This window comes from Dipodomys merriami, unplaced genomic scaffold, assembly GCF_024711535.1.
Source record: "Dipodomys merriami isolate MVZ:Mamm:240054 unplaced genomic scaffold, mDipMer1.0.p SCAF_5, whole genome shotgun sequence".
NCBI lineage: Eukaryota > Metazoa > Chordata > Mammalia > Rodentia > Heteromyidae > Dipodomys > Dipodomys merriami.
Window position 1 is genome coordinate 4996095 of NW_027206068.1, and position 288358 is coordinate 5284452.

Sequence of the window (288358 nt, forward strand, 5' to 3'; positions counted from 1 at the left end):
CTGGAAAGCATTCTGGAGGTTCCTCAGAAAGCTAAACATAGACCTCCCCTAAGACTCAGCCATAATACTTGTAGTCATCTACCATAAGCAATAGGAACCAGGATACAAAGACTCAGCGCCATCATGTTCATTGCTGCACTGTTTCACAATAGCTAAGATATGGCAACAACCCAGGTGTCCCACTACAGATGAATGGATCTAAAAATTGTCCCTATATACAATGGAATACTACACAGCCATCAGAAAGGACAAAATAATGGCATTAGCATGGAAATGGATGGAACTGGAACAAATCAGTGTGGTAAGCCAAGACCAGAGAGACAAATGGCATATGATCTCCCTGGTATGTGGATGGTAAACTCTAAACGCAAATAGATATGACAAAGCAAACAGGATTCAGGAAACAAAGCACCTCTTCTTAATTTGTCATATCATTTCTAGATGACCCCATGTCACTGACTTCATATATGGTATATACATGTGCACATCTGAGGCAACATAAGAAAGGGCACAGAATAAGATGGAAACAGAGGAAATATTACAGCAGAATGACCCATCAGGTGCACTGGACATTGATGAAAGTGAACTAAGCAACTCAAGGGCAGCAATGGGAGGAAGGGAATGAAGAGAAAGGGGAGACAGCTTACACTAAGCAAAAGGAAAGCAATGTACGTATCACTCAATTTGGAAAAAAATAGTTGTAATGTCAAAGTTTATAGAGACCATAAGCCTTATAGACCATGATAATGACAATGTACCTTGTGAGGGTTAAAAAGTATTTGTGACTTTAAATATCACTATCCCACAATACTGTGAATTTTGTGAAATGTATATAATCAATCAAAGTCAGAAGCTACAAGTAAGAAAGCAGATGGAGAGTGCTTGGACCTGAGTTCAAGCCCTGCTACTGGCATAACAAAACAGCTTATAGAATTTTGTATCCTTTATTTCGCTCAGAATACTGTAATGATGTGAGGATTACTCAGTACCTTAACACACCTACCAGCTTGCAAATAAAGTTTAGATTTGTTCGGTTTATGTAGTAGCAGAATGAGTACAGAACATTTTGATCTCAGCTCCAAGTTAGCATTCAACATTGTTAGATTGTGAGACTTGTGTTTGAAGTCATTTTTTGCCTTTTAGATCCATTCCTTAAAGCAGAAATTAGAAATCTCTTATTTATGTTAAATTGTACTTATTTAATATGAATATAAATCAAATTGGTGAAATCATTGAAGTTTTTAAGCAAAGATCCACTCAGAAAGTATTAAATTTTCTCTTCTCTTAGTGTAGAGAACCAACATTGGGAAAAGACATACTTGTTATAAATTCCCTTAAGAGAGACAATCATTATTTCCTTCAGAAGGAAAATCATCACAAAAGGGTATTTAATTCTTTATTCCTTGGCACTTTAAAAATTAATTACTAGCCAGGTGCTGGTGGCCTGTAATCCTAGCTATTCTCGGTTCAAAGCCAGCCTGGGCAGGAAAGTCCATGAGACTCTTATCTCCAATAAACCACTCAGAAAACTGGAAGTGGTCCTGTGGCTCAAGTTGTAGAGAGATAGCCTTGAGCTGAAGAGCTGAGGGACAGCGTTCAAGCCCCATGACCACTCCTCCCTCCCCCAGATACTAAAGTCTGAAATCATGGTATAAAAATTTTTAATATTTTTTATGATATTTCTAATTTTGGCTACTTTTATTTGTATAGTTTTTATACTGACCATGTTTTGAGTGGTAATATACAAATATGACCTCATAGTTTACTAATATCAATATTTTATCACTATATAAAATGTAAAATCTTTGCTCCCATTTATTTTTATCTACCCTCCACACTTGAAAAAATGCAATTGTTTAGTTATGTATACTCAGTACCATACCAGATGATACTATTTTTGCTTCAGATATGATAAGGAGAGAGTTTATTGTCTGTGATACTTAATTTGGAGGACATTATTGGGATTTTAACTGACACTTGGTAGACTAGCAATCTGCCACTGGTGTCACACTGATACCCTGGTTTTCACTATTTTTGAGATAGGGTCTAGCTTCTTACTTGTTTGTGAATTTGAACTACAGTCCCAATATTGCTGCAATCACAGGCACATTACTCTGTGTCCAGCTTCCCTTTGTGGAGATAGATATGAAGTCTCATGAATCTCTTTGTCCAGGCTGTCATAGAACCACACTGTCATAGAACCATGATCCTCCAATCTCAGCTTCCCACATAGCTAAGGGTAATAGGTACACACCGCTGCTTTGAGCTATGAGTTGATAAGGGGTCCTGCAAAGTTTTCTCCCTGTGCTGGCCTCAAACTTGCACACTTAGGATCTCAGCCTCTCAAGTAGATAGGACTATAGATATGAGTCACCAGGATCTGTGGTTTATGATGATTTATTTTATGATGGCAGGTCAAACTTAATGTATAGCTTTATCTGTGAGAGGCTATCAAGTGATTGCCATTTGAATTGGTAAACTAAATAAAAAATGATTGCCCACAATATCAGGAGTAGGCATTCTCCTTCTCTAATGCTTCAGCTAGATTATCCAACAGCTTCTGCCTTTAGACCTTGGTGCACCTGATTCTTAGTTGTTAGCACTTGGAAGAGGACCTTTACCATCAATCTTCCAACCCATACTTACCCCTGCTCTCAGTTTTCAGGCTTTCTGTCTCATACCACTGACTTCCCTAACTGTACAGCAACTTGTGGGAATCAATTCCTAGAATAAATCAGGGTGAGGCATGGTGGGTCACATCTATAATTGCAGCTGGGCAGGAGGCAGAGGTAGGAAGATTGAAGTCCAAAGCCAGCCTGGAAGACTATAAAAACAAACTAAAGCACACTAGACTGTGGTGTTTTGCTTAAGTGATGAATCCCTGAATTCAGTCCCCAATAGAGTAAAAAATTATAGTATGTATATGTATATTACATATATGTGTATATAAATGTGTGTACACATACAACATCATTTTATATGAGGGACTATAGATTTTTTAGATACCTGTGTGTTAAAGGTTCTGGAAGTAATTACAGATACTGAGGAACAGCTATATTTATATATAATTTCTGTACATCCTTCAGAGTACTTTAGATTATAATACCTAATACAAGATAAAAAGTTGTTATTGACTGCATTGTTTAGTGAGTAGTGATGAGATTTAAATATCTGTACATGTTCAGTGCAGTCACAATTTTTAAATATATTTTCAATCTGTAGTTGATTTAATTCATGGACATGGAACTTCTGGTTACAGATATCCAACTAAATATACATTCACAAATGCACACACATATATTTCCTATTTATTTGATTTCTCTGAAAAGCACTGACTGAAACACCTTTGATACTGAGTGGTTCTAGGAAAGCAGAATTTTATGGATGAGTTTTCTAATTTGGTTTTATGGTTTCTGGAGTTAACTCTGTAATCTGACTTGATTTAATGAATGCTAATGGCTTGATTTTTCAGTGTTAAAGAGAAAGCACTAATAGTGAACTGAAATATTCATAGAAATGTGAAAAATACCTGTTCTGGATACACTAATCAATCATTTATCACTTACAAAAGCTAAGTAACTATATGATCCTTTTGAATGGCTTTAGAATAATGAAGACTACATATACACCTATTTGTATATATATATTTATATGTATGTATATTATTATTCATATATATGTATATATGTAATATTACTTGATTGCTTCTGATGTTACTGGATAAAGGGGTAAAAGAAAAAGATGAGTTTATAAATGGTCTTCAGTTTTCTAGATATTCTGTGAAGGAGAGCTTATCTGTAGTTGTGGGGCTGAAACGAATGCAAAAGAAATTCAGAATCTCATTGAATTACAAAGCAAGCAGATCTCCTGCCACACAGGATGTATAATATTAAAATGAAGACATTGATTGAGAAAGAATGGGCATCCTGTAAGTTAGGATAAGGACATGTGAGGAAATCCTGACAAAGTAGAAAATATGAGCACTTGCATTCTGATAAGACTTTGTTTGTGGCCACTTCACTTCAGTAAAAGTAATCTCTTTACCCCTGTGGTAGGGGACTTTCTACCCAAAGGAATATTTGCCTTTGTATCTTTGCTTTAGGAGATTTAACCAACATTGTTTGAGTAAAATGTCTCTCCGAATGTGGTTGCCATTTAAGCCAAGCTGATTGTCTTTAAGACTCAATCCTAAAATTCCCCTTTACTTCCATATGCCTAACTAGGCTGCTATTTCAATACACACATTAAGGTGAAGTATGAAGCTTGGGAAGAATAGAACTAAATAGAACTGCTTGACTTTTCTAACTTATGTAAGCAAAAGTCCAAAGAAATATATATGTAAGAGTGGATTAAGGTTGTGGGATAACAGTGGAAGAGCGTCAGGTTGAGTCAGGCCGAAGTTGTTGGGTTGATCATACCAAGAAGACATTCTACACTTATTATTATAGCTCAGGGAGTTGGCAGTCTTTAAAAGTCACTTTGGTTCACTGAAAAATATGTCAGAAATAGCATTCGAGAAGTGAATTCGAAATTCAGACCTGCCTTGCTTTTATAGAGAGAAGCTATCCAGCCATTTATAGAGATTAGAATACTAGAGTAGATGTCACTTAAGATATATTTACAGTAAGAAATAAATTTGAAAATGAGACCCTAGCACTGTGGGTGTAATAACTGTGAGTCCTCAATTGGACAACCAAAATGTAGTTTGGGTGGCAGAAGCCAACTGGCAGTCCCAGTTGCTAAAAGCGGGATGAATATATAATAACAACAGTTAAAGGAGCATCACAGTAGCCTGACAGCATTTGTGAGTTAATCATGGTGTATTTAGGTGAAATAAGTGTTCAGATTCTTACTTCATATGTGTAAGTAGAAAAATTCTGGATCAAATGAATAAAACTCAAATTCAAATCCCAAGAATATAGTTGTGTCCCCTCAGTCATTTCTTGCATGTAAACCATTTTTAGAATCACATAACACTCAAATGAAGGGGAGACCATAGTATACTTGTGAAAGTTAACACTGTTAATCTTTCTGTCATCCTTAAAGGGACCTTTGTCCATCTCTTTATCAGGTAACTGTTCATTGAGGGGGAAGGAATCACCTTTCAGGAACTGTTACTACTGCTCATAGCTGACATTGCTTCCAGAGGGCTCAAAATGTTTCTGTAGCCTTCTAGTCAGGGGAGGGGTTATAGAGATCAGGGAAGTTTTGGTTTAGGTCTGTCTCAGAATAGATCTAGCATGGGGGAGGGAAAAACTGGGAGAAAACGAGGGAAGAGATAACACTGTTCAAAATAGGCCTAGCAGATCTCTGAACCCATCCTGTGGTTATTTGTCTGTTGCTAGACTTCAAAATTGAAGTAGACATACTAGAAGAAAGCCCACATTGGTTCCTTAACCTGTGGAGTGTGGTTGAAAAGGTCATTTGATGCCATTGAAACTGTCTTGGCCTTAGAATAGTAAATCAAAAGAAAGATTTTTATTGGGGTTGGTTCTTTTTTCCTCTCATGTACTGATTCCTTTTCTTTTTCCTCTTATTAACTTTCATTTCTTTTCCCTCTTGATCTTTCTGGAAAGCTGTTCCTCCTTACCCTTCCTTTACCCTAGAACCCTAATGTTTTCTATTAACAGCTAAGCCCTCATGTCACCCTCCCCATCTCAACTTATCTCTACACCAGCATTGAGTATATTCTATTCTCTTATCTCATTACCTACCTCACAGATACCTTGCCTCATACCCTCCACCCCAAAGCACTTGGCTATCGCCCTAACATTTACCATTAAAAAAAAAAAGAGCCCGGCCCTAGTGTCTCACACCTGTAATTTTTGCTACCTAGGAGGCCCAGATATGAGGACCTCAGTTCAAAACCAGCCCGGGCGGGAATGTCCATGAGACCCTTATCTCCAGTTAACCACCAGACAACTGGAAGTGGCACTTTGGCTCCAAGTGGTAGAGCACTACCCTTTAGCTGAAGAGCTAGGGACAGTGCCCAGGCTCAGAGTTTGAGCTCCATGACTGACCAAAAAAAAAAAAAAAAAAGAAAGAAAAAGAACATATAGTGAGACTGGAGAAGTAGATAAAGCAAACAATGTACTCTTTTGTATGTAGGATTATAAGCTCTCTAGAGCAGAATAAGGTACTAGAGATGACATACACCTCACACCAGTGCAGGAGCACATCTTACCAAACCATCAACTGTCTAGTCAACAGAAGAAATCAGGCACCAAAAGTAAATACTAAAAGGGTCTTCAAATGAGAAATACAGAAATACGAGAAATCAAGGAAGTAAAACACCCACCAGAAAGAAATCATACAACAAAGAAACAATTATTGTGAACCATACAACAAAGGAACAGAATGACACAGGAAATATTACACATTGGGCTCAAAGAATTTCTGATAGAAATGTTTGATGAAAAGATAAGTTCCACATGGAATTTTGTAAATACAGTGAGGTTAATCAGAGTAATGGAAGAATTCATGGAGAAGACAAAAAAGTTAAATGAATTTCAAGGGAATGCAAAGAAATTCAATGAAAATATACCCACATAGTTTGTATGCTCTTCCCCCATGGTATAATCCCTCTTGTCACTGTATTTGATTTGGCTACCCTGCATCTTATATATACATTTTTTTCTAATTTTTGGACTGGAAGGGAAATAACAAAATGCTGAAACAAGGATACAGGTCGACCCATTGTAACAATGAGACATTACAAGACACTCTGTTGAAAACAGTTTACAACTTGGGGCGGGGTGAGGAGGTAGGAGATGGGGGGGAGGAAGGATAGTAGGGGAAATACAAAGGAGTGGGTAACAATGCTTGATAGGAAATGCACTGATTATATTACTAATGTAACTGTAACCCCTCTGTACAGTATGTTTACAATGAAAATATTTTTATCTTTTTTTTTTTTTTTTTTGGTCTGGTTGTAGGGCCTGAATTCTGGGCCTGGGCGCTGTCCCTCAGCTCTTCAGCTCAAGGCTAGTGCTCTACCACTTGAGCCACAGCGCCACTTCCGGCTCTTTTCTTTTTGCTTATATGCTGAGGAATCGAACCTAGGGCCTCATGCATGCAAGGCAAGTGCTCTACCAATGAGCCACGTTCCCAGCCCAATGAAAATATTTTTAAAAAGATAGAAGAAATTCAAATAGTATAATTCCTTAGGCAAAATTAAAGTTCAGCAAAATAAAACACCAGTAAACAGATACTTGGAAAGGGTTGGATGGGGTCAAGGAGAAATGGGTGGACAAATGCAGAGGAAAAGAGGGGGAGAATGCAGTCAAGTCCAATGTATATCCTAAAAAATTAAGAAGAGTGAGGGAAGGAGATGGAAGATAGAGATGATAAAGTTGAAAGGGGTGACATATTGATCAAGGTATATTGTATTCAGAAAGAAACTACTTAGTTGCATGGCAAATTCTTTTGCGCAACTTCTTAAAAATAATTTAAAAATGTTCATGAAGGGTCGGTCTGGGAAGGTGCTAAGTGGTAGAGTGCGTGCCTCGCATGCCTGAGGCCTTGGGTTCGATTCCTCAGCACCACATAAGCAGAAAAGGCCGGAAGAGGCACTGTGGCTCAAGTGGTAGAACACTTGAGCCGAAGAGCTGAGGGACAGTGTCCAGGCCCAGAGTTCAGGCCCTATACCTAACAAACAAAAACAAAAACAAAGCTCAGGAAAACAAAAAAGAAGGCACAGATAAACAAATCAATAAAATAGCAATCCAGGACTTGGAAAAAAAAATCTTGACTAAAGAGATAGAAATTCTGAAAAAAGATCAAATACAAGGCAGAGTAATGAAAATAAGGTATAAAGCTTCTGCTGCATAATAGATGACATAGAGGACAGAACACAGATACAAAATTTAATGCATATCCTAAAAAATTAGAAAATTGAGGAGATTGGTGTTCATAAACTATTTGTTGGATTTTACCTCTTTTGTACAAATAATGAGAATAAAAATATGTGTTGTACTCAGTATTTTCAATTTAAAACCACTTTGTACAAATATTTAAAAATTTTTAATAAATTTAAGTGATTAAAAAAAGAAAGATGAAAGGATTGTGATTCCTAAGGGCATCTCTCTCTCCTGTTTGGCCTGTGGAGAATACAGATAGATCTAGCAGAATGCCAGGTAGTATCATAAACTTAACCCACTGATGATAGTGACTCCAGTTGCAACTGCTGTACCAAATATGATTTTATTGCTTGAGCAAATTAATGTATCTCCCACAAACCTGCTGTAGTTAGTTATTGATTTGGCAGTTGCCTTTTTTTTTTTCTTTCCTGTGCTTATAACTGGAGCTTGAACTCAAGGCCTCATGCTTTCATTTAGTCAGTTTTCTTGCTCAGGGCTATCATTGTACCACTTGAGCCACTCTTCTACCCTGGCTTTTTTTTTTTCTGATTAATTGGAATGGGAGCATTGCAGACTTTTATGCCAGGACTGCCTTCACCACCATTAGATTCTAGGTGCTAGACTTCTGAGTAGGTGGGTTTATAGATGTGTGCCACTAGTACCCAGAAAAATTGCTTTTTTTCATTATTGTTCTTCTGAAGAACTTTGCTTGCAGTTGACCCAAAACAGCAATACACTTTCATTGTCTTATCTCAGAAATAAATACATTTCTCTCCAGGCCTGTGTCATAATTCATGGGGATTTTGATTGCCTTTCCCCTCCACAAGATGTCACACTAGTCCTTTATGCTGATATTCTCATGTTAATTGGATCTAGTAAGAAATAGCAAATATACTCTAGACTTTGGCAAAACATTTTGCATTTCAAAATTCAGGATATAAGCTAAAACTTGAGGTCCTTCTAAGTGAAATATCCAGGGTCCTAATGGTATGTATTATAACAAATATATATGGCTTCTTCTACAACCAAAAAAGAATTAACATGCTTAGTGGGAAGATTTAGAATTGGGCAGCAGCATAGTCCTCATTGGGGTGTATTACTCTTGCTTATTATTCGGCACTTTGCTTGGAAGTAGAATGGTTCTTGTCCAAGTATATGCTGATTCATGGGATCCTGATCTGGTCAATCATGAGAAATATGATTGTAAAATTAATGAAAGAAATTTGGAGAAGAGGCAGGTAGAAAAACCTCTCTTGAGTAGGCAAAAATAAAGTGAAGCTATTTATGTCCTGTGGGAATGTTCACAAAAGCGTGACTAAAGCAAAGGATCACTTTTTTAGTGAGCCTCTTTGCTCAGCTACTGCCATTGCGCTCATGAACAAGTTGATCATGGAAGTTATGCCTGGGAACACAACAGGGGCTTCCACTCATCAAACCTATTCTATGGCCACAACTGAGTGCCCCGTCTCCCATTTACTAACACCAACACTGAGCCCCTCAGCTAAGGTAATTATCCACCAGCTTAGTGAACCATGCTGAGTCAGCTTTTTCTTCTTACTGAAATAGCACTTATTGTCTACATGCAAGTAGGTTTTACTGAACCTGCTCTACATGGTGTTTCATATTGCCCTCCTGATGAGAGAACTTACATTGACTGAAAATGAAGCATGACAGAGTGACCTATTCATGGTTGTCCTGTAACTTACAAAAGAGTACTATGGTCTTTTAGAGATTCAGCTATAGCACCTGCAGAGTTTATTAACAACTGAGTAGGAAGAGCAAGAGGCATCTCATGACTACCAGTTAGAAGTATTCTGGAATCCTCTGTATTCTCCAATGATTGTACAACTGTTAGACTTTATTACCACCTGAGTCAGATTGGAGAACCAAATACCCATGTATGCATCATTTACATTGTATAATGGATTGACTCATTGCTGCCTAAAAGAAGAGTGGAAGAATAAAAATCCCTATACTATTTGCTTTCTACTTGGCCTTATAACACCTCAGTGTGAAAAGTGGTAAGAGAGAAAACATCTGTAGGCCATCTCAGCCCTTTGGAAGGCAATTATGGCTAATCTCAAAGTTTTTTTCCCCCTGTGGTATTTGCTTTTGTAGAACAGTTATCAAGTAACTGTTGTTTTACTAAGCTGCTCTTTTTCTGATTCTTTGACTACAGAGTAGGCTTTTATTGGCTGGAGGTTGCCAGCCAATAAAAGAAGTCATTATAATGTCTTTCATTGGTTATAAGGTCTCTAGCTAGATTGCCTCTTACTTGTCACCTATATGAGTCTTTTTAATGTTGGGTTTGAATATAATATCCACCATTATTAAAATTATATTAAGGAGAACATATAAGGAATATTATACCAACTGTCTTCACAATAGTGGTAAGAACCCTGTCATTTATTGTTTTGTGTGGGTGTATCATGTCTGCTTAAAAAATCATTCTCTACCTCTACTTTAGTTCTGGTTCTGAGTTACAGCTTTTGTGTTTACTGTTTGAATTACAAATGAATCTTGTTGTATATATTGTTCATGCTATTGTAAGAGTCTGCATTGTTACAGTATTTCTTTTTACTTTATAAAGAATAATGAAGGTTGATTTCCCACCCACGCCCCCCCCCCCCAAGAACATACAGTTGTTCTAGTGCTGCTGGTTGAAAAGCCTTTTCTTTTCCTTACTGAATTTTGTTGACAAACTGAATTTGTATGTCTATTTCTAGATTCTCTCTGATCCTTTAGTTGTGACTTACTCTAGACTATTCTGAGGTGGGGTTTTTTGTTGTTGCTCTTTTTTTCTCTCTTTCTCTCCTTGAACTTGTTTTGTATATATGATACCACTTGAGCCACATCCCAGTCCCTTTTTATTTTGTTCATTTTCAGATAAGTTCTTATTTTTGCAAGGAGCCTCTTAACCATTAACCTTCTAACTCTGCTCTTGCACAGCTAGAATTACAGGTTTGGGCCAGCAGGCCCAGCTTGGTTGTTTTTGAGATGGGATCTTGCTAACTTTTTGCCCTGTCTGGCCAGAAACAAGGATATTCTTTCCTTTTTTTTTTTTTTTTTTTTTTTTGTCGGTTGTGGGGCTTGAACTCTGGGCCTGGGCGCTGTCCCTCAGCTCTTTAGCTCAAGGCTAGTGCTCTACCACTTGAGCAACAGCGCCACTTCTGGTTTTCTGGTGGTTTATTGGAGATAAGAGTCTCATGGACTTTCAGGCCTGGGCTGGCTTTGAACTGTGATCCTCAGATCTCAGCCTCCTGAGTTGCTAGTATTACAGACATGAGCCACCAGTGCCAGGCTGAAGATAGTCTTATCTCTGCCTTCACATAACTGAGAATCAGGCATTCTCAGCCCAGATTATACTGCTGTGATTACAACACCTCTGTTTTAGTATACACTGGATACTATTCCATGATCACTTAAATTTCTGTTTTGATTACTTTCAACTTCTAAGTAAATGCCCTGTAAGAATCTATAAAACATACTGGGATTTATATTGGGAGTATGTAAGAAAGTGTTGTTGTGATGAGAAGTGGTGTTTTAACATATTTATCCTTCCAGTTAATGAATTTATTACATTTCTTCAGTCATTTATGTCATGTTTTCCTAAACTGTGTTTCAACTTTTTCCTCATATGCACATTTTTCTAAACTTTGTCAATTTTGTATTTAGTGTAATGTAAATATTTTTAAATGGTTACATTTGATAGTGAACAAAATAATATTTGTTGTTTTATAGAATATAGTTTAGCTCTGCTTTTAAATTCAATTGACAGTATTTGATTTGATTTAACTCTTAGCATCCTGATATTCCTTTACATCCATCTTTTAAATTTTATTCCTTTACTCTGTCTTCTTTTGATTGTGCCTTTTCAAATTGATTATATTTTATAACCGTACTTCCACAATTTCTTCGTTGTTTTTGCTCTGAGGAAGAATTTCTTTCTTCCTCATCTTTAAAAAAATCTTTAAACTGTATAAGTCTAGGACAAGCAGAAAAGGTCAAAAGCTGTATACATATGACCAATGTTAAGTGAAAAAAAAGGAGGAAGAACATACAAGAGAAACAAAAAAAATCACAGCACATTTTGAATATGTTAAAACCAATGCCAAGAAAATGAATACGTTAAAACCAATACCAAGAAAATGAATACGTTAAAACCAATACCAAGAAAATTACTTTCTTGGTATTCAAAATGTACTATGTGATTTTTTTTGTTTCTCTTGTATGTTCTTCCCCTACAGTATAACACCTATTTTCATTGTATTTGATGTAGGTGCCTGAATCTTGTATATACATTTTTCTAATTTAGGGAGGGGAAGGGAAATAACCAAATGCTGAAATAAGGATGCAGGTTGACCCATTGTAGCAATGAGATATATAAGACACTACGTTGAAAACAAACTTTACACCTGGGGCGGGAGGAGTTGGGGACATGGGGAGGGAAAGGGTGGTAGGGGAAAAAGGAAGGAGGAGATAACAATGCTTGATAGGAAATATACTCATTATCTTACTCATGTAACTAACCCCTCTGTAAAGTATTTTTACAGTTAAAAAGAACATATTAAAAAATTTAAACTTACCAGGATTTTGTTGTTGTTGTCACTGTTAGTCGTCCTTGTTCTGGGGCCTAAACTTCAGGTCTGGGAGCTGTCCCTGAGCTTTTTTGCTCAAGGCTAACACTCTATCAACTGAGCCACAGCTTCACTTAAGCTTTTTAGTGATTTATTGGGGGTATGAAGACTTTCCTGCCTGGGCTGTCTTTGAACCTTGATCCTCAGATCTTAGCTTCCTGTGTAGCTAGAATTACAGATGTGAGCCACCTGTACCTGACTTTGATCAGTTTTTTTTAATTCATTTTTTTCTTTGTGGCTTGTTTTAAAGTGGTTTTGCTTTTAAGTTTTAACATATATGTATATTTGAAATTATTTCTGAGCCTTCATGACATTTAGCTCTCATGAATTGCTTTTATGTTTGTTTTTATATTTTGTTGTTTATATTTTTCTAGTTAAAATTATTTCAGAAGGCCAGTGACATTGTATCTACTTCTCACTTTTCTTTCCTTGTAACATATAAAGATTCTTTTTTCTGCTATTTTTATTCATTCAGAATTTATTTTGTCACCTATTTCTGGAGTTAATAGCTTTCATCAGTTCAAAAATATTTTTAGCCAGAATCCTTTTGAAAGTATTGTTTCCCTTTTGCCTTTCTGGGATTTCAGTTCACTGTATTTTTCATTTTCTTATTGATTTTTCTGTGTTTATTGTTCAATCTTACAGTTTTTTTTCCTTCTTATGTTTTACATTGTGAATGATTTTTTCATATATTCATTACATTTTATTTTTCTAGCTCAGTTCTCTATTGAACTTTTAATTTTATTCCATTTACTCTTTGTAGTTCACATAGGCTAACTTTCAGATATGCTGTCTGTGCTTCATATTCTTATTTCATTTTCATATCTATATATTTTAAACATATCATTTTTATAGTTGATATTCCATTATCTGGTAGTTGAACCTGGCTGTTTGTTGAACTGTATACTTTATAATTCAGATTGGTGTAACTATAAGGCTTTTATTTAAAAATAGCCAGTTGATCAGAGGCCAGAGTTGTACTTTTGAGTCCAGACATGGGAGTGGTCCACCTATGTTGCTGACAGTGTGTTGGTCAAGACATCTGAGCCTGTAGAAGGGTCTAGCAACTTTAAGGGAGTTATCTCTCTCCTCTCCCAATATCTGCACATTTAAAGGAAAAATAATTCTTTGAAAGATTTACCAGTACTTAACAGTACTCTGTTGCATTTAAATTCAAGGAGCTATCTTAATTTTTCTCAGTTGTCTATCTGTATATTATCAAAATTTTAAAGGATCAAAACAATTTGTTATATATTCAGAATATGTCTTTCTCTTCTATATAGAGGTACATTTGGAAATACTTTATGTATAGAAATGACATCTTTTTTATTTTTACATAGTATTTATATTCTATGAAATAGACCAAGAAACTTAGAAACTTTGTTTTATAATGATTCTACCTTATTATTCTAAATTTATATTTATTTGTAGTTAATAAACTTTTTTTATTTTAGGCTAAAACTCTCATAGAAAGATTTTTTAATCAGCAAGTAGAAGCTATTGGCAGACGTTCAGAACCATTGCCTGAAATATACTATATTGAAGGTACTCTCCAAATGGTTTGGATCAATCGCTGCTTTCCGGGATATGGAATGAATGTCCTGAAGCATCCAAAATGTCCTGAGTGCTGTGGTATGTAATGAATTGTGCTCTCATGTTTTGTATGGATGAAAATTCGCACATTTCCACTGTGCCGAAGTGAATACATACATTATTTAGTTTACTTGAAGTTGTGTGTTTAAAAAGCCTGTAGGTTAAATATGTACAAAAATAAAACTGGCCAGGGGCTAGTGGCTCAGGCATGTAATCCTAGTTACTCAGGAGGCAGAGATCTGAGGATTGTGGTTTGAAGCCGCCCAGGCAGGAAAGTTCACAAAACTCTTACCTAAATTAACCAGCAGAAAGCTGTAAGTAGAGTTCTGACTTAGTTGGTAGAGCAAGCACTAGCGTTGAGTAGAAAATGCTAAGGGCCAGCATTCAGGCCCGTGAGTTCAAACACAACCATACAAAAGAGAATTATAAAAAAAAATAAAAGCTGACTTCATTTTGTTCTTAGTATTAACATTATGGCAAAGGTGGTTGTTAGGCAGTTGTTAGGGAATAAACACAGCTATAGATAGAAGGCACTTGATTTATTTACCCTAAGTCAAGGCAAATAATACACCTTTTAGAAACTGTTATTGGTAAGTTTGGCTCTCTTTGTGATTTTTTTTTTTTTTTTTTTGGTTGGTTGGTTTTTTGGAGCTTGAACTCTGGGCCTGGGCACTGTCCTTCAGCTCTTCAGCTCAAGGCAAGCACTCTACCACTAGTCACAGTGCCACTTCAGGTTTTCTGGTGGTTTATTGGAGATAAGAGTCTCACAGACTTTCCTGCCTGAGCTGGCTTTGAACTGCAATCCTCAGATCTCAGCCTCCTGAGTAGCTAGGATGATAGGCATGAGCCACCAGCACCCGGCCTTTTGTTTTGTTTTGAAGTAAGTACTTGAATTATTTTGTTGCAGGTTTTTTTTTTTGTTTTGTTTTGGGTTCCCCGCCCTTCCCCCCCCCCCCCCCCCCCGACTTGGCCATAGCACTGAAGGATCTGAACCACTCTGTCATACATTTATCTTCCAGCTTTGTTAGAGAGGCATTACTTCCATAGAGGTTGTTAAAGAAAATGAAGGGGAAAGGAAAATGCTAGACTCAATCTTCAACAGGCTAGGACTGCTTCTTGAGGCACAGCGAGGGGTATAACCTTCCTATAAGAATGAAGGTTTTACAAGGAGGTGGATTCAGATCCATCTTATATGTGTCTTAACAAGGAAACAAAAGAATAACAATCAGGCTGTAGTCACTCAAGGGTTAGGAGCAAGTACTTTAGGTTAGGTCCAGAGTGGAATGTCCCATCTTACAGTGATGACCAGACCTAGGTTGGAATGGGCTGCTTGGGTAAGGCATGGGTCAAGCATGTTCATGTACACCTGGGGTTTTGGTTGACCTGGTGAAATAAGGTGAGGGTCAATCTTTCAGATATAGTTGGTTTAAAATGCATACAATGGACTTACTTAGTTTCTGTTATTAGGAATTGTGAAATTTTAATTCTGAAAATATTTCCAGCATAGCCAGGTGCCGGTGGCTCATGCCTGTAATCCTAGCTACTCAGGAGGCTGAGATCTGAGGATTGCAGTTCAAAGCCAGCCTGGGCAGAAAAGTCTGTGAGACTCTTATTTTCAATAAACCTCTAGAAAACCGGAAGTGGCGCTGTGGCTCAAATGGTGAAGAGCTGAGGGATAGCTCTCAAGCCCAGACTTCAAGCCCCACGACTGACAAAAAAAAAAATTTTTTTTCAGCATAATTGACACTAAATACCATTTTCACTCAGCCTTCTCTGATTAATTTTCCTTTTTTCTATTAAGCTAGATTAAAAGCCTTTAAATTAATTGAATACTAAGTATTCTTTATACTCTAATTTGGTTGTTTTGCTTTGTAAATTTTCTTGTTTTTGTTATATGAAATTTGGGAAAATACACTGAAAAGGTTTCCTTAGGAAATAGAGTATAAATTTAACAAATAAAACACTTATAGACACCAATTTTGTAATGCTTTTGATGATGGAAGACTACACATATCACTCTAGAATATTGATAAAGATGAAGAAATCTTAGAAATAGAAATAAAATACAGTCTATATGCATTTATATTTGTATTCAATAAAGACAAACTAAAAATTTTTAAGCATAACTTTTTCAAGTGAAATAGTAGTTTTGGACCGGTGAGGATTACAAATAGTAGTTTTGGACCGGTGAGGATTACCTTTAATTAACATACGTATTTATCCTGAGATGGTATTAGTAATATATCCTGTACTTTTGTTGTACATAATTGTCAATTGTCAATTGTTAAGTAGATAAATTTGTTTTAAAATATTTTTAGACTCTAAAAATTTATCCTGTTCATATGCTCAACCTTGAGGAGCCCTTGATGTAATTTCAAGTCAAAAGATCAGAAACAACAACAAAAAAGTTTTCATGGTATTCTTTTACTTCATGTACTTAAGCTTACAGAGTTCTTTTTTTTTTTTTTTTTGTCGGTCATGGGGCTTGAACTCTGGGCTTGGGCGATGTTCCTGAACTCTTCAGCTCAAGGCGAGTGCTCTACTGCTTGAGCTACAGCGCCACTTCCTACAGAGTTCTTTTATCACTGAGAAAGAAAACTTACTTCTTCAGATCCACAAAGCTCTGTATTCTTAATTTTAAGAATTATGTTTCTTAGAAATATAGATTAAGTAAAAAATTATGGTCAAAGAATAGGTTTTCTCTGAATTGGTAATAGAATATATTCAAAAAATATTCTTTCAAAAGATATAAATTAACTCACATTCCACCAAAACGAATACCAGGAAACTGGACTAGAGTGGTATGGGGAAGGTCAAAAGATTGGTGGGAGAATATAGTCATAATATTCAGTGGATAACCTATGAAACTAAGAAAATTAAGGGAAAGGATTAGGTTGAGAGCGATGGGGGAGAATGAAGAAAGGAATGATATTTAGATCAATAGATCAAGATACATTGCATTTATAAAATGATTTGTTGAATGGTAACTTCTTTGTATAACTACTTAAAGATAATAAAAATAGAATTAAAAATATACTTGGTTTACACAAAGCAGACCTTCTAATGGGAACAACACACCTTACTGAAATTTAATGAAATACCATAAATATTTAAAAAAAATTAGCAATAAAATATAGACTTCCTGGTCAAAATCTTACATTAAAAAAAAAAAAAAAAGGTTTTAGCTGTGATAGAGTAGCTTAAAGCAAGCATAAACCAAAGGAGTCAGTGAACGTATGAAAACTTTTGTATGGGAACTTGATTGGTGAGAAACAGAGAAGCCACATTTTGAGAGGTCAAATTGGGAGTCTTTATTAGAAAGCTGGTGACTGTAGGTGGACTCTAGTCTCAAAGGCCTGCAGCCCCACATACAACTTATACAAGGCTTTTTTATTTTTTTTGGTTGGTTGTGGGGCCTGAACTCTGGGCCTGGGCGCTAACCCTCAGCTCCTCAGTTCAAGGCTAGAGCTCTATCACTTGAGCTATGGTACCACACTTCCAGCTTTTTCTGCTTATGTGGTGCTGAGGAATCAAACTCAAGGCCTCATGCATGCAAGGCAAGCACTCTACCACTGAGCTACCTTCCCAGCCTCTGTGCAAAGCTTTTAAAGACAAAAAACAGAACTCATACAAAGCTTTTAAAGACAAAAACCACCTGTTTGGGCTAGAGACCCAATTCCAACAGAAGCAGACCATATGGGGGAAATTCAGGTACAAGTAAAACTTTCTTGAGGCTAAACAGCATAATATCTGTATATTCTCTGAAGCAGAGCTCTCCTAACTCTCCTAGAATAAACATCTGAAATTCAAAGCATAGCTTGTCTCATCTTTAAGCTTTTTAGAGCTGGATAGAATGCCCCTCTATACAGCAAGGCACCAGGAAGGCCAGGTGTGTTACTGAGACCCAGTCTCCTTAATTCAAAACTACTTGTTCTTTGGAAGACAGGTATCAGGTCTTAAGGATTCCAAGAACATTGCTCCTGGATAGAAGGAACCTGTGGAAGTAAATAAATGATAGTAGCCATTGTATGCAGGCCATGGGACATCATATTGATGTGCTAAAATCAACAGTTGTCAACTTAGAATACTATACCTAGTGGTAATAGCTAACAAGAGTGATGGCAAAATATAAACACCTCTAAACATAACGTAAGTTGTCATAGGCATACACTAAAAGGAATAGTACAGGGAATTCTTTGGGTAGTCAGAAATGACAGAAGTATTTTGAAGCAAGAGTGAAAGAGATGAAAGGCAATTATGCCCCACCACACAGATTGACTAAGAAAGCGAGAAAATCTTAGCCAGGCAAATTCTGACAGGCAAATTATATCCAAATATATAAAGAACACAAAAATTCAATAGCAGAATAATAATTTAAAATTAATACAGTTGCCACATTTTGAACACTTTAATTTTAGAGGACCATGTGATCCTGTTAGATCTGTTTCATAGTAATTCTGGCCACATCTGCCATATCTCCAAGGAACAATGCTTTTTTAATATTATGTACATGTTATTATTATTAAACATATCACTAAACATAGTATTAAACATGTCATTTTAACTAATTGAATTTTAATATATAAATTGAATGGTTTTAAATGCAACCATTGCTGTTACCTATTTAAAACCTTTTTCTTATTCTTTACAAATTCTTTGTCAGTTAAACAGTAACTCTCCATTTTCCATGTCCTTGGCTCCTAATAATTATTCAGATTCCTTTCTATCAATTTTTCTATTCTCGGTTACTCATATAAATGAAACCATACAGTATTCATCCTGTGTGTTTAGCTCATGTATATTCAACATGTTCTGTTGGTTCTACTGAGGCACATTTAGTTGTTTCCATGTTTTGGCTATTGTGAATGGTGTTGCTATGAGACCTGGTGTTGATATATCTTTCTGAGCCCTTTTCACATCCTTGCACTTACACTTAAGAGTGGAGTTGCGGGATCATGTGATAATTCTGTATGTAACCAAGCTGTTTACTATAGAAACTGTGTTTTATCTTAGTGCCACTAAGGCACAGCAGTTCTGATTTCTCTGTATACTCATCAACATGGTTAGTATTTGTTCTTAATATCTATGAATTTAAAATAAGTGGTACCTCATTGTGGCTTAGCTTTTATTTTCATAATGACTAATGTATAGCATCTTTGTTATATATGTTTATTAGTCATTTGTGTATCTTCTTTAGAGACATTTCTATTCAAGTCTTTTGCCTAGTTTTAATATGATAATTTTTGAGTTTTAGAAGTTCTGTATATGTTCTAAATTTGAAAACCCAATCAAATATCATTTTCTCCCCTTAGGTGGGGTTTTCATTAGTTCTTTTGGCAGTCCTAAAGCAGAGTTTCATGATTGCTAAGAAGGCTTTCTACCTCTTAAGCTATACCTCTAACCCCTTTTTTTGCTTTTAGTAATTTTCCACGTAAGGTCTCAGATGTTTTTACAAAGGCCAGCCATGACCACAGTCTTCCTACTTAGGATTTCTGCATAGATAAGATGGCACATCATCCCCCAGCTTTTTAAAGTTTAGATTTGGTTTCTCTTAACTTCTTGTGTGGGTTGTCTTCAAAACATAGTCATCCTGATCTGTGAGCCTCTGACACAGTCCGGCCTGTGGATTTGGGGGATATGAGTTTTTTTATTTTCTTGGGTTTTACTCTTTTTTTTTTTTAATTGGTGCTGGTCCTTGGGTGCTATGCCCGAACTTTTGTGCTCAAGGTTAATGGTCTGTCACTTGAGACAGGGCTCCCTTCCTGATTTTTGTTCATTAAGTGGTGATAAGAGTCTCCACGTCTGGGTTGGCTTTGAACCGTGATCCTCAGATCTTAGCCTCCTGAGTATTACAGGCATGACCCACCAGTACCCAGCATGGTTTTATTCTTTTCATACTATTCTAAGATTCACAAAATTGTAAATTTGATTGAATTCCAAGTTATTCTTTTCTTGTATTGCCTATGTTGTTGGTGTCTTATCCAAAAGTCTTTGCAAAATCCAGTGTCACAAAACTCTATCTAAATGTTTTCTAATTTGTAAAAGCATTAGCTGTTATCTTAGATCTATTAATTATTTTGAGATAATTTCTGTATATGATGCAATCTAAGGCTCTACCTCAGTTTATTTGCATGTAAACATCCAGTTTTCTGAGCACAATTTGTTAAAAATGTTAGCATTTACCCATGTTGAAAATCAGTAACAGTATTTGTAAGGGTTTGTTTCTGGGCCTTCTGTTCTGTTCTAGTGGTCTCTGTGTCTGTATGCTACTACCATACTATGTTAGTTCCTGTAGTATTTGTTATAAGATCATATTAAAGCTGTAGATTGCCTTGGGTAGCATCGTTATTTTTTAAATATCTCTTCTGGTTGGGCACCAGACGCTCATGCTTACAATCCAAGCTATTCAGGAGGCTGAGTTCTGAGGATTGCAGTTTAAAATCAGTCTGGGCAGGAAAATCCATCAATTATCTCTGAATAACCATCAAAAAGCTAGATGTAGTGCTATGACCCAAGTGCTATAGCACTAGCCTTGGGCAGCAAGCCCTTATGTCAAACCCCAGTACTGCCCCCCACAAAACAAACAAATTATTTTAGCCCATGGATATGACTCAGCTTTACCCTTATTTATGTATTTTATTTTCTGTCAGCAGGATGGTAAGTGTATTCAGTTTTTTTTTTTAATTTTTCCTTTTTTTGATGGTATTATGAATGGATTTTTTTCTTAATTTTACATTTGATATTTACTACTAATATATACAAATGCAAGTATTTTACACATTAATTTTATATGCCACAACATTGCTGAACTTACTAGATCTAAGAAGTTAAAAAATATATGTGTATTTTGGAGCTGGATGACAAGGGTTCATTAGCTACTTAGGAGGATTGAGGTTTGAGGACAGCTTGGGAAGTAAACTTGGTTAGACTCTAGCTCCAAAATAACAACCAAAAGTCAGTGCTGAAAGTGTGGCTTAAGTGGTACACTATCAGACAAACAAGGAAGAGGCCTGAATTCAATCACCAGTACTACCAAAAAGCAAGCGGAAAGAACTTTGAAGATTTTTTTACATGAAACTCATGCCATCTGTTCACAGATAGTTGTACTTTTTTGTTATTGTTGGATAATACTTTTTTTAGCCAGGTTGCTCTGGCAAGAATTTCTAATATCACATTGCATATTAGTGGCAAAGTATTTCCTATGTCTTGTTCCTGATCTAAGGAGAAAAGGTTTCATTCTTTTCATGGTTCAGTATGGTGTTACCTCTGAGCTTTTCATTTAAGGCCTTAACTGTGGGAGTAGTTATTTTTCTATTCAGTTCTTAGACATTTTTATCAAAAAGGGTTTTACCATTGGAAAGATAGTTTGTCTGCATCTTTTTTTCTAACTATTTTGGCTTTTCTTATATTCTGTTAATGTGATAAATACATTTTTTGGTATGTCAAGCCATACTGGCAATGAAACTATCTTGACTGTTGTATGCAATTTAATATGTTGGTGAATTTGATTTGCTAATATTTCATTGAAGAATTTTATATCAGTACAAATAATGGTTATTGGTTTATAGTTGTCTTATAAAGGTATCTTTTCCTGAATTCATTGTCACGAATTTGGCCTCATTTTGAATTTGAAAATGTTCTCCTTTCTTCAGACTGAATGAGTTTTTTAAGATGTTTATTACTTCTATGGAAGTGTGGTGGAATTCACTAGTGAAACCATTTGGCTGGTATTTGATACCAGGTCAGTTCAAATTTTTATTTCCTTTCCCCCTTTCCCCTTCCCCCTTCCCCCTTCCCCCTTCCCCCTTCCCTTCCCTTTCCCTATCCCCTCCTTCCTTTCTTCCTTCCTTCCTTCCTTCCTTCCGCCCTGTCTCATGGCCTGGGTGCTGTCCCTGAATTTTTTTATTTTTATTTTTGCTTAAGCCTACAGCTCTACCACTTCAGCCACAACTCTACTTCTAGTTTTTTAAGTAGTTTATTGGAGGTAAGAGTCTCTTGGACTTTCTTGCCCAGATTGGTTGAACTACAATCTTCAGATCTCAGCCTCCTGAGTTGCTAGTATTACTGGTCGTGAGCCACCAGCACCCAGCTTGGGTTATAAAACTTTTTAAATATTCTTATTACTCCTTCATCTTTTTGTGCAAAATCAATAGTATAATATATTCTTTTTACTCCTCCATCTTTTTGTACAAAATCAAATAGTAATGTCACCACTTACAGGTAAATTGTGAATTCAGTCATTAGAATCTTCCCTCATTTTTTAAGTCATTTTTTCTTAGGCTAGCTAATATCTGGTCAGTTTGGGGGAATTTGGGCTTTATTTTGTTTTGTTACTCGAGGACCTTTTGTTATTCTTTGTCCATGTTTAGTTTTATTGGTTTTTCTTTATGGTCTTATAGACTTGTCAGTGCTATAAGGAAATAAATAAAAGACATGCACAACAGAAGTGAATTAAATGTTTGCAAATTATTAATTTTATAAAAATGAGTTGCTTACAAAATAACTATGAATTAATGATAAGCATAAGGATCCAGGTTAATATTTTTTAATGAGTTAAAGATAAATGGAAAATTAGTTCATTAAAGCAGTTCTGTTGTAGAGAAAAATACAGTATAATTTTGATAAGCCTTAGAAAGGAAGGTGAGAACTGTATAAGGTCCTAGTAGTAAATTTAAAGGAATTGGCACAACTAAGGATTACCACCTTCAGTGCTTGGAAGGACTAAATATATTTGAGATGACAATTATCATTAATTTGTCTCTAAATTCAATGAAATCGAGTTATATTAGACTTGTTCATATATATTTGCATGCTAATTCACAAAGTAATTCAAAGGAGAGAGAGTAGTCAAATCAATTTTAAAAATAATATGGTAAGGGATAGTAGGAGAAAAACAAAGGAGGGGGGTAACAATGTTCAACAAAAAATGTACTCATCTTACTCATGTAACTGTAACCCCTCTGTACAGCATCTTTACAATAAAGTAAAATTTAAAAATAAATAAAAATTAAAATACGATACAAAAGTTCTAGTTATCAAAAAAATAATGTTGGAAGAATACCTCTATGTGATTAGTTATTATAAAGTTATAATGGTCAAGGCAGTTACATTTTAGTGAAATGATAGACATACAAGGTGAATGTAGCAGAATTACACACACGTAGTCACTTGAATTGCTTGAAAAGTATTATGGTGTTTAATGCACAAAGAGGAATTTGTCCATTAAATAGCACTCAATCATCAGTATAGTATTATCACTATGGTAAAAATGATCATCAACTTTTATTTAACATCATGTAGAAAAATGAACTCAAAATTGGTTATAGATTTAATTGTACAATCCAAAAATAAAGGTGAAAATTTTACTGATCTTAAGAGTAGAAAAGGTTTACCTAGAACACAAATTTGTGAATTACCAAACAAATACCTAATAAAATAGATGAACTTCTCCAACATTTTCTTTGAAAACAAAAAAAGCAAATAACAATGGAAGAAAATAATTGATGTACATGTACCACAAAGATACTCTGTGGATAGTATATTGAGAACTTACCAGACAATAATTATATGATAAATAGTTCATTTAAAAATAGGAAAGATATTCAAACTGACAGTCTAATAGAAAAGGATAGACATGAGGCACTTAGGAAAATGCTCAGATATTATTTAATTAGTATAAAAAATGAAGATGACAATGAGATCAAAATTAAAAAGCTTAAACCTAGCATGTTTTTGGAAAGATTTGAAGCAATTAGAATTTTTAAATTACTGACATGAGATAACATAGTCACGTTAGTAAATAATTTGGCTTTCATTTATATATAAAGTTAAATATAAACTTACCATATTACATCAAATCATAAGTCATCATTATTTAGATATTCTTTTTCTGTTTAACAGTTTCTCACTATTTTTTGTTTTTTGAAGGCTTTATCAGGAGTAGTTAATTTTGCCCAGTGCTTTAAAATAATTACATAATTAAATTTTTAAAAATTTAAATCTGGGGCTGGAAAGGTGGCTTAGTGGTAGAGTGCTTGCCATGCATACATGAGGCACTGGGTTTGATTCTTCAACACCACATAAGCAGAAAAAAAAACAGATGTGGCTAAAGTGGTGAAGCCCTAGCCTTCTGCTGAAGAGCTGAGGGAAAGTGCCCAGGCACAGAGTTCAGGCCCCATGACAGACAAAAAACAAAAATCTAATTGGATTTTCCTAATCCTATGCCAGCCTTGTATTATTACTGGGATAAATCCTGTCTGGTATTGATTCTTCCAGTTTATTATTTGATTTAGTTTGTTAATATTTACATCTTTTTATAAGGAATATTGTGTTTTTATAGTGTTTTTAGACTAAGATTAAGTTGGCTTAATGAATTTGCATAATGTTTTTGGAATTCTGACAGCAAGTATGTTAAACTTACAGATCAATGTGGTATTTGTGGAATTGTGATCATTTTACTATATTAAAATGATATGAGCATTAGTGTATATCAACACACATAGAGGGTATATAGTGTATATAGTGGTATTTCATTTTTTCAGTGGTTTATACTTCTCACTTCTGAGGGGAGGGTAGTACAGTACTAGGATTACTAAGCAGGTATCTTACCACTTGAACCACTTTCGGAGTCCTTTTGTGTTGGTTAATTTGGTTACTTTTACTTTCAAGATAGGAACTTGCATTATGCCCAGGTCATCCTAGACTGTGTGATCTTCCTATTTGACTTTTCTTGTGCTGCTGGAATGACAGGTACATGCCACTGTGCCCAGCCACTGTGCCTTTCCACGTATGTACCTTGGGATGACAGGTACATACATGCCAAGTGCTCATACATTAATTGAGTTCAAGTTTTGTAGTCTTATATGCCAGAGCTGAGCTCGAATCTCCTTGATCTCCATCTCCTAAATACCTAAGATTGCAGGCTGGTACACAGCTTTGCTGTTTTTGTTTTTGTTTTTGTTTTGATAGGAGAGGTAAATTTGTAATCTTTTATTTAAACACTTAAAATTTAAAAAAAAATCACGGGCTACTGATTTCCAGGCCCCATTTCTTTTCTATTACTTTTATTACTATTATTACTATTATTATTATTATTATTATTATTATCTAGAGCTCTTCTATGTGGTTATTAGACTCATCTAATTATTTTACTTTGTAGATAGCTATTATATTTGCCAATATTTAGAAATATGTTTGGGTTTGTTTATTAGCCTTGTCTCTTGCTACTGCTCTAATAAATTCATGTAATTTAGGAAAACGGATTATTTTATTTTATTTTTTGGTAGAGTTTTTCTATAAAGGCATTGACTTTTAGATATTTCTTTTGTTTAAGTAAAAGCTATGTGCATATTAAAACTTCATTTAATTGCTGTTTTAGATTCATTTAATTAGATTTATTTTAATAAATAATTATTTCTCTTGTACTTAAATTCAAAATAGTTTATATATTGTATGTTTTTCTAAATACAAGTGGAATACCTGAAAACCTTGGGAGCAGAAATGTTTTGGATTTGGGATTTATTTCTGTACTCTGGAATATTTATATAATTACTATGAGGTATCTGGGAGTAGGACTGAAGTCTACATACAAAAATGTTTATAGTGTATCATATGCATCTTATATACATGTTCGGAAGATGATTTTATACATTGTTTTAGATCTCTGAATTTTGTTTTTGACCTGCCATATGAGGTTAGAGAGGGAATTCTTCACTATGGCATCGTGTCAGTACTAAAAAATAAATTAACTTCAAATTAGAGATTCCCTACCTAAATCTTACTGTTCTTGGCTTTTATATAATCCTGTGTCACTTTAGTTAATCCAAGTGGTTTAAATGTCTCACCATGTAGCTTTTGCTAGTGAAAGTGCCCTTGCTGACTTAAAAATGAGTATTTTGTTAACTTTTTAACAAATAAATGTACATGAAATGGAATAGTTGATTCAACTTTTTTTTTATTTCTTGTTTATAGAACTTTCACATTGACCCATTCAGTTCTGTCTTTTTTTGCTTCTATTAATTTGGTTGTTTACTCTATGCTGTTTGCTCTTTATTTCCTAATACATTGCTTATTTTGTCATTATAAAATGCCCCTTCATACTTCCAAATTACTCTTTTGCTTCAATATTGCATTCTTCAATTAGTGTAGCTAGTCTTATCCTTACTATTTTAGAAGCTTTTTTTCTACTCCGTTTACTTCAACCTTTATATGTATCAATTTTAGGCAGTATATTCCTGATTCTTTTGTAAAATTAATTTTTAAAGTATGTGTATCTTTTTTTTATTTTATTCTATTTAATTTGTTTTCCAGTCTTTTGATGTTGTTTTGTTCTTTTCTTTTTACTGTTGTTGAGGACCTGAAACTTGTCAGGCAAGTCAGTGTTCTACCACTTTGGACACTTCCCAGTCCCTTTGGCTATTTTTAGCTTTTTTTAAAACTTTTTTTGTTATATTTTAATATTTTAAGATAAATCAGTTTATGAATATAATGCAAAATGATTGCTGTCACCTTTTTCAATGCTCTCCCCCATCCCTTCCAACCCCACCCTTCCTCTCCATTTTATTTATGATTATGATTATTATTAATACTGTACAGATGGGTTAGAATTACATGAGCAAGGTAATTAGTACATTTCTTTCTTTTTCTTTGGGGGGGGGAGGTCCAGTCATGGGGCCTGAACTCTGGGCCTGGGTGCTGATCTTCAGCTCTTCAGCTCAAGGATAGCACTCTACCACTTGAGCCACAGCACCACTTCCGGCTTTTTTTTCTGCTTATGTGGTGCTGAGGAATCAAATCCAGGGCCTCATGCATGCAAGGCAAGCGCTCTACCACTGAGCCACCTTCCCAGCCCTAGTGAGTACATTTCTTATCAAGCATTGTTGCCTCCTCCTTTATTTCCCCTTACCATCCCTGCCCTCCTTGCTCCCCACACCAAAATTGAAAACTTTGTTTTTTGGCATAGCTCTATGTGGAGTCTTTTGAGGAACCTCCATACTGCTTTCTAAAATGGTTGAACAAGTTTACATTCCCACCAACAATGCAGTAAGATTCCCTTCTGTCCACATCCCCTTCAGCATCTGTGTGGCTGAAATCAGGAAAGCAACTCCATTTGTTAATAGCCCCACAAAAAATAAAATACCTAGGAATTAACTTAACCAAAGAAGTGAAGGACCTCTATGATGAAAACTTTAAAAACCTGAAAAAGGAAATCAAAACAGAACTTAGAAAGTGGAAAAAACTCCCATGCTCTTGGATTGGAAAGATCAACATCATGAAAATGGCGATACTTCCCAAGACTATCTACAAATTCAATGCTATTCCTATCAATATTCCAACCTCATTCTTCAAGGAAATAGAAGAGGCAATCCAAAAATTCATATGTAATAATAAAAAACCCTGAATAGCAAAAACGATCCTTATCAGAAAGAACACTGCTGGAGGAATATCAATAACAAATTTCAAACTCTACTACAAAGCCATAGTAATCAAAACAGCTTGGTACTGGCACAGTAACAGACCTCAGGACCAATGGAATAGAATTGAAAACTCAGAAACGAACCCACAGACCTATAGCCATCTAATCTTCGATAAGGGAGCTAAAAAAAAATAGAATGGAAGAAAGACAGCCTCTTCAGTAAATGGTGCTGGCAAAATTGGTTAACTACTAAAGCTAGATCCTTATATATCACCCTGAGCCAGAATCAACTCCAAATGGATCAAAGACCTCGGAGTCAAAGCAGACACTCTGAAAACATTACAGGATGGAATAGGAGAAACCCTAGGTCTCCTTGGCACAGGCCGAAATTTTCTTAATAGAGACCCAGAAACACAACAAATCAAAGAAAGGTTGGACAAATGGGATTGCATGAAGTTGCAGAGCTTCTGCATGGCAAAGGACATAGCTAGAAAGCCCACAGATTGGGAGAAGATCTTCACTAGCCATACAACGGACAAGGGTCTCATAGCTAAAATATACCTGGAACTTAAAAAATTAAATCCCCCAACAACAAATATTCAAAGAAACAACTGCCCAATAAATAAGTAGGCTAAAGACTTTTTTCATTTTTGATGGCCTTCTTTCATTTGTTTTTAGAAATGAAAGTTTCCCAAGTCTTTCCATTTCCTAACAAATGGGGCAATGTCATTCTTTCTGATGGAGGCATAGAATTCCATTGTGTATATATACCACATTTTCTTGATTCATTCATCTACTGAGGGGCATCTGGGTTGGTTCCATATCTTAGCTATAGTAAATAGTGCTGCAATAAACATACTCGTGCAGGTAGCTTTAGTGTGGTCTTGTTTGTAAACATTTGGGTAAATGCCCAAAACTGGGATTGCTGGGCCATAGGGGAGTAAGCCAGGCCCAAAGAAACATAGGTCCCATGGTTTCCCTTATTTGCAATACCTGGTATATGTCTGAGTCAACCAGTAAAGGTCAGATAAAGTGATTTTCGGGAAATGAACCCTAAGATATGTATTCAGATGGTTTTTTGTTCTTTCATGCGATTGTTTCTAACACATTTATAAGATTATGTCTTTGTTGCTTTGTATGTCCCTTCCCCACAGTATAACCCCTGCTCTCGCTGTATTTAATGTCGGTCTAATTTGTGGAGGGGAAGGGGAAAAACAAATCGTTTAAATAGGGATACAGGTGGACCCATTGCAACAATGAGATGTACAAGTCGTTATGTCGAAAACGAACTTTACAACTTTGGTGTGGGGGGGCGGATTGGGGAGGGCGGGGGAGGCTGGGAAGGGATGGGAAGGGGAAACAAAGGAGGAGGCTACAATGCTTGATAAGAAATGTACTCATTATCTTGCCCATGTAATTGTAACTCCTCTGTACAGTATTTTCACATTAAAAATTAAAAAAAAAGAAATGAAAGTTTTCCTCATTTATTTCAAGTCAATGAATTTCTGTAGCAACTCTTATAAAGAAGATGGTGGGGGGGTTCCGGGAAGATGGCGGAGGAGAAGCTGGAATCTGAACAAGCTCTCGCATAGAAAGTAGGTTTAGAGTTCCAGTGAACAGTCCTAAGCCAGAGAATCACACCAAGTGTACCATCACAGGACAGAGAGTTAGACAAGAGAGGGGAAGCCAAGGAAACGCACCAGCTGCCGCTCCGGCGGCGGGGTCGCGGCGGCGACCACCGCCGCGGGAGTCATACCTGAGACACAGAGAGTCGGGGACGAAGGAGCCAGACGCAGCGGACGAGCGGATTCTACTCAACACCAACAAGAACCGACAAGGAGCGAACATCTTCATCCTGCTGTTTGCAGACCAGAGACGACCCAGGATCCAAGACTCGGCGTGAGTACAAGCCCGACATCCTCACTCCTCAGGGAGCAGAGGAGGGAAGGCCACCCCTCCCCCCCCAGCACCGGTGATCTCCATCTTGGATACCGACAAAGCTCGGAGTTGCTGCTAGCTCCAGCTCAGGCCTTGGAATAAAACGAGTCATTTAGCAGGTCACAAGAACTTAACGCCGAAGTGACCTGCCAGACTCAGCTCCATCCAGGGAAAAGTCACCCAGCTCAGGCGCCAGCCATCGGAGTGCCTAGCGTCACTGGGTAACCAGAGCCAGAGGCTGCCCCTCCCTCTAGCAGCCACCACAATCAATTGAAAAACAGAAACCCTGAGAATGGCTCCAGGCTGGGCGCTGTGAGCTCTATCACAAAATAGCCCCAGGGAAAAGCTACTGTTTGTTGAAAGGCCTCAACCCTACCCAGAACCTAGCCTCATAACCACATCCCCCTCTTTTGTGACTCTCAAAGCAGACCACCCTCCCAGAAAACTAACCTGGGAGGGGATCTCAAAATCTTGGGTAAAGCAGAGCATTTTTCTGCCTCTTCCAACCAACCGACTTAAGAAACCAATCAAGCCACAGGACCTCAAGCTGACCAGAGACTACAACAAGAGACTGGTCGCAGACAAAAGGGAGATACAGGATTCCTCCCACTCCTCCCCCCCCCAAAAAAAAAAAAAATCAAAAGACTTTTTTTTCTTTTTTTTTTTTTTTTTCTTCTTCTTCTTTTCTTTTTTTTGCTTGTTTTTTGTTTTTTGTTACCTTATATATATATATATATATATATATATATATATATATATATATATATATAAATTTTTTCCCTTCTAAAACTTTTATTAATCTTTAATTTTTGCCTCTTCTGAAAAAATAATTGTTTTCCAGTAATTTTTTTTTCTCATCTTATAATTTTTATTTTAGGAATACGTGAATGAGAGTTTTCCTTTCTTTTCTTGTCTTCTTTCTCTTTTTCTTTCATTCTTAATTATCTTTTTGTTTTTTATCTAGCTCTACTGAACTTCTGATCTTTTCTTCTCCCTTTCCCATCCTTAAAGCTTTCCACATCTCCTCTATGTCCCTCCCCTTCTCTGAACATATTCACATTCCTCTCTAAATAGACGGTCTTTTAACCTCTATAATAACATTAATTTTTACGTTTCTATTCTTTTTCTGGTCTCTCTTTATTCCCCTTTCCGTCTCTTCTTTTTCTCTCTCTCTCTACTTGCATCCTACCCAACCCATTTCCTGCACTGTGATTAGGACATAGTTAACTCTCCCTGTGCCTCCCCACACCAATCTATTCCTATTTTTTACCCACATCTCTCCCTAATCCTAATAATTTCTGGTTTTCCAAATTCTTTTCTGCGGTTCGAAGTCCTTTAACATATAGTCATTTGATGTTGAATAGATGTATCTGTTGAACTAGATTGTATCTGTAGACTATTGACTGTACAAATGCAAACTTTGGTTGATGGTTGCCTTAAGATAGTGTTCTAGCACAAAACTGGTGCAATCTGTATCTCAAATGGGCCGAGTAAGCCGGAAAAACACAAGAAAAATGGCAAATTCGGGTATCTCAATTCCCAACCTTGATAATCAGGGATTAGAACAGATAAAGAATAATCCAGAGGAGAGTTCCCAAATAGCTCTACAAACACTAATAGCAAACATGATAAATGAGAAGTTTGACAATGTACAAAGGACTCTGTATGAGCGTGATAGGGAGAGAGAGGAGGCATCCCAGAAGTTTATACAGGAACATCATAAGCGTGAGGAAGCTTCTCAAAAACTGATACAGGATTTGCGTGAACAACTTGAGAATACTCAAAGAGAAAGGGAGGAATGGCGTGAGCAGGCAGAGAACACTCAAAGAGAACTGCAGGAATCCCACAGAAGGGAGGAAACTAATCAAAGAGTAATTCACGAATTAAGAGACCAGGTAGAGAATACACAAAGATCACTAAAGACATTCATGGAATCCATTAACAAAGAGCTGAAGGAAGTCAGGGAGACCACAAAGGGAAGGCTGAATGGAACCCAACAGAAGGAATGGGAGTCCAAAGAAACCATAACCAATCAACTAAGTGATTTGAGAACAAACACTGAACACCAAATTAAGGAAGTAAAGAAATTCATACAAGACCTAAAACAGAGCTTCAACAAAGAACTTGAAGCCATCAAAGCTGACCAATTAGAAGGAAAAGAGATAAAAAACAAAGTAGAGAGTCTTGACAGCAGGTTAGACCATGCAGAAGATCGAATCTCAGGGATTGAAGACAGCCTAGATATTATAGAGAAAGAACATACAACCATCCAAGACAAGTCCAAGAAATATGATAGGTCTATCCAACACCTGGAAGACACGATCAGAAGGCCCAATCTAAGGATAATGGGTGTAGAGGAGCACCTAGAAACAGAAGTTAATGGTCTAGGAAATTTGTTTAACAGGATCCTAGCAGAGAACTTCCCAAACATACAAAAAGATAGGCCTATTCAGATACAAGAAGCTTTTAGAACCCCAAATAGACCAGACCAGAATAGGACATCCCACCGTCACATTATAATCCACACAGGATCAACCCAGACCAAGGAAAAGATCCTTAAAGCTGTCAAGGAGAAAAGGTTAATCACCTATAAAGGGAAACCAATTAGAATTACCTCAGATTTCTCACCAGAGACAATCAAAGCAAGAAGAGCCTGGAATGATGTATGCAATGCCCTAAAAACAAACAACTATCAACCAAGAATACTGTACCCAGCTAAACTCTCCTTCATAACTGAAGGCCAAATAAAAACCTTCCATAGCAAAGAAAAATTGAAACAATACATCTCCACCAAACCAGCCCTGCAAAAGATTCTTAAAGATGTCCTACACATAGAAAACCAACAAGAACGCAACAAAGGCCAAGAAACTGCACCCAAACTGAGAATCCAAGAACCTTAGGAAGAACCCAGTTTTCACAGCCCCCAAGAAGGTGGATAACATGGCAGGAACTCCCAAATACCTCTCAGTCCTATCTCTTAATGTTAACGGACTGAACTCTCCAATTAAGCGACATAGACTGTCTAGTTGGATTAAAAAACAAGACCCTTCTATCTGCTGCCTGCAGGAGTCACATCTTGCCCGTAAAAACAAACATATTTTCAAGGTTAAAGGCTGGAACAAAATCTACCAAGCAAACGGCCCTCATAAACAGGCGGGAGTTGCAATCCTAATATCAGATAAAATAGACTTCAAATTAAAATTCGTGAGAAGAGATAAAGAAGGTCGCTACATACTAATTAAAGGATCTCTCCTTCAGGAGGATATTACAATTCTAAATATCTATTCGCCAAACAATGGAGCACCCAAATTTATCAAAGAAACACTACTTTCCCTCAAATCCCAGATAGATCCAAAGACATTAATCGTTGGGGATTTTAACACACCACTCTCCCCACTAGATAGATCAACTCGGCAAAAACTCAACAGAGAAACCGCAGATCTAAACAGCTGCATAGATCAACTAGACTTAACAGACATTTACCGAACATTTCACCCAGCAGCATCAGAATACACGTTCTTCTCAGCAGCACATGAGACGTTTTCTAAAATAGACCACATTTTAGGCCACAAAGCAAACTTGTCTAAATTCAGAAACATTGAAGTTATACCTTGCATTCTCTCTGACCACAAGGGAATAAAATTAGAACTCAACACCAAAAGCCACCAAAGAAAGTCCGGTATCACATGGAGGCTGAACAACACACTGCTGAATCATGAGTGGGTCATGGAAGAGATTAGAAAGGAAATTCAAATGTTCATGCTATTCAACAAAAATGAACACACAAATTACCAGCTCCTCTGGGACACAGCAAAGGCAGTACTCAGAGGCAAGTTTATAGCTCTGAGCTCCTACATCAACAAATTGGAGAGATCGGAAACTAATAATTTAATGACACATCTAAACCTCCTTGAAAAAGAGCAGCAAGATAAACCCCAATCCAGTAGACGGAAAGAAATAATCAAAATTAAATCAGAATTAAATGAATTAGAATCCAAAAAAACTATAGAAAGAATCAACAAAACAAAGAGTTGGTTCTTCGAAAAACTTAACAAAATTGACAGACCCTTAGCAAACCTTATCAGAAAAAGGAGAGAACACACCCAAATTAATAAACTCAGAGATGAGAATGGAAACATCACCACGGAAACAACCAAGATTCAGAACATTATAAGGGAATACTTCTCAAAACTTTATGCTAATAAGTTTGAGAACTTGACAGAAATGGACCTTTTCCTAGCAAATATTGACATGCCAAAACTAAACCAAGATGAGTTAAACCAGCTTAACAGGCCCATATCAAGCATCGAAATAGAAACAGCAATAAGAGACCTCCCAGCTAAGAAAAGTCCAGGACCAGATGGTTTTACAGCGGAATTTTACAAGGCCTTCAAAGCAGAGCTCACACCAATACTCCTCCAACTTTTCAATGAAATTGAAAGAGAAAGCTCACTACCGAACACATTCTATGAAGCCATCATAACCCTCATCCCAAAACCAGGCAGGGACTCATCAAAGAAAGAGAACTATAGACCCATTTCTTTGATGAACATTGATGCAAAACTTCTCAACAAAATTTTGGCCAATCGACTTCAACAATTCATCCAAAAAATCATACACCATGATCAAACAGGATTCATTTCAGGGATGCAAAGCTGGTTCAATATACGCAAATCAATTAATATTATTCATCACATCAACAGGAGCAAGAATAAGAACCACATGGTTATCTCAATAGATGCAGAAAAAGCATTTGACAAGATCCAACACCCCTTTATGATGAAGGTTCTGGAAAAATTAGGAATCCATGGAACATTCCTCAATATAATAAAGGCTGTATATGACAAACCTACAGCCAGCATTATACTCAATGGTGAAAAACTAAAGCCATTTCCTCTTAACTCAGGAACAAGACAAGGATGCCCACTCTCTCCACTTCTCTTCAATCTAGTATTAGAATGCCTAGCTACAGCAATAAGACAAGATGCAGACATAAAGGGGATCCAAATAGGGAAAGAAGAAATAAAACTCTCCCTCTTTGCAGATGACATGATCTTGTATTTAAAGAATCCCATAGACTCCACTCCCAAATTACTCAAGCTGATTCAAAACTTTGGCAAAGTAGCAGGTTATAAAATTAACCCCCAAAAATCAATGGCTTTTCTATATGCCAACAATGAGAAAAGTGTGGCTGAAATTAGGAAAGCAACTCCATTTGTAATAGCCCCACAAAAAATAAAATACCTAGGAATTAACTTAACCAAAGAAGTGAAGGACCTCTATGATGAAAACTTTAAAATCTTGAAAAAGGAAATCAACACAGAACTTAAAAAATGGCAAAACCTCCCATGCTCCTGGATTGGCAAGATTAACATCGTGAAAATGGCAATACTTCCCAAGGCTATCTACAAATTCAACGCGATTCCTATCAAAATTCCACCCTCATTCTTCAAGGAAATAGAGGAGGCAATCCAAAAATTCATATGGAACAATAAAAGACCCCGAATAGCAAAAACGCTCCTCAACGGAAAGAACACTGCTGGAGGAATATCAATACCAAATTTCAAACTCTACTATAAAGCCATAGTAATCAAAACAGCTTGGTATTGGCATAAGAACAGACCTCAGGACCAATGGAATAGAATTGAAAACCCAGAAATGAACCTACAGACCTATAGCCACCTAATCTTCGATAAGGAAGCTAAAACAATAGAATGGAAGAAAGACAGCCTCTTCAGTAAATGGTGCTGGCAAAATTGGTTAACTACATGTAGAAAACTAAAGCTAGATCCTTATATATCACCCTGCACCAGAATCAACTCCAAATGGATCAAAGACCTTGAACTCAAAGCAGACACTCTGAAAACATTACAGGATGGAATAGGAGAAACCCTAGGTCTCCTTGGCTCAGGTCGAAATTTTCTGAATAGAGACCCGGAAACACAACAAATCAAAGAAAGGTTGGACAAATGGGATTGCATAAGATTGCAGAGCTTCTGCAGGGCAAATGACATAGCTGGCAAGATCAATAGAAAACCCACCGATTGGGAGAAGATCTTTACTAGCCATACAACGGACAAGGGTCTCATATCTAAAATATACTTGGAACTCAAAAAATTAAACCACCCAACAACAAATCCTCAAAGAAACAACTGCCCAATAAATAAGTGGGCGAAAGACTTAAAGAGAAGCTTCTCTGAAGAAGAAAGAAGGATGGCCAATAGACACATGAAGAAATGTTCAACATCCCTAGCCATAAAAGAAATGCAAATCAAAACAACATTGAGATATCAATTCACTCCAGTTAGAACAGCAAAAATCAAGAACTCCAATAACAACAGATGCTGGAGGGGATGTGGACAGAAAGGAACCCTACTTCATTGTTGGTGGGAATGTAAACTTGTTCAACCACTTTGGAAAGCAGTATGGAGGTTCCTCAAAAGACTTCACATAGATCTCCCCTATGATCCAGCAATCCCACTTTTGGGCATTTACCCAAATGTTTACAAACAAGACCACACTAAAGCTACCAGCACAACTATGTTTATTGCAGCATTATTTACCATAGCTAAGATATGGAACCAACCCAGATGCCCCTCAGTAGATGAATGGATCAAGAAAATGTGGTATATATACACAATGGAATTCTATGCCTCCATCAGAAAGAATGATATTTCCCCATTTGTTAGGAAATGGAAAGGTTTGGAAAAAATTATATTAAGTGAAGTAAGCCAGGCCCAAAGAAGCATAGGTCCCATGGTTTCCCTTATTTGCAATATCTAGTATAGGTATGAGTCAAGTGGAAAAGGTCAGATAATGTGATGCTAGGAAAATGAACCCTTAAATATGTATTTTAATGTTTTCGTTTCTTTCATGCATGTATTTCTAATGCATTTATAAGATTATTTCTTTGTTGCTTTGTATGTCCCTCCCCCACAGTGTAACCCCCGTTTTCACTATATTTGATGTCAGTATAACATGTGGAGTAGATGGGGACAAACAAGTCGTTTAAGGATTCAGGTGGACCTGTTGCAACAATGAGAAGTACAAAATGTCATGTCAAAACCAGCTTTACAATGCCGGTGTGGGGGGGGGGAGGGGGGTATAATTGGGTGGGGGGAGGGGGGTAAAATTGGGTGGGGGGAGGGGGGAGGCGGGGAAGGGAAGTGAAGGGTAAACAAAGGAGGAGGCTGCAATGCTTGGTAAGAAATGTATCCATTATCCTGCCCATGTAATTGTAGCCCCTTTGTACAGTATGTTCTCAAATAAAATAAAATACAATTTAAAAAAAAAAAAAAAAGAAGATGGTAACATGTTCTCTTTTTCAGGTCTCTCAAGATGACTTCTGTGTATTGATAAGTGATATTCTTCATTTCTTGAAGTATACTTTTGCTGAGTTTATAATATTGAAAGGTGGCAGCATATGTATTTTTTTTCATCCCTTAAAAATACTGATTCACTATCTTCTGACTACTATGGATTCTAATTAGAAAACCCCAATTATTTGCATCATTCTTCTTGTACATAATTTTTCATTTTCTATACCCTGCTTCCATTCAGATTATATCTTTTTTTTAAACTTGGTCTCATGGTCTCACTATAACATGGAAGTCATGATCACAGCCCCCCATGTGATGGCATTTATTGCTGAGTTCTCTGTATCGCTTTCCCTTCTTTTCAGACAATTATACCTTGGCTTAGCCATGTTTATATGGTGATGTATGTAGCTGAATCTTCCAATTAGAGAAATATATGACAATAATTTTACCCAGTAATCTTTTCCTTTAAAGAATTAGCATTAATACACCTTTAATGTCCTTTTTCTACTTCTTATTTGCAGTCCAGTAGCTTTTGTTTTGTTCAGATTTTATCATTATCCACAAATGAATTATTTCAATATATGTTTGACTTTGAATTCCTGTGATATTGTAAGTTGTGGGTTTTTTTTTTTTTTTTTTTTTTTTTCCGGTCGTGGGGCCTGAACTCTGGGCCTGGGCACTGTCCCTCAGCTCTTCAGCTCAAGGCTAGCGCTCTACCACTTGAGCCACAGTGCCACTTCCGGCTTTTTACTTTTTGCTTATGTGGTGCTGAGGAATCGAACCCAGGGCCTTGAGCATGCAAGGCAAGCGCTCTACCACTGAGCCACCTTCCCAGCCCAGTTGTGGGGGTTTTATCGTTATTGTTATTGTTTTTGTTTTTTGGTTTGGTTTTTGGATGATGATGGTGTGTGTGTGTGTGTGTGTGTGTGTGTGTGTGTGTGTGTGTGCGCGCGTGCGCACGCGCACATGCACATGTACGCTTGTGTGTGTGTTCCAGAACTGGGGCTTCAACTCACAGCCAAGGCACTTTTCGTTTTGCACAAAGCTGGCATTTAAACTACACTTCCAGTTATTATTTTTTGCCTCTTAATTGGAGATAAGAGTCTCACAGCTTTTTCTGTCCTGACTGGCATCAAACTGTGAACCTCAGAACTCAGTTTCCTGAGTATCTAGGATTATAGATATGAACTACTGATACCCAACACATATTTAAGTTTCTCCATTTCTCTCCCTTCCTTCCTTCCTTCCTTCCTTCCTTCCTTCCTTCCTTCCTTCCTTCCTTCCTTCCTTCCTTCCTGCCTTCCTTCCTTCCTTCCTTCCTGCCTTCCTTCCTTCCTTCCTTCCTGCCTTCCTTCCTTCCTTCCTTCCTGCCTTCCATCTTGCTTTCTTTCTCGATTTCTTTTTTAGGAAGATTTTGCTTGCATTACAAGTATGAGAAACATTTAATATTTAATTGCAAAATTTTATTTTTACACTATCAAATAGTTTAATTTAGTTAATTTGATTAATGGAATAATTGAATTAATAAAGTCATATATGTACTGAAATGCACAGCAATTAAAGGGTTCTCTTGTTTTGCTCAACTTTGGCTATTAGTAAATCATTATTAAATATCTTCATTTGTGAAACAGGTAAGTGACCTTTATTTTTTATTAAAGCCCTATTAATTTTAAATTTGTTGATCTAGTTAAATAAAATCACTGTTGATCTTTTTCTGTAATTTTTTTGACAGTACTGGGACTTGAGCTTAGTTCTCATACTTGGTAGGTTCTAAAACTGAGCAATGCCTCCAGCTCTTTTTTACAGTGGTTATTTTGAGGGACTTAGATTGTCCATTTTGTCTATGCAGTCATACCCAGTTTCTTCAGTATATGTAGTCTTCTGAACTCTTTTGCCTGGGCTGGTCTTCAAGTGCAATCCTCCTGATTTCAGCATTTTAAGTAGTTAGGATTACAGATGTGGTCTATGACTTTATGTATAGATTAGTTTCGTTAAAATTTACTTTTACAGTAATAGCATGCATCTCAATTTTTAAATAGCGGATAGTAGGAGAAAAACAAAGGAGGGGAATAACAATGCTCAACAAGAAGTGTACTCATTACCTTACTCATTTAACTATAAAGCCTTCTGTACAGCATCTTTACAATAAAATAAAATTTTAAAAAATCCAGTCTGAGACTGTATCTAATAATAGGTTAATTTAACTGATTTACATTACTATGGACCATATTTATAGGATTAATTCATATATTTCTTATTAAAATAAAAAGTTAATTTCTGTATATATTTCTATTCCATAAATATTTTAAGGCATTTTCTTATTGGTAGTAGTTATTTCTTACTCCTTAAGTTTTTCCCTAGAGAGACAATGGTCTTTTTTGCCTATGTTGTTTTTGGATACCGTAGTTGTCCTTCAAGGTCTTTAATACTGAGTCATCAGATAAAGGTCAGACTTTTCCACAGTTTTGTTAGTACTTTTATAACAATGTACATGAAAAATCCTGTTTTTCCACATGTATGTCAATCCTTAGTATCATGAAACTAAATATTTTCTAAATATGAGTATGTTATGCATCTAATTTTCCTGTGGCAAACATACATAATATAAAATCTCAACATCATATGCATTTTAAATGAATAATTCAGTTATGTTAACCACATTGACACTGTTGTGAAACTATTACTACCATCCCTCTCCAAATCTGTTTTAGATTCCCAGAGTGAAATTCAATATTCTAAATTCCTCATACCCTTCATGCTCTGTAGATCATCATGTTGTATTCTGCCTCTAAATTTGACATTGCCAACACCATGCATAGATGGAATCCTCCAATATTTTTATTTTTATTACCTATTTTTCTTAATATTCTTTTTATAGCACATGTGAGAGTTCCCTTCCTTTTGAAGGATAAATATTATATTGTCTGTGTGTGTGTTTGTGTGTGTGTATATTATCTTTTTATACATACTGGGTTGCTACCATCTCTTGGCTCTTCTGAGTAATATTAAATACAAGTGTGCAAATACCCCTGGAAATCCTGCTTTTACAGATCTTTTGAATATACACTATATTAGACTGGACTACTATAATAAAATTCTGTGTGTTGAAAGCACAGAAATCTATTTTCTCGTCGTTTTTATGGCTAGAAGTACAAGAGCAAGCAAAGTTTCATTTAATTCATTTTCTGGTGAGGGTTATCCTAAACATTGCAGATAACCATCTCTGATTATGTCCTCACATGGCTTTTCCTTGGTGCTTGGTGGAGAGACACAGAAAAGTGTGTTTAAACAATCTTTTGGGGCCTCTTCTATGATGATCATCCATCATATCAGGTCCCTTCCCTTTTCAGCTCATTTAAGTTCACTGTCTTTCAGGCACTATCTAAATACAGCCTCACTGGGGGCCTGGGCTTCAACATAGCAATTTGGTGGGAGATACAAACATTAACATCACAAGGTATGTAGCTATCTCTTTGAAATTCTACTTTCAGTTCTTTTCACTAAAAAGCCAAAGTAGAATTGATGTATCATACATTAATTCTATTTTAAACTTTTTGAGGAGTCATTAATATTGTTTTACACAGTGCTACACCATTTTATATTACCATTAGCCAAGCACAAGACTCCTAGATTTCTCAACATCCACACCAACATTTGCTATTTTGCATTACTTTGATTGCCATTCTAATGTGTTTGAAATGGTCTCTAGTTATAGTTTAGATTTGCATTTCCCTAATGGTAAGCACCAATTATGTATGAATTATGTATGAATTTGCTTATCTTGAGAAATATCTGTTCATATTTTTTATCTATTTTTTGGTGTCATATTCTAGATATTAATCCTTTATCAGACATCCTATTTACAAGAACTTTCTGTTTTTGTGGTTTGCCTTTCCATTACATTCAGTGTCCTTAGATGCAAAAAAAATTAGTTGAGATTGAATCAATTGTACTTATTGTTGCTGCTGTGTTTTTTGTGTCACATTAAAGAAATTACTTCAAATTCCAGTCTTATAAAGAGGTATTTTTTCAGTCTTTTCTTCTCAATATTAATTTGTAGGCTTATTTCTTAGGTTTAGGTCTTTGATTCATTGTAAATTGATTATTATAAATAATGTAAGAATCATAACTGCATTCAGTTGCATGTAAATATTTAGTTTTTGCAACACAATATATTGAAAAACGTACTTTCCTTGGTACCCTTACTAAAATCATTTGACTCAATAATTCTGGTCCATTTTTCTGTCTTCCTGTCTTTATACTAACACTATACTGTTTGGGTCATTGTAACTTTGTATTATGTTTTATAATTAGGAAGTATGAAATTTTTTTCTTTCTGGTATCAGAGGTGATACAGCTTGAAGCTCATTAATTTTATTGAGTGTATGCAGCCCTATCTTTATTCTTTTTGTCTTGTTAAGAATTCAAGCAAGACACAAAACAATTAAAATGATAGACAAATTTATTAAAGAGAAAATGAGATATACTGTAAGAAAGTGTCAGGCTTGAGCAAGGCTCTCCTGAGTATTGAAGGCTTTGTTGCTGGGATGTAAAAGTCATGGATAGGTATGAGCCAGCCTTCATTTGTCAGAAACTGATGGACAGGTTGATTGACAAGTGTAACAAATGTGTCTCTGCCCATGTCCAGAACATTGTGTAGAAGCCCTTTAGATACTGAATATTCTCATGCCAAACACCACAGGGCCAAAGATTTCTCTATGGTCGTTGTTCTAGCCTTCTGTGTGTATACACCAGGAAAGAGAGCTTTGCCTGCCAGATGCTTTGTTTCTGGTTCTGGACTTAGTCCCAGCTGGTCTGATCCAAGGAACTTTATCTGCATCTTCTTCAGCAATTTAAGGCACTCTAGGTGGATCATCTTGGGATTTTTGTCTCTTATGTGGGGATGAGTCTTGTGGGCAATGTGCTGAGTAGTGGTCCTAGTTTTATTACCTAGACAAAGACCCTAAATTGTCTGCCTGCTTCACTTCCTTTTCAACATATGTTAAAAATATGCTTTGGCAGCACATATGCTAACATTAGAATGATACAGAAAAGATTAGCATGACCCCTGTGCAAGAATGATAGAAAAATTCATGTAGCATTCCATATATTTTCAAGTTGGCTAAAATTTACTACATGAGAGACAGGTTTCACTCTTGTCCCCTGACTTGCACTGACTTACCAGTTCACTTGCTCTCACCTCAAGCAGCCACCTCAAGTCTTAACTAATTTCACTCATGGTGTGTGAAGCGACCATTTTAAGTAAATGAGGAAGGGCTGGGGTGATGCTCAGAGACAGAGCACTTGTCTTGTGTGCACAAGGTCCTGGGTTTGATCCCCAGGACTGTGATAAAAACACAAAACCAAATGAGTACATGTTCTATCCTACGCTGTATCATTCAAAGATGGTCCCCTCAGTTCTCAAATCCTGTAACTGGGATCACTGTGGTCTTTTTTTTTTTTTTTTTTCGACAAGGTACCTTTCTTAACAACTGACCAGATTCTGCCTTGTTTGGCCCCTAAGTCATTAAAAAATGTTAGAATAAATAAATAACATTAAGGAGTCAGGTACCCTTGCCCCACACCTGTTGTCCTAGCTACTCAGGAGGCAGATCTGATAATGGTGTTTGAAGCCAGCCAGAGCAGTGAAACTCTTATATACAATTAACTACCAGAAAAGCTGGAAGTAGAGTTGTGTGGCTCAAGTGGTAGGAGTGCTAACTTTTAGTATAAAAGCTCAAGGATAGTACTCAGATCTTGAGTTCCAGCCCTAGGACTGGTACCAAACAACAAGAACAACAACAAAAAAAGAAGGAAGGAAGGAAAGAAGAAGGAAGGAAGGAAGGAAGGAAGAAAGGAAGGAAGGAAGGAAGGAAGGGAAAGGAAAGGAAGAAAATTCAGGTTCTAAACACACTTTAGGATTCATTTTTCTATTTATAAAAAAAGTTACTGAAATGTTGATATTGATTTTCTTGAATAGATAGATAGCTTGAATATGAAATCTAACCCATCCCCAAGGGATATATTTTCTTTTACTTGTATTTTCTCTCAGTGATTTTTTTTTTGGGGGGGGGAGAGGGTAATAAATATTTGCCAACTTGGTTACCTTTATTCAAAAATGCAGTATTTTTATGTGTTATATGTGAATACTTTTAGGTTTCTTTAGAACTGTTTATATATACATATTTATATATATACAAATATACTGTTTATATGTATGCATATATATATATATACACACACACATATATATATATATATATATATATATATATATATATATATATATACACGCAAACAGAACTTGGAAGTGAAAATTTGTATCTGTTTACTAGCAATTTCTCATTTCCCACTTCCCAGCACCTAAAAAAATGACAATTTTTCCCAGGCACAGAGTTCAGGCCCCATAACCGACAAAAAAAAAAAAAAAAAAAAAAAAAGACAATTTTTCTTTCTATGAGTTTGACTACTTTAGATATCTCTTCTAAGTAGAATATTTATCTTTTTGTGATTTATTTCACTTAACACATTCATTTATGCTGTAGCATATGACAAATTTTCCCTTTTTAGGACTGATAACTATTGCATTTTACAGGTGGTCAGTCCCTCATGTATAAGTGGATACCTCTTGGCTACTGTAATAATGGTATAGGGATCATGGGAATACAAGTATGTAGGTATCTTTCAGATACCTTGTATTCAGTTCTTTTGGATATAACATCAGGGGTGAGCTTGCTGTATTATTTTATCTGTTTTACAAATGAGGAAAGTAGAACTTAAGATTTGAATGCCTTGTCTGGAATTCCTAAATTAATCCTTAACAAATAGTATTTGAACTTGGTTTTATTTATGCTTTTCTTTTATCATGCAGAGATAGCTAGGCCATGTAGTCAGGATATACATTGCCCTTATATTAGGGATAGTCAGACTGAGCTGTGTTAATGTTCAAAATTTACACATTTAACAAGTAGTTGAAAGAGGACTAGGAATTGGAATATTATTAGAAATAAGATATAGTCTCTTTGCAAATTTGAGGCTGTCTCAACTCATGGTTGTTATGAGCTGATCCCAACATATTTGACTGTACCTGTGGTATTGACCTCTTATGACTTCTGCTATTGCAGCCATTAAACTTAGCACTATGTGATCATAGAGTTGTTTTAAAACTTAGCCTTGATCAGAATCAGACTAAAGAATGAAGAGTTAAAACTTTTTATATATGATTTTACCTGCATGAACAATGTTAACTAATCAGATCCATAGAAACAAAAAGAATGATGATGTCTTCTTGGTCAGAAGTTGCTTAATGGGTTCAGCATTGCAGTTTTGCAGGATAAAATGGTTCTGGAGATTGATTGTATAGCTGAGTATTCTCCTGGAGGAAACACTTAAAAAGTGGTAAGGAGCTGAGTGCCAGTGGCTCATGCTTATAATCCTACCTACTCAGGAGGCTGAGATCTGAGGATTGTGGTTCAAAGCCAGCCTGGGCAGGAAAGTCCATGAGACTTTTATCTCCAGTTAACCACCAGAAAACCAGAAGTGATGCTGTTGCAGAGCGCTAGCCTTGAGCTGAAGAGCTCAGGGACAGCACCCAGGCCCAGAGTTCAAGTCCCATAACCAACCAAAAAAAAATGATATATTTTAAAAAGTGGTAAATTTTACCTCAGTAAAAAATTAAAAACATTTAAAACAAGAATCTTCTGTGACAGCTTACTATCCTTGTAAAGTTAACAGGTAAAAGACAGAAATATTACTTTGTTGTTCTTTTACTTTTTACTAACTTTTTTTTACTTATTTTATTGTTTTGTTCCCAGTGATCTGCAGCCCTGGATCTTTCAATCCCCGTGATGGAACTCACTGCCTTCAGTGCAACAGCAGCCTGGTGTATGGAGCAAAAGCCTGTGTATAGCTTTAATCTTTTGTTACTAAGTGGTTTATTAAACACGAAAGTATATTTTGATATTAAAATATAATGTCAGTATTATGCCAAAATTAAATAATCAGATTTTACCAAAAAATGGTGTCATCATTTTAATCAGACACTGTATGAACATCTTGTCATCTTTATCCTTTCTTCCCAGACCCACATTAGTCAAAAATATCTCCTTATCATTGCATAATAATGATAGTTTCAAATATGTTGAATTAAATTAGCCCAAAAGCTTTGTCAGGAGTTTTAAAAAATAGCCAGTTTAATTTCATATATTTAACAGATTTAGGGCACTCTATTCTTTTATAACAATTTCCTTTTTACCTTTGATTCAATTTTATAAAACTTAGCTTTGTGTTATTCTATCTTGACCTTTCAAAACTAGTTTTAATGTTTTAAATATAAATTAGTTTAAACTTTTTTTTTGGTACTGTGGTTTGAACTCAAGGCTTCAAGTCCTCTCAGCTAGTGCTGCTCAGCCTTGTCACTTGAGCTACATACCAATCCAGCATTTTACTGGTTAACTGGACATGAATCTTTGGACTTTTCTGCCAAGGATGGCTTTGAGTTGAAATCTTTCAGGTCTCAGCCACCTAAGTAGCTAGAGTTATAGGTGTGAGCCATTGGTACCTAGCTTTATGTGGTTATTTCATACTTTCAGTTAATGTCTTAAATTACATTTTAGCATTTTAGACTAATCATTCCATTTTCATAAATTAACAAATGATTTATATTAAGTAGATGGGTAATTAACAAGATAAATAATTTCTCAGATTTTTCTTTTTAGTTTTGACTGATTTATATTGACCTTTACTTTTTGTAGCATTCCTTGTTTTGCTCTTAATATTTGCTTTCTTAGAAGAACATAAACCTTTGTAAAGGTAAATATAACACAAGTTAGATCTAGGCACAGCTGAACAACATCTTGAAATTAAATATGATTTACATTTGGAATTATGCTTTATATAAATAGACTAGTTAATAGCTGAGTCTCATGTTTGTTTATCATGTGGACAATCAACCCCAGAATTCTCATACAGACTACACAGTCAACATAAGTGACCCAGAGCTGTATTTTGTTGTAAGCCCTGATGGGTTTTCTTTTTTTTTTTTTAATCTCCATGAGCTTTAATTGTGATGATGTAATTTTTTCATATCTTTCATAAAAGTTTTACATGTGCCTGCTTTCTTCTGGTAAGTAACCTACTGTACATTGTTTGGATGAGCCATTGTTTCCATTGTGATTAGCATGTGTATTTTTTAGTGAGACCTGAACCTCCATCTTAAGATTTGGGTGCAGTTTCCAAAGCTAACCAAATTTCTTAAGTATATAATATGATGAATATATTCTTTCTTTTTTAAAATTTTGGCTTATTTTTTGTCTTTTATTTTAAATATGTCTTTTTATTGTAAAAAATACTGTACAGTTACATGAACAAGGTAATAACTTACTTAGGATATGTTTTTCTGAGGTATGAACAACTCCAGATCAAGAGTTATTCAGCCAGAAAAAGCAGAAGCAGAGGTATTATAGCCATGCTAAGTCCAGGAAATCAGAATTTGTCCTAAAGTCACAGATGATCTGGGCTTAGAGCAGACAAATGATGGAAGGGTAATTAGAGCTAGTTCAGCATTCTTAGCTTGTAGATGCAGACTTTTAAATGAAACCACAAAATACCAAAGACAGAATAAGAAAAAACTAAGAGTCCAGCCAAGAACAACAATTAGCAAAAATATACCAAAAGGAGATAATAATTTTTTTATTGTTTACCATAGTTAAATGTTCTTTGTTTTAGCCATACAGTAATGGCTCACACCTGTAATCCTAGGCACATAAGAGGCTGAGATATGACAAATCTTGGTTCAAAGTCAGCCCAGGCAGAAAAGTCCAGGAGACTCCCCACCTCCAATTAACTGGCAACAAACATGGTTAGAGTCATGGCACCAGCCATGAGCAAGGAAGCCAGACAAGAGCCAGAGTTCAAGCCCAAGTATTTGGGGAAAACAAAGTTCCACTGTATTACCACATTTATTTTGGCTCTTATATATTTGCCTCCCATAGTTGCACACAGTATTCCCAGTTTCATGGCTTCATCTTATAGAGCATAGTTTGGTGCTTAATTTTTTTGTAATGAATTAAATCTTCAGAGTAAAAATACAATTAAGACAAAAGTTGCTTCTGTTACAATAACAGATAGGTATACAATGTTGAATGTCACTGAAGGTGAAGAAAATGTGATAAAAATTATAAATCACTGAGTATTTTTAATTGGTTTTCATTGTTTGCGTCAGAATAATATTTTTTATTTATCTGATGCCTAATTTGCACAAAATGCTTTTTTAAAATTATAAGAACTAGCCAGGTGCCAGTGGTTTACACCTATAATCCTAGCTACTGAGAAGGCTGAGATCTGAAGATCATGGTTCAAAGCCAGCCCGGGCAAGAAAGTCCACGAGACTCTGATCTCCAATAAATTAACAAAAAAGCCAGAATTGGAGCTCTGTGGCTCAAGTGATAGAGCACTAGGCTTGAGGAAAAGAAGCTCAGGGACAGCACCCAGGCTCTGAGTTCAAGCCATAGCACCATCAAAAAATAAAACAGCAACAACAACAACAAAAAAGTTATAAGAACTGATGTTTTGTTTTGATTGACTTCTAATGTTACAAGGCAAATATGATTCTAATTTTGTTTTATTGGATTTTATCTCAATTATGTAATATGCATTTATTTAGCAAGATATAAAAGTTTGCTACAGTAATTTAAGTTATTGGAAATTATCCCAAGGAACTAGATGAGAGATTTAATAAAATATTCTATTCAGTGATATTCATTATAGAAATGATGAAAATGGAATTAAGACAGTTGAATAAAATGATGCTTTTTTCATATGTGAAATGTTAGTGAGCCAGGAAAATACATTTTGAAATGAATTGGGAATAGGTAGGTAGATATACAGATTTATTTTTATTTATGTTTGTATCTGCTGTATTATAATGTTGCCTGTATTGTTTAGATTTTTTTTCAAAATGTGCCAAAATGTTTATAAATGCTTGTCCTGTGTAAAAAGACCACATGTTAGTTTCTGATGCCTTCTGTTCTCCAAATTTTCTTAACTGAAATAAATGGCTTTTAAAAAATCTTGGTAGCAATAGCATACTTTGAAAAATTAAGGTAGTAGCAACTTAGCAAAGACACTATTGCTTATCTCTCCACTACTAACTTGCTGCTTCCTAACAAGGCAACAGGTTTGCTTGCTATTGGGCATAATTCTTTTTTTTGTTTGTTTGTTTTTGGCTACTACTTTGTTGCATTCTTGAAGTGAACCAGTCTTTAGAAGAATGCTATTCAGGATGGGTGGAGATAGCACAAGTGGGTGTGGAGATGTCATGGAAACTGCCCTGAAACACTGCCCTGACTAAATCGGAGCATCTGCATTGCACTGCACTTACCAGGGCTATTAGGCGCCGTGAGATAGGAAAGGTCATTTCATTTAAGTGTGTTAGGTTTTCTAAAAGAAGCTAAAAGAATCCTAATTCACTCATTACTATTACAGGGAATCAGTAAAACAGGAAATAGAAAGGGAAATCATCAAATAGTATCATAACCCAAATACAAGCAATGTCTTTTCTTAATTTTTTTTCTATTGTGTGAATTTTTTATTTATGCTGTGGAGCTGGTATTTTCCTTAATGTTATATATGTGTATTTCCATGCTGTTTAGTCAATTTTAATGACTATAATATTTCATTTATCCCAGCCAAACATTTCTAGTTGTTGGACCGTTTTTTTGCTTCCAGATTTTCAGTTATATGTAGCATTACAGTTGACAACTTCCTGAAAATTCTGCGGTATTTTTAAATCTTAATGCTAAATACTCAGAGTAGAATTGCTAGGCCTCGCTGTTTCTAAGCATTTTCCTCTGGAGCATTTCCTAAATCATTTCTTCACTATCTGAACCAATTTATAGTAACACCAATGATATATATGAGTACATATTGCACTGCATTCTCTCCTGTGTGTGTGTGTGGGGGGGTCAGTTTTGGGGCTTGAACTCATGGCCTGGGAACTGTCTCTGAGCTTCTTTGTTCAAAGCTAGCACTCTGCTTTGAGCCACAGCTCCATTTCCAGCTTTTCTGGTAGTTAATTGAAGATAAGTGTCTCACAGGTTTTCCTGCCCAATCTGACTTTGAACTTTAACTCTCAGATCTCAGCCTTCTTGGTAGATAGGATTATAGGTGTGAGCAACTAGTGTCATTCTTTAAGTTGTGGATTCAGCCAGGCACAGGTGCTTATGTCTATAATCCTAGCTACTCAGAAGGATACAATCAGAGATTCACTGTTCAAAGACAGCCCAAGCGGAAAAGTCTGTGAGATTCCCTCTCCAAAATAACCAGAAAAGTCTAAGTTGGGGATGTGGCTCAAGTAGTAGAGTGCCAACTGAGCAAGCAAGAGGATGTTTTAGTATAAACTACAGTATTGGCCAAAAACAAAAGATTGCTAATTTGATAAATGAAGTTTCCCATGTTCCTTTATTTAGGTTGAACTTTCTTCATATAATAATGCTATGGGATTGCTGACATTAATACTTAGTATTTATTATATGAAAAGGTTCCAATGAAATCTTTTCATATAGCCAAGCACTGGTGGCTCATGCCTGTAATCCAAGCTACTCAGCAACCTGAGATCTGAGGATCAAAGTTCAAAGCTAACACAGGCAGGAAAGTCTATGAGGCTCTTATCCCCAACTAAATCACAGAAAAAGCTGGAAGTGGCACTGTGACTCAAGTGGTAGTGCTAGCCATGAGCAAGAACAGCTCAGGGACAGCACCTAGGCTCTGAGTTCAAGCCTCATGACCTACAAAAACAAAAAAACCTTCATGTATATTTTTTATTTCATTTTCTAACTTGAGTTTATTATTGTGATTCTCAATCATGAAGACACTTGAGTCAAAATGACTGAAGAACTTCCCCAAGTTAATTGATTCACCAGGTAAGTAGTTGAAGATGAGTGTCAGCAGTAGAGCCCTGACTCCAGTACTGTCTGCTGTGGTAGCTTAACAGTGTCCAGATGTATCCCTTTAGGCTCCACTGCTCCTCCATCCATAGGGCCCCTTCTGTTCTCACAGTGACAATGCTATTAGCCCCAGAGTACTTCATTTACCTTTTATTCACATGAGGAAAAAGTTAAAAACCTCTATGAGACTTACAGATTAATGTTTCAAGCCTATGGGGTCACCTGACATTATGAACAATAGTAAATACAATCATGATATTTAATGTACATAGATGTTTTCATCTATGTACTTCCATAGTACCTAGTAAGAAGCCTGAGACAAATAGGATAGATGGAAAAAGAGGAAGCATCAGGAAAGGGGTGACTGAATTGCATTGCATTGCACAAAATGGACATGTTAAATAGAAAATAAAATACAATAAAGGAGGTTAGAAATGGATGTATTCATTTTGATTCTCATTAATAGAGAAGAATGGGAGCTTAGAGTTGGAGTGGGTATGGAGAGGGCCTCCTACCTAATGTCACATGAATGAGAAGGAAGGGAATAACTGTTGAAAACTCTTAGGAAGTAAAAGGAAAGAGAAACATCTCAGCCACCATTCAGGTCAACAACAGCGACATCCATCTCAAATTTGGAGTAAGTTCTTAGGTAGATTGTTGGTTCTAATCTGTATGATTGTCTTTTTTTGTTGTTGTTGGTCATGGGGCTTGAACTCTGGGCATGGACGCTGTCCCTGAGCTCTTCAAGCTCAAGGCTAGCACTCTACCACTTGAGCCACAGTGCCACTTCCGGTTTTCTGGTGGTTTATTGGAGATAAGTCTCACGGTCTTTCCTGCCTGGCCTGGCTTTGAACCATGATCCTCAGATCTCAGCCTCCTGAGTAGCTAGGATTGCAGGCATGAGCCACTGACACTTGGCTTATGATTGTCTTCTTTAGCCATTATATTACACTTTTTGAAAACTGCTCTAGAGTTACATTTCACTGCTAGAAGTTAGACACCAAAGAAGACCATCATTGGTGAGTTAAATTTATTTTTTTTTGGGGGGGGGGTCTGGTTGTGGGCCTGAACTCTGGGCCTGGGCTGGGTGCTGTCCCTCAGCTCTTCGGCTCAAGGCTAGCACTCTACCACTTGGGCCACAGCGCCACTTCCGGCTTTTTTTTTCTGCTTATGTGGTGCTGAGGACTTGAACCCAGGGCCTCATGCATGCAAGGCAAGTGCTCTACCACTGAGCCACCTTCCCAGCCCAGTGAATTAAATTTCTAAGGGACACTAGAATTACTTCTCAGGTATTGGGAGGTTATGTCCCAAAAAACTCATCATTCATTAAAAGTTGAAAATATATTTATTTGATACCTTGGCTATCTACTAAAACTAATATTAGTTGCTGGATGATGGGATTATCACATGAATCATTAATGTCTCTCCTAATGTAGTTCACGAATAACTGAGTGCTAGAGTATTGATACTTGTTGATGGTTTAACAGAAAGGTATCAACTTTTGCCTACAGAGTTTGTTGTTTCTGTACAAGCTTCCTGTACCAGTCATGGACTCTTGTCATCTCTCATAATTCATATCTGTTTCTTCTACCATCCATGTTTCATTGATGATAGTAATAAAATCTGTTAGTTCCTTTGATATAAACTTTCTTGGTGGCTTGAGCATAAACTCTTCCTTTTACTTCATTTTTCCTCTAGTTAGTTTGCTTTGTCAATGGAAAAACTCTTTAGTCCCTTCCAATAAGCTTATGAATATCCTACTAATCAATGTCCAATTCTAGCTCTCTTCCAAGTACTGTTTTCAGCAGTTTCTTTGTAAAGAGCCTCTGAATATTTTTACATATCCTTTCAAAGCTTCATTCCAAATGCTGTTCTTGCTTTGCTCAATGACTGTTTTCCATGATGAAGCTATATTTTTAGATAATTTTTAGTATGGTGAAACCTTCTGAAAAGTCTTGAAGGGTTTGCCTGGACTCAGTCTGTGCAAGTGTATGTGGATTTCTAAGTTGGCAGTATTTTCCCTTCATCATAACAAATGTTTAATCGCCACCAGAATTCTATGGATTCCTTTGATATTAACTGTTAGAATCAATGTTTTTGTTTTTATTTGAATCTACTTTCTCTGTCTACCTTTAGTGTTTTTATTTTCCCAAGTGCTGCCACTTGGGATTTTTTTCATCAACATTTGAAGATGATCAACTATTTTTACTGGTTGCTTTTCTCCTCCATTCCCTCCTTTTCTGCTTTCTAAAACTTCAACAAAACATGGACTTTTGTTTATTTATGCATTTTCTTTTTTTTATTGTGAGAATACTGTACAGAGGGGTTACAATTTCATGAGCAAGGTAATGAGTACATTTCTTATCAAGCATTGTTGCCTCCTCCTTTGTTTCCCCTTCCCATCCCTTCCCATCTCCCTCTCCCCCTCCTCCCCCCCCCACCAAAGTTGTAAAGTTTGTTTTTTGACATAACAATTTGTACATCTCATTGTTGCAATGGGTCCACTTTTATGCTTCTTTTAAGATATCTTCAAATTTACTGTCCTGTTTCAAGCTATTAAGTCTATTCACCTGAACTTCAATTTCAGATATTTCTCACTTCCAAAATTCTTGTTAGATTCTTCTGTTTTGCCAGGTCAGTTCCAGGTTTCTAATCTGCTGAAATTTCCACTTTTGTCCTGTTGTCCATGAATACAGCATACTTAAATTCTGCATCTGATAGTTCCATCTTTAGGAGACCTTATGGTTCCATTCTTATTGTTCTTTATGTCTGCTCTTCATTTTACTTCAAACCTGATGTTCCTCTTTAGTTTTGATAATACATAAGATAACATGCTTGAAAAGTATTTACATTCAATTTTGGACCAATTACTGTTATCTTGTAGAAAAATATCCACAATACCAACATCCTATGATCACATTGACCCCTAGAGTTTAGCAGTTGAGATTTTCCATGATAATCCAGTGATTCAGAGAGAAGCTGTCATTTAGCGGAGGCCACTCTTTTGCCCTCAGATCACCTGTACACATCACATGACACCCAGAGGTGCCACAAACTGATATGGGAATTACCAAGGAATTATCCATGGTGTACTCCAACTTTAAATTTCACCACATTTTTGTCATGAAATATCAAAAATTATCCAAGCAAGATAACACTCAGGGCAAAAATGCTCTGATGCCAGGGGAAACTTTTCATTTGGGCTTTTCCAAGCTCTTAGTCTGCCACTTGAGCCATAGCACCACTTCTGGCTTTTCTGCTTATGTGGTGCTGAGGAATCAAACCCAGGGCCTTATGCATGCAAGGCAAGCACTCTACCACTGAGCCACCTTCCCAGTCTCCTCCCCCCCCCCATGGTTTTTAATTTAAATAACAAACAGAAATTATGATCTATATGAGTAAACCTCAAGGATTATATTTAAAAGGTAATTTATTCAGATACATTCAGAAAATTTGAGACATTTTGAGTATTTTATTATGACAGGTTTTATTGGTTTCATTTAAAACATTTTAAAAGGCTAAGAAAAATTTCAAAAGATTCTCCTAAATGTGCCTTTACCTGGAACTGCAAAACCCACTCAAATAACCGTTCTATTTTATAAATCAGGTCAAAACACATACCCATCCAACAACACATTCAACTTGAGCCTGATTATTATATAAATTCAGCCCCACATAAAATTGAGGTAATTCAAAAACTTTTTCTAGCAGATTAAATAGATAAGGGTTAAAAACTAAGACCCAGGTAAAACATATTATCTTAAATTTAAAATAGAATAAAAAATAAGCCCTAAATTATTCACTTTTACTTAGTTATCAACATGTTTTAATCTCTATATTCTTATAAGATAATAAACACTTTGACATAGATCTTGTACTTTACAAATATCTCTCCCACTGTATTATCAAATATTCACTCATTAATCATCTTAGGACCTGGTACTCCTATCTGCCTGCCTTTTACTGACTTGCAGTCTGAGTTACTAAGTAGAAAATCTCCTTGTAGTAAACTGAAAGGGACTATGTTATATAAAGGTAATTGCAAAGATTAATTGAAGATATTTGTGATATTATTAAAATGCTGCCCTGGCCCTTGTCTGGAGATCATGATTGTATAGACTAAGGACAAGGCCTTTTACCCTGACATTTCTACTGAGGCCCATCCTTCCAAACAGCAGGTTCTTTCCCTGGTTTTCTGAAAGTGTCATAAGCATTTCCTTTTGATAAATTTCTTCTCTTTTTCCTATATCTGAATTTGCTTCTGATATCTTCAACAAAGAGCCTCATGTTCACTATCTAGCAGATATGCAGAAAAAATGATGCTTGACAATCTGTTGTTGTCTTGATAGGTAACAATACATCTGATGAACTTATACAGAAGAAGAAAGCTTACTGAAAACTCACCTTCACCAGTGAACTTATGAAAAAATATCATTATTCTCAGTTTATGTAAAATCATCTGTAATCAGTGCTTATAATTCCAATATGGAAGGTGAAAGCAAAAGGATTGATGATGGTCTGAGCTTTTCAGCAAGACACTGTCTCAACACAAAGAACTATATGTGATTCATAATATAATCTTTCGGTATGGGTAATGAATGTTTCCCTGGGGTTACAAATAAGTGGGAAAGTCCAGAGTGTGACTTCCTTCACTTCATCTTGCTCATCTTCATTGCTGATCTTCATCTTGATGTCTGCCTGAAAGGAATTTCTAGCTGACCATTGCTGCTTTTATCTTTTGTTTTTATCAGCTCCTGCTTATGCTTCTATCCAACTTTCAGATCTAAGTGCATTCAAAGAGTAAGTGCTTGGCTATTTGCATGTGTAAAAAGAAAATGTAGGCCAGATGCTGGTTGCTTACACCTACTCAGGAGGCTGAGATCTGAGGATCACATTTCAAAGCCATCCTGGATACAAAAGTCTCTGAGCCTCTTATCTCCAATTAACCACCAGAAAACTAGAAATGGCACTGTGGCTCTTTGAGGAAAAAAGCTCAGGGACAGCCCCATGACTGATCATTTTTTTTAAAGTAACCTATTCTTTGGAGATGGAACATCTAGATAAGTATGAGGAATAAATTGTCTCAACCACTATCTTTGTTTTTGTTTTTTTTAACCTGTTCCTTAAGACGTATGTATTAAATTTTTTTAGTTTTTCTCATCCTTACCAAAAATTTAAAGATTTCAAACACACTCGTAGAATATGAATTACTCTAAATTTCAACATACGCATACACAAAATAATCATCCCCCTTTCCTCTCATTATATATGATTTTTTCTAGTTATACCTTTCATTGTACAAAGAATGTCTATAATGTATCTTTTAATAACATTTCATTTCTGATTTGGCCCATTCTGAGTTCCACTTAAGGACTGATGTTTATAACACACACATATGTGTATATATATGTGTGTGTGTGTGTGTGTGTGTGTGTGTGTATATTTATATATACACACATATATACACTTAAGAGCCAATAACCCATAATTGTCCATAATCCATCTACAACCTAGAAAAAGATATATTAGCAAATAATAATTTGTACCAAGCATCTTTATTGCAATGATGCCTGATTTTAAAGGGCAATGTTTTCTTTGGGAGGAAATAATAAGGGTGAGTGGGCTGGATGAGCCAGCCACAGGTACTTAGAGGAACCTCCCCAGTCTTCCATCCACCTGTACCAACACTGTCATTATTGTGATTGGAGACAGTCTGGTTTTGCTTTGAAAAATAACATATACTTAAATCATAAGCTTATCATTACATGACATGGCAGATTCCTTTTTAGAAAAATAGTTTATGTTAGTTATACAGAGGGAGATTTTACTGTTATATTTCCACAGTTGTTTATAGTATGTTCCAGGCAGATTGCTTTTATAATTATATTAATTGAGCTGAAATTTCTGAGAGTAAATGTCAGCAATGTACCCTGGTTGTATTAAGTAGGAACTTAATTTTCTTAGCACCACTGGTTCCACTAAAGATCAACAGCCAAATTTTATCACTAGCTGTTGTATTTCAGAAGACAGCAACATTTTAAAAATTGTAATTGATAGCATTGATGTAAATTTATGACTAATGCAAAAGTTCAAAATGACATGTGATGCCATTGCTTCTGTCATTGTTCTACGTACCAGTGAGTATACTAGAGTTAGAATTGTATGGACTCAAAGCTATATGTCTATTACTTAATCATACAGGCCTTAACTAGATTAACCAAATGGAAGGCATTCAACACATTATCTTCAGAATGAAATAAATGACTGACTATGGTTAGGGGTTGCTCCCCTGGAAGAATACTTGAATGAAGGCAGCTTTGTGCATTAATACCTGGACTGTGCCCCAAGAGGATGAGGCATGTTTTGGGCTCAGGAACCAGACAGATTTGGCTTCAATTACAATCACTGAAGTGTGGGAAAGAAACCTACTATGTGTGGATGTTTGCAAACAAGCGAGAGAATTCAAAATTTAACATAATGTTTGTCATTGTCATCTAATAAATGAGTTTGCCTCTTCAAGGAATCTAATAAGGGTCTCTTATGATTTGAAAATGAAACATTTCTCACAGGTTCAGGTGTTGAACATTTGAGTTAATGTGCTGGGGAGTTGGTGGAATTTTTGAAGTGGGGGGAGGGAATCTTGGAAGGAGGAAATAAGGCAATGAGGATGTACTTTGGAAGGTTGTAACTGGTCCCAAGCCCCTTTTTCTCCCTCTGCTTCCTTGTTACCTAGTAAAAGATGCTTTATTGTTCAACTCTGGCACTTGAGTGAACAATGCAGCCCAGGTGAAAATGCTCTTGTCTGCATTTTCAGAGTTAAGTGCATTTTCAGTCCAACCATAAATTCAAACCTCTGAAAATCTGCAAATCCTCCCTCCTCTAGATAGTTTATGTCATTATACACATAAACTGATATGTTGAACCGAAACCTTTTTGTACAAGAACTTAAAGGTTATTTACAAAATAAAATACAGTTATGAATGAGACAAAATCATTTGTCATATAATTTGTCACAAAAACAAAAACACCGACAAGGTGTGTTTGGTAGTTTTACATAAGTTTCTGTACAAGAACCAAAAAGGCTGTACTCATTATTGGTGCTTGCCAACTATTTTAACAACAGATCTAGATATGCTTCAGTTAGAAATCAAAATATATGACAACTGTTTAGAGTAGGGAGGTCAGCAATTTTTTTGTGAGGAACTGCCTTTTTGGTTAGAGGAGCATCAAGGATTGCCTTGACGGGATTAGGAGAATGTGTTGCTGTTCATTATTGTGTTTCTGGGAATTAGGATGGAGAAGCATCTGGAAATTCCTGTTCTTAGTTTCAGAGGTCCCTGATCTAAAAGCAAATGATGAAACTTCAACCTACAGGTTCTGCTAGAGTACAAGATTGAGTTCCTATCCTGTGATTCTCTAGACTGACTCACGAGGCAATTTCTGAACTTCCCTAAGCCCACATTTATCTTCTGGGATAAAAGGGGACCATGTTACCCACTGTTTGAAGGAGCTGTGAATATCAATGTGGTAAGTACGTGAACCTCATTTAACCATAGGTGATATACATTTATTTATTGCCTAATTGAATTTTTGTTTTGTTTTGTTTTGTTGGTCATGGGGCTCAATTGAACTCTGGCCCTGTGCTGTCTGAGCTCTACAGCTCAAGGCAAGCATTGTACCACTTGGGCCACAGTGCCACTTTCTGTTTTCTGATAGTTAATTGGAGAAAGAATCCCATTGACTTTGCTGCCTGGGCTGGCTTTGAACCATGATCCTCAGATCTCAGCCTTCTGAAAAGCTGGGATTACAGGCATGAGACACTGGTGCCTGGCTTAAGTGGATTTTTTAAATGAATTAAACTCAGTTTTTTTATATAGACTATCAGTAGTTTCAAAGACATTACTTATTAGATATATTTCACTTTTTCCCATTTTAGCTGTGAAAATTATATGCTTAGGTAGCAAATACTAACTGAAATCAAATAAACAAAAGAACAATTATACTTCTTTTCATAATGTAAATACAACAAAAGGAATGGGAAGTAAATACAACAAAAGGAATACAAACAGTTTTGCCTAATATTTAAATACCAGGAGTTAAAAGTAGGTGATTTAATATGAGTACTTAATTATTAAATAAAATGTTAATACCTACTTAAAAAGGCAAGGTGTGTTTCTACTGCCTGGAAAGTAAACTTAAAACTCAAATAGTTATACTTAAAATTGGATTTAGTCATCATGTTCTGTCAATAGAGTATTGAAGTTGCTTTGGGTGTATTCATTGATAGCTGTTGACAGTTCTGTGCCTGTGCAATGGGTTGGGAATGGATTTCCTGGACTTCTCAGGACCCAGGAGGAAGGAGTAAAGCAATGTCCAATTCTTCCATCACAGACTGCCCATGGGCCAAGCATTTTCAACACACTTTCATTAAAGTTTTCTCATTACTGAAACTTTGGGTGCACTAACTCAGCCTGATGGTTAGTGTTGCTTAGTATTCAATGGGATCTATGCCATTAAAAATTGGATAGTGAGAGCTGGGTTCTGGTGGCTTATGCCTGTAAGCCTAGCTACTCTGGAGGCTGAGATCTAAGGATCATAGTTCAGTCACCCCACACAGGAAAGTTCATGAGACTCTTCTTGCCAATTCACTACCCAAAAGTTACAAATAGAGCTGGGTTCAAATGACAGAACACTAGCCTTGAACAAAAAACTAAGGGAGAGCTCGAAGGCCCTGCATTAAATGGAGCTCCAGTACTGATACATCGACACAAAACATTCAACATTTGGACTTATATTTTTTCTTCATATTTTGTGTTAGAGCTAAAAATCAGATACTTTATACAATTTAGTTATACTTGACACTAATGAAATCTAGACCACCATCAACTTTGGATTTTCCAACAGGATGTGCAAAACGCTGTATATCTCAGGCAACTGGGTTCTGATTTATGTTATCAATTTTCCTGGGTGCATAAGGTGTTATTTACTTGTGTTAGACAAGAAGACAAAAATATGTAGAAATACTCAAAACCATAAAATAAAGTATGAAATAAGAAATTTGTATGTGAAAACTGGAATAATCAAAGAAATAGCAATACTATGAACTCAACTTATTTTATCCTAAATACCATGACTTTTCATTATAAGAAATTTTCTACAGCATCAGAACTTCAGCACTAAAGGATTTTTTCCTGATTTGCATCAGAAATGTCAATAGCTACCCAAGTTTATCCTAAACTATTCTAACCCAGAGGTATTTGGTCTATTCCAGATTGCTGTGACATGGGTATCTGAAATTTGCTACTAAACTGAGAAAACAAAAGACAACAGGACCTGCAAATGATAAAAGAGTTGGAGCTTTTAGTTTTATGCCTACATTAACCAAGGATAGTAAGTACCTTTGTGTGAGTATATTGAATACAATTCAAGAAACCTTTACCATAAAGAAACTGGCTGATGTCCTATGGATTGAATGTCTCATAATACAAATTTAAAAAAATTATGAATAAGAGAAAGAACACATAAAATTAATTGTAAAGCAAAGTGTGATTATTATTTTTTATTTTTATTTTCGGCAGTGTTGAGGATCAAACCCAGAGCTTTGTGCATGCTAATAAAGTGCTCTCCCACAGAGCTACATATATCCCAGCCTTTATTATTTTCATGGTAAATAACACCAACTTAGTACCATGTTGTGGACATGTAATAAGAATCCCATTAATGACTACAGAAGCTTCTCACAAGCCATGACACTTGAGTTGGACATTGAAACATATGTGGCATCCGAGCATGCTATAACAGGACTCTCAGGACAAGAGTTGAGGAATGTGAAGGCCATGTCCTGAGCAGTGGCTGGATGCTGAGGGCCTGCACCTTGTAGAGGTTGACAGAGAAAAGCAGATGCAATCACCAATAGTGCATATTTGTATTTCTGATTCTGCCCAGTGTATAGGTAGAATGGCATGTAGACAACATTTTCTTATGACATCATGTTGAAGAAAAAGTATTGACTTAAAAATGAAAAGTATATAAGCTCTTACCAATTTATTGAAACAAATTTAGTCAATTGTTAGTATTTGTCCAGCCATGCTTAGTGTCTATAATTATTTTCTTTTTGTTTAAATAGGCCATTATTTAAAATAATGTCACTTTCAACAATGCTGTCTAGAAATGGTGTATCTTTTGTACGTTTCAAACATTTTGTGTTTAAAATCAAAACAAAATGGAAAATACCAAATTTTCTGAACACTTGAAGACTTGAACACTATATACAGCAATATTTAAGTTGGAAAAGTGGAGTCACTTAAGCATACCGTACTAGTGATACTATAATCTCAGAATATGTGAGAACTCATCACTTAACCTGCTTTATTACTAACACAAATGATGATACTGTAAGGATGAAAGGCTTAAAAGTAACATAATCAAACGTAACGTCATTTCAAGATATATAAACTCCAAGACAGTCAAGGAATGTCTGCTCTGTACCATTGGAGACCAGTCAGGTCCTGACACAGGACTATGGTGCATCTAATGTTGCTGAACAAGTTCTGACTTTACTTTGTGAATTCTGTGAGTTGTAAATGCCAAGTACAAAAGAATCTATCCAACAAGGAAGTAACTTATAAATGAACGTATGAGTCTACCTTGAAAATGTCTAAGACATCAGATTAGATAATCTCCAAAATACTTTTATGGCTTACACAAATAGCTTCATATTTTCAAATCTAAATACAGATTGAAATTTTTGAATATATTTAAGTAATACATTTGTAATTACCTTTCTTGAATAAAAGTTTATTCAAGTTCTAGAACAAGCATACTGGAATTTTAAAGACTTAAAACTTTTCAGCAACTTCTATAGCTTTAATTTTGAGGCTTTTACAATAATATGTCCAAACTATAATGTTCTGGAATCAGAGAACTTGGATTCTTACTGCTGTGCTTTTATTGTGCAGTTATTGAGGTTATTGTGCTACTTGAGTAAAACAGTCTCATTTGTAAATCTCAGCAAAAACTTCTGGAGGAAGAAAATGTCTACCTGAGTCAGCTATTCAGATGTGAAACTCCAATTGATCTGTGAGAAGAGAAGCCAGTGTTTAACGATAATGGAAATCATCCCATTATTACTGAATATGTACAGGGTTATTCAGGTTATTCAGCCATGTTGGGTTTATTGTTTTCTGTGTGGAAGTCAGAATGATGTAGGAGTTGAAATGAGAGGCTAAACAAGTTACTTTAATACAGTAGCAGCCACCAAGTTCCAGATCCTAAGGAGTGTGCCTGTCAAAGTGTGGGTCACAGTAGTTTAAATCAAGCAAAACTTCCTCTGCCAGTGAAATACCAGGCTTCCTGAAGTTGTCACAGCATTGAAGAGTCATACCATTGCTATGATTTCAGAGCCCATTGTCCATTCAGGTAGAAAAAGATAACCTCATAGACTAGACCAAAGCACTACTTACTTCACATCTGATGGGGAGGCTACCTATGATTTTAGAAAAACCTGAATGATCCACTTACCTAAGGGGGACAGGGACATGGCAAAATGACAGATCACCTTATATAACCTGTGACAACAAACCTACCCTTGAATAACGGAATGATAGCTAATGCCTAACAGTCTCCAATAACTAAAAGTTATGTTTTGGACAGCTGATTACACCTGAGAGCAACTAGCTAATAAATCCCCTGAGTATTTCATGTTAGTCCTCTTAGCCCAAGATAATCTTTATAAAATTATGTAAAAAAAACTTATACAATTAAGTATGAGTATACGGGACTGCTCTGATGACACAAGTTTAATGGTGGTTTTATATTTACTAAGGGCTATAATGTTCCATCTTTTCAGTCATGTCAAATATTACCAGTTTTCTTGAATATTACTCAATTTTTATTGGTTTGTTTTCTGTGATTTTTAAGGGGGCCTTTCCTGGCATCTCAGTTGGCTCCTCATATAATACATTGTAATTTGTTCTTCCCCTAAAGCCCTAAAACACATGATAGTCAAGACACCGTCCCTTCTTGTTCCTTTTTTGAGATCACAATAGTTTGCAGGTATTTATTTTCAAAATATGAAATAAATAAACGTATGGAAGTACTTCATGTACTTCAAATAATGATTATAATTTTGTTTTTTTCACCCTGTACTGCTTAAGACCCTGATGATCTCTTCCATCATGTGCCAGTTTTTGCTGTAATCCCTATAGGTGCAACTATTCCACAGGCATAAGTCAGATTGGCAGGAGTTGACTTAGCAGTGGTCTATTACTTTCAGCTTTGCTTGTTTCAACACAGGTGAATTAGTAGAAAGGCTTTCTCCTACTGGTGGAAGATGGATTGTATTATGTCTGTTAATTGAGGACAGACTACTCAGCTTAATTAGTGAATATGGCCACCGAGAACTGAGAGCTGAGATGTCTGCACTGTGTTTGGAACAGATAAAAGCTTATTTGGGAATTTGTTTCCTTAATTCTCCTCCAGAGAAGCAGATTCCCCCTCTCCGTTATGGCATATTCCAGCTTTTGTGGAACAATCATACATATTTTCCAGCTTATTTGTTCCTCACTGTAGGGACTGAATTCAAGTCATTTTTCAAAGAGAGGATAATGTAATTAAAATAGACATATGCTTTTATTTATAGTCTGCAACATCAGAAAGCTATAAGAATGGAGAAAGTGTGCCTCAGTGATCTTTCTGCGTGCATTTCCCAAATGACTGAGAATAAGTCATGAAGCAGTCTGTTTTCATAAGAAAGAAACATTACATCAGATACGTGTCTGTAATTAAAGAGAATTTGGATGAGGTTTCAGTAGAAATCAGTCCTGTCATCTTACGGTGCATTAATGGTCGCATTATTCCATGGCTAGATGTGAGGGGAAGAGGGTGGCAGCCAATAGCGTCCCTGCAATGCAATCAGAAGTAACAAAGATATGCAGATACACAGTGAAGACGGTGGACAACACAGCATTTTAATCTGTATCTATAGAAAACATTTATATAAGCTCTCTAATAGAGGGATTATAGAAATACATTTAATATATAACAGTGTACTTTAGCGTACTTACTGTGAAAATAGCACATTTATTTAGAGAGGGTCTTTACACCCAGAGTTCTTGACGATGCTCTGAAATAAATCCACTTCCTTCTCTTGCAGTAATTGTAACCAAAGAAAACAAAAGGATCAACCATTTTCCACGACTTTGCATCAAAAGTCTTCTTTTGATATGTTTCCCAGCGTCATCTACAGTATCACATCAGGAAGATGTTCTAGAAAAAAACCACGTGAGTTTTTGCACAGTCAAGGGTCTACATCTGCCTGCATTCGTGTCTCGTGCACATGGCTTGCCGTTCGATTCTCCATGTGCCTTCCTCGTAAGTGCAGTGGCAGATGGTGCATTCATCAGTCTTTACTTCTCGACCAGCTGGGATGACAGCAGTTTCTGCGAAGCAGTTGGGACCTGAAATACAGACAAGAGAGTTTTCCATTATGTGTGTGCATAAATATATATAATGTGCATAATTAGGCAATGAGCATTGGATTCTGCTTTATTTATTTCCTCTTATGCAGGACAGTAGAAAAGTGGTAACTTCAGTAAATGAAGTACACCCACATTTTTTTCTGAAACAAAACTGGTGGTGTTTAAAATTTTTATGAGTGAAAACATTAAGATTTATGCAGAGGGCAAATTGGTAAGCCAGCCTGGAGTAGCACCATCATCCAGGGGAACTTTCAAATGTTATCAGATATATTCATGGGGAGTGCTGTTGAAATGCTGCTTGCATGTCCCACACCCAGCGATTCCAACTCCTGAGGTCTCAGGGCCTAGGGAGTTGCAAAGTTTCCAGGTAACACATATTGCTGGGTTAGGCTCCACACTTTAAGAAGCACCAAGTCAGCAGACATCAACGGTTGATCTTTGACAATGTCCCTTAATAACTAAGTGTCTATAATTCTCATTCAACAAACTCAACTATGACACTTACCAGTAAACTAGGGTGTCACATCTATATTTCATTCATATGTAAAGTGAAGGACATAAAAATATCAGAAAAAATTTCATTATCTCATTATGTCTTTATTTTTCATACAACTGTCAGGTTTTTGGATTTTTATTTTCTAATGTTTTGAAATTCATTGAAGTCTTTCTTTTTTATCTTTAAATTATCCCAATTTTGGCTGCTAGAATGACTGAGCATTCAACTTTTTATAGCTTCTGCTTAACTGTCCTTTTCTCCAGGGGCCCTGAGTCGAGTTGATAGGGAATGTATTTAGACCTAAGAGCTGGGTATTGTGTGTGCTCATTGTACTGGCTTCCTCCTGTTGGGCAAATCACAATACACAGAGAAGTTTATAAAATCCTAAGTTCATACACCCATGCACTGGTGGCTCACGCTTGTAATCCTAGCTACTCAGGAGGCTGAGATCTGATGATTGTGGTTTGAAGTTGGCCTGAGTAGGAAAACACATAAAACTCTTATCTCCAATTAATCACAAGAAAACCAGGAATGGGTGCTGTGACTCAAAGTGGTAGAGCACTAGTCTTGAGGGCAAAAGCTCAGGGACAACAGCCAGGCCCTCACCATCTCTTTCCATTGGAATGCAATTTTTGCAACCACTCAAGAAAATGGCTTTAGTTGAGAATTTCTCATAAAAGTAAACCACCTTCCTACGTCTAACAATTACACTCTGAAGATTTTACCCTGGCGATAAGAAGATATGTTGACTGAAATCATGCAGGAGAATGCTTACAACATTTTCATTCATTATAGCTCCAAAATAGCAGAAAAAAGGAAACATTCTTCAGTAGATGAATGGTGTGGGTATTACATCTGTACCATGTCATTTGACTTGCTACTAAGAAATGATCTGGGGATAAAACAACAGATAAGTCAAGCTCCAATTTATTGTGCTAATCCATGTATATAATGGTTAGCATATTAATTGTTCTGAGGGGTTAAAGGGTGGGGAGGAAAGTAAATGTGTCTATAAAGAAATGCGTGGGGAAGACCTTTTTGGTGATGGGAAAGTTCTGATTTTGATAGTGGTAAATTACACCGAACTATATTATGTGAGTAAGTGAGACAGATGTGTCATATCTTGTCAGTTTGGCCTTTTATATCACTCTGTAATTGTGCAAGATGGAGCTACTAGCATAGGTCTCCTTTCTCCTGCCTTTGCAATTTCTTGGTTTGACTTAAACTCACAATTTCAAAATCAAAAGTTTTTTGTTTTTGAAGGAAACGCTTTCCACAACTTTATTAAGTGTGTTCTTTTTTTTTTCCTTTTTTTTAAATTTTGATAATACCGGACAGAGGAGTTACAATTACATGGGCAAGATAAAGAGTACATTTCTTATCAAGCATTGTTGCCTCCTCGTTGTTTCCCCTTCCCATCCCTTCCCATATTCCTCCCTTCCCCTCACCCAATCCTCCCCCCACCCCCTTTTGATTTCAGAATTTTTTGAAATCAATTATTTTGTATGTGGAAGTTTGTTTAGCTTGCAAACTCATAAGTAAATACATTGAGCTATTGAGGACTTCCTCCTAAGTTATCTTATGAGAATATTATAGTTTATGGTTTAATCTATCCACCATTTTAAGAAAATTGTAACATAAAAGGTTAGGTTTATATTGAGAGTCACCTATAAATATCCACTTGTTCCAGCATCATTTTTTGAAAGACTAGCATTTTTCTTGTATTTTCTTCTGCTTACTTTGGATTTAATTTGTTCTTTTTATAGTTTCCTGAGATAGAAGCTTAGATTATTTCAAATCTCTTCTTTTCTAATTTAATCCTAGGAGTTCCCCACAAAGCTCTGCTTTTAATATAGCCAAGTTTTGATAAGAGTATTCATTTTCAGTTATTTAAGTTTATTAAATATCTCTTGAGATCTCATGTGGTATTTTTATCTTATTTAGAAGTGTGGTATTTAGTATCGCTATATTTTGGGATTTTCCTGCTCTGTTTCTTTTATTTTATATTGGTTAGAGAGCAAATATTGTGTAATATTCATTGCTTTAAGATTGCAAAAGTGTGTTATATGGCCTAGAATCTAGTCTTTTCTTGTGAATACTCAATATGACTCTTGAGAATGAAAATATATCACTGTTTCACATAGCTGCTAGATAAAGTCATCAGCACAGGTCGGCGGTACCCAGGGGACTGCTGATGCTCTTCTAGTCAACCCAAGCTTGCTGCTTTTGTATACATGAATTGTTGGAGTATCCAAGAAGAGTAGTTGACTCATTTTTTTCTTACAAAAAGAAAAACAAACCATGCAGAATTGCAATAGTACTGGGGCTTGAACTTAGATGTAGCATAGGCACTGTCTGTTAACTTTTTCCCTCAATGTGGGCTATATACCTCTTGAAGTCACAACTCCATTTCAGCTTTTGGATGGTTAATTGAAAACAGAAGACTCTCAGATTCCTGCCTGGGCTGACTTCAAACCATGATCTTCAGATCTCAACCTTCTGAGCAGCTAGGATTACAAGCACAAGACACCGGCAACAAACTGTTCTGCATGATTTTGAAACCTGTATTTTGATGTCATGCTTATAGGCAGAATATATCTGTGAAGACTGCTGGTCTTTTCAGAGAATTGATTATGGTGTAGGTCATCCTTAGACTCTGAACTTGCCAGAGACAACATTTTGGATTTCCTATCCTATTCAAACTACAAAAAAAAAATTCTCATATTAATACCTTTTACCCTCACTGTAAATATGTATTGCAAATTTTAGAGCAACCACTAAGAAAAGTTAAAAAAGGAAGAGTAGCAAATATTCTAACAAAACATAAAAACAGAACTATAAAAAGTCTGATTCAAATGACCAAATGTAGGGAAAGAATGGTAAGATCAAACTATGAGCAAAGAACGTAGGCAGAAGGAAGGAAGGGATAACATTGTCAAGAGCATTGTATTCATAACTTGACTTATGGAATTATAAATCCTTTTTACAACTTTAACTTAACAATTAAAAATAAATAAAAATAAAAAGATCAAAAGTAGTAATAGAAAATAGTGACAATATGGTAGATATTAATCAAAAGACATCAACAGTCACTTTAAATGTCAATGATCTAAATATATCAAGATAAAGATTTTCAGAGAAGCTAACAAAAAACACAGAATTATTTGTTGCAAATAATAATCCACATTAGAGATAAAGATACAGATTTAAAGTAAATGGATAGAGAACAAGATTGTGTACCACACAATATATAATATTCGCTATATTTATTTCCAGTAAAACAGAATACTAGAATCCTAGGGAAAATATCACTCACATTTACTTAAAAGAATCCTAATATATAAAAAATGGACATTTGCAATCCCAGCACTTACAAAGCTGAAGGCAGGAAGGTGGGAATTTCAAGGCAGCATGGGCTACATAACAAGACTGTCTCAAAATCCAGCAACCACAACAAACAACAAACAAAGGGATTTTAGGTTGAAAGTAGGTAGCAGCTCATACCTGTAATCCCAGCTATTTGGGAAAAGAATAGCAAGAGGATTGCATTACATGGGCAAAATGTTAGTGAAACTCTCATCTCAACAAATAGACTGGGCATGTAGCTACAGCAATAAGACAAGATGCAGACATAAAGGAGATCCAAATAGGGAAAGAAGAAATAAAACTCTCCCTCTTTGCAGATGACATGATCTTGTATTTAAAGAATCCCATAGACTCCACTCCCAAATTTCTCAAGCTGATTCAAAACTTTGGCAAAGTAGCAGGTTATAAAATTAACCCCCAAAAATCAATGGCTTTTCTGTATGCCAACAATGAGAAAAGTGTGGCTGAAATTAGGAAAGCAACTCCATTTGTAATAGCCCCACAAAAAATAAAATACCTAGGAATTAACTAAAGAAGTGAAGGACCTCTATGATGAAAACTTTAAAATCTTGAAAAAGGAAATCAACACAGAACTTAAAAAATGGAAAAACCTCCCATGCTCCTGGATTGGCAAGATTAACATCGTGAAAATGGCAATACTTCCCAAGGCTATCTACAAATTCAACGCAATACCTATCAAAATTCCACCCTCATTCTTCAAGGAAATAGAAGAGGCAATCCAAAAATTCATATGGAACAATAAAAGACCCCGAATAGCAAAAACACTTCTCAATGGAAAGAACACTGCTGGAGGAATATCAATACCAAATTTCAAACTCTACTATAAAGCCATAGTAATCAAAACAGCTTGGTATTGGCATAAGAACAGACCTCAGGACCAATGGAATAGAATTGAAAACCCAGAAATGAACCTACAGACCTATAGCCATCTAATCTTCAATAAGGAAGCTAAAACAATAGAATGGAAGAAAGACAGCCTCTTCAGTAAATGGTGCTGGCAAAATTGGTTAATCACTTGTAGAAAACTAAAGCTAGATCCTTATATATATCACCCTGCACCAGAATCAACTCCAAATGGATCAAAGACCTTGAACTCAAAGCAGACACTCTGAAAACATTACAGGATGGAATAGGAGAAACCCTAGGTCTCCTTGGCTCAGGCCGAAATTTTCTGAATAGAGACCCGGAAACACAACAAATCAAAGAAAGGTTGGACAAATGGGATTGCATAAGGTTGCAGAGCTTCTGCAGGGCAAATGACATAGCTAGCAAGATCAATAGAAAGCCCACCGATTGGGAGAAGATCTTTACTAGCCATACAACGGACAAGGGTCTCATATCTAAAATATACTTGGAACTCAAAAAATTAAACCACCCAACAACAAATCCTCAAAGAAACAACAGCCCAATAAATAAGTGGGCGAAAGACTTAAAGAGAAGCTTCTCTGAAGAAGAAAGAAGGATGGCCAATAGACACATGAAGAAATGTTCAACATCCCTAGCCATAAAAGAAATGCAAATCAAAACAACATTGAGATATCACCTCACTCCAGTTAGAACAGCAAAAATCAAGAACTCTAACAACAACAGATGCTAGAGGGGATGTGGACAGAAAGGAACCTTACTTCATTGTTGGTGGGAATGTAAACTTGTTCAACCACTTTGGAAAGCAGTATGGAGGTTCCTCAAAAGACTTCACATAGATCTCCCCTATGATCCAGCAATCGCACTTTTGGGCATTTACCCAAATGTATACAAACAAGACCACACTAAAGCTACCAGCACAACTATGTTTATTGCAGCATTATTTACCATAGCTAAGATATGGAACCAACCCAGAAGCCCCTCAGTAGATGAATGGATCAAGAAAATGTGGTATATATGCACAATGGAATTCTATGCCTCCATCAGAAAGAATGACATTTCCCCATTTGTGAGGAAATGGAAAGGCTTGGAAAAAATTATATTAAGTGAAGTAAGCCAGGCCCAAAGAAACATAGGTCCCATGGTTTCCCTTATTTGCAATATCTAGTATAGGTATGAGTCAAGCGGAAAAGGTCAGATAATGTGATGTTAGGAAAACGAACCCTTAAATATGTATTTTAATGTTTTCGTTTCTTTCATGCAGGTGTTTCTAACGCATTTATAAGATTATTTCTTTGTTGCTTTGTATGTCCCTCCCCCACAGTGTAACCCCGGCTTTCACTTTATTTGATGTCAGTATAACATGTGGAGGAGATGGGGACAAACAAGTCGTTTAAGGATTCAGTTGGACCTGTTGCAACAAGGAGAATTACAAAATGTCATGTCAAAGCAAGCTTTACAATGTCGGTGTGTGTGGGGGGGAGGGGGGTACAATTGGGTGGGGGGGAGGGGGGAGGCTGGGAAGGGAGGTGAAGGGTAAACAAAAGAGGAGGCTGCAATGCTTGGTAAGAAATGTATGCATTATCCTGCCAATGTAATTGTAACCCCTCTGTACAGTATGTTCTCAAATAAAATAAAATAAAATTTAAATTTAAAAAAAACAACAACAAAAAAAACCAAATAGACTGGGCATGGAGGTACATGCCTTTGATCCCAGGTATGTAGGAGGAATCCATAGGAGGATCACAGTTCAAGGCTGGCCCTTGTCATAACAAAAGACCCTATCTGAAAAACTAAAGAAATTAATAGCACTGACCATGAGTTAAATGAACACAAGAACACTTGCCTGGAAAATGCATGATCCAAACAATTCTGATTCAAACCCCAGAACTGACAAAAAAAAATTTAAAAAGGGCTCTGCTATGGTTGTCAATGAATGACAAATGAAACTCCATAGATAAGCTGTATCAGTAATTAGGGGAGTAGAAGGAAACAATTTTTAAGCCTAATTAATTAATTATAGCTACAATATCCAAGCTTCTAACTCATATGCTCTCTAACAGGCAGAACAATTTTATCAACATGGAAAATGAGATTCAGAGAGAATAATATTAGTCCAAGACACATGGCTAATCATTATTGATGTTGCATTATGTTGATTTGGCCTCAGTTCAGTTAAAAATGGCTAATTTCAAAATGATTACAGCCTATAATGGTAATGCTTTCCTTTCTGCAGGGACACGATAAACATTGAACTACTGCACTTTTCCGGGCTAATATGCCTTTAGGACAGGAAGGTTCACCACTGTGAAGCTTGTCATGCACATTCTAGATGCCATGAGTGTGTCCACTCCAGCTGACCCACAGTGCTGTGGCTTGGAAGCTGGTATCCACTCAAATCCATACAGTGAAATTTCATGAGCAGTGGATAGGGCTAAGTGGTGGGCCTGTTGTATGTGATTAAATCAGGAGAGATAGAATCAGGGGAAGCCCTGGGCATGAGTATAGTAATCCTACAAAAGAGGTTCTAGGGAGCCATTGTCCCACACAGTCCCTTCTGCATTGAAGATGACACCGTGCGAAGATGCCATTCTGATGCAGGTCATCTCTAGACTCTGAACTTGCCAGAGACAACATTTTGGACTTCCCATCTTATTCTAACCATGAAAAAAGTAAGTTTCTCATATTTCTACATCTACATCTACAAACCTAGAGTATGCCACTATGCCAGCCAGAATGGACTAACACACATGGGGTCACATGGGCATTAATGCCCAGCTCAGTGAGCAGAAGCTCATTTTGGATGGTGTGTGCAGATGGGAGCCATTTTTTAACCTTTGAAGATCCTCCACAGTGTCTCCTTGAATAAATAGGGTCTGTGCCACTCTGCACCCACTCCCACACTGCCCTGCTTCCCAGTGCAATGGGGCCATGATAGGTGCTTTGACTTCATGTGTACTGCAGGACATAAATTATTGTCATTGTTGCTTTATTTTGTGCCAGTACTAGGGCTTGAACTGAAGGCATGGGTCTCTTTCTTAGCTTTTACATTCAAGGCTGCTGCTCTACCACTTGAGCCAAACCACCACTTCTAGCCATTTTCTGGTTAATGGTCGATAAGAGTCTTGGACCTTTTCTTCCCAGGATGACTTTAAACTGCTATCCTCAGATCTCAGCCTCCTCTGTAGCTAAGATTACATTACAGGTGAAAGCAACCTGGAGGAAATAAATTGAGTAAAGGCTCACAAATTTCAAGTCAGCCGGCATCTTCCTGTGGAGTTAGGCAATCCTGCTTTCTCGCCACTGCCCATCTCCAACAAAGTGACAGCTCTTAGTGTCACTGAACTTGCCAGAGATATCATTTTAGACTTCCCATCCTTTTCACACTATGAACAGTCTCATAAATGGTGTCCACTTATGCTGTGCCCTGGTTGGGAACTCTTTGGGACAGAACCTACAAAGACACTGCAACTCCCCCGAGGGTTAAGTAACTACAAAGCACAGAGCTAGGCCTGAGGGTATAAACACTTTTTAATGAAATAATGAATTGACTTACTGATATAAACTAACCACTAACTACAGCTTTGATGGGTAAGTCACTAGTATGTTTTAAATTTTTTTTTTTACCACAGGGAGTGATCAGCCATAGAAAACAGAGCACTGATTCACAAAGACCATAATAAGTATGGGGTCCTAGCTGGCCACTCAGGAGGCTGAGATCTGAGGATCACGGTTCAAAGCCAGCCCGGGCAGGAAAGTCCGTGAGACTCTTATCTCCAATAAACCACCCGAAAACCGGAGGTGATGCTGTGGCTCAAGTGGTAGAGCACTCACCTTGAGCTGAAGAGTGCAAGGACAGTGCCCAAGCCCAGAGTTCAAGCCCCATAACCGACAAAAAAAAAAAAAAATGGGGTCCTATCTCCCTCCTTCCACCCAGTACTAAACATTGAGAATTTCTCCAGCACTCCAGAAAGGCAGAACAGTGGAGGCCATCCAGGAGCCCCGGGGGGGGGGGGGGGGGAGGGGAAGAGGGTGGGCAGCACTCATTTATGAGATCAATTTTCTATTTTAGGGTTAGGATTGTTGGTGAGCGTTCCCTTGGAGTAATGAAATTAGAACAAAATAATTGGCACAGGTACAGAACTACACATCCCAGCTCTGTTTTGAAGTAGCTGTTATTTCTCTGTTCTTCCTCTGACTGTGCCTCAGCACTACCCTGATCCCCACTGATATTTGCACAAAGCACTGCCTCTTGTATTTCAGTTTCTCATTTATATGATTATATATTTAGACACTTTATAAACTTAGATTCATAGAGCACTAGTAGCTGCAGGTAGGGAAAACTGGTATCCTAAGATGGATTTTCTTTCACCTTGAAGACAAATGGAGAAATTAAAAGTACGTTCCTATGTCTGTGCACCAACATGCTTTGCGGTTACCTGACCATATAGTACAAAATCATTGTGTGTGTGTGTGTGTGTGTGTGTGTGAGAGAGAGAGAGAGAGAGAGAGAGAGAGAGAGAGAGAGAGAGAGAGAGAGAGAGAGAGAGAGAATGTGTACTGGGACTTGAATTCAGGACCTGAATACCATCCTTTAGCTTTATAATTCAAGGCTCTATCACTAGAGCCACAGAACCACTTTCTGCCTTTTTTTTTTTTTTTTTTTTTTTTTTTTTTTTGGTGGTTAATTGGAAGAAGCTCATGGACTTTCCTGCCCAGATGGCTTTAAGTCAACTGATCTTCAGATCTCAGCCTCAGGCAGGATTACAGATGTTATCCACCAGTGCCCAGCCAAAAATCTTCTTTTGTATATGTGACAGTCCAGAGATTTGAACTCAAGGCCTGGACACTGTCCATGAGCTTTTCTCCTCAAGTTAGAGTACACTCTACAACTTGAGACAGCTCCATTTCTGGCTTTTTGATGGTTAATTGGAGATGAGTCTCACAGACTTTCCTGCCTTGGCTAGCTTTGCAGCATAATGGTTGAATCTCAGCCTCTTGAATAGCTAGGACTATAGGCATGAGCCACCAGCACCCAGGCCCAAATAAGTTTTAATTACAACAGTTAAAATGAATGAAAATAACAGTTGACACCAAAATAAGCACAAAAATGAGATGACTTTGGCTTCTGTGGAAAAAAATAATCTCCACCAAAAGAAAATGTGTATCAGCAAACTACCTTGGGAAATTCACATCTTCTCTTTCTGGAGGTTCTCAGGGAGTATGAGTACTTCTTTTGGATTAGACTCCTGCCCCCTACATCCGATCCTAGATTCCTGGGATCTAGTGTACTTCTCCTTAGCTCCCTCATTCCAGTCCTTTCATAAGCCACTCAGTCTACACTCAAGTTCAAGAATGAAGCTCATCATCATCTTCAAGGGGTATAAGCACTTCTACATTCTCTTGTCCAAACGATACTTCCAGGTCAGCACTGGTGGCTATAATCCTACATACTAGCTATTCAGGAAGCTAAGATCTGAGGATCAGGTTTGAAGCCAGCAGAAAAGTCCATAAAACTCCTATCTCCCATTAACTAGCAAAAAACTAGAAGTAGTAGTATGGCTCATGTGGTAGAGCATTAGCCTGGAGAGAAAGAAATAAAGGACAGTGCTCTGAGTTCAGACCCCTGAACCAGCGTGTGCATGCGTGCGCGTGTGCGTGCACACACACACACACAGACCCCCCCCCCACTCACAATTTTCCACTCATAGAAATAGTGAGATGTTTTCCAGAGTTCTTATTTTAATACGGTAAAAGAAATCCTGTTTTTTTATTTCCTAAGAGCCAACTGTAAAATAAACTTCAGACAGCTTTCCCTTAACAACTTGAATAAGACCTTTCTAGAACCTTAACTGTGTTAAGATATAATAAGAACTTCAGCAACAGGCCTGAAGTACACCATTTTCTGAATTCCTTTAATCGTAAGAGTCTTTCCCAACAGTTTTTAGCATCTGATGAATATTCATATTTCATACAGTTGGCCAATTAAATCCCTGTAAAATGTGTGACTGGTCCACTTGCATGGCATCTGCAGAGCTGAACCCTGGGGACCTGCGCAAGCTGGCAAGGCACTGTGTCTGTTGTTTAAGCTTACAGTGCACATTTTAGTAACCTAGAATGTTTGATTATAATTGAATAGAAGACAATAGCTACTTGGGTTTCTTTAGAAAGGAGCCTCCTCGTGTATTTATCCCTGTGTGATAGGCTACTTGTCCCCAGTGTCATGTTTGTGACACATTGGTGTATCGGTCCTTGTCATTGTTGCATACTGCTCCATTTGTCAGTGTATTCCAATTTATTTACTCTTTTCTACTGTTGATATTTACTTCCAGATATCTATCAGCACTGGAAAGCTATAGTGGCTTGTGAGTACTTCTTATATTTGTGAAATACAAAACAGATCTCCCTATCAACATTCTTAGATAGATCTTGGTGTCCATATCCTATCAATGGTATTATTATTACAGCTGGAATGGAAACCAATGGATATTTCCCAAAAGGGCTGCACCACTTTCATCCAGAATCAGTTTACAAGAATTCTGATGGAAAGAAAGCCTTCCTTTGGGTATTGCCAGTTTTTCAGCTATATTTTATTCACTGTAGCAGATGTGTGATAGTACTGAATGGTAATAGTTTTAATTTGTGTTTCTCTGATGCCTGATTCTTTCCATATGCTCTTTCAATGTGTGTCACTTCGTCTTCACTTGTAAAGAATACATGTTATTATTTTCTACTAGGTTATCAAAACTGACCTACTTTTCTCCCTTTCTTCCTTTCCTCTCTTCTTCCCTCCCTTCTTATTCTCTGTCTCTCTGTCTCAGTCTCTGTCTCTATCTCTCATACACATACACACACACACACACACACACACACACACACACACACACACACACACACACACACACACACACACACACACAGACAAATGACAGAAATTAATTTCTCAAACTCTGGAGAAAATGAAGCCAAAGATCAGGGTGCAAACTCCCTCAGTAGGGCTTGAACTCCTGTTTACAAAATGAAGCCCTCTTCCTACATTTTCTCAGGACAGGATGAAGCTGTGTCCTCAGGCTAACAATGACCCACTTTAAATCTATTGAAGATGTATTCATTTACTGATAAATTTGCCTAAAGTTTTATCTTGCTGGATGAAAGGACAAAGACAGCAGCTCTGCCTTTCTGCTAACAACCAGCACTTGTTCACTCCATCACTTAGATGACGTGGCCTCAGGCAGAGGCATCAAGTAGGTTCCAAGACTTTCTTAATTATTGCTAGAAATATACTCTGGATGAGCCCCATCTGATGTGTGATCACAGACAAACCTTCCATATACAACTGCAGAGCTATTGAAGTGCAACCTTGAGATTGTCGCAAGGCAGAAAGCCATCATGTCTGTAGTGGTAGTTGGGTAAATGATCCAAGCATCTCTGTACAAGGCTGTACTCTAAACATTGTAAGCATGCGCAATTTCTCCTTAATGTGGGTCTCCTTGGAACCGTAGTCCCATGGATACTAAAGTTTTACTGTACTTACACATGACATCCTCTTTTCATAACACCTGCCAGTGTTGAATAACCAGTTGAAAGGTATTTTGTTCTTTTGAAGATGTTTGTTTCTGTTTGCTTTTAAGATTTTCCCCCTTGTTCTTGGATTTCAGAATGTTACTTTCTTTGTATTTGTTTTCTTTTAAGGTATATTAGTCTTCTTGGAGTTGGGATCTGGAATCTCTGCTAATATGCTTTGACCTATTTTCCTTCTGATTTGCTTTTGTCCTGTGCATGTTTTACATGTGTTCTGAGGTCCATGTTATATAGGTACCTGACATTTTTCTTTTCAAATAATTGCCTAAAGTTCTGTTGTTTTCTACTTGATCTGTTTTTCAAGTTCTTTTCATCGGGCCTTCTATTGAACTCTTCATTTCTATTATTGCATTTTTAAACTCTGGAATTTTATAATACATTCCAGTACTCAGTAAAATGCTCTCATTTCTCAGTTTGTTCATCAGCTAATTTAAAAACTATGATATTTACCTTATATTTATACATTGAAGGCCTGTTTTTAAATTTTTTCTGTCTAGTTTCTTTTTCTTGGTTTGGGGACATGAGGTCTTAGTTCTTGGCTTCCTGGTACTTCTAATAAATCAAATATCATACATTTTGTAGCCAAAAAGGAAAAGATGCTAGGGCTGGGATGTAGCTCAGTGGCAAAGCGCTTGCCTAACAAGTTCAATGTCCTAGGTTTGATCCCCAGTACCAAAAGAGAAAAGACCCCCACCCCCATAAAAGAAAAGGTGCTAAATGACACCCATGTCTGCAAGCAGAGTGTAGAGAATTAATGACTGAGGTCTTAGGTTTGGTTAGGGCTCCTCTGGCTCCATGTTAGGGTATAGCCCTGTTGGATACAGCCCTGTGAAGGTCACTGACAGCTCCTGATATGTCTTGGGTACTTCCACCTTGCAAGACCTTCAGCTCTGTTTCTCTCCTTGGTCCTGGGGCATGACAGCATCTCTTCTCCAGTCTTTTGTTACCAGCTATTGCTGGGTGTCTTGCTTTGTACATGAGAAAACTGTAAGTTTCCAAATATCTTAAAAGAAAATTCTCAGCAGAACTCTGACTTCCTTTCTGTGTATACCCCTGTGTCTGTAACTCCAGATCCTCAGGTTCTGATTTCCCTATAAAGCCCCCAATACAAGCTTCTATTTCATCAGCTCTGTGAAAATGCTGCCAGCCCAGGCTGCCCGCTTTTGGCTGGACAAGGAATGGTCTTGAACTGATGAACTTGGTGAATGCTCTCAGGAAAAAGGTGAGGGAGTGAATACCTATCGGGCTTATCTTAGTACATCTGCCATTCTCTGAGACAGACTTCCAGATCCATTATTCTCTGATGTCCTGTGATACTGTGGGGGTGTATTTGTGGTCTGCACACCCCATTTGCTAGCACAGAACTGATATCTTTAGAACCATTAGACTGATAAAGGGTCTTTTCTGTACATCAATGAGTTGAATGATGGATGGCAGCTCGTAGGTCATTTTTAGATGGGAACTGGTCACAGGATAAACTAAGGTAAGACTTGAGAGTTAGGACTTTCAGTGCTGCTGTCCACTTACAACTGAATCATTTAGAGAGGAAAGAGGGACAGAAGCGTAAGGTTGATAAACAATGGCCAGTGATTTAATCAGTCATGTCTGAATAATGAAGTTCCTATAAAACTAAGAGGACAGGGTCCAGAGCTGAACAACATGGTGGTCCTGGAGGATAAAGCTCCTCTTCCCACATGCTTACCCTGTGCAATTCTCCTTCTGCATTCTCTGTAACATATCTACTTTAAATCAATACATGTTTCTTTGAGTTTTTACAGCACTTCTAAACCATGGAATATCCTGATAGCCTTGATTTATATAGTCAGAAACATAGGTAAAACAATCTGGGGCTTGCCACTGACAACTCAAATGGGGAGTGAAAGTAGGCATGGGGTTAAGCTTTCTACCTGTGAGAGCTTACAGTATCTCCAGATACACAGTATAATAACTGAACTGAATTAGAAGACACTGTCTGGCATCCACCACAGAATTAAAGCCTGTGCTTGCTGACTGGGAGGTTTTTGAGGTCATAGAAGTCTTCTGGGTTAATTGACACAGTGCAAGATCAGAGGGAATTTAGTGTTCCCTACATACAGACCTTTTATCTAGTTTTTGTTGTTCTGTTTCATAAAGTGTGTACACTTTGGAATTATCTTTTTCTTTTCTTTTTTTTCATAATTTTCATTGTAAAGGTGATGTACAGAGGGGTAATAGTTATATAAGTCAGGTAATGAGTACATTTCTTTTTGAAGTGTCCCCTCTTCCCTCATTTTCTCCCAGTTTTTTTCCTCCCAAACCCACTCACCCACGTTTTGTATAGTTCATTTTCAACATAGTGTTTAGTGAGTATTGCCACTGCATTAGTTCACCCTTTGTTGCACCCTTACCCTCCTCCAAACAAACTTACATACAAGACAAAAGGTATAGAAATCCAAAACAGTGACAAAGAAGAAACACAAAAACAAGAAGCAAAATAACACAAAACCTCTTGTTTCCATTTCTTAGAGTTCATTTTGATAAACATCATCTCATAAGATCATATGCACATGCTATTGTGTATTTGTGATTCTCTCCTAAGGATGTCCTCCTTTGGTTTCACTGTGTAAATGTTTAGAGTCCTGTTTAATTTATCAGGTCCAAGTGTAAGACATTCTGTCTTTTTCTATCCATTGTGTTTACTTGTAGATTTATAGGCATATTCCAATGACTACAAATGAGGGAAACCATGCAGCCTGTGTTTCTTTGGGTCTGGCTTACTTGGCTTAAAATGTAATTTTTTCCAAGTCTTTCCATTTCCTCATGGATAGGGCAATATCATTCTTTCTGATGGAGGCATAGAATTCCAATGTGTATATATACTACATTTTCTTGACCCATTCATCCAGTGAGGGGCATCTGGGTTGGTTCCATACCTTAGCTATGGTAAATAATGCTGCAATTAACATAGTTGTGCTGGTAGATTTAGTATGGTATTGTTTGTGATCATTTGGGCACCTGAGCTGACTTCATATCTTGGCTTTGGTAAACAATGTTGCAATGAACATGGATGTGTTGGCCTATGAACCAGCAATTCAACTCCTGGGCAAATGGACTACAAACCAAGAATTATCTTTTGTGGGAAGGTTGCTCACACCCAACTCCGCAAAAGCAGAATGTGGGATCATAATTTCAAAGATATTTATTGTTTCATTCCAAGTGAGAAGTGATAGATCTGGGTTGGAAGCATGGCTTGGTGGTAGGGAAGCCAATCAGCTTAAAGCACCAGATAGTGAGTTCAAGTCCCAATCTCAGACAAAAAGCAAAGAAGGGATAGATCTAAAATAGCCCTAAACAAATCTACAGTCTGATTAACATACTGGCCTATAAAAGCAAAACAACATGTGTTCCAATTGAATATCTTTCCATATATATTCTTTTTCCACCTGCCTGTATAAATCCTGTTTCTCAACTAATTCTTTAGTCTTCCTACTGAATCTATCATAAGCAAATTAAATATAATTCACCTAATAATGGAATGTTAATGCTTACAGTAAATGGATTTGTCTTAGAGTTATCATAGTATTCCACGGTATCTATGCTGTTCATGTAGCTCTTCATTGCTGAGACCTCAGAGATCAGCTGGGCCTGGTTTTTCTCTTGTTCATTAAAGATGATGCATAGGAGTTAACTGCCAGGTTGGGAGACTGAGGATTGTAATGCTCAAACCCCAAAATTTCAGACCTGATAGACTCTACATTTAGATGGGAAAGCTGAAACCCCAAACCACATGGGATTTGAGTTGGAAGTGGATTTGATTTCTTTGGCTAATCATGTATTTGTCTCTCGGACTTTTTTGATATGATGTCAGATGCCAGATGGTCTCAGTGTTATGAAATTGCAAGTGTGAAAGAGGGCACACAGGGACAGCTCCTTGTTCTTGATAAAGAACACCTGAGGCCTTCTGAATTCAAACATGATTTCTCAAGAATGCTAATCAAGATTTTAAAAACATGCTCATGACTGCTACTAAGAATTTTTTCATTAGTTTTAGTGGTCACTGTCAAGAGCCCAAGGTGAGCCAGGCACCAGTGGCTGACAGCTGTAATTCTAACTACTCAGGGGCTGAGATTGGAGGATTGTAATTCAGACCAGCCAGGGCAGGAAAGTCCATGAGACCTTTATCTCCAAATTAATCACAGCAAAACACAGAAGTGGTACTGTGGCTTAAGTGGTAGAGCACTATCCTTGAGCAAAAGGAGCTTAGGAATAGCACCCAGGCCCAGGACTGGAAAAAAAAGACAAACTTCCCATCAAGTCTGGTCTCACTTGAATTCCACACACAGTCATACTCAGAGCTCACGTCCTGGGGCCAGTTTCAAGCATTCCCATCCCTCTGCTCTAGGTCAATGGATTATCATCACACCTCCATCCATGTACCACACCTCCATCTATCATCCATCAATTCATACCTCCATTATCCATCAATCCATCCATCCATCCACCTACCCATCCATGTATACAGGCATATTTCTGAGCTATTCTCTGGCCAGCAAGTTAGCTAGGATGTCAGGCTTCCTGGGGCTTGAGAGAAGCCTTCTGTGACCTCACATATTGAAGCTGGCCTTCTAACCACATTTAAAATTAGTCCCAAAAGATGCCGACATCTTTGTCAGTCATTCTTGATGAGTAGAAAATGTCATCCTCATCCAAGGAGGTAACATAAAGCAAATCAACTGCAAATCTTTTAAATGATGCAGGATAGCCTCAATTCAAAATTAGTGCTGATGAATTATTACAATCTGACACAAAACGACTGATGAATAAGTGTAGGTTAGAGGCAGACCACAAATCTAGCTTCTATTCAGCAATATTGAAATTAGCAGAAAAAATTCAAACCATCATATCTAATTTCTCAACAGCCAGCATAAAGCATCTCTGATACTAAAATATCCAAGATCTTGTTGGTAAAGGTTTTTATAACCACTCATTTCATGTTTGTATGCAAAGATTCCAGAAAGAAATTGGGATGATTTTAAATAAATTTTCTGCAAAGAATTACTTAAAAATCTGTACATAAAACATAAAGAATAGAGGTAAATGACATAGTCAAAGGGAATGCAAAAAGGATACTCACTAAATAGGATCCATAAAGGTAGAGAGAAGTCTTGCCAGGTCCAGTGATTAGAGCATATATAATTTCCTATTTGCTTGAGCCAAAATATTTTGATTATTTTAAAGGAGGAAACCAAAATTTGACTATCAAAGACCATAAATGCAATGTAAGAATTCATAAAAGTCTAGATTAATTTTTAGGTAATGCATCATTTCTTTTAGAAAATGCTTTTATATTTATAACATTATACAAGAAATGAATAGGAGCAGTTTAGAATAACAAATGAAACTGAAAACATAATAAAGTAAAGAAAACATTTTGTAAATGTTAACTTGCCAAAAGTATATGGCTAAAATATTTTTAAATCCATCTGGAATAAAAATTTATCATATCATGTAAAATTACATTAGCATAACGCATATTAGAGAATGGTTTAGAAACTATAGAAAATGTGGTATATGTGCTCAACCATTAGACCGAGGGTCTTGCCTAGTGGGACTATAAGTGCAAGCCAACATGACAAGCTTATTTGTTGATATGGAATCTCATTAAAGTATTTCTCTATTAATAAGAACTGGAATTGACATATATCATCTTTATAGTATAACAAGTTATAAAAAATCCTGAATATTCATACATTACTTTTCAAAATGCATTTTATCAATAAATGGATTCTGTTTTGCTTTTCAGATATTTTCTAAAAATCAGATTGTCATTTATAATTATCCTAATTTTATGAGATTTATTGAGATGTTTTCTATTCTTTCATGTGCTGATTTTACCTTGATATGTATTATCTCTTTCACAAAAACTTGGAAATGTTACCATTAAAACTTTTCTGAAATTAAATTATTTAACAAACATATCAATATTTCATATGTTTGTAGACCATTCTATTTCCTTCTCTTTTTAAGATAGTTTTAGTCAATGCAGAATAATCCACCTAGTTTTAGTCAATGCAGAATAATCCACCTAATTGACTTTTTAATATTTTATAAACAAAAAGTTACAATTACACAAAAGCTTCTATAATTTTAAATTGAGCATGACAAGTATTACATCTGCTTTATTTTTTCCTAATTTTATACTTTTTTCCTAATTTTATACTTTTAATCTTTGACTTATTAAAATGCATTGTTTTGTGAGTTTGTCCAGGAAATTCATTTTTCATTTTAACAGTTTTGTCTATGTTTTTAATTTCACTGATCCTAAAATAATTTTTTAAACTTTTTTGCCACTTGTGGAGCTTGAGCTCAGGAGCTTGGGTACTGAGTTCCAGTGTAGTGTTGTGGTGGTTAATTGAAAATAAAAATTTCATGGACCCTTCCTGCCTGGGCTGCCTATGAACCATGATTTTACTTACATGTGTAAATATGTATATAATTTATGTATATATTTATGTATCACTGGATATTAGACTGCTTCCCACCTCACCCTTTTTGGTTCCTAGGGCTTGAATTCAGGATCTGGGTGCTGTCTCTGAGCTTTTTTGCTCAAGACTAGTGTTCTACCACTTGAACCACTCCTCTACCTCTTCCATTTTGATAGTTAACTGGATATAAGAGTCTCATGGACTTTCCTGCCTAGACTGGCTTCAAATGGCAATCCTCAGATCTTAGCATCCTGAGTAGCTAGGATTTACAGCATGAGACACTGGTGCCCAGCTTTTCTTTTCTTTTCTTTTTTCTTTTCTTTTCTTTTCTGTGTCTGTTATGGGGATTGAACTCTGGGCCTAGGTGTTGTCCCTCAGCTCTTCAGCTCAAGGGTAGCACTCTACCACTTGAGCCACAGCGCTACTTCCAGTTTTCTGAGTGTTTTATTGGAGATAAGATTCTCATGGCCTTTCCTGCCCTTGCTGGCTTTGAACCGCCATCCTCAGATCTCAGCTTCTTGAGTAGCTAGTATTACAGGCGTAAGCCACCAGCGCCCAGCTGTCTTTTCTTTTTTTTTTTATCCTCAGTGCAACCTCTCCTTGGCACTGTCAACTGTAAGCAGCTCCTATGAGGACTGACTGACCTTGGAATAGAATTCCTCAACCATCAGGTTCCCTTCACCTAATCTTCTTTTCATTCTTCCTATATTCTAGCACCTTCCAGTTGTTTCCTAGTCTGATCGTGGCTCCCAGAGCTGCCCTCCTCGTTTCCCCTCAAGCTTGTTACTCTTTGGGAGTCTCCCTCCTATTCTGTTTGTGGTTCTCTGTCTCTGATGACACAGACTAGGGAGCACTCCTGCAAGAATCCAGGAGACAAAGAGGAGGGGCATGTGGAGACAGGAACCTGGAAGGCCAATAATGGAATGGTTTGAGGCTTTCAGTACATTTTTGCTTCAAAGTTGAAGGTACAGGGAAACTCAGAAAACACACACACACACACACACACACACACACACACACACACACACACACACACACACACACACACACACACATACAATAAGATGGAGTTGAAGCTTATAAATTGCCAGCGCTTTAGGAATAAAAGTAGAAAATTAGATTCCTTTAAGTAATTGTTTCTTTGTGCCTCTTGTGTAGACATTTAAGGATGGGAAAACTAAAAGTATGAGACAGCTGTATCAGGTTTGTAGTTTCTCTATCTTGCTCTTCCTTTAACTTTTTGTCTCTGTCCCTCTTTGTCTCCCTCTTCTTTTGCCTCTTTGTCTCTGTCTCTGTCTCTTCTCTCTCCTTTTTATAATAACAAAATGATGGGCAATGCACGGAAAGATTTCAGAAACAAAAATAAAGGCACAGTGGATGGTATTTAGATATGAAACCCTGAAATAGTCTCTTCTCTTGAAAATTTGTGTGTGTCTTTGTGTGTATGTGTTTCTATGCTGGTAGCAGACTTTGAACACAAGGCCTGGAGCTTTCTTGGATTACCTGGTTACTGCTGGTGTTCTACCACATGAACCAGGCATCCAGCTCATCTTTTTGCTAGTTATTTGGAGATGGAATCTCATTTACTTATCTGCTCAGACTAGCTTTGAACTGAAGTCCTCCAGATCACAGCCTTCTGAATTGCTAGGATTACAGGATGAATCTCTATCACTTGGCTCTAATTTGCTTAATATTTCTATAATATGTGTGCCAACATAATAAAGCAGAGGGAGGCAGGCTTAGAAGAGAAAAGAGAACTTTTTTAGAACTCTCTCCATGTACTTATTTTCAACCTTTAAATAACTTTCATATGAGAAGAGCATTACACTTACTTGTTTTCTGTTAGATCAACTTAAGAACAAAATAAATACTGATTATATCAATAATTTGTCCTCAAGTTTTATGACACATGTGAACCTATTCTTAAGTATTTATATACAATGATTTTCTGTTTTATTAATCTTAAAAAACAAAACAAAACAAAATCTGTGTTCATGTTATAAGTGAGCAGATGGCACTTGGATCCTCATTAAAAGCTGTTTTCATTTTCTTTGGGGCTTGTAAAATGCTATGAAAATATAATTTGTTTTTCAAGACAGGTTTAAGCACAGAAAATGAAATTTTTACTCAACTGAAGATTGAGTATATTAAGTACTAAGAACTTTTATTTTTAATATTTTTTTCATCCTTTAGAAATGTAACTGCAAGTTCAACTTGGAAATGTACCTATTCAATAATATGAATATAAACAATTCATTTTTATAGTGATTTCAATAAGCATTTTGAAAAGAAAATCTGCCCTTCAGATACCCCTTTGTTTTCATTCTACTAAATACAATGGAACCAAATACTTTCAGGTGAAATAAATATATTCTGAAGAAATTCTGTGGTAGTTTATTTCAGTCAAGACAGATAAGCAGAGAATAACACATACAAGGCATGGCACACTTTTTGGGATAGTAACAGGTCTTGAGGATTCTTCTAACAATGTGCTAAGATATAATAAACCAGTATGACCCCAAACAAGAAGGTTAAAAAAAAGGTGTGTACATGGGTGGAGCGGTTGGGGAGGCTCAGACTGAATTAACTTTCTCTGTCTCTCCTCTCTTACTTTCTACTAAGTCTCTCCTACTCCAGACTTCTTGTTATTCCAAATGTCCTTCCATAATGTTCTTTTGTGGTTCCCAACTCTCTGAAGCAGAATCAGCAGATGAATGGGTAATGAGTGGATTTCTTACTATCTACAAAGGCAGATAGGAGCTGGCTGGTTCAACTACAGAACGTAAGTAATTCTTCCTTCTCATGAGCTTGAACTCCTGAGATTAGTAAGCCCTAGGGCTTGGACAGATGAATTCAAGTGAAACCAGATATGGTTCCCTCGGGCCAAAAGAACTGTGGCCAGTAAGGGTGGGATGAGGGAAGAGATATGGCCTAAAGTAGTTGGTGGGATGGTAAATGGGATGGACTCTCTTTAGCTACAGAGATCATGCGTGAGGAGGAGGGATGATGCCAGGGTTAGATATAGATAAGATGGAAGTTCTAGACTAAGGAAGCATGGGGTAGAAGAGTTTAACAGAAAGGAACAGTTGTGGGGGAGGAAGAAAAGCAAACACAAAGAAAGGAAAAGAGGGAAGGAAATAAGAGGGAAAAAGTAAAATTAAGCAAAATAAATTCAAATGAAGAAACTAAATTAAGAAGAAGTAACCCTCAACCCCCAAACAAATGAAAACAACCCAAGCAAAACAATGACACCTTTGCACCTAAACATACACACACGCACACAAAATGTTTTTCAAACAGTTCACTATTCTGTCTTTGGTGAGGTTTTGAAGTTATAGATTGTTTACTATTGAGATCTGCACTTCCAGTCTAAGGACCAGCTGGGTGATCTGGACGAGTGTTTCTAGTGGAATGAAAGCACTGTGTCTCTCGAGACACTCACATATCTCAGAATGTCTTGTGTGTTCTGGCAGTGCCCCAGGATTAAAGTGGATTTTACTCACAAACTGACATGTTGAATGGAAACCTCTTTGTATAACTATTTAAGGATTTTTTTAAAGAACAATGACCAGAATAAGTTACTAAGCAAAAGAGTTTTGCTCACAGATAGTAGACAGAAAGGAGAAACTATCTTAGTAGAAAAATATGTAAAAAGGCAGTCAAATAGGACTTGATATTCAGTAGTTTCCCACAACCATAAAGGCCAATTCTCAAAATCCTACTGGATGCCAGAGCCTCAAACAGTACCAAATGTAAGTATTCTCATTTGAGTGTACTTATTGTCTAAAGGGGCTTCATGGTGACATTTCCATCCATGAATATGACATACTTCACTCAAATCCAGCCCCTCTGTTCCCCTCTTTATCCTATCTTCTTGTTATTAGACGTTTTTTTTCATTTTTCTTTTTTTTTTAATTGTGAAAATACTGTACAGAGGGGTTACAATTACATGGGCAAGATAATGAGTACATTTCTTATCAAGCATTGTAGCCTCCTTCTTTGTTTCCCCTTCCCATCCCTTCCCAGCCTCCCCCCCGCCTCCCCACCGAATCCACCCCCCCCCCACCAAAGTTGTAAAGTTCGTTTTCGACATGACAACTTGTACTTCTCCTTGTTGCAACAGGTCAGCCTGTATCCTTATTTAAATGACTTGTTTTCCCCTTCCCCTCCACAAATTATACCGACATCAAATACAGTGAAAGCAGGGGTTATACTGTGGGGGAGGGACATACAAAGCAACAAAGAAATAATCTTCTAAATGCGTTAGAACCAAATGCATGAAAGAAAAAAAACATTTAAATGCATATCTTAGGGTTCATTTTCCTAACATCACCTTATCTGACCTTTTCTGCTTGACTCAGACATATACTGAATATTGCAAATAAGGGAAACCATGGGACCTATGTTTCTTTGGGCTGTTATTAGACTTTTTAAATGTTCCATTATGCTATTTTCATACAAGCATATAAAGCAGTTTGATGATATTCATCTTTCCCAAAACAAATCTCTACCCTTTAAACACTCATGTCATTTATTTATTTTTTAACATCTACTTAGGAAAGAATACACATGGTATTTGTCTTGCTGAGTCTGGCTTATTTTGCTTACCATGATAATCCATGCATTTCACCCATTTTCACACAAACAATATGATTTCTTCTTTGTGGCTGGACTAAATATGCCATTGTATGTTTGTGTGTTAATATAAACATAAATAAATATATAAATAGTTTAAATATGAATATCTCTAACACTCTTTTTTCCATTCATTGGTGATGGATACCTAGGCTGATTCTACCTTGGGTGTTCCCCTTGGCTAATGTGACTATTTGTTGCTACTATAAGCTTGGATGTGCCAGCATCTCTGTTGTATGTGGACATATTTCTTCAGCTATATGCCCACTAGCATGATCATGATAGCTTTAGTCACCCTGACTCCTGACTCAGGAACCTCTATCCTGATTTCCACAGTGGCTCTACTAGTTGACATTCCTGCCAGCAGTGTGTAAGGGTTCTTTTATCCCCCACATGCCCACCATCAAGTTTGGTGTTGCTTGTCTTCTTGATGATGTCCACACTGATGTAGGTGAGGTAGAAGTTCAGTGTCATTTTCATTTTCATTTCCTTTCTGGCTAAGGGTGTTGAGCAATGCTTCACATTTTTATTTGCTATTTTTACTTCTCTTGAGGATTGTCTGTTCAACTTATTGACTGATTTAGTAATTGTATCATTTGTTCACTTGTATCATTGCATCATTTGTGTTCAAATTTTTGAGATTTTTCATTTGTTTCTTTTTCCTCTTTTGGGGGGGATGATAGTACTGGATTTGAACTCAGAGCCTTGTACTTGCAAGGCAGACACTACCTTTTGAGCTGCCACACTCTTCCAGCCATTTTTGCTTTAGTTATATTTGAAAACAGGTTTTATACTTGTGTTTAGGTCTGCCCAGGCCACAATTCTCCTATTTATACTTCCTATGTAGCTGGAATTATATCTCAATTTGTTAATTGAGATAGAATTTTGCATACTTTTTGCTAGAAGGTGGACTTGAACCATGATCCTCTTGAATTCTCTCTCCCCACTAGCTACTATTTATAGGCATGAGCAACTGTGCCTGAAACCTTTTTAGCCAGAAAGTATTTTCTTCCAGTCTATATGTTGTTTCTTCATTCTAGTGATTATTTACTTTGATATACAAAGGTGATATATCCAGGTGATGCATTCTCATTTGTCAATTCTTATTCTTATTCCCTGAGTCCTATTTAGAAAGATGTCACTTATGTCTATGTTTTCAATTCCCCAGTATAATTTCAGAGTTTAGGTCTTGCATTAAGATCTTTGGTCCACTTTGAGTTGATTTGTTTGTCCAGGATGAGAAAAGGTACTTAGCTTCAGTTTTTTACATGTGGATATCCAGTTTTTCCAATGCCATTTGTTAAAGCGACTGCTTTTTTCCAACATATGTTTATGGCACTGATATAATATGCATTTTTGTATATTTTGTATATATAATACGCATTTTGTATATTTTTATATTTTCAATAAAAGTTTATAACTAAGGTGCCAGTGATTTATACCTGTAATATTTGTTACAGAGATCTGGAAGATTGTGGTATGAAGCTAGCCTAGGAAGAAAAATCCTCAAGATCTGTTCAGAATTAGCTAGTGATTTTCCTTTTTTTTTTTTTTTTATTGTGAGAATACCGTACAGAGGGGTTACAATTACATGGGCAAGATAACGAGTATATTTCTTATTAAGCATTGTTGCCTCATCTTTGTTTTCCCTTCCCATCCCTTCCCATACTCCCCCCACTGCCCCCCACCTGATCCTCGCACCCCCCTCCCCCGCACCAAAGTTGTAAAGTTCATTTTTCCACATAACGACTTATACGTTTCATCATTGCAATGGGTCCACTTGTATCCCTAGTTAAACTATTTGTTTTTGCCCTTTCCCTTATTTGCAATAACTAGTATATCTGAGTCAAGCTGAAAAGGTCAGATAAGTTGATGTATGAGTAATGAACCCCAAGATAAGTATTCAAATGTTTTTTTTTTCTTTCATGCAACTGTTTCTAACATATTTATAAGATGATTTCTATGTTGCTTTGTATGTCCCTCCCCCACGGTACAACCCCTGCTTTCACTGTATTTGATGTTGGTATAATTTGTGGAGGAAAATCTTAATAAAGATTAGAATAAAAATTATTGCACAAAAGAACCACAAATTCATCATTAAATATAGCCAAAACACTTTAAAGGAACATATAAACACATAGAACTCATCACAGCATGTTAAAATATAGAATAATGCATTGAGAAATCTATGAAAAATATGATCAATATTTACCAGCTTGTTTTTAATCAATAAATATAAGAGAAAAAACTATTAACATCTGAAAAAATTTAAAAGGCCTTTGATAAAATTTTAGCAGATACTTTTAGTAAAACATCACAGAAGTAGAAAATTTCTTAAGTGAAAAGAAAAACAATTCATCAAAATCTAATGGGAATTACTATTCAAGATGATGGGGTGACAGGAAGATCTTTTGAATTTAAAAAAAAACTTGAAAAAAAGTCATCATTACTTTCTTTAAACTTAAAGCCTGTAGAAAATGAAAACCAGAGAGAATGAAATCACTTAGGTAAACACCAGGAAAACAATGACCAAGATTCCTGTTGAAAACTGGATTCCTAGAAAGCCCAAATAGCTTTCTAAGGCTTGAAAATCCATGCATGGTAAAGAAAAGGAGAAAATATCCACCACCAATTACGATTGTCTCTAAAATTCTGAGAATAAAGTTTTAAAAGGTAGCAAAGAACCCACATAAAATAATGACTATAGGGTCTGGAAAGGTGGCTCAGTGGTAGAGTGCTTGCCTTGCATGCATGAGGCTCTGGGTTTGATTTCTCAGCACCACACAAGCAGAAAAAGCCAGAAGTAGCACTGTGGCTCAAGTGGTAGAGCACTAGCCTTGAGCTGAAGAGCTGAGGGACAGCACCCAGGCCCAGAGTTAAGCCCACGATCCATAAATAAAAAAAAAAAATAGCAACAACTATGGAAAGAAACAAGGATGGAAGAGAAAGTACAGTGTATGCTGCATGGAAAGATGTAATGTCCCAAACAGTAGTTCAAGACCTCACAGCAGAGACTGAGGTAGAGTTCACTGGGAACCCTCTTTGGGTCAGCACCCAGGAATTCTTTTTTTTTTAAATAAGGTTTTATTGTGAAAATATCATACAGAGGGGTTACAAGTACATGAGCAAGGTAATGAGTACATTCCTTATCAAGCATTATTGCCTCCTCCTTTCTTTCCCCTTCCCCTCCACAAATTATACCAACATCAGATACAGTGAAAACAGGGGTTATACCGTGGGGGAGGGACATACAAAGCAACAAAGAAATATCTTATTACTATGTTAGAAAAAATTGCAAGAAAGAAAAGCCATTTGAGTCCTTATGTTGGGGTTCATTTTGCCTAACATCATCTTACCTAACCGTTTCTGCTTGTCTCAAACATATACTAGTTATTGCAAATAAGGGAAACCATGGGACCTATGTTTCTTTGGGCCTGGCTTACTTCACTTAATATAATTTTTTCCAAGTCTTTCCATTTCCTAACAAATGGGGTGATGTCATTCTTTCTGATGGAGGCATAGAATTCTATTGTGTGTATATACCACATTTTCTTAATCCATTTATCTACAGGGGGGCATCTGGGTTGGTTCCATATCTTAGCTATGGTAAATAATGCTGCAATAAACATAGTTGTGTGGGAGCTTTAGTATGGTCTTGTTCGTGATCATTTGGGTAAATGCCCAAAAGTAGATTACTGGATCATAGGGGAACTCTATGTGGAATCTTTTGAGGAACCTCCATACTGCTTTCCAAAGTGGTTGAACAAGTTTACATTTCCACCAACAATGTAGTAGGGTTCCCTTCTGTCCACATCCCCTCCAGCATCTGTTGTTAGTAGAGTTCTTGATTCTAGCCATTCTAACTGGGGTGAGGTGGTATCTCAATGTTGTTTTGATTTGCATTTCTTTTATGGCTAAAGAGGTTGAGCATTTCTTCTTGTGTCTATTGGCCATCCTTCTTTCCTCTTAGAGAAGTTTGTCTTTTAAGTCTTTAGTCCACTTATTTATTGAGCAGTTGTTTCTTTGAGGATTTGTTGTCCAACTCAGGCCTTGGAAGAGAACACGAGTACATTTCTTATCAAGCATTGTTGCCTCCTCTTTTGTCTGAACCCTGTACACTTAGGTAAAACAGAAGTAGACAGGCTATCTCTGGGACTAAGGTTTGGTTTCACCAGGTGATTTGAGGTGCAACTTGGTTAATTCACATATGAATCCTTTGTGAATAAGCATCCTCTTCAGTCATTCTTTACAACTTGGGCAAAAGAACACCTAGCAAAGAATTTTAAAAAGTAGTAAACACATGAGATCAGAAAAGAACAATAAGACAATAAAATCATTGCTGTGAATATTGGAATGACCTAATACAGAGTTGGAATCAAATGTGTGTGCTATGGGCAAGAAGGTAAAAAGTTCAAAAGGAAGAATTTAGGCAGAGGACCAGAAAATAGAAAGAAAAGGCTCCAATGGAAATTTCTGAGGTAGAAATATAATAACCTAGAAAAAACTTGAAAAAAAAGTTGAATGAAGTAAGTCAGGCTCAAAGATACAAAGGATATATTTTTTTCTCTCATATGTGAAAGGTAGATGTAAAGTATAAACATACATGAAAACATATACACGATCATATTCACATATATATGTATATACCTGAGTAAAGTACGGTATATGCAGGAGCGGATCCCATGATATAATTCCTTTGCAAACAGTAGACAGCTTTACAAAATAACAGAAGCTGAAGAAAAGGTCCAAAGCTATGTACATACATGTAAGATGATGTTAAGTGAATTGAACCCCAAGATAGGGACACAACTGTTTTTTTCTTTTTTGCTATTGTTTTTAATTTATGTATAATGTATTGTATGATTTTTTTGTTTCTTCTGTATGTTCTTCCCCCATGGTATAACCCCTGTTTTCACTGTTTTTCATTCCAGTGCCCTGAATCTTGTGTATACATTTTTACAATTTGGAGAGTGGAAGGGAAATACAAACTGCTAGAATAAGGTTACACGTTGACTCACTGTAACAGTAAGATATACAAGACATTATGTTGAAAACAAACTTTACAACTTGGCGGGGGGGAGGGAGGAGTTGGGGAGGTAGGGAGGAAAGGGATAGTAGGGGAAAAACAAAGGAGGGGGTAACAATGCTCTATAGGAAATGTACTCATTACCTTGCTCATGTAACCGTAACCCATCTGTACAGTATTTTTACAATAAAAAAATAAAAAAGCTGAAGCTGAAACATGTCTTATCTGAGCATATGGAAGTTTAGAGTAGAGACAGACAAATGAAGAGAGAAATGGTGAGTGAATACAGTCATAATACTCAAAGTATATATGTGAAAACGGAATCATGTACCTTAGGGAGATGGGTGGGCATACCTTAGATATGTATTCACTGTGCACATAAATGGACAAGTTGCTCATAAGTTGACTCATGAGCATTGTACTCACAAAGTGAAATGTTGAATGGTGAAAACTCTTTGTACAAGTATTTAAAGACAATAATAAAATTAAAATGACCAGTATTAAGAGGGCAATGGATAGGAACCAGACAAACAACACCAACCTGAAAATACAAGTGAATGTGCTTGAAGATATTTAGGAGAAAATACCCAAAATGAAGCCCAAAGGGAGAAAAGATTAGAAAATGTGGAAAGCATCTAAGAGACATAAAAAAAACTACTTTGACAAGATCTGACTCAGGATTTGACACACATGTCTATAAATGAGCAGAGAAAACATTCTAGACTTTTTTGGACCTGACAAGCTCTGAGGTAAATTCAACTCAGCTATTGTAACATAAAAGTAGCCATGCACAATACACAAAATAGGAAATGTAGTGTATAAAACTTTATTCACAAACATAGGCCACTGAAATTGAATTTGGCCAGGGAATCACAGTTGCTGGCTAACCTTTGGGAAATTACAATGCTACCAGTAGAGGAGGAAAAAAAAAGGCATGTGCCATTAAAAAAAAAAAGATTACAGCAAAGATCTTTCAAGAAAGCCTAAGAGGAACACTTTAAATAATAATAAAATACAATTTCGAATACCACTGTGAAACTACAGGAAAAAAGATAAAATATGAATAGCAGTTAGAGAAAAAAACTGTTAAATTACCTCTAAAGGATCAAAAAGAAGACTGAGAGGAAAGCTGAAGTCTGAATGTCAAAAGGGAATAAAATGTCTTCATAAATTTGAAAGAAAATAAACTGCAGGTATAGATGGGGAAAATGTATAGAGCAGGAACAAAATGGAATAAGTTTCACGTGATTCAGTAGTAAGAAAATTCTGTCCTCCTAACCTCACCTCTGTACGGTCTTCTTTTAAAAAATTAAAAATTATCGTTAAGTAGTTTTACAAAGGGGTTTTAATTCAAAGTATCAATTTGTGAGAACAATGTGTCTTGATCAATATCACCCTTTTCACCATTCTCTTCCACCTCTCCTAACACCAATTATCTAAAGTTAGCAAGTTCCATTGTTACATATGTGCATTGAATATTATGACTGCCTTCTTGAGACCTTCTTGTATGTATGTATGTATTTGTTTGTTTGTTTATTTTTGTGCCTGTCCAAGGCTTGAACTCAGGGCATGGCTGCTGTCTCTGAGCTTCTTTTGCTCAAAGCTAATGTTCTACCTCTTGAGCCACAGCTCCACTTCTGGTTGTGTGTGTGTGTGTGTGTGTGTGTGTGTGTGTGTGTGTGTGTGTGTGTGTGTGTGTGTGTGTGTGTGTGTGTGTGTGTGTGTGTGTGTGTGTGTGTGTGTGGTTTATTGGAGATAAGAGTCTCACAGATTTTCCTGTCCATGCTGGCTTCCAATTGCAAGTCTTAGCTCTCAGTCTACTAAGTAGCTAGGGTTATAGGCATACACCACTCTTGCCTACCTGTGTTCTTTTTAAAATTCCCTAAAGTAGTTGAACATAGGAGTTTCACGTGACAGTTCACAAGTACAATGCATCTTGATCAATGTCATCCATCCCATAATTCTCCTGTCTCTCCCAACCTCACCTATCCTTCCAATTTACCTAGTTCCATTTTCACATATGTACATTGAACATTATGCATGTTTTCTTGAGACAGAAGGCACATCTTGCAAGGAACAGGGAGAGGCACAGCATTGGATCATCAGCATTAACTCACTACCCCGTGGCTAGATCTCTGATAGTAAAGTCCCCTACAGCTCCCACTGCCCAGGCAGTAGGCAGGAACTCCAGTTCACACTCCCACTGAGCCATGGTGTTATGGGGAGGAAAGTGAGTCTAGAGACTCATGGAGAAAAATCTTGATGTTTATGAGCCCATGGAAGAAAAAAGCTGGATAAAATTCTTCTGATCATCAAAAGACCTCCAGGAAGGAATGGAAAATCTCCCTTTAATGATGTAAGATGCCAAACCTCACTAGCACACCTGGAAGATTTAGTTCAAATCTAAGAGCAGATCAGATATACTAGGTGCTTGCCAGTGGAGGAGAAAAATCACAAGGCAACCTAGGAGATGGCTACCTATCAAACAGAGTATGAGCTCTTAAATAAAAGCATCTTATACCTGAAAAATGATCATGACTATTTAAATCACAATGTTAGAAATATACACAAAGGACCATGACTCCCACGTGAGGATTCTGTAAGTCCTACACCTTTCTCAGGTAAATGACAGTATTTACAGACCACCCTGAATTTATCTGCATGGATATTGGGCCTTCATCACAGAAGTGACTACAGAGAATGAAGACTCAGAGTGAACAAGCAACCAAACGGATATTCTGAATAGTAACTCTATGCCAGGATAGTGCTATGAGTCTTCTCATCTGTTTTCACTGCAGTGGTGGATGTGGGCTGTGTTTTTCTTTCCTATTTCTTGGGGTGTCAGCTTTAATTCTGGAAGAGATTGACAGTCAAGTAGGGAGCCTTGCACCCTGAGCTTGTCCTGAGGAAGAAACATGCTCAAATGGATTTGAACCTCTGAAGACCTGTCAGGAAGAATCAGGCAAAGCTACAATAGCAGGAGCCCATCGGGGGATTGCATTGCTAAATTTAGATTTTGTGTCTGAGGTGGTCCTGGCAGGCTCTGTCATCATCTTCTGATATGAAGACTGAACAAATAAGGAAGTTCTACAACTGTAATTAAGAAAATCGTTTCCAAGCTAATTATGCCATATTTATTCATACCAAATAAAACTGTGTTGACAAGTAATGATTGAATGCAGACACAGGCTGTCAGGAAGAAAGGAGGAGGGACAAAGTCTTAAAATAGGATAAATACGCAGGCTTCTGAAAAGCAGTGAGGAAATTTGTGCCTTGTTCCCCTTTCTGGTGCTGCATGAGGTTATACTCACAAAGGTGCTCCAAGGAGGCATTTGATTGAAGCACTGAATTAAATACAAATCTTCCAACAGCATATCCTTGACTTCCCTTTGGGAATTGAATATATGTTTGTGGTCTTAAAACATCTTTTTATGTACAATTAATTATGTTCAGAATTACAAGGCAGGTATTAATTTATGTAAGATATGGAAACTGAACCCCATAGTTCCTAAGTCAACTTGCCCAATCCTTTCAAACACACAATGGCAGGGAGAAAATTCAAAGTCAGGTCTTTAACTTGAAATATGTATGTAGATTTTTTTCACAGAACCAAGCACAATTGTTCCTCCTAAAGAGAACTTGCCAATATTGATAAATTATCTTAGGTGGTTCAATTCAATATTTTTCTGTGGGTGTACATGACTTACTCAATTTGAGACTGTTCTTTTCTTCCTTCACTGTGCCAGTACTAGAGCTTGAATTTAGGGCCTTAAGCTCTCACTTGACTTTTTTCCTTAAGGCTTGCACTTTACCACTTGAGCCATACCTCCACCACTTGCTTTTGGCTGATTCATGGGGGATCAAAGTCTCATGGACTTTTCAGCCTGAGCTGACATGAACCACCTGTGTCCAACTTCAAATCACTATGTTAATACATAGATTGTTACTGGACACTATGTTGAAAATGCACCTTACAACTTGTGGGTGGGGACAGGAAGGAAAAACTGGGAGACTGGAAAGGGAAGGGGGGAAGGGTTGACATTGTCCAACAAGAAATGTACTCGTATACAATTGTAACCCTTCTGCGCATCCTCTTTATAATTAAAAAATATCTATCTATCTATCTATCTATCTATCTATCTATCTATCTATCTATCTATCTATCTATCTATCTATCTATCTATCTATCTATCTATCTTATCTATCTATCTATCTATCTATCTATCTATCTATCTATCTATCTATCTATCTATCTATCTATCTATCTATCTATCTCTTTACCAAGTTCCTTGTGTGTGTGTGTGTGTGTGTGTGTGTGTGTGTGTGTGTGTGTGTGTTGGTATTAGAGCTTGAAATCAGGACACGGTCCCTTAATTTTTTCTACTCAAGGCTTTGGGAAGTGAAACAGACAAAGTCACAGCACTTGAGCCATGGCTGTACTTCAGACTTTTTCCGATTTACTTGGAGATAGAAGTCTTATGGACTTTTCTTTCCAGGCTGGCTTCCACCCTCAGATCTCAGCTTCCTGAGTAGCTAGGATTATAGGCATAAGCCATCTGAACCTGGATTTGCCAGTTTCTTAAAAAGCTGGGATGGCTTCTACATAAATCCTACCCTACACATTGAATTCTTTCCTTAGATGGGCTTCTAGAATTAGTCTCTTAGCCACAATCAATTTTTAGCACCATTAATACTTGATTTACTTTGCCAAGTGGGTTTTCAGAAAGGTGATATAGATTCAAAATTCACAGCACAGAACAGATGTGTCAGCAAAATACAACATTGATTTCTTCTATTTTTTCTTTTGGTGACTACATAATAAGGATCTGCAATGGTAAGATACAGTGTAGGTGACAAGGACTTGTGGCCTGAGGGAAATCAGCCAGAGTTCCATCTTACATGGAGCCTTACAGAAGAACGGTTGCAGAGTCTAAGGGGAGCAGCAGTACCACATCAAACCATGATGCTACTTAAGCATTCTTACTATGGGTACCATCCCATTAACACTCTTTCACAAACTGATTATTGCTAAATCCTGAAATTCCAAACTCAAAAGTCTGAATTTTTGAGTGCCCAAAGTGGAATTTTTATGAGGCACCAGTGGTTCATGCCTGTAACCCTACCTGCTCAGGAGGCTTAGATCCAAGAAGCACAGTTCAAAGTAAGCCCAGGCAGACAAATCTGAGAGACTCTTATCTCCAATAACTAGTCAAAAGCTAGAACTGGAGCTGTCTCAGGTAGTGTGGCCTGGTCTGTTTGAACCTCAGATCTCAGCCTCCTGAGTAGCTAGGATTACAGGCATGAGCCACCAGCGCCCAGCTCACTTCTAGCTTTTTGGTGGATAATTGGATCTAAAAGTTCATAGACTTTCTTGCTCATGGCTTCAAAATGTGATCCACAGATCTCAACCACCCAAGTAGCTAGGATTACAGGTGTAAGCCACCAATGCCCCATTTAGTTTTACTTTTTAAGAATCTTAAATACAAACAGAGAAAGTGTCTTCAATGCTCAAAAGCTTCCATCTACTCCAGTGAGTCTACCAAAATAAGTTATGAACACTGCCTCGTTAGACACACACACAGCCGGGCACTGGTGGCTCAAGCCTGTAATCCTAATTACTCAGGAGGCTGAGATCTGAGGATTGCAGTTCAAAGCCAGCCTGGGCAGGAAAGTCCTTGAGACTCTTATCTCCAATTAACCACCAGAAAACTGGAAATGGCGCTGTAGCTGAAGTGGTAGAGTGCTAACCTTGAGCTGAAGAGCTGAGGGACAGTGCCCAGGCCCAGAGTTCAAGCCCCATGGCCGACAAAAAGAAAAAACAACCCAACCCCCCCCCCCCCCCACACACACACACTGCACTTGTTTTAGCTTGTTTTTTTTAACCTTAAATAAATAATATCATGTTTTCTTGTTAAACTGTAAGTTTAACATCCTGTTGAAATTTAATCCCAGTTATGAAGTATTTTAGCAGGTAGGAACTGTTAGAGGTACAAGGATTAATACACTCACTTATTAGTGGGTTAATGGATTACTCTGAGAGGGGCTTTGTTATAAAGCTTAATTCTTTCCTTCACCAAGAAATACCCTCTGCTCTATGCCTGAAGACAGACAGACCCTCACAGGATGCCAAATAGATGCTGCTTAGTTTGGTTTTAGTCATTAAGAACAGTTATTTAGCTGGTGAATTGGCTCAAGTCTATAATCCTAGCTACTTGGGAAATGGATGGGATCATCAGTTTGAGATAAGCCTGGGCATAAAATTCTTAAGATTCCATTTCATCTAATAGCTGAGTATAGTGGTATGCATCTCTCATCCTTAGGGACACACGGATAAGGACTTCTAAACAACTGGACCCAGTATAAAGTGAGACCTTACCTTGAAAATAATTGATGCAAAAAGGGCATAGAGGCTTAACTCAAGTGGAAGAGCACTAGCCTAGCAAGTGCAAGGACCTAAGTTTAAACCCCATTACCATCAGGTGGGGTACAAGAGAGACAGGAAGAGAGAGAGGGAGTATGAGAGCGTGAGAGAGAGAGAGAGAGAGAGAGAGAGAGAGAGAGAGAGAGAGAGAGAGAGAGAGAGAGAGAGAGAGAGAGAGAGAGAGAGAGAGAGAGAGAGAGAGAGAGAGGGGGGGAGAGGTCTCATAATTTAACAAATCCAGGAGAGTTTTGCTCTATATTCCCAGGAGCAAAATTGGCAATTACTGTACATTATCTGCCCAGCACACATGGCAATCACTGTAAATTATCCACCCAGCACATCTCCTACTTCAAATATACCGTCAAAGCTTTTTCCCAAGTTGCCTCTTTCTTGGAAAGCAATGGACACTTAGCTGGGTGCAAACCAACCAGCTGTGTGCAAAATCTCTTCTTCACACCTGACCAATAGGTGTTCAATGGTTTGGAAAGTTAGGTCTCTCCTAAATTTTTATGTTGGAATCCTCCACCTCAAAGTGAAGGTATTAGGGGATTAGGTCTTTGAGGACGTGAGTAGGTCCTGGTGAGATTAAGGCCCTTAGAAAAGAAGCCCAGAGTTACTCATTTTCCCTTGTAGCCCAGGGTGGGCACAGTCAGAAGGCATCACTTGTTAACAAGGGATATGCCTCTCCCCAGGCCAATCAGACCTCACATTTCTGGTCTCCAGAACCATACAAAATAACTGCTGTGGCTTCCATCAACAATGTTTTTCATGATTTGTCATAGCAATCCAGGTGTTTTAGGATGAGTTGTGCTCTCCAATTTCTTCCTTTCTTCCTCCCCTCCTCCCACCCTCCTAACAATGGATCAGAACTTGATTTCTTCTGTATTGTATTGTAGTTCCCTCTATACTACAAAAGTTGGATACTTTTTCATAATTCTTATTATGAGTATTTCTTGTTCTATCCTTATTCCTTTCTCAAATATTGTTTGATTGATTTAAAGTGTTGTTTATTTGGATGATTGGTTTAAAATTTTGTCTATTTGGATGCTAGATGCTTATCTTCATGATCTTTTATTTTTCTAGTACTGGGGCTTGAACTCAGGGCCTAAGCACAGTACCTTAGCTTTTTCCGCTCAAGGTTGGCACTCTATCACTTGAGCCACAATTCTACTTCCAGCATTTTGGTGATTTTTTTGGGTATAAAAGTCTCAAGGGCTTTCCTGCACAAGCTGGCTTTGAATCCTAGCCCTCAGATCTCAGCTTCCTAAATAGCTAGGATTATAGGCATGAGTCAGTGGTGCCCAGCTTTCTTCACGATCTTTACTATTATCTCATTGTAGAAATACATGATTGATTCTCACCTTTGTACTGTGTACTGTACTAGTATCTTAACAAAAGTTTGACTCCCCAAAAGCTACCGATTCAATTGCTTTTTTATATTAGGGTTTGCAAACCACCTGGGATTTGTTTTGCTTCGGTGGTGATATGGAAACCCAATTTTCTCAGCAGCAATTATGAAGCACCAGTAATGTCCTGTCCTGTCACAAACAACAGGCTTAGACTGAGTGTTCTTTCATGACAGTGAGTCAGGAGGCAGTAGCTCAGGACAGAGGCCTGGTTCTTCCTGTATTTATCTGTTTCCCCACATCTATGTTTTCTTGCTCAGATATATCTCGTGCTCCAAGTCAGCTGCTGGGGTTCTAACAAGCACATTATGTGTCCCAAAGGGAACCAATACTATGTCTTCCCATCCACAGTGTGATAAGTGCACTGATTTGGATGTCCATTTTAACTGAGTCATCATAGACATAATTGATAAGATCTCTTACTATTGTTACTATTATAAATAGGATATCTTTTTGGGGGTGAACATAAATCAGTTTTGTTTAGGACAATGTAAGGTCCTACTTAGTAGGATAAACTTTTAAATTAGTTGTAGCAAAGTCTCTTCAGATTTATTTTCCTGGTTTGGAGGGGAGTGTATTTCAATCTAGATTTTATGCTTTGTAATTTCTCTTTCCATATGTGGTGCTGATTTCTTACAATCTTTTTATTTGTTTATACTAGTAGTCTCATTAACTAGTCTGCAATTCCAACCTTGAATTTCCTAACAGAGTTAGAAAAATAGCTAGCATTAACCTTAACTTCTAGTGTCTCCTGAAGAACAGACAAGAAAGTTATTCTTTAACTTTCCCCTGAAGACCTGACCAACTCTTGTTATTAGAAGTTATTTTCTTTTAGAAAGTAATTCTTGTTACGTATAAAAACCATTTTACTTCTCTTATTATTTTTAGAGCAATACAAACTCAAAGGTGCCATTGTTTTCCCTTTTGCTCAGCTCTGGAAGAAATGACTACAGAATCACAAAGAGGACTCCTTGGGCTTTGGGCCGAAGTTGCCCAATAAGGACCCTAGCAGAGATGGTAGCAAGCAAGGACAAGAAAGGATAAGGTTCCTCTCCAGGCTGACAGCTTCTGGCCTCTTGAGCACCAAAAACTGAAGTTTGCTTTCCTAGTTTTACAGAGGCCTCAGCTCTGGTCTCTGCTTCTAGGCAGCCAATGAGCCATGATGGTAACAGTGCAATAGCATCTCCCAGGGCACTTATCAAACATTGTATTTTCTCTCATGATGGTGGTTTGTGTGTGTCAGTACTAGATTTGAACTCAGGGTCTCTCACTCTCCCTTGTCTTGTTTGAACACTGTGAAGAGTTTTACCATTGGAGCTACACCTCCACACCTGATTTTTAATGGTTATTTTGGAAATGGAGTTTCAACCACTTCTTGACTTAACTGGCCTCAACCTCAGTCCTCCAGATCCCAACCTCATGGTACTTAAGATTTACAGATGTGAGCTAGCAGAACTTAGGTCTTTTAGATATTTTAATACTTGATTCTATTTTATTTCTTGTTACTTTAATTATTAGAGGTTTATAGGATTGAATTTTTCTCCCTGAACATTATTTCATGGGGTCCTTCATATGGCATATCCCCAAATGTCCAACTTAATACTTGCTAGGGAATTTAAGTTCCAGGACTTTCATTGATTTCTCAAATGAATTCATTCATTGCCTCTTAACAATGCCCATGCCAACTTACTAATTCACTATTTAATTGTGACTAATCATTTGGATTTTGATTTTCAGTGACAATATTCTTCTCTTTTGTTGGAGTTTTTCTTTATTCTATACCTTACCTGTTTGTGTTTCAGTCTACTCTCCTTTTAATGTCAGTCCTCCATTTGTTTTTCTACTTGCTTCTTTTTCATTCAATATTTCCAGACATTGCTTTTTTTGTTGTTTCTTGTCTCCTTTTATTCTTCCTTCCATTAGTCTCTCTCTCTCATGAATATATGTACATGTATGCTTATGTCTCACTGAGTGGATCATTTCCTGCAGATCTCATTATAAAATGCTTCTGAGGACAATTTAATTTTTAAAGACACTATTTATTTGCTAATTCATTTCCTTACCCGACACAAATTTCCTGGTCAAATTTATAGACCGAAGGCATCCCCACCCAGTGCTTTTCTTCTGCATCATTCCATTTTTACATCACCAAAGAAAGAATACACCTTTTTATTTCATTTCTTTCCAGTGCTTCTCTTAGGAAAAATAAGATACTCCCTCATGATTTTTCCTATTTATTTTTCTACTTAAAAACCTATCATAAAGATTAGGTACAATACCCCATGCCTGCAGTTCTAGCTACCAAGGAGTTAAAGATAAGGAGAATGTGGTTAAAGGCCTAGGCAAAAAGTTATCCAGTGTCTTCCATCTCAGTCAATAAGCTGGGCATGGGGCATATACCTGTGGTCTCAGCTACACAAGAGGCTGGTTATAGATAGCAGGATCATGAATGGAGAACAGTCAAAGGCAAAAGCACAAATAAAGTAGAAAAGAGTCTGGAGTGTGGCTCAATTGGTAAAGAACCTGATTAGCAGATGGGAGGCCCTTAGTTCAACTTCTAGCACTGAAGAAATACAAAAACAAAACAACAACAACAAAAATACACATCATCTACAGAGAAGTCAATCCATTTCATGTCAGTGTGTTAGTTCATGAATGTACCTAGCTTTGCTCCATCCAGGTATTTATCATAACTCCACAACTTTCTCTTACTACAAGCAATGCTATAATAAGAAAACACCCACAGAATGTACTTTCCTATGCTGGGATATTTTTTTTGGTTTTATAATCACAAGAATAGCTATGTTATTTTTGTATGCCACCATATTCAAGATTAGGCCCCTTCTCCCCTTTTTCTCAATGTTGGAAATGAGCTTCATAATGGAATTTTTTGTATTTGCCCACAATGCATTTTCATCATATTCACCAGTCATCATCTTTTCTTGCTATTTCCCAGTGGTCCTCTACCTAGGCTCCCTTTCTTTTTTTAAAAAAAGAATTTACTTTATTGTAAAGACGCTGTACAGAGAGGTTACAATTACAAGAGTAAGGCAATGAGTACATTTCTTGTCAAGCATTGTTGCCCCTTCCCTTGTTTTTCTCCCACTATGCCTTCCCTCCCCGACCTCTCTTTCTCGGCCCCCCTCCCCGCAAAGTTGTAAAGTTCATTTCCTGTATACTGTCTTGTGAGTATTCTTGTTGCAAAGGGGTCATCCTGTGTCCTTGTTCCAGTATTTTGTTATTCCCCTACCCTCCTCAAATTAGACAAATGTATATACAAGATATGCAGGGAACCAAAAGCAAGTAGAGTGACAAGATGGGATATTCCATAGGGGGAAGAACATACAAAGGAAACAAAAAATCACATAGAACATTAAAAACAATAACAGCAAAGAAAGATCTCTTATGTCCATATCTTGGAGTTCATTTTGCTTAGCATCATCTTATATGGTCATATGCACATAGCTTTTGATCTTTTGTGCTCATCTGATAAAATTATCCTAGATATATAGTAATTATTGCAAATGAGGGAAACCATGGGACCTATAATTCTTTGGGTCTGGCTTACTTCACTTAATATGATTGTTTCCAAGTCTTTCCATTTCCTAACAAATGAGGCGGTATCATTCTTTCTGATGGCAGCATAGAATTCCATTATATTTAGCTAGCTAGCTAGCTATATAAACAAACACATTTTTCAGCTGCTGAGGGGCATCTGGTCTGGTTCCATATCTTAGCTATGGTGAATAATGCTGCCATAAACATAGTTGTGCTCGTATCTTTAGTATGGCCTTATTTTTGATCATTTGGGTAAATGCTCAGAAGTGGGATTGCTGGGTCTCTATGTGTAGTCTTTTGAGAAACCTTCATGCTTCTTTCCAGAGTGGTTGAACAAGTTTACACTCCCACCAACAATGTAGCAGGGTTCCCTTTTGGCCATATCCCCTCCAGCATGTTATTAAATTTCTTAATTATAGTCATTCTAACTGAGGTGAGGTAAAAATCTCAATGTTGTTTCGATTTGCATTTCTTTTATGGCCAAAGAAGTTGAGCATTTCTTCATGTGAATATTGGCTATTCTTATTTATTTCAGAGAAGTTTCTCTTTAAGTCTTTCGCCCACTTATTTATTGGGCAGTTGTTTCTTTGAGGATTTGTTTTTATTTAATTTTTTGAATTCTAAGTATATTTTAGATATGAGACTCCTGTCTGTTGTATGGTTAGTGAAGTTCTCCCAGTGCATGGGCTTTCTATTTTATCTTACTAGCTATGTCCTTTGCCAGGAAGAACCTATGCTGGGATCTTAATTGACCTGTGGTTCCAGATGAGATTTCAATTTTAGGCAATACTGCTCAATTGTTTGCATGGAAGACCAAGAAGTTCCATTAAGATACTAACAATAGTTATTATTCATTTTATTACTCAAATTTTATATAAATCAGTATAATAATTCCTTTGTCATCTTAGATGAGTATGTAATAGCCAAGGAGATAGAATCAGGAGCCCGCCCCCCCACTTCTAGTCTTCTCTCACTGATTTTCACACCTGTTACACATTCTGTCAATGGATTAGTTCAGGGAATCCCCTGTCTGGTGGCTCTTTGATCCATTAGCATGTCCTTAATGGAAGACTTTACAAACTGCCATCTTTTCCCCAACAGACCTTGTAAACCAACCCTTTCCATGGAAAAGCCTTGCTCTTCCTTAGTAAGTTCCACAAATATGTACTGATCACTAAGCAGTGGTCCAAAAGAGCCTGATACCAGGAAAGCTTGGTGCCTTTGAGTGCTTGGCTGAGTTGCCTGCCTTCCATTTCCTCTGAAGATGCACTGTGCTTTGATTTTTATTTAAGAGGGCTGGTGAGTGAATTGAGAACAGCTTTATTGGAAGGCATGGGAAGGAATTGTCTTGGTGGTGGTGCCGGAGATGGTGTCTTCATGGTAAATGTCATTTGCTTGGTTTTTGATTATGTTTAATGAACCTTGTCATATAGTATAAAATGTCTCTGTGTGTTCTACCCTCGATTATTTCTTGGTGAAACCAAGAATGAACAGCATCCCGGTGATCTGGCTCTCCACTTATAACCATGTTATATAGTTTGTAATTGCTGTTTTGGAATGTTCCACTGCTTCTAAGTGTTTCAGGTTTAATCCTCCAATTGGTTGGATCTACAGAATGCTTTCAGGACTTCACATTTAAAAAATAAGTTTAATGATTTTTTTTAAAAAGGGATAGCAGCTCATCATATAGTCCAGCTAGTTGTAGACCTCTGTATATCCCAGACTGGCTTGGAACACTTAATTCTACATCTGTCTTCTGAGTGCTGGAACTACAGGTGGAAACCATCATGCCTGGTTGTTAACAACTTTTTATTCTCAATTCTTACTGTAAGGGAGTTTTCTCTTAGGAGAATCCCACTATATCCTGGAGTTCACAGGGTCTCTGATGCTGTGCCTGGGCTCAGTGGAATTCACCTGCTTTTGGATAACATTTTGAATAGTGGCTTACCTCACAAAGATTTGTAGAATAGGAGCTGCATCAATGGTCAGGTATTATTATTATTATTATTATTATTATTATTATTATTATTATTATTATTATGTTGGTCATGGGGTTTGAACTCTGGGCTTGGGCTCTGTTTCGTGCTCTTAAGCTCAAAGCGAGTGATCTACCCCTTGAACCACAGAGCCACTTCCAGTTTTCTAGTGGTTTTGGGGAGGTAAGAGTCTCATGAACTTTCCTGCCTGGGCTGGCTTTGAACCATGATCCTCAGATCTCAGCCTCCTGAGTAGTTAGGATTACAGGTGTGAGCTACTGGCACCCAGCAATAGTCAGATAGTATTATAGTCATGTGCATAACTCTATTTTGAACAACCCAGGAGAATTTTCTGAATTATCTTGACTTATCTATTCAAGGTTTCCCAACTCTTGCTCCATCAAAGCCCATTTTTATCCTTTTTACATGTGGGATCTTGGCCTCAGGTCAGCTGTGTAGGAGAGAAAAATCCTACCATTACAACAGACCATATATCCAATTATCCAAAGGACTATCACCACCCGCAGTGACTCATCTTTCAAAATCTTCACTGTTCTATACATGAAATAACATTTTTTTTTAGGTTGGTAGTATCTATATTTGTACATTTCATCCCAATCACGACGCAGAGAATTTTCCAACCCAGCGAGTATCTCATTGCCCTTCCTAATACTATGACTTACAGCATCACAGATTTATTTGCCTGTACTTGAACTTGAGCTTAACAGATTCATATGCACCCTTTTTTAAAGAATATAACATGTGGTCCATTCGTTTTGACATCTGAGGAGTTCTCTGCTGTGTGAATAGGACATAACTTCCTCACTGACTCCCATCTTGATGGGAACTGGTCAGTGTCCACTTGGGAGCGGTTCTAAATACAGGCACATTTTGGGGGAAAGTCTTTGTGTAGATTTGTGATTCGTTTCTCTTTAGTGTGCATCTTGGGGGTAGAAATGGTAGTCTGGGTGTAGATTTAACTTGGTTACCACAAATTCTAAGAGCTTTTGGTGTTCTTCATACTTGATCTCAGTTGATCTTTCTAGTTTCAACCATTATGTGCATAACATATTCTTGTGTAGGACTATTATTTATTTTAATGACTTTCATTCAAACATCTCAAAAGAAAGCTGTAAAATTTGCCAATGAATCGAGATACTTAAAATTTACAAACAGCACTGTGCAGTGACCACAGACTAGCTTGTACAGAATGGCAGATTTTTTTCTTTTTCTAGCTAATGCCTTGTTTTGTCAACATCATTTGTCTTTGGGGACTAGATCCCTCTCTTTGTCCCCTTGCCCACCCCAGCTTAGTAAATGCATCTTTCTGGACTGTGCACAATATTCTTTCTCTTACCCCTTTTCTCCAGATCCCTGAAAAGAAATTATTTCTTTCCTTCTCAGGAAATTTTTCAAATGCTTAATTTATACCAATTACATGCATGGAATTATGGTCAGTGTCTGCCTCATCTCTGAAGCTGTGGGAGACCATGTTTTATTCATATAGATGCATAAAAGTCAGTCCTTATAGGGCCGGGTGCCACACAGCTAGTGATCCATAAAGTCATAGGGGACAAACGTAACTGCAACTATAAATGCCCCCTTATTTGTAGGGTTATCAAGACCCCTTATTTATAGGGTTATCAAAACTTCTTTCAACTCAGAACAATATAGATATGGGTATAACTTATACTTTCTCAAGTTATAGCTTATCCTTCTGGCAACTATAGTCCAGAAAACCATTCATATATTTGAGACAGGAAAATATCTTCTTATTAAACAATCTGTCAAGACCTCCCTACAGGAGAAAAATGTAATGGGGTGCTAACAAGCACCCCATAGGAATGATAACAAAAGCATTCTTAATGCTTTGTAAAATTGGACATCAATTAGAACCATATGATAATCCACATGGGCAACTATCTTGAGACATTTTCTCTACTTCTTGTAATTCAGATGATTAAAAAAAATAAACAACTTCCCTAAATAGACACGGTAGCTTAGATTAGAAGTGTTTCCTCTTATAAGCACTAAGTGTCCTCTCAACTGATTTGTGATCCAACAAATGAGCCAGCCATTGACACTGAAACATTGCATGAAATTAGCTCAATACAAGAGGAACAAAAATTGCAGGTTTCTGCTTTAAAAAAAAAAACAAACCTGTGTGCCCCATTAATATAATTGAATCTTTCTCTACACTTCAGGGAAATAGTACAGTTCACGTTACCTTAAAAATCAAGAACAGGGGCTGGGAAAGTGGCTCAGTGGTAGAGCGCTTGCTGCATGCATGAGGCCCTGGGTTCAATTCCTCAGCACCACATAAGCAGAAAAAGCTGAACGTGGCACTGTGGCTCAAGTGGTAGAGCGCTAGCCTTGAGTTGAAGAGCTGAGGGACAGTGCCCAGGCCCAGAGCTCAGGCCCCACAACTGACGAAAGAAAGAAAGAAAGAAAGAAAGAAAGAAAGAAAGAAAGAAAGAAAGAAAGAAAGAAAGAAAGAAAGAAAGAAAGAAAGAAAGAAAGAAAGAAAGAAAGAAAGAAAGAAAAAGAAAGAAAGAAAGAAAGAAAGAAAGAAAGAAAGAAGAAAGAACAGCTGTTATAAGAAAGATAGATTAATGATAGAGTTTTCTTCATTTATAATGTTTTCTTCAGTAAAAGCCATGAAGCTCGGGGGAGTGGTAGCCTTGAAGCATGAGGCAGCCCTTCTGCTCTTGCCCTTTGCATTTGTGCTTTGTGGATCATTCCCAGCCTCCATGTTCTTCACGGCTGACTGCAGGTAGACCATTTTTGTGCCTGTACTGGGCCTTGACCTTAGGACCTCATAGACTTGCTTAGCTTTTTCACTTCATGCTCTACAACTTGAGTCTAAGTGGAATAAATGCTTTCTGATTTATCTCCCTAGGCTGGCTTTGACTTGTAATCCCCATATCTTAGCCTCTTAAGTAGCTAATGTTTCAAGTGTGAACTACTGGTTCCTGGATTGACAGACCTACCTTATGATCAGAATTCTTCCATCACTTCAGCCCAACTGCTGACAGATACAACACTGAGAAAAGTCTGAGTCCTTCCATATATTTCCAGCACAACACAGTTACTAGGCACCTTACAGAGACCTAAATGTCCTGCTCAAGCTTGTAAAAACATGACTAGTACACATGAACACATACAACATACTGTACTTAACATGCAAATATTTTCCTTAAATTTAAGTGACATAGCTCTACTGATTTAAGATGGGATTATATCCCAATAAGCCTATGGTATGCTGAAAATATCCCAAGTGAAAAGTGCATTGACTACAACTTTCTTACTGAGCACTCTAGCTTAGCTTGGTTTACCTTATAATCAGATCCCTTGCATTCATACACCTTTGACATCTAAGATAAAGATTTCTTTTCTTTTCTCTTTTTGCTTTGTCATCATTGTTACTGTTTGGGTGGCACTAGAGTTTGAACTCAGGGTACTATCCAGCTTGAGCCAAGCCAATAGTAGTAATCCTTTTCCATTTTTGTGACTTTCAAATAAAGTGTTCCTTTTATACCCAGGACAGTCTGGACCATGATCTCCTGTTTGTGCCTTCCATAAAGCTGGAATTACAGACCTGCACTACCACACAGAGCTTGCTTGTTGAGATTGACACTTGTTGTTGGCCCATGATCATGACCCCTTAAGACTCGATCCCTTGGGTCTCCATCTCCTGAGTATCTAAGTATTGTGAGTGTGAGCCAACACACCCAGCTGTTATCCTTTTAAATAGAGTCTCATTGTGTCATCCAGGCTGGCCTTGAACTTGCAAACATCCCACTTCAGCCTTGAAAATGCTAGGTTGCCAGTGTGAAGCCACTATGCCTGGCATGAAGATTCTTTTGATGACTGTCCCATGGAATATTTTGTATATATAGATTGCATATGAGTATATACTAATAGATATGAATATACTAACTATATGAGTATATATTAATATATTCATATAGTTGAACATATGATTATATTATACATTGAATATATGTGTATATGTGTATCCATAAACCTGATGGCAGCACAGTAGACTGTACAGTGTGGGTTGTTTCTCCTCAGGATCATGTGGCTGTCTGGGAGCTAAGTTTGCTATCATTTCCCGGTATCTCCAGAGATGTATGATACAAGCTTGTATTGCTAGCCTAGGAGAAGATCAAGACTCAAAATCTTCAGGAACTTCTGAATGCATTCTGTCTTTGCACCACCCTAAAGTTTAAAAGTTAGAAATGGAACCGTAATAAGCCAGCAAGGAACACAAACACTTCACTTCCATAGTCTTCACTTCCTGTCTGTGTGGAACAGCCAACTCTGACACTGCATGGACCAATGGCAAGACCACCTTTCTGGTTATCCTACGCCTCCTTTATCTCTAGCAATCTTTAGGAATGAAAACTCATTAGGTACATTTTCAGTGATAATATGGACCAAGGTTATTTCCCTGTGGAATTGTGAAAGAGTCACCAAGTTGAAATATCTTCATAGGAACTGAACTAAAATGGAAATGTTTTCCTCATATTCTATTCTGTACATGTGTCTTCTTCTGGCCCCTGATATTTGCAGAAACTCTGGGGAGGAGTGTTGTAACTTCCTGATCCTACTACTTTTTTCTGTTCATTAGAAGATGAAAGACAAAATGTTCAGTTCATGATCATTCCTGTTCTGCTTTATAGTTTCACACTTGTTCTCTTGGCAAGGAGAGAACGCAAATGAGCTTCCCAGGTCTCCTTGTCCTCAGGGAAAAGGTGGCTTCGCTTTTTTGTTTCTGCTCATTGGGGCCTGTTTAGTTGTGTTTCTGCCTGAGGCTATCTGAGTCCAACAACTCAAACGTAGGGATCATTGTGCCACACAGGCTGACCTCGTTGTGCAGAGAATTCTGGCATGCCACAGCTGTGTCTGATTAAGCTAAAAAGTTAGCTATACCTGTTAGTGTTGACTTTCTCACAAATGAGGACATAATGGTTCACCACAATTTCACAAACTGGGGACTGGGGAATAGATGCTGGAATCATACCATTATATATGACTTTGTCTATCAGCCCAGGAACCCACAGTCTGGGGTTTTTTTTTTCTTTTTCTTAAAAAAAACTAACTTATTAGAGCATATTTTATGTCTTTTTCAGTTTCTTAAACATTTTACACTATTGAAATTCACATTTTTAAAAATTCAACATGCAAATTTATGTTTTGTTTCTGAAACTTATTCATCTCACTTCTTTATAAATTTTTTGGTAGGAGTTTGGCTTTTCTTCATTTCACTTAGATTTAGCATAAGACACAGAAATGTACAACATCCATATCCATTTACCCCATATATTACAGGATTATCTGTTAAGTTTACGCTCTTATTTATGCACCAAAGATATTCTTCAACAAATAGCTCAACACTTTCCCAGGTATTTACTGGTTTCTGTAGTTTGTGAGTCTTAGTCCAATTATGCTTGCCAGGTAAAGGCTATGTTAAGAAGTAAGACAGACAGTTTCGTGTACTTAAATTGTAAAGGACTTTCCTTGAGCGATGGCCCATTGGTAATGAAAAGCAGAGTCTGTCACAGGGCTTGCTCCTGGGTATATGCTTCTCTATCTGTACCTGCTATGCTGACACTATCACAGAAGAGATCTGAGCTGGCCTGTGTCACAGGCTTTCGGAGTGGGTGGTAGGCAGACATTGGACAAGCAGTTGGGAAGGAAACTGATGATCAGGACAGTAAAATGGTCCCCAGAGTTGATCTGTGGTGGAGCAGTTGGCATAACTAACATCTGGAGGAACTTGAGGGAAAGTGAAAACCAAGAAGCTTCTGGATCTACTCAAGGGTCGGTGGCTTTCCCCAGCTGTGTCTGATATGCTACTGGGCAAGACAGAGATACCCAGAGGAAGCAGCTGATGGGCTTAGAAGCAGAATCTGGAGAAACGTGGTAAAGCCCAGACTGGCTAGGTGAAAGAGTAAAACATTCACATTTCTATTCTCTCCAACTGGCAAAAGATTATCAAGAGAAGGCCTGGCCTTGTGAACAGTCATAAAAGCAAGACATGGCTGTGCTCTGATTTAATGAGTCTCCTAAAACACTGAAATCTATTTACTCTGAGAGTTGGGGCCAAGTGGGACATTTAAGAGATGTTAAGGGCACTGCTTCAGGATTGGATTCTTTCATTCATGGAATTAATGAGAGACTTAATGTTACCTCATAGGTGGACCTGCCAAAAGACCCTGCTTGACTAGGGCTCTTTCTGGCCTTTGGTCCCTTGCCATGGGATACCTGGTACTACTCATGACTCAACCCTCAGATGTCTCTCAACCTTGAATCAGAGCCATGAGCAAAATAAATCTCTTTTTCTTATAATTTGGCTGTAAAATTGATTCTAAGCTCTTTAAAAATTTTTTTAAACCTAGGAAAGATCTAATATGGTATCTAGGTGAGTGCTCTGTCTCTTAAGGAAACCACAGGGCTTCTGAGACTTTTAGAGGTTTTTGTCTTATTGCATCACATCCTGTTGTCATTTTATCTCTAATGTTTTTCATTGGTTATAAGTAACACCAGCCCTGGGGATCTCATGAACAAGTGACAACATTCAAAGACAGACATTAAATAGTCTGAATTCCCCTCCATCTCCTGAAAATGAAGGCATTGGTGGCACCCAGGCTTTTTCAGGGATGGTGGGGTATAATGGGAACACTGTGTCTGATTGTGCAAATAGTGAATGTCTTATGAGGACCAGCCAGAAGTCCAGAGGTAATTTGTGGGTGTTCTGTTGGAGGAAGGGATTTAGGTAAGAGGATACCAGGAAGTGACCTCATCCTTAACAAAAGACCAGAGAGAACTTGGAACCCAGGTATCCAGGAAACTACGTGAGCCAGCCCCAACTGGCAAACATCCTGAGATAGCAAAGAGACGCCATGTTTTCCTGCTGTTCTCCGATTTTTACTGGTTCAGACTCCAGGAGATCCTGCAGAGAGCGCCTGGTGGACAGCTGCAGACACTGGATCAACCCCCGACCCAGACCCCCACCTCAAACCAGACCCAGAAGAAGATTCTGGCCCTTTACATGGAGAGACCAGCAAGTGACAGGAGGCAGCTCAGGCCAGGTCAGCAGGGATGTGGACACTGCTCTGACTCCTCCACGCCAATCCCAGGTGTCAAGTGCGGCGGATGCCCCGTGTGCTGTGCCCACTTCACTGAAGACGAAGTGGTGTGAGGCTGGAGAATCAGCATGTGCTCCCGCTGCTGTGGATGCCAGGATGGAAGGGTTCACTTCATCTCAGATAGGTGAATCTCCAGCCAAGCCTTCAGAAAATCCACTGCTGCTGTGTACCCAAGTGGATCTCCCAGTGGATCTGTCCACAGCAGCTGAGACAGACCCAGCTGTACCACAGGCATCGTCTGAAGAGCCACAACGCAGGAGAAGAGTTCTGCATCTGATTATGCACCTGCCGGAGGCATATGATGAAGACACGACGCCACGGGCATCAGATGACGAAGAAACTTCCCAGGGTGCTGTTGACCTGGCTCTTGATGTGCCTTCACCTTCACCACTTGAGGATGAACAACCTCCACCCAAGGTGGCAGCTGAAGATCTACAACTCAGAGCAGCCGATCTCCATCAGGAGGATTTCTGGTCAGCGGCATCTGAGGCAGACTATCCTGCATCTGTGTCAGAAGATGAGGGGCCACGACAAGGTGCAGCCAACCTGGATTTGTTCATGATATCTGACACAGAATCTATTCCTCCAGAGGAAGAAGAGGAAAAGTTATCGCCTGGGAAAGCACTTTGGCATCAGGAGGTGTCTTTGACCACTGCTTGTGATGAAAATCCTCTTCCACCCATAGCTGATGTCTGAAGAGACAGTCAACATTTCAGATGACCTCCATCTCCAAGTTTCCCACGTCACGTAGAACAAATGGACATCCAATCTGTGACTGTCCTCGCAGCCTTAGATATCTAGCAGGCTCTATAGTCTTTGCCTGATACTGACCCACCTTTACTCACAGAGGGAAACTTAGCTCCAGCAGATATATCCCAGTTTGATTTCAATTTAAAACGGGGAGCACAACTTTAGGTGTGGAGTTAGAGACTTAGAAACTCCTGAGCTTTGCTGAGTACCAGCTCAAGCACTTAGAGAAATTCTCTTACCCTTGCATGTTATCTGCTGAGTTTTTCCTTTCTATTTTTATCATTTAATTTTAATAAAAATTTACTATTTATTAAAAAAAATTTAAGAGCTTTTTCCTATTGTATCTTTACATGCTACCAACCTAGAGATATCTGATGTCCCATGAATGAGGACTTTGAGGTGTAAGGGAAAGGATGTATCTAGGGTGTTAGGAGTGTGTCTGGTCATTGGTGGTAGAGAACACACTGGCCTGAACTGTGTCATCAGAAGCCATCTTGTCTTTAGGCAGGTCTCTGAACCAGTCGTGGGTGATCTCCCACTGATGTAACTCAAAGCTTGACATGTGACTTGCTTTCGAAAAATAGAACAGACACAAGCAGTCCACATCTGAGCAGAGACTTGGAAAAGATGTCTAATCAGGTGCTGGTGGCTCATGCCTATAATCCTAGCTACTCAGGAGGCTAAGATCTAAGAGTTGCAATTCAAAGCCAGCCTGGTTAGGGAAGTTCATGAAACTCTTATCTGCAGTTAATAATAACCAAAAACCTGGAAGTAGAGCTGTGGTTCAAGTGGTAGAGTACCAGCCTTGAGTAATAAAGCTAAGGAATGATACCCAGGCCTTGACTTCAAGCCCCAGTACCAGCATGCATATGCTCATGCACACATACACACTAAAAATAAAAAAAAAAGATTTACATAATGAGAGTTTCCCTCCCATGATACCTCAGGGAACTCTGAGCCCAGTTTTCAAATTCCATGGGCTAGTCATTTAGAAGATGAAGGATCATGTGCCAGGAAATCTCTACCAGCATTAGCTTGCTAGCACATACAGAATTAAGAACTAAATAAAATAGTTGTTACTAAGGTCATGCATTTTGCAGGAGATTATGTAGCCAAAGACACCTGATACAGTGTTACCTCTTTCAGCTGATAAAATACAGGGCTAAAAGTTTAAGTTATTGAAGATCATAAAATTATTAGGAGAGAACTTATTATGTAATCCAAATTAATGCAATTTCAAAGCAACTGTCAAAAAACAATCACATCTTTCTCTCCTTATCCTTCAACCACTTTAAAAAATAATCCCTCTCATGACAACCTGGTGGCTCATGCCTATAATGTAGTTACTCAGGAGGCTGAGATATGATGATTGTGGTTTACAGCTAGCCTGGCCAGGAAAGTCTCTGTGAGACTCTTATCTCCATTAAACTATCAAAAAGAGAAATAAAAAGCTGGAGAAGTGGGGATGTTCTTTCCTTATACGAAAGAAGCTCAGGAAGAGCTCCCAGTCCCTGAGTTCAAGCCCTAGGACACACACACACACACACACACACACACACACACACACACACACACACACACACACACACACACACACACACACACACACACCAATAACAAAACCCCTTTAGCTGAAGGCCATATTCTTACACTCTTTATACAAAGTCAGTCCTATAGCTCCACACAACAGATTTCAGTTTAAAAATGCAGCATGAAAATATACCACTTCAAAACTGTCTCTATGAATGAATATAGAAGAATGTAAACAAAAGAAAGGAATATACACAGTTCCAACTTCCCATCTCCACCATAAACCCAAAAAGATAATTGAAAATTCCCAGAATCTACTTTGTCAAAATTTTATAGCAACCACACAACCACTGAATCAAGAATGAGACAGATTTGAAGTGGGGAAAAGCATTGGGACATTGAATCTGCCTTTTCTTCAGCCTTCCAGAGTTTAGCTGTCCACAAAACAAGCCTGACTCCCAGCATGCAGCTTGAGCCCAGGTTCAGAGGGAACAGTGTCAGCAAATGATTCAAGCATGCCTGCCTCATGGAAACAATCTGGGCCTACCTGAGGACCAATACAAGGTACTGTCTGCTTATCTAACTCAGAACTCACCCACAATGGACAGATGAACAACCTATAGCCATATGATTATGCAGACATGTACCAGACCATCCCAGTGATGGAGGGCAGAAATGTTTCTTTAGGAAATTATGGTGTTCTAAAGTATGTGGGCATGTGGGAGGGAGAGTACTGAAAGCCATATACAAGCTCAAGACAGCATGCGTGCTCAGAAAAATACCTGAGCAATTCCTAAGTTTTCACCCCCAGTCAAGACCTAAGGCTAGTCAAAGCCAAGCTAAGAGATGGAAAAGACCCAGCACCCAGTCAGTATGGAGTAGAAGAGGAAGAGTGTCCATTCTCTTCCTTTCCTCCTCTTCCTTTTTCTTCTCTTTTGCTCTTGTTTCCTCTTTCACCTTGCTTCCTCTCTTTATCCCACCTTCTCTCTCCTGCCATTCAAGGAAATCTTTGTCAAAACACCAAGGGAACATGGAGCCAAGGGACAGACACTTCAGAAACACAAGTGTTAGAAATATAGCCTGAAAAGTCACTGAACAAACCAATGACCCCAACCTTCACAATAAATGAAAAGCCAGTGTATTGGAAAGATGGAAATCCAGCTTCCAAGTTGGCTATATTGTAACTCTGATGTTTGAATTGTCAACAAAGTCAATGGAGCCACAACATAAGAAAACTCATCTCGGGTTGGGAAAGTGGCTCAGTGGTAGAGTGCTTGCCTTGCATACATGAGGCCCTGGGTTCGATTCCTGAGCACCACATAAGCAGGGGAAAAAAAGCCGGAAGTGGCTCTGGGGCTCAAGTGGTATAGCGCTAGCCTTGAGCTGAAGAGCTGAGGGACAGCGCCCAGGCCCAGAGTTCAGGCCCCATGACCGGACCCAAAAGAAAAAAAAAGAAAACCCATCTCTACCCTTCTACCTAGCTGTACACCTAAATGAACTAGTATGAAGAGAGTATAGTCTAAATTCAAAGCCAGAAGATTATAAGGAAATATTCAAAATTATAGCAGACATAAACAAAATAAATTGGTGGCTTATGCCTGCAATCCTAGCTATTCAGGGGGATGAGATCTCAGGATTGTGGTTCAAAGCCAGTCCAGTCAGTAAAGTCCATGACAAACTTATCTCCAATTAGCCATAGAAAAACTGAAAGTGGAACCATGGTTCAAGGTGGTAGAGTACTAGCCTTGAACAAAAGAGCTCAGGAACAGAGCTCAAGCCCTGAATTCAAGCCCTATGACTGGCTAACACACACACACACACACACACACACACACACACACACACACACACACACACACAAACACACACACACACACACACACACACACACAGAAAAATCAAGAGAGAAAATCTGTCAGACACTTGTTCTTGGTAAAGATCATCAAAATGGATGAACTTGTAGCTAGAATGAAGAAACAGTACTAAAATCAGAAGTGAAAGTGGTACCTAAAAATATGAAAAGAAAAAACAGCATTATATTGGAACAAGCTTATTCCAACAAATTAAGAAACCACTTTGAAAGATACTTACCTAAACCATAGCATGCAGGCTAGACAAACAGTCTACATTGAGCTACATGCCCAGCCCTAAATAAACTATGTAAAAGAATGCTCACACAAGTGACAAAGCTAAAACTAAATAAATGTATGATAAACACATAATTGGACCTGATTCCTTCTAGAAGAGTTAAGTTTATTGAAGATGTTTAGTTGTTTTTAATGCACTCCTCCATGTGATTCATCAGTTTATTCATTATCACTTTGTTTTGATATTATCTTCTATGTGAGACATTCTTTCTCATTAATGAAATGATCTACACTAATGTGTGTGTGTGTGTGTGTGTGTGTGTGTGTGTGTGTGTGTGTGAGAGAGAGAGAGAGAGAGAGAGAGAGAGAGAGAGTTCTGAGATTTGAAGTAAGGCCTTTGGCACTGTACCTGAGCTTTTTTGCTTCAGGCTAGTGGCTCTACCACTTGAGCCACAGCTCTACTCTTTTGTGGTGCTTAATTGGAGAGAAGTTTATGGACTCTTCTACTTTCCTACTGAATCTAGCTTCAAGCTATAATCCTCATATCTCAATGTCCTATGTAGCTATGACTGATTACGAGGCCTGCGTCACTGGTTCCCAGCTAATATGTCTGTGTGTATCTGTCTTGGAGATTGAACTCAGGTTCAGGTTCAAGGGTAGCACTCTACCATTTGAGGCACAGCTCCACTTATTGTTTTGTTTTTTTCTTAACTTTTGGTGGATAATTGGAGATCTAATTCTCATAGATTTTCCTACCTGGGCTGGTTTTGAATTGTAATCCTAAAATCTCAGCATCCTGAGTAGCTAGGATTACAAGTGTTAGCCCTGGGTACCCAGATAGCAATTTTTAAAAAGAAGGTCATCACAACATTTCCCTAGAACTCCAAGACTTGCAATCAACTTACCATAGACTTATTTTTCTTTGATCTAGACATCTCTGAGATTCATCAATATTGATGGATTCATCATCTACTAGATTAAGCTACTAAATCAGTTTCCAATGATGAAATGGAGACAAATTTACCCAAACTCTAATTCACACAGTATAACATAAAGCAAAATGTACACAGATGTACTGAGTGTGGTGAATCACACCTGTAATACCATTAACTCAGAAGATAGAGACTTGGAAGATTGAGCTTCAAAGCCAGTCCAGGCAATAAAGTTACAGAGACCCTATCTTAACCAATAAGCTGGATGTCATGGTACACACCTGTCATGTCAGCTAGGTGAGAGACATAGGAAGTTGGTCATAGAGGCCAGCCTCAAGCAAAAGGTAAGACCCTACTTGGAAAAAAAAGATAAAGCCTGAAATGTCTGAGGGCATGGCTCAAGTGGTAGAATACCTGCCTAGCAAATCAGGGTACCAGCCGTGATTTCAAAGGCCCTAGTACTTCCAAAAACTAAACACATGGGTGGGGAACATAATATAAATGGTGAAGCATATTATTTATGCTATATAGCACTATTTTTAAGGCAGATTGTTTGCATGTTATTTGCACTCTTGTTTTCTTATGCTGCTGAGGATAAGCTTTACTACTGAGTACCACTGAGCTAACCCCCAGCCCTACACATGGCTTCCACTTCTAAACCGAGTGTCCTCAGTGACTCTCCATGAGACTTGTCTTGACTTAAAGGGATACAGACTTCCAAATGGCCAGCTAGTGTCCATGTCTTAATCCCTGTGACTAACCCCTCTTCAGGGGTCTTCTTTTTCCTCTAGAATCAATCAGGCAGCACCCTGCCTCACTCACTGCTCCTGGTCAATGTAGAATCTCACCTTCTGAAGGTTCAACTTCCATGTAGAGGTGGCATCCAAGCCTTCCTCATAGTTTGCACCAAAAAATACTTGATTTCAAAAGTGAGTCAAGTTGAAGCTTACCTGTCAGTGATGATAAGGCGTATCAATAAATATCACCAAGCAGGGAAATACTTTGTCACAACACTATAACCTAAAGTTTGCTTCAGCTATTGAGTATAAAATGCATCCCAACGTCTTTAAGAGAGGATGAAGTGTCCCTTGGAGAGCCAAAATATGGCAACTTCCCTACTTACTAAGAAATTCATGAGCAAGCCTTTTACATACACATCTCACTTATTTCTATGCTTAAAAGATTTACTGAAAAATACATTCATGTTCCTACTTTAAATATGGAACCTGAGCCAGGCATGGTGATGCATGCCTACAATCTCAGTTACTCATAGGGAAGGTGGAGGCTCGGATATTGTATATCTGAGGTTATGCTGTGGGTTTTCAGCCCGTGTGTACACACTATGACATTGCTATGACAACAGAACCACCCAACAGTGTCTTTCTCTCATCGTATCTTTCTCTACATCTTCATGACCCTTGAGATTTCTCTTCTGACAAAAGCTAATATTTGTCAACTTGTTTGTCTAGGACATGCTGAATGGCAGTGTACAAGTAGACTGTATGAAACTAACAGCAGTGGTAGTCATTTCTTCCTGTTATGGACCTAGAGTATGTAACACAATGCCATTTATGCTGACTGTACACTAAAGAATAGCAAATAGAAAAGCAAATGGTCATAAACAGACCTTGTGTAAGTTTTCTTAGGTAATCCCATAGATGCTTTCTATTTTAGTATAATCAAAAGTAATTTTGGGCTGGGTGTTATTGGCTCGTGCCTTTAATACTAACTAAGCAGGAGGCTGAGATCCAGAAGACTATTATTGCTCCAAGCCAGCCCAGGAAGAAAAGTCTGCAGGATTTCATCTCCAAATAATAATCAGAAAAGTCCAGGCTGGAGATGTGGGCTTAGTTGATAAAGTATCAGCCAAATGAGCAAATGTGGGTCTCTGAATCCAAATGCTGGTATCAGCAATAATAATAATAATAACAACAATAATGACAACTTTTGGGGTCTGCTTTGACTACTCTGTCTTTTGAACAGAAGGAAATGTGGAGGCAGAGGCTGAGTTTGGGCCCAGGATAGCACTTGGCACAGAGTAGACAGGTCAGTAGCATTTCCTGAGACAAGAGCTCAGTTTAGATTCTGAGCATGACACCAAGAGCCTTAGAGAAGGCTATTCTAGCCTTCTGCACCTCGGTGGGCAGAACTGGTAGCCAGGGGCCAATTACATATCCTTGTAAGAATCTGGCAGTACCCAGGGGAAGACTGCCTGCAGAACAGTCCAGTCTACACCAAGCTTGGGGCTGGTCATGGGGGACCTTTTCCTCACACAGGTGTGAATGCCCAAGAAGCCCTGTGGCTATTTCTATTCAATGACCTCATCCTTGTGAGGTCATTGAGCCTACTCAATCCAGATGCCAAGCCCAGAGCTGGATTGAAGTCCTGTGGCTTGTACTTCTGTCCTTTGTATTTTGATTATTGTTGTTTTTTTAGTGCATTGAGAGAGGAGGAGGAGGAAGAAGAATAGGAGGAGGAGGAAGAGGAGAAAGAAGAGAGGAAGGAGGAGGGGGAGGAAGAGGGGGAGGAGGAGGAGGAGGCAGCTACAGCGGCAATGGTGTTGAATTCATTTCCAACAGTGGTCATGGGTTTAGAGATGTTGGCTTCCACGTCAAGCTGTAGTTCATAGATGCCCACACTAGGTGGAGCATTAGTCAAAGTCATGTCCAAATAGTCTCCTTAGCTGTTGGAAGCCAAGGGAGGGGCAGGGTTTGTTTGTTTGTTTTTTGTTTTGTTTGTTTGTTTTTGTTGTTTTGATTTTTTAATTTAATTTAATTTTGTCAGGGTGATGTCAGAGGGATTACAGTTGCATAAGTAAGGTGATTAGTACACTGAGTACATTTGTTATCAAATGTTATTACCCCTCCCTTTATTTGCTCTTACTTTCCCTCCCTCTTGACTCCCTCTCCCTTCCAAGTTCTTTTCCAACATATTGTCTTGTGAGTATCACTGTTGCATTGGTTCACCTTTTGTTCTTTGTCTCACCATTTTGTTATTTCCCTTCCCTTCCACAAATCAGATAAATGTATGTACAAGATACAGGATACCAAAATCAAAAACAATGACACCAGGGAATAAACCAAAGGAAAAGAAAAAAAGAATGAAAGAAAAAAGAAATAACTTCACACAGTACAGTAAAAAACAAAAACAAACAAACAAGACCCTCTTGTTTCCATATCTTGTAGTTCATTTCAATTAGCATCATTTTATAAGGTCATATGTACATAGCTGTTGAGTTGTTGTGATCTTCAGCTAGGACTATCCTAGACATATCCGAGTTATTACAAATGAGGGAGACAATGGCGCCTAAGTTTCTTTGGGTCTGGCTTACTTCACTTAATGTGGTGGCACAAGTCTGTAATCCCAGCTACTCGGAAGGCTGAGCCTGGAGGATCACTTGATCCTCCAGGAGTTCTGGGCTGCAGTACACTATGATGATGGGTACCCACATTAAGTTCAGCATCAATATAGTGACCTCCCAGGAGCAGGAGAACACCAGATTGCCTAAGGAGAGCTGAACCAGCCCTGGTCAAGGCAGGATTTTAGAAGAAGTTGACACAGACTATCCCTCAGATCTATAGGATTGAGGCATGTCCAAGTCCACTCACACTGGATGGCAGGCTTAGCCTAAGTGAGAGAGGTGGCCGACCAGCCCATCATTTCTCACACCTGAAAATGATCATTTCTCAAAACACCGTAACATAGAAGCCCAACACTTAAAGAATGTCTGCCCTGGGATAACCTTCAGCAATTCAGCCTCTCAATGTTGATATAATTATAAAATTCATGTTTGAAGATGGAATAAAATAATCTCCCTCCAATGCTGCACTGCCTATCAGACTTTTCACAAAGGCCAAAACAGCAGTGACCACCATTAAGAGAATCAGCAAACATATGGAGACCAGCAACTGGCCTGATGACCCCTGAGGGCAAGGACAAGTGACAGGAGGTCTTCTGGCCTGTGTCTGCTCCCAGCATCCTGCCTGTTCCCGGAAATCCTGGGCTTCAGAGATTAGACCTCTATCCCAGACCTGCAGCTGTCACCTACAGGAAGTGAGGATGTCACCTGACCTCCCTGTTGAGTCATCAGAGTGAGAGTGGGTGGAATCAGCCCTCCCCACCACAGGTGGGAGAGGAAATCCCTTGGGTCTGGTCACATTGCATTAGGACTTTTGATTTGGGTATTGGTCCCCAGGGGGCCTACTGCTATGTGGCCCTGTCACAGTGACCTTCCCAGTTCATTCCCAGTGAGTGCTTGTGACGGAGGGCGTCTTCAGAAAGGGTCTTTGCAGGTGTGATAAAGTGAAGGATCTCAAGAAGACATCATCCTGGCTGCTCCAGGATGCCCCCGACCTCATAACAACTGTCCTTAAGAGAGAAGGAGACCAGCACAGAGAAGATTGTATGGAGGCAGAATCAGACATGGGAGGAAAGCATTCAAGCAGACAAAGCCTGGAGTGCTGCAGCTGCCAGGAGGTGGAATCTCCCTCAGCGCCTCCAGAAGGAGCCAACCCTGCCCACAAATCTGATTTCACAGGCAAGGCCTGCGGGACTGCTCTCAGCCACTCCGATTGTGGTGGTGGTTTGTTTGGGCAGACATAGGCATCGGTCCCAGCATTGAACCTCTGTTGTATTATTTCATGAAGCTTTCACACGGAGCCATCTTGAGATGTATATTCCTTGTAGCCAGAGAAGCAACAATAAGTATCTGATGAATAAATACGTAAACCTCAAGGTGCACATGAAATTACTGAGATTTTTTTGTAGGGGAGGGAAGGTATTTGAACTCAAGGCCTTGATTTGATAGACGATTGTTCTCTTGCTCTTGCTGGGATAGGGATACTATTCCCATACGGCATGCACCTGATCAGCCTACTTAAACCTCCTTTTCTTGCTGGGATGTCAGATATGAGCCACCATCTTCAGTTTCTCCCATTAAGATGGAGTCTCAAACTTCTCTGCCCCAGCTAGCTGGGAGCCTCATTCCTCCCACATAGTCTGAGAGAGCTATGGGTTGAGAGTGTCCTGAGCTTTTCTCCCTGGACTGGCCTCAAACCATGATCCTCCTAATCTCAGCCTCCTAAATATCTAGAATTATAGGCAGGTGCCCAAAGCAAACTGCTTTGAGGAAAGTCATATAAGGAAGATAGTTTTGGACCAATATATAAATGCAGTTTTCTGATCCTTGGACATTTCCATGAGACCACATTTCATCTACTAAGAATTGATTGTAAGTTTGATGTGACTTGGACCATCAAAAATCTGCATAGAGTTTGGAGTGAGTGCCTATGTACACACACACTTACACACATCTGTGCACACACAAGTAGCAAACATGCCCCTTCCCCAAGGACTTGTTGCCTAGCTCTTGTCCATTGCCTTTGGGATTCCAGTATTGTTCCCATAGTTCCAGAAGCAATAGGCCACCAAGGACTGTGAAAAGATGGCGGCCTCCTCCACTGATCCAATGCTTTGTCATTGCAACAGGCAGTGACATCTTTCATCTTGAAGCCATAGAACTCTGCAGATGGCAGTTACAACTAAAGCAAAACACAGGTTCCTAGGCACAAATCCTTATGATTTTGTTATGCTGACTCCTTGATACCGCTAGCCCCCCGTGAAGCAGCAAATGCAGGGGTTCACATGAGATCACATTGGCTCTCCAAGACAGTTGCATTGGGCCCCTCCCCCATAAGCCAGATCCCAGAGGGAAGGGAGGGGAACTAGACCAGATCCAGAAATCACAAGGAATGACCTATTTTTCTGAGGCCTCTTTTGCCTTCCCTAAACCATCTACTGGCCCCCAAAGGGCCTGCATGCTCCCCTCTGGGTCCCTAAGAAGAGAGAGAATCTGCAAGCTTCTCTCTCTCACTGGCTTCTTATGTCAGGCCCTTGTACAGACACAAAATTTGTATAACTTTGCTTCTGGTAATCTGCCTGCTGCCAGTTTACTGCATGTACTCAATTATTGAATGCTTTCAAGCTAAAGGGGAAGATTTCTCTGCTTTAACAGGGAATAAAGAGAATGGCTTTACTCCTGGGCATCTACCCTGAAGATCATGAGCCATATAATAAAGAAACCTGCACTTCCTTGTTCATTACCTCAGTCTTTACAATAGCCAAGCTATGGAAACAGCTCAGATACCCTACAATAGATGAATGAATCCAAAAAATGTAGTACCTATACACAATGGAATTTTGCACAGCCATTAAAAAGAATAAAATATAATGTCATTTGCAGGGAATTGGATGGAACTAGAACAAATCATGTTAAGTGAGGTAAGCCAAACTCAGAAAGACAAATGGCACATGTTCTCTCTGATATGCAGAAATTAGATCTAAAATACACTGGGGTATGATAAATTATATAGGATTCTAGATATACACAGTGGGACCAAAAGAGAATATAGTACTCTTAGGAGAGAAACACAAGGGCATAATGCCGAAGTGCATATTAGTATTAGTATAATTTTAGTCGATTTTTAGTACATACTATGTTTATATTTAGTATATATTTTTGTCTAGATTCCTTGTGAAAAATGATCTAGATATGTACTTATCTAGATATCTTGACTATAAATTTTAATGTTATTCATGTACAGCCTGACAAAATAATAAACAGACTAGAGAATAGTTACCAACATGTCCATTTATGTCATTGACATGTGTAAAATATTACTCTTACAAAAATGCATTTCCTAACTGGAAGATTTGGGGCCTCGGAGGAATAAGAGTGGTCAGTTCTAAGATGTGTGGTTGTTCAGGTGTGGGGTGCTATCTGCAGGGACTCCTGTGCCTAGCAAACTTAGTGAGGCTCAAGTCCTTTGTGTAAAATGACAGTGTTTGCATTCCCCTAAGGATGCCTTCCAATGCACTTCACCTCCTCTTTAGACTATTTATAAACTCATCCCTGGTTTACTCATAATACTGACTTGTCAGGTGAGTGCTGTTTGTGCCCTGTTATTTAGGAAATAAGGGTAGAAAGGAAAATCTAATCCCTGATTGATTTTTCCCCCCAAAATTGTTTCCAGTCATGGTTGACTGAAGCCTGAGATGTAGAACCCATGTATATGAAGGACTGTCTGCACAGATCTTTTAGCAAGGTTTTACAAGTGGGTAAAAAGGCTGATAATGGCTCCCAAAAGAAGCTAGAAAGAAAGATGGCTGATAAATTGGAAAATGAGAATATAATCCGGTGTCTGAGCTTTACAGGGTCCTAATTACTCCTGTCCACGTATGGCCTTCAACTAGGCAGTGTAGACAGGGGGACATAGTTGGGTACCTTTTCTAGAGTCAGTGGCTTGGCTCTCAAGGGGCCACAGAACATCTCCTGCTGCTGCTTATCAGCAAATACACGTCAGGAGGCACCACACGGAAAGAGTAGTTTTTGAGAGGATCTGGCCACAGGAAGGTATGAGTGGAGACGGAGGGTCACCTCACAATCTTAGCCGCTAATGCTGTGTCACGAGAACCATCCTTCATTTCAAGTACATCTCAATCCCTTAGCCCCGATGTTCTAGTTTCACGAGCACCAGTGAATCAGGCAGAAAACATACACAAAACAGACCCTGGTCAGAACTGGGTTGTGGCTGACACCTGTAGCTGGGACCCCCGAAACAGGAAGAGTCTTACCGTTTAATTTGCTTTTTTTTTTTTTTTTTTTTTGGTATTCTGGTGCTGTGACATCTGGTGCCTTGCCTTGCCAACTTGAAGTGTTTGCCTTTGTAGGACCAACCAATTCCTGAGATCCCAAACAACTTCCCACTGCTTTTCATATGCCAACCAACCAGTCCACCCCATCTCACCCAGGCCTACCTTACCACGCAGAGCCCTCTCTATCAGCCCCATTCACTGCATGACCAGGTACTATAGGAATAGAAACAGCTCTATGCTGGGACAGTTCTATGCCCAGAACCTGCTGAAATTATTCCAACTGGAAAATCCTCTGCCCTGCTTTGCCCATTTATTCCTTCCTGCAGAAACCATAATCAAGATATAGATCCTCAGCCCCTTCTTCTTCCTGGCTCCACTGTCCTGTTCTGTGGGTAAAACACTACCTTTTTTGATGTCAACTGTCTTTGGAACTGTAGGCCTTATCATAGCCAATGTTGACAAAGTCTATTTCTTATTTCTTCCCTCTTCCTGCTGATCCCTCTAGATGTCCTTCTTTTGTATTCCTCTTTAAAAATTCTTTTAGCCTTCCTCCTTTTATTCTTTTTACCCTCATATTATTCTTAACACTTTCATTATCATTTTAGGACTACCTTCTACATATGAGAAAAACGTGGGATATTTGGCTTTTTGATCTTGACTTATCTCACTCAGCATGATAATCTTCAGCTCCCTTCATTTTCCTATATTTGTCATAATTTCATTTTTATGTGTGTGTCTAGATGTAAAATACGTATATAAAAATATACATATATATACATTACATGTTAATATACATGCACATATATATCATACATACACTTATGTAGCATTTATATATAAAATATACATATAACACATACAAATACATCAATCTATTTTACATTATATATTATTTTTCTTTGTCCATTAATCAGTTGTTGGGTATATCAGATGACCCACAACTTGGCTGTTGGGAACAGCTTTGATAAACACATCTATGCCCAAATCTTTCTTGTATATTGATTCATGTCTCTTCAGATCTATGTCCAGAACAGTCTCACTATGTCTTAAGACAGATCTGTTTTATGTTTTCTGAGGAAGCTCCATCCTTAGTGGCTGCACTGGTTTGCACTCCTATTTACAGTGTAAGGGGGTCCTTTCCTCCTCCTCCTCTGCATCCTTGTCAGCCTTTGTTACTGTGTGTTTTCTTGATGATTGCCATTCAGACTTGGGTGAGGGGGCTTTGGTTGCATTGCCTTTTTGAACAGATGCCCTCGGGAGGGGCACTGTGATGGCACTCGTCATGCTCGGGGACCATTGGTAGCTCCCTGTCTCCTGTGTGACCTTCACTACCACAGTCATGCAGGATAGACAACATCACTATGTCAAGTTCAATATGAAGGAAGACTGAGCTATTATCCATGACAGATAACTTGTCCAAGGTCACACTTGGCAATCTAATCAGTCCCTTTCTTATACAACGTTCACAATTGTAATGTTATATTCCACTAGCAGGGCCTCTTTTAATATATATATTTTTGTCTATACTGAGGCTTGAACCCAGGGTCTTGCTCTTGTTCCTTTTTTTTTTTTTTTTTTTTTTTTTTTTTTGCTAATAGCTGGTTTTCTTCCATTTGCACTATACTTGCAGTTCAGCTTTTTGCTTATACTAATTGCAGATAACGTCTTGTGGGCTTTACTGCCTAAGTTGACTTCAAACTGCCTTCCTCCCCATCTCAGCCTCTGGAATAAGGAGGATTACAGGCATGAGCCCCAACTATCTAGCTAAAATATATTTTTCTTGAAACAAGGTTGTCTCTGCAGCTTACTGTTATTTTAAGACACTTTGCAAATAACAAGCCAATATTTTCTAAGATATCCGTGCTTTAGCACAGGCTTTCTGAAAGCCAAAGTTAAATTATGCAGGTAGGAAATTTACAGCCTCACACTGAATAACTCACTTATGCAAGCTGTCAAACTGCTAATTATTTCTTCAAAGAAAAACAATCAGATATTTGTATCATAATATTTTACCTCATCTAGGCTAAACTGCCAAGGTGTCAGAGTGATTAGAAAAACCTATTTTTTCTAGCTGTCAAATGATGTTGGGGAAAATTTACATATGTATCAAGAAGAGAAAAAAATGTATGCATTCCTATGTTGGAAATTGTGAATTCACTCAGACCATCTGTAGTACAGGTACTTACTTGCAATCTAGGCTTTAGACACTGGATATGGAGGTAAAAAATGTCTATAGGGTACTGTAAGTACAGTACAAGAAATAAGCAGCCTGAAAATAGCACCACCATGTAACACAAAGGAAAGGAGAGGGCTCTCTGTCTGGCTTTCATTAGGGCCCAGCCAAGCCAGGAAGCTGGGGATGGAGTTGGCATGTGGCCAGGGAAACAGATTGCTGAGATCTAGATCTCAGATCCCAGAAGCCCTGGACCAAAAGGCCAAGAGTACGAAGATATACTGGGTGCTATAGCCTATCATGAAAGGGTGTAAGCAGATGTGCTATGTTTGACCTTAGAGAAAGAAATCACATACTATTAGAAATCAGTCAGCCAAGTGGTAAGGATCCATAGAAAAGAGACACTGGATGCCGAGATCAGAAAGACCGACAGGCAGGTAGAGATACTGTGGGACTGGAAACAGAGGATTGAAGGCTATGTCCATCCGCTTGGGGAAGAAAGTAGGTGTATGAATTGTAAAAGCAAAATTGGTGAAGATTTCTGATTTGCTGTGGAACTGGATGAATGGTAATTCATCCAGGTGGGGGAGTTAGAGGTCATTTACACTGCAGAAGGGAGAACAATTATTGGTGACTAAGATGCACTGGGATTGCTGAGCAGAGAGGCCGATTAGATCAGACATGAATTTCACACTGGACTTGGGGATTGTTGGTATGGGGATAGTTCATCAATATGGCTAATCATGAATCAAGTCCTTTGAAGGTATTCATTCTAGCCTCTTGGCCTTAAAAGCCATTTAAAACACTGTGATATTTACATTGAGGAAGTTTCATTAAGTTATTAACCTTTCCATTTTCACAGTTCAAGATAAGCCATGCCAAGTCGGCTTTCCTCCAGCAGTTACCTAACACAGATATGACACACACACACAGATAAAACACATCTCTAAGATTGCCCTATAAATACTTCTCTGGGCAATTGATTCCACATTGCTCAATTAGTTATATATACATTGCTGAATATAAATTTCTCCCTGCAATAGGCCATGAAAGTGAGTTCTAAAATAGAGAGGTAAGCATGGAAGAGTGATGGCATGTAAGATTCTCTGGTTTGGGGTCAATGGATTCAGCATGCAGTGCTGGACATACTACCCTGCATATTTCACTTCTATTCCCATTTATACTGCCAACTAAGGAAGCTATTAAACTACACGATTTCTAGGTCTCTATTGTCAAGTAACTGTGCTTTCTATAGAAACACAGGCATTCATAAACAACCTGTAATTTCCACAGCAGCAGTTGTGATTATAGCCATCAACACACTGGTGGGATAGCAATTTATGCTTTAGCCATAAAAAAGAATGTAGAATGGTGTAGACCAGTGAGATACAGGATGGCACGGGAAAATTTCTCAGTGAGAGACAGGCAAGGTGCCTGGATGAAATCATTTAGATGCTAACAAAGATGGTTTGTGACCATGAGGAATTCTCATGAAATAGAGCTCAGCCTTCACAGACTTCTCTAACTTCAGGCACCAACCATTATTGTCTCTGAGCTCCTTTGCTCAAAGCTAGCACTCTATCACTTGAGCCACAGTGCTACTTATGGCTTTTTCTGTGATTAATTGGAGAGAAGAGTTTCATGGACTTTCCTTACCAGGTTGGCTTTGAACTGCAATCCTCAGATCTCAGCCTCCTGAAAAGCTAGGATCACAGGCATTAGTCATTGGCACCCAGCCATTAGTGATATTTTAGAGACAGAATATCAGTCCTATAAAATATCTTAAGATTCTAACACAATGAAACCAGACAGTCCTTTCAAATGCCAGACATTAGAATGTCATGCTAGATGATTTGTCTTTATGATGAGTCTTAGAATCACAAAAGAGTGACCACATTGGAGTAGCGAATATATGTTAGGCAGGAAGAAGAATAAGTGAGCCAGTGTGTGTGTGTGTGTGTGTGTGTGTGTGTGTGTGTGTGTGTGTATGTGTGTGTGTGTGTGTGTATGTGTGTGTGTGTGTGTGTGTGTATACATACACTCACAATTGACTAAAACAAAATATAAACCTTTATGGACATTGTGAGTGATACAAATGGAAAGCTTTCTCGGTGTTTAAAGAAATTAAATCCTTCATTGAAGTGTAATTCTGGGGTTGGGAGATATATGATTGTTTTATGTAAGTACTTGGTTCAATGGAATAGAAGAAGTCAGTTGGGTCACTGGTCTGAGCTGGGCGACATCCAGGTGGATCTCTAATGAGATACTCCTGTCTTTTGGATGATAAGACTGCAAATAGAAACACCAGAGGTTTTTGCTTCATCAGTTGGTGACCCATTAAATTGTGAATCATCTAATTTGGGGGATCTTAGATGTGCTTTCTCCGCTATACAGTCTGAGAGCTATACATGCCATGCCTGGAGTCATCAGACTCAACTAATCAAAAAGGGAAAAAGTAAGTGTTCATGGTAACTCATGCTTGTAATCCTGGAGAATCAGAAAGCTGACATCAAGAAGATACCATGTGAGACCAGCCTGCACAAAAGGTTATGAAGGTTCTATCTCAAAAGGAAGCTAGGGGTAGAGCGCTAGCCTTGAGCTGAAGAGCTGAGGGACAGTGCCCAGGCCCAGAGTTCAGGCCCCATGACCGTCAAAAAAAAAAAAAAAAAAAAAAAAAAAGGAAGCTAGGAGTCATGATGTATGCCTCTAATCCTAGCTAGACAGGAGGCCCAAGTAGAAGGATTAGTGGCAAAAACATAAAGACAGATTCCAAATTAGAACTAAAGCTAAAAAGGACTGGGAACATGACTCAAGTGGTACAGCACCTGCCTAGCAAGCATGAGGCCGTGAATTCAAACACCACATGCACCCCACCCTCTGCTACAGTTTGACTATTTCCACTAAAGATAAAAATCTCATGTTAAATTCCCCATTATGAGATGTGAAGAAAATGGCAATGTGATTTAACTATGGCATTTGGAGATGAGAAATTGGAGAGGTAATTCAGGCTTAATGAAGGAATTAAGTATAGGAGCCTTGATCCAATGGTCCGGTAGTTATGTTAAAAAGATGAGAGACATAAGCTGGGTGCTGGTGGCTACACCTATACTCCTAACTCTTTAGTAGGCTGAAATCTGAGGATCACAGGACAACCAGCTGGAGTAGAAAAGCCTTTAAAGCTCTTATTACTAATTAACCACCAAAGAGTTGAAAGTGGAGATGTGGCTCAAGTGGTAGAACACCAGCCTTGAGTGAATAAAATAAACAAAAGTCCAAGTTCCGATCCAGGCGTGCGTGCGTGTGCGCACGCGCGCACACACACACACACACACACACACACACACACACACACACACACACACACACACACACACACACCCCAATAAAACCTGAACGGAGACATCTTGGGACTCTGCAGAAAAGAAGCTAAACAAATGTGGCTGTTTACTCTTATACTTAGTCCTTATACTTAGTTCTTGGGGCTGTGAGCAGCACAAACCTTTCTTTCCCATAAAATACTCATCCTGTGGCATTCAGTTATAGTAACAGATAGATGGACTAAGGAGGAGACAAGCTGGGAGCCAGTGGCTCACACCTAGCTACCTAGCTACCCAGAAGGCTGAGATCTGACAATCATGGTTCAAAGCCAGCCTGGGCAGGAAAGTCCACAAAACTCTTACTTCCAATTAACCACTGGAAACCGGAAGTGGTATTGTGGCTCAAGTGGTAGACTGCTAGCCTTGAGCTGAAGAGCTGAGGGACAGTGTCCAGGCCCAGAGTTCAAGTCCCATGACCAACAAAAAGAAAAAAAAAAGGAGACAAACCTTGATTCCCACTAAAACAAAGGTCACTAAAAAATGTCTCCATGAATGGTTATGTATCAAGAAATATGTGGACAAATACGTGGTTATTAAATGGGATGAAAGATCAGGCAAAAACCCATTCACAGAAGGTAACTCTACAGCATCACATATATAACATCTGTCAATGTCTGGAAAGTTCCATGCTTACTTTGCAGAAAACTTTCTATACCATGTCTCAGAGATTTATAAAAATATATTACAGTTACAGTGTTGACACTTGTTCAGATGTGTTTGAGTGAGAATTGCATATGCACTTTTTTTTTGTCAGTCGTGGGGCCTGAACTCTGGGCCTGGGCGCTGTCCCTCAGCTCAAGGCTAGCACTCTACCACTTGAGCCACAGCACCACTTCTGGCTTTTTCTGCTTATGTGGTGCTGAGAAATCGAACTTAGGGTCTCATGCATGCAAGGCAAGCACTCTACCACTGAGCCACCTTCCCAGCCCCTGTATATGATCATTTTAACCATGAATCCTTTCCATGAATTCTATCAAACCATTTAATTTTTCTTCACTCTGAAAAAGAAATTACTTCCTTGGTGATTGCACTTTGAGCTGACAGTTTGCTTCCTGTTTTTGCTTGATCCTCTTCAAAAATAAAAAGAAAATGTATTATGTAAATATCTGAGGCTATTTCAGGAAATGCTGGTTTTCATACTGTGGCTGAATGGATCTCTGTCCATAAGAAACCATCATTAGCTCTTTCTTGCCTTTGGTTACTTAACGTGGAGTCCAAAACCTGAATCCCTTCAGAGTCAGAACAGTTTCCCTAGAATCTATTATGTCTCATAATTTGGATAGAAAGACTCCCAGCCCACATTCTTCCCTGCATACACTAATCAGACCAAATATTTTAATTTTCTGTCCTAGAGTGCAGTCTAATCAGGAAGCACATCCTTCCTCCTCTTGATGTCACTTGAATTTGTGATTCTTTTTCACACCCAAGGGTTCATTCACACTGACCAGTTTGGACTTAGATGCAATCAGCCTAGTTGGGAAGGGGTGGGGGCGGGGTCTGAGCCATACCATGCCTCAGGAGTTAGAGAAATTACAACAATCAAGATGTAAGACAGATTTGACTCCTTATGAACCTGAAATACATCTATGCTCTAAGTGAACATTTTGGAGTTTTCCTGAATGTTTGATAAAGCCATGAATAAGCACATTTTTTTCCCCCACACAAAGCTCTTGATGATTCACGAAAGCAATTTTCTTGTGATTCAGAAAGGAAAAATGTAGATAGCAATATGCCCTGCTTTTCACAAAAGAAATAAAAGCAGAGGAGTTTCCAGACATTTTCTGACTTGGAAACCAACTCACTGATTTGGGATTCAGCATTCCATCATCTCTCCCTCTACCATTTAATATTATCACACCACATTTGAGTTTCACCAAATGGTGAAAGATCAACCCAGGCCTTCTGGGAAGGAAATGGCCATATCCAAAGATCAGTCACTTCCAAGCTTGGTTGAAGTCCTAATGCAGACCTGGCATGAAAACAATGAGAGCCACAGCACTGTTAGTAGACCTGTCTTACTATGATGGGAAGTTTCTTTACAGCCTGTGTTGGAAGTACCCTGCTGTCCCCTTCCCTTTTCTGTAGCTTTAGATGCTAATCATTGTTTTCATAGTTCGGTGTACAAGGAAATAGTTTTTCATCTTAGGAAATTGTTGCCTATATATTTTCTACCAAATAAAAAAGAGTCTCCTTGTATGGAATGTGACCTGCAAGGTGATTGGGAGGCAGGAAATGAAAAATAGTTATTAAATAAAAACGATTTCAAAGGTCAGATTTAGGAATTAAAGGTTGAAACAGCAAGCTTTCCTGACTTCACCTTTCCTTTTCCTTTTAGTTGTTAAATTATAAACAGAGGGACTCAATAAATGAAATGTCTGCTTTCTCCATTTAGATTTTAAATCAATTTCCAATTCCTTGAATGCGGAAGAAGAAAAATGAAAGATATGATTGCATTTTGAATAAAGGTAAGACCCAACTTAGCCCTGCTCTGGTTAATAGACCACCCAAACCAGTTATCTCCATGCCTGGAAAAGGAGCAGAGTCACTCCTGGAAAGTAGAGGCCATGACTATGTGTCTAAATGGGAAGTCAAGATGGAGCCCCCCAGACCAGAAAGCATAAAGAACCCTAGGCAAGAACCACTATTTGGTGTCTTCTTCACTCACATTCCCTGTGTGTCAAGCAGGAGATTCTCCTCTTATCTACTTCTCCCAACTTTACCCTGTTCTGCTAAATAAATCCTTGATAGTCTTCCACTGTGTGAGACTCTCATTTCTAAAAGATCTTTTGCAGCTATGAAACTGAGGCTTGGGAAACAGGAACCAGGAATTGGAGGTAAACATTGTCCTAGTGAACAGCTTCATTAAAAACACACAGGCTATTTTTTGTTGTTGTATGCTTTACGCATCCTATTCCCTCACTAAGCTGCAATATATAGTTTGAAAAGAGAACAAGAGAAAAAATAGGAAACTCTCTCTTTCACTCTCTTTCTCTTTGGGTCTCTGTCCTTGCCATTTGCTCAAATAATTATTATATTATGAAAGATGAACATGGATGCCTTAAAGAAAAATTATTCTTTTTATCTCAAAAAGTGTTTTTTTCAAGGAAAATATTTATCTCAAAGTTTTTTATCTTAAAGATTGGGGCTGGGAAGGTGGCTCAGTGGTAGAGCACTTGCCTCGCATGCATGAAGCCCTGGGTTAGATTCCTCAGCACCACATAAGCAGAAAAAGCTGGAAGTGGCGCTGTGGCTCAAGTGGTAGAGTGCTAGCCTTGAGCTGAAGAGCTGAGGGACAGCGCCCAGGCCCAGAGTTCAGGTCCCACGACTGACCAAATACACACACACACACACACACACACACACACACACACACACACACACACACACACACACAATTATCTCAAAGATTTTCAGACCCAGAGATATTTAGACACCTATGTCATTATGGCTCAAGTTAAATAAACAGGCCAACCTTGATATCTTTGTGTTGAATTGATAAAACAATGTAATAACAAGAAGATAAAATGTACTGTGTGTCCAGAACAAAGGAGCACTCATCCTAAGGCAATGTAAGCTGAGCCCCTAGCCCACGTTAATACCCAACATCAAAGTACTTCTACTTCTTATCAGATGTGCCTGTACCCATTCCTGGATGTGTACTGTCTCTCTATTTTTCATTTGCTTGATATACTAATAAAATGTTGTGATTTCTTCCTTAATAGATCCTCAAATTTGTGTGTGTGTGTGTGTGTGTGTGAAAATATTAAAGTCTTTAATGGCCAGACAGAAAATTTCTCCTGGGGCCTTCCCAGCTCCAGGAGTGCCCTCAAAATTCTTTTCCTCATGGGTCTCAACTTCCTGTGACTTGCATGGAAATCAAGAGGCTGACAGAGTCCCCTAATCCTACCTCTTTTTCATATAACAATAAGATGAGGAAGTAGACTTCTCAGGAAGTCCATACAGCCATGTGGGCTGGGGTGGTCCATGTGTGGAGCAAGAGGTAACCCATGATGCTGAAAGCCATCATTCTTCCAGGATCCATCATGGCTCTGACTTGAGAAACATGATGTACTCCTGGAAATCATTCACCTGGGAAAACAACATCAACCCAAACTCCATTAGGAACCACCAAATCTGAGGATGCTTCTGACCTTCATAGAAACATGGGATTCACAACTATATGATTCAAACACCAATGTGAAAGATCCTATTCTTTGTCCAGTGACTCTTTTTCTCTGGGGTGTTCATCCTTCTCAGGGAATCTGCAGTGTCACTGTGTGGCTGTTTTCTAACCCAAAGTCCCCCACACAACAGATCTTTGGCATTGAGGAAAGGATTTTTGTTGTTGTTCTTGCTCAAAAGTGATTATCCTCCACTCACATCCTCTCTAAGTGAAAAACTCCTCAGGTATTTTATAATTACTATGCTGGTCTTTCTTGGCTTCTGTCATGAGAATGTGAAATGCAACTCAAACAAAATTTGGTGGCCTCATAGATATTTCTGAACAAGGAAAACCTCATGACCCCCAGCTTTGATAGTACCGTGATAGAGTGTGTTTGAAAAGGTAGAATTAGATGATGTAGCACCTAAAGTACTCTACCATGGATGTCTCAGGATGAGTATCATTTGGACCTCAGGGCACATAAGGAAAAGAGTTTTAAATTTTGCCGTTGAGTTCTGGTATTGGTCTATCAGCTGCCAAGGCAAAATGCCACAGAATGAGTGGGTCACACAACAGGAATTTATTGACAGATCTGGGGGCTGTGAAGTCCACAAACCAGGTCAACTGGTTTGTAGTCAGATGCCTTCTCTTTATTTTCCTTCATCCTGAAGACAGTGGGAATGTTCGGTGTTTCCTCCCCCTCTCATCAGGACCCCATTTCTACCAGGCCAGAGCATCATCTTTATGATATCATTTAAAAGAGATCACTTTCTGCTTGGCTTTTTTGTCTAAATTCTGTCACAAAAGGGGTTAAATTGTTGGGAAGCTGTTTGGTCCACAGCACTCTTTTTTAAAATTTACTGTTTATTTTTTAATTTTTTCCCACAACTTTTTTTTTGTCGATCATGAGGCTTGAACTCTGGGCCTGGGCACTGTCCCTCAACTCTCCAGCTCAAGGCTAGTGTTCTACTACTTGACCCACAGAGCCACTTCTGGTTTTCTGGTGGTTTATTAGAGCTAAGAGTTTCATGGACTTTCCTCCTGCCCAGGCTGGCTTTGAACCTTGATCCTCAGATCTCAGCCTCCTGAGTAGCTGGGATTACAGGCATGAGCCACCACTGCCTGGCAAAACCTTGATTTTTAAACTGGTGAAATGTCCTTTATATTTATTTCACGGAGATACTTTGAAGCTTAAATGATAGATTCAAAGCTCCTAGAAAATCCATGAAACCTCTAGGTCTTCAAAAGTAAATTATAGATTTTACTATGAACATTGCAACTTTGTGAAGTTGTCGGTTAGTTCTTGACTCCAAAATCTGCTTGAGGCAAGCCCCAGTGGTAGATCACACCTGTAGCCTGTAATCTAGCTACTCAGGACGCTGAGATCTGTGGATTGTAGTTCAAAGCCAGATGGGGGCAGGAAAGTCCATCAGACTTTTATCTCCACTGAACCACAAAACAAAACAAAACCCAGAAGTAGAGCTGGAACTCAAATGGTAGAATGCTTTCCTTGAATGAAAAAGCTAAAGGACAGTGTTCAAGCCCTGAGTTTGAGCCCTGAGACAGGCACAAAACAAACAAAACAAAACAAAACCTGCTTCTTCCCTGCTGTAAGTCTCCTCTAAGAGCAGTCAGAAACGCTACACAATTTCTTTTTTTTTTGGTATGTTTTTTATTGTAAAAATGCCATACAGAGGGGTTATAGTTACATGAGCAAGGTAATGAGTACATTTCTTATTGAGCTTTGTTTCCTCCTCCTTTATTTTCCCCCAATTTCTAAGGCAGATTGTTTTGAAGGAGTAGGGGCTGGGGGATCCTAGGACTGCTGGAACAATCCCAGTTGGGAGTTGCCTAACCACCAGCAGCAGCAGGCAGTCTATTGGCTCCTCCTCCTTCCTTGACCCAATCTGCAGAAATGGATTCTGACAAAATCCATCTCCAAATCTAGCTCTTATTCACACTCCTTAGTCAACACACAGATGCCCCTTAAAATCCACCAGCTCTTCATCAGGATATGAAAATCCAGACTAATTCTCTGAAAAAGAAATCCCTTAACAAAAAGTTCACAGATAAATGTCTTAACTAAGTCTTTCACACAATCCAGTTCAAGATTCTTGGCTGAGAACTATCATTTGTAAAGTGTTTCACCTTTCACAGTGTTGTGCTCCTGACACTTGATTATGAGATATTATGCCCTTCTATCTGCCTTCCACTTCTTATATTGATGCTAGCATATTTGTGAGAGATAGGAAGCCTGCCATGTTGGGCCCTCTGTCTTCTAGTTGTTGTGGAGTTCTACTCATTATTAGCTAGACCACTAGAGACTTGCTTTCCTCTATTTCCATCCACAAGCCTGCATATACACTACACTGTCTCATCAAAGTACATGAGACAACCCTATGGGCAACGTTCTAAATGTTTACTTAACCTTTTAAAAAATTTTTTATTTATTTTTTATTGTGAAAATACTGTACAGAGGGGTTACAATTACATGGGCAAGATAATGAGTACATTTCTTATCAAGCATTGTAGCCTCCTCCTTTGTTTCCCCTTCCCATCCCGTCCCATCTTCCCCCCGCCCCCCCCCCCAATCCTCCCCGTCCCCTCCCACCACCAAAGTTGTAAAGTTCATTTTCGACATGACAACTTGTACTCTCATTGTTGCAATGGGTCCACATGTATCCTTATTTAAACGACTTGTTTTTCCCCTTCGTAAACTTGTTCAACCACTTTGGAAAGTAGTATGGAGGTTCCTCAAAAGACTCCACATAGAGCTCCCCTATGACCCAGCAATCTCACTTTTGGGCATTTACCCAAATGTTTACAAACAAGACCACACTAAAGCTACCAGCACAACTATGTTTATTGCAGCATTATTTACTATAGCTAAGATATGGAACCAACCCAGATGCCCCTCAGTAGATGAATGGATCAAGAAAATGTGGTATATATACACAATGGAATTCTATGCCTCCATCAGAAAGAATGACATTGCCCCATTTGTTAGGAAATGGAAAGACTTGGAAAAAAATTATATTAAGTGAAGTAAGCCAAGCCCAAAGAAACATAGGTCCCATGGTTTCCCTTATTTGCAATATCTAGTATATGTATGAGTCAAGCAGAAAAGGTCAGATAAGGTGATGTTAGGAAAATGAACCCTAAGATATGTATTCAAATGTTTTTTTTCTTTCATGCGATTGTTTCTAACTTATTTATAAGATTATTTCTTTATTGCTTTGTATGTCCCTCCCCCATAGTATAACCCCTGCTTTCACTGTATTTGACGTTGGTACTTAACCTTTTTAATTAGTAGTTAAACAAAGGGGTTTCAATTCAGCATGTCAGTTTGTGAGTACAATGAATCTTGATCAGTGTTACCCCTTTTATCATTCTCCTCTAATTCTCCTAACTGCACCCATCCCCTCAATTTTCCTAGTTCCATGTTCATTGATATTATGTATAGTTCATTGATATTATATATATATATATACACTCATTGATTATTATCAAGTATGGACATAGTTTTTACATTCATATTCTAAGGTTTAGAAAGATAATTTCATCATATTATATCTTAGTAACTGATGGGATATTTTCTGCTAATCTAAAAGTAGGAAATAAATATGTTTTCCCTAAGCTGAACTGTGCAATTGATTAGATTTAGGAAAAAATTAAAATGGAATCTCTATTTTATTTCCAATACATCTGTATAATCTTTGTAAAGCATTTGGGGGTCATAAGCTTAATTGGATTTATCTTTCCATTATCCCTCTCAAATTACATTAACTTTAACCATTTTTAAACTCAATGTATTCCATGTCTTACCTCATCCAGTCAAGTCCTTCTTGAAATAAAGTGAGATGTCATGGGTAAAATAGGTTTTATAATAACATCTAATAACTTTAATGCATCCCTCCCAATGCATGTGATTTCTACCACCATTGTGCTCTGAGTAAGTTCCACGGTCCGAGTCCAGGACTCTTTAGTACTAGCTCTTCCACCATTAAGAAATTTCAAGAACTTAGCACCTGTGGCTCATACATGTAATTCTAACTACCCTGGAAGATAAGATCTTAGGATCAAGGTTCAAAGCCAACTGGGTGGAAAAATCTAGGAGACTCCATCTCTCAAATGACCAGTAATAAGTTGGCTGGGAGCATGGCTTAAGGACTTGAATGCTAAGCAAGAGCATGAGACCCAGGTTCAATCCCCAGGCCTGGCAAATAAAGAAGGAAGGAAGGAAGGAAGGAAGGAAGGAAGGAAGGAAGGAAGGAAGGAAGGAAGGAAGGAAGGAAGGAAGGGAGGGAGGGAGGGAGGGAGGGAAGGAAGAAGAGAGGGAGGGTGGAAGGAAGGAAGGAAGGAAGGAAGGAAGGAAGGAAGGAAGGAGGGAGGGAGGGAGGGAAGGAAGAAGAGAAGGAGGGCGGAAGGAAGGAAGGAAGGAAGGAAGGAAGGAAGGAAGGAAGGAAGGAAGGAAGGAAGGAAGGAAGGAAAGAAGGAGGGAGGGCGGAAGGGAGGGAAGGAAAAATGAAATAAAGGAAGGAAAAAAATGAAAAAAAAAGAACAGAAGGAAGAAAAAAGGAAGGAAGAAACAAGGGAAGAAGGGAGGGAGAGATAAGAGGAGGGAAGAAAGAAGGAAGAAAGAAAAATAAATTTCGGAGCAAGTAGCTGAAGTGAAAAGTTAGCTAAGCAGGCAAGGTAAGCACATAATACAGGTTACTTTTTGTTTTGTTTTCTTTTGCATTTTAACGATAGTATTTTCCAAAAGGTAACACAATTTTAAGCAATGACTCTGTAATTTAAGCTCTCACTCAAACTGGTATGAGAAATATTTACACAGCCCACTAAGTCCTGGAGAATGCGTTAGTTAAAGTAATCTCTTGCTGGTTATGACTGGCAATTTTTTTTTTTTTTTTTGGGTCCAGTCGTGGGGCCTGAACTCTGGGCCTGGGCACTGTCCCTCAGCTCTTCAGCTCAAGGCTAGCACTCTACCACTTGAGCTACAGCGCCACTTCTGGCTTTTTTCTTTTTGCTTTTTATGTGGTGCTGAGGAATTGAACCCAAGGCCTCATGCATGCAAGGCAAGCACTCTACCACTGAGCCACTTTTCCAGCCATGACTGGCAATTCTTAATTTAAACTGCCCATATCTGTATGGAATATGGTTAATACAAATGTTTGCAAAGAGCTGAGTCATTTCTGAAGGTCCTCAACTCACTTCAATAGTTGCCTTGTATTATCTTCTGTGAACTCAACTTTGAATACCACACATCAAAGATTAAAAGCACGAGAAATTAGTGACACTGGATAATAGAAATCAGTGATGTACACATTTCTGGGACTTTCTGACATGTTTTTGAAGGTCAGAACAAATTTGGTGTATGACTCTGGCTTGATCAACTCCTCCAGAGAAGATTCTATCTGTAAGATGACATGTGATACACACATGTATAACCAGAATATGCCTTGGCAGCCTGTCAGTGCATTTACATTCTTTGTATAAAATATGTTTGAAAGATTTTTCCAGGCATCAGTAATTTTATAAATTCTGTGCATACTTAAGTATGTATAGATTAACATAGTACCTCAATGTAAAAGTTAGAGATAAAATCTTGAGTGTAAAAATAGTGAGGAAATCCATCAACCTAAACATTTACCTCTTCATTTTGGTAGAAAGTTTGTTAGTTTGGTTTTAGAAAAATAGGTTGAGTTACTGAGATTTCTTTCCCTCCCTCCCTCCCTCCCTCCCTCTCTCCCTCCCTCCCTCCCTCCCTCCCTCTCTCTCTCTCTCTCTCTCTCTCTCTCTCTCTCTCTCTCTCTCTCTCTCTCTCTCTCTCTCTCTCTCTCTCTCTCTCTCTCTTGCCTACAATAGTGTTGTCACCATGGTGGCATAAGCTATTCATGTTATTGATCACTTCAATTGATTTTCTCATCTTGACCATCACTTAATTTATCGATAAACTCTAGCATTATTCTAATGGATTTTTTGTTGCTTGTTTCATATGGATGGTTTTAGTTTGATGCGATTTTCTGAATTGTTTTATCTATGTTTGTGAGACTGGGTTACATAACCCGTCTTTAAAGTTTTTATTGATCTCATAAGGCGATGGAAGGGTTCTATAGCAGTGATAATGGCTCTCACAGTCAAGGAGCTGGTTATTGGTGCAGTGCAAGTCTGTTATCATCAGAACACAGGAAAGCTCACAAACACCCAGCCCTGTGGGCTTACTGACTTCACCCTTGGTCTGCATACTCCACACAAGGACCAGCTGGCCTACTGATCAGATGGCTAGATGACCACAGCAATTGTCCTATCCTGGGCCTCCCCTTCTTTCCCTCCTCCCACACTGCATCCATGACAGTGGAATGACATGAGCATAGCTAAGGAGCCAAAATCCAAGGTGTTTGGGAGTAGCTTGGAGATGCTAATGAGCCAATCATAAAGTGGTGAGGGGGTGGCTCTGATACGCCAATAAACCAGTACTAAGGTGGCTAGGTGGTGGTTTTGATAGTTAACATGCTAGCCCTAAGGTGACTTGGATCAGACCCTGACAATGGGCCATAAAGGCTCAAGCAGTGGATGCTCAAATCAGAGCTGGGTTCTCTGTGGACTCAAAGCTCCACACTCCAGACTTATACTCTAGCATCAAAGAACCTTTCCTGCCATTCTGGCCTGCCTCTTCTCCCAGCCTCCCTCCATGCAGCAATGTGTTCCCTTTGGTGACTGGCTGCTGTCTTGCTTGGTTTTTGTCCCATTGTTGTTGTTAGTGCGTATTCCTGCTTGATGTGCAGTGACTACTACCTGTTTGTTGGAATGTTAGTTTGAATCGTTATAATACATTGTTGAAAGGCATCTTGATTTTTGAGTCATTATTGCATGCTTTTGACCATTGTCTTCATCTCATTTCCGGAGAATAGACTGAGGCAAATAATGTTTGGTTTCAATTTATAGGATTGAAAGATATCTGTGAGATTAGTGAATCAAATCTTTGGGTGCTCTAGGGGGGATTTCCAGAGGTGATAAGATGTTTAGGGCTGTGATCTAATGATGGCTCAATTCACTGAGGGATTCAAAATTTCAACAGACTATTAGGAGATGGAACTGCGGAAAGTAAAAGTCTGGGTGGAGGAACCATGTCACTGAGGTTACATCCTCAGAAAGTATATCTTGTCTTGGTTCCTTTCTGTTGGAGCTCCAATATATTTTCTGTCTGCCGTGACCAGGCCTTCTATCTATGAGGGACCAAGACCTTAAACCATGATTAAAATTAATCTTTCCTTCTTGAAATTGTTTCTGCCATTTATTTGTTATAGTGATGAGCAAAGTCTAATATATCCTTTATAAAGATGTTCTTTAGTCATTTATGGGAGAAATGAAGACTAGATAGGAGAAATGAGATAGATAGGGAGACAGGGATATGGTATTATTTTTAATTAATAGCACAAAAGGTCAGACTCAGAAGTTACAAGCAGGAAGTAAACTGAAAAAGTAGATAAGCACCTCTCCTAGCATACCTTCTTTCTAATGTGAAGTTAATGGAATAGAAGATAAGGGAGACACTAACTACCTCTGTCTTCCCCTTTGAAATGGTAAAAATTTGAGAACTCTTCATGAACAGGTAGAGTCAGAAATAATGCAAAGACTTGTCTTCTCCTCCCCCCAAAATGTCCTGCTGGTCATCTAGGTTTTGCGTGGGTTTCATCCATCTTACTTACTCAAAACCATTGTCTAAGGATGAGTTGCTAAATTAATGTGATTAGTGCATTCCCCTAGCTCAGAAAGCAAAAGAGGTACATGTAGAACTTGCCATGGTTAGTTTTTAACTTCCATTTTCCTGCATAGGAAGTAGGAAATGTTTCTCTCCCTAGTTTAACTCTATTTTACTATAATAAAGTCCTGCTAAAACTCTTTTTTTTGTTGTTGGTAATGGGGCTTGAACTCAGGGCTTGGGCGCTATCCTTCGCGCTTCAGCTTAAGGCGAGTGCTCTACCGCTTGAGCCACAGAGCCACTTCTGGTTTTCTAGTGGTTTATTGGAGATAAGAGTCTCAAGGACTTTCCTGCCCGGGCTGGCTTTGAACCGAGATCCTCAGATCTCAGACTCCTGAATAGCTAGGTTTACAGGCGTGAGCCACCAGTGTCAGGCTTTAAAACTCGTAATAGTAAGAATATACTTTATAAACTCTTAATATAAACTTCATAAACATTTTTTTTGGGGGGGGTCTGGTCGTGGGGCCTGAACTCTGGGCCTGGCTGCTGTCCCTCAGCTCTTCAGCTCAAGGCTAGCACTCTACCACTTGAGCCACAGCGCCACTTCCTGCTTTTTTTCTTTTTGCTTATGTGGTGCTGGGGAATCAAACCCAGGGCCTCATGCATGCAAGGCAAGGGCTCTACCACTGAGCCACCTTCCCAGCCCTTTATAAACATTTAATGCTCAAAATTTGTTGATTTCTTTCTTTTCTTTTCTTTGTAGTTAAAAAATGATTTAATTTCTTTAATATTTACATGACTACCTAGATTTTATTTTCTTATTGGATCAATTTTGGCCTTTTCTCAGATTTTGGCATTAATCCAAGAATTATTTCATTCCATTTTTCAGTATCGTGACCAAACTATTCAATGTGTAATGTGTTCTTTTAGCTAAACACAGGAACTTTAGTTTATAATTATAACTAGACTCCAGATCTTCTTTTCTTTCTATACATTACTGCAGTGTATTTATGCTCAAGCAACTGTACTCTCTGGTAATATGAGAGATGCTTAGAAGCATGTCTTTTTTGCTGGGCCTATAAATAATAAAAAGCAAAAGGACAGATTGGCATCTCTACCTCCATTTAGTATGTGCTTGTGCTCTAAACATCCTCCCTACAGTCCCTTTGCAGTACCTTTGGAATCTGGCAAGGACAGGACAAATCCATAACATCTTTATGATTAGGGAAAGACTAAAGAACAATGAGGAAATGACTAAAGAACAATAGAGCTTCCTCAGGATAGACCACCCACTGGAAAATGAAGATTTGTTCATCTGACCAGTAGAGACTGATAATTTCTCCAGAACACCTCCCCAAACAAGGACTGACATACTAATCCACCAAAATCATTATTATTATCATTATCATGCTTTGACTAGGACTAATAATTGTGCATACTTCTCTCCCCTTGCCCCTGGTTCTTTGTATATAAAATCTATAGCTTGTGTCTGTACATGGAAAATGGCTGAAGATGTACTGAAGTACTACCTTCTGTGGCTGCCAAGTAATATAGGTCCTTTCTGTGTGTTTTACCATGTATCTTTATTTGGTATATAGGGGAGAGTGCTGGCCCCAATATGTTAAACTCTTAGAGTTAGGGCCTGGGATCTAAAATCTCTAGATCCGGTAACAGATCTGATTTCAGAAGTACTTGTGTTGTAAAGATAAACCCAGACCCCATGGTTGATCTTTTATTCAAGAAAACTCGTTACTATCAAATTTTAAAATGTACATTGACGCACCCACATTTCATATCCCTTTTCAGTTAGGCCTTGATGAAATTTTACATTTCCCCAAAGCCTGCTGGCCAATTCCGTTCCCTTTTTCACTTTCTTCTAACTTTTTCTATTCTTTCTCTGTTTTCCCTGTGTTTTGTTTGGAGTTGAGCTCAGTTTACAGTCAGTTCTCTTCTCTTATGGCACTTGTCTGAATAAAATTGGCCTAATTCCCTTTAATAAGTGTATAGTGCTGTTTTCTTCCTGAACATGTCTGAGCCTTACCATACTCACCATTTTCACCATGCATGTCAGACCGATGCACATCACCAGTGTAAACATTTCTGAAAACTTCCCTTTCACCATCGTACACATAATCTAGATTAAAGAATCTTCATGGGACATGTCCTAAGTTTTTGGCTGGGAGGCAAGTACTGGGGCTGTACTCAGCCCTACCTTAGCTTTACTACTGAGCCACAGCTCCACTTCTGGATTTCTGGTGATTAATTGGAGACATGAGTCTCATGGACTTTCTTGCCTAGTCTAGTTTTGAATGATGGTCCTCAAACCTTAATATGCTTTGTAGCTGGGATTACAGGTATGAACCACTCATGCTCAGCTTGTTTCCTAGGCCCTCTGACTCACAAGTTTTCACAGATTTCTATCTAACAAATTTTATTCCTTCCCTGGAATCATAAATTTAATAATTAGGGCTTCTAGGGAACCCTAAGATTTTTGTCTCTGGGATTATTATTTTTGGCTTTACCTTTTGTCTCATTTTTAGCTCCTGGGGGATTTTTAGTTATTTAGCTTAGTTTAGTTTAACTTAGTTTAACTTTGTCCCAAACTAAGTTATACATATCACAAAGAATAAAATGACACTTCCTGTGTTTGTCAAGAGTTTTGTATATGTAAGAGGAAGGTTTCATGAGTCTTGTCCATCAACAATGTTTCCAAACCCGTCTTTGTATGACTAAATCAGCATATAACATATAATGTAACAACAGTAGAATAAATCTGTCATATAATCAGCTTGCATATTAACTCATTGCATGAATATAGATTTACATAGTTTAAAAATCCTACTTGTATAGTTATGTATCTTGTTTATAGCATGGTCTTTTTTAAAATGTATGTCGAAACCTCCTTGCTCAGATTCCTTCTCCATAATGAACTATTTGATTCACACAGAGTCCCCCAGGGTTGAATTAACTACCCAGTGCAATGACTACAGGAACAAAAAAACCTAGTGAAGAACTGCGTTCAGTCATCCTTGAAGTTTTCCCAAAGGCCATCATAACCTGTAGCCAATGTGGTCCCTGCTCAGAGACCTGAGAGAGCTGGTTTGGAAAACTAGATTGTTTTAGAAAAGAATAGTCTTCCCTCACATCTGAATCCTACTCATGTTAGCCTAGAACCCACTAGTATGAATCACTTGTAGCCTTGTTCAGCCAATACACTGGCAACTTTATGTCCCTAAATATGGTGTTCAAAATGTCATCCCTCATATTGATCTCTTAGATTATGGGGAGTCCATCTCTGAGTTCTAGACTCCAACTCTCTCTTCACTTGAAAAACAGTAATGAGAGAACCAGGTCATCTTGATAAACTGTATTTCACAAATTGCTAACATAACATACATGGTCTATAGTTATGATGAATGTTATTAGACTCTAATGTCCTTGGAGCAAGGTCAGTTTTTGATCTAGATTTTAAAGTGTAGAGCCTAAATAAATGCCTGGCAGGTCAGGTACTTGTCATATGACCAAGGGAAATGAAATTCACATGGCTCACAGACAGTTTTAAGCCATGTGAGCAGGTATACTCCTATAATCTCCATACTCAGGAAGCTGAGACAGGAAGATCTTGAGGTCAGCCCTTGTCTGAAGCTACATAGCCAGTCTCAAAAACAAAATAATAATAACAAAAAAAATAAACAAAAAACGGCAACTCACCAACTCATTCAAACAAAAACAAAACTAGACAGGTCTTGACAATGTTAAATTTTACTTGGATGATATTAAAGTTTATGGACAGCCATTGTTCTAGACTAAGCTCTTGAATGAAAGAAATCCAGTAGGCAAGAACATATCAGAATGGAACTAAGTGGCAGGTTATTAAATTGAATTTGAGAATGAGTCAGTTGTCCAATAACCAGGAAACTGCAGTCAACCCATGTTAGCATGATAATGAAATCCTTCCTATTTTATTTATCTAAGGAAAGTAATTTCAAATGAGCCATTCCTTCCTTTTGTTCTCTGTGCTTTTCTCAGCGATTCATGCATATATAGCCAAACTTCTGAGCTTAGTTGATGAGAACATTACACCTATTGTACAGAATAAGGTACAGCTGGATTCTAGACTGTTGAGTAAAAGATATTAAGATTGATAAATAATTGGTTGTAATTGTATCATCTAACAATATCAAGAAATGTCTTACCAATGTGTCTTCCTAAAACTAGTCAACCATACAATCATGCTTCTTCATGTGGCATAGACAAGACCTAGAGTACCGCTTTGTCTATCTGGAACAAGACAAGATATTGATTCCACACGGTCTCTTCCCCCATCTTTGCCTCATAAATGGTGAGCTGAACTGCTTTGTACCCATTGTCAACCAAGAAAGAATATTTATTAACCTGGAACCTCAACTTACATGAGAACAGGTAGCTTCAGGTAAAATATTGTCATCTAAAACCAGTCATGCTACACCTTCATTCTACATACCCACACCCACTTTTTCCATCTGAGTATCTCCTATCTATATAAAGAAACTTGTTTCTTCCTTCAGGTTGCTTAAAGATCTTTTGGTGAAAATGTTATTGCAATATTTACCTTCCTACACTATAGTAGACTCTCGTCTACTGCAATAGCCCCTCTTCAGTCACAATAGTCTCTTTCTCTATTGCAATCCTCCTCCCACTTTGCAATAACATTTTAAATAAAAGTCTTCCCTAATTCACTTTCCTTCCTTCCTTCCTTCCTTCCTTCTAAATAGAATGATATTTATTTTCATTGTCCAAGTCAGATCCATTTCAAATGGATTAGTCTTTCCATTAGGAATGTCTTGTTTCAAGAAACCAAAACCTCCCCTGTATCCCCTGTGATGGCCCCTAGAAGCTGTGTATAACAAACAGCTGTAGTAAGTCTCTGTGGAGCACTGGTTCTAGGAGCCCCTGAGCCCCTGCAGATACCATAACCCATGGATGCCCAAAGTCCTTAATATAGTGACATAGCTTTGCATACAACATATGGCACCCTCCCATATACTTTAAGTCATCTCTGGATGAAACATAAACCTCTTCTCCTTTCCACATTAATTATGTTCTTGATTAAATAATTATCCTAATAAATACAACTTTTGTCCTAGCATTCATAAATCTTGGTATCTTGATAATTCTGTTTACATCTGCTGCTCTAAATAATTTTTAATAAAAATAGTATTAATAGTCTAAAGCATATGGCAACACTTTAAAAAGAAAATCCATGTCTTAGTAAATTAGAACCACTCCAAAGAGCAATGAGAAATGGACAACAACAACAACAACAGACATGATCACATTACTGACCAAGAGGAATTGCCAGCAGCCCTGGATATGGGCTCAGTCAGACACAGGTAGATGTTCTGAACATATGTACTTACTTCCCCAGCCAAAGGCAAAATGAGAGCAGTCAACTCCTTGGAAGAAGTAGACCAATATATGCTATGTATCCAGGGCTGATAAGCAAGTTCTCAGTGAACTAGAAACTCATGAACTTTCTAAAAGTTTAACTGAATGGAAAGAAAGAATGAGAGAACTTAAACGACTTGTTTTTCTCCTTCCCCTCCACAAATTATACCGACATCAAATACAGTGAAAGCAGGGGTTATACTGTGGAGGAGGGACATACAAAGCAACAAAGAAATAATTTTATAATTGCGTTAGAAACAAATGCATGAAAGAAAAAAAGCATTTAAAATACATATCTTAGGGTTCATTTTCCTAACATCACCTTATCTGACCTTTTCTGCTTGACTCATACATATACTAGATATTGCAAATAAGGGAAATCATGGGACTTATGTGTCTTTGGGCTTGGCTTACTTCACTTAATATAATTTTTTCCAAGTCTTTCCATTTCCTAACAAATGGGGCAATGTCATTCTTTCTGATGGAGGCATAGAATTCCATTGTGTATATATACCACATTTTCTTGATCCATTCATCTACTGAGGGGCATCTGGGTTGGTTCCAGATCTTAGCTATGGTAAATAATGCTGCAATAAACATCGTTGTGCTGGTAGCTTTAGTGTGGTCTTGTTTGTAAACATTTGGGTAAATGCCCAAAAGTGAGATTGCTGGGTCATAGGGGAGCTCTATGTGGAGTCTTTTGAGGAACCTCCATACTAAATAAGGATACAGATGGACTTGTTGCAACAATGAAAAGTACAAGTTGTCATGTCGAAAATGAACTTTACAACTTGGGTGGGGGGAGGATTGGGGGGGGAGGGAGGATGGGAAGGGATGGGAAGGGGAAACAAAGGAGGAGGCTACAATGCTTGATAAGAAATGTGCTCACTATCTTGCCCATGTAATTGTAACCCCTCTGTACCGTATTTTCACAATAAAAAAAAGAAAGAATGAGAGAACTGTATTATATACCTCATTATTGGCCAAGTGGATAAGCATAACAAGAATGAGAGAAGGCAAACCCACATATTTTGAAATATGATCCAGGTACTCTGATATGTAATGTAATCAAGTTCCAGGGAAATCGGAAAAAAGCAAGGCACCTGATATCTCACAGAAGAAAGAATTGACTCCTGCTCTCCAGGACTCCCATTTGCTAACTTATGTTTACTTTTATTTTCAAATTAAACATTGGAGGGAAGCTATATCCCTATGGCTTACTCCTGTAATTCTAGTGACTCAGGGTACTGCATTCCAGAGGATTGTTCTTTGAAGATAGTTCAGTCAGAAAAATTCACTAGATACCATCTCAAAAAAAGCCCAGCAAAATGCAGAACTAGAAGTGTGGTTCAAGAGTGCCAGCATAGCACGCACAAGGCCCTGAGTTCAAAGTCTCATAGTGCTGAAAATAAAAAGACTAAAAACGGATGCAATGACATACCAAGGACAAGAGTAAGAGGAAGGCCTCAGACTTTGTCCTGGAAACTATAAAGGAGTCAGGAGCTGCCAAAAGATCCCAGCATAGTCAAAAGACAGTTACTGCTCCAACTGCTGTATGGTGTGAGGTTGTTTTCTTTTGAAGGTGGAGGAAGAAAGCTTCAATAGCTGGAGGATATGAGAAAATTCTGTAACCACAGTCCCAAAGCTGTCCAATTCATTACCAGCAGCAATGGTGATCATCAAGACTGACTAAAGATGATGACAATATCCCATAGATAGGAAATGGTATACAAATCAATCAGTATAAAAATCTCACTTCTAGTTAGCCCACAGAAAGTCTCTCCAGTGAGTGTCAACCCCATCCTCACAAGCAGGAACTGGGTAACTGTAAAACCATAGGTTTCTGTTCTTGTTGCTTGTTGGTTTAACACATCTAACCAACAGGGAGCTAAGGATGCAGAGACCTAAATGAACTCGATTTAGAAAGGGATAATGCCTTCCTAAGAGAACAGAGATACACACTTGCTTTATTGCCAGAGAGTGATGGGAAATGGCTGCTATTCTGGCAGGAATACTGAGAAAGCAAAATGACTAAAGATTTAAATGCAGAACAGATACATGGTGCTTAGACCCAACAGGAGTACAAGCCAGGTAGTGAACCCACTTATAGATACCAACTCGGTCCTATGTATTAGCTTCCTCAGCTGAACAGGGGACCTATGAGGATGGTGAGGGACATTCAGATAGCAGCTACACTGTGAGGACCCTAACTGCATGTTCTGTGATGTCTGTCTTGCCAGGGAAGCAGAGCAGAGTGAGACCTCCAACCTGAGAACAACAGGAACACAGCTGGTACTCAAAGTGAATGCTCCAGAGATCCAAATTACAACATGCTGCTCCTATACAGACTCTAATAACTAAAGAAGCTGCCAATTGGGATATTTTTAAAAAAAATCTCAATTCATTCTGGTTCACTTACCAAACACTGCTAATGGAAAAATTCAGATCTAAACCTCTAACCCTGCAAACATTTGAAGCCAGTAGGGAGCTTGCTTTAATACACAGGGCATTGTCTAGCACCAGTGGCTCACACGTGTAATCCTAGTTACTCAGTAGGCTGAGATCTGAGGATTGATGTTTGTTTGATGCCAGCTCAGGCAGGAAAGTCCAATGAGACACATCTCCAAAGAGACAGAAGTAAAGCTGTGGCTCAAGTAGTAGAGGGGTAGCATTGAACACAAAAGCTCAGGAACAGAGTCCAGATCCTGAGTTCTCAGGTCTGGAAAACACACACACACACACACACACACACACACACACACACACACACACACACACACACACACACACACACACACACACACACACACACACGCGTGCATACTTGTGCCCACGCAAGCAAGCGCACATCCATGAATATAATCACACATATGCACACAATGTATTGATAGAAACTTGGGTCTCAAAAAGGCTAATAGATCAGGAGACAACTCTTCCTGAAAAGGTTGTGCATTATTCACAGTTCCCGAGGGGAGGGGCTCTGCCACCCCTGGGGGCCCACACTGGGTGAAGGTTATAAGAGGGAGCAATGGTGGGCAGAATCCCTTAATGTGGTTTTCAAGGGAAGGAATGGGGGGGGGCAAACTGTCTAGTTTGAATCCCATTAGGGATGGGGGTGGGACATTAACTGGTCATCTGGTTTCCTGCCATAGACAGATAGGGAAGGAAATTATATCTCAGATTGTGAAGACCCACTGTAGAGGAGCTGAAAGGTTTATTCTTTGGATTGGTTGGTTTGTAATTGAGCAAGACAATCACAGACATGTCATTTCCTGTCTCTTGGAGCGTCCTAACACCCCACAAGAAGTTCAGTCCCTCCAGATTATCAAGAAAGGCCTCTGAAAACAAAACATGAGGATAAGAAAATAAAAGACATGATAAACACAGAAATGAAACAAACTAAGGTAGAAATGGATGACACTGGCTAAGGTATATTGTTGAATGGTAACTCTTTTGTACAATTTTTTTAAAGATTAGAAAAAGAAAAAAATTAAAAATAAGCCTTAACAAATCCCAGAACCAGCTCAGTATAGGTGAGACTCCACCACAGACCTGCTAGAAAGCCAGCAGCTGGGACTTTGATACATTTTTCAGGGAGAAGTTTAAATTGGAACAAATGCTTTAGGAACTGACAGTTACATATAACCTTAAAAAAGCCTACAGTGGGACTCATGTCATAGCTTTTAATTAAGAGTACTGAAAGATCAGTATGTTCAAAACAATTTACTCATTATCAATTCAAATGTCCATCAGCAAAAATATGATCTACAAATTGTGGTCTCTTTGTGCAACAGAATATCACTCAGCAAGTAAAAGGATCCAAAATACAAATAAGCACAACATGGATGTATCTCAGTAATAGTAAGTTGGATGAAAGAAGTGAAAATATGTCCAGTAACATTGACTAATATGGTATTTAGAGCAAAATAATCTGTGCAGTCTTGTACATGTGAATTACGCCTCCATAAAAGGCTTGATCAAGATAAACAAATTTCATTCTGAAAAAGAGATATTGACAGAACAGTATTGTGTAAGAATTCTATATTATAGTTCAAAATAAGTAACATAATTAACAACCAAGACTTAACAGAAGAATGGGATAGAGTAGTAGTGGGGCCCATCCTTTGCATTAGGGATATCTTGGGTTCAAACCCTAATATAAGGAATTAAATAAGTAAGCGAAAATGTTCAATGCAAACTGTCCAAAAACCCAATTTTCTGAAGTTGCCACAGAATAAGGGGGAGGAAGTATTGAATGAATAGGGAAATACTTTGAAGGGTTAGAATTGCTTTTTATAAGGACTTCTAAAATGGTGATTATAACTAATGGGATATAATGTTAAGACTGGCAGAAAATAATGAAAATAAAGCATCTAATCTACTTTTTTGGCTTTTGGGGCTTGAATTTGGGGCTTTGAGCTCTCATTTGGCTTTTTTACTCAAGGCTGGCACTCTTTTTTTTGTTGTTGTTGGTCATGGGGCTTGAACTCTGGGTTTGGGCGCTGTCCTTGTGCTCTTCAGCTCAAGGTGAGCACTCTACTGCTCAGGAAATGGAAAGACTTGACAGACTTTTCTGCCTGGGCTGCCTTCAAATATCCATCCTCAGATCTCAGAAACTAGGATTGCAGTCATGAGCTGATATAGTACTTGGAAGAAAGCATCTTATTTTGAACATAATTCAATTCTAGAAATAATTCAACAACTTTCCGTCTGATATAAAAAATAAATGACTACTGTTCCATTCCACATAGAAATAAAAGCAAAAACAGACTAGCTACACTGTTACATAGTATAGAGACTATGTTATTCAGGTTCAGAGAAATGATATCCTAACAGCACAGTGTTTCACAGTGTGGTAAACATACTACTATAATCTGGTGTAGAGAAAATTGAAGGTTTCGCTCCAGCCATGCCTACTGCAGAGAAAGGCTCCACAGCACTCACTTCTTGCACTGAGACCAGACTTCAAAGTGAACAGACTGCTTTCCCAACCCACACTGAGATGCATCATCTGCCTTAGAAAAGAAAATAGGTGTGCTCATGTACCGCCATAGACTTCCCTTATGGGAGACTGTCTGCCCCTCATTCCACTTCTAAAGAGGAATTTATTTAAATACTGCATTATATTTATTTTGTTGTAGGAGCCCTAGATTCTGTTGATGGGATTTGCCTCTGCAGACTCTTCGCTTGCTTGTATTTATATTAGACACACTCAATGGCACATTCTCCTAGTCTTACACAAACACACTCACACATAAGATGGAATTTTTATTACCCTCAGCAAGTTGATAATTAGAACCAAACAATTCAATAAAAATGTGTCAAGATCAGAATAGAGATTTCACAAAATAAATTATACACATGGCCATGGACCACAAAAAAGGTATTCATCATCAATCATCACGGAAATGCAAACGAAAATCCAGTAGATCACTGAGAATTCCAATAGTAAGCTTCTTCACTGATGTGGGGTAACTGGGTAATATACTTTTTCACAAATCCTGTTTTTTCCCAGATTTGGTGTTGCCTCCCAAACTCAATCCACTTCTCAGACAATTGGCTGAACTCCTATCCCACCTACTTGCCCTGCTAGATTCTAATTTCTGAGTTTACAATACACATGTGCCCAGTTGGCCAGAGGCTCCATGATACCTAGTAGCCAGACCATTGCTTTTTTACTCGGAATTAGTCAAACTCCACTACACTCTCAAAACCCAATTTGCCATCCCCGGATGCCTCCTTTCGGTCCAGCTTGCTGTAACTCTGTCACTGGATGTGAAGTTCCAAGTGGCAGCCTGTCTTGTTTGTGCTGTGTGTCATGTTCTGCACCCCCCAGTCCCATCCATCAAGTGGAATACTACTCACTAATGAAAATGAAGGGGCTGACCGACACAAGAGCACAGTAAAACACAAAGGCTCAACTTGTTCTCCATCCACATGGCGTTCTAGAAAAGGCAGGTAAGAAAGAATCCATCATGACAGAAAGCAGATCAGCAGGTGCCAGGGTATAGGAAAGAGAGTCTGAGAAAGGAATTTCATAGTAAAAAGAGAAGCTTCTTATTACATGTAATTCATAACTCAATAAGTTTGATTTAGACAAGGAACTAAAATGCCTTACAATTTCTATATGCTAACCTATAATTGGTCCAATAATAGCAACTTCCTGAAACTTTCTGAAAAACTTTCTATTTGTTGAGGACTGTGAATAAGGATTTCCAATTGAATTTGAAAGAACCAGGCATTCAAAATACTCAAAATGCCCTTACAAAAACAGTAGTTAAAAACTTTGCCAGCCATTTCAGTTAGTTCTCAGGTCTAAGGAAAGCTGAGCTGATAAGAAAGAAGCCACTATCCTTTTTTAAAATTCTTTATTATTATTATTATTATTATACCATACAGAAGAGTTACAATTACATGGGCAAGATAATGAGTACATTTCTTATCAAGCATTGTTGCCTCCTCCTTTATTTCCCCTTATTATCCCTTTCCATCTCCCCTCACCCCCTCATATCACCCCTACCCTGCCAAAGTTGTAAAGTTCAATTTTCAACATAACGACTTGTACATCTCATTGTTGCAATGGGTCCACCTGTATCCCTAGTTAAACGATTTGTTTTTGCCCTTCCCCTCCACAAATCATACCAACATCAAACACAGTGAAAGCAGCATTTATATCATGGGGGAGGGACATACAAAGCAAAAAAGAAATTATCTTATAAACATGTTAGAAACAATGCATGAAAGAAAAAAACATTTGAATACTTATCTTGGGGTTAATTTCACCTAACATCAACTTATCTGACCTTTTCTGCTTGTCTCAGACATATACTAGTTATTGCAAATAAGGGAAACCATGGGGCCTATGTTTCTTTGGGCCTGGCTAACTTCACTTAGTATATTTTTTTTCCAAGTAGAAGCCACTATTCTCAAGCTGAATTTCCCCCTACTTTCCACAAGATGGGCTCTTAAAGGTTCTTTGTTTTTGTTTTGTGCTGGTACTGGGGGCTTGAACTCAGAACCAGGGTTTGTCCCTTAGCATTTTGACTCAAGGCTGATGCTCTACCACTTTAACCATAGCTCTGCTTCTGGCTTTTTTATGGCCAACTGGAAACAAGGCTCATACAGACTTTTCCTGTCTGAGCTGGCTTTGAACCTAAAACCGTAGATCGCAGTCTCTGTAGTTAGGAATATAGGTATGAGCCACTGGCACCTAGTGGGCCCATAAAGGTTTGAAGTGTTGAGAATTATAGCTTCTATATTTATTTCTAAGGTATCAATTTGTTTGGTTACCCTCAGTAATAATACATGCAACACAGTGAAATCCAAGTATATTTCTACACTTTTGAATTTCACTTAGAATGATTGTAGTGTTTACAATGTCTCTTTGCTGTGCCAAAAAGTTAGTAGCCATATCAACCAAAAAGCAATTTTAATTTTGATGTTGAATTATTTAAATAATTTTAAGCTAGAACGTAATAGAATTGGATTTTTAATAGAACAGAATTAAGTAGAATTAGATAGAATTAGCAATAGCATTAGACTGAAATTAGATTCAAAAGGTTTTTTTGGTTCTAAGAGTTGAATAAAAATTAAAAAAAATAGAAATGACAACTGATTTTTTTTGCCTGTCTTGGGGCTTGAACTTGAGGTTTTGGGCTAAAGGTTAGCCATGCTACCACTTGAGCCACAGTTCCACTTATGGCTTTTTTGGGTAGTTAATTGGAGATAATAGTTTCATGAATTTTTTGCCCAGGCTGGCTTCAAAGCATGGTCCTCAGATCTCAGATCTCAGCCTCCTGAGTAGCTAGGAATATAGGTGTGAGCCACTGCTGCTCAGTCTAATTCTGTTTTTGACATTTACTGAAATGAGTTTCTACTTTAAACAACTGAGGCACTGATATTTAATTTAATTATTATTATTATTAAATTTTTACTATATTTTTTCTTGTGCTGCAGGAGTAAACATTTTAAAATCTGTTGTTTTTCTTTGTGTATAACTACTCAAACAATATGTGGTTGAGAGTGAACAAAGACTGTCCAGAAAAGAAATCATGTCCTGTCCTAGAGAAATGCACAGTTTAGAGAAGAGAAGAGAGAGGGCCTCCTACTGCCTCATAAATTAGAGATGTTTTGTCTTCTTAAAACTGACCACCAGTCTTTGAACTAGAAACCTATGCTTTGTCAGCAGGGTATGTCTTTTGGTTTGTCTGTACCTGGTCAGTGAATTCACTGTACTTCCAATTGACGAAAGGACAGTTTGTACAAGTTAGACATTCTATCATGAGAAGCCTTAAAAAATTGAACAACAACAACTAATTGAATGTTCCCACCTCTCCCTCACTTTTTTTCTTCCCTTCCTTCTTTCTCACTTTTCTTCCTTCCTCATTGCCAAAGATAAGAGTACTAGTAAAATGGGAAAATAACAAATGAAATATGTTACCCTATCAACATTCTGCAAGCCATGGAGTCCACCAGCCTGGGTGTGTCAGCCCTGTTACTGGAATAAATACTTGAGAAAACCAACTCATAAACACAGTACACAGTTTAGGGAGTTTCCACAGCTCTATTTACTAGTTGTCTTTCATGATTGGGTGAGCCACTGCTTTTAGGGCTCTGGACAGCAATAATGGGAAATGCATGCAGCAAAATACTGATTACCTCATGGCTAGGAAGCAAAAATAAAGAGAAAAACCCCAAAACTTCTCAGTAAGCCCCATCCCCTCAAGAATTTCACTGTCCATTTCCCTGAGGGTCAAGGCTTCAACAGATGAGACTTTGGGGAACATTTAAAATCCAAACTTGAGATTAAAAATACATCTTAGAAAATGGACTCTCTACATATAGAGATATTATTCTTGACATTACTCCCCAAACAGTAACAAGTATGATTTAAAGTTTATTGGAGTAGGCAGATAATAATCAAATCATGTATCACTATATATAAATGACTTGAACAGCTGCAGATTTTAAGGTCCTGGTACCTACCCTCAAGGGGTGATCCTTGCTGCTGTTTTTGCTATTACCTAACAAGAAAAATCAGCTTTTAATTTAGAACCCTGGTCCAGGAGAGCTTGGGGGTCTAGTCCAACCTGTTCTTCAGGGCGGCTGTAAAGACAGATGTTATATATACATCAGTTATTGTCAATCTCTTTTGTACCTGTCTCCTCACTCCTCTGTCCTCAGGATTCCTGTCCCTCTGACTTCCTCTGTCCATTCTTGTTGTTTCTTTGGAGCATGATTGTTGGCTGTCTGCTTTCTGCCAAGAGTCTCATGATGACTAATTACCCATTCAATGGAGAATTACAAAGGTATGAAGTACCTGATAGGAAGAGTCAATAGTGCAAGGAGCACTTTATTCTCTTATTCCCAGTATACACGATATTCCTTTTGTATTCCTTTAGCAAAAAATCAAGTTTTCTCAGGTGATTAGAATTCTGGATTAGAATTCATTAACTAATGACATTATCAAGAATAGTTAAAAGACTCATTTGTAGTAACTGAGGTTCATTTTAATTAATTTTTTTTTTTACATTCCTCACCAAGTTCTTCTAGAGTAAGAATAGGCTGAACAGAAATGAATTTCTTTAAAACAAATATCCTTTCATTCGGTCTCTGCTTACCAAATCTGAATGGATGAGCCCTTCCTTTAGACTTTCATTATCCATGAAAGCTGTGGAAAAAATCCTGTTACCTTCATTATTCCGATGCTGGTTTTTAGATTGTGACTGTCAGGCTGCTTTGATGATCATGTGCTTGTCTAGATGTTTCTATCTCTCCAGCTGGGCTCAGAGTCCCATAGACCTTACAAGGTATAATGTTCCTGGACTGTATGAAATAGGTAAATGAGCCTAAATTCCTCAATGAGTCTTGGGCAATTAATAAGGCCAATCTCTCTCCAGATAAAGAGAGGAAACTTGGTATTTCCCACCTCACTCCACTTAAAAGAGATTCAACCCTTAGAAATGTATTAGGAGAAACCATAACGGCCCCTAAATAGGAAGGATGATTGAGCAAAAAATAAGAAATAGATGTAAGAGCACTCTTTGCCCTTTTCTTTGCCTAAAAGTGGAACATAGACAAAAGACACTTCAGGCTAACTCTATCAGAGAGGACAAATGCTAAGCACGGATGACAGTTCCAGAGCCCCACAAACATGGAGAAAATCTCAGAGGAATCTACAGGAAGAAGCTTTGTCAACAGCTAGGACTTATTTGCCTTCCTAAGTTGCCATCCACAGAGACTCGAACTTTATATCCTTTGTCTTGCCACCTCTCTAATAATGCCCTTGTTTTTGTTGAGGATTCTGTAATAGAATTTAAAGCCACCACTCTGAGAACTCATTGCCGGGGTGTTTCTATATATACACATTAGTTATTGTCAATCTCTTTTGTACCTGATGTCCTGTGGGCAGTTCATGATGTTTGGTGGATGTGGCTGTGGATGATGGGGAATGCAAATTAGGTTCCTGGCCTCAGAGTTGTTCATCGCCTCCTGGGAGACAAAGCAGGTGGACATGGGCAGCACCTGAGTTTGGCAGGTGCCACATAGGCACTTCCTGTGAACACAAACATGAGGATGGCTTTGGGGTCAAGCACCCAAAGTCAAAAGATAAGACATTGATTGTGACTGGAAACCAACTGAATTTTGTTTGTTCCAGAGAGACTTCAACTCATTCTAGGTAAATGAGCAACTGAGAAAAACGATCTATATGTGGTTAGATGATTCAAGACAGGAGGAAGGGCTGGTGCGTTGGTGACAGAAGAAACTGCAGGTCAGGTGAGAAGCTCTTTTTTTTTCCAAGGTCCCACGTCTCCAAGGACCAGATAGAGGGACTTTAAAGGCCAATCCCGAGATAAGTAAAGTTTGCTATGGTTACGGTGACATGTGTGAAACTTTTCATGAACATTAATCACATTTGCTTGAGAAGGCATTCACCTTCCATAGAAAGATCCTTAAGGAAAGGTATGGCCAATTCACATATATTGTCTCTTATTTTACTGATCCCATTTACAGAAGAAGAAAGTGAAGTGGCCTCAAAAATGAAGGGGAAGATCCATCAGCAGGGTCTTTTCTTTCTCTTAGGAGGCTAGTGTTTCCAAACCTTCCTTCTATTTTAGAATAAGATGATAAGTACAACAAGATGAATATGAATAATGAAACTTGTGAACTGCAGAAAAGTCAGTCTATGTGCATGCCCGAATGGATCATTGAATTATCACGACTCTGATATTTATGCATTAGTGTCTAAGAATAATAAATTGTTAGTGTTAAAGGACTCAAGCCAGCTGGTGTACCCTGGGAAAAATGTTTCTCTGCATTTGGCTGTCCGTCCTCATACTTCAGAGGAGTAATGCAAGTGATGACAAATTTGTTCCTTCTTTCACTTTCCTCTCATTCTTAGCTCTCCTTTTCCTCTTTTCCTAAGTTCATCTGGATTCAGGCATGCCCAGCAGTAGTGGCTGGCCTTGGAAGTGAAGTCTAGTATGTTCTTTTGTACTTACCTTGGTCTGCTCCTCAAATAACCATAGCTATTCAAGTATTCCTAACTACTATAGAAGTGTCAGTTTATAGTAATGACAAACACTGGTTTCAGAAGCATAAAATCCTTATTATAGAGGAAAAAACTTAAGAGTTCCCAGTTAAAAATATTGGCACTGTTTTTCACCCATATGATAATGCTTTACTCAATGCTGGCTGACGTGCTTTCGAAGACTCTCAGCGAATGTGTGATTAAAAATAAGTTCAGTGCACAGCTGTCAGGATTAGCAAAACAACAGGAGCTCTTAAGTAAAAGCATTTGTTTTAGAGGGGATGAGGTGTAGTTTTCAGAACTGGAAGTTTATGGATACCTTCTGGGTTAATGGACTCATTTGTACCTTAAGTTTATCTTTTGGAAAGACAAATACATGATATGGGTTTTGCAGTTGGCATAAGAGCAGAATGTGTTTTCTGACCAATAAAGAGTGTATTTTACATCCATTGAGAAGTCCTGCCTAAGACTATTCATTGGCTCATTCATGACAGATTGGGCAATGCATCCACAGGCCTATTTGTCTTCACTCCGTCTACCACTGGCAGATTATTTCTACCCAAATGTATCCTGTGCAAGTATTTTGGACACAATTCAAGTTACCTCTGGTAATGGTACCATTGATCATCCTGTGGTTGTGGCTATCCTTAGGATGAATAGCTTTATTGTGTACGGTGACAATCAATTTCCCTTTTTCTGTGGACATAGGCTGGAGGGATTTTTTAGGCCACCGTATTAATGACCAAGCAGCTTTGACCAGATGAATAATGGTGAAGGAACATGAATAGAGCAGTGCTAAGATGACTTTGGCTGTGAAATGCAGCTAAAAATTTAACCTTTTCTACAGCTTCTGTCTGCATGAGGCTGGGCAAAGTGCCATATGTGTGTGGAGCAAGATTTTGGGGGCTGGTTGGAAGAAATTTTGGTAGTGGATGTTTATTTGTTTATTTATTTAGTTGTTTATTTATTTAATGGAGTCTTATTGTGTGGTCCAGGCTGGTCCTAACTTAAGTGTTGCTTTTAAGAAGTTCAATTCTTTGATGGAGGTCAAGAAAGCCAGAGACAGGAAGGAAACTCTCTTCTGATGTGTGACTCAATAGAAAGCACTTGACTTATTTAATCCTCATCGTGAGCCTGCCAGGGATATACAGATGATTATCCCAATTTTGCAGGTGATGAAAGTGAGGAGAATAAGCCAATTAGGCAACATGGCAGAGATTCAGATAGAATGTCACAGCTCTCTAGCTCAAAAGCCAGGGATTTTCACACTGCTTCAGGAAATTTAGCTTAACTTGACAGCTCAGAGCATTTGAAAAAAATAGCATTTACAAGCCTTGATCTCCCATCAAGTCTAAGATGACCTTCTCTTCTGTTCCTCCTGCTTCAAGGACCTACTCTGGCATTGCTGCCCTTGTCCAAATGTGAAGTGTGGGGGATGCTTCATGCACCCTACTTCAAATAACCCGTCGCTGCCAGTGGACTTGACCTTTGCAGCATCTCCATAATGGATCTGCTTCTCCTCATGGCCACTGTCCATTGGCTAAGCTCAGTACTATTATCCTTTCATGGGTAGAGCAAGAGCCTCTATCCTGAACCCTAAAACTAGAAGGTTCACGTATAATGGCAGTTCCATCACTAGGCTTCAACATCGTCTCAGAAGTGAATCTAATTTCCTCAGCATTTTCTGAGTTCCCCTTCTGCTCACCTATGACCATGCTCACCCCTGCCTCTCACGTCCTGTCTCTTCTACCTCAGGCTTACAGGACTATTATAGTGCACCAATGGAGCAAACTTCCAAGCTTGACACTTGCTCTAGGCAAAGGCCAGCTCATTCCTCCTTTTCTTTTGTTACCTTTAATATCCCACAGGCATGCTCACTGAACAGTGTTGAGCCCACTCCCACCCTTTTTTTAGGTCTGTCGTGGGGCTTGAACTCCGGGCCTGGGCACTATCCCTGAGCTTTTTCACTCAAAGCTAGCACTCTACCACTTTGAGTTTTCTGGTGGCTAATTAGAGATGAAAGTCTCAGGGACTTTCCTGCCTGGGCTAGCTCAGATCTCAGCCTCCTGAGTAACTAGGATTATAAGTCTGAGCCACCAGTGCTCAGCAGTTGAGCCCTTCTTACACTGTATCTCTTACCTAATTTGTTATTTGTCATATTATTGCCTGAGGCACATAGCAGAGAGTCAATCAATATCTGCTGAATGAGTTAACAAAAGGCTTCAAATTCTCTCATACTAATTGTCACTAAACATCCACAGATACAACTCTGTTTAGTATTGCTCTTTTACAAGTACATAAAGGATACAGATAAACAAATCAGGCTGCTTTATCAAAACTTTACTCTGAAGGTCTTATGTTTTTACAGTTCAGTCAATATTTAGTCATCAAAATCACTGCAATTATGTCCAAAATCACTTTAAGAAGTTAAAAAATTATAATTACAATTATAGAAAAATATCATCTAAGATATTTCAAAGTTTAGATGTTTAATATTGAATAACAAGGTATTATATCCTATAAATTAAATTAATAAAACTTCAATAAGGTTATACAATAAAGCCAGAACTTTTATGGAGTTGCCTGGTAATATCAGAGTCATAAGAAATGTTTCAAGAGCTGAGCGCTGGTGGCTCACGCCTGTAATCCTAGCTACTCAGGAGGCTGAGATCACGGTTCAAAGCCAGCCCGGGCAAGAAAGTCCGTGAGACTCTCCAATAAACCACTCAAAAACCGGAAGTGGCACTTTGGCTCAAGCTGCGGAGCGCTCGCCTTGAGCTGAAGAGCTCAGGGATAGTGCCCAGGCCCAGAGTTCAAGCCCCATAACCGACCAACAAAAAGAAAGAAAGAAAGAAAGAAAGAAAGAAAGAAAGAAAGAAAGAAAGAAAGAAAGAAAGAAAGAAAGAAAGAAAGAAAGAAAGAAAGAAAGAAAGAAAGAAACAAAGAAACAAAGAAACAAAGAAAGAAAGAAATGTTTCAAATCTTTGATCTGGTGGTCTCATTCCTGATAATTTATTCTAATGAAGTGATTCCAAAGTCAATCGGTACCACACACAATTGATGCTACTCTAGTTTTGCTCACTATTTTCTACTCTCCTCTCTACTCTCTTCTTAATTAAAATAGAACAGCAAACACAAGTGTTTGTTGTTTTTCAGAAGCAACCTCCCCTCTAGTTTATGAGCTCTTTAGAGGCAAGTACCATAACTTGATTCATCTTCATATTTGCAGAGAAATAAACAACAAATACCTAAGTGTTCTCTAGTAATAATAAAAAATGTGCACCCTCATACACTCTTGTATCAACAGTCTTTAAAAGGAGGACCAAAGTTTGAACAAAACCACATTGGAACATTGGAACATACTATTCCCATAATCCCTACACCTATAACACAATATGACTGGAGCTATAGGTTCTGAGTATAGCTGACAATAAGACAAACTTGTTTAGAATATAGACTAAGCAAGTTTTCACAAGGACAGTTGGGCACATGACTTTAGATTCAAAGACCATTACAAAGAGGCAGAAATTGGGAACAGACTCCAGGATTGGTCCTCAATAAGGTCAAAGGGCATCCTGTGAAAGAGCTTAGTGGAGGCTAGCCTTTGAACTGAGTCCTAAAAAACACACACGGATACAAGTCTAGAAGTACTCTTAATTCACAGAAACACTTCCTCTCAATAAGCTATAGCAACGATAAATCCCGTCAGGTGCAGGTGGCTCACGCCTGTAATCCTAGCTACTCAGAAGGCTGAGATCTGAGGAACACCATTCAAAGCCAGCCCGAGGAGCAAAGTCTGTGAGACTCTTTTGTCCAATTAACAACCAAAATGCTGGAAGTGGTGCTGTGGCTCAAAATGGTACAGCACTATCCTTAAGTAAAAGAGCTCAGGGACAGCGCCCAGCTCCTGAGTCCATGTTCCACAACTGACCAAATGCATAAATAAATAAATAAATAAATAAATAAATAAATAAATAAATAAATAAACAAATAAATAAAATGCAACAACAATGTGTGCAAAAAAAAAAAAGCAGCATCATTTAAAAAAAGTTATCTGGGGCTGGAAGGTGGCTCAGTGGTAGAGTACTTGCCTTGCATGAATGAGCCTCTGGGTTCGATTCCTCAGCATCACATAAAGCAGAAGAAGCCGGAAGTGGCTAGCCTTGAGCGGAAAAGCTGAGGGACAGGGCCCAGAGTTCAGGCTCCAAAACTACCCCCCTCCCCCCAAAAAAGAAATTATCCTTAAGTAGTATGCAGTGAAGTTTCAGTTCAACATGTCTGTAAATACAATGCATCTTGATCAAGGTCACCCCTTTCATCGTTCTCCCCACATCTACCCCAATCCTACCCATCCACTCAAGTTACCTAGTTCCATGTTCACATATGTACATTGAATATTCATAGCTTCATTCACTTACTCTCCCCCCATTTGCCTGCTTCCTTCCTTACTCCTTGACAGTCTCCCCTCACCATGCCCGCCCTACCCCTCCTACCAACCCCCCCCCCCCGCAACAACATGTGCTCCAGCTCCTGGTATTCATTTTGTTAGCTGTACAGGATACAATAAAGACACTTGCACACCCATGTTTACTCCTGCACTGTTCATCATAGATATCTTATGGAAACAGCCCAGATGCTCTTTAGTAGAAGAATGGATCAAGAAAAAATAACATATGTACCCAATGGAATTTTACTCATCTATTAGGAAGAATGACAGTATGTCATTTGCAGGGAAATGGATGGATCTGAAAGAAATCATATGAAGTGGATTAGTTTCATACAAAGGAGATATATTTTCTCTTATATGTGGAAGTTAGATTAAAATTACAAGTATATATACTTATTTGTTCAAACATATATAGGGTCATATGCATATATACTCAGATGTATTAACTAAATATGGTATATGCAGGGGAAGAGACCAATTGAATAATTCCTTTGAACAACTAAGTTACAATCTAGGAAAAGATCATTTTTAATTATTCTCAAATTTGCAAAGAGCCGCTAATTCAAAAACCTCTAGAAGACCTGGAAATGAGTCAAAAGACCTGAATTTAAGAAATCAAACTTACCAGGTACCAGTGGCTCATACCTGTAATTCTACCTACTCAGGAGGCAGAGATTTGAGGATTGCATTACAAAGCCAGCCTGGACAGCAAAGTTTCTACAATTAACCACCAGGAAACCAGAAGTGGTGCTGTGACTCAAGTTGGTAAAGCGCTAACCTTGAGCACCTAAAGCTTAGAGAGTGCCCAGGCCCTGAGTTCACGAGATGAAATTCTAAGGCTTTCTCCATCTCTCCTAGTTTGTCATTCATAATATCCAAGCACTAACTGGGCTTTTTGGTACTGACTATGGAAGCTTGAAACAGATAACAGTAAGTCCAGAATTCATGCTAGTTGGAGGATTGTGAGATAGTGTATGAAAATAGTGTATGAAAGGCCAAGGCATTCACGTGCTTCTCTAAGTAAAAATAAAAATGAAAATTGCTGCTCACTGGGCTATATGAGGATTAATAAAATGCCATCTGAATAATTATTGTCACAAACACAAAATGCTAGCAAATTAAGACATGTGGAAGTATGTTAGCTCTTTGGGTTTGAGTTCTTCTGTTCGAAAATGCTATTTGAAGAAGTTGAATAAAGCTTTTAAATATTTTAAAATTTGTTTTTTAAGTTTCAGGGCATCTGATCACTAATGAATCATTTCTTGCAGTCTCCAGTACCAAGAAAAGCATAGTCTATTTCCTTTTTAAAAAAATTAAATTTATTTTATTTATTCATTTTTTTGTCAGTTGTGGAGCTTGAACTCTGGGCCTGGGCACTGTCCCTGAACTCTTCAACTCAAGACTAGTGCTCTCCCACTTAAGCCATTTCTGGCATTTTGCTTATGTGGTACTGAGAAATCGAACCCAAGGCCTCATGTAAGTGCGGCAGGCATTCTACCACTGAGCCACCTTCCCAGCCCAGCACATTCTATTTCTATTTGTTCCTAATATTTATTACACTTCTCATTTTCTATTTTTGCTCTTAAATATTTAATTGCAAGATAGATAATAGAGAGCACATTTTATTGTTTGTTTGTTTATTTATTTATTTATTTGTAGTACCAAAGTTTGAGCTCAGGACCATGGGCTTGCTCAAAGGTAGATTCTCTGCATCAGAAGTAAGGGCACATTTTTGTTTTATCTTGTTTCTGACTTATTTAGTATTCAACTACCAATTTATCTCTGCTCTGATGAGTTCCACATTTTAAAATATAATTGTTTCCTAACAAATGGGGAAATGTCATTCTTTCTGATGGAGGCATAGAATTCCATTATGTATATATACCACATTTTCTTGATCTATTCATCTACTGAGGGGCATCTGGGTTGGTTCCATATCTTAGCTAAGGTAAATAATGCTGCAATAAACATAGTTGTGCTGGTAGCTTTAGTGTGGTCTTGTTTGTAAACATTTGGGTAAATGCCCAAAAGTGGGATTGTTGGATCATAGGGGAGATCTATGTGAAGTCTTTTGAGGAACCTCCATACTGCTTTCCAAAGTGGTTGAACAAGTTTACATTCCCACCAACAATGAAGTAAGGTTCCTTTCTGTCCACATCCCCTCCAGCATCTGTTGTTGTTAGAGTTCTTGATTTTTGCTGTTCTAACTGGAGTGAGGTGATATCTCAATGTTGTTTTGATTTGCATTTCTTTTATGGCTAGGGATGTTGAACATTTCTTCATGTGTCTATTGGCCATCCTTCTTTCTTCTTCAGAGAAGCTTCTCTTTAAGTCTTTCGCCCACTTATTTATTGGGCAGTTGTTTCTTTGAGGATTTGTTGTTGGGTGGTTTAATTTTTTGAGTTCCAAGTATATTTTAGATATGAGACCCTTGTCCGTTGTATGGCTAGTAAAGATCTTCTCCCAATGGGTGGGCTTTCTATTGATCTTGCTAGCTATGTCATTTGCCCTGCAGAAGCTCTGCAACCTTATGCAATCCCATTTGTCCAACCTTTCTTTGATTTGTTGTGCTTCCGGGTCTCTATTCAGAAAATTTCGGCCTGAGCCAAGGAGACCTAGGGTTTCTCCTATTCCATCCTGTAATGTTTTCAGAGTGTCTGCTTTGAGTTCAAGGTCTTTGATCCATTTGGAGTTGATTCTGGTGCAGGGTGATATATAAGGATCTAGCTTTAGTTTTCTACATGTAGTTAACCAATTTTGCCAGCACCATGTACTGAAGAGGCTGTCTTTCTTCCATTCTATTGTTTTAGCTTCCTTATCGAAGATTAGATGGCTATAGGTCTGTAGGTTCATTAAGCCAGGCCCAAAGAAGCATAGGTCCCATGGTTTCCCTTATTTGCAATATCTAGTATAGGTATGAGTCAAGCGGAAAAGGTTAGATAATGTGATGTTAGGAAAATGAACCCTTAAATATGTATTTTAATGTTTTCGTTTCTTTCATGCATGTGTTTCTAACGCATTTATAAGAGTATTTCTTTGTTGCTTTGTATGTCCCTCCCCCACAGTGTAACCCCCGCTTTCACTATATTTGATGTCAGTATAACATGTGGAGGAGATGGGGACAAACAAGTCGTTTAAGGATTCAGGTGGACCTGTTGCAACAATGAGAAGTACAAAATGTCATGTCAAAACCAACTTTACAATGTCGGTGTGGGGGGGGAGGGGGGTATAATTGGGTGGGGGGAGGGGGGAGGCTGGGAAGGGAGGTGAAGGGTAAACAAAGGAGGAGGCTGCAATGCTTGGTAAGAAATGTATGCATTATCCTGCCCATGTAATTGTAGCCCCTCTGTACAGTATGTTCTCAAATAAAATAAAATTAAATTAAAAAAAAATAAAATAAAATATAATCGTATTGCTATAAACTCTCAAATCTCTGGAAAAAAAATTATAAATGTAACTTGAAGTACTTAAAAATACATTCAAGAGTTAAAAAAGAGGGCTGGGAAGGTAGCTCAGTGGTAGAGCGCTTGCCTTGCATGCATGAGGCCCTGGGACCCATTCTTCAGCACCACATAAGCAGAAAAAGCCGGAAGTAGTGCTTTGGCTCAAGTGTTAGAGTGTTACCCTTGAGCTGAAGAGCTGAGGGACAGGGCCCAGGCCTAGAGTTCAGGCCCCATACCGACCAAAAGAAAAATGAGTAAAAAAGATCCTATTCCATGTTAAATCTAACCAGGAGAAAATGTCCAAAAGTCTTTAAAAAAAAACAAAAATAAAACGAAGAGTTGGGTAAAGCAAAGGCTCTCACAGGATAAGATCCAACCCAGCAGCAAGAGAAAAACTTTAGAGTTTATTAAAACTGAGACTTGTGCCAGACGCCCCAGATGCTGGTGGCTCACACTTACAATCCTAGCTTCTCAGAGGGTTGAGGTCAGGGGACCTCGATTTGAAGCCACTCTGAGCAGTAATGTCTATAAAATTCCATCTTCAGTTAACTAGAAAAAAGCCAGACTGGAGTGGTGGCTGAAATGGCCAAAGGGTAGAGCACCAACAATGAGCAACTGTATAATCCTACACAGCTTAACAAACTGAGTTCAAGCCCCTGAATAAAGAGAACAAACAAATAAACTCTCAGGCTTCAGCCTGAACCTTCAGGAGGAGGACCTCTAGGGTGGGGCCCAGCAGGGTGCTGGAATGAGCCCCCAGAAGTGTCTGATGCACAATTAGCTTTGGGAACCATTCATGGGAAGGAGCTGGAAGATTATCTTTAGGAATCAAAGGAAATTATCAGAATTTCCCTTTGTCTTTGTAAGAGACCAACACTGTTTCGGCAGCTTTATTCATACATACCTTACAAGTCATAAAACTCCTTCATTGGAACTATATAATTTATTAGTGTTGGTAAACTTATTTCATAACATAACATCATGACAACTCACAGATATATAATCAATAAATCCTCCCATGCCTGTTTGAAGTTAATTCCACTCTGAACTCAGCCACGGGCCACTACCAGTGGAATATGCATTTCTGTAACTTTTCCTTCTTGGGATATTTCAAGTGAATAGAGCCATAAAATACGTGATCTTTTGCAACTGGCTACTGAGGTTTACTCATGCTGTAGTGTGTATCATCAGTGCATTCATTGCTCACTAGTATGAAGACACTTCTATTATAGACATAAGCCACAGGACATTGTTGTTTGTTTTAATAGGCTGAGCAATTGGTGAACATTGAGATGATTTCCATTCTTTGGCTACAGAGAACCAGCCTGCAATGAACAGTTGTATAAACATATGCTCTCAATTTTCTGGAACAGAATTCTAGGATGGAATTGTCTTACATTTTTAGGAACATGTCAAATTGTACATTTGGCAAACCCAGCAGTTATGCTGAAGATTTTTGTTTTACTCTATCTTTTCCAACATTAGTTTTATTGGTCTTACTTATTGGAACAATTTTGTAGCATATGGCAGTATCTAAATGTGCCTTGAATATATCTTAGGTGGTTTTGTAGCAGTTCTTGCTAATATTTGGGGCTGAACTTGAGGCCTCATGCTCTTGATTGGCTTGCTTGCTCACAGCTGGAACTCCACCACCCAAATCATGCCTGTGGTCTAGCATTTTGCTGGTTAATTGGAGATGGAATCTCTCGGATGTTTCAGCTGGCGCTGAACCTTGTTCCTCCAGGTCTCAGCCTCGTGAGTCATTAGGGTGACAGATGTGAGCTACCAATATTTGTTCAATGTGAATTTGAACTCACAATCTCATACTTGCTAGCCCATATTTTATCATTTTAAATATTTGTGTTGTCTTGCACTTGGTGTTCTATTCTTTCTGATGCTATTCTAATGGAACTATTTTTAAATTTCAGTTTTGTTATTCATTACATACCACATAAATTGGCTCTTCATCTAGTGTCTTTATTAGTTCTCATAAATGAGGGTGTGTGAATGTGTAATGCTTGGAATCTTCACATTTAAGTTTATGGCATCTCCTAATTCATATTCTCTCTCTCTGTCTCTCTCTATCTCCCTCTCTCTCTGTCTCTCTCTCTCTGTCTCTCTCTGTCTCTCTCTCTTTCCCTCCTTCCCTCCCCCTACTTTAATGACTAGAAGAAATGAAACTGTGTATCTTTGTTTTCTCTCTCTAATCTCGGAAGTATTATGAGAACAATCATATAAATTATGACTATGAACAGTTATCCTTTATCAGCTTGAAAAGTCCCTTCTTATGCCTAATTCACTGAGTTTTAGTCACAAGAATGAGTATTCGATTTTGTCAAATGCCACCAACTGTGATCATGTGTAGTTTTTGTTTCCTTTATATTATTACTATGGTAAATATTACACTAATTTTTAATTCAGATATTAAGTCAACTTTCTGTTCCTGGGATAAATCTTACTTGTTGAAGTTGTGTATCCCTTTTAATGATGCATTCTGCTTTTTCTAATATTTTGTTAAAATATTTTCCGTCTATGTTCCTAAAGGACATTTATCTGTAATATATGATGCTCTGGCGTCACTTTACTGAAGGTCACAATTAATGTGGAGACTACATTGGGAAGAAGAGCTCCCTTTGCCTCTCTTTTCTGAGTCTGTTTGTGGTTTTCTCTTTTAAATACTTGACAGAATTCACTAGGAAAGCAAAAAGTCATGAACTTCTTTTTGTGGTGGTAGTGATCTTTTTTGTATTAACCTGAGGGTTTTCTTTTGTATTTTCCTAGGAAATATCTTCCAACTTTTCTATTTGCTGGTATAAGGCTTCTTTGTTTCTTTTCTTTTTTCTTTTCTTTTTTTTTGGTAGTATCATTGGTGATGGCCCCACATTCATTCCTGATTCATGGCTTCTCTGAATTTTTTTTCCTGGGTCAGATTCAAAGAACTAACTTGATTTCATTGTAATAAATTCTTCCTAATCTTTTCAAATTTTTTTACTTAAGTTGATTTCTACTTACAGTTTCATTAGGTCCCTTTTTTCTTTTTCTTTTTTTCTTTTTTTCTTTTGTATGCTTTTGGTGTAATCTGCTGTTCTTTTACCAGTTCACTAAGGTAGAAGCATGCATTATTGACTTAGGAGCTAAATCTCCTACTAAACATTACTTTACCATCCACCTGATCAATTATGATCTTTTTCTCAATGCTGGAGATCAAACCCAAGTCCTTGAACATGTTCATACCAAACTCTAAAAACTAATTACACCCCCGTCCTGTTTTCACTTTTTATCCATTTTTTTCTCTAAAATCTCTAATTTCTTTTTTTTTTTTGACCCATGGGTTACTGAAAAGATACTAATTTAATTTCCAAATATATTCATGCTCCTCAGATCTTTTCTGCTGTTAATTCTCACTTAAGTCTATCATATTCTGTTATGTTAAAAAAGACTTTGTATGATTAAGTGTTCTGAACGAATTAAGAACTGTATTATAGTGTGGTGTTCAGTCTAAACTAGAGAATATCTCCTTCTGTTGACATGAATTAGTCTTTGCAGTAATTCAGCTGTATTAATGTTACCTCAGCCAGGCTGGTTCAAGGCTTTTGTTCAAGCCTTCAACAGCCTTGCTAAGTGTCTGTCTGAATTGTCTATGCATTTCTCAAAGTTTATTTAAATTTCCAACTATGTAATATTTAGCATCTACTTTCTCCTTTGAATTCTGCCAAATTTTTACTTTGTAAAAATGAAAAACTAAGTTTTTCATTTGCTTTCTCTTGTATTCTTTGGAGTATTTTTTTCTTTCTCCCTGAGCATCATTTACATTTTTACACAGTTTTTAATGTATCATGTTGAATTCTTTTCTTGACTTTTCTACTCATTGTTCTTAGAATTACAAGGTGTATTTCATTTTACAACAGTCTTCCTCAGGTTAATATTAATTTATTTGCCTTACAAAAGGAAATTATCCCTTCTTTCCTTCCTTCCTTCCTTCCTTCCTTCCTTCCTTCCTTCCTTCCTTCCTTCCTTCCTTCCTTCCTTCCTTCCTTCCTCCCTCCCTCCCTTCCTTCCTCCTTCCCTCCCCCCTCTCTTTTTCCTTCCTTCCTTCTTCTTTTTGCATTATCTGCCTAAAGGACAGGTCACTATCAGAGTGCAATCTGACAGAAGTAATAATGGCAGCCTGGTACCTAATGCACAATGAGAAAACATACCCCCCTAAATAAAAAAGAATTAGGAAAAAGGTAGAAGTGAACAGAAATGGAAATTTCCATTACATTTTTGTATCTCTGTTCTATTTTGGTGCATCCGAATTCTTCAAAGAGATAATTGTCTGGTATATATTGCATATATTTTCTCCAAATGTGTGGATAATGTGGCACCTTTAAATAATTTTACTTGCTGAATGATAATTCATAACTGTAATAAAGACTAACTGATCAATTCTTTCCCATGGTTTCTGGTCAATCCTCATTTACTTTGCTTTCGTATTTAAATCTGCAGTCTGTAGGGATTTTTTTTTGAATTTGCTTAGTGGAGTGTGAAGAAAGTGGAGATCGCCTGAGAATGTGGTTTAGTGGAGGAGTGTTTGCCTAGCATGCATGAATCCCTGGGTTCCATTCCTCAGAACTACATAAACACAAAACGTCAGAAGTGACACTGTGGCTCAAGTTGTCAGTGCTAGCCTTGAGCACAAAAGCAGCTCAGGGACAGTGCCAGATCTTGAGTTAGCTCAAGCCCCAGGACTGGCAAAAAAAAAAAAAAAAAAAAAAAAAGTGGAGATAACTTTCACTGTCATCTGCTATTGATTTGGCTGAACACTAGCTATTGGGTTGATAATTCCCGCTCACTGTGCTATGATTATCAGCTTAGTTTTACACTGGTAATCTCAATCCACTTTTTTTTCTTGCTCTATTCCTTTCCAGTTTTCATCTGTCTATATTTGTAATCATAGGACTGGGGTTCATGACAATAACTTGCAATAAATCTCAGTATTTTATCATATACTTGTTTATGTGTAGCAGTAATGGGGCATGAATTCAGGGGCCTTGTGCTATAGGCTTGGCTTTTACACTCAAGGCTAGTGGTCTACCACTTGAACCACAGCTTCACTTCTAGTTAATTAATTAATTAATTAATTAATTTATGCTGGTTAATTGGAGATAAGAGTGTCTTGGACTTTCTTTTTTTTTGGGGGGGGTCCGGTGTGGGCCTGAACTCTGGGCCTGGGTGCTGTCCCTCAGTTCAAGGCTAGTACTCTACCACTTGAGCCACAATGCCACTTCTGGCTTTTTTTTTCTGCTTACGTGGTGCTGGGGAATTGAACCCAGGGCCTCATGAATGCAAGGCAAGCGCTCTACCACTGAGCTACCTTGCCAGCCTCATTGGAATTTCTTATCTAGTCTGGTTTTGAACTGTGATCCTCAGATCTCAGCTTCCTGAGAAGCTAAGATTACAGATGTGAGTCTAGTAATCATCTGATTATTCCAGCTTTTCTGTGCTTGGCTGACCCATTTTTAACTTTTGAGTTGCCATTTGAATTTTAAAACCAACTTGGTAATTTCCATAAAAATCATTAAATTTTAGACTAGAATTATACTGAATCAATAGATCAATTGCAAGCAGGCTGATATATTTACATTATTGAGTCTACCTTTGTGGGCATTTTGTTTCTTCTATTTACTTATCTTCTTGCACTCTGTCAATAAAACTTTGTGATTTTTTTTTGAGTATGAAGAGCTGGTATAATTTAGCAAAATTTCTACATCTTTGTCACCTATGATATCATTTAAAGCTAGAGTTGTTAATTCATTCCTATTTTTTATAATATTTAGGAAATAACTGGCTTTTAAACAATGATCTTGCCTTAAACAATAACCTTTACCTTGTTAAGGTCAACTTTCAGATATTTTGAAATTCCTTTATTTTTATGGATCACAACCACATCATCTCCAATAATGACAGAGTTCCCAAAGGATTGGCAGTATTTCTCTGGCAAAAGTTTTGAAAGAATTTACTGGTAACGCCAATAGGAGCACAGTTTTCTTTGTGAGAGAATCTTGACATAAACCTTCTGCCCTCACATATACCACTCAATTTAGCCCAGCTCACTCCATAAATTTTAACTGCAATCTTGTCCTACCCTGAAGTACACAAGTAAACAATCAAACAAAACTCTGCCTAAGTATGAGCTAATGCTTTTCTCATATTTCCATGAGAATACATCTAATTATCTGAAATTTTGGTGTTTATCTTAAAATTCTGTTAATGCTTTTGGTTGCTTTTTCTTTCCAAGTGGCTATATTTGTTTTCTCATGAAAATAAAATTGCAAAGAAATATCTTTAAGTATCATGGAGCCCTCAGAGAGTTATATAAGTTTTATATCTAGTGCCTTTGTGTCTTCTTTCTCATCACAGATCCCTGTCTCCCCTTAAGAGACTCACTGCTCATCCAACAAGGCCCCCGTGTTTCTGTACTTATGTTCCATGAATAAGACGACAGCAGAACAGAGATGTGATCAGTAATGAGAGCTTCATGCTGACGAGGCTGACAAGCATGTCCAAGATCCAGGGATGTCAAGAAAGGGTGCTATGCACTTCTGAAGTGCCTCTATCACTAGAGAAAACTTTAATTCTTGAAAGTCAGTGTAATGTTCACAGTATCATTGTGGGGGAAGAAAAAGAAAGAATGCCAGTGCTATAGAACATTCATTTTATCAAAAGAAAAACCTTGGGAGATTGATCTTTATCCATCAACAAAGTGAATATATTAAACCATGTTTGATTTGTGATCATTTATTTATATTTAAGGCATTCTTGGTTTCCAACTTCTGCTCCTTTGATGCAAGTGACTTTGGCAGTTAACAAGTGAACTGTAAATTTTCTTGGATTGGGAGAAAGAGCTAGTTAATACTATAGGTCAAGGCAGGCCAGGGTGAAAAGCAGGCAGCTCTGCTGAGATCAAAAATTAAAACCTTCCTATTTCATCCCATCCAAGTCTACCCAAGCATTCAATTCCATATAAAACTTCGGCTTTCAATGTGCTCTAATCAGAAATATATCGGGCAATCTTTTCTTACAAAAATATAGTTTTCTGGGAGGGGAGGCATGATAAATTATTGTAAATTATCCATTAATTCCATCAAGTTCTGTAGAGCCTTCTTTCTGCCAGAAATGATTCTCTTTCTTTCAAGCAAATATCTTTTCCTCAGAGTGTGACACCCATTTTGTTCAGTCAGAGTCAGGAAACCTTACAAACTCATCTAGGACTGGCTGCTCAAGCCTATAATCCTAGTTATTCTGAAGATTGAGGTCCAAAGGATTGAGGCTCAAAGCCAGCTACAGAAATATCTGTGAGACTCCACCTCCAATTAACCATAAAAATGTCAGACTGAGCTGGACCTTGGTGGCTCACATCTATAATCCTAGCTACTCAGGAGGCTGAGATCTGAGGATCACAGTTTGAAGCCAGGCAGGAAAGTCCATGAGACTCTTATCTATAATTAACCACCAGAAAAATGGAAGTGGATCTGTGGCTCAAAGTGGTTGAGTGCTGGCTTTGAGCAGAAATGCCTGGGGACAATGCCCAGACCCTAAGTTCATGCCCCTTGACTGACCAAAAAATTGCCAGACTGAAGCCATAGCTCAAATGGTAGAGTATCAACCATGAATAAGACCAACCAAGAGTGTGAGGCCTTGATTTGGAGTTCTGGTACCAGCTAAAAAGCAAACAAAAACCCAACACTTTACCACTAGATAGTTCCAAGTAAAATTCTCTCAGGTGATAAAACAAAATTTCATAGTAGGTATATAGTTACATATATTTTTATATATTTTAGTTGTAACCCTGACAATAAGTTCTTGATATTTTGATATAACCACCTCAAAACCTTCTAGAATATAAATCTAAATTTAAAAAATAGTCACCATTTGAAAAATCATTACCATGTTACCACAAAAAAAATCACGCTTTCCTTGAGTTGCTGGAAATTACAGGGGTGAACATTTAGAGATTATATGCCAAATGTCAAAAAAGTTGAATGCAAAGCTGGGAACCATTGGCTCACACCTGTAATCCTAGCTACTAAGGAGGCTGAGATCTGAGGATCACAGTTCAAAGCCAGCCCAAGTAGGAAGGCTGTGTGACTCTTATCTCCAATAAACCACCAGAAAACTGGAAGTGGCACTGTGGCTCAAGTGGTAGAATGCTAGCCTTGAGCTGAAGAGCTGAGGGACAGTGCCCAGGCCCAGAGTTAAAGTCTCATGACCAAAAAGATAAAAAAGTTGAATGCAAACAGAAAAGTTACATGACCTTGCACCGTAGCTGTTGATATTGATCCTAAGGACAAAAAAAAAAAAACAAAAACAAAAAAAAAAAAAACAAAAAAAAACAAAGAATTGTCAGGAAATCTTGATCTCTACTCAGTAAGTTTCTCATCAGCATGAGACAAATAGAAGTTATTCTGGGCATACCATGGAAAAGAACAAAAGGGTAAATATGCTGAGGAGCTGAATTTGTATGTGCAGAACTGGACTATAAGACGGACAGAGAATGAAAAACATAAAGCAAATATAAATAACAGCAAAATAACAACAACAGAAACATATTATTAGAGGGTATGTAAAACATGTCCTTCTACAACTCAGGTTTTCAGTTGATCTGAACTTTGTCTAGTGGAAACGACATATAAGAAAAACTGCGGAGCCAGGTGCCAGGGGCTTGTGCCTTTGCTACTAGCTATTTGGGAGGCTGAGATCTGAGTATCACAGTTCAAAGTTAGCTTGGATGGGCAAATCTGAAAAATTCTTATGTTCATTTAACCAATCAAGAGCCAAAAGTAGAGGTGTGGCTCACGTGGTAGAGCACCAGTCATGAGCATAAAAGCCAAGGGAATGTGCAAGTCGTAGTTCAAGTCCCAGCAAACACACACACACACACACACACACACACACACACACACACACACACACACACAAGGAAGACTGAGAGATTGCAATCCTGACTTCTTACCCACTAGAGTTATTCAAAGTAGGATTCTAGAGATAGCTAAGACCAGCGCATCCCTCCTAATTACAGACTATCATAAGTATTTAGGAGTCCAAGTACTTCAAATGCCACTATTCGAGTGACTCACTAAATATCACGACCCAATGAGAGTTTGGTCTCCACTCCTGCTTCCCCAGATGGGGAGCTGTAGCCTGAAGGTGGCCTTCCTCGGCTCCTGACAGTCCAGAGTCACCGTCACTTCTCACCAGCCTGGTGTGATGCCAGCCCCCACCACCAGTGAGGCTCTTCTGGCCTCCCTATACACTTCTTCCCCTAAATCATCCATTTTTCCTAATTTAACTATATTGACTGCCTTCTAAATCACGGGAGTGTTTTTGCATTCTATTGTATATTTTTTTTCTTGTATGTGACAGTACTAGGGCTTGAACTCAGGGCCTGGGCCCTGTCACTTAGCATTTTTGCTCAAGGTTAATACTTAGCTTTTTGCTGATTAATTGGAGATGAGGGTCTCATGGACTTCCCTGCACAAGCTGGCTTCCAACCACTGTCCTCAGATCTCAGCACTGGTGAGCCACCGTGGCCAACGGTAGCATTATATTTTAAAAAGAACATACTCCGTGTTCAAAGGCTTCCCAGTGCCACACAATGTATTTACACATCATGAACAGCCATGCACAGAGAACCCCCTGCAAAGCCCAAATCCTAGTCATTTTCCTTAGACATTGTCTACTTCCACATTTATGGACTCAACATACCATGTCTCCAATGATTACATTTCTAGCACAGTGTTCTTGTTCTTTCAGGACTAACTGCATTGAACAGAAACAGCCTTCTTCCTTTCATTTATATATTTCAAAAGAGTTACAAATGACCTGTAATAAAACTCAGATTTATAATGGTTCCTGGTATCTCACAGTACAGAGTTTTCCTGACATGAATGCCACGCTCAAGACTTCCAAGTGAGGGCACCACTATCACCCAGATTGAAACATCTACCCAAATTCTCATTACCATCTTAGTACCACACAGCCATTCAAAGCCTTGGTCTAACAGCTCAGAGTTAACAGGTGGTAGCATCATGAGTTAGCTCTATAACGTGCAACTAGAAACACATGTCATGCAATAGATTGACATCTACCTTGTGAGGAAAGATACTCAGATAGGTGAAGACTGGGATCTTGTCTCCTGACTCTTTCTTCCAAGACCCTCTCAACCTCTTTGCCAGATTACTCTCAGGAGGCTAATCATCAGGCCCACGTCACCTAAGAAACACTTTTATTCAATACCCGCTAGAAAGTGATGTCCAGCAAGGCACCTCAGTAGGGAAGGCTCTTCATTTTCTAGATGAGGAGACACTCACTCCTTGGATAAATAAGGATTGAGGACTCCTGCCATTTCATTTCCTAAAGCCTGCTCAGCTCTTGATTCACCATTAACACTCAGTTGGGAATAACAGGGGACTCTCTCCCTGCCTAATTCGCTTATGAAAAATATTCAATTATGTTCCAAGTTTCATTCACTTACTAATGAAAAGTAAATGAGGTCAACCACTGTGTTTGATTTGTCTTGGAAAGACAGAAACAGAATTTGTAAGAACAAACAGCGTTAAATTAAAATAAGCAACTCTTCTCCATGGTGGAAATTGAATTTCTCTCAGAAGAACTCCTTAATGTATATAAAAACGTAGCGATAACATCAATGAGATAAAAAATGCTAAGGTACCCAGCTACTCCCAACTGTGCAGGAAGACTTAAAGATGGTGTGTGTGTGTGTGTGTGTGTGTGTGTGTGTGTGTGAGAGAGAGAGAGAGAGAGAGAGAGAGAGAGAGAGAGAGAGAGAGAGAGAGAGAGTCTGTGTGTGTGTGAGAGATAGAGAGTACAAAGGAGCAAGAGAGAAAGATAGCATACAACTTAGAGCTATTCAAACTCACAGATCTGCAAAAGTTCCATCCGTTATTCCAGGACCAGTGGGCTGGGGGCTGGAAGCCGCCCTGGCCCAGTGGCCAGTCCACCTACCATTTTTGCAGATGGGACAACACTGGTCAGGCTCATACACAGGGTCCACACACTCGGTCTGGGGACAGGCCGACACTGTGCACAGCACTTCTCCATTCGCTTCACAGCGGCACCGCTCACATGGAGATACCTGAAACACAGGGCCACAATCAGAGTTAAACCTCTCACATGCCTACAGCTAAGCTCTTCTTGTTCAGGACAATCCGGGTGTGTTTTAACAATAAAAAAGGGATGGTAGGGGAAAAGCAAAGGAGGAGGCAACCATGCTTAATAAGAAATGTACTCATTACCTTGCTCGCATAATTACAACCCCTCTGTATAGTATTTTCACAATAAAAATCTTATTAAAAATATAAAAGGAAGTGGGTGTGGCCATTGGTTTTCTCAGCTGGGCCCCAAGCATCTGGAGTGTTTAGTAGACAGCCTTGGGCGTGTAGACCTTCAGTGGGGGACAGAGGGCTCTGCTGTCCCTCTCAGTTCCAGCCAGGGAAGCTCTGGTATTGTTTTTCTTTTCTTTTTTTTTCTTTTTTTTTCTTTTTGGCGGTCGTGGGGCTTGAACTCTGGGCCTGGGTGCTGTCCCTCAGCTCTTCAGTTCAAAGTGAGTGCTCTACCACTTGAGCCACAGCGCCACTTCTGGCTTTTTCTGTTTATGTGGTGCTGAAAAATCGAACCCAGGGCCTCATGCATGCGAGGCAAGCACTCTACCACTATGTCACCTTCCCAGCCTCGCAGCTCTGGTTTTCAATGATCTATTAATCAGCTTTCTTCTTAAGCTTCATTTTGAAGGATTTTTTTTGCTTTAAAATTAACTAATATTAGGGAAATGAACCCTAAGATATGTATTCAAATGTTTTCTTTTCTTTCATGTGATTGTTTCTAACACATTTATAAGATTATTTTTGTTGCTTTGTACGTCCCTCCCCCACAGTTATAACCCCTGCTTTCACTGTATTTGATGCCAGTATAATTTGTGGAGGGGAAGGGGAAAAACAAATCGTTTAAATAGGAATACAGTTGGACCCATTGCAACAATGAGATGTACAAGTCGTTGTGTCGAAAACGAACTTTACAACTTTGGTGCAGGAGGCGGGGCGGGAGGGGAGAGGATGGGAAGGGATGGGAAGGGGAAACAAAGGAGGAGGCTACAATGCTTGATAAGAAATGTACTCATTATCTTGCCTATGTAATTGTAACCCCTCTGTACAGTATTTTCACAATAAAAAATAAAAATAAATAAAATTAAATAATAATAAATTAAATGATATAAATTAAATAATAATAAATTACTCTAATTCCTTTCCAGTAGCCCAGCCAGGTTGCCACCCAATCTACCATGGAGATTTCCCAGGGTTTTCAGATAAGATGCTATAACAGAGAAGCAGAGAGAAGGGGAAAGGAGAAATAGAGACTCCTCTGAGCCTGGCTCTCTGCCAGAAGGTGAAGATTCGGTCTCTGAACTCCCATAACACTCTAAGCAGTCCTTATCAAAGCTGTTTAGGGAGGAGGAAACTGCGAGACAGCCAAGATTTGTCTGATGTTCCCAAAGGCATCAAATCTGAGGTGGCAAGTTTTCATCTGATGTTCCATAAGGAAATGAGATGTGTTGCTCCAGAGGGCTCCTGACTGTGCTTCTGTGACTTTTCTACCTTCCTCCAAGGCTTGGCCTGGCCATTGATACCATGTTCCTGTAGGTTTGGGGCTCCAATTAGTCTCTGGACTTCTCAGCCATTGGCCAAACTCTACTTCTGGAACCATTAAGAGTCCAGCACCACCACCACCAGCATTCTTGGAAAGGCTGCACAGCTGCATCGGTCACATCCTCCCCAGCCCCTCATGCAGGGTGTGGCACGGGGAATGTTCCTAGAAACCTCCCAGGAGGTGATTTCTGATCTGTGCAAGGCACAAACAGCAGATGCATCCCCAACCCACAGAGCCAGAAATTGCCAAGTAGAAATCTGCCAGTTAACAGGTAGCAGAAATGGCAGGGGAGGTGTTGTCAAGCTGTTTTCTGCTTTCTTAGGAACAGGGAGACCCCAGCTGGTTTGTGCCCAGCAACATGATGTGAATGTCACTTGCCAGGTAAAAAGTACTAGCAGAACTCACAGATGCCTCCTCTGTCTTTGCAATGAGGAAAAGAAGGACTGCGCACTGTAAGAATAAACTCCCTTAGACAGTAAATAAATGTTTCCAGGCCACAGCCAAGCTGTCTGGGCACCAGGCTTTAGATACATGTGTCTACCTGTGTATGTGATGTGTACTTAGAGGAAAGAAAAGAGGAAAAGAAAAAAAAAGAAGGAGAAAGGGGAAGGAGAAAGAATAGAGAAAATGGAAGGAGGAAAGAAAAGAATAATGGGTAAGGACTTGGGAGGGGGGTTGTCTGTCCATCCTTGGCAGAAGGAAGAGGACAGATGAGAAGAGTGAAGAGAAGAAGAAGGGAGGAAGGAGAAACAGTAAGGGGATAACCAAGGAAAGGAGGGAAATGGGAAGGGGAAGGAGAAGGAAGGGAAGGAGTGCAAAGGCAGGGAAAGGGAAAAGGAGAAAGTAAAGGGGAAAAGAAAAGGAAGGGAATGGAGAAGAAGGGAGTGGGGGGAGCAGCCAAGTGGGAGGGAAAAGAGAAGGGAGAAGAGGAAGGGAAAAGGAAAAGAGAAGAGAAAAGAAAAGGAAGGGGCAAGGGGAAGGGAAGAGAGAATGGAAGGGAAAATGGAAGGAAGAAAGGAAAAGGATAAAGGGAAAGGACTTAGGAGAAGCCTCTCTGTGTGTATATTCTTGGCAGAAAGGAGAGGAGAGGCAAGAAGAGAAAAAGGAAGAGAAAGGGGGAGAAGAAATAGGGGAAGAGAGAAATGGAGAGGAAGAAGGGGAAAGGAAAGAGCAGAAAAAGAGAAAACTTTGGAAAAGTTTCAGAGTCACTGAGAACAGAATACTGACCTGGTTAGCAATGCAGCTTTCAAAGGGAAAGCCAATCTTCCAGCAATATAAAGACATGATTTGGATTGTTTTTCTTGTTTGTTTTGAGTTAGAATCTCTCTATGTAACCCTAGGCAGCTGGAACTTGAATATTCCTCTTTCCTCAGCCTCTAGCGTGCTGGGATTACAGGCATGGGCCAATACTCCCTTATCTAGAAAACAATTTTAAGTATTTTTGGCACAATGAGGCTTTGAGTATTTTCTTTGTTACCCTCATGTTGCTCTTACACTGTTGTTTCATTTTTATTTCTCTCTATATCCCACCCTTTCTCCTGTTCACACTGTAGCACCTCTGTCTTACGAGCAGACATGCACAGCACGCAGGATGGGAAAAACCTTGAGTGGCAAGAGTCACAGTCTAGTGCATGTCCTAAGCCTTCAAGCGGAAGAACTTCAGGCATAGGCCACGAAGCCCAGATGGTGAGGATTAAAGATACAAAGCCAGGCTATTGGGCTGCCCCAGGGGAAGGGGACAAAAGGGCAAGATAAGAGAAGGAAGAGGAGCAGAGGAGAAAGAAGCCCTGCAGGATGGGCAGTGGAGCCAGCAAAAGGCATGAAGGTCAGATAGCTACCTAGTGGGGTCTGCCCTCGAGCAGGAAACCCTCCCCTGGGCTGTCCTCCACGGGGGACAAAGCACCAAGCATAACAAGTTGGAAATTGGAAAGGAAGCAGAATGGGCCTGATGTCATATCTCCAGGGAAGGCTTTAGGAAGAAGAGCAATGTGTACAATGACAAGTCAAAAGGCCTCAGGTACCTGGGCCGGAAGCCTGAGGCAGCTCAGCAGTAGAGCCCAAGATGGGCCCAGCCAGGCAAATGGGGCCGAGGTTGCTGGCCTGGAAAGGACTTTCCTTACTATTCTCTCTTCCTCCAGCGGAAACCTCAGGGCCCCAGGCCACAAAGCGTATTCCCATGCCAGCTTGCAAGTAGTGTGTATTTTAAAGTCATTAAGTATTGAGAAACGCTGATTCGACTATTTCCAGAGTCCTCCACAATCATTAGTTGATATCTACCATTGAGCTCACCTCGAGCCTGCCTCCCTCCTCTCCTGTCCCTGGGGTCTGCATTCATCAGCTCCTGCATTCATCTTCTCTTTACTCCCATGCCAGGCTCAGCCCCTCCACGCTTCTCCACAGTAAGGCTCATAAGAACAAGTGACAGAGCTTGCCACCCCTCAGATGCTAGCTCTGTGCCCTGTTAGTCTCATCCGGGCAAAAGCCCTCTTGATGACCACAGGCGGTTGATTTCTACAAGTCTTCTCATCCAATAGTGGCATTCTCAACACCCTTGCTAGTACTCAGCCACCTAACAGAATCTGCCTTCACCATGGTTCTGTCTCTTGCCCCCACAGTATAGCCCAGGGTCTGGACACCCCAACCCTAACCCCTGGCTTCCAGTAAAGCCTCATCCCTGTGATCAGAACTTCTACTAGCCACTCGGCCCCTCCTGGGTCAGGCCCTGGTCACTTACTGAGTCCTATACAACTAATCAGGCCTGCTTTGTCCTAGCAGACCAAAATAACACTAAGTCCTATCTCTAAAGCTCACTAGCACAGTTCCACAGGGCATAACCCACCCTGACTTTTCCCTTGCCCCCTCAAGCTGACCTAAGTCCTTGGTGAAGTTCACATCTGATAAATCTCTACTGGGTATAGATCTAGCTAAAACACAGGCTCATCTGGGCAGCTGCCTTTGTCATTACTATGGACAAAGGGATGTCCCCCCACAAAACCATCACCTAAGCTGGTACCTTGGCCTCACATGGCCCTTATATTGCATAGACAATGTAGCTAAGTTAAAAATATAATCAAGCAAACACAAAACGTGAGGTGTCTATGTACTCATCCAACCCTGAAGGAAGAAGCATCCAGGTTCAGCTTCACCCTGCCACATGCAAAAAAAGTAATAACTAGCTGGGCATCAGTGGCTCATACCTGTAATCCTAGCTACTCAGGAGGCTGGGATCTGAGGATAGTGGGTTCAAAGCCAGCCTCAGACAGGAAAGTCCAAGAGGTTCTTATTTCCAAATAAGTACCAAAAAGCCAGAAGTGGAGCTATGGCTCAAGTGGTAGAGTGCTAGTCTTGAGAGAGAGAAAAAAAGCTGAGGGACAGCTCCCAAGCCCTGAGTTTAAGCCCCAGGACAGGAACAACAAAAAGAAGTTACCACTGAACCTGAAGCCATGAGTCCTCCTGGGAACCTGGTAGTTACTCAAAAGGATGCAGGTCAGCCTCTCTCTCAGTCCTGGGTCCAATACAGCCTTGGTACCCACCATCCCAACACAGGGCCCAGTGCAGGGCCCCAGGGCACCTGCTATATTCGAAGAGCAGTCAAAATTTGTTGAATGAAAAGGATATGATTTCTCTCAGTTGGGAGTGAGAATAAAGACGTTTTCTATCTATTCTTTTGTTCAGTCCTGAGCCCTTCTTTCAGTAAGGTGAGAAAAGAGACGAGCTCTGTGGGTGACAGGGATGATTAACAAAGGGATGCATGCTGGTCCTAGCTTCTGATTGCAAAATTTGAGCTGACATTCATACACATGGCTTACACGGTGACTTACAAGTTTAAGTTGCTGCTGAAGCTAAGCAAAATACTTTCAATGCTGAAGCAAGACAATTTTTAAAAAGACAAACGACTCAGGAGGTTGGGATTTGAGGTTCAAGGATTGAGGTTTGAAGCCAGCCCAGATAAGAAAGTTCATGAGACTCTTATCTCCAATTAACCACCAGAAAACTGGAAGTGGAGCTATGATTCAAAGCGGTAAAGTACCATCCTTGAGCAAAAAAACAACAACAACAACAAAAAAACAGCTCAGAGACAGCACCCAGGCCCTGAGTTCAAGCCCCATAACCAAAAAGAAACAAACAAAAAAACAAAAAAGACCCTAACAAATCATTCTATTTACAACATAAATGAAATACATGAAGATACTAATGATACTAATTTGAAGGTAATTAAAATGGAATTAGCCTTAATTATTTAGGTCCTTATCCTCAATATTTATATATATATGTATATGAAATATATAAAATGATCATACGTACATAGACATCAAGGATTGTAGAATATTGAACCCATTTCTAAACAATGAGGTAGGAATGACTATGTAGTTTAAATATGAAAAAATTTTAACATGTAAAGCAAGAGCCATAAAAATGAATACTGTTTAAATCAAGTGTCTTATTTGTAAATTAAGTACCTCCCCTCCCAGCACCAGGCCCATCTCCAGCTAGACCCCGCATTTTAAAGTATCCACCACCTCTAAAAATACCCACAATGGAGACCACACCTTCAACATAGCACTCCAAAGGATGGTAAGTTTTACTGCCCACAGTCTACATTAACAAACTCAAATACCGCTAGGTATCTTTCTATACCAAGATGTGTCTTAGTTGAATTCATCAAGGTGATTATCATCACTACAACTTCAAGAAAGTCAAGGACAAGACTCTTAAAAATTGCAGAAAGCTAGTTGAATTTACAGTCCACTCTTCCCTATCTCAAATCTCTTTCCTGCAGAAAGGAGGAACACTTTCCTGGACACTTCCTCTTGCTCTTTGCTGGCTATATACAGCATTTCCTCACCATCCTCCACAGTCCCCACCTGCTTGGGAATGCAATATAACTTTTCTCAAATCCAGTGTCACACACTTTTCTCTTCCATTCTGTAAGGAAAGGACGTTGACATGCAAGGGAAGAGAGAGAGGGCCCTGTCAACAACTCCATTGCCCATAGAGCATCTGACAGCATACTTCCAATCTGGAGATTGCTCCAGTGAAGTACAGGAGTGGGTACCACAAAATCTCACTTCAGTGGCAGGCAAATGTCCTTTGATAGCTAGAGAGCAATACCATGTTGCTTGTATGTGCTAACTCCATAATAGGCTAACTGGAGGCATGCAAATCCTGGAACAACTTCCCAAATCACTATAATGTTTTCACAGAGGATTAGTTTAAACTCAGGGATGAAAGAAACGTAGGAGCTAATAGGCTTCAACCTAAATCGTTCTCCACTAAAACTACTCTGAATAACGTAATTTCATTTTTCCCCCATTTCTTTTTATCAGCAGGGACATTCCATTTATTTTCTAACCACCAATTGTTTGAGTATGAAATGATAGCAAATGAGATTATTATGAAAACAAAGAGGAATACTGAAATCCTCCTTGTGTCCTCCCTCCTTCCCTCTCTCCTTCCCTTTCTTCCTTCCTTTTTTGTTGGTGCTAGGACTTGAACTCAGGACATTTTGCTCACTAAGCCTGCTTGCTCATGACTGCTGATCTACTGCTTGAGCCACACCCTCAGCCTGGCTTTTTGTTGGTCAGTTGTAGATGGAATCTCATGGATTTTGCCTGGACTTACTTCAAAGCACAATCCTTCTGGATCTTAGCCTCCTAAGTATCTAAGATTATAGGCATAAACTGTTATCATCTAGCTCATACCTAGTAATTGCTATAATAACAGTCAGTGTGAAATGCTGAGCTATAATTTGGGTTTGGTTTGTTTCCCAGGAATTCATGTTTTGGAACCATGGACTGCACTGAAGCACTGAGTTGGTGGAACCTTTATAGGTGGGACCTAGTAGGGGTGGCTAGGTCATTTGGGCTACTTCTCCTTAAGGGATTAAAGGAGCTCCATGGGGTTCTGGTTCTGGTTAGTTTCTTCTTCTTTTTTTTTTTAAATTTAATTTTATTTTATTTGTGAACATACTGTACAGAGGAGTTACAATTACATGGGCAGGATAATGTGTACAGTGAGCTTTTTTACAAAAAAGCAAATGTGCCCCAGGAATTTCATTTTGCTCAGGGACTGCCTACCCCAAGGGTAACTCTGTGTGTGTGTGTGTGTGTGTGTGTGTGTGTATGTGTATGTGTGTGTGTGTGTGTGTCTGTGTCTGTGTCTGTGTCTGTGTCTGTGTCTGTGTCTCTGTGTCTGTCTGTCTGTCTGTCTGTCTATCTCACGTGGACTCTTGAAATTGCAGTGATATCCACCATGAAGTCATTGTTAGAGGCTAGACAATAGAGCCCCAGATCTTAGACCTCCAAGATAAATAAAGTTATTTTCTTGAAACATTCCCCAGCCCCCAGACATTTTGTTATAGCATAGGAAAACAAGGTAATATAGACTTGATAAATATTGGTGGAGTCAAGAAAGAAATGACTGGAAAGGATATAACAAAAGCTAAGATTAGGTAGCCCAGGACATCAAGTAAAAGCTGAAAAAAAATCTACAGCTTGCCCCAAGAAATCTATCAAGTGTTCAAAGATTAGATATCCCATTGAGTGGGATGAAGACTGGACATTTACTCCACACATGGATTAGAGTCTGTAGTTATCAGTGTGCTGTGAACAGTACAATGACCCCCTGTGGAAGGGGTCTGGCAATGAGCAATGTTACCTGTGGAAATGGAGCTAGAAATACAAAGGCTGCATCAAGATTGTTTCTAATTTTGGTCCTGGTACAGCAGCTATACCATACTCCACCTGTTTCTTGGGGATGAACATGCAAATATGCCAGAGAAGCAATTGGCTTCTATATGGCTGAAAATATAGTATTCATTAAGCCACCTGTGTATTGAAAGTTTCAAAGGTGAGGTTTTCACCGCTGGTGGAATGACGGCAGAGAACATGCTGGAATGGTGTTAAGTAAGGTGAAGAGGGCTAAGGCAATGGAGAGGGCTGTGTAGACAGAGGATGAGGATTGAGACATGTATTCAGAGGAAGCTGCTTATTCTACCCTAGCAGAATATAACTGTAATGATGAGGTAGAGCAGCAGATCAGAATTAGCAGGCAGAGAAGGGGGAGACTGGGGACACAGAGAGGAATGGAATTCCTGAGCATGTTTGCTCTTTTGTGAAAGAGCTCTCTTTTAAGGAAACTAACCAGAACCAGGATCCCACTGAGCTACTTTAATCCCTTCAGGAGCAGTAGCCCAAATGACCTAACCACACCCTCCACCAGGTCCTGTCTTAAAGATTCCACCAGCTCAGTGCTTCTGTGGAGTTGATGAGTCCAACGCACGGACACTTGGGAAACAAACCAAAACCAAACTCTAGCAAGTGTGCTCAGCACTTTACTGGCTCAGTTATTGTAACGATTGCTAATTACTATAACAATTACTCTGTACATGCTGCAGAGTGTGGTGTGCAGGGATGGGTGACCTATACCATGGCCCTTGCATAATCAGACAAGATCAACCTGCTCTTTGCAATAAGCAGCAGTAACAGTTAAATCATAGGCAACATTTATCCCATTGGCTTCTAGTTCTAGCAAGCACCCTCATCAACTCACATACTAAACTTCAAGGATTGAACACAGGGCAGCCAAGCAGCATGGCTTCAATCTCCTGCATATTGATTGGTCTCAGTGTTGAACAAATCATTTAGCACAGCTTTCTACAACTGTGAATTGAAAATCAGAGCTGCTTAAAAAAAAGCGAGGGTTTAAATGTCTCCTAAAGGAGACATTTGGAGATTGGACATTGGACATTGTTGGAGATTTGGATTCTAGGTTAGGTTATTGAGAAGTAGTAGAACCTTTAAGAGGCGGAGGCTAATAGAAGAACTTTAGGTCACTGGGCTTGTGTCCTGGAAGAGGAGTGTGAAACTCCAGTGTCTTCCTCACTCACTTATGTTTCCTGACCATGAAATGAGCTGTCTTGCTCTGACACACACTCCTTCAGTGCTGTACTGTCTCACCCCAGGCCCAAAGGCAATGTAGCCAACTGATTATGGTCTGTAACTTCTAGGAGCCCAAAGAAGTAACCTTCTCTCTTCATAAGTTGATGGCCTCAGGTATCTTTTACTGATGGAAAGATGACAGACACAATAATCATGTGTAGCATGTGGGAGTGTTGTTGGGGGTGAAATGAAGACATTAGAAGCATCATCAAGGTTGGTTGTCACTGCAGGCACTAACTAACATCAACCCAGAATGTGCAATAAATTCTGTGAGTCAGTTGTAAAGTATTTCTGTCAGTTGAGAAGAAAAATGAGCAAAGTCTATTATGTGGAAATTTAGAAAAGAGATCATCTGAATAGCCAATTTAATAGAGGAAAGAATATTCTATTGCATTAAGAATCAGGAAAGTCACAAGTCAAATAATCATTTGTACAAATGAGCATATCTAACAGCATCAAATTTTGTCTAAAAGACATTTTCTTTGTCAGTGGTAGCAATTGAGTTTGAACTCAGAGCTTCACAGTTGCTTGTGTGTCTGTCACCTTAACATTTGAGAAATGTCCCCTTCCCCAGCTTTTTGCTGGTTATTTTGGAGATAGATAGGACTTTTCTGCCCAGGCTGCCTTTCAGCCACAACCCTTGGCATCTCAGGTCTCACAGCCTCCTGAGTAGCCAGGATTACAGGAATGAGCCATCAGCACCCAGCTTTACTTAGGTCATAATGCACAGAAGTCATGATGGGAGAATGAGGTATGAAAAAACAATGTAGCTTCTCTTCCTGCCTTCAGTCACATCTCTCTAGGAGAGGCATCCAAGGAGACTTTTGGCCAGCTCTACAGGCCTCTCTGCTCTTGCTTTTCTTTCCTGTCAGTTCAGCTACAAGGTGAGGGCATCTGTTTTCTCTTTTTCATACGCTTGCAGGTAGTGCTCTGTAGGTAATCAATGTAGTTGCTAAAATGTCTGAGGAGCAGACGAGCCTCTGGTCTATGAGCACAGTAACTTCGATACATCCAACCCACTCAAGACACTTCCTTGCCTAGATGTCATTTCCTAGAGAGATACAAGCTAGGAAGTCTACCCAGGCCCAGTGGCCCCCACTGGCAATCCTAGCTACTCAGGGAGGCTGAGAGCTAGAGGACTGAAATTAAAAGCCATCCCAGCAGAAAAGCTCACTAGTCTCCATCTCCAAATAGCCAGCAAAATGCATGCCTGGAGGTGTGGCTCAAGTGAAAGAACTCCTTGAATTCAATCTAGTATTGCCAGAAATAAAACATCCACTTCATCAGAGGATGGAATGGCAAAACTCTTAGAGCAAAACCAACTAAGACTCAAATCTTGCCTCTACCAGTTATTCTTCTACGGCCTATCTCAAGTTACCTAACTTTGTTTACACAACATTTTCCTCTACCATGAAATAAATGTCAACAACATATGTGTGTGTGTGTGTGTGTTGTGTAAAGGAAGAAAATGCATTGTATAAAAAAAAACTATAAAATAAATTCTGGTTTCTACTACCCTCTCTATTAGCCCAAACTTTTATGGTGGTTTATTCTGGCATATTAAATACCATATATTACCTGAACATACAATTTTTGTTGTTGTTGTTGTTGTCAATCGTGGGGCTTGAACTCTGGGTCTGGGCACTATCCTTCAGCCCTACCACTTGAGCCACAGCACTATTTCTGGCTTTCGCTGCTTATGTAATACTGAGGAATCAAACCCAGGGTCTCATGCATGCAAGGCAAGTGCTCCACCACTGAGCCACCTTCCCAGCCCTGGATCATATAAATTTAAGAGTTTTAAACATGTGTTGTCCTCACTTATGTTAGTGACACTTATAAAGTCTAAAGTAGCCATAGGGCTTCCTCCTTTAAAAAACAAAACTAAGCTAAACAATTGATGTAAGTGGTGGTGTCTCAGGACTGTAATCCCACCTATTAGGAAGAGAGAGATTGGAAAGATTCCAGTTCAAGGTGACCCCAGGCCACACTTAGTAAGATTCCATCTCAACCACTGAGCTGGGCACAGTAGCATATACCTGAGTTCCCCATTACTCAGGAGGCTGCAGGTAAAAGGATCACAATCAAAGGCCTACAAAACTTGGAAATTCTTCCTGGAAAAAAAATAACTAAAACCAAATAGGGTTGGAGGATGCCTGTCTAGCAACCACCAGGCCTTTAGTTCAAACCCAGTACAGTCAAAAAAACCCCAAATCTTGGACATGTAATAATGAGAGCCATTTAGATGCTATTCATTGCAAACCTAGTGGCTTGTCATAGAGAAAATTAGAAACAATTCACGGTTGGTTGATAAGCTTGCTGTTGTACTAGTCAGCTAGAGTGAGACAGTGGCAAAAATGAATGAATGACCATGTGTGGCACTGAATCAAAGACTCTCAAATGCATACGCTGGAAAACACTAAATTGCAATATCACGCACTAGGCATCCAGCGATGTTCACAAATGCCAATGCCTGTGCAGAACCCGGGGAGACAGCTGACAGGTGTTGGCCACACACACACACAGTGCACTCATGAGACCATGAGAAAAGCCCTCAGTGTGAGAGATTGGCACGATCACCTCCCTGTGCCAGGGATGTGTGAAGAGGAGAGAAGGGGAGCGGAGGGGAAGAGGGATTTAATTGTATCTGTGTCCTTTCATTTCACGGATGTAGAGGATCATAAACCAATGTAGGCAAGAACAGCACTGAACAGTCCCTGAACTGTTATATGTTATTTAGGTGTTTCTGCTATACCTAATACAGAAACCCTCAAATGCATACTTGTTCTAAACACATAAAGTATGCCAGAATACACTCTTAGTTTCATCTACCACCCCAAATTCATAACAGTGGATGACATTTTTGTTTGTTTGTTTGCTTTCTACTCCTGGAGCTTTGAACTCTAAGCCTTTGTGCTGTCCTTGAGCTCTTTTGTGCAAGGCCATGGCTCTATTACTTGAGCCACAGCTCTACTTCTGACATTTTCTGTGATCAACTGGAGATAAGAGTCTCACAGACTTTTCCTGTCTTGGCTAGTTTCGAACTGGGATTCTCAGATCTTAGCTCACAAGCGTGAGCCACCACCGGTGTCCAGCTCAACTGATGCATTTTAATGCTTCTCTAGGCACAGTACTTGAATCTTCCACTGAGATGAGGTCTCTGCGGGAGAGGTCATTGTCCTTTGACCTTGTTCTGCTGGGTTCTCTCAGAGGGTGTGCTTGGCATTAAGCACAGAGGACCTAATGACTCAACTGTTCTCTATTAACAGGGCAGGGTTACACATTCTTATCATCCTAGCATTTGGGAGGCTGAGAAAGGAGAATCTTGAGGTTGAGACTGGCCTGGGCTACATCGTGAGACCCTCTTTCACACACATAAACAAAAACAAAAAAATTAAGAATGCTTCCAAATCTAAAGATCTAGGTAGGCAGTGGGAAAAGAGAAACAGGATACTGGCTCCCAGACTTGGCTCCCTGACCTCATTTGCCCACCATTATATAACAATCCCAGGATTGTCCTCTCAGGCAGAATTTCATGTACTTCTCTGTCATTGGAACTAGCAGTGATTCCTACAGGGAATTGAGCTTTCCAGTAGTTCCAGATATTAGCATCGTCTAGCCAAATGTAAAGCTGGATGCCATGATCTTAGGCAGGCCTCTGACCACTAGGTTGTGAGGGACATAGTCTTTTCCTACTAAGTCTCAAGGACTAGGAACATCAGTAGAGGAGACAGGGCTGAAGTGTCCCAGAAAAGAAGTCCCTTCATAGGGACTCATCATCATCTCAGCCTATGACTTGCCTTGAGCCTTCATGTTTTCTTAATGCCAATGGGGAAGAAGGAATGTAACCTAGGAAACCAAGCAGTGCCTGGGGCACATGGGTAAAAGTGTTTGATGGAGTGGACAGATAGCCTTTGGGGTCATGGTCCTTTCTGCTGCTAGGAGCAAATTACCTGGAACTTCTACCTCAATCTCTCTCTATCTTTAAAGAAAAAATGGGACTAGTTAAATAAGTGTAATGTTGACAACACGGTTTGGTCCTCACCAAGTGTGAATTACTAGTAGTTACATCAGCAAGAGAAGGCTGACACAATGGTCCTCGGTACCTATATGGGATTACTTCCTCTAGATAACCAAGTACATGGATGCTCAAGTCCTGTCTATAAATGGTGTAGAGCTTGCACAGAATCTATGCGGCATCCTTTCCTATAATCTATTTATTTATACTTTTGGTCATACTGGGGTTTGAGCTCAGAGCTTTAGGCTAACTCAGATAGTTGTCTGGGTTGGAAGCTAATGGACTTTAATGTCAGAGCTGGCTTTGAACCTTGATCCTTCCTGTCTCCAACTTCTGAGGAGCTAGGCACCCAACTGATTTGTATTTGGTTTTGGTTTGGTTTGTTTCTGCTTTTGAAATGGGATGTCACCACATTGTCTATACTTGCCTAGGACTCTTGGAGTGTTGGGGTTAAAGGTACGCACCACCACGTCTGGCTAATACAGTCCAAATGCTAGGCGAGTCATTATTCTACCGTGTTTAGAGAATTTGGAGGAGAAAATTGGTAGTTTCTCCAAGACTCTTCAATGCACAGTGGTGGCTTCCACAGTGGCTGAGTTTATAACACACAGGGCTGAATTTGCATCCCTGCCAGTCTGTTTCCTTTCTACCAGCATCTCCCTCCACGCTCACCCTTTCATTAGAATAGCCAAGTCTTAGTTTTCAAGAGAGCAGACCCAAGGTCAAATAAGTACCCAATTGTTTATTAAGAATTCTTCAGGTAAGTCTTTCCAGGGGGAAAGTGGTCACTTCTAATACCTCTGGAGATGGATTTGCACATCTCAATAATCAAAATCTGAGATGGACACAGTGGCTTAATCCTAAATACTTATGAGGCAAAGATTGAGAGGATCATGGTTCAAAGCCAGCCTGGGTGAAAAGTTTATGAAATCATTTTTAAACCAATAGTTAGACATAGTAGCATGCATCTGTCAACCCAGCTACTCAGGAAATGTAAGGAGGAAGATCTTGATTCAGGTTGGCCAGGGCATAAAGGAGAAATCTTCTTTGAAAAATAACTAATGACTGGGGAATGTAGCTTAAGTGCTAGAATATTTACCTAGCAAGTGTGAGACCCTGGGTTCAAATGCCCATACTGCCAAAAAGTAAAAGTATTGAAAAGAAATAAAACTGTAAACTATAAGGCAGTTGGAGTGTGGCTCAAGAGGTAAAGCACCTGCCTAGCATGCACAAGGCCTTGAGTTCAATCCCCAATCCTGCCAAAAAAGAAGAGTCAAAAAGTATGGAGTTTCTTACTACACAGTGAAAAGAACAAAGAAGGAAGGTAAAATACCACATCAGAAGGAAGGTAAAACACCTTTGGATTTAGAAACAAGGACCCAAGTAGGAAGGAAGAACAAAGGGCAAGAGCAAGAAGTCAAACATCATGACCTCCCACATTAAGTCAATCAGGAGGGAGCAAACAGAAACATACCTTATGATTGAGGGGTCTGAGGACAAGGTCTCCTGGATGGGGACCCTGGACCCTTGGGGATGGGGGGGGAAGAGAGAGAGAGAGAGAGAGAGAGAGAGAGAGAGAGAGAGAGAGAGAGAGAGAGAGAGAGGAATAGACAGAGACAGAGACAGAGACAGAGACAGAGAATTGGCTTTCAGCTTGGTTTTGGGCCCAGCAGGCACAGAAGTCCTGCAGGTGTTCTGACTGATGACAGTACTGTCCAAGAACTCTGGGGCACAGAACATAGCAGAATCCCTGGGAGACCAAAGGTCCTGAGGGATTTGGGAGAGAGTAAAAACACATCTGGTGCATCAGAGGCCCATACCCACAGCCATGAGGGCTGGAACAGTGATCTCAAAGAAACTCAGACTTGTGACACCTCGACACAGGGCCAAACTGCAATAAGGGGCGAGACAAAAATCTGTCACAAAGATATGGCGCCTTTCCCCACACTCTGGCACTATGGAGTCCTTTCTACTTGGGATGAATAAACTGTAGGTGTCTGCAGGGGAGAACTTCTGAATATTCCCTGTAGTGACCCTCCCAAAGCAGTGCAGCTCGTGATCCTCCAGAGACTGGCAATTCCAAAAATGACTCAGAAAGCCTTCACAAATGTTCTCAGCCTCCTGTAGAGACTGAGATCCAGGAATGGAAAAGAAATGCCCTGAAATAAAACAAAATGGTTGCTATGTTTCTAAATTTTGTGATAGTCTCTTCTAACCTGCTCTGCGGTTACTTGGAGGAGCACAGACTAAACAAAAAGAACTTTAAAAAAGACCCCTTCACCTGGCCAGAGGACTAACCTGAATGTATGAGGTTTGTCACCAGGGGGCGCAAATGTCCTTTCTAGCTGCTTAATCTATCAAAGTGCTCAGAATAGTGCACAGAAAGTCACCCAGACCCCTTCTATGCAGGCAATGTCTCTTTACTGTCTGATAACCTGGACCTATGTTGTGTCAAAGCTGTAGGGATAGGCAGAACTGAGGCCTTCTGACTCAGCCATGAGAGAGTGAAAATGCACCCACAGGTCTGGTGACTTGCCAAGATAGCCAGCCGTCAGCTTTATTTAGAAAACAACTTGGCTACCAGCTGCAAGAATCTGCATGCATCTTGGACCACAAGGGGCCACATCACTGTACTTTCTACTTGTAATATACGCAGCCCACCTGTCTTAGTCTTCTTTATAACAATGACCCGAGTAATATCTCTCCTTAGCTTTGCTTTGCCTTTAGAAACTGTTTTATCAGTCTATTCCAAAGAATCACACACTTTTCCTTTGAACTTGGCCAGCCATGGCGCCATGCCTGTCTCAGGGAGGTTCCTTGCCCACTACACCTGGGTCTGCAAAGGCTCGAGGGCCAGCTGGTGGCCCTGTTGTCAGGATTCCTTCCTCTACCAGGACCAGTCCTAAACTCCTTCCTTGCCAATGCCTCTAAAACAGACTAAACTGCCATAAAGCTGGGCTCACACCTGCCTATAATCCTAGCTTCTCAGGAGGCTGAGATCTGAGGATGGTGGTTCAAAGCCAGCCCTAGCAGGAAAGTCTGTGAGACACTTCTCTACCATTAAGCACCAAAAAAAAGAGGGAAGTGGATCAGTGGCTCAAGTGGTAGAGTGATAGCCTTGAACAAAAAGCTCAAGGACAGTGCCCAGGCCATGAGTTCAAGTCCCCGGACTGGCATGTGCACACACACACACACACACACACACACACACACACACACACACACCAAAACCAACAAAGAATCAATGCAAAGACAACAAAAGTCCTGGCTGCCTATGCCCTTCAGAAAAGAGTACTTTTGTCTTTACTATGTCTTTGCCTGCTCTAGTCAGAAAACTGATTTGCACACAAAGAGACTTAATTAAGAACTGTCCCTAGAAGCTGTCAGGAAGTGTCAGGAAGAAAACAACTCCCATGGTCCACACTGCACACTGGGTGAACAGCAGCCCGACACTGGGAGGTGACAGGCCCAGCTTCTTCTCAGACACCGACTGGCCACATTGCTGACTTTGTGCCTGAGTCCAGACGCTCATCTGCTAAGGTCTTTTTTGGAATATTGCCATCAGACTAGTCTAGATTCTGCAGGAACTAGCTGGGGGAACTTGCTGGGGGAGGAGGGAGTCTGTATTTAGGTGGCATTATTTATTTAGTGGCAAAGAAGTGAATAGCTTAAAGGAGCAGGGGGGAGATCTTGGTGTGTTGGTGGTGCAGCTCACAGGCCAGCTCTGGAAAGGGTACAGTCAGAAAGGATACACTCAGGCTGCACAGGTGCGGTCTGAGTCACACCCCCATCTCCGTCCTCCAGGGCAAGGGGAACATGGGTGTGGATAGTGCTGGTGTCCCCTCTGACATGCCAGTGGAAGATGGGGAAGAGACAAATGTCACATCTATGGGGCCATAGGCAGCCAGACTCAAGGCTCCACTGAGGCAGTGGGCCTGGGAAGGGAGGGGCCCCGACTGGTGTTGAGATTCTTCTGTAATTGCTTTTATGGATAATCTGTTTTCACCCCAATTCCTAAACTAAAAGTCCTTAAGTGCTATGCTTATGACAAATGACTTGAACGTGAGTCCATTGTGAGTGAAATCTGTCTGTTAAATTTTGTCAAAAGCCTAGTCTTTCTCATTCCTAAACCAAATCCAAAGAGTCATTCCCTGAAGTGAAGTAATTCTTAGGAGAATGAAATCGAGAGCTTAGTTTCTACTTAGTACTTGAACAGCTAAACACAAACGTCTTCCAAAGAGTAAGTAGGCTTTTTATAAAGTTGGCTGGGCTGTGGGAGCTTGCTTCTCTCTTGGGGACAAAGTCAAATTCATGGATGAGTCAAATAAGAAAATGAGGAAGTATGATAAGGAATGGTGGGATTTATGGTTCACTGGGAAACTGTAATACCCTGAAACCTATCTGCATTTGCCTTATACCATGTGACCACAGGCATAAAAAAAAAAAAAAAAAAAAAGAGCCTCACTGCCTCCTTTTAGCATTCTCCATTGGCGATAATAAGGGTTCCTTTGAGATAATAATGGTTTCCAGGCCAGGTGGTGGCAGGCCTATAGCTCTAGCTACACAGAAGTGAACTCAGCCAAAAGCAGAAGGCTGTCCTCAAGCAGAGCAGAGGTCACCCTTGGGGCACTATGTAGCCACAGGACACTGCTTCCATAGGGAAAGCAAAGCTTTGCCAGGATGTTTTTCTTTTTTAGCTTACCCATATGTTTGCCTGTGTCACAGATCCCAGCCACTAGTGAGTGTTTGCAAAGGGATTCAGGGAGTCGCTCATCATTTGAAAAGCATTTGCAAGTTTTCTGCAGGCTAGCTACCTTCTGTCCATCATTAAAGAGGATTAAACATGTCCAGTGTCAGCTGCCCCACTGGCTGGAGCCCCATTGTCTCTTGAGTGTGAAGAGCCAAATGAGGAGGAAGGGATAGCTCCTGACACAATCGAAGGAATTCATAAATCAGAGTGATGGCTCACTTGAAACTCACTTGGTTGTATTTTATCGGAGGCCTTTAAAAGCAAAAGACAAACCGGCCAGTCATCAGTGGCTCACGCCTGTAATCCTAGCTATTCAGAAGGCTGAGAGTTGAGAATCTCAGTAGGAAGCAGCCTTGGCAGGAATGTCCATGAGATTCTTAGGTCCAAGTAACCACCAGAAAGCTAGAAATGGAACTGTGGTTCAAATGGTAGAGAGCTGGCCCGGAGCACACAAAGCCCAGGGGCAGTACCCAGGTCCTTAATTCAAGCCCCAGGACTAGCTTTACTCCTGTCTCCGCACCCCACCCCGCCACCACTACACACACAGAACACACAAAATTAGAAAGGAAAATGAACAAGAAATTGTTACGTTAAAGCAAAGACACAAAGAACTTGCATTTAAAGCACTGCACATGTAGTATGTGTGTGGCTAAAAGTCAGTACAGAAGAGCAGGTCTGTTTTGTAGCTGAAAGGAGTATCAACTTCTGAGCTGCTCTGTACCCAGAGGAAACAGACCTTGATTGTGGAAAGTCAAGGGAATCTGGGCGGGTGGGACAGGAAGGACTTTCGAACATGTCCTCGATTGTCCTCAATCTTAGCTGGTCTCCCGGACCTTGTTTCTGATGAATACTTGGAAGTTTCATTTAGAGGTCTTTTCTATTTAAATTTCCCATTTCAAACTTTAATTCAGGAGAAAGAAAACCCCTGTGAGGCCTAGCAACACTTTCTAGAAACAACTACCCCAAGGACAGGCCTTGTGATTCCACATCTTTGAGTCTTCATTTGCCTCTGCCTTCATTAGCATGGACAAAGCTAGTCTGCCCAAGAACAGATTCCAGCCCCTGAATACCTGCTGATACCAGACGCACCACCCATTGCTCCGCCATCCTCATGATAGTCAAAGATTCTTCCTATTCTTCAAGTGTCTCCCATTCCCCCCCCCCCCGCCCCCGCCCGAAGGCAGGCACTGCCCTTCCCTCCCCCATCCACACTTGAGAACTCCCTGTCTTCAGTTTAGGAAATCATGGATTTTATGTGTTCCTTAGTTATGACTTTCCTTCTGGGAGGAGCCAAGTTCTTGTAGGTTCTATTTTAAAGTTCTTCCAATAAAGAGAGGTTTGGGAAGTGAGCTCGTTCACTTTATTTTTGTTAGTCTTGGGGCTTGAATGCAGGGCCTAGGCCCTGTCTATGAGCTTCTTTTGCTCAAGGTTAGTGTTCTACCACTTGAGCTCAGTGCACTTCCAGCCTTTTCTGAGTAGGTTGTTGGAGATAAGAGTCTCACCTTTCCTGCCCAGGCTGGTTTAGGATTGACCCTCAGATCCAAGCCTGCTGAGTAGCTAGGATTACAGGCATTAGTCACCAACACTGGGGTCCTCTTCCACTTTTTGACCTGAGAAACGTGCAAAGGGGAATTCCCCTGTTGCTCAGGCTAGTCTGGAACTCCTGGGCTCAAGGGATCCTGCCTCAGCCTTACAAGCACCTGGACTATAGGCACCCCCTACCCCCCCCACACACATAGACATACATACATACACACATACATACAGACAGACAGACAGACAGACACACACACACACACACACACACACACACACACACACACACACACACCACTATGCCTACTTATTATCATTTACAACTATGTCTTTGTTCAGGATCATTTCTGAAAGATAGTTTTGCTGAATACATCACATGGATTAACATTCTTTCTTCTTTGTTCTCCTATTGCACGCATATTTTATTACAGACCATGTGTCTGAGGTCAGCCATTCAGTGCCCATCCGGATGTTTTCTGTTGCTTTTGAGCATCTTTCTTCTGTCTTTGGTGCTCACTGGTCTTGCTAGAATTTGGCTAGGAATCGTTGCATTTTTGTTTTTCATTCTTTAGATTTGCTGGGTTTTCTGAATCAGCAAAAGTTCTTTGAACTAACATTTCTTGGATCCTGTTGTCTGATTTCTTCCATCTCTATTATCTCCATGTGAATTTACATCAGATGTGCATGTGTAAAAGGTGTCATTTCTATGTCTATCCATATGTCTACATGCTTCTCTGGCTAACTTCTTCACACCAATTCCTGGCTCATTGAATTAGTTCTCCATCAGTAGATCATCTATTGTGGTTTAGTCTGCCCATATTGATTCATATGTTGATATTAGTCATTTCTACAAGTTGTATTTAAATCTTTAGCAATAAAATTTGGGATACATTTCTCTTCTTTACCCATGCATTTTATTCTAACATTCATTACCTTATTTGCATCCAATATATTTCATCCTTTTTTATATATTTTTATTGTAAAAATACTGTACAGAGGGATTACAGTTACATGAGCAAGGTAATTATTTTATCTTACATTAATACCTGGGACTGTTTTAGCTACTTTTTAATCTCATCTGACTGGCTTATGAGAAATGATGCCGTTTGTAGGAATTTTACAATCTAAGTACAAAGTGCATCCTTTGACTGTGTGTTTGCTAAGTAAGATATCTGTGGATTCCACTGGGTTTTTCAGATCATGTAGAGAAGCAAGAATTGTTCTCTGTGTTCATAAGAAGCCATGCAAGCTACAGGCTTATACTGAAAGACAGCATATCTCCCTCTCTTTCTCTCTCTCCCCTCTACACATTGCTGAGGTCCATTGAGGAACCCAAACTATCTCTTTGTAGGACAAGACCTTTAAGAGACCCTAGTCTGATGGGCCTTTATCCATGAGCATGGGATCTGGACTTGTTACATGTCCTAGCCTGGCCCAGTTGAGTACCAAAGGGACAGCTGCAGAGGCTAATGGAAACTTCCGGATATCTGCCACATATAGACAGTGCTCTATGGATTATAACTTCTGCTTCTAGGAATTAATTATTTACTTCCTTCCCATCTAAGCTCTGCTTTAAAAAAAAAGGTATGTGTGGTTTGGTCTTCAATATCCCCCAAATATCAACAGGTATAAGGCTTGGTCCCAGGTGTGATAGAAGATCTGGGACCTGGTGAGAGATCCTTGAGTTACTGGGAGTGTGCCTTTCAATGGGATTGTGAGATCTGGGCCCTTCTCTTCTTATTATTCCCTGGTTCATGCTCTGCCATACGCTTCCACCATGATGTGTTGACTCACCATTGGCCTGGTACAATAGGGCTGATTGTCAGTAGATAGGAACTTCCAGACGTCAGAGCCAAAATGAATCTCTGCCTTTTATAAGTCAAATACATCAGTAATTTTGTTATAGACACAGACCACTGACAAATACAGTTGTGCTTTAGATAATATCCAGGATTTAATGGATCTGTAAAAGGTGTTTTGGGTGTTCAGGCTGTCTTCCATGTTCCAAGGAAAGGAGTATTCTCTTTATGCTTGTAGCAGCATCACGTCTGCCATCCTTGTGTGTGGAACCACAGGGCATTTTAATTCTCCATCTTTCTGCTTTGCCACTGGCCTAGGGGCTTCCAAGAGAACTCACAGGGCCAGCGGCAGATGTGTGACATGATTTTTTTTTCCCCTGCAGATTTGAAAGGCATTCTATGTCCTGGCTGCACCCCAGTGCCTGACAGAAATAGAATGAGAAGTGAGATCCAGATGGCAGGATCTCAGCCTTGGAACAGATGATCATTAAGAAGGATTTCCAGCTATGTGGTCAGAAAAGGATGTTGACAGGACCTACAGGCTTGGGCGGCAAACTACATCCTCCACCCAAACTCAGAATTGTTTGATTTAGGACAAACACTTTTCTCTTCCCTAAGACACTTGCCTCCTGACTCAGGACACCTTTGTCATTGAAAAATAATGCATCAGCCAGATTCTGGTGGCTCATGCCACCAGTAGAAAAAAAAATTATTTTTGGGGGGGTCCACATGTGCCAGTACTGGGGCTTGAACTCAGGGTCCTGAGCACTGTCCCTGAGCTTTTTCTGCTTAACATTGACACACTATCACTTGAGCCACACCTTTACTTCTGGCTTGTTCCATTATACTTAAGTACCAAATATTTCCTAGAGTGTAGAAATAGAAATCTTTAATATCAGGTTACCCTTCCTCCTAGATACACTCCTGTATTAGGGACACATTTGCAAATTCCAAGAAGTCATATGGCTTTCTCCTTTTTAAAAGTCATTACTGAGCTGGGCACATGCCTGTAAATCTTAGCTATTCAGGAGGCTGAGATCTGAGGATTGTAGTTCAAAGCCAAAAAGTTGTGAGAATCTTCATGCTAATTAAGCACCAAAGAAGCTGGAAGTGAAGCTGTGGCACAAGTGGTAGAGTGCTAGCCTTGAACAACAACAACAAGCAAAAAATGTCAGGGACAGCTCCCAGGGCCTGAATTCAACCCTCAGAACTGCTGAGGGAGAGCATCTGAGCAAGTGTACCCCTTCCAGTCAAGCAAGTTCCAGCTTCTGGAGAGGCAGAGATAAAGAGATGATGGTTCAAGATCAACTTGGCAAAAATTTAGCAAGCTCTTCATCTCAATCAGTAAGCTGGGCTTGGTGGTGTGTGCATGTGATTTCAGTTTCTTGGAGTAGGGTGGGAGGTGGAGGGTGGTGGAGGGGCGGCTGCAGGCAGGAACATGGTGGTCTGAAGCTAGCCACAGGGAAATACCAGCACCCCTACCTGAAAAATAACTAAAGCAAAATAGGGCTGGAGGTGTCCACTTAGGTGGAGGCGTGCCTGCTTTCCAAGTAGATGGCCCTGAGTTCAAGTGGCTTTAGGCAAGGAAATAGAATTGCCAAATTTGAAAAGAACAAGTCTCTTTCCCAAAACAAAGGCAGAGACAGCTACAACCCATGCTTCCATTGGCTTACAGAAAAGTGTATAAACTTCTTGGGAAGTGATGTGTGTTCCCAAGTGAAGGGGAATGGGCCCATCAGTGTTTGGGGTGAAGTCATGTCCAAGAGAGTACCATTCAACTTGAAGGCACAGTGACCTGTCCTCTCTCAAAACTGCAACAGAGGTCTATGCAGATGAAGGTATCTGTTGCAAATGTCATGTGACTGTAGTTTTTCCATGGATAAAGGTCTAGAAGTGAGAGTTTGCAATGGGTTTAATGGTGAAGCTGCGGGTGAGCTCTGGGTGCAACAGTGGTCCCAGATCAATTTGTCTACAGCCCCCCCCCATTCGGTTGGCTCTCTCTCCTTCAATAGCTCCAACGCTTTGAAAGATAGTCTAGCATGCAGCACTTATTAATAATTCATTTTCTCTCTTTCTTCAAAGGCAAATACAATTTCCAAGCACAGCTATGATCATCAACGTTGACACCTTGAATTGATATCATCCCGATCAAAAGCAAAGAAATAGAGTCTTAGTTATCCTGCATAGACCTCTTCAGAGAGTCTACTGCATAAGCTTGCAGCCACCCATTTGGCCGCGAGAGCTCCCTAGAGGACCAGAACTCCCTTTATGGGAAAAACTTGTCCTGTTGCTAAAAAAAAATAGAATTATTTTTAATTCATGAATTTCAGATTTGATTAGATAGCAGCCATCAGGAGAGATTTAAAATGGTTCAACTGAGGAGCCTTATAATCACCTTTTAGTTCTATGTGCTACAAGGGTCCATTCTCAGAAGTATAGAAGAACTTCTAACGCAGTCCCAGTGGGCAAGGTAGCCCACTCATTATGGAATAATGAGTTTATTATTGTTCCCTCTGTGCTTTTGCTAGAAACATTTTCTTCCTTCCAGTGCATTTGTTGATGCATTCTTTTTGTTTTATTGGTCATGGGACTTGAACGCTGGGTCTGGGCGCTGTCCCTCAGCTCTTCAACTCAAGGCAAGCACTCTACCACTTGAGCCACTGTGCCACTTCCGGTTTTCTGGTGGTTAATTGGAATAAGAGTCTCATGGATTTCCTGCCCAGGCTGGTTTTTTGTTTTTGTTTTTGTCAGTCATGGGGCTTGAACTCTGGGCCTGGGCGCTGTCCCTGATCTCTTCAGCTCAAGGTAAGCGCTCTACCACTTGAGCCACTGTGCCACTTTCAGTTTTCTAGTGGTTAATTGGAGATAAGAGTCTTATGGAGTTTACTTCCCAGGCTGGCTTTGAATCACCATCCTCAGATCTCAGCCTCCTGAGTAGCTAGGATTACAGGCATGAGCCACCGGCACCAGGCTGCTGATCTGATGCATTCTTCTCAACACCATCTTGTTTTGCTTCACCTGAAATTCATTTCTCTGAGGATAACACTCTATATTGACACCTTATGTGACAGGCTGAATTGTGTCTTCAATTCCTATTGTGAAGTCCTCAACACGCAGCTGTCCTGGGGGACCCTGTCTTTTCCACAGATAATTGAGATTAAATGAGGTAATGAGAGTGGGCTAATATGACTGGTAACATTGTACCAAGAGGAAAATGAGGCCTAAGGATATAGCTCAGTGGTAGAGCATTTGCTTAGCATGCACAAGATCTTGGGTTTAATCACCAGCACGTGAGAAGGATAAACCAAAGAGAAACTTTGGCGTGGACATTCCATAGCCAGACAAAACAACAAGTAAAGCCACAGAGACTAAATGCGTATCTTGTAAGCCAAGGAGAGAAGCTTAAGAAAGAATCCACCTAGCACATACCTTGACCTTCAGTTTCCAGATCAGACCAGAAACACATTTATGTTGTTTAAGGCATCCAGTATTTATTTGGAGCCTTAGCTGACTAATGTATATTGTCCACCTGACTCTTCTTTCTTTCACTGCACATCTACAATAGATACATTTGCTTGTTCAAAGTTGAATGTCTGCTGCCATAAATTTAAGAATAAGACATATAACTTTTGAGGCAATGGAGAAAATGCTACTACTGATGATTCTCATTGATAGTTGGATGTATAGATTCTTCAGGAACAAGGGTATTGCTCCCATTATCTTGAGTCGTGGATGGCATTTTGTTTTGTTCAGTCAGTGAAATCTTCTACTGACATGTAGTCAAGATTAAGCTGACTGTAAGGTAAAGGAGTTTTGATGAGCTGAAAGACCAAGGAGGAGGTGAAAGACAAGGCTGGATTCTGAAGATAGGGAGAAAACATGTGCCAAGGACCAGGAAACTTAGGAAGCTTCCTGTGTGTGTGTGCACGCACGCATGCGTGTGTGGGTGCATGCGTGCATGAGCACACTACTCCTGGGACTTGAACTCCGTGCTGTCCACTGAGCTTTTTTGCTTAAGACTTAGCACTCTCCCACTTGAGCCACAGCTCCGCTTCTGGCTTCTTGCTAGCTAACAGGAGATAAGCATCTCATAGACGTTCCTGCCTTGCCTGGCTTTGAACAACTATCCTCAGATCTCAGGATTACATATGGGAAACACTAGCTCTTATTGGCTTTGGAGTTTTGTGTGCTGCTGGCTTTAGACACACCCCAAGTAGGGCCAGCCCACATCCATAGTAAATTCCAGGAAGCAGAGGACAGACTCACAGGGCCAAGCATCTCCTAGGATTTATCTTAGAACCTTCTGTGCTAAGGTAAATACTAATCTCCATTTGTATTATTTGTCTTTTCTTCAGAGAGAGAAGCTCCAAGCGCACTAGACACATGTCTCGTATCATTTCTCTTTTCTTTTCTTTTTGGCCATGGGAGGGAGGGAAAGGGAGAAAAATGAAGGAGGAGGTAACAAGTTCAACAAGAAATGTACTCACTACCTTACTTATGTAACTGTAACCCCTCTGTACATCACCTTGACAATAAAATTTAAATAAGAAATAAAAAATAGGGACAACATGATTTGCATCAAGGCACAGTAAATTAGTGGAATGGTTAGAAATGTGTCTGAGGTAAAAGTAGCTAGCCAATATGATACTTCATGTAGGTTACCAATTAGTTGAGACAGCATGTAATTAAAAGTTATTAGCAACTTTGCCACATTCATGGCTCTGTGCATCCTAGTACCTTGTAATGATGGAATGGATGTTAAGGAGGTAATGGTATTTGAAGGGAGAACTTGCACTTAATGCTGTATCAGAACTTTACTGCTCTCCAAAGACTGTCATCTTTTCAATCACCCTTGTGTCAATATCATGTATCAGCCTCAGAGTTTGAAAACACTTTCTGCCTTAATGATTTACAGACTTTCATAAACAGGAAGCAAGTAAGAGATTCCCTACTGCCCTAGGCCAAGGAAGATTCATGGTTTCTGCTTCAGTATGTGACAAAGAGTTACACAATCACAAATTTGAATTCTTCCCACCTGTGTCTGATCTCAGGTAGAAGAGTATGTTTCTGAGAGGTTCAAGCTTCTTGGATTAAAGCTGTAACTATTTCTTTTACCGCATGGGACCATTCTAAGAAAGGATAGTAGAACTTTATAAACAGTACAAACACCAAACTCACAAACAATTGCCTATGTTTCAACTTGGTACGATTTATCATATGAACCTAAAACATTTTTAAACAAATGTTTTGTTGGACACTAGAAAATGTGGAGAGACATCTGCCATTGCCCCCTATAGAGAGGAGTCATTTTTAGGGAATCATTTCTGTAGGGGGTTAAAATATCACCTGGGGTTGGTTCTTGTGAGATTCTCAACAAAGCTGTTTACAGTTTTAGACTGTGAGTAATTAGGTAGGTTTGAAGCTATACCCTACTCTGTGAAGTAAGTTCGTCCCTCATCTCACAGAGAAGAGAAAAGGAGCAGGGAGAAGACATCCCAACCCAGCTTTTCTGACTCAAAATCTCAGATTTTTTGTCACCTTTTTTTTACTTGATCTGTAGACCTGTCCTTCCTGGTTTTCGTTTCTTTTGCACGGAGTAACTGATTGCTACAATTCAGTAGTATGCCCATTTGCATCCTGTACCCAGGACGCTGAACTCACAAGGGATTCCAATCTCCACTTTAGGAACTGCAGGTTCCAGGATGCCCTCTACAGGTGAGAAAAAATATTTCTGGCACTCTCTGAACAGTGCACCTCTGAGGTCCCAGGCCTCAGAGGAGATTTTACCAGATGCTAGCAGCTGTTTGCTGGTAGCACCCTCAGGCAAACCCATGCCCTGATAACGCTGGGCTTTTAGTTTAAGTGGCTGAAGGGGTTCAAAGCATGAACTAGAGGAAGTAGAATTGCATACTGTCATACATGCATCTGTTTCCTACTAGCTTCCTTGCCCTCATCAAGTCATTTCAACATTTTGTGCCTCAGTTTCCCATTCTTCAACAAATGGAGACAGATAAAGCCTAGCTCACCCCTCGGAGGCTAAGATCTGAGAGTCACGTTGGAAGCCAGTGAAGGCTGGAAAGTCTGTAAGATGACTCTTACATCCAAATAACCACACACACACACACACACACACACACACACACACACACACACACACACACACACACACACACACACACACACACACACACACACACACACACACACACAAAACCCTGAAGTGGAGCTTTGGCACAAGTGATAGAGCACTGGACTTGAGCAAAAAAGCTCAGGGACAGTGCCAGACCCCAAGTTCAAGCCCTGGTACCAGTGCAAAGAGAGAGGGTGGTGGTGGTGAGAAAGCAAGAGACAAACAGAGAGGCAGACAGAGAGACAGGGAGAGGGAGAGGGAGAGGGAGAGGGAGAGGGAGAGGGAGAGGGAGAGGGAGAGGGAGAGGGAGAGGGAGAAGGAGAGGGAGAGGGAGAGAGGATAACCTATCTCTCAGATGGGATGAGGTTAAAGGAAGCTAGGGGATTTGAAAAACAGACTGGAGCTCAATACAGAGAAACTCAGGGAAATTATTGCTGTGTACATATTATCACTATTCATCTGAAATGAAATCATTTTTAATCATAAAGTAGACCTCTTAATTTTGTCATCCACCTCGTGTCAGCGCTTAGGAAGCAGAAACATTTGGCCCTGCCCAAACATAGGATCTAGGGATCTGGCTTATTTATGAGTGATTTCCCTTAATGAGTCAAAAGCTAAAGCATACACACTCCCCCTTCAACCCCCACACACAGCAGCAAGGTAAATATATTATACTGTTTGTTGGAAACAGATTGAAAGCAACTGCCACACTTTCAAATTTGGAACAATAAATTCCAGTTCAACGCAGCAGTGACGGTCACTTGAAGCCTTGAACGCCCCGGGAGGGGAATTCAAACCCCTCCTTCCAGAATTGGGAATGGAAAGGTAGCTCTTTGAAGGACTGCCCCAGGAACCTAAAGAAGAGGTGGGGTGGTGTAAAGGGACCTGCGCTGAGCGCTCTCCAACTCTCCAGCCCTCCCCCCCCCAACCCCACCCCCCGTCTCTTCTTCCAAGTGGGCGGGGAGGGGGAGGGGACACAGAACGCAAGCCGCTTCACTCCCTTCTAGGAAGGTGGGAACTCGCCCTGCAGACGCGGGTTCGCATCTTACCACGAACTCCTCCAAAGTCTGGTAGGTCTTGCCCCGGAACTCGCAGTAGTTCTTCCTCTCCTTGCACTGCGGGCAGCACTGGCTGGTGTCGACGTGGATGCAGCGCGGGTGCAGCCGCGGGCACTCGGGCTGTGCGCACAGCGGGCCCTCCTCGGTGCACATGCACGGGCAGGCCGAGGGGCCCGGCGCGAACTTCTCCCCGATCGCGTACACGAAGCCACTTTCGTCCACGCAGCCTTTCCCGCGGTAATCTGGATACACGTACTCCTCGGGCAGCTCGGGGGTGGGTACGAGTTCGGGGCCGATCGCGTCCTGGGCGGCTGCCACCAGGGCTTCCTCCTGCGGGGTGTCCCCACGAGGCCGCGCTTGCAAGTCCCCGGCTTTGGTGCCCCCGCCCTGGGCAGCCCAGGCCTGCTTCTGCTTGCTCCACGCGTCCCGGCTGCCGAAGGCACGGCTGCTCTTGCTTTTCCAGTCCCGGGCACTGGCGCCCTCGTCCCTCGCGGCGCGCCCCAGCTCGCTCACCCGCCCCGGGCTGTCCCGCGACGCGTGCTCGCGCTTCTCCTGGCCCGGCTGCTCCGGTGCCTGGGCGAGCTTCTCTAGCGGGATGCTCGGACTGCACAGAGCCACCATCAGGCAGCAGGTGACCAAGAAGGAACGGGAGAGCGCGCCAACTGCCATCGCCGGGGAGCTGGGCATCCCCTACCACGTCCCGGCGGGCGGGCGGGCGGGCGGGGAGCGCGGATGAGGGGCGAGTCGCATTCACAGCCCGGGGGCGCGCCACGGCCAGCCGAGAGCCGGCGTCCCTGCGGAGAGAACAGCAGCACAACTGAGCCCCGCGGCCCGCGCGCGCCCAGGCCCGTCGCAGCCCCCACCCAGCCGGGCGCCGCCGCCGCCCGGACTCCGGCACCCGCATCGCTCTGGAGGAGCCTGACTCCTGGAGGGGCGGCGCGGGGCGGGTGGGGAGGGGCGGCTGGGGGGGACAGCTGGGGGGGGGGCGTGCTCAGCCTGCCCAGTGTCGGGGCCCAGCCGAGGGCCTTAGACATCACACACTGGGGTGGGAGACCCTGCAAAGGAAATCCAGGGCGAACACCGTTCGCGGGGTCTTCTGGAGTCACCATTCGCGTGGGAGAGGGTCACTAAAGGCCAGCCAGCCCGGGGAGGGGCTGGGGGGTTTGGGGGGGATGCAGTGAGCCGGGCCTGTAGCTTGCCCCGAAATCGTTCAACTCAGGCACCCGGGCTGTCCCTCTCTAGGTCCTGGCCTTATTTCCCTAAGGTTACTAAATGCAGAATTTCCGCAGTGGAGTTGGATTGTAACCAAGCAAAAACCCTTCCTTCCTCCCTTGGCCGAAGGGGCTGTGCGGGTAGATGATAACAAGGGTTCTCCTAAGTCCCCGTGACTCATTTGTAACTTCTTAAATGCCTCCAATGCGGGGAGCCCCTGCCCCCTCCCTTCTGTGGCCCTGCTGCCCGGAAGGAACCCCCTAGCCCCTCCCAGAATTTTTGGGTTTTTTTGAGACTTTGCTCCTCCGCCCGCCCCCTGCGCCAGGCCCCCCCCCCCCCCCCATAGATGACTTCAAGCCGCTTCGCCAGCCATAGCGCTTAGTCTTGGACTTGCTTTTACCCAAGAGGGGTCTATGGCGATGAAGAAACAGAACAGTTTTGGACAGCGCTGAGGGGGCCATAGTTTGGGGGGTCTCCAGGGCACAGGCGGGGTGTAGGGGAGTGCGGGAGGTGGGGGGGGGAGCAGTTTATATCACTAAAAACATGCCTGGCAGCCTTTCCAGACCCCAAAGTTTCTGCCGCTCAGATGAGCCTCCAGTCACAGACACCGCTCCGTGTCTGGATACAGCTTCTCAGCGCTAGGCTCCCCCAGTTTCCCACCTCCCCGGGGTGTCTATTCGGATGCTCTGCGGGCATCTGTCCGCCTCCCCTTCCCCCCTCGCGGTCAGGACTCTGGTCCTGCCTGCCTGACGCTCCCTCCCGTCTGGGCTCTGCCGACCTCAGTCAGAGGCGAATCGCCCATATTTACGAACTTGGGCGGGAGGTGTGTGGGTGGGTGGTGGGTGGTCTTCCCTAAGAGCCCCGCAGCGGATTAATGAGGGCTGGGACGTGGACACCCAACATGCACCCTCCTCCCCGAGGACCCCGCGCCGTGCCTACATACATGAGCGCAGGACGCGGCCCGGACACCGGGCTCGCGGCGGGCGCGGCCCCGGGGCACCAGTGTCCATCCTCTGGCCAGTAGGGGAACCCACGCAGAGCGGACCACGGAGAGCACGGGCGCGTGCACCCAGCTAGGGCGTCGGACTCGGCTGGCTCATCCCAAGGTGGCAGGGTGTAATCTCGGCTCCAACTTGCATCAGTGCCCACGCGTCGCTCTGTTGCCCATCGCCGGGTGTTGTGCCTGCGTCTCGGCCACGAAGGACGCCTTGGAGGTCAGTCTGAGTCCCGTCTCGCTCTTCTTGGCGAGCGGGCTCAAGATTTCTCCAGACCAAGCAGCAGGAATGTCTGGGCAGCAGCCGAGCCTTGGAGAGAGAGAGAGAGAGAGAGAGGAGAAGCGCCCACTGCGTCCCGCTGGCAGAGCCGCAGCCCGGTGGTGTGCAGGCTGGCACCGAGCCCACATCTGCCTCCGGCCTCCCGCCTCTGATCGCAGCTGCCTCTTGGTCGACTTGCAGCCCGTTCCCTCCTCCTGGGCTGTCCCTGCTCGGGAGGCGTAGCCACCGTAGCCGCGCGCTGTCCCCGGGTGGGGGAACCTCCAGTCCCCAGCCTCCCTCCTCCCACCGCAAGCGCATCCTTCCTGCCTCTCAGCCCACCTGTCAGTCGCGCTCCAGGCCGCCTGCCCAGCTCCCCTGGCTGCCCGCCAGCCCTGCCCTGCCCCGCTGCCATTAGCCTGCCTGACCACTCTGCTGCACCTTTCCTGTTTGCCTCCCCCCCTTCCCTTTATTCTTTCCTTTGATTTCTTTCTCCCTAATTTGGCTCCCTACTGGACTTTTCTCTGGGGACAGCTTGCTTTTACTACAGTGGAAAACAAACCTAAAGAAAACACATCAGTTTAGAATCCAAAGGCTGGGTTAGCTTAAACTTTTCAATCAGAAATCCTATAATGGAGACCCAGAAAAGTTGGAAACTTACATAATGCCAAACAGCACTTGGCATTCTCTCTCATCAACCACAATCATAAATCTTTTGTTAAAAATATTAATTTGCTAGGATGCTAAACTGTTAAGCTCAGGCTTCTGTGATCCAGTCTTGTATTTCTTCTTTCATCTGGACTATGCAATTTACTGTGTGTGTGTGTGTGTGTGTGTGTGTGTGTATAAAGTGGTACCTATTCACACTCACTTCTGAAATGGAATTTTTCTAAGAATGCACTTCTTCCAAGCAAAGGTCATGAACCATACCTCTGTTATTTTAAAATCTTTTTTTTTTTTGCTATCATCAAATTTCTTTTATTTTTTATTGTGAAAATACTGTACAGAGGAGTTACAATTACATGGGCAAGATAATGAGTACATTTCTTATCAAGCATTGTTGCCTCCTCTTGTTTCCCCTTCCCATCCCTTCCCATACTCCTCCCCTCCCCCCACCGGATCCCCCTCCCCCACCAAAGTTGTTAAGTTCATTTTTGACTTAACGACTTGTACATCTCATTGTTGCAGTGGGTCCACCTGTATGCCTAGTTAAACGATTTGTTTTTTTCCTTGTTATTTTAAATTCTTAGAAGATGTATGAGTGGTAAACACAGATAACTTTTCACTCTACTGGTGGGAATGGTGGGTGGGTTTGGGAACAAATGATTTTTTTTAACCCATCTCTGAAAGGTGATCAATTTATGTATAAATGAAGTGTCCTAAGGAAGAGGTTTTCCCCCTTATCTACCCTGGAGATTCTTTTCTTTCCTTTTGCACACAAAAAACAGCACATACACAAACAAATGCCAAAAAGTGTTGGATGTGGTTTCCATGTCCAGGTTTCTATTGGCTCTGGGCCTTGGTAGTGCCAGGGTCTTCTTTCTGTATCCCACAGCAGAAGAGAAAGACTGCCTTCTCTTGCAGGCTTCAGCTACCCGGCCCTGTCTGCTTGCTCTCCTAGTGTCTTGGGCACACTGCTATCAGTTACGGTGTCTGTGTTTTTATGTAGGGCTCATATGAATTCTTTATCATACATATTTTACAGTTACAATGGGTGTGTGGGGGTAATGGATCTATATAATTTGGGATCTTGTGATACTATCATGTGTTTTTTTTTTAATAGAATCAGGTCAACTTTTGCCTCTTGGCTTATTGATTAGCTAACTCGGAGTCAGTTATTGGATCTCCCATGTGCTCTGTTTTGCCAGTAAGTATTCTTTGCTCTTATGGTTACCAGGGAGAAACCCCCAAAGCTGGACAAATAAGAACCTATAATTGTATATGTGAGAGTCTAATTGAAAAATTGCTTAAGGGTCCTTTAAGGAAAGGGAGCCATGTCTATATTGGTCTCCCTTTAATCACAGGCCACTTTGAAAAAGAAGGGGACATGGGATTTTATCCCCACCTTCTGATCATAATAGAGGGCTGGGAAGAAGACATTTATGTTTGCAAGAAGAGGATTGATAAACCAAGGGTGAATTATTCTACCATGGGTCCAAATTCATCTGTCAGACATTCTCAGAGATGATGTGATAGGCTGATGAGGTGGGTGGGGGAGGGGGATGCCACAATGCAAAGGCTCCTGTCCTCCCTGAAGAATACTCAAGGATTAGCCAAGGAGTAAAGAGGACTTGGCTGGTGTTGGAAGGATGCAAAGCACTCACTGACTGCCAATGCAACCAGGCTCTGATCTACTTCCCTCCCTCCTTCCTTTATTCTGTCTTCCTCTTTCCTTACCCTCCCTCTTTTCATTCACCCTTTTCTTTTCCTCTCTTATTTTCTTATTTGTCTTTCAGGCTGAAGAGTAAAGAGCAGCAGCAGGAAAAAGTCTAGAAGAGAAATAAGATGACATGAGTCTCATCCAGATTCCATAGGGACTGATTTTGATAAGATGGGACAAATCCCCTAGTGTTACAGGGCATTGGTTGTTGTCTTGTCTTGAAAAGGAAAAAAAAATTCTGGGTGCTGGTGGCTCACTCCATAATCTTAGCTACCTGAGAGGCAGAAACGTTTAGGAGCTTCTCATTTCAACCTATTACTGGGCACAGTGGCACACACCTGTCATTCTATCAAAAACTGGGAAGACTAAAATAACCCAATTTTCATCCAGGTGTGAGTCTAGTTAGGAAGCCAGATCTCAAACCTAATGAAAGTAAAAGAGGTTGAAGATATAGCTCAAGAGGTAGAATGCCTGCAAAGCAAGCACAAAACAGTGAATTCAATCCCCTCCCACCCCTACCCAGTACCACCCTATAATAATATCAGTACTAGCAACTACAAAAGGAACAAGAGAGAATTCCCAAATTTATAGGAATCCAAGGTATTCTGGGAATATGACACACTTCTGCCACCACACCCTCATTCCAATACACAGCTCAAGTACAATCGTCTTCCAGCCAAGCTAAGGGCGTGTGCTTGATTTCCTGGTCAGATCTCAGCAAATGACAAAGCAAATGGGTTTCAAGCAGGATGCAGCTTCACCTTGAAAGGTCACTCCCTTGTCCTGTTCCTTTAGGCAGAAGCAATCTTAGTTCTTCTCCACGAGAGCATGGTTTATGTCTCAGTTGCAGCCTTTGTAACCTCTGCTTCTTCACAGCTCCAGGGTATCTATTCTTACCTTTGAAATAGCTTCTTGCTAAAAGGCTGGAGCCATGCTTTGCTATTTTCATCCTTAGCACCCAGGGTCCTTACAGGACCATATGAAGGGAGGAAGGGAGGCAGGGAAGAAAGGAGGGAGGGGGATAGAAAGAGAGGAAGAGAGGAGGGAATGAGAGAAGGATGAAGAAAGGGAGGAAGGATGGGTGGAAGGAAGGAGAGAAGGAAGGAAAGACTTTGAAGAGTCTGTGATGTGACTAATAACACAGCTAATGGGAAGAGCCAGTTTAACAGAGTTAAATTGTGTTTCTGCCCAGCCCAGCTGCTGTTTGGAAGCACCCTCCAGTGTTAATTACTCACTGTACTCAATTAACCTGGCTTTCCCTGGCTTCTCTATTCAGCTGACACTATACAACCTTGGCTCCTGAGTCTTACATTCATGAGAGCCATGGTGACCCCTGAGAGGAGACTGAGGCCCTAGAGATGGGTTCCCAAGACCTTCCCTTCTTAGTGTCATGTCTATGTCAGCACCTTAATGCCTGCTTTAACAGGGGTTCAGTGTTTGTTGTCAATGAATAGGAGACACAAAGAAAAGGTGCCTGGTGGAGAGAGGATAACTTGATGGGAAACAGGACCTGAAGAAGAGGAAGCAAAGTTCAGGCTCATCATGGAGGGTGAAGCTAGGTAAGATGCTGTGGGGGTGGGTGGTAGGCCAGAGAATTGAATCTGCAAGGGATGTAGGAGAGATGGAAGGAAGCTCAGTTGAGCTCAGAGAAGGATGCAAGAAGGATAGACTTTGAGGGTAGCAGGTGTTTATGGCTAGTGGAAAGAGAGATGGTGGATAATAAACTTTGAAATAAACGTGCAGTGGCGGAAAATGATGGCTGAGAAACAGAATCCCTTATGAATTGTGGAGAGCAGATTGAGGGAGGGAAAAGGCATGTGGTGCATTTTCTTGGCAAGAAATTAACTGCTTGGGGATGCAGAGGTGAGCTCGCTTAGGAGTGCCAGTGGAGAGACCTGGCATGCTGCAGGTGTACTTGTCTTAACGGGCGAGGAGGCTCTGAGACACTTCTGAGGAGAAGGAGGGCCTCTGGGAACTCTTGTCTGTATCAGCAGGTGCAGCCTGGCCAGTCACAAATGCAGACATTCCTCACTTAATCCTGCTGGTTGCTCCAGTCCTGGGCCCGGATAAACAAGATGCACTTTCATTTAAGTTCACATTTTTGATAAAGCCACATTCAACTTGAGTTCAGGACTTGGGCCAACCAACAAGGGAAGTATAAACTTCCTTTGTCAAGGCTATTAGGGAATAAAAGACACTTCTATCTGAAATCAGGGTTAGCTGGATTTACACACACATGCACACATGCACACACATGCATGCATGTATATATATATATATATATATATATATATATATATATATATATATAGTGGTTTAGGAAGAAGATTGATTATGAAGTCATCATAATGAGTGGGAGAAGCCACTGTCACTGCTCCGATGGCATTTTTTTGGGTGTACACTGGCAGGCCTGGCAGTTAAGGGAGCCACTAATTAAAGATCGGCTCTGGTACAGACAACTAGCACACAGGAGCCACAGCTCTGTGATTGCTTACCTTTTTCATGCATGTCTGGGGTTAAGAGTTTCTGGCCTTTGGGCCAACCTGCTGCCCAGGTTGGCTGATTACAATGTGCCGTGGAGACTCATCTCTTCTGCTAGGATGGCAAAAGTCAGTAGCATCTATTCAGATCACCAAATGGAGGACTCAGATATTCTAAAATCAGTTGCAAAAACTTGTCTCTTGTAAGGGGTTTCCACACATCCATAGTTAACATGTGATAAAACCATTCCTAAATGAGTGAACTTCATCCATATTGGTGGGGTAAAAACGTTTTGAAAATAATTATTGTAGAACCAGGTATTATAGGACATGTCCCAGGCTCCAGCTCCTCCAAAGGAGGAGATAGAGGAGATAACAGCTTGTGGTCAGCCCAGGCCCAAAATAAGTTGAGTTCCCTCCTTCCCTATCTCAACCAACATGCCAGGAGTGATAGTGTGTATGTATAATTCAAGCTACACAGGAGGAAGAGATAGAAGGATTATGACCCTGGGTTATCCCAGGCAAAGAGCTCAAGACTCTAAAAATAATTAAAGTAAAATAAAAATGGCTGGAAGCATAGCTCAAATTGCAGGTCTGAGTTCAAATTCCAATACCACCGAAACAGTAAAAGAAAACAATCATTATGCCACTGGGTCTGGTCAGAGATTTTGCTCAGAATTGCTGGCTCACTTGTGCTCTTGTAGAAAAAGTCCTGTGGGCATCAAGCAAAAGTCCAAAGCTTTTGATTGAGTCTTCCAACACTTTCCTCTAACTTTTGGATGTCTCCAAAGGCGTTTGCCTCTGGGATGTGCTGGGTATCCAGCAGACATGAGCAGTAGTACATGGCCCATGAAGACACAGAGGGGAAGGCTTTTCCCCAGAGTTCATCAGGGGATTCTGGAATCATCCCACTTCTGCATTGGGATGGACATGCTCCCAACTGATTCTCTGTCTTCTCAGGAACCAGATGTTAGACCTAGCTGTGACACCAGGGCAGATGTTGCATTATGCAGACCTTCTGTCTTAAGTTTCCAGTGGAGGCTGGACATGGCTGAAAGCAAGGTAAGGAGGGGTAGATAGATGGTGTCTCATGTCTGTAATGCTAACTTCTCCTTGGGAAGCTAAAATCAGGAGGATCTCAAGGCCAGCCTAGCAAAAAAGTCTGTGGGACTCCCATTTCAAGCAATAAAGGCCTGGGTATAGTAGTAGCCATATGTCATCTTTGTTATGTGCAAAGAGTTAAAAGGAAGATCATAGTCTAGGATGGCCAGGAAAAAAGACATGATTCCAAAAATACTGAAAGCAAGAGGGCTGGCTACGGGTCAAGTGTTGTAGCACCAGCCTAGAAAGCACAAGGCTGAGTTCAATCCCTAGCACAGCCAAAAAATAGAGGGAGAGCTGGGTGCCTATGGTTCACACTACTGGCTACTCTGAGGATCGTGGTTGGAAGCTAGCACAAGAAGGAAAGTCCATGAGATTCTTATGTCCAATCAGCCAGCAAAAAGGTGGAGCTGTGGCTGAAATGGCAGAGCACTATAGCCTTAAGTGGAAAAGCTAAGGGACAGCACCTAGACCCTGGGTTCAAACCCAGGGTCAAAACCATCCCCCCAAACCATCCCCCCAAATGGAGGAGGATATTTAAACAAGAATTGGTAATGAACGGGTGGCACATGGACATTGTTCAGGCATGACTTCTTTCTGTGGTTATAAGCTGCTTGGCTTCTACAACAATTCATATGTATCAAGGAACTTGGAGTTTTTCTGGGCCATCTACCTGCCTTCCTAGATATCACCAGCTACTGGAGCAATGGCAGGACCAGAGTGTAAATGACCAAATACCTACTGCTCTGTTGCTACCTGGGTCTCAAATACCAGGCTGAAGACATGGGCTGAGACAGCATATGCCAAGGAACATGGGCTTACTGACACATGGAGGTAGGCCTTTTCCCCAAACTTCTTTTCCATGGAATTCAAACATGAGAATTCACTGGCTTTGAGAGGAAAAAGCTCAGGGACAGTGCCTAGGCCCTGAGTTCAAGCCACATGACCAAAACAAAACAAAAGCGAAACCCAAAAACAGAAGGGTTGGGCTATGAAGGAAATGATCAGTGATCAATGTGTAAGCCAGGGAAGCTGAGGAGCAAGAGAAACTTGTCAGGGTCTAATGGACTCAAGATGATCTCCAAACACTGTGAAGAGAATCCTCCTGCATACAGAGTCTTCTAAAGACTCCCCTTTGCCCTTCTCACTTGAGAGTACTGACCTGGGTTGGCTTAGCTAGGGCAGAGCTAAGCCCATCAAATCATCCAAAGAGCCTTCATGATCCTTTAGATGCAAATCTAAGCTGGGCACTTGTGAGATAGTGTTGAACATACAGACATAATTTCATATCAGTAGCGAATTGGATCCAGAATTCCCCTAGACATTGACATCTGCACTATTGAAGTCCCTTCTATAAAATGGAACCACTATTTGCATATAACATGCATATGCCTTTCCTTATACATTACATACTCTTTTGATTACATAAAACACCTACTACACTGGAAATGTTAATATGCAATACTATAGTTTTTAGGGAATAATGTGAAGAAAGAAGTCTGTAGGTGTTTGGTACAATTGCAGTTTCTTTACTAAATATTTTTGATATACAATGAGTTGAACCTGCCGATATGGAACCTATCCATACAGAGGACATACTGTAATGGGTTAATTGTCCTTCCCCCTTTAAGTCCCGGACACTAAATCACTTCTGTAAATCACTTCTATATTTCTAGTGTCTAGCACAGGTCAAGTATGTAGTGTATAAAAGGGATTATATCAGGGGCTTATCAGATGAATTAACAAAGAATCAGAAATAAGGTGGTTTTTCTTTTTCTTACATCTCTCATTACTTGCTCAACTCTAGGCTGTGTTTATTCTTGCAGAACAGACCTAGAAACACACTGCACTTTCATTTAAGTGTGCCTGGAAGCCTCCTGAATTTCCTTATTACTGGCTGGACATTTCCAGGCATTTAATATTCTGTTCCTCACTGAAGAACATGCTAGTTAGATTTTTATCTCTAGGTATTGAAAGAAACTCTTTTCCCTTTAGTACCAAGCATAAGAGAAAGCAAGATTCCTCTGTGCTTTAGGACCAATAACTCCTGCTCTGTTACTCAGTTGGTATGATTTTGTTCCTATTCTCTTGATCACAAGGAAATGTATCTTTCCTGGGACCAGTGAGGCACTCAGAACCTGGCCTCCACCACTGTCAAGTGCAGATCAGGCTCAGGGGTCCACGAGCCTCTGAGAAGATAGAATAGTCTTTTCTGCCTTACATATGTTGGGTTTACAGAATAGGCTAATCATTGGCCTCTCATTTCATTCTTTACATCAAGTTATTTAATTCAGTCTATTATTCTGATGATCAACATTCTAGCTTATTAATCACCAGTTCCTTTATATCCAGAGTCTGTCACCTACCACAGGATTTCTCACCATGTAACTGTGATTCATTACTATTCTTTCAGGTGAGTAAAGAAGAAGAGAAATAAATGGTTTTATTTACTTTTAGGTATATATTCCTTCTCTGATGCTCTTTATGTTGAAGGTGTGTGTGTGTGTGTGTGTGTGTGTGTGTGTGTGTGTGTGTGTGTGAGAGAGAGAGAGAGAGAGAGAGAGAGAGAGAGAGAGAGAGAGAGAGAGAGAGAGACAATACTGGGGCTTGAACTCAGGGCCTTGCACTCTCGATTAGATCTTTTGCTCAAGGCTGGCACGCTACCATTGAGCCTTACTTCTGGAAGTTTTTGAAGTTCCTTCTCTGTAATGAATGTCTTTTGCCATTTCTTGCAAGTCAGGTCTCCTGGCAGCAAATTCTCTCAGGTTCCTTTGCCTGAGAAATTATTATTATTATTGTCCTTACTATTTAACTCCTGCTAATTGGGTATGCAGGCTTTGGATAATACTGTGTGCTACCATAGACTTTTCTTAACACTATACTTAGGCTATACTAAATTTATTTTTTAAAGAATTATCTCTCTTTAGTAAAAAAATATGCTTAGCTTCTGATAACATTTCACTTAATTTCTTTCAACTTTCTGATTCTTTTATGATAATACTTAGCTTTCGCAAACTCAGCTGAGCATAGAGTTGTGTGCTTTTAATCTCAGTACTTGGGAGGCCAAGGAAGGAGGGCCATAAATTCAAGACCAGACTTACAAATGTATTTTCTTTAAAATATATACTATTTCCATATTCTTGTTTCTTTCTTCTCTATTTCTTAAACTTTTCAAACTTTTCATCCCCTAAGACACAAACACAGACAATAGCCTAGATCAATCCTGGCCTGGGCATTAATATTGTTGTTTACCCACCTCCATCACAGCCCCTGGAAGATTTTCAGGGGTAGCGACTTGTGGCACTGTCCCCTCCTCTGACAAGAACTTCCTCTAGATCACTCCTGAGGACTTTCTTTCAGAGACCCTTTCCTGGAGGATCTGGCTTAGTATTTTCCTTTCACAACACAGATTTGTTTGCTAAGGGATAATGCTCCACTCGGGCTATAATGAAAAACATTCGAGGCCATGTTTCAAAAGCTTTTCAGGAGCTCTTATGGTCTGTAAAAGCTTCTGCAAAGCCTTCTCTATAAATATCTTGGCATTGCTTTTTCTTCTTCTGTAGTTTCTTTTCTTGTTGACCTCTTCTTCAGGTGTATGTGTGGTTTAGCAATAGTATATATTTTTTCCATGATAATGTTCTCTCTCTCTCTCTCTCTCTCTCTCTCTCTCTCTCTCTCTCTCTCTCTCTCTCTCTCTCTCTCTCTCTCTGTGTACCTGTTGGTACCAGAACTTGAACTCAGGGCCTTTTCACTTGCATTTGGCATTTTTGTTAGTTGCTGGCATTCTACCCGTTGAGTCATGCCTCTATTCTGGTATTTTGCTAGTTAATTTGAGATAGAGTTGTGGGGTTTTCTGTCTTTGATGGCTTTGGAACCATGACTCTCCAGATCTCTCAGTCTCCTGAATAGCTAGGATAACAGGTGATCCACTCAACACTATTCTAGTCTGATGGGACTACCATTGTGACAGGATGTGTCATCCATCAAGCCATTATTGTAGTGGCATATAATTGTATTTTACTTCACTCTTGCAGAGATTTTTAAGTGGTTTCCATTAAGATGATGAGAGGCAGCACTAGGACTTTTTCCTTGGCCCATCTGAAAATTAAATTTCCTTTTCTCTTCCCCTTTAGTCTCGAATCTTAGAAAAAATAAGACTTTGATCAGCTAAAGTCACCACAAGTGGTAGATTCCACCTGAAGAGAAGATAGCACAGAGGAAACTGAGACCAGAGAAGGAGACAAGTCAACATCCTATCATGCTATGTGAGGTCTTCCCAACACTCAGAGAAATCTCTGACTCTTGTTCTTATAGTTGCCGTCTTATGAGTCTCTCTGCCAACTCCTACTACTACCTCAAGCTGATTTAAATCGGAGTTTCTGTCATCTGAAAATTCAAATCCCTGAAAAGTCAAATGATACGTTAAGTTTATTAACCAAATTCTGCCATATCATAATTTCCATTGTGGTTCTCAAATATATCTGCCAATGTCAAAATCCCACCATAACAAGGACATTGTAGGCAGGCATGGGACCTATATTTACTGTGATCCACAAACTAATCTGCTTTCTCCTACACAAGAATTTTTCCCCTGTCATCCAGCACAGCTGCCTATGTATGGTCAGATGCAGAACGAGTCTTCAGTTGTCTAGATGGTTATTTGGTTATTGCCAACTCAGCTATAATTATTTTCCTGGCAGATCCATCATCTAATCAAGATTTCTGAGTCTTTTCCTGTTATAACACCATTAAGAAAATTCAGCATGTTCCAGCCTTGAATAATAGAGGGGAAAAAGCCTTTCTTTTAGAAGCAAGTATTCACATAGAGTAGAATACTGTTCACATTGCATTCACATGATGACTTACGTTCTTTTTATTGTAATTTTACTTAAGCATAGGCAAACATAAAACATTACAAATCCTGAGGCATTTAGCTCTTAGACAATTATAAAAAATAAATTTGCAGACAAGATATAAAAATAAACTATAAAAACCATGCAATTGAAACCAGTCAGACTAGTTTAAGTAGTCAGGGGAGGGGTGAAGTTTCCCCATGGCCTTGGCCTTGAGGCTGCCTCCAGCATGGGAAACCCACGCTTCTAATTACCTTGGTTCCTCTGAGCTCAGCATTGGCAAAGGATTTGTGCCCAGAGGGGCTTGGATTCCCCAACATTTTTCTCTATTTTAAACTACTTCAATGCTTCATTAGCAGGGCTTCCCATAAAGTCACTGGCCTCTACTTAATACAAATACAACTGTTATTTATGAAGACTTAACTACTGTTTCTTACTGAGTCTGTGACCATTAAAATGGTACCAAATGTCATGTCAGCATAATAATAAACATTTTCGAATGGTGGAAAATAAGCTCACATAAGGTGGTCCTCTGAGGAACTAAAATATGCTCATCTCATTTTAAACAGCTTTACCAGGAAAGCTCCAAAGCCATCAAACTTGTAGTTATTTATAAACACTGATAGACTTTTGAAATAACTTTATTTTTTATCTTTAAGTCATTGTACAAAGGAGTTGCCATTCCACAGAGTGGTATTTGACTAAAATGGATCTTGAACATTAATGGTTATTGACAAATGTTCATCTATGTGTAACTAACACAGCAATAAAATTATACCTTTTCACTCTTGAAGAAATTTCCTATTCTACTTTTCTCACCTTTCACACACTTTAGCCCAAGAGATCCCCCTCCCCCTTTTATTCAAGGAATTTCTGTGAAGGGAGGAATGCATTACCATGTCATCTCTCTTGGATCTGCTTTTGCTCAGTTTAATGTTTTTGAGGTTCACCAGTATGATATTTTTGAGATTCATTCTTGTGAACCTCAAGAAGCTATTCTGTTGCATTATCTAGTGTTTACCTTATAGCTATTGCCATTCAGTTTTTCTTTCACTTGCTAATTGATATGTAGGCGATTTCCACATTATATATATATCAAAATTATAGCTGATTGAACACTTTTTCCACGTGTAATTGTATGGATAAATTCTCTCTGAGACGTGGAATTGTTATGTCAGTGATTTGTAAATAAGTTTATAAGAAATTATCAAATAACTTTCCAAAATTGCTAGCTATGTACATTTTATACTTTCATGAACAAGCTTTGAGCGTTCCAGTGGTGCCCGTCCTTGTCAAAATTGATGCTAGTTAGTGTGGTGCCAGTACCTGACACTTGTAATCCTAACTACTCAAGAAACTGAGCTCTAAGGATTGCAGTTTGAAGCCATCCAGGGAAGCAAACGCCAGAAGTGGAGCTGGACCTTAAGTAGTAGAGAATGAACCTTATGTGAAAAAGCTATTAAAGCAAGAATGACAAATGGGGCTGAGTTCTGGTGGCTCAGGACTGTGAACTTAGCTACTCACAAGGCTGGGATCAGAGGATCACAGGTTGAACGCTAGCCTGGGCAGGACAGTTCACAGGACTCATATTTCCAATTGACTACCACAAAGCTGAAAATGGTAGCATGCTAGAGTGGTATAGTGTAACTCAAGTGGTAGAGGGTTAGCCTTCAGAGAAAAAACTAAGGGACAGTACCCTGGCCCTGAGTGAAGCACAACAAATAGGTAAAGAAGACAAACAAGTGATAAAAATAAAATAAATTTTTAAAAAGGAATGACAAGTTGGTCTGAAGTAAATTTTAAAAGCTTCAGCAAAGCAAAAGGTACAATAACCAGAACTGAGACAAGCTACAAAAAACTAGTGTTAGTGATTCAACAGATGGCAAATATCCAAAATATATGAAGATCTCAAAAATCAAACACAAAAGAACGATCCAATTAATAAATATATTTTCCAAATTAGTAATTAAAAATCTATTCTAAAATATTGGTTCTTTTGAGGTTGGGAACAGTTCTTTCTGTTTTCTCCTGGGTGTTTCTTGGTTTATCTTTTATGTTTAGATGTATGATCTACTTGACAACTGAACAGGAAGTACTACCAGATTTAAAGGTAAAATTTTATTATATTTTCCATGTAAATACCCCCTGGCTTCTTGGTATCAACTGTTACTATGACTTCCCTTTAAGAATTTGTGAAAATTCTGTCAATTTTATTCAGTGTGTTTCTTATCTGTTCCATGGGTTTCTCTCTATCTAGAGAAGGGTACAACCTTTTGTCAACATATATGGTATCTAATTAAATAGCTCTATGGTAAATCTTGGAGTCAGGTAATGTTAATACTTGTAACCTTTAAAAACTTTGTGTTAGTTTTTCTACCCATTGAATTACCATGAGTAGTTAACTCTATGTCAATTTTTTTTTCAGAAATGGAGATGGTGTCAATCCTACAGATTCACTAAAAGAAGGACTCTTATCTGAGTAATATTGACTCTAATTCATGAATATTGTATATCTCTCTTTGTGGTTAGCTCCCTTTTGATTTCTGTGCTACTTTCAATGGCACATAATTTCTTAAGTTTGTTTCAAAGTATTTCCTGTTCTTAGGTGCTGTTATAAATGATAGTTTAAAAGTTTATTTCTCAATTATTTACTGATATTATAAAGTAGTAGAGTTGGGTTTGAACTGTTGATCATTTATCCTATGACTAGGATTTTTATTAGTTGTAATAATTGCTGTATATTTCTTAAGGAATTTTAAATAAAACAATTGAGTTTCACATTCTGTTTAGTTTTTCTTTAATTTTTTTTACTGAATATTGTATTCTTTATGATTCTCCAATCTAATGAGGTATAAAACAAGCAGCCTTAGTGTCACACATGGAAAGCATTCAAAACTGATGAGCAAATATTATGCTGGCACTAGATTTTATTAGAGCTAAGAAATTCATTTCTGTTTATTCTTCGCTAAGTGTTTTTATGATGAATGGGTGTTGAATTTTGTCCAGGATATCTACTTTCTCAAACTATTAATCTGCCTATATATTTTTCTTTTGATGTATGAATTAGATTGATTTAGTTTTGAATGCTGAGCATAATGTTGCATCTTGGGAAAATTCTTACTAGCCCATGATGTTGGATTCAGTTTGTTAATATTAAATTAATCTTTCTATATATGCATTTGTGAGAAATATTGGTCTTTAATGTTTTGAATGATAGCTGTAAGAATGTTTGACACTGGTCTAAGGCCATTGAAACTCTATTCTTGTTTTGTTTTGTTGATACCAAGTTTGAACTCAAGGCCTTACATTTGGTAGTTAGGCATGCTACCATTGAATAGTGACACCAGCTCTTTTTGTTTTCAGTATTTTTCTAATAGGGTCGTGCCATGATGATGATCTTCTGTTTATGTTCCCCACATGGCTGGGATGAACAGTATATAGAACTGCCCCAGATTTTCACTAGTTGACACGGTATCTCACAATCCTTTTGCTCAGGCTCTTGATCTCTGCTTCTTGAGAAGCTAGGATTACAGATGTGTCCTACCTTGCCCAGCTTCTACTTATCTTAGAGATATGGTTTTTAGGCAATAGTTGAATTTCAATGATTTCTACTGACAAATTACAAATTTACATGTCCCTCTCATTGTCCTGTGTGTGTTCAATTTGCAGTGAATTTTAATTTCAGATGCTCCATGTTTTGGTTCTAGGGTATTATTTTAGTTTCTTATGTCTTCTGAAATACTTTACCTTTACCCATCTTTCCTTAGGAACCTAAGAAGATGATCCTCTCATAGTCGCTTTGAAGCCTATAACTGCTGAAATCTGAGTCTTCAGTCCCATGGTGTGCGCTTGTGTATGTGTGTGTGTGTGTGTGTGTGTGTGTGTGTGTGTGTTTGTGTTTAGGTAGGTAGATATAGATAAAAAAGGAAAATGATATATCTTTGCTATTTTAGGGGACATCTTTTCTTCTGTTAGTAGTTAGGGCTGTATTGCAGCTTGATCTCAAAGCTCCCCTAAAAGTCCCTGTGTTATCTTCAGTCCCCATATTAGTGTCGTTGGGAGGTGGTAGAAAGTTCTAGAATTGGAACAAGTGGGAGGACTCCTCGTCATTGGGTGCATGGCTTTGAGGTATGTCATGGGATCTAGTCCCTCTTTCTTCCATCTCTCATACATTTTCAGCTGTGATCTGAACTGCATTGTTTGAACATAAACTCCTTGTTATGATGGACCCCCTCATTACTGGCCTAAACAGTAGCTAAAATATTTGAAATTGTGATACACACACACACACACACACACACACACACACACACACACACACACACACACACACACACACACACACACACACACACACACAGAGCCGATCAGGTCTATCTGGATCACCTGTCTAACTAACCTAGATCACCTGTCACTTCAGATGATTTGCAAATGAGTTCAGACTTCTATACCTTGTAGAGTTTTAGGATGTTGGGGTTGAAGACATGCTTTCTCTCTGCCCCTTCAAAGTGAGAGAACTTGAGTTGGCTGAGCTGCAGATTTGGAGACTCTGAAATGTGTATCTCTGGGTATGAGATTCAGACAATGTTGTTCATTTCTTCCGATACCTGGGTTCTACGACCGACACCACTCAGACTCTTTCTACCTCCAGTAAACCTAGGGTGACAGAGTTATATGTTCTTTATAGGAGGCAGACCTCCCTGCTGGTAAACTGATCGGTGGTATGACCACTTGGTCTTCTGCCAGCTACTTCCTCTCTCTGAGAAGGTGGCTTATTCATGGTGGTCTTGTCTTCTGGAATTTCATTTTCTTTTTTCTTTTTTTTTTTTATTGTGAAAATACCATACAGAGGGGTTACAATTACATGGGCAAGATAATGAGTATATTTCTTATACAGCATTGTTGCCTCCTCCTTTGTTTCCCCTTCCCATCCCCTTCCCCTCACCCGATGCCCCCCCCAACCAAAGTTTTAAAGTTCATTTTCTTTCAATGTCTTTGCATCCATAGCTCTTGAATGAATTTGGGATATTTCCTGGACTTTTTTTTTTAAATTGGTCAAATGGGATTGCTTTTTGTTTTTCACTTCATACCTAATACTAACCAAAGGGGATCTTACCTCATATTCTTTTCTTTTATTATGAAAATAAAGTACAGAGGGGTTACAATTACATGAGCAAGGTAATGAGTACATTTCTTATCAAGCATTGTTGCCTCCTCGTTTGTTTCCACTTCCCTCCCTTCCCATCTCTTCCCTACACTCCTCCCCTGTGACAAAATTGTAAAGTTCGCTTTTCGACATAAGGTCTTGTACATCTGTATCCCTATGTATATAATTTCTTTTTTTCCTTCCCCTTCACAAATTATACTAACATCAAATACAGTGAAAACAGGGATTATACTGTTGGAGAGGGACATACAAAGCAACAAAGAAATCACCTCATAAATATGTTAGAAACAATAGCAAGAAAGAAAAAAAAAACATTTGAGCCCTTAACTTGGGGTTCATTTCACCTAACATCAATTTATCTGCCCGTTTCTACTTGTCTCAGACATACACTAGATATTGCAATGTTTCTTTGGGCCTGGCTTACTTCACTTAATATAATTTTTTCGATGGAAGAAAGACAGCCTCTTCAGTAAATTGTGCTGGCAAAATTGGTTAATCACTTGTAGAAAACTAAAGCTAGATCCTTATATATCACCATGCACCAGAATCAACTCCAAATGGATCAAAGACCTTGGAGTCAAAGCAGACACCCTGAAAACATTACAAGATGGAATAGGAGAAACCCTAGGTCTCCTTGGCACAGGCCGAAATTTTCTTAATAGAGACCCAGTAACACAAAAAATCAAAGAAAGGTTGGACAAATAGGATTGCATGAAATTGCAGAGCTTCTGCATGGCAAAGGACATAGCTAGTAAGAACAATAGAAAACCCACGGATTGGGAGAAGATCTTCACTAGCCATACAACGGACAAGGGTCTCATATCTAAAATATACCTGGAACTCAAAAAATTAAATCCCCCAACAACAAATCCTCAAAGGAACAACTGCCCAATAAATAAGTGGGCTAAAGACTTACAGAGAAACTTCTCTGAAGAGGAAAGAAGGATGGCCAATAGACACATGAAGAAATGCTCAACCTCCCTAGCCATAAAAGAAATGCAAATCAAAACAACATTGAGATACCACCTCACCCCAATTAGAATGGCTATAATGAAGAACTCCAATAACAACAGATGCTGGAGGGCATGTGGACAGAAGGGAGCTTCATATTCTTTAAAACACTCTGAGAAGAAAAACAATTAGGACATCTTAAAATCAATGGAAAGACCTCAAAATAGATGCTCCTAATTCCTCAGGTCCCATTTGGGGAAAATATTTTGATTGATTATAACCTCCAGAGAGAGTGAGTTTGTAAGTGTCCCTTCCTAGATCTACAGTCAGGTGTCTGTCTTCTTGTTTAGACCCCCCCCTCAGAAAACTGAAGTCCAGTCCTGAGGGCCATGGTAGTGTCTGAACTGCAAAGCATATCTTCAGGTTTCTTATTCTGTTCCTTTGGGGGTTGCCAGATAAAGTACATAAGGTGTTGGATGGGATGTAACAGTATTAAAAATGCTGTCCATTGTTTGCTAGTAATTCAAATATAATGGGGGCATTCTGTACTTTCACTTGCTATGCTGACAACCCTATTTCCATTGCATGAAGCTTACTGTTTTCATGCAAAGACTTTCTGTGAGACATTATGATGACAGCTTTCCATTTTCTGTAAATCAAAAAGCAATAATATCTACTTTTAAATGTAAGCAGAGCTTTGTGGAGAGGTTTTATTATAGTGAAGTTAATGGAATCCTCTATGAACCTGGGTTCTAGACATCTAGGAAATAAATGTAATAATTCATGGAATCAAAGTTTCTTATATTATTCTTCTTCTGTTATTGTTTCCTTGAGGAAAAGGATACACATTTCTTGTTGATGTTAAAACTTACATAAAGGGCATATAATACAAAACATAAGACATGCCAGATGCCAGTGGTTCACCCTTGTAATCCCAGCTAATCAGGAGGTTGAGATCTGGAGAACTATACTTTGAAGCCAACTTGGGCAGAAAGGTCTGTGAGACTCTATTTCCAAAATAACCACCAAATATTAAGGATGGAGATGTGGTTCAAATAAGAGTATCAGCCAAGCAAGCATGCTGAGTGAGCAGGAGGCCCTGAGTTCAAATCCCAGTACCACCAAAAATACTCATAAAATATGTTCATTTATGGGGATAGGGAGAGTGGCTCTGTGGTAGAGCACTTGCCTTGCATGCATGAAGCCCTAGGCTTGATTCCTCAGCACCTCATAAGCAGAAAAAGCTGAAGTGGCACTGTGGCTCAAGTGGTAGAGCGCTAGCCTTGAGCTGAAGAGCTGAGGGACAGCGCCTAGGCTCAGGGTTCAAGCCCCACGACTGACAAAGAAAAAAAGGCTCATTTAAGGATAATATAATTTCAAAAGTTAGAACAAGATGAAACAAATAATCACTAACAAGAGGCCCTCTTTTATTTTTTGTAAACTGGGGTTTTAACTCAGGACTTTCTACTTACTTAACAGGTGCTCTACTATTTGTGCCAAACCCTAAAGCCCTTTATTCTTGGTTATATTGGAGATAGTGGTTTGAATTGTGGTCCTCCCAGTTTCTGTTTCCTGAATTTACCATCATGAGCCACTGATGCTTGGTCCTTTTGCAATTTAATGTACTTCTTTTATTGGATATAAGCATAAATGTGTGTGTATGTGTGTGTGTGTGTGTGTGTGTGTGTGTGTGTGTGTGTGTGTGCGCGTGTGTGTGTTTAACACCATATGGCATATGCCCTATGTCTCGTACACAAGAATTAAATATGGCTGTATTTGTAGGAAAGAGTTTTCATAATAGTTTGCAAAGTAACTTTTAAGTATTAACTCCATCCCTCCATTTGCACTTACATTAGTAATTCTGAGGACCTAAGGACTCTTGTGTCTTCCCAATTGTTGCACTAGTTTTCTTGCTTTTGGAAGGATACCTGTAGTCTCCAACCGTCTAGTTACCACCCTCCTCTTGTCCTATAGCAGAATGACCATCTGCCTCAGGCAATCCATTGCTTGTTTTTTTTGTGACTTTGAGCCCAGCCAATCATTGACTTTAGTCACTCAGCAGAGCTGTTTTTATTACCTCATGACAAAACAGGCAAAGGTTATCTGAGTGGTGTCCATCTATAGCTGAGGGCTGACCTAAGGCAGGGAGAATGCTGGAATTAGGTCTAGGCCATTTTAACAATCTGGAAATCTGATTTTCTCTCACTTGGAGATGAACTGCCAACTACAAGAACTTCACTGCAGTGATAAACAAGACTGGTAGGGCCAAACTAGGGGTCTGTGACCTTATGATTGATTGATAGGTGGATAAGTTCCATAGTAACTCAGTTCATAGAGTAAATCAGAACCTTTATGTGACAGGTTGTATATATTTCTTTGTTTTGGAAAAGCCCATCAAGAGAAAATCCATTACGGATGTTGAAGAGTCACCTGGCCTAAATTAAAAGCCTGCTTCCAACATGAATCTAGGCAGGGGATATGGCTCAGTTGCAAGGTGTCTGACTAGTAGTCCTGAGCCCTTGGGCACAATTCTCAGCATGATAAAAAGACCTTGACATTAAAAAAGGTCCTTCTCTGGGCCCCAAATGGAGTTTAAATGTGAACATCTTTATTAACAGGATGTCCTGATTTTTATTTATTTATTTTTTCTATTCAAATGATTTAAAAACTTTCAGTAATACTGCTTCTGGAGAGAGAGGGAGGCAAAGGCATTTCTTCAGTTGGTCCCCAGTTCACTAGATAAGTATTTATGCACCTGTCATTTATGTAGACCGGAGCCTCTTGCCCATCTCTCCTGCTGTGAATATCTTCCAGCCTTCAGAGCTGGCTCTTCCATGTGCACATAGTACAGCTTTGGAAGGGAAGGAAGGACTTGCAGAAGACCTATCTGCCCTATGGGCAATGCAGGAGTTGCTGTTGGATCCTATCCTTCCCTGTGGAGCGTTCAGGGGGAGTTAGCCCAAGATGCTAAGGAACATTAGCATGAGAAGTACATGTTAATGCCCTCAGGATTTTGGTATGGTGCCTGCCTGCCTACCTTCTTCCTCCGCTGTCTTTTGGAGTTCAGAATTTGCCCCAAGCTCAACTTTTGTCAGGTTGGAAGCTGTGAAGTAGGCAGAATTTCATTCTTTCTTAACTCCCGTGATCCTCCACCTCATGTAATCAAGGGCTGAAGATCTATGCAAGTGAAAGGTAGTAGTGGATATTTACTATGTCTAGTCAGTATTGACACAGTAGGGCTTGCCATCCAGGCATTCAATATTTTGTGCCAGTCAGTCAAACAATTTTTTTCTGTGTCTCTCTTTCCTTCATCGTCTCTTTTATTCATCTCAACAAACTCAGGGCATTTTTTTCATTTAAAGCTTGTTTCAGGTTTCTGTCTCCATGTAATCCTCTATTCAGCGTGAGGGGTATTGAAAGGTATAAGTCTTTGAAATCAAATTCCCCTGACTTTACAACAGTTCCTGGCATATGAGTGTATCATTATAGGACAGGATTGATCACCCTGAATCTCAGTTTTCAGTATTCAAAAACTAGAGGGAGTAAATGTCTGCCTCAAGTTTGTAGTTATTACTGAGCTTCAATACATCCTCCTGGCTACTCAAAAGGCTGAGATCTGTGGGATCCTAGTTTAAAGTTAGACTAAGTAGAAAAGCTCACAAGACTCTACCTCTAAAAGTAACCAGCAAAAATCAAGGCAGGAGGCATGAATTAAGTTTATGAGTGGCAGCTGAGCAAGCAAGCCAAGGAAGTAAAAGACTCTGAGTTCATATCTTGTTATCAGGAAAAACAATAGTGGGAGCCCGGTGTTCATGGCTCATGCCTGTGACCCTAGTTACTCAGATGACTATGATCTGTGGATCATGGTTCAGAGACAGCCCAAGCAGAAAATGTCATGAGACTCTTACCTCTAAGTAACAGCAAAAAAGCTGAAAGTGGAGGTCTATCACAAGCAGTAAAGCACCAGCCTTGAGTGAAAAAAAAGGGGGGGGAATGTGAGGCCTGAGTTCAACCCCTCCACTAGAACAAAGAAAAGGAAAAAAAATAATAGTGGCTGTGAAGATGATGTGGTATAATGCATGTATCTTCTCATCCACTCCGGTTTGTTTCTTCTTTTTTCCCCTGGTTAATCTCTCTTAAGAAGTTTATGTTTGGCTATGTGAAATGCCTGACCACCATCTTTGGTTTGGTGGCAGTGTTCTTTACTTCTCTGAATGTTTGAGGAGCAAGGTTCAGTCCTGTGTTTACAACCTAAGCATCTCTGTGTGCAGGACTTCTGACTCTTCTGTGGGGCTGGAACTGGTGCCTGTCTCAGGAATTGTTAGTCTCTCCATCTATTGTAGATTTCCCTTTGGTGTTCTCTTTGTGGGGCTTATTAAATTTTGTTTTTGTTTTTGTTTTTCTACTCAATGTTGATCCATGACTCACCAATGTGAAGCATTCTATAAAATGACACCATTTCCACAAAACCTCCTTGTAACTCTAATTGGAGATACATGGTGACAGATGACACTTTTCATGCACTTGCATCTAATTTTCTTAATATTCTTTCTTGCTTTATGTAGCTCATTGAAGAAATGCTTGTTTGAGGACCTGAGTTCTTTTCCTCTTGCATAGGAAGCCTCATGAGGGCGGATTCTTCCCATGATTCATTTTTATTTCCTTTGCAGAGCTATAAGTTGGTCACCCACACACAGAAGATTCACTGTAAATGGTTTTGGGGAAATGGATTCTTTTATTAAAATTAAATAACTTGCCCACATAATCTCCCAAGGTCTTTTGGTTATTTTATGTCTTCAAAATTCTGTCTTACTGATCAAGTGTCTTCTCTAGACTCTACCTAAAAAATTTTAAGTAAATTGTACCAAACTGAAAGTAGAGGGTATTAAAGACAATAATGTTAATTTTTCTTACATTGAAACTTTGCATTCTAAGAAGAAAAAGCAGCTATGCATATTAGAAAATTTGTTCATTTTTGTGCATACAAAATAATTACATGCACCAAATATAAGCCTGGAAAGATACAACCCAATGTATTAGTAGTGATTTTTTTCCTCTCGTAAACAGTTGAACTTTGTTTTCAGGTTTGCTTGACTGAGTTTCTTATTTCTCAATGAGCCAATATTTCTTGAGATTACAGAAAAGGCAAAGAAGGGAAAGGAAACAAAATACTTGACTGCAGTGAAGAAAAGAATAGAAAATTCCTAGTTACTCGTATGCATGTGTTTCTGAGGTACTTGGAGTTACTGCCCTGTGGTGCTGGAGAACATGGGTGCACAGAAGGTGGAGCTGTTATAATACTGTTGCTGTGAGTTTGCAAACATGCCCCTTCTCTTGACAGCCTCACCTTTTAAGGCCCTTAGGTCTTGACATGAAGTTCTACAAAGGGATCCTAGGCCCTTCATTTCACTAATATAGAAAAAAATACTAAGATCTAACTCAGCAAGCTCTGACCTTTGAATATTTATCCAAGTCTCCATGTTAGCAGGTGGACAGGCTTTATAATCAGGACAGAGTTGACATGAGACAGAAAGTAGAGTTACATTTTGTGACTGGAAAATAACTAGTAACTACTAAAAAGTGTTCCTTCATGGAATGCCAGTTTTCTGAATTCTGTACATTTATTGCCAACTCTTGTGTTTTTTCTTGCCAGTATGAGGGTTTGAACTCAGGCCTCATGATTGCTCTGGTTGGTTGGTTGGTGTTCTAACACATGAGCAATTTTTGATAGTTGTTGGAGATAGATCCCATCAACATTTCTGTCCTGGTTGGCTTTGAAGCTCCATTTTCCACATCTCAGCTTCCTGAGTAGTTAGGATTACAGCAGTGAGCCATTGACATCTGGCTTTAGCCATTTCTTGCTGGCTATAATGTCCTCCTACAGGGGAGTTAGACTTGTGTAGAATGAAAGGAACTTTGCGACTGAGTCTGGAATCAGAAAAGCTTTAGTATCAACTTCGTCTTCTGTAATTTATGCAACTCTGGGAAGTAACCAACAGCCACATCTAAATGTTTTTAATTAAAAAAATGCATTCTGGGAAATTTTGACTTACCAACATATGAGTAGGTACTTTGGAATCCCTAGGGAGGTCTGTGTTCCCAACCACTGATTTTCTTAGAAGAGAAGTTGCCCATGAAGAAATATCTTAGTGTCTTTAGATACGCGACATGCAACATCATCTGTGGTGCCCTCTTAAACTGGCTGTAGAAGAAACACACTCACCTCGCTCTATCATTCTTTTGTTTTTTTTGTTTGATTTTTTTATTGTCAAGGTGATGTACAGAGGGATGATGTCAGTTACCTAAATAAGGTAATGAGTACATTTCTGTTCAACCTTGTTACCCCTTCCCTCAATTTTCTCCGACTTTCCCTCCCCCCAACCCTCCCTCCAAGTTGTAAAGATTGTTTCCAACATATTGTCTTATGTATATTGCTGTTGCATTGGTTCCCCCTTGTCCTTTGTCTCACCATTCTGTTGTTCCCCTTCCCTTCCCTAATTCAAATAAATGTATATATAATACCAGAGTACCAACATCAAAGACAGTAACAACAGAGGATGTACCATAGGGGGAAGAAGATACAAAAGAAACAAAAAAAATCACATAGTACATTAAAAACATTGAGAACAAAGAAAAACCTTTTGTTTTGTGTTCTGTCATTCTTTAAAATTCTTGCAGAGTTCTAATTCCACCCATTGAAGTGGCCTACTTAATGCAGCGCTACCATTCTTGATTTTAATACCTCTTTTGCAAAGGAAGGAATCAGCATATATCTTCATTCATCTCACAGGCAATAGTGTTTTTCACTCTTGAGATGTCAATAGATACTTCCTACTCCAAAACTCCTGTACTAAGCCTCACTCTGAATAGTCCAAAATAAAAATCACATGTTATCCAATGTATTAATCACCATTTCTTGACACCATAGTAGTTATACCACAGTTGAAGGATAAAAGCCCCATTCCAGGTAGCCAGGATCCTCATATACAATTGCAGCCTCGTTCTGATGTCCGACAATACCTACCTTTTCCTCTATGCAGATCTTCCTCCTGGAGTATGATTTTTTTTGCTATTGTTGGAGTGTCTATCCATGTCAATTAGGTAGAAGTGGTTGATCGTGTAGTTCAGGTCATGAATATCTATGCATATTTTCTACTTGTTTCATTGGTGTCTGAGTGGACCAATTATAATTGTACATTTCCCTATTTCGATTTTCAGTTCATGTAGTTCAGTGTTAATCTCTAGCAACTCCACTTCTTATGTAGGCTATTTTGTCTGATAGTCACATAGGTTTTCTCATTTTCTTTGGATTTGTGTCTCTTTTTTACATCTTTTAACATTTAAGTCATCTACACATTCATATTTAAACTGGATATCTTGGCGATATTACATTAACAGAGTATTTCTATGTGAAATGAAGCCCACTTTAAAGAACTTCTACTCCACTGCTTATTTGAAATTTCTCAGCATCAATTTACATTTCAGTAAAGAATGGTACAGGTTGTTCATCATTTCCATTTCAGAACATGTTTTACAACATATTTTACAAATATTGTAAAATATTTTTACAAATATTTTACAAAGAAGAGGGAAAAGTTTAACCATTTTATATATGACTTCTGGAATTCCATGGCAACTCCAATCCACTGTGTTGCATCTCCATATATCTTTAAAATAAAGGTTAATTTAAAGAGGTTTAAAGCCACAGCAACCAGTCAATCTAGGGAGAAACTATCAAAGCCATGGATCAGATGGATGAGATTAGCTGAGCAGGCCCTACAAAGCCAAACCCTCAGTAGGTTCCTGCATGAACTTGAGCCAGCAACTTCAGTGCCCAGGGAACTATGATTCATCTTGGAGTAGGCGAAAGTAAAGAGCTTTGAGTTAAGGCCAGATGAGAAACAGTGCTCCGCAGAGATTCCTTGGGATGCTTCCATGAGCTCTGTCTTTTGTTCACTCACAGAAGCTGTGGATGTCTGAAAGAGTGCAGGGCTCAAGAGAGGACACAGCCATGAGTTTACCACCAAAAAGGATCCAGAAGCTATGTGCACTGCATGCTGAGAGCTAGGACCCCATGTCCTCAGTGAATGACCAGAATGGTAATGGAAGCCAGACCCTTCCTTCTCTATAGGAGATTAAAAAAACACTTCCCAGGTTATCAAGATATCCCTGTTGTAGAAAGGTCCTGAAAACAGTCTTGTTAGATGCCCCCGCAGGTAGTTCAAGTACAATTAAGGTCAAAATTAATGAACCCAACCTACATACTCAGAATGTTCAACTGGCTTCTCAGTATCCCCTTTCTTTCTTTTCTTACTATTTTCTCTTCTCTTTTATTGTGTTTACTGTGTCCATTGTCTGTATCTTCAACTACATAGTTAACTCCAAAGAGCTTTTTAAAATTATTACTTTATGTTTTTGTTTTTTAATTACAGAGTTTAAACTCAGAGCCACATGCTTGCTAGGCTGTTACTCTGACACCTGACCTATCCTTCCAGGTAAGATTTTTTGCTAGTTATTTTGGAGATGAAGTCTCACAGACTTTTCTGTGTGGGCTGGCTTTAATCCTGAAACCTATGGATTTCAGCCTCTTATGTAGTTAGGATAATAGATATGTGCTGAAGTGTCAGTACAGAGCTCTACTAACTATGAGGAGATAGACATGTATAATCTTATATTTGAAGGAAGTTCTTATGATGGAAGAGAGACTTCCTGAAATAACAGGAATGAAAATTTGGAAGAGATAAACAATATATACTGGAAGAAGCAAATATAATTAAGATGAAAATTAATGTTCTTCAAACCACTGCATCAATAAATGAAGGACCTTTAAATAATCTATATTACACATTAATGTGTGATACATAATTAAATATAAATTATAGATAATTAAAATTATTATTCATAAGAATAATGTATGCATTCATACATGTTATCTATGGCATAATACATAGCACATTTATGTTACATGTATGATATTTGACAAAGAGCATGTAGTTATGCACACGAGTAGAAGTAAAAATGTGAATGCAACTTAACGTCAAGAAAATTGTGGACATTTAAAAAATACTAAAAACTGGAAAATACAAAAGTTTTGAAAGTTAAAGATTCTGTCCAAAATCAAACAACAGGTGTTCCACAAAGAAATGAACCCCAAGAATGAACCTCAAATGGTTTTTCTTTCTTGCTATTGTTTCTAACATATTTATAAGATGATTTCTTTGTTGCTTTGTACGTCCCTCCCCCCATGGTATAACTCCTGTTTTCACTGTGTTTGATGGTATAATTTGTGGAGGGGAAGGGACAAAACAAATTGTTTAAATAGGGATACAGGTGGACCCATTACAACAATGAGATGTGCAAGACGTTATGTCGAAAAACAAAATTTACAACTTTGGCGTGGGTTGGGGGTGAATGGGAGGGCACGGATGGTAAGGGGAAACAAAGGAGGAGGCAACAATGCTTGATAAGAAATGTACTCATTACTTGCTCATGTAATTGTAACCCCTCTATATGGTATTTTCACAATAAAAAATTAATAATAAAAAAAGAAAGCCAATATAATCATCACTGAGATAGTATGGAAGGCTTCTGGGAAATGAAGAACATGAAAGAATAATTCAAAGGGTCTCTCTGGCTTTTGGTTAAAATGTAAGTAGCTGGAAAATTTTACTCAATCCTGGAAACAAAGGGAAAAATGGAAAGCCTACAAAATCAACCTTTTTTGTTCATTTCTTCGGTAAGCGGAGACTTCATAACAACCTACTAGCTAAAACCTCTAGTTCCTTCAAAGAGAAACAACAAAGAAGCAGTTGCCAAATAGAGGTTTGAGCAAGATGCAGCCTAAGATTATAGGGTTTAAGGAAAGAAGGAAAAGAAAAAAGAGTAGACTACAGTGAATCCAGTTAGGAAATATGAATATGTTGGTTGGATTTATTAATTTTAACCTTAATTGTCTATGAATGACTTGTAGAGGCATTTAACAAGCCTTTTACATTACTAAATACTTTTTGTACACTTGTGTTATTTTTCATTTTTTCCATAATTTTGAATTAGTCTGCCTAAGCATGAATTATGTAATATAAATTGAAATGTCAATTTAGGTAATTTTCAGACTACAATTTCTGAACTTTAAGACTCCAGAATGAATGAAAATTGAAACTGATAGTTTAAAGCCATAAGTTTCTTCTTGAGTAAGCTATGACGTTATATTTTTCTATATTCATATCCTGATATCTACAAATGTTATCTGACATCTGACAAACACCAATTTTATAGACTACTGCAAACTATAAATTGTTTTTCTTCCACAGCTAAGATGAGTAATGTCTATTCAATCACCACATTAGAAGCATTGTAAAATATCCTTTCTCCATTTCCCTGTAAATAAAAGAAAAAAGAAAAAGCCCTAAAACTCCTCAAACATCTTTAAGAATCTTTAGTGCTTTGGAGAATAAAGGTTTATGCATTTTTTAAAAATCACATTTCACATTTACTTTAGGTAGTATGAATAGTATTAGTATGATGATGATGATAACAATAATAATTGTCCCTTCTCTGGACAATTTACTTGGGTTTGGGATATATAAATGAATTTTGTTATTCATACAGTTAATGAAGTGATGGCGTGCTATGGATGGTATGATATGGTGGTAAAGTGTATGATTGCCTGTGAGTAGAGGTAGGTGGGAAAGGCAAGTGTGGAGGGCATGACTCAGAAGTGGAGCTATGCATTCATGACGTCATGTGACCTACTTGATAACAATACTGCTGAGACAATTGGAAACAACATAAGAGCTAGCAAATCTGTTTGTCGGGTTGGTCTGATTTACTACTTGAGCGACTTGCTTCTACTTAGCCTGAAGCACACCACTCCATGTCGTGCTTGGGTAAAACTAGAACTTTATATGATTCATGCTTTTTGGTACCACCAAAAGTCTAAGCTTGGAGGTAAGCCCATTACCTTGTCAGTATTCTGCCTTTCTGAGCAGAATTGCTTTGTAACAGGGCTGCACTACAGCTAGTCCATTTTAGGAGAAATAGAGCAATTACTCACAGATCATGTCTGTTTCTAATTGGTCAGTGTCTCTTCCAGGTAAGTGCTTAAATATTTTGAATGCATGCATGTACTCTTTCTGATGTTGGATTTGCATATCTAAAGGTAGTTATGCAATGAGTTTGATTGCTGAATTTTTATTGAGGAAAACTATTAAATATTTTCCATTGAACAGAGTGAAAGGAATACATGATTCATATAAAGGGCAAGAGGCCAGGAGCAGTCCTGAATGTCTTACACTTCCTGTATCCTTGTTGGCCATTTTTACATCTGCTATTGTTGTTTTCCTTGTTCTCTCTCCCTCTCTCTCTCTCCTTCTTTCTCTCCATCTCTCCCTCTCTCTCTCCCCCCCCCTCTCTCCTTCTTTCCCTCTCTCTCTCTATCCCTCTCCCTCTCTCCCTCTCTCTCTCTCTATCCCTCTCCCTCTCTCCCTCTCCCTCTCTCTTTCTCTCTGTGTTAAGTACTGGGGCTTGAACTCAGGACCCAGGAGCTTTTCTGCTCCAGTCTGGTGCTCTACCAATTGAGCTACTCTCCACTTCCAGCTTTTCACTTCTAGTTAGTTGGAGATGAGTTTTAGAGACTTTCCTGCCTGGCTGGCTTTAACCAAGGTCCTCGAATCTCAGCCTCCTTATTAAAGGATTGCAGGTGTAAGCCATCAGTGCCCCACTTTACATCTGTTTTGAAGAAATGTCTGTTCAATTCCATTGTGTGCTGTAAAATTAATGTTTAACAAGTTGCCATTTGATGGCAAATATTAAACCATCATTAGATGGTTTTGCAAATCTTTGCTGTTTTATAGACTATGTTTTCACATTCTTAATAATTGATGCGCATAAGATGTTAATTCTGGTGCAATCAAGTTTCTTACTTTATTTAAGTTGCTTGTCTTTTTGGTGGCAAGATCTAAGAACCCAAGTTCATGAAGAAAGGTCAAGGACATTTAGCTCTAATTTTATTCTGTTTCATTATTATTTTGAATTAATTTTGGAATGCCATATAGTGCAAGGCAAGGGTTGAACCTTACTCTTTTTGCTTATAGATGTCTAACTTCTCAGTTCCATTTGTCAAGAAGAGGAGTGTTTTCCTCACTGAATGAATTTGGCAGTCTACTTGTACATCATGCTACCTAGGATGTATGGCTCTAATTCTGAATTTTCATTGTGTTCCATTGTTTATATGTCTGTCCTTATGTTAATGTTATTCTGTTTTGATCATTAAGCTCTGCAATAAAACTAAGTTGGAATCTTCTGGGTTTTCTTTTGTTGTTGTTATTTCTTATTTGAAATAATTTTACAGGGATCCTTAATGAATTTAAAGAGCAGATACTCTGCAAAAAATGAAATAGAAAAGGAAATAGTAGGCATGTCACTTGCATTCATCCTACTTGTAAATCCTTTTGGATTGTATTATTTTAACAATATGTTTTCAATCCATGACTACTGGACAGCTATTTATTTCGGTCTTCTTTTATTTTTCTCACCATTTTTTTTTATAGTTTTCAGTGCATGTGACTTTCACATTGTTGGTTAAATTTATTCCCGGATAGTCTATTGAAAATGGACAATTTTTAAATTAAAAACAAGTAAAAAGAAACTTCTGGTGAGGAGAGCTTTTTCTTCACCAGTTCCTATGAGCAGATCTTCCATTGGTTCTCGTTGCTGTTATTTTTTTCCTGTGGATGATATCAGTGAATTATCATTCAATCTGTTAGAAAAAGGAGCCTCTTTGGGAAACTTCTATGGTCAGTGTAGGGGTCAGAAAGTGGTGAGGGCCAAGAAGTGGGCACACCTGTGAAATCAATATCACTATCTATATATGGACCATATACAGGGGTAATCTCTAGATAGAATATTATCTTCTTAGCAAATTCTTGTTACAATATTTAACATGGTAATATGCTGTCAATCAGCTCTAATTCCTCTAACCAGTTTAGCTTATTTATCTGAAGCTCTTAGACAATATATGTAACACAAATTCTTCCTAAAAACTTTCATTACATAGGGTAAGGGAAATTTGAAAGAAAACTCTCCATTCAGCCATCAGCTATAAACACATTTCCTGTTGCCTCTGTTTTTTCTTTTTCTTTTTTCCTTTAAAGCAACATGTAACTTGAGGTGTGATTTTCATGTCTCACCTCTAAACATAGCTCACCTTTTAGACTCCCAAACTAGAGCTTGTTCTAGCTTTCGACATCTGTTCCTTGCAGAAACACTTTTAAGAAAAAGACTGTTTACATTGAACTCTTTTGGGTTGCTTAGATGTAAATCCCTTTGCCCTTCCAACAAATTTTTCAGTCAAGTTTATAGAGTAGCTATTTTAACTTGTTTTCTTTGGTCATCAATATAAGCTGAGATCTATTAATGTAAGAAGTAGAGAGATCTGTGGGGCTTTAGATGTGAATTCATTAAGTTAATCATTTAATTGGAAACAAGAGTTCTAAGACAGAGATTAAAGTTAATAATGTAAACCTCATAATAATTTTTGCAAATGTTTGGAGAATTTTGATTCCTGTAGGCTTCAGTTTTTATAATATAAAAATTTTAATATAATCTGATTCTTGAGTTTTTTAAACACTATTAACCTTATTGAAACTTTACAAAACCAAATTGTTTCTGTTTATTGTTTTTGTCCTTGATATTTGTATTTTGATCTAATCATATAGGGGAAATTTTTACATTATTTTCTAGGCCACTTCTTCATTAAACCAACTGCAACATGTTGGATAGTGCCATTTTTTAAATTTCATTTTTGTTACTACTAAGTAGCTGCACAAGGGGTTTCAATTCAACATGTCCATTTATGAGTACAACGAATCTGATCAATGTTCTCCTTTTCATCATTTCCCTCATCTCTCCCAACCCTATCCCAACCCCGAGTCCCACTTTCAGATGCATATGTCAGAGATTATAACTTCCTTATTCCCCCATTCCTCTCTCCTTTCACTTGACTTCCACTGCCATGACCTCAACCTTCTACATCAGTACCTCAAGATCCAGCTTTCTGGTCTTCATTTTGTTAGACCATGAGTTAGTTGTTCATAAAAGTTACACCACTGGAATTCTCCCTTTCATAGACTGTGCTGCAGTCAATACATTTGTATGCAAATTATCCTGTATATGTATACTTATAAATTAGATCTAACTTCTACATATAAGGGAAAACAAGTGTCTTTTGTCTCACTGGAGTTACTTTGCTTCATGTAATTTTTTTCATGTCCATCCATCATTTTTGTGCAAATGACTAAATACTGTTTTTCTGTACCTTGTGTTTTCTTTTAACCAGTGGTTAGCCCAATTTACAATAATTAGCAAATGAAAATCTGAGGTGTTGTTGTTGGATTGTTTGAAATAGTGTTTATTTGGTGAATTACATTTATGTCTCCTGTGAATCTGAACACAAAAGCTTTTATACACAACTTCGCATAATCATATTTCAAAATTATTTTTGGAACATGAGCAGAAAATACTAAAATTTTTATGGTAACAAGCAAAAGAAATATCTTGCTTTTAATACTGGAATCATAAACTAAATGGCTTATGTTCTCATTTTTGTTTGGATTTTTGTAAATGGAAGTGTTATGTAAGTGACATATATCATTTAGTTGAAACCCTAATTTGGCCTTTAAAATTTGTTGTTATAAAGGTGATATTCAGAGGTTTAACAGTTGCATAGGTCAGATAAATAGTATATTTCTTTTTGGACAATGTCACCACTTCCCTCACTCTCTCCTAGTTTTTCCCTCTTGTCCCCACAAGTTGTATAGTTCATTTTCAACATAAAGTCTAGGGAGTATCACTGCTGTATTTGCCAATTTGTCAATTTGTCCTTTTTTTAACCAAAGCTGCTATTGAGTGTTTTTGAAGAACCAAATGCCAATAAGAAGACACATTCAGGAACAGTATCACAAGTCTGTAATCCTATTTGGGATGTGGACATTGGGGGATTGTGATTTAAGGACAGTCTGAGCATAAAACTATGTGGACATAAAACATCATCTCAGTCAGTGCCTGGGATTGGTTGGATGTGTCTGCTATCCTATTCATAAAAGGAAACACAGAAAGAAAGATTGTAGTCCATGGCAGTCTGTGCATAAAGTGAGACTATATTTTAGAAACAAGAAATGCAAAAAGTTACTGGTGGAGTGGCTCAAGTGATGAAACACATGGATTGCAAACAAAAGACCTTGAGTTCAATCCAATTCCAGGTACTAAATAAGGAGAAGGAGGAGGAGACAAAGGAGAAAGGAGAAGGAAGAGGAGGAGACAATACAAGCAATGAGACACTAGGCTAGCATTGTAGATGAATTCAATAAAGTTAGAGAAAACGCCTTCCCAAAATTCTTCTCTTTACAGGACAGATTTAGAGTTCAATTCTGAATTTTAAAAAATGGGATCATGTATCTAAGTCATAAAACACTCATCTGGAGAAAGTGGTGATTCTAGAGACAAATAACATATGTACAACTAATTTCATTTCACCTTTTCTTTGTGCAGAAGTGATTTTTTAAAGTCAATAAATCAATTGTGAGGGTAAATTATTACTGTAATTATTTTCAAAATATGGTTTTGTTTCTTGAATTCTAAGATTTTTCACCCAAATACTCAAATTTAAAATTTATGTATTGAAATAAAATGATTTAATGTAGGCATGGTTTCTGGTTAATGGCTGCATTAACTGCATTAAATGGCTCAATTTTATGGTTGCAATTTTAATAGTAAGATAATTATCATATAGGTCATAATTGTATTACTAATTGCAGAAAATTCTTCAGTTGCCCTCTGCTCTGTCCTAATAACTAGTGAACTGCAGAGCAATTCTGTGAAGTGAGCCATTTCCAGCTACTGTACTCAACATTCTCTTCAGGCAATTGACTGACAAGAAGTAAAAGAGACCCAAGGATAAAGACTTTTTAAAAATTAAATTTGCAATTTAAAATACTTATACTATCAAAATTGTGGAAACCATCTCCTTATTAGTTTTTATAGACTAAGTAAAAATGATTCTATCCATGTGGTGGAACACTGTGATCCAAATATTTTTGAGATCTTTATAAGGTTTTAGATCATGTGCACTAAAAAAAGAGTAAAAGGATCATTTCTACATTCAGATTTCAATTTCATATAAATTTTTGGATGAAAATACTGAGGGGAATCAAGAGCATAATATTTCAGTGTTTCTCTGAATGGTAATGTATTAGTAATTTTAAGAATTTTTTGTGCTTGTCTATTTTTCCTCAATTTTGAATAGTGATGATCTACTTCTTTTAACCTGAAGAATGAACGAAACATACATACAAAGGTGTTCTAACAAAGTTCTCCATTAGCTAAATCAAGCCACTTGACTTTGTGAATGAAATGTGATTGGAATACAGCCACTTGCATTCATTTATGGCTATGGCTTTTCTGGGGACAATTAGAGAGGTAATTAGCAGCCATACATTTATGGCCCATGAAGACTGAAGTATTTACTAGCAAATCCTTTTCAAGAAAATTTTGATGGTCCTGATCTCAATTGGACAAGATTACCCTTCTATTCATTTCTTCCCCACAGTCTTTCTTGCTGTAGCTGAAAAGACTCAGCCACTATTTCTCCTCCTTGACTGTTTGCTGGTTTAGGACGTGAATTCTCCAGTTAGCTTCTCCCATAGCTCTTGGGAATTGCCTAGTCAGCTCTTTCCAAGAGCTTTCGAAAAGGTTGACACCAATCATAGTGTGATTTTTGCTGTGGCTTGCCTGGATGACAGATAGTTAGCCACTTTCTGGTTACCATCAGTGCTTCTGCCTCTCTAGACGTGTCCACGGATGCATATTCCTCTCCGGCATTATCACTTCCGGTCCAGGAGCCACCAGGCCCATTGTTCTATGTCATGCAAGTTGTGCAAACCTTTTCATTCTCTTCAAACCTGGACTCACTCTTTCTTGGGCCCAGTCTAACCTGGACAAATATCTTGCTCTGTCTTGGCCTGCTCTTTGCTGTCCCTGAGGATCCCAATGAAGTTTTCTTACCATAGGCTAAAATTTGGTAAGGGACTAGGCCAATGCAAGACAAAACCTGTGGCATACAGGGCATTCCCAGTTATTGGCAAATTACCCTTTCTGAGGAATGTACACATGCATTAACAAGTGTTCAACTAAAAATCAAAAGAAAACAGTAAATCCACATAGCTAAAAGCGAACACTGGAGATCTACTAGCATGTTTCAAATATACTACATGCTACCCTTTTTGCCTTCCTTCCCTTCCTTCCTTCCCTTCTTTCTCTGCCTTCCTCCTTCCTCCCTTATTTCTTTCTTCCTTTATCTATTTCTTTCTTTCTTTCTTTGTTTCTTTCTTTCTTTGTTTCTTTCTTTCTTTCTTCTTCCTTCCTTCCTTCCTTCCTTCCTTCCTTCCTTCCTTCCTTTCTTTCTTTCTTTCTTTCTTTCTTTCTTTCTTTCTTTCTTTCTTTCTTTCTTTCTTTCTTTCTTCTTGTTTCTGATTTGTTTATGTAGCAGATTTTTAAAATATTTTCAAAACATACTTTCTATGCAGTACTTTTCTATTTTAAGAAAGACAAATATATTAATTTTTCTTTTTAAAAGTTTGTGACAGCTCCTTCTGTCCATGTCTCTAGAGCTCAGATGGCTTACTTTTCTGTGTCACTGTATCTTAGTTAAAATAACATGTAATTTCTCCTCTCTCATCTGATTTACACAAGTTTGCATTTTGCTTCTTGTAGCTCTTCCTTTCACTTTTACAGATTTATTAGAGTATAAGTGATCTACTGAAAAACCTGCACGAAATTAATGTATAAAAGTCAAGTTTGAAAATAGGTATATATCGGTGATACCAATCAAGGTATAAATACATTCAGAAGTTTCTTTACATCCCTTTGGTTTTTAAAAAGGTTTTTTTGTGTGTGTATGTGTGAGAAAATTTTTAACATGTCAGACTATAGGAATAGCTTAGTAGTGAAGAATTTGCTTGGTATGTTTAAGGGCCTGGATTTGATCCCCATCATTGCAAGTTTTAACATGACATCTTACCTCTGATCAAATATTTAAGTGCACTACACTAAGTTGTTGACAGTAGGCATAATGCTATATAGCAGGTACTAAAATGTACTCATTTTCTATAGCTGTAATTATGGACCCACGGAACTATTCCATATTCCTGCCATACCTCAATATCTTGGAAATCACTGTTCTGTTTTTCCTAATGAGATAATTGCACTCCCATGTTCATATCAGCATTAGTCACAAGCTCCAACCTATGGAAACCACTCAGCTGCCTAATGACAGGCGAACAGATAGAGAGAATGTGGGATAGACATGCAAAGGAGTATTCACCCTTGAAAAAGAAGGAGACCTGATTGTTTATGACAACATAGCTGGACCTGGATGGTATTATGCTAAATGAAACAAGCCTGTCATAAATATTACATGAGTCTGTTTATGTGAGGTCTCTGAAAGAGTCAAACTAATAATTATTCTCATTTCATTTTACATAGACATTCCTGAGTTTATTATGGCATAGCTTCCTATGATTCAGTTGTCCTTATATCACATTTTCCTACCTCTTTCCTAATGAATATTTTAGATATTAACCCATTTATTAGTTTCTGATGAGATAGTCACCCTCCTTTAATTCTGAACACCTTGGTGGTCTTGGAAGAAAGGTCATTACTATAGCCTTCAGTCTCCCTGTATAAATCAATTCTCAAGGTTTTATTCTTTTGGAATGGGCTCCTTTCATTAGTACCACATGGAAATTACTCAGAAGTCTACAACACCTTGCAGTAGTTATTATTCAATGGATAAAATGGAACTGAGTTCCAATTTGAGCTTTGTCAGTATTATCGGAAGAAAATGCAGGGGACAGTGGAAGCTATTCAGAGAATCCTAGTATCTTTTCAGAAGGCAGTTTCTCAAATGAAGGAAGGTCAGTGCTGAGCTAAGTAATTAACCATGGATTTTGTGGACCGCCTTCTTATGCACACATTAAAAAAAAAACTTTTTATCACTGGTGCTGGGGCTCTGGGCCTGGGTGCTATCCTTGGGCTCTTCAGTTCAAGGCTAGTGCTCCACCACTTGAGCCAAAGGGCCACTTCTGGCTTTTTCTGAGTAGTTTACTGGAGATGAGAGTCTCATGGACTTTCCTGACTGGGCTAGCTTTGAACCGTGATTCTCATATCTCAGCCTCCTGACTAGTTAGAATTACAGGCGTGAGCCACCAGTATCTTTTTTCCAAGGACAGTAGATGTCTGAAGCATCCGGACCTTACTCAGCTTTATAACTTACATCTTGAGAAGGAGAAAGGAAACATTGCTGAATATACATTTTATTTCCCGATCTCCATATTTATTTTTCCAGTGATCGCAGCTCATACTTTCACACCATCAATGATCACTCTTGTGTTTTATTTTCCTTTTTCTGCAAGGAGTGATGTCATGGCTGCATGCATCATTTAAAGTTGCCCTTCAAAAACTGGCATATGGACATCACATTCACAGACATATGCCTTGACTAGCAATCAAATTAGAGGCTCTGTCTGACTGGACACAGACAAACATCTGATGCCCTCCTCCCCTGAGGTTGCTCCTCTTACTGTAGGAATGAATGGCAGTACGCTTCTTTTTATTATTTTATTGTAAAGATGCTGCACAGAAGGGTTATAGTTACATGAGTAAGGTAATTAGTACATTTCTTGTCGACCATTGTTACCCCTTCCTTTGTTTTTCCTCTACTATCCCTTATTTTCCTTACCTCCCCTATTCCTCCTCCAACCCTGAAGTTGTAAAGTTCATTTCCAGCATAGTGTCTTGTGAGTATCATTGTTGCAATGGGTCATCCTGTGTCCTTGTTTCAGCATTTTGTTATTTCCTTTCCCCTCCCCAAATTAGATAAATGTATATACAAGATGCAGGGTGCCAAAATCAAATACAGTGACAACAGGGGATTTACCATAGGGGGAAGAACATACAATAGAAACAACAAATAGTACATTAAAAACAACAACGACAAAGGAAGCATTGTGTTTAAGTCAGATTCTTGCCACATCCATTCTTCTTCTCAGATATGTCTCTGTGGCCATTCCCCTCCTTCAGAAGGAACCCATGATACCTTTGGCGGGAACAATCCTACAGCCTTTCCATCACTACTTTTATTGCATTGTGTCGTTAACACCAGGCACTCTCCATAATTCAGGTCTTGGAGTTGGCTGAGTGGACTTTGCTTCCTCAGATGATGGGGGATGGACAATGATGAAGCTGGAGAGGAAGTTTCCTCTCTAGAGAGAACTGATCCAGGGTAAGCATTATTTATTTGCCTCAGAATTTATTATTTCCAACTTTCGGTAACAGTGTGATTATGGATACTTTAAGGAAAGTGGTATGTTTGGCCCTCAGCAAGGCAGTCTGGCTGAAGATGTGTATTTGAAGCACAGATCAAGAGGAAGGTGCCCTAAGCCTTGGGTTTGGCTTTGAGCCACTGGATTCTCAACATGGTCAGAAACCTAAAAGGATGAAGTCTGAAGATTGTTGACCTGTGTTAACCAAGCAGAGAAAAATTATTTTATACAACAGATTCCAGTTTATTCATCAGCAATGAAGAATAAAGTGATTAGAGGACTGAATTTTCCTGTAGAGAGTATTGTTGAGGCCTGTCCACTGGGCAACAGTGGGCAATTGGGCAGGCCTATAAAATCAGAAGGGTTTGTTTTGTTTTGTTTTGTTTTTTGTTTGTTTTTGTGCCAGTCCTGAGGCTTGACCTGAGACCCTGAGCTTTTTTTTCCCCCTCAAAGCTAGTGTTTCTACCATTTGAGCCACAGCTCTACTTCTGGCTTCTTAGTGATTAATTGGAGATAAGCATCTCACTGATTTTCCTGCCTCAGCTAGCTTCCAACCATGATCCGCAGATCTCACCTTCCTGAGTAGCTAGGATGATGGTCATAAGCCACCAGGACCAAGCTGAGTTTTCTGCCCAAACTATCTTGATGTTTCAATTAATGCCTCTCATTTTCCAGAGTTGGATGGGTTCAAGTCCATCTCCTGGCCCTTCCTTTGTACAGAGGGATGCAAGTCCCACAAATTTGACTTTCTGGGCCTTCACGTCGAATATCCTCATTGCTTGCAAATCTGTGTTTTCACTGCTGTCCTATCCCCCTTTCAGTTAATAGCTCATAGCAAGTCTGTGTTTCATTTAGAATCATCCTCACTATATAAATATAGATGGCTGTACTAAGCTCCTATATTTTCACTTAGAATAACTGTTTTTTAAATATATATATTTTTATTGTAAAGATACTGTACAGAGGGGTTACAGTTACATGAGTAAGGTAATGAGTTCATTTCTAATTGAGCAGTGTTACCCCCTCCTTTGTTTTTCTCCTGCCATCCTTTCCCTTCCCACCTCCCCAACTCCTCCCTCCCCACCCCAAAGCTGTAAAGTTCGTTTTCAACATAGTGTCTTTATATTGTATTGTTACAATGGGTCAACCTGTTAAAGATAGTTTCATTATACATTCAAGGTCATGAGTGAGAGAATAGTTGTGGAAAGGATTTCATGCTACCTTGGCCTACAAAGTTCTTTTTCACAGTTGGGGAAGAGGAGATGTAAGACTGGGATTCTATTACCTTCCAACCCAAGCAAAATGTGAAGTCTATGGATCTTTTCTTTGCTGTGACTTCATATTTTGTTCTGTACATTTACTTCTTGGTTTCTGAAGCTCATCCCATTCAAATAATCACTTTTTTTAAAAAAAAATCCTAGTTACTATGGCTATCCCAAACATGTTCTGTATCTGAAAATATTTGTTTCCTTCTTGATAGTAGTGATCACTTGTGAAATTTTCATTCTCTTTTGAATATTAGTAAACAAGTCAGGATGGTATAGGATGATGTGTTCTGTATTTAATCAAGGTTTTAATAGGGAAGTCATGCAGACCACGGCTGAGAAAAGGACTAGAGAGAGGTGAATTTTGAAAGGTATGATTTTAGGTTACCTTGTGAATTGTTTATTGACTTTTTCCTAATACCCTGCTGTAAGTCCTGCCCAATGTAATAAGACAGGAAAATGAAATGAAAGAAGTATATATTGGAAAAAAGTCTTTGTGATGATATGTCAATGTAAAATCAATAAAAGCTCATAGAACAGTGTGATTGCAGAATACTGGAGAGATATACAAAATCAGTTAATTTTCCTAATGCCAGCAATGAAAAATTAGAGGTCAAAATGAAAAAAACAACAACACCCAAAATGAAATAATTAAATCCAGTTATAACAAAATATAAAACTAGTTAAAGCAAAATATAAACAACTACAATGTTATTTTGAAAGAAATCACCCAAGATCTAAATTACTAGATAAATGTTCCATTTTCATGGATTGGAAGACTCAATGTAACATGTAAATTAACCACAGGCCAAGAGTGGCTGGGGTAGAATAATGTGGGACACCAGTCTTGTGAGACTGGTATTGTTAATTAGGGTCCAAATCAGAAACCAGAAGCTGCCTTAGGTATTTGAAACAGAGAGAACCGAACTCAGGGATTTGGTTACTCAGATTATGAAAGTGAAGCAAGGAAGAGAAAGGGAAGGCTAGAGATCCATTTTCCCAGTCAGAAACTAAACGACCAGAGGGTCTGACTTGCTTGGTGCCCAGCAGGCAGGGTCATTCCACAAGAGATCTATTTTCTGGAAAGATAGCCAGAGACCGGTTCTTGTTAACTATGGTGTTATATGTGGATTTTCTGTCCCTCAAGTGTCTCCCTTGAGATCTCTACTGATCCCTTATGGAGGAACTCCAGCCAAAAGGCAACTGGCAAAAATTATTAGCACCATGCTGTAGAGACCAACTCCTCTGCAAGAAAGAGTAGTAGACAGAGCGTGATGGAGACAAGTTTAAGACTGGTAGACATAAAGGCAGCACAAAACACCATAAAGGAGAGAAGGGAGAATGCTGGCTAACAGAGCATCATAAAGCATGGTGAGGTAAGATTATAATCAGGGCTGTGGATGACACAGTCAGAAGCTGGGAGAATTGGCAGTTCCTTACCATGGAGCCAGTCATTTGGCATAAGACCATGAATGACACAAGGATATTGTTGCCTCAGTGTTGGTGGTGGTCTTTGAAGGCCTAAATGTTTCCAGATTTCAGTAGTGGATGTCGGAGCTCACATCTGCTAGCACCACTGTGCAGGAGATGGAGATAAGAAGATCAAAGCTTTTTAGGCTGGTTCGTGGCAAAAGTATGAGACTGTATAGAAATAGAACTAAAAGCAAAGTAGGATGAGTACTTGGCTCAAATGGTAGAGCCACCCCCTTGCAAACATGAGGCCCTGAGTTTAAACCTCAATACCATCAAAAAATAAGCAAGTCACACTTTGGCATAACTTATGTTCTTTTCCAGAGACACTTGTATGAAAGACCTTGTTTCCTTTCCGAGAATGCAACTGTTATTGGCTAATCTGAGGAAAATGGTCAGTGTCTCTAAATATGATCAGTGTTCCAAGATCCTTGGGAAAAATTTCTGTATATTCCTATACCAGGAATATTTCATTTAAGAAATTCCATCTTTTGCTAGGACCCAGTAGCACATGCCTGTAATCCTACCAATTCAGGAGACTGAGATCTGAGGACTGAGGTTTGGAGCCAGCCCAAGGAAAAAAAATCTTATATTCAATGATAGCTTATCTCCAGTTAGCCACCAAAAACTCTGGAAATGGAGCTATGGCTCAAGTAATATATTGCTAAACTTGACTGACAAAGCTAAGGGACGGCATCTAGGCCCTGAGTTCAAGCTCTAGCATTATACACTTCCCTAAAATTAGTCGTTTGCAATTGAGCCAGAAGTACAGCTCTGAAGGAGTCTCCAAAGGCAACACATTCTGAAGCTGGATTCTTTGTCCAGTAGCTCCCGGAGGGAGGTTCTCATCCAATTGATTATGAGGATTATAAACCCATGATGGAGGGAACAAATCCAAAGATTAGTCTGTGTATCTAGTTTGCAATGCCAACAATTGTCTACATTTACAGAAGGCATGATGCCAAAGGTACCATCTAACCACTTATAACCTTATAAGGTTGACTATTGATGCGCCACTGTGATTGTTGAAAAATGTTGTTCAATAATGTGCTGTGAGGCTGCATCAGGAATAGGTCGTCTCCTTAACTCACTTGCTTAGTGTGGCATATAATTCTGGCCTGATGACTGTAATTATTTGTGTTGAATATGGCAAAGAAGACCATCACTGAGTTATTAATTGCTTAGCTATGGCCAGATCTTAATTTCAACCCCTGAATCACCAGATAAGGAGCTCAGACTCTTCTCTGTGTTGTCATGTTGCTATGGATAATACTATTACAGTGCTGAGAAGGTAATGTTTGCTTGTTTACCAATCCACCAGTCATGGGTCTCTTGAAACCAACAATGCTATAAAACTGATCATCAGATTTAGATCAGTGTCTAACACAAAATTTCCTAACACCATCAACTGGAAAGATTACTTAAGGACTCTAGACTAGAATTTAGCAGTCTGAGTATATACTTTGCTGCTCTTTCCTGTTCTAAAGTTGGAGTTCTGACAAGTTCTATCTTTGGTCTCTCTCTCTATTCTCTTAGTCTCTATTGACTATTCCTTTTCAGGCTTTTTTTTCCTGATGGTTGACTTGTTTTGATTCTTTTTTATTCCTTTTTTCCATGATGGTAGTAGAGCTTGTACAGGGCCTGTGATTAGCTATTTGGCTCACTGCTGATGCTCTACCACTTAATCTTTATCTCCACTTCTGGCATTTTTGCTGGTTAATTGTGAATTAAGAGTTACAAGGCAAACAAACTAAAAAATGAGTTGCAAGGATTTGTCTGTTTTGGCTTGGAGCTGTGAATCTTAGATCTCAGTCTCTTTATTAGCTTGGCAAAGAAAGTTTCTTGTCTAGCTTACATTCTTCTTTTATCATTTACCCCCTCTTCTATTCTTGGAAATTCTAGAGAGGAAGAACTTAAAGATTTGGGGGAATCTCCAAGTTCTTCTCAACAAATATTCCAACTCCAAATGTCTCAAATAATGTGAATTTCTGTCTTCAAACAAGGCCTGACAATCTAGGAGCCTAGAAGAGGTTTCTTTGATTATTTGGGTGTAATTGCAAAGCCTTTTTTCATGTTTGTTTCTCCACTCATTCTTTGACGAAGCACCATTTTCTTGATTTAAGAAGTGCTGGGAGCCAAGTAAGGTTCCAGCTATGTTTGAGTACTGTGGGGTTTGTTTTTGACTTCAAAATTATTCTTACAGCTTTTGCGTTTCTCATTCTCTCCAGACAAGATAATTGTACAGAGACTATAGCCAAATTGCTCTCCTTTCTGACTCGCAGCAGGATGCGATTAGTCCCAAATGGAAAAGGCCAAAATATGCCATATTCACATTTTAGCCATGCAGAATGACTCCTCCTAGGCCAGTGGTGTAAGGTAGCTTCACATAATGAAGTAAAACAAACAAATCCTTCTTATAAAATTAAATACAAATAAGCCAGGTGCCGGTGGTGGCTCACTTCTGTAATCCTAGCTATTCAGGAGGATGAGATCTGAGGATCGCAGTTCAAAGCCAGCCAGGGCAGGAAAGTCCGTGATAATCTTATCTCCAATGAAACCACCGGAAAACCCGAAGTGGTGCTGTGGCTCAAGTGCTAGAGTGTTTGCCTTGAGCTGAAGAGCTGAGGGACAATGCCCAAGCCCAGGGTTCAAGCCCCACAACCGACCAAAAAAATTAAATGCAAATCTTGACTCACCTTGGTTAAGTCTCAACCTGATATTTCTGATATTTTCTAGACAAGGGCTTCTTTAAAATCTTTTCAAAGCTCATTTTCCTTTTTGTTAAAATGAAGGAACTGTAGAGTAGTATCGATTTTTACTTAACAAAACAATAAAGACAAAGCCTATCTATGCAAAGCATCTGTAATAGGGTCTGGTAGTAGTAGATGTTCAACTCATGCTAGTGTCCTTTTTATTTTCCTATATTAGAAATGGACTATCAGTAATTCATGGAGCATATGAACTCCAGCATTTTCCAACCAACCAATTGTTCTTTCTTCAAACCTCCAATGATAAGTGAGTCTCCACCCACTGTAGAAGTCACTTCTGAAGTCCATGAGACTCTTTTTTTTTTTTTGAGACTTTTATCTTCAATTAACCATAAAAAAGTAGAGCTCAAATGGTAGAGTGATAGCTTTGAGGAAAAAAGTCTAGGAACAGCACCCATGCCTTGAGTTCAAGCCCCAGGTCTGATGCACATACACACAAAAAAGGAGCGATGCAGAAATATTGGTGTGCAACATTGTCCCATCCATACTCCCTTTTGCCTCCAAATTTTTCTAGAAGAGGCCACACATCACACTAGGACAATCTTAATGGATTCTTAATCTGTCTCAAAATTGGTGAAAAGGGCCAGCAAATGTGTTTGTTATTCATATTATTTAATAACTATGACTTCCTTATAAGGTAAGTAGTGATATATTTATTTTTAAAACAACAACAACAACAACAAACACTTGGTAGTACTAAAAAACTTCTGTGCTAATATATGATCCATGTGACTTCAGATCCTAACCATTTAAAGAGAATGGTTTTCTTTTCTTTCCACATATACTAGTTTATAGTTTAGTGTGTTGAGTATGCTCCAAAGATTGGTACAGATCTGTGAACATATTCATGTCCATTTAAAGAAGGCAATAATAGAATTTGATATTTTTACTGAATGGAAATGAACATCATAAAAAATTGGTGATAATTTAAACAACTACAACAAATAAAACCCTCACTTGTGAAGATACATTTATTGTTCAATTTTTTAAGTTTGAGATCTAATCCTAGTATTTTTTTGAGAACTCCAGGAAAACATACAGACCTTCCTGATCACAGGGGCTGATCTTCAGTGCCATATCACAAATGTCATCTACTCGATTCAGTTATGTAGATTCTATTCATCCTCTCAGCCAGCATGGGAGTTTTCTATTCCATCTATCTTTCAGTAAGAGAAAAAGTTATATCCCAACTCTGCCTCTCAAGGGCTGATGTATTCTTCAAAGATTTCCTCAACTCACACTAAGTTTGAACTATTTCAGTATGATTGGTCAGTAATTCCTCAAGTATACCTGTTGATGTCAAATTGCTTTCAGTGCCAGGGCAGATGGCTGGTCCTCACCCTTCACCTCAACTGTCTCCATATCCTGAGCATTTAGTCCTGTTATTCCCATTGTCAAGGCCATGTGTCCACAGTTCAGAGACACTGTGCATGTGCTCAGGTTTGGCTGCTGGGCTGAGCTGTTAGTCACAGGCAGAAGCTTCCATTCATTGCTTCTGAACAGTTGACACAGCTCCCTGGTTGATTCTTCTGCCATGACCAAGGAAAAATTCACTTTCAAACATTCCTACATAGAGAAGGAGAGACCACTGGAAAAGGGTCACATTGCCTGAGCTACTGCTAGCAGGTGACAAGAGCTACTACTAACAAGGTGGATATGTATCCCTTACTTTTTCTTTTTCGTCTCTTTCTTCTCTTTCTTTTGTTTGTTTCTCTCTCTCTCTCTCTCTCTCTCTCTCTCTCTCTCTCTCTCTCTCTCTCTCTCTCTCTCTCTCCCCTCCTCCTCCTCCTCCTCATCCTCCTCATCATCCTTGTCCTCGTCCTCGTCCTCCTCCTCCTCTTCCTTCTTCTTTTGGTGTGGGCTTGAACTCTGGGCCTAGGTGCCGTCTCTGAGCTTTTCAGCTCAAGGCTAATGCTCTACCACTTGAGCCACAGCACCACTTCCAGTTTTCTGGTGGTTAATTGGACATAAGAGTCTCAGGGACTTTCCTGCCCAGTCTGGCTTTGAACTGAGATCCTTAGATCTCAGTCTCCTGAGTAGCTAGGATTACAGATGTGAGCCACTCGCGCCTGGCTTATTCCTTACCTTTTAGAGGATGTTTATTATACAGCAAGAGTTAGTTGTTATAAACTCTAGAATCTGGGCCTAAGTAGCAAATTTCTTTTGCTTTTCCTTCTTTCACTTGTTACTGTTTTCCTCCAATGACTTCTGCAGGCCCGTAGATCCTAAGCATGTAGTGTGGGCTCATGCCACTTTACACCTGGTCTAAATGCCTGGGGTGACTTTTCCTTAGTCTTCCAAGGGAAACTGGTAACCACAGGGCTATGAAATGGCTCTGGGAATCACAAGACCCTGTTGTAAGCCATCTCCCTCCCAACTATTTAAGCTTGTGTATAAATGTTCCAGCTTCAGGATTCTTATTGGAAATATAGAATCAGTATTTCATAGTGTTTTCAGCTTTTATTTTTTTAAATTTGTTTTAAGTTACTATAAAGGTGATGTACAGAGGGGTTACAGTTACATAATGAGTATATTTCTTTTTGAATAGTGGCACCTTTTCTTTTGTTTTCTCTTAGTTTTTCCCTCCTGAGGAACGACACCCCCCCCTCCCCGGCCCAGCAAGTTGTAAAGTTCATTTTCAACATAGTGTCTAGTATCACTGCTGCATTTGTTTATACTTTGTCCCATCACTTCAGTGTTTCCCCTTATCGGCCCCCAAACACATAAACTTTCATACAAAAAAGATTCTGTTTACATGATTTGTGACCAATTTAATCAGCTCAACACTATTTAATAATAGGTTAAATATTTTTCTTTACAAAGGTCTTTCTGCTCTCCAAATATAGAAATCTGTACTTTGCTGAGATGTAGAGAGATCTTGAATATTGCAAGGAAGGATAGTATTTCTTATTCACTGCTTGCTGGTCCATGGATGGGGTAACATTCTTTTTGTAACTAGGCTGAACTTTGCCCTTGCATTGTTGTTAATCTGCAGATCCAAACTCCATTGTGTGAGCTGCATTTCAAGCATCTCCTTCTATACCTTTCTCTGTGTTTTCTGTTTACTTTGTAGGACTAGAGTCATTAATCATTTCTGCACATTTTCTTCTACTGGGACATGATGGACATGATTATTCATATGGAGGAGTAAACAAATTCAGCTTGTTTCCTTCTGGGAGCCAATAAAACTAGTAGCTATTAATTTATACTAGAGAACAGGAGTTTAGAAAGCCTTTCCTCTTTAATGATGCATTCCCTGTAATTCTATTGTATTACATTTGGGAAATAACACAAGAGTCCTCTTGTGGTTAATTTAACACCTGTTCTACTATGGAAAGGTCTTTTATTTATTTATTTTTTATTTGGTACTGTCAGTGCATTAATTGTATTGCTTTTCCCAAGGAGAAAAGCAAGATTAAATATATTTCACAAGAATTAAAGAAGACCAAGCTAAATGTAGGTTCTAAGTGGTACAGTCAATCAGTTTCTGGAATACTGGGTTAAGAATTTGGGGAATATTATTATCTAAACACATTGCATGTTCTTCTGACAATTTCTTTTAATCTTTTGGTATCCAGGATCAATTCTCTTTATGAATGTTGAAGAAATAACCATGTGGGTATTTTAAAAATAATTTTTGATATATCTGAAGCAAATAGTTACATGCTAGACATTTGAATCTCTGGATAAGAAAGCAAAAGGGAAAATGGACTTCTTCCTTTCGTATTCCACTATTTAGTTAATTTGTTCATGCATGTATGTATACACAGCTGTATATGCTTTTGTGTATATTTGTATTTTAGACCTAACTTTCATGTATGAGAGAAAATATGCACTGTCTCTCTGAGCTTGACTTCACTTAACAGAAGTTTTTCTAGAGCCATATGTTTCCCTGAAAATGACATATTATTATTTCTAATGGATGTGTAAAATTCCATTGTGCATGTACAAGTTTTTCTTGACCCATTCATCCATTGTAGGGCATCTAGATTATTTACATATCTTGACTTGTGAATAGTGCAACTGTGAATATGGATGTGCAAACGCTTTCACTATATCCTGCCTGTAATATTCTGGGTAAATGCCCAAGAGTGATATCACTAGATCATAGGGTGGTTCTAAGTTTAGTTTTTTGAAGAATCTCCATACCACCTTCTAGAGTGGGTGAACCAGTTTACATTCCTACCAACAGTGTAATAGGGTTGTATTCTTCCCCCAAATCTCCGCCAGCCTTTGTTGTTGTTTATATTCTTGAGGCTGGACAATCTTATGGGGGTGAGATGGTATTTCAATGCTGTTATGATTTGCATTTCCTTTATAGCCAGAGATGTTGAACATTTCTTCATGTGTTTATTGGCCATTCTTGTTTCTTTTGAGAACTCTCTCTTGAGCTCCTTTGCCCATTTATTAGTCTAATTATTGATTGTGTGTGGGGAGTTAGTTTCTTGAGCTTCTTTTACATTTTGGATATTAGGCCATTGTCAGATGCATAACTGGTAAAAACCTTCTTCTACTCTGTAGGCAGCCTTTTTAGCTTACTGACTATGGCCTTAGCTGTGCAGAATTTTTCAGTTTAACAAAATCCCATTTGTCAGTTCTCTTCCTGATTTGCTGAGGCCCTGGAACTCAGAAAGTCATTGCCTAGGTCAATGTGTTCTAATGTTTCTCCTACTCCTTCCTGTAGTATTTTCAATGTTTCAGGACAGAGATTGAGGTCTTTGATCTATTTTGTGTTGCTATTAATGCAAGGTCCAATTTCAGTCTACATATAAATTTCATTGTACATATAAATGTACCAGTTTGCCCAACAGAATTTGTTGAAGAGAATGTCTGTTTTTCAAGCATACAATGGAATCTTACTCATTTATTAGAAAGAATAACATTTTGTCATTTGTAGGGAAATGAGTGGACTTAGAAAAAATTATGTTGAGTGAAGTATGTATGCTCAGAGAGACAAGTGATATGGCTTTGCTCATATGTGGAAATTAGAACTAAAATACAAATGTATGTGATAACATATACAGGACTATATGCATATGCATATATATATATATATACATATATATAAACAAACTGATTAAAGTCTTTTAGGGGACGAGTTCAACAGTGTAACTCCTTTGAACACCTAACAAAAGATTTAAAAATGAATACGTGGAAGCTGACACATATTCTGGGGAGGGGAAAAGCAGAGGCTGGCACACAAGTGGAGGGAAGAAAGGTGAGCGAATTCAGTCACTGTATTCCATGTACATTATGTAAAAATTAAACTACATAATTCGTGAGTAGGGACGAGATGGGGAAAGTTGGGGGAGAATGAGGGAAGGGGTGATTTTGGTCAAGATACATCCTTGTACTTCTAAACCAACATGCTGGATTGAAACTGCCTAAAGATAATTGAACAATAAAAATAAATCAATAAAAGTTAAAAACTCATTCTTTTCTGGGTAACTTGTACTTTGGAACCTTTCTCAAGCCTGTTTTTGGCTTTTTTTCTTTTTTCTTTTGGTTGTGGGTCTTGAACTCTGGGCCTGGGCACTGTCCCTGAGCTCTCCAGCTCAAGGCAAGCACTCTATCACTTGAGCCACAGTGCCACTTCCCCAAGCCTGATTTTTAAGCCTACTCAAACTGCCTAATCACTTGTACACACAATGCAGTGTGCATGTGCATCTTCTCTGATTTTATGGATTCACCAAAGGCTGAGAAAAATGCATTAGTATTTGACTCTCTTAGTTCACAAACTTCCTACCATCACCCAATAGAGGATGTGGCTGAAGTGCACATCCAGTCCAGATATATTGAGTAAAATAGCTAATGGATTACCATCAAGGAAAGCATTTGTCACTGTCTTTATTTTTATTATTTTCCCCAGCTCTAACTGTTTAGATTTCTACTTGCTTTCCCCAAGGGTTGAGGCTGCCCGAGGTCTCTTGCCAGCCCATTCCCTCTCTCCATCTCTTTTAGACTTGGCAAGCAGCCCATTAATTTGCCAGTCCAAGGACAATTTCCCACCAACACATCTTCTAATTCTTCCTTTCTGCTTTCATGTAAACATTTGCACTTGCCGACACAACTCCTACTTAGCATTTATTTTCTCTTCGCACCAAATTAGGCCAGTTATTGCCTCATTTGCATATAAGACTCACTATTTGAGAAATGTTCACAAATCACAATAATTAATACTTCCTCAATCTCAATCTCACCTATCCACAAGGCAATTTAGATTTATTAACAAAGTCAACTAATTGGTAAATAAATACAAACCATTACCACACTTACAAGATAGTGGAAAATTGAGACTTGGAGGTGCTAAATGATTTGTCTGAGCCATTCAGTAAATGAATTGCAGAAAGAGAGCTTGTACTAGGCTGTTGTTGGCTCTCAGCCACATCTAGATGACTGGCACAGTGTAGGCTGCACAGGCAGTAGAGGGCAATTAGCTATGCAAATCAGGTAATTACAGATATAAATACACATTGCTTCACTCCATGGCTGTTGGCTAGAGATGGTCCATTTTAAAGCCAGGTCTTGAAGGGCTGTATTAAGCCTCAGGGTTTTGTGATTTCCACCTCGATAAGAGACAAAACAGTTGTTTAGTGAATCTTTCTATCTACCATTTGGATTGTGTAAAGAGTATGTGTCTTCATGTATTCTTAAGTGCTGTCTTAAGTAAAACTCGTATCCACTTGGTAAGAACCATCTATTTCCTGGGGGAAAATTAGTATGTTTATTACTCTTCAGGCAAATAAATGAAGAAAATATAAATAAAACTTTTGTTTACCTGCCACAATAGACATTTGTGAAAAAATAATAGATAAAAAATGGCCAGGTGTGTGTGGTGGTGTACACCTTTAATTCTAGGTACTGAAAAAGCAGAATTTGGGAGCAAGATAATTCAAAGCCAGCCTGGGCAAAGAGAGGCATGATGTGATGTGCTTGTGGTAGGTATAGGTATGAGGATCATGCTCTGAGGCCTTCCCTGGACATAAACATTAGATTGTATCTGAAAAAAAATTACAAGAAAATAAAATAGGCTGAGGTTATGCATCCAATAGTAGTGCAAGGATGTGCAAGTTTGAATCCCAGAACCATCCAAGAAATGTGAGCAAATAAAAAAAAAAGAATGAAAATACAAGCTCTTTCCTTACAAAAATTATCAAAGTGTTCTAAGTGTTTGAGATGTGGCTACTTTACTTTTCCCAAGTGAGTTCTGGAAAGTGCTATTGTTTCTATTTCTGAGGCCACAACAGATTAGGAGACTTGCCAAGACTCCAAAGGGAGAAAAGAATGTCTTGAAATTTAGACTTAGATTGGATCTCAGATTCCGAGTCCTTTATGATGCATGTCAAAAATATTGGAAAGCACACAAAGGGAAAATTTCACCAGTGAAAACATCTAAGTAGCCCCTGACAATGAAATTTCATTGACTGAAAACAACCACTCTATTTGTGAGCACTTGTGCAGATATGGCCAGTGTTCTAGAGACTATACACATTGCATACTTATTGTCAGGTAGGAACATGCAGAGCCAAAGCTACCATTGGTGGAGGTGAGATTCATGCATCTCTCTGCCAGAACTCTGACCATGGACACACCATTCCCTTCCTGGCTGGTTCCACTGCTTGGCACTGTTGGAAATGCTCATCAGCTGTTCTCAGATAGTACCAGTTTTCTTCCTGTTCTTCCTCAAGTCACGAAGGCTAGCTATGATTTGTCTGTGGTATTTCTAAGCAAAGAAAAATATCAGCTAAGCAGGCAGACGCTTTGGAAAATTGTGAATAAAAGCCTTTTGCTATGTGTGGCCTAAATAGAAGTATGCACAGTTTTAAGTACATAGTCTTCAGGCAAAAGAAAAAGAAATGGGAGAAACTGCTGTTATGATCCAAGCAATTTTCCCTCACAGATTTCTCCTACTACACATAGGGCTGGGAAGCTGGGCCATATACAGACCTACTTCTTGGCCATAGCTCAATGTCTGTCTGTCTGTCTATCTTTTTTTATTTTTGTGCCAGGCTTAAACTTAGGGCCTGGGTGCTGTTCCTGTGCTATTTTGCTCAGGACTTGGGACTCTACCACTTGAGCCACAGCTCCACTTCTGACTTTTTTGGTGCTTAATTGGGCCTCCTAGTCAGACTTTCCTGATGAATGACGATCCTCTGATCTCAGACTCCTGAATACTTGAGATTGCAGGCTTGCGCTAGTGGTGCTCAGCACTAAATCATTTTAAAGGAGGAAGAAAGGCAATGAGAAATGTTGGGACATGAGACTCAGTGCCTGTCAGAAGCCCTTTTGGCTTCAGTCTCCTTTCCACAGATAGAAGAGTTTCTTTAAGATATTATGTCCTGTGACTTCTAGCCCTAGATGATTCTGCAGTTATGTGGATTGGACTAGGGTGGAGGAGGGTGAAGCCTGTGGATACAGTGGAAGCTCTGACTACTCCTTCCTGTCACAAAGCCTGGCTCTGCAGTATGCTGGCTGTGTGTTCTTGGACAACTTATACAGACTCTTGATGCCTATCTTTCTTTCTCTAAAATCAAGACAGTAACAATAACTTCCACAAAGTATATCTATGGGAACCAAGTAGTAAATCATACAGAGCAGTGCTTTGTTACCTAACAAGCTAGCTCTGAAAGACCATGTTTTTTTCTCATGGATTATGTCCTTTAAGTACATGAGGGTAAGTCTGGGACTTTATGCCTTATTCTCACTTTTCTAAGACCTGCTATATGATTGGTACTTGGCACACGTTGATTAAATAACTGTAGAATTCACTGAAGAGATTACATAGACCCTGACTCAACTGCAGGGTTCTGCTTGATGTTTCTTCCATGGTCTTGTTCTTTTGACTTACTTTTTGAGCCCAGCTTTAATAGAGAGACTTAGGTTTCTACTACATCCTACCCATGAAGTGACCCTTGGTTGCTGCTCTTCAGTAAGCCACTGAGATGGCATCTTGGGAAGCACAATGCTGAGCATCTGATCTCATTTAATAGACATTGTGGGTAGATGAATTCCTTGGTTTTCTCGGCTTATATGAATGAGCACATCTTACCACAACACAGTGAATAATGGAGTGGGAATAAAACCAGGAACTGTTGGAGGAGGCTTTTATGGATCAGCAGGAAAAGAGGGATGCCTTGTAGGTCTTCATATCTCTTTGAAGCTTTTGATTTGGGTGTGGGATAGTATATGTTGGCTCTAGAGAGGATGCTGGATTGGTTCAAAAGTGGAAATTAGGTCAGGTGCTGTTCTCTTATGATTGTAACCCTAGCTACTCAGGAGAAGAGTATCTGAGGATTAGGGTTCAAAGCCAGCCCAGGCAGGCAAATTTGTGAGACCCTTATCTCCCATCAACTACACCATCCCCAAAAAAGCCAGAAATAGAGCTATGGCTCAAACATCAGAACACCAGTGTTGACTGAAAAAGCTAAGGGACACTATTCAGGCTGTGGTTCAAGAACCAATACCAGAGAGAGAGAGAGAGAAAGAGAGAGAGACAGAGACAGAGAGAGAGACACACACACAGAGAGACAGAGAGAAAGAGACAGAGAGAGAGAGACAGAGAGAGAGACAGAGAGAGAGAGAGAGACAGAGAGAGATACAGAGAGAGAGATTAGGAAGAGATTAGTAGGGGCCCTTGAGTACAAGTTGCTCTGGCCTCAGTGGGACCTGAAATGACTCTGATGGGTATTCTGAGAATGTAAAAATATAAAGTCTAGAAAGAAAACACATTTAAAGAAAATAATGGCCACCTAGAAATAAATACAGGGAGGCAGAGGCTCTTCTCTAGGAGAACATTATTTCTCACATTGAGGAACAAAGCGTCTCCTTTGATCTTTCCTTTGCAGATTAATTTTTTGTTATTAAGAAGATAAATAGTACACAATCAACACTTCAATCTAGATAATGTGGAAAGCAGCCGATTAATTTAAAATGAGAGAACTGCACTCGAATGAACTTACCCTGCAAAGAGAGGCTCATGTATCACCAAGAATGAATCAGATTAAAATGGGCAAGGTTTGTAATAAACCTCAAGCTTCCAGCACCTGGGAATTCAGCCAAGGAGAACTCAGAGCTCCAGGTTTTCATGAGGGAAAAATAGAATTGTGGTGTGTCCTGTTGGTAGGTGGTACTGTTCAGTGGAACTTTACTGATGAAAATGAGAATTCTTCAAATTAGAGATGTAGTTTTATTTCTTTTTGAAGTTTTAAAGTTCATTGTAGTGGATATATATGTATCTACATATGTGTATGCATATATGTATAATGTTTTCTATATTTCTGTATATCATTGTATGTTATGGAGAACTGACAAGGTTGACTAGAATATGCCAACCGAATGTGAAATAGCACTGCATAGTCCAATTATGAATTAGGTCAATGTTGCAGATGCTATCTTGAATATCTGAGGGATTAGCTATTGGTTCTTTGTTTTTTCTAAATATAATGAATATTACTCAGATAAAGCATTCTCACTCTCTACTATTAAAAATGTTATTTCCTTTCTTGAAGTTGAACACTAATTCTTTTTTTTTAATTTAATTTAATTTTATTTGTGAACATACTGTACAGAGGAGTTACAATTACATGGGCAGGATAATGCGTACATTTCTTACCAAGCATTGCAGCCTCCTCCTTTGTTTACCCTTCACATCCCTTCCCAGCCTCTCCCCTCCCCCCCAATCCCAATCCTTCTCCTTCCTCCCCCTTCCCCCCCCCTCCCCCCGCACCGACGTTGTAAAGCTCGTTTTGGACATGACAACTTGTACTTCTCATTGTTGCATCCACCTGTATCCTTAAACAACTGGTTTTTCCCCCTCTCCTCCACAAGTTATACTGACATCAAATATAGTGAAAGCAGGGGTTATACTGTGGGGGAGGGACATACAAAGCAACAAAGAGATAATCTTATAAATGCGTTAGAAACACATGCATGAATGAAAAAAACACTAAAATACATATCTAAGGTGAACACTAATTCTTTTGTGTCTATCACCTATACATGTTTGACTTGATTTGTTTCATATAAGTATGATCATATTATAATTCTTTTCACCAAAATATATCAACTTAATACACATCACTAGTAAATTTCATGGTATTTTGTCAGTGCCTGTCTAGTAGGTGGTAAAGGATTGAGTTTGAAAGCCTAGTGTGATGCTTCTCTTGCTGTGGAATTTCCTCTCTAATTTTTTCTCTTCCATAAATCTGTGTCTTTTTTACCAGTGATAACTCTAGTTTTAACAACGGAGTTACTCTAGAACTGTGGCAGTACGAGGACTTGAACTCAGGACTTGGGTATGGACCCTTAGCTTTTTTGCTCAAGGCTTGTGCTCCATGACTTTAGCCACAGCTTCACTTCTAGCTTTTTGGTGGTTAATTGGAGATTTTCCTGCCTGGGGTTGGCCTCAAACCAATAGTTGCTAGGATTGCAGGCATGAGCCACGGGTGCCTGGCTTTTCTCTGGAATTTATGAGAAGATGCTCACAGTCATATTTGGTTTTGTAACATGGAATCTGTGGTTCTGTGGTTCTGTGGATCTGATCTGATTATGGGCATGAACCACTAGCACCTAGCTAGTGTATTCTGTGTATTCAGAAGGCTGAGGCCTGGGGGAATAATAGTTCAAATCCAACCTGAGCAGAAAAAAGATTGTATCTTCAATTAGAAAGCACAATGCTGGGCCAGAGGCATGTGTCAAGTGGTAGAACACCAACCATGAGCAACCAAGCAAGACAGCTGAGCAGGAATAAGGACTTGAACTTAAATCACAGTACCAGGTATCACACAAACAGACAGAGAAACTACTAGAAGAAAAACTTGGGATGCAGGTAGAGCATGCCTTTGTGCCTACAATGCCCTGGATTCAGTACTCAGAAACCCCTGTCCCTATAAAAAAAGGAGCTATTGGAAGACACACATAGTCTCCCCAAATGTGATGCTACAGACGGCATCCTTGTGGGGGGACAGGGAGCACAGCACAAGTGGCCCAGAGAATAACTGAGAAATATCATTAGAATACCCTCATTAGTGTGGATGGTATTGAGCAGATGGAGCATCAAGCTACAAATCTCCAAACAGTTCAATTACTGAGCCCATAAAACTCCCTGATGATCTAAGATAGTTGAATTTCTTTGTTGTTTTTTCCAAGTGAAAAGATTGAAATGATCATCTAGCTATGCTATCAGGAGAAGAGAAAGACATCACTGGAAGAAAAACATTGGTGAGGAGCAGTAACTACCAAGAAAGAGAAGGACCAGTGAGCAAACTGACAGTATCTCTGCAGGAAGGAAAGAAAAATCACAGAAGGAATAAAACTATTCTGTAGATCAGATCCTACTACCCATTGCAAAGTTCAAAGTAACTAAATTGAACCCATTTTAAAGGACCCATTAACTCAAGGAACCAGGAATCAAACCTGGAAGTGACCAGTTGCAGTTTGTCTGCTACATGGCATGGTTCACAGAAAGCTCAGCTGCTGAGCTCTGAGACAGGGTGTGGGTTTACACACTCAGTGTGCTGTGAGGATGGTGTCTGACACTGCTAACACTCAGAAGCTGGTTGCTAGAAACAATGGAAGGAAAAGCTCAGTATCTCTGACCATGAGGAAAACACAAATCCAAATGACACTAAGATTTCATCTCATCCCAATAAAAAATGGCTGTCTTTGCGAATACAAACAACAGATGCTGGCATGGATGTGGCAAGAAAGTAACTCTACACTGTTGGTAAAAATGAACAATATTGTGACCACTGTGGAAACAGTTTGGAGTTTCCCTCATCATCAGAAACATGATGTCATGTTGGTTGTAGGGAAATGGACAGACTTGGGGAAAAATCATGTTCAGTGAAGTAAATAAGTTTTAGGGGGACTATGGACATGTGTGTAACTAGGTCTAAATTATAAGTATAGAAGTAAATGTATGCAGGATCCAATGCATATGTATATATATATGTGTATATAAACATGTTAACCTAAGTATTGTATATGCAGAAATGGATTCAAATGGTGTAACTCCTCTGAACAAATAACTTACAATTAAACAAACTGATTACCAGGAAGCTAGAGTTTGAGGTGTCAGAAGAGTGGGTGCAGCAGAATGCAGCGAGGAAGAGGGGGCTAATGCTGCCATAGTATTCAATGTACACATGTGTACCTGGAACTAGAATCAAGTGGATGGGTAGTGTTTGGAGAGACAGGGGAGAATGAGGGAAGGGTGACATTGATCAAGATGCATTGTACTCACTAACTGACATGTGGAATTGAAACCCCTTTGTACAACTACTTGACAATAATGTTAAAAATGAATTAAAATCCATCAGTTTGTGAGGTCTCATTCTGCTAGACGTTAGGAATTTTGTATGTGTGTGTAAGTGTGGGTGCAGAATCACCCTGATAAAGATGAATAGAAGACCAACAGAAAAAAATGAAAGACAACAGGAGTCTGATAAATACTTTATGGGGAGGAAATCTCAGGATTATTTCTTCTGTCATTGGCTATATGGAAGGAAGTGAGGTTATGTTATTATTGTTCATATCGAGGGGATAGAGCATTTTGCATAAAATCTATTTCTGGAAATTGATGGTAACTTGTCATTCACATCTCTAGGACTCTAGCAGCAGGTGTTTTGTAAATTAATTGCCAAAAGAGAGAGCAGGAAATCTCTTGTGAAGAATCATTTAGCCTGTTGACATCTACCTGTAGCAGGTAGTAGTCTCCTGGGGCTAAAACTCATAATGTACTTTTATTGGGGGAAAATACCTTTTTATGTGTTATTCTTCTTGACATCTAATTTTTGAGGTGGGTTGATAATCTTTGGCTGTCATAAACTTCAACTCGATCTTTCATACATGAGTCAAGGGACTAGGAAGACATATGAGTGGTGACTGGGTTGTGCAAAGAGCCTGGCTACATACACTTAAATTATTTGTATGTATGATTAAGCAGGGAGAAATGCAGCAGGAGTAATTTAGTATCTCTGATGTGCCAGCCACAGAACAGCAGAATTTATAGTCATGACTTCATTTGTCCCCACATTAATCCCAGAAAGAAGGCAGTAAGACCTCTGTTTCCTAGACAAGTTAAATGAACAAAGAAGAAAAACAGCTAAGGAGTAGCCATGATGAGTTTCAAATCATGCTCCTGGTGGCATAGCCCGTGCTCATAACATTAACATGGGGTTGATGTAGGAATTATATTTAGCTTCAGAGATCCCAAAATCTGAACTCTTTGGTTAAACTTTTATAGTACATCTTCGTTTTTTAAAGTTTTAAAATCAGGATTACCATTATACAGAAGTTTACATTTACATTCATTTGTTATTTGTTTACCTGTCCTTTGTTTTTACATTTCCAGTGGAATGTAAACTCCACTTAGAATGATGAGAGGCAGAGAGGTCTTTTTATTTTTTGTTTATGTTTTGGCAGTACTAATGAATTGGACCCAGTGCCTTCTGTTTCTAAAGCAGGTGCTCTGCCACTTTGGTCATGTGCCTCTACTTCTCTTTTGCACAGATTATTTTTGAAGTAGTTTTACTTTATGTCCAGACCCATCTGGACTATGATCCTTCTACAGGTGCTTCTCTGTATTGCTGGGGATGAAAGGCATGGCATCTAGCCATTGTGCTTCTCCCACAGCTAGGATAACAGTTGTGTGCCACCACATACAGCCATTAGTAGAAATGGAGTCTCAAGAACTTTCATGGACAGTTTGGTCTTGTACTCCATGATCCACTGATCTGTCTTGCCAGTAGCTAGTATTAAAGGAAGAAGACGCAGCACATGGCTGAACGTTTTGTATGGTTCATTGCAATAACTGCAGTCTCAAGCAATGATGAATAAAGGAGTGAAAATAAAAACAACAAACATATGCTAGAGGAAAATGATGCACTGAACCTGTATATTTTGAGAAAGTGGAGTTTAAAAGAATAAAAAAATAAAATATTTATGATATATACCACTTAAAATAAATTCCTAATTTATCATATACAAACAAAAGACTATATTATCTACACATTAATTATAAAAATATTCAAAATAAAGTTGGTCTTTTGGGCAAATTTCACAAACCTTCATCTTAAAATTTTTTATTTGTAAAGTGGGAAAATTTATAAATTTACAAAATCACTTAAAAACCTACTATGCTGCTGCTCCATAGGTTTAAATATATTGAAATCTTTTTTTTCTGTGCTTTTTATTCTCAAAGTGATGTACAGAGGGGTTACAGTTACATAAGTAAGATAATAACTACATTTCTTGTCAATCTTGTTACCCCTTCCCTCAATTTTCTCCTTCCCTCAACCCCGCTCAAGTTGTACAGGTCATTTCCAACATATTATCTTGTGAATATTGCTGTTGTATTGGTTCTTTGTCTCAACATTTTATTGTTCCCCTTCCCTTCCCTAATTCAAATATATATGCAATACCAGGGCACCAAAATCAAATAAAGTGACAACAGAGGATATACCATAGGGGGAAGACATACAAAAGAAACAAAAAAAACACATAGTACATTAAAAACAACAACAACAAAGAAAAACCTCTGTGTGCGTATCTTGGAGTTCATTTTGCTTAACATTATCTTATATGGTCATATGTACATAGCTATCAAGCTATTCTGCTCATCTTCTAAGATTATTCTAGACATATACTAATATTGCAAGTAAGGGACACCATGGGACCTATGTGTCTTTGGGTTTGGCTTGCTTTACTTAATATGATTTTTTCCAAGTCTTTCCATTTCCTTATAAATGGGGCAGTGTTATTCTTCCTGATGGAAGCATAGAATTCCATTTTGTGTGTGTGTGTGTGTGTGTGTGTGTGTGTGTGTGTGTGTGTGTGTGTGTGTGTGCGTGTGTGTGTGTGTACATGTGTGTAATTATATATATATGTATATATATATATATATATATATACATATATGTCACATTTTCTTGATCCATTCATCTACTGAGGGACATCTGGGTTGGTTCCATATCTTAGCTATGGTGAATAATGCTGAGATAAACATAGTTGTACTGGTAGCTTTAGTGTAGCCTTGTTTGTGGTCATTTGGTGAATGCCCAGAAGTGGGATTGCTGGGTCATAGGGGAGCTCTATGTGTAGTCTTTTGAGGAACCTCCATACTGCTTTCCAGAGTGACTGAACAAGTTTACACTCCCACCAATAATGCAGTTCCCTTTTGACCACACTCCTTCCAGCATCTGTTGTTATTAGAGTTCTTGATTATAGCCATTCTAAATGGGGTGAGGTGGAATGTCAATGTGGTTTTGATTTACATTTCTTTTATGGCCAGAGAAGTTGAGCATTTCTTCATGTGTCTATTAGCCATTCTTATTTCCCCTTCAGATAAGTTTTTTTTTAAGTCTCTAGCCCACTTATTAATTGGGCAATTGCTTCTTTGAGGATTTTTTTTTGGGGGGGGATTTAATTTTTTGAATTCTAAATATATTTTAGATATGAGCCACTTGTCTGTTGTGTATTGAAAATCTTAACATCCAAGTGCATAATTGTAAGACATTAACCTAAAACAAAAATTTAGAGCTAGATCACCTGAAGTAAACATGAACAAATATTTAAAAGAAAGAATAATAGAGTGTATATAGAGTGGAAATATCACAAGAAAAACTTCCACATTTTGCACAAAAAGAAAACGAAAATACAAACCAATAAATTGTATTTAAGCATAGTCTTTGATTCTATTTAATAAAAAATGTATTTCAACTTTAAAAATCTTTTAAATCAGGCAAGAAAATAACATTAATAAAATTATAGATAGAACTCTTATGACTGTAAAGCATAAGATCTCAGATTACTGATATCTTGCTAAATAGTATATGTCTATTTTTAAAATTTTCAAATTTAATTGACTTATGAATATCTGTATTGATGGGGTACAGTATAGTAATTGATGCATCTAGGCAATGCATAATGGTTAAATGAGAGTGATTTTTATCTCCTCAACATTTATTACTTCTGTATGCCAGGGACCATAGAACTATTTTTTTCTTTATTGTGAAAATACCATACAGAGGGGTCATAATTACATGGGCAAGATAATGAGTACATTTCTTATCAAGCATTGTTACCTCCTCCTTTGTTTCTCCATCCCATCCCTTCCCATCTTCCCCCCACCCCCACTTCAGCCAAAGTTGTAAAGTTCGTTTTTTGACGTAGCACCATAGAAATCTTCTAGTGATTTAAAAATGTACCATGAATTGTTGCAGGCTGTAGTTATTCTACTGGGTTATAGAACACCAGAGCGAATTCCCCTATAACTATATTCTGCTGCCTTGACTCTTGTGGTCAGCTACTATGGGATAAGTCAGGAGAGAGATCATTCTGCTGCCTCTCTATGCCTTGCTGGAAAGGTGGCTGGGTGAGCCCAAGGTGACTTCTGGGTCTGCTTCTAGGGATGCACTGTCTCTTGGACACCGCTGTGGAGTGATGCGATGTGGCAAGCAGTGTCGATTTCTTTCATCCCCAGCTCAGCCTGTAGGAAGCAGTGTTGACCTCTTATGGCCCATGTGTCCTCTCAGTTTCTCTTCTGGGGAAACATCTCCATTGCTGCTGCCATTCCTTCTTGATTGCTGCAGACAGAGTTGATCATATCCCTGTATTCCATTCTTTCTTGACTGCTACAGACAGAGCTGATCATATCCTCATGTTCCCCACCCCTAGGAGCCAGGTTTGGGTGTATTTCCATCCTGGGGGGAATAGTCATTCTTGTTGTCTGCTCATGGATTCTCAATCAGTTCAGAAATCGATTTAGGAGCCAGATGGCAATGACCAGAATTACTCCTCAGGATGCCACGTTGGAGATGGCAAGGTTGGGAGGTACCAAGAGACTTTCTTCTATGTCCTGAAACTGCAGGCAGTCTAAATGAGCCGTGAGTCCTGCTGAGACACTGCACCTTCCTTGTCACCTGTGAACCCTTCCAATGCCTGAGAAGATGGAGAGGTGAAGAGAAAAAAGTCTTTCCATTTCCTAACAAATGGGATGATGTCATTCTTTCTGATGGAGGCATAGAATTCCATTGTATACATAGGTCCCATGGTTTCACTTATTTGTAATAACTGGTATATGTCTAGGACAAGCAAAAAATGTTAACAGCTATGTACATATGACCATATAAGATGATGTTAAGCAAAATGAACCCTAAGATAGGAACACAAGTGTTTTTTCTTTCTTGCTATTGTTTTTTTAAACATATTTTATAATGTACTATGTGATTTTTTGTTTCTTTTGTATGTTCTTCCCCCACGGTATAACCCCTGTTTACACTGTATTTGATTTTGGTGCTCTGCATCTTGTATATACATTTTTCTAATTTGGGGAGGGAAGGGAAATAACAAAATGTTGAAATAATGATATGGGTTGACCCATTGTAATGAGGAGATGTACAAGACACTATGTTGAAAATGAACTTTACAACTTCTGGGGAGGGAGGAGGGAGGAAGGAATTGGGGAGGTGGTGAGGGAAGGGATGGTAGGGGAAAAACAAAGGAGGAGGTAATGCTTAATAGGAAATGTACTCATTACCTTACTCATGTAACTGTAACCTCTTTGTACAGTATTTTTACAATAAAAACATATAAAAAAGAGAGAAAATGAAGCAAAAATCTTTCTGAGGACTTAGGTTTCTTGGCCAAACAGCATTCAGTATTTTTTTTTGTCAGTCTTGGGGCTTGAACTCTGGATCTGGGCACTGTCCCTCAGCTCTTCAGCTCAAGGGTAGCACTCTACCACTTGAGCCACAGCACCACTTCCTGCTTTTTCTGCTTATGTGGTGCTGAAGAATGGAACCCAGGGCCTCATGCATGCAAGGCAAGCACTCTACTACTGAGCCACCTTCCCAGCCCAGTACTTTGTTTTTATCGGAATCACCTGAGTGGGTGTTTAAAGCAATAGATGCCCACAGCCATTCGCAGGCTTTCTGAGGAAATTAATTTTCCTCAACAGTGATACTTGAACTGTGCAAAAATTGTCCCAGGTTATTCAAATACATAGCTAAGTTTGAAAAAAAAAACTCTGATAGGACCTGTAAGAGGATCCCTATTTTGATCTTTAACTAAATAGTTTAATTGAAAATTTGTGATTTGAACTTAAGTCTATCATGTTATCTGGATCCCACAAAGCCAATGGTTTTGGGGAAAATGCACAGAAAAGCAATGGTTTGCCACAGCAGCTCCTGGTGCGGTTTAGGGTCTTACCTGAAAATGTTATGAAGCCCTCATTCTGCCTTGTGCAAATAGATGTGTTCTTAGTCTGTTCTCTCTGACTGTAACTAAATACTCAAGACTGGGATATTTACAAAGACAAGAGGTTTATTCTGGTTCACAGTTCCAAAGCTCAAGAACATGGCTGTGGGATCTGTGTGGCTACTGGGGGGTGCTGTGTGCCACTTCATCTCACAGTGGAGAGTGGGGGCAAGTGGAATTGCGTGGAGAGAAAACCTAGAGGACAGCCTTGACTGGGAACAAACCACTCTGCAGGTAACCAATCCAGTCCTGAGCCAGAAAGAACTCAGTCCTCCCTTAAACATTAATCCCGAAGAGTTTCAAAGAGCTACAACAATTCTTGCTAAGGGTGTCACCTCCCATATCCACCTACCTTGTAATCTCTCTCTACATCCTTACATATGAAATTGAATTTCAACATGAATTTTGGACAAGACATGCCATACTGAAACTGTGAACTTCTTCTCCAGATCTCACTTCAGTCACAAGCAGATTCAAAATGAGGACACAACATGACTATCTAGAGAACAGCAGAGGAAGAGTAATCACCAACCATGATGCCTATGTTGGAAGTATGGCTGAAGACAGAGAGAAATGGAAGAGCAAGAGGTCCTGAAGTTGTATGCCATCACTGGCAGATTTTTAAGTTACTTGCAGACAAAAACCTCCCATACAGTGCTCTTGATTAAAACAGAAAAGGATTAATTTTGAAGGGGTCAAACAGGTGACCAGAGCTAGCATACAGGGAGGCTCAAGGTAGTGTGAAATGATAGAGTGACATCATGTAAACTCAGAGAGAGCACCAAAAGGAAACTATAAATGGAGTTTCAGCAGGACCTAACTGAGCTGTCTTCAGAACATTCTAGATAGACAACAACAACAGTGTCACCCAGAATCCATCCTGGGTGAAAGTCATTTTTACTGAATTACTACCTTGTGGCCTGTTTCTAGGTATCTTCAGATTTAATGGGATTAATGCAGCTATTTTTTCCCTCTTTTAACCAGAGTAAGACTATGTTTCACTGTTCTATGTTCTATGGATTTCTATACTATCATCACACTGTTTTTATTTAATTGGGGGATAAGGGGATATGTTAGCTGCTTACAAAAAGCAGTCTAGAAACCATCAGTTTAAGATTAAATACATATCATACTCATTTCAATGACTGGTCTCAATGATTCTAGGAAATACTTTACTCATCATTTTTCTTGGCACTAGTGGGGTTTGAGTTTGGGGCCTCATACTTGCTAGGCTGGAACTTTATCACTTGAGACATATATCCAGCCCCAAGGTTTGTGATTATTTTGGAGATTGAATGTGCTAAATTTTTCTGATCAGGTTGGCCTTGAACTGTGGTCCTCTAGATCTTAGTCTAGCTATAATTACATGCATGAGCCATTGGTGCCTCTATTCACCTTTCAGGGAATCATCAGGTTGGTGCCTTCCCACCCTTCCTGCTTTCCACAGGAAGTAGCACTAGCAGCTCCCATTACGGCTGCATAGCCGTAGGACCAGAGGACCAGGCAAGTTGAATATTATACCTGTGTATTTTTTTTTATGAAGCATGTGAAATCCACATTTAAATACTGTTTGGCATAGTAAACATCTGGGCACCAGCATAATAGCAAAATGTATTAACATAAGCCTCTTAGTTAATATTGTGTGAAGAAAACAATTAGCATGCATGTGTAATCCTTACGCTCCCAAACATCGTAAGTGAAAATGTTGTATGCAAAGATAAATGATGGTAGTATTGTCTGTTCTTTTAAAATTATTTTTATTTTTATATTGACAAATGAAATATTTATAAGACACAAAAGGATGTTATGATCAATTTGTACATGATGGAATAATTGGATCAATCTAATGAGCACATTACTTACCTGAAATACTTATCATTGATTCTTTTTGTCTAACTGCATCTTCACCATCTTTGACTACATTTCTCCATTCTGCTCAAACCCACCTGCCCCATGCCAGCTCTGGTAATTAGACTCTCCTTATGCCTAAGGATTCTTTAGGATCCGGTGGGTTTAATTGTCATAAATTTTGTGCGAAATTGAGATTATATAGTTTTGCCATTGTCTACCAGACTTAGTTCACTCAACATAATATCTTCAAGGTTTATCTGTGTTACCACAAATGATACTTTCGTTTTGCAAAGCTAAATAGTATACCTGTGTGTGTGTGTGTGTGTGTGTGTGTATGTGTATGCATGTGCAGCACATTTGTTGTACATCTGTTGATGGACTCCACTTCCATAATTTAGCTATTGTAGATACTGCTACAATAAATAGGGGAGTACAAATATCTCCTTGGCATAATTTTAAATCCTTTGAGAATATGCCCCAAAGTGATGCTGCTCATCAGGAAGTAATATTATGTTTAGTTTTATTTCCTTCTCTTCTTCTCTGTCTGTCTCTGTCTCTGTTTCTCTCTTTTTCTGCCTTTGTCTTTGCTAGTACTTGGGCTTGAACTCAGGGCCTCATACACTCACTTGGCTTTCTTGTTCAGGGCTAGTGCTCTACCACTTGAGCCATGACTCCAGTGCTACTTTTAGATTTCATAAAGACACTCCAAACACTTTTGGGTAGAGGCTACAGTACACAATTGCTTATTTCCATGACCTCTCCAACATTTGTTATCATTTATCTTTGTGGTAAGAGTCATTCTGACAAGTCTAAGGGGTCATCCCATGAAGTTTCCATGAGCATTTCTCTCATGAAAACCAGACATTAGGTACTTTTTCAAACACCCATTGGCCATTTGTATGTCTTCTCTGGAGAAATGTCTGTTCAGGTAGTTTGCATTAACAACAATGATCTGAGAGAATAATCAAGAAAACAGCTCATGTATAGTAGCTACAGGAAGTACTTAGAAAGAAAGTCACCAAGGAGATGGAAAATCTGCATACTGTGAACTATAAAATGCAGATCAAATAAATAAATTAAATGAGACACAAATAAATGGGAAGATGCATTGTGTTCATGAATTAAATAATTAATATTGTTAAAACATTCATAATACACAAAATGATGTATAGATTTAATAGAATTGCTGTCAAATCTCCAATGTCATATTTCATGGAATTAGAAAAAAATAACAAAATCTGTGTGGAACTGCAAAGCATCCAAGTAGCAAAGACAATCTTGAGCAAAACAAAATAAAAGAAAAACAAAACAAAACTAGAGCTTGAATGTAATGTGACTTAAACTATACTAATAATTAAAGGCAATCTGATCTTGACATAATAATAGACACACTAATCAAATAGTAGAATAGAAAACCCCTCAATGAACTATTTTCACAAATAGATGCCAAGGTTAAAAATGGAAAAAAATGAGAGTATCTTCAATAATGAGATTGTACCTTATCACATACCATACACAAACACCAAGTGAAAATGAATTAAATGCTTAAATGTTATACTTTAAACAAAAAACTAGAAAAATACTTGGGGAAAAATATATTGATCTGGGAAATCAAGTTTTTCTTAGATCCCCAAAGCTCAGGCAAGAGGAGAATAGATAAATTAAACTACATCAAATTAATAGGCATCAGACAAAAAGGGAAGATTAGTCAATAGGGCGAAGATAGACCATCTATCAATTGAGAGAAAAAGTTTGGAAACTATACACATGTTATGAGTGTATGTCCCTCAAATACTGAAGCACAAAGGGAAAAAAACAAGAAAACACAAAAAAAAACCCATTCTGATTTCTCAAGAGACAGAAAACAAAGTAACTGAATTAAAAATATACAGTTCTACTGTTCAATATAGCCTAGTTATGAAAACAGTCAGATGCCCTACAATAGTCAAACAGATAAAAACTATGATCACATGTATGCATGCATATCCATATATGTGTATATATATATGTGCACATATGCATATACTCATGTATATGCAGGTTGTAATATGTGGGTATAAATATATATATACATATATTTATTCAACCTTCAGAAAGAATGAAAATATATCATTTGTATGGAAATGGATGGATCTGGAAAATACGACCCTGAGTGAAGTAAGCCAGTTCAGAAAGACAAAGGGCATATATTTTCTCTCATATGTGTATCTCAGACACAAAATACAACCTATTCCATAAGCATACAAAGAGGCATGTGCTTATATACAAACTCAAACCTGACTTATATAGAGTATAGAAACGACTGAAACTCAATGCTATAAACCTTTTCAACAACTGACACAGTCTATTAAAATAAATATCCAGTCAGACGACAGTTGCTCAGGCATGTAATCCTAGCTAGTGATCTGAGGAGCATGGTTCAAAGCCAGCCTGAGCAGGAAAGTTTTTTTTTTTTTTTGTTTAGTTTTTGTTTTTATTGTGAAAATACCATACAGAGGGGTTACAATTACATGAGCAAGGCAATGAATACATTTATCAAGCATTGTTGCCTCCTCCTTTGTTTCCCCTTCCCAAAGATGATTTCTTTGTTACTTTGTATATCTCTGCCACCCCTACCCACCATATAACCCCTGATCAGAAAAGTTTGTAAGACTCTTTTCTCCAATTAACTTCCAAAAATCTAAAATGACACCATACACACACACACACACACACACACACACACACACACACACACACACACACACACACACACACACACACACACACACACACACACACATACCACACTCAGGAAGAGCTAGGACATAGTTTAAATGGAAGGGAGCTGGTGAGAGGAAGCAGATGAATACAGTGCTAATACTCGATGTGCATATACGGAAAGTAAAGTAGGAAACTTGACGGGACTGGTGAGGTAAGGAGGTGGGATGGAAGAGATTGATAGGCTGACACTGGCTAAGATGCATATGTCCATATACATATGGACATATGGACATGTTAAATAGTAATCCCCTTGTACCATTTGAGGGTTAAAAACCCCCAAAGGGCACAGTTCTGTCTGAGAATCAAAAGATGGGTCATGTTTGTTGAAAGATACAGGTTTTTAATTACCAGACGAATGCATTCTGGGATTTAACATAGAGTGTGGTGACTATTGTTAATAATATTGTGCTATTTGAATACTGAAACACCCTTTTACTGTCCTTACCTGCACTTTGACTCAACCAAGATAACTATGGGTGGGGATGATGTGTTATTAATTGGTCTGTTGTAAACAGTACCCAGTGTATGTATATCGACTCATCCTCTTGAAAACCTTTAATATGTAACCACTTTATTTGTTACGTAAATGTTTTAAGTGAAATAATTGAGTTTCATCTTGTACTGCATCAGAATTTCTAAATTGATGGGCAGGTGATATTTGGAGAAGAAGATGAGGACTGAAATCTTCAGGGAAATCCTTGAATGGTTCGATAGCATCATGCATTTGCTGACAACACAGCATACACCCCTGACATGAGCAGACACCTGGGCCTGTCTTCATGTGGACACATGTATTTGTCTGGGTTTTTCTCCTTTGACAACCAGAGACATTCATGTTGGAGCTCTTGATGATAGATGCACCACAACGGGAGCTCTTGATGCAGATGCATTACCAGCAAGTCATTTTTTTTTCACAAGTAAGATGTAAAACCATCACTTGGTCCCCAGCAAAGAGGAAGAAAATGAAGACTGGAGGAGCACTGCTTTGTATCATAAATCTTGCACACAGTAGGACTTCTAATCAAATTACATCCTTTGAAGCCATTCTTGCTCTGACCATCATCCAGACTGCCTTTTGGTTTTATTTTCTTTTAAATTAAAAAAAATAGCTTCTAACAAACAGGTACACAAGACCTTTGATAATGGTGGGCAGAAAGAATCAGCTGTGGATCAGCATTCATCAGACTGTGATGGTCTCTTGAGGACCTGATTAACATTTTTGGGGCATAAGCTGGTAAGGAAACACAGCTTTGTGATTTTCATAGCTGGATGGAAAAAGCAGGAGGTTGTGATATTTTATCCTAATTCTATTCTACATAATATGCTCCACTGAGAATTCTTTGAGGCTTAATGAACCTGCACAAATAAGTTATTTCATAGAGGCTAATGTTGAAAACAATAAAGTATCTCTTATTTTTTTCCTCCTAACCTCTAATTTGAATCTTTGTTGGGGTTTGATTAATTCAGAAATTTCTGTTCCTATTTGATCATTGTTGTGTCAACAAATGTCTGTATGTTGCTTAATTTTAGTGAATACATATATTCAATTATGGAATCTGGGTTTAATAAAGGGAAGTTTAATGAAAATAGTTAAAGCGGAAAAAGAGAAACTTAATTAGCAAGCTTTCAGATTCCAGCATTCAACTACAACCTAGCTTGTGAAATTCTGACATTATTCTCTCTAACTCTTTCTCTGTCTCTGTCTCTCTCTCATTCTCTCTCTATATCTCTCATTGTCCCTCTCCTTTCTCTCCCATTCTCTCTCTCCTTCTTCCCCTCCTTCTCTCACTCCCATGTTCTTACATTGCTTATGGATATAGGGAGTCTCTTAATTTGTTTTAGTCAGACCTTGTATTGCTGTGACAAATAGCTGAGTGAGTAACACAACTTGCGGGAGTTAGGATTATTTGTCTCCCTTTTATATCATGATGCACAAGGCATGGCAGAATAGCTCTCTTCATGGTAGCCAAGAAGCAAAAAGCAAGCATGCCTGTGCTTATGGGGTCTTCTCCTTTCCTCATTTCAATCCATCCAGGACATCCGCCTGTAGAATGGTTCCTTGTGCATTTATATTTCCTCCTTTAGTTAGCTGTCTATAGACATGCTCTCCCAATCCATCAAGAGTGATGCCTTACTAATTTTCTAGGTAAGATGACAATCAAGACGAACTTTTGTACAGCTTAATTGACTGGTAGTGTAAAGATAGTTTTTCTGTTCTATTTCTAAGTTGCTGTAAGGGCAAACTGATTTTTCCTAGCTTGTATTCATTATTTACTCCTGTTTCAGCCATCTTCATCCTAGACAGCATGTATGGAAGATAGTGCTCACTCGCTGACCCTGGCAACCATCTCTCTAATGGGGATCATGAGCAGGCATGAATGACATGTAATTTCCACAGAGAATGGGGCCTAGCCCCTATCACCAGTACATTCTATAAGAGCTTTTCATGATCAAGTTTATACTTGACCTTTACTTTTCATGTTGGTGTGTGGGTACTGGGGCTTCTACTCAGGGCTTGGGCACTGTTCCTTAGCCTTTTTGATCAAGTCTGGTACTTTACTAAATTGAGCCACACCTCCACTTCCAAATTTTGATGGTTTATTGGAGGAAAGAGTCTCACAGAATTTCCTGCCTGACTGGCTTTGGACCCAGCTATTCTCAGGTCTCAGACTCTTGAGTTGCTAGGATGACAGGCATGAGCTACCAGCTATTTAGCTTTGATATCCTCTTAATGGTACAAGTGAAGGATAAGAGAGATGGAAAGGCTAGACTTAAGTAGGGATCTGAATAGAAATATATAATTTACTGTAATCTGTCTATCCTAATCTAGCATCCATCCACTCATCCATGTATCTAATCATATTTCTCTCTTTATTTGTCTCTCCATCCATCATCCATCCATCCATCCATCCACCCATCCATCCATCCATGTGTTTATCTTATATTTCTTTCTTTCTCTGTCTAGCTCTCCATCTAGCCATCCATCCATCCATCCATCTATCCATCCATCCATTAACATATCTAATCATATTTTTCTCTCCATCCACCTGTAAATCCATTCATCCATCATCGAACCAGGTACCCAGAGAAAAGAGTAAAAATCAACCCTCCTCTCCTGAGTTCCACATATATATTTTTATTGTCTCAGATGAACAATATTAACACACTGGTGAGTGGATACTCATTTGTTTCCTCCATATTTCTAAGAAAATATGAAAGTTGAGAACTATGTGGAGCTGATGTTTCCATAGGAAAGGAGCCAAGCATATCTCTAATGCTGTAGTAACATTCCATGAGCTGAAAGTACCTGAGAAAGAAGAATCCCATCTAAGCAGAAGCTGACAAAGCCAGTGAAATGACAGATTTGATAGACTATAAATGCGATTTGACAACACTTTTTTTTTGTGCCAGTCCTGGGGCCTCACCTCTTGGCCTGGGCACTGTCCCTCAGCTCTTCAGCTCAAGGCTAGCACTCTACCACTTGAGCTACAGAGCCACATCTGGCGTTTTCTGCTTATGTGGAATCAAACCCAGGGCCTCATGCCTGCAAGGCAAGCACTCTACCACTGAGCCACCTTACCAGCCCTTGACAACTCTTTTATGAGTCTCCTGGTTAGTACAATATCTTAGGTATGTATCATTGTCTTCCGAAAAATTAGAAATAGCTCTGAAACTAAATATTGCCACTTAGAAAAACCAGCCACAAGGGCCAGGCACTGGTGGCTCACACCAGTAACCTGAGTAACTCAGAAGGCTGAAGTCCAAGGCTAGCAATTCCAAGCCATCCCAGGCAGAAAAGCCTATGGGACTCTTATCATTAATTAACCAGCAAAAAGCCAGAAGTGGAGCTATGGCTCAAGTGATAGAGTGCTAGGGATAGCACTCAGGCAGGTTCAAGCTCTAGTACCACACACACACACACAAACACACACACACACACACACACACACACACACACACACACACACACACATATACCTGTATGTGCATGCACACACACACACACCACAATGTATATGAACTGTATCTCCTGACAAACTATTTAAAAACCCTAAGTGAAAAATATCAGGACTTTGAAAACATGCCATATAATGCAAATCATAACACTTGTATTGAGAGACTTCTGTAAATTCCCCTCTTCCCTTCCTATCTTTGTTCCTGGAGTGTACAGAGACAATCTGTCCTCTACTTAGCTAATTTAAGAAGAATTATAGCTTCTATGTTCTACTAATCCTTCCCTATCTACAAACCTTGTATGAATTTACCCAGAACAGCTATTTTTAGTTAACTTATTCTCATATCACAGGTGTTTGTTGCTGGCTTTCTTCAAGAATCTGTGACTTTATTTTCAAGAGAGAATTGTATTTGGAGATATGAATTCCAGGATGTTTGTAGTAAGGCATTTGTAAATTCATCAATAACTTATTTCTGTCCCTTTCTGAGTTTATTTCTTCACCACTGACATTTTAACTTTGGTCTTAGGGTCCCTTGATACCTAGAAACAAATGTTGATGACCACAAAAGTGCTTTGGTCGGTAAGTGTCCTCAGTGGTGAAATTTACTGTAAGAAATTGAAGATTTAAAATATTAAATTCATATAAAAGAAAGAATCCATCACTAAATAGCATATTTTTCACAGAAAATTAGTGTATTTTCCCAAAGTGAGAAAGGATAAATGCCACATCTGTGCAAATCTCTAAGGTCTGGGCTGGTAGAAGAGCATTGAAGTGACACTTCTGCTTTTATATTCAGTTTTAGTGTGTTGCTTTGGATAAAGTACATGATAAGATGTCTTTGCACTGTTAGGTATTTAGAAAATGGGGTTCGATTCTTATAGTTCTCATTGCAGTTATGAATGAAGATATTCTTCTTTGTTTTTACACCAATCTTGACAATATTGAGAAAAGACCCTTCCTTTCCCCTTTCTCCTTCCCTTCCCTTTCCTTCCCTTCCCTTTCTTTCCCTTCCCTTTCTTTCCCTTCCCTTCCCTTCCCTTCCCTTCCCTTCCCTTCCCTTCCCTTCCCTTCCCTTCCCTTCCCTTCCCTTCCCTTCCCTTCCCTTCCCTTCCCTTCCCTTCCCTTCCCTTCCCTTCCCTTCCCTTCCCTTCCCTTCCCTTCCCTTCCCTTCCCTTCCCTTCCCTTCCCTTCCCTTCCCTTCCCTTCCCTTCCCTTCCCTTCCCTTCCCTTCCCTTCCCTTCTTCCCTTCCCTTCCCTTCCCTTCCCTTCCCTTCCCTTCCCTTTCCTTTCCTTTCCTTTCCTTTCCTTTCCTTTCCTTTCCTTCCTGCCTTTCTCTTTTTCTCTCCTTCCTTCCTTCTTTCCTACTTTCCTTCCTTCCTTCCTTCCTTCCTTCCTTCCTTCCTTCCTTCCTTCCTTCCTTCCTTCCTTCCTTCCTTCCTTTCTTCCTTCCTTCCTTCCTTTCTTGTTGCCTCTTGGTATTGTAGTTTAAATTTGCACTTTTTAGCCAAATGCTTTATTACTTAAGCCGTACCCATAGTTTTTTATGCTATGCTTGCATTTTTGGCTGGCACCAGGCTTGGATTATAATCATCCTTATACTTGAAATGACATGCACGTACAATAGAACCTTCCCCCCCCCCGAAAATTCTTTCTTTTTTTCTTCCTTCCTTCTTTCCTTCCTTCCTCTATTTATTTCATTGTATTGTTTGTCCAGAGGTTTGAAATCAGGGCTGTGCATCTATTGACCAGGCATTCTATAACTTGAGCCATTCCTCTAGCCATTTTTACAAAGAGATTTGCATCATCTTCCTGCTCCTAGGAAGGCTTTTACATGGATCTTCTTACTTACACTTCCTAACAAGCATGTTCCTCTTCATACAACTATTGGTTCAAATGGAAGTCTCATAATATTTTTTGCCTGGACTAGTTTCTAACCATGATTCTCCAGATCTCTGTCTCCTGAATGTATAGGCTTATAGATAAGAGCTGACAGTGAATGACCCAAGGAAAAAAATTCTTAAAATTCTATTTTTATTATATTATGTGCCCTTTGTAAATATCCCTGAATTGCCTTAAGCACACCTTTCTGTAACTGTTAGAAACAAAGCATGTTCACAAAGTACAGGTTAGGTGTGAAAACTTGGTAGTCACCAAAGAAAGCAAATCCATCCTGTCCATGTCAGCTGTAGGATGGCCTGGATCTTGCTACTATAGGATAAAAACGAAGGGAGACCCCACAATGTGGAGCCAACAGACATGGAGAATTATGGATTATAAGGATCCTTCTCCAAAACAAAAACAGAAACTCATCAAGGAAACTCCTCCATCCCAGGATGGAGTTCATGATAGGACCTTAGGAATGTCACGGTCATTTGACAGTGTTTTCCCAGGGTCTGAGGGTGTTTGCTGCAGTTGTCCACCTTTACCCACCCTAACAGCATGGCTCTCACACCACGAGTCACCAGCCCCAATGGCACATTTGCACTCAAGATGAATCTTTGGCTTTTTTATCCTTTTGAAATTTGCTATGAGTTAGTTGTGTGGTTTGCACAGAGCTTGAGAGGCTTTCCTTGGGTAAACAGCAAGTGTTCCTTGGTTTGAAAATATGGATGAATATTTGAGCTGCAGAAGAGTAGACATTGGCAGAGATTGCCTTCGTTTTCTTATCCTGTGTCCTTTTACCTGAGTGTGTAACAAGACAACCTCTGTTAGCATTCTTTGAAGTCAGTGGAGCCATGTGGCATTCTAACCACACCGACGGCTTGCAATGCAATCAGTAATATTAATACAGGATTTCACTTGAGGGAAAAACATTCAGTTGTTTCAAAGAATTGGTATGTTGTTGTAACATGTGCTTAGCTAGTATTTCTAACACATACTTACAAGGTGCTTATTTACTAGTCTCTGTGAGTGACACAAAGCCTAATTTGGAAACACTTCAGTGAAATATGTCAGCAAGAACACTGATTGATTCCTAACTCATTGATACAAGATAGTGAAAGTATCCTTCTGATACTGATAAAATGAGAGGTAAGGAGAATTACTCCATTAAAACCATTAACAGAAGAAGACAATGTGAAATAGTTACAGTACTAACAACAATGAATAGAATAAGACCTCTCTAGAAGAACTAATAGAGATTTGATAATTAAGAAACACATTTGCAACCTTTCTCCCCAATTTTATTCAGTCATTTTGAACTTAAATGATTTCTCTATTATGTGATCTTATGAAGGTGAGCTAGGTAATATCTAACAGTGTCATCTTGAATCCATTTATGATTCTGAATTCCTATTAGAGTTCCTGTTAGAGTATGATTTACTTCTTTATCCCTGGAGCTTGTAAAGTTCCTCTGTTAAAAAACATGTACTTGTACAGACGATAAGATAACTATTACAAATACAATAATGCAAATAATCAAATACAAAAATACAATAATTAGATTTAACATTTATTTGAAATGATGTTTTCACTTGAAAATACTTGTTTCATAAAATGAAATAAGGTTATACAATGGTGGACTCTACTCTTGTCTAATAGATTAGAATATTTGTGTGTTATAACAAATAGGCAGAAACAGAAAGAAAATATACTGAAAAGAAAATACTAAGTAACTAAATAAATTGGATTTGGAATCAATTAAAATGCAGAATTAAGCTTGTAGAAAAGCTAATCAGTGATGCTTAAGATAAAACTAAGAGTGGATCAACATAATTTTAAGAAATAGGAAAAACAGGAATGTAGAGAAATAGAGACTATAATAATAGAAGATAATAGAAAAATAGAAATATAAAAAAGAAAAGTAGTTTCTTTAAAAAGTTCTAAGAAAGAAAGTAGTTTCTCAAGAAAACAAGAAAATAGTGAGAAAGTATTATGAAAGGTGAACTAAAAGAAAATTACCCAGAAATGAACAAAGCAGACCTTTAAAACTGTCTCAAGAGAGCAGTGAAGAATTCCTGCAATGAGTGCAAAAAATCACATATAATTAAAAACAAGTGGCTCTCAACATAAAAAAGATCTAAAATGCACTCCTGCCTGTGCTAATAATAATATGATAGATATGATGGGTAATATTATGAGAACAGGATCAATCTCACATATGTAACTTGAGGTAAAGAAGCAGGAAAAAGGCTGTGCATTTTATATTTCTATTTCCTTATGGTATTATGATTACAAAATTACAGGATTCTGGTGTTTTTGCTCGTCTTTATTTTTTCCCTGTTCCTAGGGTTTGAACTCAGGGCCTGGGTTGCTGCCCCTGAGCCTCTTTGTGTTCAAAGCTAGCACTCTACCGCTTGTGCTGCAATGCCATTTTCTCTTTTTCAGAGTAGTTTTTTGGAGATAAGAGTTTCATGGACTTTTTTTTTTTTTTTTTTTTTTTTGCCTTATCTGGCTTCGAACCATGATCCTCAGACCTCAGCCTCGGGAGTAGCTAGCATTATAGGCATCAGCCACCAGTACCCACGTTAGTTTTGCATTTTTATGTGCTGATATAATTTAGCATTTCTAACATTAATACCTCTAATATTAAACCATTATTATTAATGGTTTGAGCTCATATTTTTTCTTTTTCTTTTTTTATTGTGAAAATACCATACAGAGGGGTTACAATTACATGAGCAAGGTAATGAGTACATTTCTTTTTTTTCCTCTTTTTTTAAATTTTTATTTATTTTTTATTGTGAAAATACTGTACAGAGGGGTTACAATTACATGGGCAAGATAATGAGTACATTTCTTATCAAGCATTGTAGACTCCTCCTTTGTTTCCCCTTCCCATCCCTTCTCATCCTCCCTCCCCCAGTCCTCCCCACCCCACCCTCCCACCAAAGTTGTAAAGTTCGTTTTCGACATAACAACTTTTACTTCTCATTGTTGCAATGGGTCCACCTGTATCCTTATTTAAACGACTTGTTTTTCCCCTTCCCCTCCACAAATTATACTGACATCAAATACAGTGAAAGCAGGGGTTATACTGTGGGCTAAAGACTTAAAGAGAGCCGGGCGCTGGTGGCTCACGCCTGTAATCCTAGCTACTCAGGAGGCTGAGATCTGAGGATCGCGGTTCAAAGCCAGCCCGGGCAGGAGAGACCATGAGACTCCTATCTCCAATAAACCACCAGAAAACCGGAAGTGGCGCTGTAGCTCAAGTGGTAGAGCACTCGCCTTGAGCTGAAGAGCTGAGGGACAGCGCCCAGGCCCAGAGTTCAAGCCCCACGATGGACCAAAAAAAAAAAACAAAACAAGACTTAAAGAGAAACTTCTCTGAAGAATAAAGAAGGATGGCCAATAGACATATGAAGAAATGCTCACCCTCCCTAGCCATAAAAGAAATGCAAATCAAAACAACATTAAGATACCACCTCACCCCAGTTAGAATAGCAAAAATCAAGAACTCTAATAACAACAGATGCTGGAGGGGATGTGGACAGAAGGGAACCTTACTTCATTGTTGGTGGGAGTGTAAACTTGTTCAACCACTTTGGAAAGCAGTATGGAGGTTCCTCAAAAGACTCCACATAGAGCTCCCCTATGACCCAGCAATCCCACTTTTGGGCATTCACCAAATGACCACAAACAAGACCATACTAAAGCTACCAGCACAACTATGTTTATGAGTACATTTCTTATCAAGCATTGTTACTTCCTCCTTTGTTTCCCCTTCCCATCCCGTCCCATCTCTGCCCTCCCCCTCGCCCACCGCACCCCCCCTCCCCCCGGCCAAAGTTCTAAAGTTGGTTTTTTGACATAATGTCTTGTACATCTCATTGTTGCAATGAGTCCACCTGTATCCCTATTTATACAATTTGTTTTCTCCCTTCCCCTCCACAAATTATACCAACATCAAATATACTGAAATAGGGGTTATACCGTGGGGGAGGAACATACAAAGCAACAAAGAAATCATCTTATAAATATGTTAGAAACAATTGCAAGAAAGAAAAAACATTTGAATGCTTATCTTGGGGTTCATTTCACCTAACATCAACTTATCTGACTGTTTCTGCTTGTCTCAGACATACACTAGTTATTGCAAATAAGGGAAACCATGGGACCTATGTTTCTTTGGGCCTGGCTTACTTCACTTAATATAATTTTTTTCAAGTCTTTCCATTTCCTAACAAATGGGGCAATGTCATTCTTTCTGATGCAGGCATAGAATTCCATTGTGTGCTATACACATAATTTCTTGTTCGATGTTATTTTCCTGACTATAGACTTCTCTAAATAGATAGCATATGGAAAGCACTGAACTAATGTCAGGAGGATATAGGTGCTAGACATCTCTGTAACATAGTGTGCCATCTTGGAAAAATCATATCATTTCTCTGAGGCTTTGTCACTAGATAGCAGTTTATTTGGCACACATTCAGGACCAGGAAAAGAATTCTTTCTATCATAGTTACAGATATTAAAATTTTGCTTAAACAATGACACTACTTTCCCCCTAAATGTAAAGGCCTCAATTAGATCCTTCACTGCACAAATATAACTCTTGCAGAATTGTTTGGTATGAGGAACCTGTTCTTATAAATCTGGGATCAATTATACTAGAATCATAATCTATCTAAATTAAATATCTTCATAAACAGAACTTAAGCATCAAGCAGATAATTCAAATAATGCACATTACTCAACATAAGCCATTGTCAACTTTATGCCATTGTAAAAATGCACAAAACCCTACAACAAACAATAAACAAAGCTTGCCCAGCTGTGTGAAGATGGTGCACTCTTGGATGCTTCATTTCCAAGTAGTCCTTGTATTTTATTTGGAAGCCGTCTGTCTGTCTATCTATCTATCTATATCTATCTATCTATCTATCTATCTATCTATCTATCTATCTATCTATCTATCTATCTATCTATCTATTTCAAACTGAGACAATGGTTCCAGCAATAAATGTGTTATGTTCCTCTTTATACAATTTAATATTATGTGTTAAAATCATATTTCCATTTCTCAGAAATAGAGATGTAATTTTAATGGGATTCCTGACCTTATAAATTCCCCATTTTAATTTTCTTCAGTTAGTCTCTCAACAGATGAATTTTTCCTACATTACTGCTTAAAAAACAGTTAATTACATTTTGTGATTTCAGATTGTGAATCTAATGCAATTTATTTTATCATTATTCTATATTAGTGATCTGTGACATCTCACTTATATTTTTCTTTTTGGTTTTGCTTTGTTTTGGCAATTACTGTGGGGTTTCAACTTGGGACTCTTTCTTGGTTAGCTTGGCTGTCATTCTACCACTTGAGTCACACTTATAACCCAACATTTTGCTGGTAATTTTGGAGAACAGGCTCCAAGAACATTTCTGCCCAGGCTGGGTTTGAACCTCAGTTCTTTGACTGTCAGCTTCCTTAGTCATTAAGATTACAAGAGTGAGCCACATGCACCTGGCTACTCCTTTATTTTTATTCCAAAGATATGATGAATGTGTGAATCTGAAAAATGGCTTAAAATATATTTTATTTTTTTATTTAAGAAATAATATTTTGTGACAGGGTGCCTTAATTTTTAAGTTCTCAAAACATATTTTGAAATTGTTTTCCAGAAAAAAACATAAAGTCATGTACAACAGATGGTATAATTTTTCACTTTAGTAAATAAAAGAGTTTAAGCCTGCATCTCTTGTTCTGCAACTTTCTAATGAAAGCCTCTCTGAAATAATAACACCATAATGGTAGAGATTTAAATAAAGTACTCTAGCCATATGTCTATGCAATGAACAATACTCCTTCCCTCTCTATGTGCTCTCTTTCAAACTATAGGCCATCTTCTTGAATACACTTCTCCAAATTCTCCTGTAAGCCAATTCTGTTATCTGATAACTACTTAATTATTGATTGACTGATTCTTGTCCAAATAGAATGACTTCGTGCCAAGTCTTTGAGGGCGCCTAATTATCTTCCTGTGAAAGAGGAAAGACATCTCTCCCTACCCAT

At 39.1% G+C, this 288358-nt stretch overlaps 2 protein-coding genes and 1 non-coding gene across 4 annotated transcripts in view; 2 read left to right on the plus strand and 1 right to left on the minus strand.

Annotated features, from left to right (window-relative positions):
* Positions 1 to 47797, plus strand: part of Zpbp (zona pellucida binding protein) — a gene marked incomplete at its 5' end in the record, with an annotated part of 112679 nt that extends 64882 nt beyond the window's left edge. The window contains 2 exons of the mRNA XM_069997217.1: positions 13951 to 14128; positions 44575 to 47797. Of these exons, the coding sequence (XP_069853318.1) occupies positions 13951 to 14128; positions 44575 to 44669 (273 nt within the window). The remainder of the gene's footprint in view (positions 1 to 13950; positions 14129 to 44574) is intronic.
* LOC138810315 (U6 spliceosomal RNA) lies at positions 41771 to 41873 on the plus strand. Its single transcript, XR_011367109.1, has one exon. It is a non-coding gene; the product is annotated as a U6 spliceosomal RNA (small nuclear RNA).
* An 11205-nt stretch (positions 47798 to 59002) lies between the features above and the next one.
* On the minus strand, positions 59003 to 209906 carry Vwc2 (von Willebrand factor C domain containing 2). Of its 2 annotated transcripts, XR_011366868.1 has the most exons (5): positions 209458 to 209906; positions 207294 to 208096; positions 178374 to 178503; positions 62769 to 63161; positions 59003 to 62605 (listed from the first exon to the last, which is right to left on the minus strand). XR_011366868.1 is itself a non-coding variant. In XM_069996009.1 (4 exons), the coding sequence occupies exons 2-4, from the start codon at positions 207987 to 207989 to the stop codon at positions 63010 to 63012; spliced, it is 978 nt and encodes a 325-aa protein (XP_069852110.1). In that variant the 5' UTR covers positions 207990 to 208096; positions 209458 to 209906; the 3' UTR covers positions 62652 to 63009. The 2 variants fall into 2 exon arrangements, 1 of the variants encoding a protein (XP_069852110.1); XM_069996009.1 differs by lacking the exon at positions 59003 to 62605 and having other exon boundaries at positions 62652 to 63161.
* Positions 209907 to 288358: the final 78452 nt, after the last annotated feature.

Coding starts and splice junctions, on each gene's coding strand:
- Vwc2 (XM_069996009.1), bottom strand. CDS start 207,989: ATGCCCAGCTCCCCGGCGATGGCAGTTGGCGCGCTCTCCCGTTCCTTC. Junction 178,504..207,293: donor AGACTTTGGAGGAGTTCGTG/GTAAGATGCGAA, acceptor CCTGTGTTTCAG/GTATCTCCATGTGAGCGGTG. Junction 63,162..178,373: donor TTGTCCCATCTGCAAAAATG/GTAGGTGGACTG, acceptor TCTGTATTTCAG/GTCCCAACTGCTTCGCAGAA.